The following is a 288,358-nucleotide window of genomic DNA, read 5'->3' on the forward strand; positions in this document are numbered from 1 at the left end:
CACTGATAGGCTGCACTGGTGGGCACTGATAGGCTGCACTGGTGGGCACTGATAGGCATAGTTAAGGCGGCACTAATAGGCACAGGTAAGGTGGCACCGATAGGCACAGATAAGGCAGTACTGATGGGCACAGATAAGGCGGCACTGATGGGCAAAGATGGGCACAGATAAGATGGCACAGATGGGTGACACGGATGGGTGGCATGGGTGGGTGGCACTAAGGGGCACTGATAGGTACCACTGATAGATGGGACTGATGGGCACTGATAGGTGGCACTGATAGGTGGCTCTGATAGGTGGCACTGCTGGGCACTGATGGGCGGCACTGATGGGCACTGATGGGCACTGGTAGATGACACTGATGGGCACGGATATGTGGCACTGGGGTGCAGCACCGTTGTTGAGGCAGATTGTGGGTGGCACTGTGGGCACTGATGGGTGGCACTGTGGGCACTGATGTGTGGCACTGTGGGCACTGCTAGGTGGCACTGTGGGCACTGTTGGGTGGCACTGTGGGCACTGCTGGGTGGCACTATGGGCACTGCTGGGTGTCACTTACGGGGGGCACTTATTTATTCCTGAGGGGGGCAGGTGGACACTGGTAAGCTGGCCGTGATCGGGACTGATGTCCCGATCACGGCCGCCGGTGATCGGCTCTTTTTTCTCCTCGCGCTGTCAGCGCGAGGAGGAATAATAGCCGATTATCGGCTCCATTGTATCACGTGATCAGCTGTCATTGGCTGACAGCTGATCACGTGGTAAGGGGTCAGGATCGACCCCTTGCTCGGATCCGTGATCAGGTGAGTCTCATAGACTTGCCGTTCACAGAGCGCGCCACGCGCGCCCCTCAGGGGGCACGCAGGCCACTCGTGCACGGGACAATGTCAATAGACATAGTCCCAGCAAAGGAGGTCCGCGCTGTAGCCGTCATTTGGCTATAGCGTGGATCTCTAGTGGTTAAAAGGCACTTGCAGCTCAATAAAAAATAAAATTATGGTAAGCAAAGACATTGCAAATAAGCAGTTAAAATTCCTGGTTAGACTTACCTGTAGCAGCATTTCTAGGAATCTTCTAAGACAGCAACCCGAGATGGTTGGCTCTTTCCTGTACAGGGAACATAAACAGAATAGTTAAAAAAACCTTTCTGCCCCCTTGTCATTTACTTGAAATGTAAGCAAACTACCTCTACCAATTCACAAGTAGAAAATATATTATTAGAAAAAAGAAAAACGCAGCCGCATATGTGTGAACCCAGCCTAAAGGGCCAAACTAACAGATCTTTAGAGATATCATGGACAGAAAAGGTGTGTTTCTGTTCAACGGTTCAGGTGCGATTCAGGTGCAAATTTGTCCCTGAATTCGCACTTGAACCGGACCCAAAAACGCACCAGACCCTTTTCAAAAATGCGCTGCGGACACCCTGCACATGTGTGAACCAGCTCCATTGAAAGCTGGTCATATTCACATGTTATACAAATTGTTAAAAATGCATCCAAAGCGCATATTTGTGAACCTAGCCTTATTTAGACCCCTTTCACACTGGGGAGTTTTTCAGGCGTTTTTCAGGCACTTTTGCGTAAAAAAGTGCCTGTAAAGCTCTTGAAAGAAGCCTCATCTGCAATCCCAATGTGAAAGATCAAGTGCTTTAACCACTTCCCGACCAGCGCATGCCGATGTACATCAGCAGAATGGCACGGGCAGGCAAATGGGCGTACCTGTACATCCCTTTAAATTTGCCGCCCTGCCATCGCTCGCGTGCCGCTGCCGGCACGCTCGCATGCTGGTCGGGACCCCCGTGAGCCCGGTCGCGGATCCCGCTGACTCAATCGCCGCGGGCATACCCGCGATCGTCTCACGGGGCGGCTGAACTAGGAGATGCCGTTGTAAACAGCATCTCCCAGTTCTGCCTAGCAACAAGTGAAGCTGATCTCTGCTCCATGTGATTGGAGCAGAGATCAGTGTTCACTAAAAGAAAGCCCAGCCCCCAACAGTTAGTAACACACCCCTAGGAACACTTAACCCCTACACTGTCATCCACTGGTTAACCCCTTCACTGCCAGTGTCATTTACACAGGAATCCTGCATTTGTATAGCAGTGATTGCTATCTGTATAGATGGAGCAAATTTCTTTCCTGGCAACAGCCACTAACAATAATCGGGTATAAAATCCAGCAGGCTGTGTTCTTGATCTTGGCTTCATATTGAAAATACTGCCCTCTTAAACCTTATTCAGCCCCCTTGATGTATTTAAAGGGAAAGTCTCAATACCAGTTGCTGTATATAGCAAAGTCAAAATGTGCATACAAGTTACAAGCCATACATAGGTTTTAAGTGCTATCTGTATCCTTATAGAAAGTATTTCTCTTCTCTTCCTGCTGAGTATGATACCCAGGGGATATTTCAAGTGTTGGGAATCCCTGATAAGCATGTTTAAATGTGCACCTGCTGCCATTGGCTGTAACTGCGAGCTTACTAGGTCCTCAATTACAAAGCCTTGCCCACCCATCTGCCAGATGTCACTAAAAGTTGAAAGATGTAAGAAGGACTCTGATGGGGACCTGGATATGAGGGATGACAATGATGTGAGGGGGGCCCTGATGTAAAGAGGAACAATAATGATGACCCTGATACACAAGTGAACCTGATGTAAAGAGGGGGGGGGGGGGCATTTATAAAAAAATTTTTTTGGTCCACAAATATTTGTAAAATGTGACAATTGTACTGGAAAGTTTGGAGACCCCTGGGTTAATGGTTTAGAAACTAGCATTGTTTAATTGTATTCTATTGAGGGTATGCTCATCCTTTCCCTGGGACAGATGAATTCTGACATTGTTCAGAAAACATTGCAGTCAGTCATGGGGCTGAGAGCGCTGATTGTGAGCCAATTGGCAGATATTTTTCGGCCATTTCCCTTCGACAGACCGAATGGCCGATTGCTGGACGGTTGCTATTGAACCGACGGATACCGTCCAACATTTGGCCCGTGTGTACTAGGCTTTAGACAGTTCTAAAGGGTAAGAAACATTTAAAAAAATATGTTTTTAGGTATGCTGTGTGATTACGAACAGTAAATAAAACATATAGTAGCGTTTTCTCAAATTTGACTGCAAAAGTGGAAACACTTTAAATTCATTAACCGTTGGCGTGGCTACCGCGCGCTGGTGGATGGCCGCATAGGAGAAGTGCTCCACTCCAGCGACGGGATGTTACCCCCATTGTGGACCCCCCGCTCCGGCGAAACTGCACTGAATCACTCCGGAGAGCCCCCTCGCACTCCGGAGATGTCGCCAAAGAGGAGAGGCTCTGGGCAGCCTAAAAAACTGCCGGATTTCTTCCCACCGGCGGCCCGCGAATCCGGCCAAGATGGCAGCATGCACTCATCCCCTGGTCCTTCCTCGGCCTCCTCGGGGAGCCCAGCACCCTCCGACAGACAGGGGAGGAGGTCGCCAGGGACGTCCACGCTGATCAGCAGCAGCCCAGTGAAATCCAGGCCAAGACTGTCAGGAGAAGCACTGCAGGTGAGCGCTGAACAAAATTCATCTGCTGACACTAGAGAACTTAATGACTGCATATCTGAGTTCCCTGCCACTAACCAGCCTGTTTCTGAATCCACCCTGAGAGACATGCTTGTTTCCCTGCGTGCCTCACTTCACACAGACTTTATGCAATGTGTTAGTAACTTTAAAGTTGAAGTGGGAGTACTGAGCGGCAGGATGGATCATGTGGAACAGAAAATGGGGGACTTTGCGGTTGCTCACAACACCTTAGTTGATGCACACAATGATCAGTCTGAGGACATTGAGTGGCTTAAATCCAAGATGGGCGACCTGGAAGACAGGTCCAGGCGCAATAATGTCAAAGTCAGAGGGATTCCTGAGACCGTCATCCCTACACAGCTGGCCCATTACATTCAGGACCTCATGAAAACCCTGCTGCCTGCTCTGTCGGATCAAGATGTGATTATTGACCGTATTCACAGACTTCCTAAACCCTCTCACCTGCCTGACAACATTCCGCGGGATGTTCTCATGCGGATTCACTTCTTTCACACTAAGGAGCAACTTCTTTCAGCGTTCAGGAGAGAGACCCAGCTCCCAGAGAAATTCTCCCACCTGCAGCTGTTCGCTGACCTCTCCCAGTTTACCTTGCAGAGACGCAAAGCTCTTCTCCCTGTTACCAAAGCATTACGGAACCATGGAGTTCCGTACCGCTGGGGATACCCCCTGAAGCTCCTAATTACCCATGAAGGTAAATCCTCGGTGGTCTCCACATTACAAGGAGGGCTTGACTTGCTACGCACCCTCGACTTCGTCCCTGAGGAACCTGCGGCTCACTCGGCCTCATCCCCACCTGTCCGGCTGGAGACTCAGGGAGACTGGCAGATGGTCCAGCGGAGATGCCGGAAGAAAAACAAAACAAGGATCCCATGAGAATTCTGCTGCAACTCGCTGTTTGATTGCAAATTCCCGGTCGCTGGAGGATCTCCAGCGCTCACCTTTTGTACCCCCCACGTAAATGGGCATTTATAGTGCCTTCGGATCTCACCAGAGATCTCCTTTTTTATTAACTTCTGTTTTGATCTTTTGTTTCATGTTTTACTGTTTTTTCTTACTGCACTGTTGCAGTATTATCCTGGTCTATTAACGTTCTGGTACCACCTGGATCTGACCTACAGCTATATTACACTGTCTACCCTAGGAAGCCTACATTACCGGGAACCCCTGGGTTCCACTGTGAATGCGGTTGCCTTTTGCCACATCTGCATCTGATTGCTGCCTTTAATGCCGCTTAAATTGGTTTCCTTCAATGTTCACGGCCTCAACCATCCAGTTAAGCGGAACTCCCTGTGGAAGGAGGCACAAAAACTGGGGGCGGATATACTCTGTGTCCAGGAGACTCACTTACTCAATACGGCTGCTCCCTATTTCCATCACAGAAACTATCCGCACATTTTCCTGGCCTCTGCATCCGAGAAGAAAAGAGGGGTAGCTATTGCCATAAGAGACTCAGTAGCTTTTTCCCTTACTGAAGTATTTACGGACCCTGACGGGAGGTATTTGATATTACTTGCTGTATTGAACAATAGGCCTTACACCATTGTTAATCTTTATGCCCCCAATGTACATCAGCTGTGGTTCCTGAACAGGCTTTTCCGCAAAGTCAATAAGTGTCGTAGGGGGTCTTTAGTGGTCTGTGGAGACTTCAATGTAACGGTCGACTACGCACTGGATACCACGTCCAGGGCGAGTCGGCCTTTGCCGAGGCTTCAACCACTACTTGCTGTTGAGGATGTATTTGATGCCTGGAGGTGTCAACATGCGAGTGAAAAGGATTTTACATTTCATTCTGCGAGACATAACACGTACTCTAGGATCGATTTGATTCTAGTAGACAGGTTGCTGCTACAGGCAGTGTCTTCCTCCACCATCCATGACATTTCTTGGTCGGACCATGCGCCTGTTTCCATAGAAGTGGTGGAGGAACACACTCCGCGCTCTGCCTACGTTTGGAGGGCGAATTCTCAACTCTTTCAAAATTCCTCGCATGTTGCTACTATCTCTAAGAACCTGGCAGAATTTTTTGAACTGAATGCCCACTCCGTACAAAGTCCCACTACCCTCTGGTGTGCCCATAAGGCCTTTATGCAGGGCATAATGCTCCAAATTTCCTCCAGGGACAAAAAGGCCAGAACCCAAAAACTGAATGATATTCTGGCAGATATTCAGTCTTTGGAATCCTCCAACAAGTCGACGCCGGATTTCAACACGGCTCATAAACTTACTCAGCTCCGTGTTGAACTTCACCGCCTATTGTTGGCAAGGTATGATAAATATGTGTATTTGCTAAAGCTGTCACACTACTCCTCCAGCAACCGTGCTGGAAAATACCTTGCCAACAGAGTGAGGGCAGCTAGGATCAAAGCGAAGATCCCTTATGTCTACCACCCCTTAGATAAACAGAAAAAGATCAACCCGCAAGACATTGCGGATGCCTTTGCTGCTTATTACTCTTCCCTATACAATTTGAAACTTGATGCCGAAACTCCCCAGCCCACAAATGAATGTATACAATCTTTTCTATCCAGTATTAATCTACCCTCTCTTACAGAAGAACAATTGGCATCTCTAAATCTACCAATTTCGCCTGCAGAAATTGGAAAGTGTATTAAATCCCTCCCCATGGGCAAATCTCCAGGGCCAGATGGCCTGACTAACGATTATTATCGTATGTTTGCAGACCTTCTGTCCCCTGTGCTCTCGGAGATTTATGTTGAAGCATTCTCCTCTGCTTCCTTTCCCCCGGAGATGCTTAGAGCCTATGTGGTTACGATTCCTAAACCGGGTAAGGAACCTAACACTCCCTCGAATTTTAGGCCAATATCCCTTTTAAACACCGACGTCAAAGTATACGCTAAGATTCTTGCTCAAAGAATCCTCCCCCTAGTCCCCCAGTTGATCCACCCAGATCAGTCGGGGTTCACACCTGGTCGGCAGGCCTCAGACACCACCAGACGTATTATAGGAGTCCTCCAGTTTGCAGAGGCCCGTCGAACGCCTTCTCTGCTTCTCTCCTTGGATGCGGAGAAGGCGTTCGACCGGATTCATTGGGGATATATGGATAGGGTCCTTCGGAAGTTTGGCTTTGGTGGATCGCTCCTATCAGCCATTCTTGCCCTATACTCGGCCCCCTCAGCACAGGTCTTCACCTCTAACATGCTGTCATCCCCCTTCTCCATTTCCAATGGCACCAGGCAAGGGTGCCCACTATCCCCTACAATTTTCAACCTCCTAATTGAACCACTGGCAGAAAAAATTTGTTCCCACCCCTTGATTGCAGGAATCCCCATGCAGGATGGCCCTCATAAAATTAACCTGTTCGCGGATGATATCATCCTTTTCTTGACTTCCCCAATCTCCTCCCTGCCGCAGGCCCATCGGATACTCCAAGAGTTTAGCCTGATCTCCTATTATAAGGTGAATTTTTCCAAGTCGGTAATTCTAGACACAGGCCTTAAACCTCCTCTCCGTGCGCGTTTGATGTCCACATTTCCATATAAATGGAGTAACTCCACCATCCCATACCTGGGCATCCAATTAACCAAGTCAGCTCGCCATTTAGCAGAGGCAAACTTTCCCCCTCTTATTGACACACTCAGAAGTAAACAGGTTAGTAAACAGGTTAGCCAAGTGTGAACTCTCATCGTCAGGGTGTCTCGCATCCTTTAAGATGTTGTTACTCCAAATTTTGTACATATTTAGAGCATTACCTGTCACCCCCTCTGGGAAGCATTTCTCCGGTCTTACTCTCTTGATGAATAAATTCATCTGGAGTTCCAAAAGGCCTAGATGTTCTAAAACACTCTTACTGAAGCACAGGTTGGCTGGTGGTATGGGCTTGGTGGATCTAAGAGACTATTACCTCGCATCCCGGCTGGCACAAATTTCCCACTGGTTTAACTCGGCCCCGGAACCAAAATGGTGCTGCCTTGAACGAGCCCTCACCCCCACCCAAAACCTAAAACTTCTCCTTCTCACTGATTCAATTAAACCCTGGCCTCTCCAGTCACTTCCTGTCACCGTTAAGGCTTCTCTGCAAGCCTGGCGAGATCTACTTAGGTCCACACCTCCGACCTCTAAATTGGTCCCTCTTCCCATTCCACTGCAGTCCTTATAATTCTTAATTCCTGATCTTTCCACCAAGGAGTGGGTCGAGAAGGGGGTGCAGTGGTTGCAGGATCTCTTTCAGGGACCCTCCATGATCCCATACCACACTCTGAGGACACGCTTCCAGTTATAACCTACCGACATATATAAACATTATCAAATAGCCCATTTGCTGCGGGTTAGTAGAGTTACCAGTGTTTCTGTAGCTGAACCTCTTTGGCACTTTCTCAATGCTAATCCCCCCCTAGTTTCTCTATTTTATAACTTCCTCCAGCAAAAGTTTGCCTTCAGTAAATCTCGTCCCTTTCTGCGCTGGGAGGAGGACTTAGGATGCACTTTCTCTGAGGCACAATGGTGCCAGGCATTCAAAGCTAACTACAGGGCCTCGAGGTGTGTCGGGCACTGGGAACTAGCCCAGAAGATTGCCCTACGATGGTACCTTACTCCCTTTAGGATTTCTAAATTTGGCCTAGCTGAGTCCTCCCCCCTGTGCTGGAGGAACTGCGGAGAGGTTGGTAACCTACTTCATATGTTCTGGTCCTGTAAACATCTTAGAAGTTTCTGGAATACCATATTTCGTGCTATTTCTGATATTACAGGTTTCCTTTCTGCCCCTGAACCAGGTCTGGCAATTCTCAACTTAGGTATTGAAAAATACCCGCCTAGCTTTAGAATTGTTATTTCCCACATCCTCCTGGTGGCTAGGTCATTGATAGCTAGATTTTGGAAGAATGATCAAGCTCCCAGTGCCTCAGAGGTCTGGTCGATCACCTATTTACATTTCTCTTACGAATCAATCCTAGCCCTCAGGATGGGGAAAAAAATTCAGTTTGATAATAATTGGCAAATTTGGGACACATGGTACAAGGGTACCCATTTGTTGTAACCCCTCACCCTAGAGTCTAGCCACTCCTGCTATATTGTAACACATACCTGCTCCAACCCCCATCTCTATTCTTGTCGGCTTCCCTCTCAGACTTATGACGGACCAGACATTACCAGTTTTTCTTTCCCTTTGTTGTTTTGTTTGTTTTCTAAAGTTTATTTCTGCTATGCAGTATGTTCATCCAACTGCTATATGCTTCTCCCTACGGTCAGCTTTGTGATACGCTATGTAATGTTGGGACGTGGTGGGGAAGTCACTAATGCTTGTTTCTTCATTGTACTGTAAACCCTTTTCTGTGAAAATCTTTCAATAAAAACTATTTACAAAAAAAAAAAATTAATTAACCGTTATATAATATTTAATTAGTTTAACCTTTTTATTAGCAGTACAACCATGAGTGCAAAAATTGGGACAAACTAAGACTACAATCCTAAGACTACAATGTGTTATTGCTCATTGGCATGCTGGTTGTCTCATGCTTGTTAACATGGCAGCCTTATAATCTTGACAGAAGTTCAAAAAACCTTCCCCATTTACTAGAAAATGTCTTAATCACGCTTCCTGTGTAATTATTGGGAAATCTCTTTTCAAAGCCTTTTTTGTCCGACCCAGGGCACGTTCACATCACTTGCGAGGTGGAAAACGCACATGGGTGGCATTAATTGTTGATAGTACCCCAAATGCATCTAGAAAAAATACACGTTAGCAACCATGAAAATGCATGGTGCCACAGTAATATGCAGTTTGGTGCAGGTATGATTTTAAAAGTCACGCCTGCTGTACTTTTTGTGCATTTACGTGCATTTGGCAGCCCATTGAAATTAAGTCTTATATAGAGCAGTGCAGTGCAATAAAAAGTATAAATATAAAGTCTGTATAAAAAATCCACAGCCAGAGACAGATCCGCAGAGGAAAGAATCCTGATAGATATCCAAAGTACAGGAAACAATGGACCATTGAGTGTGTAAATTCCACCACCAATGTACAGCTTGCTTCGTTAACCTCAAAAAAGACCTATGTGGACACAAAAGGTCATACTGTGCCTTTTTCCCACTATCCCAGGAAATTGAGTGTATATGGATGGTAACTCACCTCAGCTGATAGGAAATTTACTGACATCCAAATGACATTTATAAATCATGAAAAAGAGAGGATCTAAGTGCTCGCTGTATGATGAAGTAATCACGCTTTATTGTATAACACTTATGAGATTCCTTGTCCTGTTTCCAGTAAATAAAAACACAGCCAACAACAGCTAAAGGAACACACGTTCCACTCGGATAGCAGCGGGTGATGTCAAAGGGTTTGACGCCTCTTCCCATACGCGTTACGTCCTATGGGACTTTGTAAGCGGGGTGGAATCACGGCGTCATCTAATATTAATAAATCGTAACCATAGTTACACAGAAACTCAAAAACTCTGCGCATGCACATTCAATGACAATACCCTCCAGTGGGCAGAATGTTAACCTGCACATGCTGAATAGGATTAAAAACATAATTTCCCAAATATTACAATAAGGAGTCAGGATTGTCAGCAAAGCTGTAAAATCCACCTGTCACCTAAAAAATGTATATAATAAATATATAAAAAATATATGACATAAACACCCGCAGCTATCCGCTACACAAATATAATACATCAATTAAAACATCGCCAAATCAAGAACATTCATAAATTATAATCAATAAAAAATATATTATTTTACATGTCTGAAATAAAACTATTAAGAACAAATTCAACATTTAATCCAAGAGGAGAGAGTACTTTTGTTTTAAAAATCCAGAAAGATTCCCTCTTGCTCATTTGTCTAATAAAATTTCCACTTCTCCAATGTTTGTTTACTTTCTCTATCCCCCAGAATTTTAGGCATCAGGGATCGCTATTATGACACATCCGAAAGTGTTGCTTAGACACACTATGAGACCTCAAACCTTTATTGATGTTATTGGCATGTTCTCCTATATGCACACTCAGTGCCCGAGAGGTCCTGCCAATATATTGAAACCTGCAATCACACTCAAGCATGTAAACCACCCCTTGAGTGCTACACGTAATGAGATCTTTAATCTTATAATTTTTATTTGTAATTGCAGATGAGAAATCTTTACGTTTTCTGATATTATTATGCCATTTTCTACATGCTACACACCTTTCACAGACATAAAAAACTGACGAAAAGGAAAACAACTTGGTTTCCTTAATAATAGTGGGGTCAGTCATACCAGAGGCTACTAAGTCCCTAAGGATGGGAGCACGACGATAGATAAAAAGAGGATGTGTGGGGAGAGCAGGTCCCAAAATGCGATCCTTCAGCAAAATTCGCCCATGCTTGGGGATGTTTTTTTCAAGTTTTTTTTTTATGTTGTACATTATAATCCATCCCTAATTTAAAATCATGTTTATTTTCTTTTACCTTTTTGGGGGCAGAAACTGGAAGATGTCTATCAACATCATGGATCTTATCCTTCTCACCTTCCAAAAGGCTCTTACTAAAGTTACTATATCCTTTCTGGACAAATCTATCTAACTTGTGATTGGGCATTGTAATCTGTCAATGATGAACAGTTCGTTTTAATACGAATGAACTGTCCCTTAGGGATGTTACACTACCAGGTGTTATGGTGACAGCTGTCAAGAGGTATGTAGCCATTCCTATTGGTGGGTTTAAAGAAAGTATGGGGACTTTGGTATATCTATAAGGATTCCTTCCTCTGTGGATCTGTCTCTGGCTGTGGATTTTTTATACTTTTTATTGCGCTGCTCTATATAAGATTTTACTTTGTGGATTTTTGAATTTACCGTGATGTTCAGCTTGCATTTTCAACATGTTATAGGATTTCAGGGTTGCACTGATTTTATTTTTATCTACTACATTGAAATTATGGGCTGTCAAAAACATGCCATGTGACCCAGACCTAAATCAGGATTTCTGTACTGCATACAATCTCTGATATTCATTAACTAGTTAGGAAATGAAGAAATGTCTCCTCAATGGGGCCAAGACATCAGTAAAAAGTTGACAAGGGTTCTAAATCTTCCATACTATCTCCAAAGCTTTAAAAAGCTTTGGCTGAAGTTTGTACTTACCTGGAATTTACAATAGTGCCCTCACTATGCAACAGCTCAGTATGGAACTTTGCATGAATTTAAAGGAGCCAAATATTCCCTAGTTGAAAGACCATTTTAGTTTAGTTTCAGCTATAATTCCTGATCTTGGTAAATATATTAATTTGCATAAAAATTCAGTACAATCATCCAAATCATTTAATCCTTAACCACTTGCCAACCGCCGTATTGTAAAATGATGGCTGCAGGAACCCTTTGTCCCTCCGGGCGGGTGTCATATGACGTCCTCAGCTTCCAGGCATTGTGGACAGCGTGCGCACGCCGCATCACTGGGGACCTGATGTGTGTGTCTGGCGGCCGCGATGTCCACTGGGCACCCGCGATTGCTCATCACAGAGCAGGGACATGGATCTGTGTGTGTAAACACACAGATCCACGTCCTGTCAGGGGAGAGGTGAACTGATTGTATTTTCCTTGTATATAGGAACACCGATCAGTCTCCTCCTCTCATCAGTCCTCTCCCCCTACAGTTATGCCGCATACACACGACCAGACTTTCCAGCAGAATAGGTCCGACGGAATCATTCCATTGGATATTCCGATCATGTGTGGTATAATCCGATCATTTTTCTTTAAAAAATTCAGACGGACCTAGAAATAGAACAAGTTTCAAATCTGTCCGACGGGCTCAATTCCTATCAGGAAAACCGTTCTTCTGTATGCTGGTCTGATGGACCAAATACGATGCAAGGGCAGTTATTGGCTACTGGCTATTGAACTTCCTTTTCTAGTCCCATCGTACGTCATCATGTTCAAAACAAATGAACCTTCGAACAGACTTTAATCCGTTCATGTGTGGTCAAGTCCGTTCGTTCGGAAGTCCATCGTAACTCAGTCGAAAGTCCGTCGGGAAGACCGTCGGACCTTTTCTGCCGGAAAGTCCGGTCGTGTGTATGTGGAATTCGAATCATTCCCTAGGACACACATGTAACCCCTTCAGCGCCCCTAGTGTTAACCCCTTCCCTTTCAGTGACATTTATACAGTAATCACTGCTTTTTTTTGCCACTGATCGCAATCAAAATAGTGTCAAAAGTATCCGATATGTCCGCCATCATGTCACAGTCATGATAAAAATTGCAGATCACCTCCATTAATAGTAAAAAAAATAATAAAAATGACATAAATCTATCCCCTATTTTGTAGACACTATTGCCACGTACGCACGATCGGACTATCCAGTGGACTTAGTCCGGTGGACCAGAGTCCGCTGGACAATTCGACCCTGTGTGGGCTCCGGTGGACTTTTTCTTCCCAAAAGTTCGGCGAACTTTGAAAGAAGTCTTGACTCAAAATTGTCCGCCGGACTCGGCTTTCCAGTGGACAATCTGCTCGTCTGTGTGCTAGTCTGCCGGACTTTTCAAATGAACAGACCCTCCCACACACGGAGTAAAGTCTGTTAATTTTGAACGTGACTCCAGGTAGGCGGGACTAGGACTAGGAAGTTAATGTTGCCGCCTCCATCGGCGAGATTGACACCTTGCTAGCCCCGTCGCCTGGTATGGATTTAAAGGGGAACCCCTATGCTGAAAAAACAGCATTGGGGTGTCCCCAAAGTCCATACCAGACCCTTATCCGAGCGTGCGGCCCGGCCAGTCAGGAAAGGGGGTGGGGGCGAGCGAGCACCCCCCCTGAACTGTACCAGGACATGTTCCCTCAACATGGGGGGTGCTTTGGGGAAGGGGGGCCCTTCGGCCCCCCCACCCCAAAGCACCTTGTTCCCATGTTGATGAAGACAAAGTCCTCTTTCCGACAACCCTGGCTGTTGGTTGTCGGGGTCTGCTGATGGGGGGCTTATCGGAAATCCGTGAGCCAAGATTCTGACCCCCCCCACCCTATGTGAATGATTATGGGGTACATTGTACCCCTACCCATTCACCTGGGGGAAAAAAGTGTAAATAAAAAAACACAACACAGATTTTTTAAGTAGTTTATTAGACAGCTCTGGGGGTCTTCTTTCAACTTCGGGGGTCTTTTCGCTGGGCTCCTCTGCTATCGTCTGCTATTTTACCGCTCTTTTACTAGTGGAGGAGCCTGGCTTTCTCCTTCGTTGCCGCCCTCCGGGGGTCTTCTTCCGACTTCAGGTGTCTTCTTCCGACTTCTCTCGCTCTTCGGAGCTCTGCTGCAAAGTCCGGTGGATTGTCCGCCAGATAGTCTGATCGTGTGTACGCGGCATATAACTTTTGCGCAAACCAATCAATATACGCTTATTGTGATTTTTTTTACCAAAAATATGTAGAAGAACACATATAGGCCTAAATTTGGGATATTTATTATATCAAAAAGTTAAAAATATTGTGTTTTTTTTTCAAAATTCCCAGCATACCCGGGACTGTGACAACATAAGGGGTGGGGGTCACCATTTGGCATCACCCGGTGACCCCGCCTCTTATGCCTATATAAGTCGCCACGCAACATGTCTCTGGCATTACAGCGAGAGAGAGCGTCATGTCAACATCAGAAGAAGAGAAGAAGAAGAGGAAGGCGGTGACAGCGACGAACGAGAAGACCCGACCAACGCTAGTAAAAGAGCTGGAAGAAGATAGCGGAGGAGCCCGACAGTAAAACCGAAGAGCGAGAGAAGTCGGAAAAAGGCCCCCGAAGTCGGAAGAAGACTCCCGGATGGGTAGTAAAAGAGCGGTAAAAGAGCAGAAGATAGAGGAGGAGCCTGGCGAGAAGACCCCCAAAGTCAGAAGAAGACCCCTGGAGCTGTCTAATAAACTACTTTAAAAACCTGTGTTGTGTTTTTTTATTTACACTTTTTTCCCCCAGGTGAATGGGTAGGGGTACGATGTACCCCATACTCATCCACATAGGGTGGGGGGTTGGGATCTGGGGTCCCCCTTATTAAAGGGGGCTCCCGGATTCCGATAAGCCCCCCGCTGGCAGACCCTGACAACCAACGGCCAGGGTTGTTGGGAAAAGGCCCTTGTCCTCATTAACATGGGGACAAGGTGCATTTGGGTGGGGGGGCTGCAGGGCCCCCCTTCCCCAAAGCACTCCCCATGTTGAGGGCAGGCAGCCTGGTACGGTTCAGGGGGGTGGTCGCTCGTCCCCATCCCTTTCCGGGCCCAGCCAGGCTGCGTGCTCAGATAAGGATCTGGTATGGACTTTGGGGGGACCCCCACGCCGTTTTTTCAGGTGTCAATCTTGCTGATGGAGGCAGCGACATTGACTTCCTTCGCTAGTCCCGTCTACCTGGAGTCACGTTCAAAATGAACGGATTTTACTCTGTGTGTGGGCAAGTCCGTTCATTTGAAAAGCCCGGTCGTGTGTGGGCAAGTCTGCTCGTTCCGAAAGTTGGGCGGACCTCCGCTGCAAAGTCCGGCGGATAGTCTGATCGTGTGTACGCGGCATATAACTTTTGCGCAAACCAATCAATATACGCTTATTGTGATGTTTTGTTTACCAAAAATATGTAGAAGAACACATATTGGCCTAAACTGCGAAAGAAAAATGTTGTTGTTTTTTTTAAATTGGGATATTTATTATAGCAAAATTCGCTCTTTTTTTGTTTATAGCGCAAAAAATAAAAAACACAGAGGTGATCAAATACCACCAAAAGAAAGCTCTATTTGTGTGGGAAAACAAATAATCAAAATCTATTTTGTTTACAATGTGGCATGACTGCTCAATTGTCATTCAAAGTGTTATAACGCTGAAAGCTGAAAATTGGCCTGGGCTGGAAGAGTGGGGGAAATGCTCTGTATTGAAGTGCTTAAGAAAGCACATTAGGCTCAAAATATGAACCTATAACACAAGAAATATTGAGGGGCTAAGAAACTATAGAAACTACTCTTTCTAAATATAGCCAAAATCTCTATGCAACTCCCATAGATACCAGAGACCTAGACAAGCAGATAATTGCTGGTTTCTGCTGTAATTCGGAAACAATAGCTGGCAGACAGCATTGTTGGTCATGCTTTTGTTAGTTAATTTTCCACTAATGTAAGATTAGTTGCTAAGCAAGGCTCGCTCTTAGAATTTAACTACACAGAACAGTCTTAGGAAGCTTCATGTAAAAAAATAAGCAACAGAATACAGAAGAGTATTGTTGTTTCTGTAGTTAAACAGATACGGTATATGAGAGAGATCGTTTTTTTAGCCAAATAATATTATTACGAGGAACTATAAATAGCTATACCCAACAGCAAAATCATTATGGTGCTCTCTCTGGTCCTCCAGGTTCATATTCAAGGTTGTTTTTAGACAGCGTGCTGCCCAAAGGTACTTAGTGACATGAAAGACAACTGTGGTATAAACACTCATGAGTGTTTGAGCAAGGTTATGCACTAAGTAGACAACCACGGTGCCAATCTTATCTCTGGGGAGCAATTGTAATCATTCAGGCCAGAAAGTCCCACGTGAGCTTCTTTTCCCCAGGGATTATTTGGTCAGGCAGTTTCTACATAATATCTTACAGTTATCAAAATATCACCATGCTTCTGGATTATATGAGAAGCCTTGCAAAAACTATCCAGCTAAAAGTCAATCTTTCAATACCTATCCCAATATAGACTTTCAGGGGGAGATTTACTAAAATTACAGCACTCAGAACCTGGTGCAGCTGTGCATGGTAGCCAAGCAGCTTCTAGGTTTTATTCTCAAAGCTTAATTGAAGAAGCTAAAGTTAGAAGCTATGCACCACCGCAGCAGACTGTGCATGCTCTAGTTTTAGTAAGCCCCACCAGGAGTCCTCCTCAATCTGGGGTAATCATGTACAAACAAATTGTCCAACACTTCACAGCCTACCTATTTGCATTGCAAATTCTTTATCCTATACACTTATTATGTACTAGATTGCTGAAGGGAATAAAAATCATTATAACTTACAGGACCTAAAAGATACGTTGATTGCTGTCCAGATAATAACTACTGTAAGCTCCTCTAAGCATTAAAATAACAATTCCTAACATGCGGATAGGTTGTGAGTCATCTTGAGAGTTTGTTGGAGAGTAGGGATGGCCTTGCGGTTCGCGGGAAATTTTGCATGTTCGCGATTCGCCAGATTGGCGGACTATTGGCGCTGTTCGCCCGGCGGACATATGTGTTTACAGTGTGAAAGAACTTTGACTCATGATGACACATCCATCATGGTGTACAGGACAGCCAATTGAGACATTTCAGCACATGGACAATTGGACATTCCCTCTACCTTATAAATAGACCTGATCTGGTGGCCATTTTACATTCTGTCTTATGTCAGTGTAGGGAGAGGTTGCTGTGTGGAGCAGGGACAGACTGTAGTGACACAAATCGCTAGCTATTAGGTCCACAAAAGTCATTTTAAGGACTGGTATAGGTGTTGTACAGTATATAGGGTTCAGTGCACTGCTGTGCTGGTGTTTGCAGCTGTCTTTTGTCAGTGTAGAGACAGGATGCTTTGTGGAGCAGGGACAGTCAGTTTAATCACTAGCTAGCTATTACTATTAGGTCCACAAAGGTCCTTTTAAGGACTGGTATAGGTGTACAATATATAGGGTGCTGGTGCACTGCTGCTGACTGCTGCCCTATTCTGCAGCAATCTTTTATCAGTGTAGGCACTGAGGGACAGTCTGCAAATCACTAGCTATTAGGTCCACAGAGGTCCTTTTAAGGGCTGGTATAGGTGTACAATATATAGGGTGCTTGTGCATTGCTGTGCTGCAGATTACTGCTCTTTTCTGCAGCTGTCTTTTATCAGTGTAGGGACTGAGGGACAGTGTGCAAATCACTAGCTACTAGGTCCACAAAGGTCCTTTTAAAGACTGGTATAGGTGTACAATATATAGGGTGCTGGTGCACTGCTGTGCTGCAGATTACTGCTCGTTTCTGCAGCTGTCTTTTATCAGTGTAGGGACTGAGGGACAGTCTGCAAATCACTAGCTACTAGGTCCACAAAGGTCCTTTTAAGGACTGGTATAGGTGTACAATATATAGGGTGCTGGTGCACTGCTGCTGACTGCTGCCCTATTCTGCAGCAATCTTTTATCAGTGTAGGCACTGAGGGACAGTCTGCAAATCACTAGCTATTAGGTCCACAGAGGTCCTTTTAAGGGCTGGTATAGGTGTACAATATATAGGGTGCTGGTGCACTGCTGCTGACTGCTGCCCTATTCTGCAGCAGTCTTTTATCAGTGTAGGGACTGAGGGACAGTCTGCAAATCACTAGCTACTAGGTCCACAACGGTCCTTTTAAGGACTGGTATAGGTGTACAATATATAGGGTGTTGGTGCACTGCTGCTGACTGCTGCCCTATTCTGCAGCAGTCTGTTATCAGTGTAGGGACTGAGGGACAGTCTGCAAATCACTAGCTACTAGGCCCACAAAGGTCCTTTTAAGGACTGGTATAGGTGTACTATTTGGTGGGCAGTATATAGGTGTGTAATACACGTATAAAATACTTGCACATATAGAAAGTATAGTATAGTGCATTTCCACTGTGCAGCATTGTGATTGCTGAGCAGTTCTGCAGCGATACTACAAAGAGTGACAAATGCAATAAAAAAAAGTATTATAACTGGTGTGATAGACCAGTGGCCCCCCAAAACGACAGATTAAAGCGGGGTGTTATATACCTTCTTCCACATACATACTGCACTTCTCTAGAGACTTTTGTCACAGGGTCATCTAAGAAAACAACAGGCAGAGGAACAGGCAGGCCCTTCCGCAGGGGTGGTAGAGGTAGGGCAGGAGCAACAGACTTGAGCCAAAGTGGCAAATTGCAGAAGGTGCGTGCGATTACGTCAAAGGATAAGTCGCGGTAAGTCCAACACTCACCTAGGAACGACCGCCTTAAGAAGGCACATGAGCTGTCATCACCGAGCCCAGTGGAAGCAACGGAACACACAAAGCCACACTCCAGGCTCTCACTGTCCAGCCTCGTCTTCTACTTCTCCTTCTCCTCTCTCCTCACAATTGTCCTCCACTCCACCTTCCATCATGCCATCCTCACGTTTTTTTTGGAAAGAGGCAGGCTTCCATGGGCCAAATGTTAGAGCGTAAAAAAATCATGACGCCGGATAACCCTCTTGCCCAACGGTTGACGGCTGGCTTGTCAGAACTCATAGCCCGCCAACTACTGCCATATAAACTGGTGGACTCGGAGGCCTTTCAAAAATTTGTGGCCATTGGAACACCACAATGGAAGGTCCCAGGAAGGAAGTATTTCTCACAGAAGGGCATCCCAGAACTATATGGCCATGTTCAGCGGCAAGTGAATGTATCTCACACAGTGTGCCAAGATACACCTGACCACAGACACGTGGTCTAGCAAACATGGGCAGGGAAGGTATATCACTTTTTCTGCCCACTGGGTGAACCTTCTGACGGCCGTCAAACATGTAACCCATGGCACCCGTGTAGATTTGGTTTTACCTCCACGGATTGCATGCAGGCCTGCCTCTTCTTCTCCTCCTCCTACTCCATCCTCCTCCCTCTCCTCCTCAGCTGACTCCTCCTTTTTCGCTGCTAGCGTCTCTTCCGCTGCGCCGCCCAAGCTCCCCAGAACCTATTTGACATGCCAGGTGAGATGTTGCCATGCTGGGCTGCGTCTGTTGTGCCTGGAAGCCAAGAGCCACATTGGCCCTGCACTCCTTTCAGCTTTGCGTTCACAGGCAGATTAGGGGCTAACACCACTCAATTTGACAGTTGGTAAAGTGGTGTGTGACAACGGTGCCAATCTGCTTAGCGCATTGAAATAGGGCAAAATTACACATGTGCCATGCATGGCACACGTCTTAAACTTGGTCGTGCAGCGATTCGTTGTCAAATACCCTGGGGTTCAGGACATCTTGCGGCAGGCAAGGAAAATCTCGACCCATTTCAGAAGATCTTACACAGCCATGGCTCACTTTGCTGACACTCAGCGGTGACACAATTATGCCGATCAGACGTCTTATTTGCGATTGCCCGACGCGATGGAACTCAACCTTCTATATGCTTGATAGGCTGCTCCAACAGAAACGCGCAGTTAACGTATACCTGTACGAACTCTACGGCAGAACAGGTTCTGGGGAGTTTTTTTTCACTGCGCCAGTGGCTGCTCATGCACGACGCATGCAGACTTCTGCGGCCATTTGATGAGATCACCAAACTGGTCAGTCACAGCCATGGCGCCATCAATGACATGATACCTTATGCCTTCTTTATGGAGCGTGCATTGCGCCGTGTCATTGATCAAGCCGTGGAGGAGCAGGAGCAGGAAGATGAGGAAGTTGCAATACTGGATGAATTCCCAGGGGGAGCTACTCTATCTGAGACAAGTCAACAACAGGAGTCTGAAGAGGAGTCAGAGGAGGATGGTGCTGGGGCGGATGAGGAGCATGCTTTAAACCTTTCTGGGATCCCTGTTGTTGTGCGTGGATGGGGAGAGGAGAACGAGGACGACATTATCCTGGATGATGAGCAGAAGTCAGGCCACCACACCGCTTCCAGTTTAGTGCAAATAGGGGCCTTCATGCTCCAGTGTCTTAACAGGGACCCCCGTATAAAAAACATAAGGGTCAAGGACCAGTACTGGGTGGCAACGTACTTAGACCCCCGCTACAAACACAAAATGGTGTAAATGTCACCACCGTCACAGAGGGCTGTCAGAATGGAGCACTTCCAGGCTTTTCTTCGAGAAATGCTGCATTCTGCTTTTGCGTGCGCTGGCAGAGGAGGAATTCCCACTCCCAGAGAAAGAGTTGCGGGTACCAATCCAACAGTGCCTACAAGAAGAGGGCGGTTTGAAGATGTGTTGGTGACTTCTCATATGAGGTCATTCTTTCAGCGGACCCATCGACAGGTCTCATCCAGATCCAGCATCGGGGAACGCCTAGACCGACAGGTGTCCGACTACATTGGGTTAACGGCTGATGTGGACGCTCTGAGGAGTGATGAACCCCTGGACTACTGGGTGGGCAGGCTTGACCTCTGGCCAGAGCTTGCCCAATTTGCAATGGAACTGTTGGTTTGCCCCTCGTCCAGTGTCCTGTCCGAAAGGACGTTCAGTGCAGCAGGGGGGATCGAGACCAATAAGGGCACTCGCCTAGCTCACGACAGTGTTGACTACCTCACATTTCTAAAAATGAATAAGCATGGATCTCGGAGGAATTCAACACATGTGACCAGTAGACCATGTATATCTATATAAACGAGTTACTTAATCTAGCACACAGACCTTTTTTCTACCTTTGGCTCACTTCCTCATACAAAAAAGGCACACCGTACTATATGCCCGTACCCTCCTGTTTGAAGAGGTTGAGCGGTGTCATATTTTTGGTGCCCAGCAGGGAGTTGCTGGTATCAGTGCTGCTTTCAGTGCTCTCTATCTCTGTGCTGGTTGTAACGATATAACGTCCGGGACAGGAGATGTTGTAACTATATGCCATGTTGTGTGGAATGCAGCCAAAATTACAGAACAATCTTAACTTCCCCTTCCCTTGTCTTAGGAATCCAAAGCTTTTAAAATTTTCAAAAGGAAAGAAAGGTTATCTCAGCAGAGGAAGCAGAACCAGGCTAGGTCAATAAACAAGGCTCATGTTGCCTGGCAAGATATTCAGGCCTGTCGTAAAACTGTCACCCTCTCCATTCAGAGAGCCACCAGATACCCGTTGTAAATACCTCAAACCACATAGAGTGCAGACAGATTAGTATAGTTTTGAAACTTCAACATTTTTTATAACTTCCAAAGTAATCATAGCACAGCCATAATATGGACATATTTAGTTTCCTCAGATAATTTCTAACATTTCAAGTCCAGACACCTCTATGTCAAGTCATATGGGAAGCCACTAGGACCCCTTACTCCTCCTTGGTAACCCTGAAATGGGAAACCTGTCAGATGTGGACTTGTTTTGAAGCAAATATCATGCTGATCACTAAAATGGATATCTGCAGTCTATAAACAGTAGAGAGGCAGAGATACGAATATGTATCACAAAGTGTACCTGGGAAAGGGTCATGAGTGTAGACACATCCCAGCAACTATCCCCTAAACAAGATAACCAGACGATTGGTCACTGGTCGCTGTCAACACCCCCTTTGATTTGACAGAAAAGAGGAGAGGCCAAGGCAATGGGCAGTTCTCCTTTTACCATCCAAGCAAGAACATCTGCCAAGTTTGAGAACCGATTACCTTTGCTCATCGATCAAACTCTGATCAACCCTCGGACATTAATTGCAAGTATTCTTCCTTCCCAATTCTACCTTATTTCTTTGTGGCTGTATATTGTCTTTATTTTTTGAAAAATCCCTTTTCTGTGTTTTATTCGCACCAACCTTGACCTTTTCATAATAAACCCTTATGTTGAAAAGTGTTAACCTTGTCTTTAAAGCTCTTGATGCAAACTATAAATGAACCTGTCTCTTAAAAGGACACTACTGTGGTAGAGTAAGGCACTGAGCAGACCTGTCTGTGGTGGCAGTGTGTGTTGCAGGCGCTTATTCTAAACTTATAATTGGTATTGCTAAAATTACGAGTCCCCCCCGGCTCTGTCTTTTAAACGGGGGTGGTGGCAGTTTAAAGCGGAGGTCCACCCTAAAGTGGACCTTCCGCTCATCGGAACCCTCCCCCCCTCCGGCGCCAAATTTGGCACCTTTCAGGGGGGAGGGGGTGCAGATACCTGTACAGTACAGGTATCTGCACCCACTTCCGGGATAGCTCTCTGCGGAAAGGGGCGTACATTACGCCCCTTTTCGCAAGTGCCCGCCCCTTTCCGCAAGTGCCCCGCTGCCTGCTGGGAAACACACAGATCCCAGAGGCAGCGGGGACCGTCCTTATTGTGCAGCGCAACTCGCGCATGCGCAGTAGGGAACCGGGAAATGAAGCCGAAAGGCTCCATTTCCTGATTCCCATACCCAAGATGGCGGCGGCAGGACCCGAGAGACGATTTCGAGATCGGCTTCGGGTGCCGACATCGCGGGCGCACTGGACAGGTAAGGGTCACTATTTTAAAAGTCAGCAGCTGCAGTATTTGTATTTTACTAGTATTTTACTCTCTATCACAGTGCTGGTGTCAGTGCTCTCTATCTCGGTGCTGGTGTCAGTGCTCTCTATCACGGTGCTGGTGTCAGTGCTCTCTATCACGGTGCTGGTGTCAGTGCTCTCACGGTGCTGGTGTCAATGCTCTTTATCTCGGTGCTGGTGTCAGTGCTCTATATCACGGTGCTGGTGACAGTGCTCTCACGGTGCTGGTGTCAATGCTCTCTATCTCGGTGCTGGTGTCAGTGCTCTCTATCTCAGTACTGGTGTGGTCTCAGTGCTCTCTATCTTCGTGCTGGTTTTGTCTCAGTGCTCGCTATCACGGTGCTGGTGTTAGTGCTCTCACGGTGCTGGTGTCAATGATCTCTTTCACGGTGTCAGTGCTCTCACGGTGCTGGTGTCAGTGCTTTCTATCTTGGTGCTGGTGTCAGTGCTCTCTATCACGGTGCTGGTGTCAGTGCTCTCTCTCTATCTCGGTGTGGTGTAAGTGCTCTCTATCACAGTGCTAGTGTCAGTGCTCTCTATCTCGGTGCTGGTGTCAGTGCTCTCTCTCTATTTTGGTGCTGTTGCTGGTGTCAGTGCTCTCTATCACAGTGCTGGTGTCAGTGCTCTCTATCTCGGTGCTGGTGCCAGTGCTCTCTATCTTGGTGCTGGTGTCAGTGCTCTCTCTCTATCTCGGTGCTGGTGCTGGTGTCAGTGTGCACTATCACAGTGCTGGTGTCAGTGCTCTCACGGTGCTGGTGTCAGTGCTCTCTATCACGGTGCTGGTGTCAGTGCACTCTATCACAGTGCTGGTGGCAGTGCTCTCTATCTCGGTGCTGTTGTCAGTGCTCAATATCACGGTGCTGGTGTCAGTGCTCTCTATCACGGTGCTGGTGTCAGTGCTCTCTATCTCGGTGCTGATGTCAGTGCTCTATATCACGGGGGTGCTGGTGTCAGTGCACTCTATCTCGGTGCTGGTGTCAGTGCTCTATATCACGGTGCTGGTGTTAGTGCTCTCTATCACAGTGCTGGTGTCAGTGCTCTCTATCACGGTGCTGGTGATCATCTCCTGCACCTTCTTCATAGCCTACCCTGACCTTTCCTCTCCTCCATTGCCTTCATGCACTCCTGAGTCCTGAATTGTCAAAATGTCACAGATAAAAAAAGAATGCTTGTCGTTGTCGATCCCAGATTCACTTCATACTTTTGTTATGTCAGTGGCCATGTGGTGGGACTATGTGTGCACAGCTAGTAAGTATTTTGTGGCTGAAAATATGACCTGTAGGTTTTTAAGGTTCGCCTGCCATTGAAGTCAATGGGGCCCGCCTCGAACTTTGCGGTTCGCAAACTTTTGGCCGCATTCGCGGTTCGTGTTCGCGAAACGTCCCGTCGGAAGTTCGTCCATCTCCATTGGAAAGTGTACCCACTTTCACTCATTTTGTAGAGCATAGCTTTCCTGTTTAATGATGCTGTATGAACTAAAATTGGCCACAGATGGTAAGATTTTGTCCTGTCATCAAACCTTGGGACCAGTGAAAAGAAGGCATGATTGTCAGCATCATACATACAATATCTCACAAAAGTGAGTACACCCCTCACATTTTTGTAAAGTTTATTATATCTTTTCATGTGACAACACTGAAGAAATGACAGGTTGCTACAATGTAAAGTAGTGAGTGTACAGCTTGTATAACAGTGTATATTTGCTGTCCCCTCAAAATAACTCAACACACAGCCATTAATGGCTAAACCGCTGGCTACAAAAGTGAGTACACCCCTAAGTAAAAATGTCCAAATTAGGTCAAATTAGCATTTTTTCCTCCCCAGTGTCATGTGACTCGTTAGTGTTACAAGGTCTTAGGTGTGAATGGGGAGCAGGTGTGTTAAATGTGGTGTTATCGCTCTCACTCTCTCATACTGGTCACATGGCCCCTCATGGCAAAGAACTCTCTGAGGATCTGAAAAAAAAGAATTGCTGCTCTACATAAAGATGACCTAGGCTATAAGAAGATTTCCAAGAGCCTGAAACTGAGCTGCAGTACGATGGCCAAGACCATACAGGGGTTTAACAGTACAGTTCCACTTAGAACAGAAAAATAATTAGAACAGGCCTTGCCATGGTCCACCAAAGAAGTTGAGTGCACGTGCTCAACATCATATCCAGAGGCTGTTTTTGGGAAATAGACATTTTAGTGCTGCCTGCATTGTTGCAGATGTTGAAGGTGTGGAGGTGTCAGCCTGTCAGTGCTCAGACCATACGCCACACACTGCATCAACTTGGTCTGCATGGCTGTCATCCCAGAAGAAAGCCTCTTCTAAAGATGATACAAAAGAAAGCCCACAAACAGTTTGCTGAAGACCAGCAGACTAGGGACGTGGATTACTGGAACCATGTCCTGTGGTCTGATGAGACCAAGATACATTTATTTGGTTCAGATGGTTTCAAGCGTATGTGGTGGCAACCAGGTGAAGAGTACAAAGACAAGTGTTTCTTGCCTACAGTCAAGCATGGTGATGGGAATGTCCTGGTCTCAGGCTGCATGAGTGCACTGGGGAGCTACAGTTAATTGAGGGAATCATGAATACCAACATGTACTGTGACATACTGAAGCAGAGCATGATCCCCTCCCTTCGGAGACTGTGCCACAGGGCAGTATTCCAACATGATAACACACCTCCAAGATGATCACTGCCTTGCTAAAGAAGCTGAGGGTAAAGGTGATGGACTGGCCAAGCATGTCTTCAGACCTAAACCTTATTGAGCATCTGTGGGGCATGCTCAAAAGGAAGGTGGAGGAGCACAAGGTCTCTAACATCCACCAGCTCCATGATGTCATCATGGAGGAGTGGAAGAGGACTCAAATGGCAACCTGTGAAGCTCCGGTGAACTCCATACCCAAAAGGGTTAAGGCAGTGCTGGAAAATAATGGTGGCCCAAGAAATATGGACACTTTGGGCCTAATTTGGACATTTTCACTTAGGGGTATACTCACTTTTGTTGCCAGTGGTTTAGAGAATAATAGCTGTGTGTAGAGTTATTTTGAGGGGACAGCATATTTACACTGTTATACAAGCTTTACACTCACTACTTTACTTTGTAGCAAAGTGTAATTTCTTCAGTGCTGTCAAATGAAAAGATATAATAAATTATTTACAAAAATGTCAGGGGTGTACTCGTTTTTGTGAGATACTGTATATACAGTACTATGAACAGGGGTGCACCTATCCATGCACCAATAATCACTACGCTAAAAACATTAATTGTATTACTTCCAATTAAAATTATTACAAAATAGTTCCAAATAGTATACTATACATGCCAATTTGAGTGAGAACCTATACACCCCACGGATACATCTTAAAGTGGTATCCCACCATTTTGCTCATATACCTGGTCTAAGAGCATCCGCGTCTCTAGAGGTAGCAAGACTGTGGATACTGGCGGTACAATATTTGTCCTCTATAAACTAATAAAGGGTCTAGGCTCTATTCTATGAGGCACTACAGACTCTAAAGGCTTGCTCTAACTCCCTGAAGACCAGCTTACCAACAGTAACAGCCTTAGCCCATCCATGCACTATTTTCTTACATGACTTAGATGTGGTTCAAAGCCAGCTTTCCTTGGGAGATTGTTTCTCACTCAGATAACTATGTGTGTTAAAGGTGAAAAAAGTGTGTCAAAAAATAAAGTAAATTAGAGAATTTGCCATACCAAGAGAGGACCTAACATTTTTCTGCATCATGTAGAGAAAATTCAGAAAAACATGTGTCACCACATGGCAGAAGAACAATGGCGGTCATTAGCCACATGTCTCTCCTATTTATAGACAAGATGGCCGCTAGACCCTCCCTTGGGCGTGTATATGATAACGTCATCACGCACATGATGTGCGTCCCAACGTCATTACACAATGTCATACATATACTTTAGGGCCAAAAGTTTATGGACACCAGTCTATCACCTACAATTTATGGGCAAAAGGATATAAACCTGTGAAGGGTAAGGGCTCATTGACACAGGCAGAAAAAATGCTGTGTTTAGATGCGTACAGCAGATCGTTTTGTAGGCATATAAACACAGCACTATAGTAATCAATGAGTCCATTAACAACATCTGTGTGCTGTGTTCAGGAGCGCACAAAAAAAATAGGACGCAGCTGCAGATTTCACTCATGTAAGTGCATAATGCATATAAACATGCACAAACGCATATACAGTTGAGTACTTTAGGTGGCTATGTTTCGCAGGATTTTTGTTTCATGCAGAAAATATACATCTAAACACATCATTTTTTTCTGTCTGTGTGAATGACCTTTGGTCTTTCAGCAAGAACTTATCTTTCATACAGACAATACATGTCTAAACACAGCATTTTTTTCTGCTTGTGTGAACGAGCCCTGTGCACTGCAGGAAGATGCACATTTCTACAATGCGTGAAAATGCGCTAGTTGCACATAGCGGTGCTGCCATTTTAGTTCAATAGATTTTTATTGAAGTTTCAGCAATGGTAAAATATCATGGTACAACAAAAACAGTTATCAAAAGTGGAAATAATAAACAATATGTTCAACATGTGCAACAGAGAAATAACAAACATGGTCCTACATGCATAATATGCCCATCGATTAGCCTTCATCAGGATCTGAGGAATGAGGGGACTCCTCAACCCCACACCACCCCTCATATCACTCTTCTGGTTTTCTGACTGGCTAGCAAGGGCCACTCGTTTGGAGAGGACCAGATCTATGAGCTCATTGGTAGATATTTGAAATCATCCCCATAGTGTCTTAAATAGTTCTTCTGCACTTAACATCAGTGACCTATCTAGAACCATGCTGTACCCAATGAGTAAACTGATGCAATTAAGGGATGGAGAGAACAGAAAAGATAATAGGGAGAAAAAGAGAAAGAGATGTGATGATGAAGCAACAGAAGACGGAGTGGCGCTTGCTCCTTTTCACCTAACCAGATGGAGAATGGTCCAGTGACCCGGAGATATATTTGGCTCAGGGTTCCCATACGGCATAATTTCTGTCTACAGTGTCTAGAAGGATACTGACGTTTTTTTTTCCTGAGTCATAACCCAGGGTATTTTTCTTCTAACTGACTGAAACGAGACCGTGGGCTGTTTCCAAGCTTGAGCTATTGTTAATTTGATTCTGAGAATGATGAACCTAATAAGATTTTGGGCTAATTTAGGTACCCCAGGGTTGGAGAAGTTTAATAATTCAAACTGTGGAATTTTTGGGATGGGTAAATTCATAATTTTCCTAATAATATGGAATATTTTGTTCAATAAATCCCTCACTTTGGGGCATTTCCACCAGATATGGATCATGGAACCAACATGTTCGCAGTTGTAAAAGCATAAGGGGGATGCATTCAGGTAGATTTTAGCTATCCTTAAGGGCATCATATACTATTGGCTTCAACTAATGCTATGTTGAGAATGCCCTTTGAAGCTGCGACAGAAGCTCTGTGCCATTCAGTTAGGATCCATTGTTGTTGTAGGTCATTCTCCCATTCTCGCATGAAAAGCATTTTGGATTCAGCCCTATCAAGTGCTCGGTAAATCACTGTTATCACATCCCCCCCCCCCCCCCCGCTCCATGGCCTGACCACACCACAATTCATATTCCATGAATGATAGATAGAGGTTTGTGTATAGAGGGCCCTAAGGATCTGACAAAATGGGAAATTTGTTTGAGTCTAAACCTCTCCGTCTTTGGCATGTCAAGTTTACTGGTACACTGGGCAAAGGTAAGGGGAGCCGCCGGGTTAACAAAGTGACCAATCCTGTAAAGTCCCTTATTTAGCCACCACTGGAAGGCTTTAATGTCCTGTCCAGGTGGGAACAGGGGATTTCTGAAAATGTGGGATAGAGGACGCCAGTGAGAGATCAGGTGTGGAGTGTTTTCAAAGGAATCCCAGAGTGTTAAGGAATGAGAAAGTGTGGGTGCTAGGATAGCCGGTCTGGTCTTGGTTGGGCACCAAAGTATATAGTCTAGAATGTAGTGGGGGATAGCCTGTCTTTCCATATGTTTTTATTATCTGTCTGTCTTTCCATATTTTTGTTAGAATTTTGAGATCATTGTTGATTAAGGATATGGGCCTATTGTTGGAGGTGGAACTGGGGTCTTTATCTGGCTTAGGGACTGTAATGAATGCCGAGTTTGATGTCTTATCAAGAGGCACTCCAGAACAAAGATAATTAAAAAATCTAGCTAAATATGGGCAGAGTATTGGAGAGAAGTGCTTATAATACTGTACAGAGAAGCCATCAGGGCCTGGGGCCGAGTTATTTTTAGGCTTTTAATGACCTGTGCCCAGGGCCGATGATAGAAATCATGGGACCCCTTCAACCCCACCCCTAGTCCCTCCTTCAACCCCACCCCTGGCCCCTCCCCAGATCCTGCCTTGAAAAAAACTGCAGGTTTGTCTACAAGTGTCCATATCCAATAAAAAAATCAAAAAAATCGAATTCCTTCAATAATTTAGGCCAATATGTATTCTGCAGTATATTTTTGATAAAAAAAAGCCCGAAAAGCATAAATTGATTGGTTTGCGCAAAAGTTATCTTGTCTATAAACTATGGGACTGTTTTATGTATTTTTATTTATTTTTACTAGTTTTTACAGCAACTTGACAGCAGGACCTGCCAATGCCCCATTGTACTGCAGACAGTGATTGCCATGCCGCCAATGCCATAATGTGCTGCAGACAGTACCACCCATGCCACCAATACCCTAATGCCATTGACAGCATGGGTGGCACTGTCCGCCGCACATTATGGCATTGGCGGCATGGCAACCACTGTCTGCAGCATATTATGGCATTGGCAGCATTGCATGGGTGGCACTGTCTGCAGCACATTATGACATTGGTGGCATGGGTGGCACTGTCTGCAGCACATTATGGCATTGGCGGCATGGGTGGCACTGTCTGCAGCACATTATGACATTGGCGGCATGGCATGGCGGCAGACTGGTGAAGTCCTAACGATCAGTCCTGGAAGTTGTGCAGGAAGTCCATGAAGTCCTGAGGGTTGTTATAGCAGGTGCCAAAAGAGGGTCTTTGCTGGATCTGTGGAACTTCAGATGCAAAACACCATGGTGTAGAATCTCAGCGAGGAGGTGCAGCATAAACGGTCTTAGGAGTAGTGTTCCCTTAAAACAGTCAATGGGGAAAAAAATGGGCATAAATGCCTGGGGTCTAGGTGGGTCCTGACCCAGAAAAATAATTTTGCAGAGAAAGGGAGAGATGCCCCACCAGATCAGGGGGGTGTCCTTCCTTGGCTTTCTTGTTTTTGGGTATCTGCCAGAAGGAGGTGAGAGGGCTAGATGGGGGTGGATATTTGGTCATGCCAGATGAAGAGGACTGCATGGAAGAGGGTGGATCCATGGGGAGTAGACCCATTTTCTGCATCAGTTGTTCTCCTTCCTGGAATGAGGAGAATGGGAAAGGCTTGCCGATGAGATCAAACTTCAGACTAAAAGGAAAAAGCCGCCAATCCTTATATATTCTTTTGTGTCAAAACCGACAGAAAGGGCCTTTCTGGATAGTGAAGGCTGAGATGTCAGCGTAAATTTGTATCGAGTGCCCCAGCAGCTGGATCTGTGGGGTGGTGTGAGCTCTCCTCATGACCTCTTCCTTGATGCCGTAGTAGTGTGGTTTAACCACAATGTCGCGTGGGAGGCTGTCCTCGCTGGGGGTCCCAGGGCACTATGTGCATGATCAAGCTCCAGGTTATGGGCTCGGATGTCTGGTATGAGGCTTTTGATTAGAGAATGTACTGCATTTGGAACATCTCTTATGGACTCAGGCAGGCCCCTAATTCTAAAATTAAGCATTCTGAACCTGTTTTCCAGGTCATCAATTTTTGCAATGGCCCCCTCCACTTGGTTAAGCAATTCTTGAAAGTGATCAGTGTTTTTATTCACTCAGTCAATTGTGGCGTCTACTTTGTTTTCAATGCTTTCAATGCGAGATCCTAGGAGTTGGAGGTCTGCATTAATATTAGAGGTGATTCTGGAAGCAGTCTGAGCTAAGCCACTGTCCAGCATTTCTGCAAATTTTGAGAACATAAGCTTAATGTCCTGGGGCTGTACGGTGTGCTGGCCTGTCTCCTGGTATGATACATTAGGCCTGGGAGTGTGTGCTCCTGAGGGGGACATGAGCATGTGCATGTCATCCAGGGTCTGATTCAGGAGGGATACTGTGGTGGCTGGTACATGGGCCTCTGCTCATCATGGGTAATAGGGCCCACATACCTCCTCATGCAGAGTGTCCCATCAGGGAGAGGAGCCTGGGATCCCTGTGTAAGCCTTGTGAGGCGGCCGGTCTGCCGCCATCTTGGAAATTTCGGCTGCTCCCGGGAGTGCTGCAAACTGTACTCTTAAGCCTCTCCTCGCTGCTCCCACCTGCATCAAAACATTCTCCAAAGATCACCAATCCCTCCAGGTTCCCGGTCTGGTGAAGCGGGGGTTAATATACCTGCTGTAGGGTGCGCGGAATGCATGGAGTGGGACGGAGCTCCGTGATCAGGCTCCCATCACACAGAGTGCTGCACATTCGCCTTTGTGGTGCTGCAGTTTTATTCTTCAAAATAATGTGAATGGGAGTGATTTTAAAATCAGCTGTTGCATCTGCAGGGTTCTAATGAGGAAACTGGCAGGGTCTGCATCCGTTTAGATGTGATTTGCCTTTGGAAGTATCTCACCAAAAATTACATTTTTGTTGCATGGGGATGTCCAAAATCTGACTTGTATTTTAGTGTAGACTTCTGGGAAAATCAGTGAGCCAATCACACAAGCATGACATTTCTGGGGAAGTTCTATACACCAACTGTGTACAGAACGCATTAAGGTAGCCATATTGCATTGCATGTTACAGAAAATGACAGAGATGCAGATTGAAAAAGAAAAGTCATTATTAATAACATTTGAGCGCGATTGAATATGTTAAATAATTTTGTTTATTTGGTATTTGTTCTCACAAAAGTGGAGTTACCTTTTAAGCAAAATAAGCAGGACACAAAGGAAAGTGGGCACCACAAAGTTTTCCCTCCATCTATCATGAACTAAACATGGTTCTGATCACCACAAACCAAAACACAATTTAATTCATTTTTAATATTCAAAGCAAACTCCCCTATTAATCCATGTCTCTGAGCTTTACTTTGCAGAGAAATCGCTTTGAAAATCACCCTCTAGCATTTCGGGCTGTGGCCATCTTGAGTAAGGGCAAATGATTCATGTAGCATTTACTTCCCACCCTTAGCTCAAGTATGCAAACAGACTCCTGGGATGCATAATATACTTTCTTATCTATTTACTAATGCTAGCAGTATAAGGATCCAAAACAACCAATGTTGATTGGGAGAGTGAAGTTCCACAGTTTAGAACAAAGTGCACTTATTTATTTTTGCCTATATGGACTGAGCTAATTGTGCCCATGCTCCCTTTCCCTGGGAAATGTCTTAGCAACACCCTAGCAACAAGGTAGGATGGGTATAATGCCATCTCTGGGAGGCTTTGGGAGGTACAAGATGTAAATGACCCACACCTATAGCAAGGGCATTATTCAACTTTGGCCAAAGCTGTACAGTTTGTTTAAATCTACAAGAGCCCCTTACCTCAATAAGCATATTTTTGGTAACCCTTTAAAATAAAATTAATTTATTTTATTTTATATAGTTGTGGGGTTTGATTTGGGTCAAACCTGGAAGAAAGCCGCTGAAGGTTTTTAAAACGTTGTTTTTTCCATTTCAGCACTTATTGAGTCCAAATGTTACACTAGGCTCTGGTTTAAAACACAAATTCTATTTAAAGCGGTTGTAAACCACAGATGTGATTGGCCAGAGCAACGACTACATCACTCCCATGGATGCGCGCAGGTGCATCTTGGTTTCAGCACGAAGCTCTGAAGTTTTTGGCAAGGTATGACAGACCTTCAGAGCCCATGCACCAGTGATGTCACTGGTTGTATGCAAGGTGAATATCTCCTAAACAGTGCACGTTTAGGAGATATTCATTTTACCTACCGGTAAGCCTTATTTACCTGGATTAAGGTAAGGCTTACCTGTAGGTAAAAATCACCAAGCGGGGTTTAAAACCACTTTAAGTATGTATTCTTAACTCAGAAAAGTTACTTCTATTGCTCTCGTTCTCCTGCTTTTTTTAGTTGCTGTGATCTGTCTTTCTGTTAAAGGGTTCTTTCTTTATGGTCCTATTGTATGTAGGAATGTAGCCACCCTCTCTTGTTAGCTCCTGAGATAGACTATGGGTTAAATGGGGTTGTTAAGGCAGTGCACACAAGCACTGCCAGCCCCTCTGCTAGTATAACCTGTAGTATATACTGCATGCCTTTTTGTAAAATTCTTCTAAATACAGTTTTCTTCTCCCCTATCAGAGGTCACGTGGCAGCCCGTCACTCTCTCTCTTCGATGTATGTACTAGAGAGAAAGGGGCCCAGATCTCTCTCTGATGTCTGCTGGGCGGTCACGTGACGTCCCTCCCTAGTGTATACATTGAAGTAAGAGAGCGAAGGGGTTGTCACATGATCGCTGATTGGGGAGAAGGAATAAGATATTTAGAAGAAGAATTTTACAAAAAGGCATACGGTATATACTACATGTTATACTAGCAGAGGGGCTGGCAATGCTTTCATGCATGTTTTCACTGCAGTGCTGCAAAGGGAAGGGAGGGGCGGCTCACACACAGACTAGCTGACAGGGGCGGACGACGGAGGCACATCAACTGACCACTGTTTCAGGCTCAGCAGCCATGATTAACAGTGGTCAGTTTACAGGGGGAAGGACAGAAACTGTCAGGATCAACCAGTTATTTCAGGTGATAAAGGGAGCCAAATTACACAGCACAAGCAATGTGCTGTTATTCATGCTTTAAATGAACAGGATACATTTTTTTTTAGGTTAACAAACACTTTAAGGGATTTGTGTGCATAGAGCAATTCATATGACTGTAACTAACATGCATTGCTTTCCCAGTAAGGGAGAAAAGAAATGTCAGAAGCTTATGGAGGACGTTACAAAGAGGATGTTACAAATACGTTAGGAAGCCCGTAGATGATTCCGTTTTTTTTTTTTTTTTTTTACCAGCTGGTTGAATGCAAAAAAAAAAAAAATGACTTGATTATCCCATCCACACACTCTATGTGGATGGGCAAATCCTTTCTGCTGAGTTATTGTATTTTGATAGTGGGGAGACCTCATCGCCATCAGAATATACTGATCAGTGTTGCAGACTACAACCCCAGGTTTCACAGCCAGGGTTCCATGGAACCTTAAGATTTCTCCAAAGGCTGCTAGGGGTTCCTTCAGCAATGAGTAATTTCTACCTCTCAAATAAGTTCCCACTGCCACTATTGATCTTTTTAGCTATCTCTAAGGGGATAATTCTTCCCAATAACCACAAGTGTAAGGAGCATTCTTCCCACTGTTCATTACACTGATGTATCAGGAGTTATAGTTATAGCAATTTTTAACAGGGGTTCCTTGAGACCAGAAAATTATTTCAAAAGTTGCTCTGTGTTTAAAAGGTTGAAAAAGGCTTCTATAGCCTGTGGCACTGAGTGGGGAAAGGCTGACAGGATGGATGTACAGTAGTTGATGGATTACATGGATTGGGACTTGGCCAGTCCTTGGTGAACAGACCGAATTTTGACCCATGCATGACCGTCTTAATAAACAGATTACAGGCCATCAAGAAGTGGATCTCTATTGATTCGTTTTGGAGAGTAAGGATAGCATTTAATGGCACCTTTGTTGGGCTTTGATTATATAATTTGCCCTTAATCTGACCCTGACTTGACCTCATAAATGTTATTTTTGCTGAATGTGCCTAAATTTCCACAGACACACTCAAAATGGTAAGCCTTGCCAGAAGAGTAGAGGATGTCATAACACCAATGGGGAATGGGGGGGGGGGGGGGGGGGGTGGCAGAGCAAGCCCAGATTCTTATGGTTTTTGAATGGAATGCCCAACAAGCTCATATAGATGGGAAGGCCTGCCTTTTTTTTTAATCGTATTTACTGCCGCTTTGAAAGATACAAAAAATAAAACAACATAAGCACATAAATCCAAGGCATCCAAGCACATAATGCCAATAAAATTGAAAAACACAATGAAGAATCAAAAAACATCCAACAAAGTAATGTGGGTTCCCATAGACAGGTAACCCCTAAGAAAAGCGAGGATCACTGAGGAACACCAACCACTAAAGTATAGCCAGTTCAAAAAATTATTTATTAATACCAAAATTTCACTATCTGGCACTGCTAAATAAAAGTTTAATAAATATATCACTCAGACAATTAAAGCAAATTAAAGCAAATTGCGTAAAGGGACAACCTCGTGGATACCTATAAAAAGTGTATATCCATGATTGGGAAATTACTCTCCAATCATGGCATGCACTGACCTATGGGCGGGACATATATATATACAAAAACAACTTGTGTTAACAAACAACATATAACACATAGACAACGTCCGGATGCCAGTAGGATCCTTTTTTTTTTTTTTTTTTTTTTTTTTATTATTCACGAAGTATAAAGGGGAGGGGGGAGAAAAAAAGAAGGAAAAAAAAAAAAAAAAAAAGGAAAAGAGAGGGAACTCACACATAGAAATATGCAAACATAGATGTATGTACACGTCTGGTATTTTTTTTTTTTTTTTTGTATGGAATTATATACACGAAACGAAAAGGGCAAAGATATTGGGGGAAGGAAGGGAGAAGATACTCACATGTATAAGTACATATATAGATGTATGTATAAGTTAAGTTTTTTATTTTTTATTTTTTTTTTTTTTTTTTTTTTTTTTTTTTTTTTTTTTTTTGGACGTAATATGGTATACTAACACAGTAAAGATACGAGTGAATATGGGAAAATAGGGTTTGGGGTTTTTTTTTTTTTTTTTTGGATGTATTATGGTATACTAACACAGTAAAGATACGGGGAATATGGGAAAACAAGGTTGGGGTTTTTTTTTTTTTTTTTTTTTTTTTTTTTTTTGTATTATACACGAAGTAAAAATGGGGTGTGGGGAGGGAAAAGGAACTCACACATATAAATATACAAATATAGATGTATGTACACGTGTGTTTTTTTTTTTTTTTTTGGAACTATACACACGAAACTAAAAGGGTAAAGATATTGGGGGAAGGGAGGGAGAAGGTACTCACATATATGGGTACATATATAGATGTATGTATATAAGTTAAAGAAAAAGAAAAAGGAAAAGTAAAGTTTTTTTTTTTTTTTTTTTTATGATATATTAACACAGTAAAGATGAGAGTGAATATGGGAAAATGGGGGGGTTTTGCTTCTTGTTTTTTTTTTTTTTTTTTTTAAATACAGCAAAGATATAATGAATGAATATATGATAATAGGGGGAAATTATTGTGTTTTTTTTTTTTTTTTTTTTTTTCTTTTCCTCTCTCTTTCTCTTCCTTCCTCTCCCCCCCTCCCAATGACCCATTCGTATGTCTCCTTGTATCCTATTTTTCCCGACTATGACGGGGGCTCTGGGGAGGGATGGGGGGGGGAGAGAGGGGGGAAGGGGAAATCTTTTTTTTTCTTTTTCTCTTTTTCTCTTCTTTTCCTCTTCCCTTTCTGGGGTCACAGAGGGAAAAAACGAAGAAACCTAATGATATATAGTATGATATGAGCTTTTAACACTAGAAGTAATAATAGTAGATGAAGATAAGAAAAATTAGGCAGCAATGGAAAAACTGACGAACAGTCAATCTAAACCAGCGGTTCCGACTGCCCCCCTCTTAATAGGGACCTTACTGGTTAAGTAAGTTAGACTTTTTTTTAAGTCATTATAGAGTAGTGTAAGTGTAGGAAAGAGTGAAGTAAGTGGTGAATTGTTTAATAGAAGTGTTAGGACTGAGTGAAAGTAACGTGAAATTTAAATCTTTTTTTTTTTTTTTTTTTTTATTCTTCCCTCTTCTTCCACTACCTTGTGAGATCCCTTGAAGATCAAGGGATAACTCACCCCCTCTAGAAATTTTAATATGGAGGGGTTAAAAATCTGCTCTTTTAATGCAAGAGGCCTTAACTCTCCCTCAAAAAGAAGTCAAATTCTAAACTCCTTCCATAAACAAAAAGTAAATATAATCCTTTTCCAGGAAACACATTTTCGTTCAGAGCATATTCCGAAATTAAATAATAAGTATTATGTTAATTGGATCCATGACACATTTCCATATTCCAAGTCAAGAGGGGTATCAATAGCATTTCATAGAGATACGTTATATCAAATAATTCAGGAGCATAAAGGGAAAGATGGAAGATCTTTGGTTGTAAAGTTAAAACTATTTGGCAAGATGTTTACAATCATTAATCTCTATTTACCAAATTATGAACAAATTGAGTCAGGGATAAGAATCTTAAGAAATGTAATGGATAGTGTAGAAGGAATAACAATAATTGGCGGAGACTTAAATTTTATAATGGATATGAAAATAGATACTACTAATACTCATCCCCAGAGGAGAAATAAACATCTAAAAGAATTTAAAGAATTATTAGAAGAATATCAATTGATTGATATATGGAGAGTACAACACCTAAAAGAAAAGAACTTCACGTATCATTCTAATATTCATGATTCCTATCATAGAATAGATTATTTTTTCCTGAGCCAATCTGGATTATTGATGTCCCCAACAACAGAAATAGGAGGATTTTTATGGTCAGATCATGCACCAATATATATGGAATTAAAAATAATGGAAAATAAAAAAACAAGGGGGAGATGGTGCCTTAACGATAATTTACTTAAAGATAGAAAATGTGAGGACGACATACAGCGAGCGATAAAGGAATTCCAGTTAATCCATGATAGAGATAACACCTCAATTCCTATACAATGGGAAACTCTAAAATGTGTACTGAGGGGACTGTTCATCAAGCACGGATGTAGGATAAAAAGGGAAAAAGAACAAAAAAAAGACCAACTATTGGTGGAAATTAGGATATTGGAAGGAAAACATAAACAGAGTTTAAAATCAGAAGATAACATACTTTTAAAAGATAAAAGAATTGAACTACAAGCCGTGCTTGATGAGGAGTCCCTTCGTTCAAGAGATAAGAATAGAACACAATGGTACTATTATGGTAATAAAACGGGAAAACTACTTGCAAGAACATTAAGAGGACAACAATCCACGACATCTATAGTAAAGATCCTAAAGATAAACGGGGAAATAACATATGATCCAACTGAAATTGTAAAAACATTTCAAGAATACTATGATAAACTATATAATATAGAAATACAACAGGAAAATAAAAAAGAGGAAAGGGCAGAAAAAATTAGAAAATATATTAACGAAACAGCGTTACCAAGATTTCCTAAAGAAATAACTGAGAAAATGGAAGAAGAAATTACAACAGAAGAGATCCAACAGGCAATTGCCGAACTGGCCCTGGGAAAGAGCCCAGGACCAGACGGTTATACAACAAGGTTCTATAAACGGTTTCAAGAACTAATTACACCCATACTTAAAAAAACATATAACTCTATAACGAAAATACAGACCTTTGCACCACAGAGTACAGAAGCTCACATTGTATTAATCCCCAAACCAGAAAAAGATCATACATTAAGTAAAAATTACCGCCCTATTTCATTAACAAACATAGATATTAGATTATACTCAAAAATTATTTCTAATAGATTACCGTATATACTCGAGTATAGGCCGACCCGAATATAAGCCGAGGCCCCCAATTTACCCCCAAAAAAACTGGCAAACTTATTGACTCGTGTATAAGCCGAGGGTGAGACATGCCTGTCCATCCCTGTGTGTGTGTCCGTCCATCCCTGTGTGTCCGTCCATCCCTGTGTGTCCGTCCATCCCTGTGTGTCCGTCCATCCATCCCTGTGTGTGTGTGTGTCCATCCATCCATCCATCCCTGTGTGTGTGTGTCTCCATCCATCCATCCATCCATCCCTGTGTGTGTGTGTCTCCATCCATCCATCCCTGTGTGTGTGTGTCTCCATCCATCCATCCATCCCTGTGTGTGTGTGTATCCATCCATCCCTGTGTGTGTGTGTGTCTCCATCCATCCGTGTGTGTGTGTGTGTGTGTGTGTGTGTGTGTGTGTGTGTGTCCAGCCTACCTGTGTCCCGAGCCTTTGTCCCGAGCCTCCGTCCCGTGCCTTGCCTCCTTGCCTCCTTCCCGTGCCGTGCCTTGCCTCCGTCCCGTGTCGTGCCTTGCCTTGCCTCCGTCCCGTGCCCTCTTCGTCGGCGCCTCGGCGGCCATTGTAAAATTCAAAAGCCGCGCCTCCGCCTTCGCCTGTGATAGGCGGAACACTGAATTTCCCAGCAGCCTGTGTTCCGCCTATCACGGACATCGTATCATCCTCGTCCGTAGTACGAGGATGATACGATGTCCGTGATAGGCGGAACACAGGCTGCTGGGAAATTCAGTGTTCCGCCTATCACAGGCGAAGGCGGAGCCGGAGGCGCGGCTTTTGAATTATAGAATGGCCGCTGTCTGTCTGCTCGACACGCTGATCGAGCGGGCAGACAGCGATGACTCGAGTATAAGCCGAGGGGGGCACTTTCAGCCTCAAAAAAGAGGCTGAAAATCTCGGCTTATACTCGAGTATATACGGTAACCCCTATTTTGCCAGAATATATAAAGCTGGACCAAACGGGTTTTACAAAGGGGCGGGAAACTAGGGATAATATAATGAAGACCTGTACTCTGTTGGAATATGCCCAGAGAGCCGCCATCCCGGCCTGCTTATTAACCATAGACGCTGAGAAAGCTTTCGATAGGGTGGGATGGCGGTTCTTAGAGGAGGCACTAATACAGTTAGGACTAGGCCCAAAAATGTTAGGCTGGATTATGGCATTATATGCCAATTCAAGAGCCAAGGTAAGAATAAACGGAATACTATCAGACTACATAAAGATATCGAATGGTACCCGCCAAGGTTGCCCCTTATCCCCTTTATTATATATAATAGTGATGGAACATCTAATCAATGCAATTCGGAAAAATAAAGATATACAAGGGATTAAAATTAAGGATAAAGATTATAAATTGGCCGTATACGCGGACGATTTGTTATTATATATAACAAATCCAATCATAACAATTCCTAATATAATAAAAGAATTAGATCGATTTGGGGAACTAAGCAATTTTAAGGTAAATTATGAGAAATCAGAAATGATGAACATCACAATAAATGAAGAATTACAGATACTCTTGCAGGAGGATTTTCCGTTTAGATGGCAAAAAGAGGCAATCAAGTATTTGGGAGTTATGATTCCGAAGGATTTGAAACAAATACAAGAATTAAATCATAATATGATCATACGTAAAATAATAAAACAAATGCAAAAATACGAAAAAATAACATATTCATGGTTGGGTAGAATAAATATAGTAAAAATGGAGATACTGCCAAAGATATTATACATATTCCAAACATTACCTATTGTTCCAGCTAGGAAAATCATGATAGATTTAAGGAAAGCTATAAGTAGCTTTGTATGGGCAAAAAAAAACTGCCGAATAAAAAGAGAAACACTAACCAGAACAAAAGAAGACGGAGGGCTCGCACTGCCCGATTTTGTAAAATATATGCAAGCTGCATCATTGGTTAGAATTATAAATTGGCAACATGATAAAGAAAAAAAACAATGGGTAACGTTGGAAGAGACAATTACGGGAATACAACTTAGATTTTTACCTTGGATAAAACCTGAATTAAGAACAAACAAAAAGGAAATGCCAATTTTCGTGAGAGCTACTCTAAAAATTTGGGACGCAATGCTAAAGAAGGGAAAGCTATCCTCCAGAACTGGACCATTGACTCCATTGATGTCCAACCCAGAATTTAAGCCAGCTTTGGAAGGGGCAAGATATTTAATTTGGAATAAGATGGAGAATGTAAGACTAGTACAGATTCTGGTGGATGGAAAAATGCCAAGTTTAATTGATCTCGGATTGGAAATTAAAAATGATTGGTTGCAACATTATCAATTAGAAAAATTTATGGAGCTAAATAAAAATTTAATAATTAGACCATTAACTAAATTTGAACAAATAATATTAAAGGACCAAAACCATAAGAACAAACTATCTAAAATATATGAACTATTGCTACCCATGGGGGACATTAACCACTTTCAGACCGGACCATTTTGCTGGTAAATGACCAGAGGTCTTTTTACACTTTGGCACTGCGCTGCTTTAACTGGTAATTGCGCGGTCATGCAATGTTGTACCCAAACAAAATTTGCGTCCTTTTCTTCCCACAAATAGAGCTTTCTTTTGATGGTATTTGATTGCCTCTGCAATTTTTATTTTTTGCGATATAAACGTAAAAAGACCGCAAATTTTGAAAAAAAATGATATTTTCTACTTTTTGTTATTAGAAAAATCCAATAAACTCAATTTTAGTCATACATTTAGGCCAAAATGTATTCAGCCACATGTCTTTGGTAAAAAAAAAGTCAATAACTGTATATTTATTGGTTTGCGCAAAAGTTGTCACATCTACAAACTAAGGTACATTTTCTGGAATTTACGCAGCTTTTAGTTTATGACTGCCTATCTCATTTCTTGAGGTGCTAAAATGGCAGGGCAGTACAAAACCCCCCCAAATGACCCCATTTTGGAAAGTAGACACCCTAAGGAAATTGATAAGAGGCATGTTGAGCCCATTGAATATTTTATTTTTTTGCCGCAAGCGATTGAATAATGACAAAAAAAAAATGTTTTTTTTTTTTACACAAAGTTGTCACTAAATGATATATTGCTCACACATGCCATGGTTATATGTGGTATTTTACCCCAAAATACATTCTGCTGCTTCTCCTGAGTACGGGGATACCACATGTGGTCGACTTTTTGGAAGCCTAGCCGCGTACGGGGCCCCGAAAGCCAAGCACCGCCTTCAGGATTTCTAAGGGCATACATATGTCATTTTACTCCTCACTACCTATCACAGTTTTGAAGGCCATAAAATGCCAAGATGGCACAAAACCCCCACAAATGACCCCATTTTAGAAAGTAGACACCCCAAGCTATTTGCTGAGAGGCATGTTGAGTCCATGGAATAATTTATATTTTGCCACAAGTTGCGGGAAAATGACAAACTTTATAAATTTTTCACAAAGTTGTCACTAAATGATATATTGCTCACACATGCCATGGGCATATGTGAAATGACACCCCAAAATAAATTCTGCTGCTTCTCCTGAGTACGGGGATACCACATGTGTGGGATTTTTTGGGAGCCTTGCCGCGTACGGGGCCCCGAAAACCAAGCACCGCCTTCAGGCTTTCTAAGGGCGTAAATTTTTAATTTCACGCCTCACTACCTATTACAGTTTTGAAGGCCATAAAATGCCAAGATGGCACAAAACCCCCACAAATGACCCCATTTTAGAAAGTAGACACCCCAAGCTATTTGGTGAGAGGCATGTTGAGTCCATGGAATATTTTATATTTTGCCGCAAGTTGCGGGAAAATTACAAACTTTTTTTATTTTATTTATTTTTTTCACAAAGTTGTCACTAAATGATATATTGCTCACGCATGCCATGGGCATATGTGAAATGACACCCCAAAATAAATTCTGCTGCTTCTCCTGAGTACGGGGATACCACATATGTGGGACTTTTTGGGAGCCTAGCTGCGTACGGGGCCCCAAAAGCCAAGAACCGCCTTCAGGCTTTCTAAGGGCGTAAATCTTTGATTTCACGCCTCACTACCTATTACAGTTTTGAAGGCCATTAAATGCCAAGATGGCACAAAACCCCCACAAATGACCCAATTTTAGAAAGTAGACACCCCAAGCTATTTGCTGAGAGGCATGTTGAGTCCATGGAATATTTTATATTTTGCCGCAAGTTGCGGGAAAATTACAAACTTTTTTTTTTTTTTTTTTTTTTCACAAAGTTGTCACTAAATGATATATTGCTCACGCATGCCATGGGCATATGTAAAATGACACCCCAAAATAAATTCTGCTGCTTCTCCTGAGTACGGGGATACCACATGTGTGGGATTTTTTGGGAGCCTAGCTGCGTACGGGGCCCCGAAAGCCAAGAACCGCCTTCAGGCTTTCTAAGGGCGTACATTTTTGATTTCACGCCTCACTACCTATTACAGTTTTGAAGGCCATAAAATGCCAAGATGGCACAAAACCCCCACAAATGACCCCATTTTAGAAAGTAGACACCCCAAGCTATTTGCTGAGAGGCATGTTGAGTCCATGGAATATTTTATATTTTGCCACAAGTTGCGGGAAAATTACAAACTTTTATTTTTTTTTATTTTTTTTTCACAAAGTTGTCACTAAATGATATATTGCTCACACATGCCAGGGACATATGTGAAATGACACCGCAAAATAAATTCTGCTGCTTCTCCTGAGTACGGGGATACCACATGTGTGGGACTTTTTGGGAGCCTAGTCGCGTACGGGGCCCCGAAAACCAAGAACCGCCTTCAGGATTTCTAAGGGTGTAAATTTTTGATTTTACACCTCACTACCTATCACAGTTTTGAAGGCCATAAAATGCCAAAATAGCACAAAACCCCCCAAAATGACCCCATTTTGGAAAGTAGACACCCCAAGCTATTTGCCGAGAGGCATGGTGAGTATTTTGCAGCTCTCATTTGTTTTTGAAAATGAAGAAAAAAAAAAATAATGTATATTTTTTTTCTTTTTTTCAATTTTCAAAACTTTGTGACAAAAATGAAGGTCTGCAAAATACTAACCATACCTCTCGGCAAATAGCTTGGGGTGTCTCCTTTCCAAAATGGGGTCACTTGGGGGGATTTTGTGCTATCTGGGCATTCCATGGCCTCCGAAACTGTGATAGGCAGTGAGGAATGAAATCTAAAATTTACACCCTTAGAAATCCTGAAGGTGGTGCTTGGATTTTGGGGTACCGTACGCGGCTAGGCTCCCAAAAGGTCTCACACTTGTGGTATCCCCGTACTCAGGAGAAGCAACAGAATGTATTTTGGGGTGTAATTTTACATATAACCATGGCATGTTTGAGCAATATATCATTTACTGACAACTTTGTGCAAAAAAAAAAAAAAAAAAAATAATAATGTATTTTTTCCACAACTTTTGTCAAAATATAAAATATTCCATGGACTCGACCTGCCTCTCAGCAAATAGCTTGGGGTGTCTACTTTCTAAAATGGGGTCATTTGGGGAGGTTTTGAACTGTCCTGGCATTTTATGCACAACATTTAGAAGCTTATGTCACACATCACCCACTCTTCTAACCACTTGAAGAAAAAGCCCTTTCTGACACTTTTTGTTTACATGAAAAAATATTTTTTTTTGCAAGAAAATTACTTTGAACCCCCAAACATGAAGTGTTTTTTTAAAGCAAAAGCCCTACCGATTAAAATGGTGGGTGTTTCATTTTTTTTTTTCACACGGTATTTGCGCAGCGATTTTTCAAACGCATTTTTTGGGGAAAAAACACACTTTTTTTTATTTTAATGCACTAAAAATCACTATATTGCCCAAATGTTTGATGAAATAAAAAATATGATCTTAGGCCGAGTACATGGATACCAAACATGACATGCTTTAAAATTGCGCAGAAACGTGCAGCAGCGACAAACTACGTACATTTTTAAAAGCCTTTAAATGCCTTTACAGGTGACCACTTTAGATTTACGGAGGAGGTCTACTGCTAAAATTAGTACCCTCGATCTGACCTTCGTGGTGATACCTCACATGCATGGTGCAATTGCTGTTTACATATGCCACCAGACCAACGCTTGCGTTCCGCGTTGCGCCTTAGCAGGGGGGGACAGGGGTGTTTTTTTTTATTTTTTTTTATTTTTATTATTTATTTTGCTTTTTTTATTTTTTTTTAAACTGTTCCTTTCATTTATATATATTTTTTATGATTTTTATTGTTATCTCAGGGAATGTAAATATCCCCTATGATTGCAATAGGTAGTGACAGGTACTCTTTTTAAAAAAAAATTAGGGTCTATCAGACCCTAGATCTCTCCTCTGTCCTCAAAGCATCTGACCACACCAAGATCGGTGTGATAAAATGCTTTCCCAATTTCCCAATGGCGCTGTTTACATCCCGCAAAATCTAAGTCATGAAATGTTCGTAGCTTCCGGTGTCTTAGGCCATAGAGATGATTGGAGCCATTCTGGTCTCTGATCAGCTCTATGGTCAGCTGGCGGAACCACCGGCTGCATTCTCAGGTTTCCTGTTGGGACAGGAGAGCCTGAGAAAACCATGGAAGATGGTGCGGGGGGGGGGGGGACATTCCCTCCCACTGCTTGTAAAAGTAATCTAGAGGCTAATTAGCCGCTAGGATTGCTTTTACATAAAAGCCGACCGCTGGCTGAAAAGAATGATACCAAGATGATACCTAAACCTGCAGGCATCATTCTGGTATAAGCACTCAAAGTCCCGCAACATACCAGTATGTTGCTGGAACTGGTTGGGCATATATTGTAATTTTTTTTTCATGCAGCCTGTGGGCTGAACGAAAAAAAAATATTGATCGGTGGGTATGCCCACCATTAGATACCACCCTTCATCCACCCACTTTCTAATGGTGGGCATACATGCACCATTTATATATGCCGAAGCATGGGGGCATCCTCCCGCAAAAGGTAGGAGCAGATCGCTCCTCCACCCCTTATGCCCCCATGCTTCGGCATATATGCTCTTTTTTAACTGTGGTGGTGAAATCACCCCCGACAGTGCTGGAATCGCGGCTTTATGTATCATGGGAGCAAACGCTGTTGCTGTCAAGATAAATAAATCCGCTCTGCAGCAGAATGGCGTACCTGCTAAGCAAATGATGGTTAACAATAAAACAAAGTAACATTACAGTATAACAGTAGGACTTACCATACCTGCAAAGCAAATACAAAAAAAATCGCAAAAAATAACACATTTAACACAATCTGTGCCTAAAATATATATATGCCGAAGCATGGGGGCATCCTCCCGCAAAAAAGTTATGCCGCGTACATACATTCAAACTTTTCCACGGGCAAGCCCTCCGTCGGAATTTTGACTGTATGTACGCGGCATTAGGAGCAAAATCGCTCCTCCACCCCTTATGCCCCCATGCTTCGGCATATATGCTCTTTTTTAACTGTGGTGGTGAAATCACCTCCGACAGCGCTGGAGTCGTGGCTTTACATATCGTGGGAGCAAACGCTGTTGCTGTCAAGATAAATAAATCCACGCTACAGCTGAATGGCGTACCTGAAAACAAAAAATGGTTAACAATAAAACATTGCAGAATAGAATACAGTACAAAGGAGCAGAACAATAGAGAGAGAATAGAGAGAGAGAGAACAATAAAACGACAACTATTTTTGGTTTTTTTATTTTATATTTTTTTTGTTTTTTTTGTTTTTTACTTTTTTTTTTTTTTTAACACTTTTTTTTTTTTTTAACACTTTTTCTGTTGTAACGGTTCCAGCGGTTTGGGTCTCTCAAAATGCGATGGCATCTTGGGAGACCCTGTGAACGTGTGCCTTGCCTGTGCAATGCTGTACCCTACGCTAATACTCAACTAGTGAATGGTAGCGTTCAAAACACTCACCCTGACAAAGACCAGGCTGGTCAGGACAGCGGGGACAATAAGAACGGGTGTCACGCCTAAATCCGCGCTTTCTGCAGACACGACATTTTCTTTGGGGGGCTCGTTGGGTAGGGGTACTCGGGATGACATAAGAATAATGCCTCTCATGCAGCCGGCTTACTGCATCTGGTAGGGGAAGGTGAGGTGGAGCACCGCCTGGATACAGAAGGGCTCTGACGATATCCTCCTGGAATTTGAGGAAGGATCCAGTCCGTCCTGAAGCTTTGTGTAGTACATAAGCATTCAATATAGCCAATTGGAATAAATAAACAGACACTTTTTTGTACCAGCGTCTGGACTTACGGGCAACTAGATACGGCGCCAACAACTGGTCATTGAGTGTTAAGGTTATATTTGTGGACACAGAGGGGTTTCTCCACAATACCAGTCGCCGTAGGAATTTGGACCGTCGTGTCTGCATGAAGGGAGGTAAGAACGAAAACATTCTTATTATCCCTCCACTTCATAGCGAGCAAATTATTACTGCGCAAGCAGGCTCTCTCCCCCAGCCTAAGACGGGACTCTACAAGCCGCTGGGGAAAGCCCCGGCGATTAGGTCGCACGGTGCCACATGCTCCAATCTGCTGATCAAACAAGTAACTAAACAGTGGCACGCTTGTGTAATAATTGTCCACGTACAAGTGGTACCCCTTTCCGAATAAGGGTGACACCATGTCCCACACTATCTTGCCAGCGCTTCCTATGTAGTCAGGGCAGTTCTCCGGCTCTACGTGACTATCTCTTCCCTCATAAACCATGAAACTACGTGTATAGCCTGTGGCCCTGTCACAGAGCTTATACATCTTGACCCCGTATCTGGAACGCTTGTTGGGGACGTATTGTTTGAATGACAAGCGACCAGAAAACTTAATCAGGGACTCATCAACGCAGACAACTTGATCGGGAGTAAACAAGTCTGCAAAACGTTGGTTGAAGTGGTTTATGAGGGGCCGAATTTTGTAGAGCCGATCGTACTCAGGGTCTCCACGAGGACGACAGAGTTCATTGTCGCTGAAGTGCATGAACCGCAAAATCATCTCGTATCGTGCCCTGGACATGGAAGCAGAGAACACGCGCATATGGTGAATTGGGTCAGTGGACCAATATGACCGCAACTCACTCTTTTTGGTTATGCCCATGTTGAGGGAGAGGCCCAGAAAGATTTTAAATTCGGAAACCGTAACTGGTTTCCATTGTTTGGCAAGGGCGGACTGGGGAATAGTGGCGATGTGTTGAGCAGCGTACAAATTGGTTTGGTCCACAATAGATCTAAAGAGATCTTCGGTGAAAAACAGTGAGTAAAAGTCAAGTGTCGTAAAATCAACTGTTTCCACCTTAATGCCAGGTTGGCCAGTGAATGGGGGAAGTACGGGTTCTGCAGAAGTGGTGGGCACCCAAATAGGATTGGCGAATTCTGCAGGAAGGGCACTATGGGTACGACGGGCCTGTCTTTGTCTTCTTGGTGGCAGCGGGACACTACTTGTGCTTGCCACCTCGCCAGCTTGAACTGCACTTATGGGACTCGCCACGTCACCACGTGTTACTGCAGTGCTGGATGTAGGTCCAGGGTGTACTAGGCCGCTGGTGCTTGCCAGTTCACCAGAAGGATGAGCGGCTCTAGTACGTCTCTGCTCCATACGAGTGGCCTGCGGTTTATGCACCTCAACAACAGAATACATTCGGGATCGGGCACACCTGTCCCTAACAGAGGCCTCATCTCCGTCGTCAGAGCTATCTGTCATGGAGCCGCTGTCCTCTACAGGATCGTATTCTGAGCCTGAATCTGACAGATGAGTGACGTCCTCTTCACTATCTGTCATGCTCAGAAACGTGTAGGCCTCTTCACTAGTGTACCTTCGCTTTGCCATTTTGGGCTCTAAATTTAGGGGTACACTAGTGAGACTCACAGGTAAAAAAGCACCTAGCCTGTCAGCGACTGTTTCAAAACGCTACAAAAAAAACTGTTAGCGATCGCAGGGATCAAGCCTGACTCTGCGAACGCTGCAGTTATGTGTGTTGTGTTTTGTAAGTGACAGTGATCGATCGATACTGCACTTGGGTGGGCTGGGCTGGGCTTGGCGGAGGGGCTAAACGCAGGTGCTAGCAGGTATCTGGGCTGATCCCGCTAACAATGCGTTTTGGGAAACCTAAAATGCAGGCAATGCTAATATAGATCTGATCAGATACTATATTACTAAGGGAGGTGTATGCTTTGCGCGTGGGTGTTAGCGGTACTGGCACTAACCTGACGCTGGGGCGACGCAGGCCTTATCTGACCCTCAAACTTATATCACCTGCCGGGTGATCAGGGGGTTAAACCTTTATTAGGTAATAAATGGCGGGTGCCCTGAAACAAAAAAAAAATAACTAACCAACCAGCGTCACCTGTAACAGTTATATGGTGATCACTGGTGAAAGGGTTAACTGGGGGGCAATCAGGGGGCTATGCGGTAGTATATGGGGGTCCCTGACGCTATAAAAAGCTGCGGCGAACCCAAATACTTACCTGCCTAACTAGCGTCACCTGTGACACTAATACAGCGATCAGAAAAAAATCGCTTATTAGTGACACTGGCGACGGGGGGTGATCACGGGGTTAAACCTTTATTGGGGGGGTTAGGGGGGCACCCTAGAGCTAAAGGGGGCTAACCCTAACTGCCCTAACAGTTATTACAGTCACAAATGACACCAATGCAAAAAAAAATGCACTTGGTGTCACTGTGACTGGGGGGGGGGCAGGGGTGATTGGGGGGTGATCAGGGGGGTGAAAAGTGTGCCTGGCGTGTTCTACTGTTAGTGTAGTGTGTTGGTGCAACTCACCGATCCTCTCTCCTCCGTGCCGGAACGAAAAAGACCGACACGAGGAGAGATTACATCATTTCCTCTCCTGTGTTTACATTACAGGAGAGGAAGTGATGTCACGAAGACTTTCTATTCGTCGGGAGCGATCGCGAGGGGGTGGCCATGAATGAATGGCCGCCCCCTCATCCCGGATCGGTCCCGAACGAATACCGACCGCCGCAGGCACCGGGCGGGGGCCCGATCGGGCCCCCGACCCGGGGCAAGGCAGGGACGTACATGTACGCCAATATGCCTGCCCGTGCCATGCTGTCGACGTACATCGTCGTGCGGCGGTCGGCAACTGGTTAAAGACCTAATAGAAATTAGAAAATGGGAGGAAGAATTGGGAGAGACAATTACAGAAAAAGAATGGAAAAATTTTTTTAGGGATAATACATAAAACCTCAACGGCATTAAAACATCAAGAAAGAAATAATAAAGTGGCATTGAGATGGTATTGGAGCCCAGTTGCACTAAAAATAGTAAATAAAGGAAATACAGATAAGTGCTGGAGGTGTGGGATAGAAAAAGGAACACTGGAACATATCTGGTATAGATGTAAGAAAGTGAGAAATTTTTGGTTAAAAATTTTTGAGATATACCAAAAAGTGACGGGAAAAGAATTAATCCCAGACGTAAAGGTAGCATTGTTTTCTCTTACGATAGATACACTGGATAGTATGAAAAATTGATTAATTCAACATATGACAACAGCAGCCAGAACAATAATAGCACGTAAATGGAAAGAAACAACTAGTCCAACAATATCAGAATGGATATGCGAAATGAATGAGATATGTTTTATGGAAAAACAAACAAGAGAAGAAGGCTATGTAAAAAATCAGATACCAATAGTGTGGAAGAAATGGGAAGAATTTCGGTCCTCAAAAGGAATGGTAGAATATTTATAATTAAAAGAAAAGGGGAAGGAGGGAGAGGAGGGGGGATGGGAAGGAGAAAGGGAGGAACATTGTTTTCTTGTTTTTTTTTTTTTTTTTTTTTTGTGATAAATGATGAGTAAAGTGTCTTGTGTTTTGGGAATAATGTTGTATGTTGTTGTTGTAAATGGATATGTTTGGTTAATGTTTATTATAAAAATAATAAAGAATGGATTTGAAACAGGAAAGGAAAAGGAAAGGAAGGAAGGGAAAAAAAAAAAAAGAAAAAAAAAAAAGAAAAAAAAAAAAGAAAAAAAAAAAAAAGATCATAAGAAATTGCTTATTAAACATTTAAATAGGAAATGGGATGTTTGTTTCCTTGAAACCTACATCTCAAACAAAATAATTCCAAGGGGTCTGAGAGACAGAGTAGCCCCGGCTGAACATTTACATAGTCCCAGATTCCTTGAGAAATGGAAGGAACTATGTATTGATCATGGGATTTCCATCATGAAACTCATTGTCGAAGAGGAAAAAATACAGTTGGATGAGTTGACTATTGCTATAGCAGAAAGCTCCCAGGGTTTAGAGCCATTTAAGGAACTCAAGGAGTTTCAGAAATTAAATGAGTCCCTAAAAAAGGAAATTGAGAAGACACAACATTCTCTAAAAATAACTAAACAATCTAAATTCAGGCGTGATTTAGGGGACTGGGAAAGAGGTGATATTTTCGACTTAAAACCACGTCGGAGTCGCAGTAGAATTAGACGGGGGAGCTATAGGTGTTCATCGAGGGTAGTAGATCCCAAAGTGATATTGAAGAGGATCAGTTTAAATCAGTAATTTTTTTAGGCAAAGAGGGGGAGGTACCCAAATGCAGGGAAACCCCTCAACAGATAGGTTCCAAAACTCACAACCAACAATCCCCCAAACAAAATTCTCAAAAAGTAAAGACCTAAGATCGAAATCTAAGGGGAGGAACGCAGACCAGAAGTCAAAGGAACCGGAGAGGTCGGTAGCCATGATTAAACAAGCTGGAGATATGAAGGTTATCAACCTCTCCGATTTCAAACTTGAAGAAAGACATCAGAAATTGTTACAACGTGGTATGTCTTTTTCCCCCATTAGTCATATGGATGAATTCACAATATTTAAAGATGTTACATTGTTTTTGAGAAAAGTGTTTTTTCGTTCGTTATACATGGACAAACCGTCAACGCAATTAGAAACTAAAGTAATGGACAAGAGGGATAGAGAGATATTAGATATCCTCTCCTCCTTGTTAGAGGAAAATGAGTGTGACGAGGATGCCCATGGTATATATCGAAAGAAAGCGAAACTCAATATTCGATCGAATAGGATGCCACCACTTACCAAGAATAAATGGTTAAGTTTTTTCTTGGATATGGTTCAAACTGATCTGGAAAAGATAAAGTGGGAGGAAAAATTGAATGATAATCTTTCTAAAGATGAAACGCAAAGCATTACGGGAACTATCGGAGGCTAGTGGTATAGTTATAAAGAGAAGTGATAAGGGGGGGAATGTTGTCCTGCTTAATGAAAAACAGTATGAGAATGAGGTTTTTCGCCTCTTGAGCAATGCTCAGACGTACCAAAAACTGTCGGGGGGATCCATTCCCTAATCTTGTGATGCGTTTGAATTCTAAACTTAGACAAGCAGGTGAGGCAGGGCTACTTACCAAGAAAGAATTAGAATTCCTCATGGTTGATGAATATAATGTCCCTATATTTTACATCATCCCAAAAGTACATAAGTCCCTCAACAACCCCCCAGGTTGTCCCATAGTGTCTGCAATAAAAAGCCCTCTTGAAAGGGTGGGCAAATATTTAGATAATCTGTTGAAAGATATGGTATTGAGATTACCATCGTATGTTAAGAACACTGGGGACGTCCTGAGACGAATCGCCAAAATTGAGGTGCAAGATGGGCTTCTATTGGTGGGGATCGACGTAAAGTCCCTCTACACCTCAATCCCCCATAAATTGGGGGTTAGAGCTGGTGAGGCATTCCTTGAGAAAAATTTCCCATTTTGTGGCCCCCAGAACGAGTTTTTACTCGAGCTGTTGACATTTGCACTCAATAATAATTTTTTTCAGTTTTTAACAGCTTTTTCCAGCAGATAAAAGGGACAGCAATGGGGGCACCATGGGCTTCGGCCTACGCTTGCATCCATTTGGGATTGTGGGAGGAGGAAATGGTCTACGGGATGCCTATGTTCCTGAGCCGCGTACATATGTGGCTCAGGTACATAGATGATGTTCTGATGATCCGGAGGGGTGATGAGCACTCCCTTAGGGAGTTTATGATTGCTCTCAATATGAATGAACGTAACATTAAACTAACATATGTATGGGATCCAGAAAGAATTTCATTTCTGGACCTTACGATTAGCTTGTCTGATTTGTGCCTATCTACTCAAATGTTTCGAAAAGATACCTCTGCAAATACGCTGTTGATGGCTGATAGTCATCACCCTCAGTGGCTTAAAAATTGTATCCCAGTAGGACAGTTTCTACGTATTAAAAGGAACTGTTCCAATGCAGAGGACTACAAATGAGAGAGCGACAAACTGTATACATGTTTTTGGGAGAGGGGGTACTCACATAAACTAATTAGGAGAGCAAAACGGAAGGCAGCTGAGAGAAATCGACTTTCACTATTGGAACAGAATACTTCTCATACTGCATCTGCTGATAACGAAGGATCTCCTGTTAGGATAATTACTCAGTTTGGTGCAGAGTGGGAAACAGTACGTTTAATTCTCCAGAAACACTGGGACATCCTGACAAGTGCCCCTGGTCTGGCCAAGATTGTGGGTCCACGACCGACAATGGTGGCCAGACGGGCAAGAAATATAGGTGATCGGTTGATTTCCTCAGAATATACTAGAGGCACTGATGAGTCATGGCTGTCACAGTTCCCACGGAGTAAGGGGATGTTCCCATGCGGACATTGCCAGGTCTGTCCCTATGTACACCGCACCTCAGGCTTTGGTGATGCACAAAACAAAAAACGCTTTGAGATACAAAGCTTGATTAATTGTGCTACAACTAAAGTAATTTACATGTTGACCTGCCCGTGCAATAAATTGTACATAGGGAAGACCAAAAGGCAATTTAGAATTCGCATTGGGGAACACATGAAGGAAATTGTTGAAAAAAATCCGGATAAACCAGTTTCCCGACATTTCATGCAGTTTCACCAAGGAAAATTAGAGGGCATGCAAGTTAAAGGGATTTATGCCCTTAATTTATCCAACAGGAGAGGTGACTATGACCAGATACTTCAACAGAAGGAAAACAAATGGATATATTTCGTCTGGGCACTCTTTTTCCACAGGGGTTGAACACGTAATTGAGTCTACAACCATTCCTTTCTGTGTATGTCTTGGTTTATAATTTGATGTAGATGTATGCAAAAAATCTAAAATTATGTATGTTCCTCAAGAAGCATGCATCTAGGCATATGTACTTATTTGCATTGTCTGATCGAGTGAAATATTCATTCAATAAGTCATATGATTAGCAATGATGTACTAGATATTTCCTTGCTATTGTCTTGTCTGCTGTCATGTCAGGTCAGTGTCATTCGCCCCTTCTTTTTGCCCTTAATTGATTTCTTTATACATATATATATCTATATAAAGAATTCCCCCTCCCCCTTTCCCTCTTTATCCCCTTTATCCTCTTCCTCCTCTGTTTTTCCTGTTTTTCCTGTTTTCCTGTTTTTCCTGCTTAATATTCTACAATAATACGTTTATAAGTAATGAAGTATCGTGAATGATAATCAATATGATACTGAAGAATGACCACTACATTGGAATATAATGAGGAAAAAACTTTTGGAGAAATTATTAACATGGATGTATTTCTGCTGAACTTTTAGGTATATTTTTTTACTCCTTTAGACTTCAATCTGTGTAAATGCAGCGGGAGACGGACTAAATAAAAGGGAGTACCCGCGCATGCTCACCACGTCCAGTTGAAGCAATACACTAATATTGTGAAACGCGTTGACGTCACGCACGTTCGGACGTTATGCTACGATCGTAGCTGAGGGGATCCCCCATGAAGCGGTGAGCTGCTGGTGATAGACCACGGGAAGCATGGAAGCATGGACTTGCCCAGGAGTTGTTTAAAGCCGGTACCGAGGCATGAGCGCAAGTAAGGCACCTCAGTGAATACCTGTGACTCGGAGGCTCCATCAGGGATTGAGCAGAGCGGTTGATAAAACGCAAGTAGCTTTACAATTACAGCAAATTTACCGGTGCTACCGCTGGGATCAGCGGATGACATGGACAGGCATGTAGTAATGGCTTGTTAATGTGTGAAGAAACTGTATCCCTCTGATTTCATAGCATGGACTTCCTATATGGGAAATTTTTAGGCAATCCCACAGTGACACTGTTCAATAATTTTTACATGCATACAAGCTTTTGATTACCACCGGTTGGTTTACACAGATTGAGGAAGTTATTGGCGGCATTGTATTTAATTAAATTGTCCCTGGCCAGGCCTTTATTCTATCCTTTACTTTCTTCCTCTCTTGGCTCGAGCTACCAGGGGGATTCAACACTGACCCCATATTGCTATACTATTAGTTTTATGCTGCTTTTTCAGCTTTTTTGGCATAATAATGTCACTACAATAGTTCATTATTTATGCAACTTTGGGGCCATAGTCGGATCCTACTGGTGTCTGGACATTGTCTATGTGTTATATTTTCTTTGTTAACACAAGTTGTTTTTGTGTATATATGTCCCGCCCATAGGTCGGTGCATGCCATGATTGGAGAGTAATTTCCCAATCATGGATATACACTTTTTATAGGTATTGTACAAGGTTGTCCCTTTACACAATTTGCTTTAATTGTCTGAGTGATATATTTATTAAACTTGTATTTAGCAGTGCCAGATAGGGAAATTTTGGTATTAATAAATAATTTTTTGAACTGGCTATACTTTGGTGGTTGGTGTTCCTCAGTGATCCTCACTTTTCTTAGGGGTTACCTGTCTATGGGAACCCTCATTACTTTGTTGGATGTCGTATTGGAGGCTAGAGGACATTCCACCTATGTCACTATAAGACAACAATGTCCATTTTTTCTTTTTGTGTGTTTGAAGAATCAAGCAACAATGAACCTGACAAATGAATTTATAAGGGACACCAAAAGCGAAACATAAGAAGAGAAACTCAAAAATAACATACTGTGAATCATTCTACACTCATTCTGCAAAACCATAAAATTTAAGACAAGGATGAAATGTAGGATATTCCTTGGGTATATACTACAGAAAAAAAGGGAGAATAACAACATCCCCCTGTGACAGAAGCTAAAGCGACATTACTGATCCAAGGGGGAGCAGGATAGTTCTTCCAACCAACACAAACATCTAAAAAAAACACATTGTACTATCAACAATATGAGAGTATATATTTCACTTATTGGATTTTCAGCTCGCTTAGGGAACTAGACAGATTGGCCTTTAAATAACATTATGTGTATTGAAAGGAGGACATCACGGTCATTATTTATGGAGGTGAGAGGGTTCTACGAAATAAGTTCCTGATGGGGAGTAGGGATGAGCTCGGTGTTTGACTCGAATGCATGTTTGACTTGAACATCGGCCGTTCGTCTGTTTGGTGAATTCAGAACTTTGTGGACTGTTCACACCAAATTCGTGTTGTACAAGCGGCCCACAATGCACTACGCTATTGCAGTGCATTGCTGGCTCATGATTGGCCAAGCTTGCACTGTGACCCCGCATGCTCGGCCAATCACAGTGCCGGCAGAGAGCAGAGCCATAATTGGCCACAGGCAGGATGCCTGTGGGTAGTTATAGCTCAGGGGGTTTAGTACACTCCCCACACTATATAAGGCCGACAGCGCGGCGGCCTTGTGTAGTGTGTTCCGACGTGCAGGGAAAGAGCAAGATAGGCAGGGACAGTGTTCTTTCTCCAGCACAGTATACACCTCAGGGCCATCTTTAATATTGATTGGACACTGGGCAAAAATTTTCTTGGGCCCCCCCCCCCCATGCAATTTCACTCTTCACGTGCTCTGAGACATACAATAAATAGCAGCTAGACGTAAATTCTGTTTACTGTATCAGATCAGGCAGCAATTGTGATTGGTTGCCAGTGGTTACAGAATATCATTACTGCTTAATGACTGGTTGCTAGAGGTTACAGCACACATTATGGCTCACTAATTAGTTGCTAGAGGTTACAGCAAATGATTTCTGCTTGTTAATTGGTTACTAGAGATTACTGTAAAGTAATACTGCTCACTGATTGGTTGCTAGAGGTTACAGCACATCATCTCTTCACTGCAGGGGAGCATGATCTACATATGAATGCCACCTTTATTTACATATCAATGCTGCAGGCCGCATCTATTTACTTAGTAATGCTGCCACTATTTACATATGAATGCCAGTTAGTTATTTACATGTAAACACAGTGTCTGCAGGTGAGTCAGCTGTACAAAACAATAGGGCAGAACTGGGCAGCATTAGTACCATCACTTCACACAGCACAGGAGAAAAACTTCAAGGGACAAGGGAATTTAAATTAGGATAGTTGGCAAGTATGAGGCAGCTGCTTTGGGCCCCACATTAATGACAGGGTCCAGGGCAGCTGCCCCCTTTGCCCTGCCGTAAATACGGTTCCGATACACCTGTATCTACCCATTTTTGCTGGTGTTCTCTAATACAGGCATCTGCTGGAGTTAGTGGGTGTTGTGTGCCTCCAGCACAGTATACACCTGTATCTACCCTTTTTTGCAGGTGTTCTCTAATACAGGCATCTTCAGGAGTTAGTGGGTGTTGTGTGCCTCCAGCACAGAACAGTATACACATGTATCTACCCTTTATTGCTGGTGTTCTCTAATACAGGCATCTGCAGGAGTTAAAGTGGGTGTTGTGTGCCTCCAGCACAGTATACACCTGAAGATACCCCTTATTGCTGGTGTTGTCTGTTGCATATCTTGCATATTAGACTTTAAAATTAGCACTTTTGATTTCGAACGTTCGAGTCCCATAGACTTTAATAGGGTTCTAAAGTTCGTATGAATTTTTGGTCCGTTCGAAGGTTCTGGTGCAAACCGAACCAGGGGGGTGTTCGGCTCATCCCTAATGCGGAGCATCCAGTATCAGTAACAAGTAACAAGTTTTTTTTGACCCTTAAAAAGGTATTTGTACTTCCCATTATAATAACCCTAAAAAGCATGGTCCTGACACATTAGACAAGATCATCATTAATCTGCTATCCAACTTTACCTACAATCAGGCAAATGAAATATGATTTTTGGTCGGTTGCTTCCAAAGCATTGCTTATTTTACTTATTGGACAACGTTCTCTATTTACAAAAGCATTGTTAAGGCGCAAATTTTCCAAAATAATTTTAATCTTCTAATGCTCTCAGTCCTGTCTTTTCTTATTGTTCCATCTGAATAACTTACAGTAATTGTTCTTAATGTGCTAAGAAAGAAAAAGTTTTGCATGCGCTTAATCCCGTCTTTTTGTTTATAGAAATACATAATTTATAGCGCTGGGTAGCTATTAAATATTAATGTGTAAAAATTCATCAATATTTAGCCAATTTTCTTTTGGTGTTATTCTAATGAAAGGAAAGCCAATAGTCTCGGTATCTTCCTCTGGAACGCAGAACTGAATTATTATAGAAGTAGTAAATTATAAATTTGATGCCTCCCCTGACATTGCCATTCAGCTGCAAGTCTTCTTCATTACCTCTTCAAAATTCAAACAAATGCAAATAAGCTTCTGCTTTTTTACTACATAACCAGGTTAGACTATAGTGATTTTACTGTGAACTACGTATTGATCATGTGCTGCTGATGGACGTCCACTGATGTTTTCTGCTCTAGAAGGAAGAGAACTGCAGAGTTCATATTTTCTGTTAGCTGGTAGAGGTTACTGCTTAACAACTTGTGGGACATATTACTGTAACATTGCTTAAAATAATACTGAGACAAAACATTGAAGTTGTCAAGGAATAATCACAAATAAAATGTTCCTATTCCTGTTCAAATACTTTTTTTTGTTTGCAGTCTTTCTGTGGGTCAAATGTATTAGAGTGTATGACAAGCTAAAACTTTTTTTGTTTACCATAGTTCTGCATAGAGTAAAACTATAAATGATTCTGAAATGTTCTATACGGGAAAGCAGTTTTCAACAGAACGGGATTCCCCATTAGAGGACTTCTGCTCATCTCTTATCTCGACAGCCACATTTTTGGGGATTTTGCATTAGGGCTCATGCAAACAGGTGCAAAAAACACTGCATTTAAGTCCTTATTGCATTCCTTTTTTTATTACAGATTTTAAAGTGATACTAAAGTCTTTTTTTATTTTAAAATAACAAAAATATTAGACTTACATACTCTGTGGATCCTCCTCCTCTCAGGTTCCTGTTCGGCACTCCTGGCCCCTCCCAGCAAGCAGCTTGCAAGGGGGGCACCCGAGCTGAGCCACTGCTCTGTGTGTCCATTCAGACATGGAGCTGCGGTTCGGCCCTGCCCCCTCTCTCTCCTCATTGGTTCATTCACTGACTTTTATTGACAGCAATGTGGAGGGAGAGTCCCGGACAGCTGAGTCTCTTGTGAAACATTGCTGGATCAAGATGGGGCTCAAGTAAGTATTAGGGGGGCCGAGGGTGGCTGCTGCACACACTTTTTTTATCTTAATGCATAGAATGCATTAACCACTTGCTTACTGGGCACTTAAACCCCCCTCAGTCCCAGACCAATTTTCAGCTTTCAGCGCTGATGCACTTTGAATGACAATTGCGCGGGCATACAACACTGTACCCAAATGAAATTTTTATCATTTTTTTCCCACAAATAGAGCTTTCTTTTGGTGGTATTTAGTTACAGCTCGGAGTTTTATTTTTTGCTAAACAAACAAAAAAAGATGCAAAAAAATAAATAAAAATAACTCATGTTTTAATAGTTTGTTATAAAATTTTGCAAACGGGTAATTTTTCTCCTTCATTGAAGTGCGCTGATTAGGCGGCACTGATGGCTGCATTGGTGGGCACTGATGGGCTGCATTGGTGGGCACTGATGGGCTGCATTGGTGGGCACTGATGGGCTGCACTGGTGGGCACTGATAGGCATAGTTAAGGCGGCACTAATAGGCACAGATAAGGCGGCACCGATGGGCACAGATAAGGCGGCACTGATGGGCAAAGATGGGCACATAAGATGGCACGGATGGGTGGCACAGATGGGTGGCACGGATGGGTGGCACGGATGGGCACTGATAGGTACCACAGATAGATGGGACTGATGGGCACTGATAGGTGGCACTGATAGGTGGCTCTGATAGGTGGCACTGCTGGGCACTGATGGGCGGCACTGCTGGGCACTGATGAGCGGCACTGCTGGGCACTGATGGGCGGCACTGGGGTGCAGCACCTTTGAGGCAGATTGGGTGGCACTGTGGGTGGCACTGTGGGGTGGCACTGTGGGTGGCACTGTGGGTGGCACTGTGGGTGGCACTGTGGGTGGCACTATGGGCACTGACGGGGGGCACTGACGGGGGGCACTTACTTTTGCGTTTTATTTTACTTCAGGATGGCACTGCGGGAGGCAGGTGGGCACTGGCAGGTGGCAGGTGGTCCCTTGTATTGATGGCCGTGATCGGGACTGATGTCCCGATCACGGCCGCCGGTGATCGGCTTTTTTTTTTTCTCCTCGCGCTGTCAGCGCGAGGAGGAATAATAGCCGATTACCGGCTCCGTTCTATCACATGATCAGCTGTCATTGGCTGACAGCTGATCACGTGATAAGGGGTCGGGATCGACCCCTTGCACGGATCGGTGATCAGGCGAGTCTCACGGACTCGCCGATCACAGAGCGCGCCGCGCGTGCCCCTCAGGGGGCGCGCAGGCCGCTCGTATCCGGGACGACGTCAATAGACGTAGTCCCAGAAATGTAGGTCCGCGCTGTTGCCGTCATTTGGCAATAGCGCGGATCTGTAGTGGTTAACCACTTAAGGACCAAGCCTATTTCTTACACTTGTTATTTACAAGTTAAAATCAGTATTGTTTACTAGAAAATTACTTAAAACCCCGAAACATCATATATTTTTTTAAGCAGAGACTCTAGAGAACAAAATGGAGATTGTTACAATACTTTATGTCACACCGTATTTGTGCAGCGGACTTACAAACACAATTGTTTTGGAAAAACTATACTTTTCTTTAATAGAAAAATAATAACACAGTACAGTTAGCCATTTTTTTTCTATAATGTGAAAGATGATGTTATGCCAAGTAAATTGATAGCTAACATGTCATGCTTTAACATTGCCATGCTCGTGGAATGGCAACAAACTAAGGTACTTTAAAGTCTCCATAGGCATTGCTTTAATTTTTTTTACAGGTTACCTGTTTAGAGTTACAGAGGAGATCTAGAATTCTGGCTTTTGCTCTAACGATCACGGTGATACCTCACAGGTGTGGTTTGAGCACCGTTCAACTTAAATTTATCTTTTTCTTATTTACAGTGATACCTTGGTTCACAAACTTACTTTGTGAAACGACTCTGGTTGTGAACCGAATTGGTCGTGAACTGAGGCAAATTTTCCCATAGGATTTTAATGTAAATCAGGTTAATCCATTCTGAACTTTTTATTTTGTTTTTGAAACACAAAAATATCAAACAAAGTACAGTACAGTATGAAGAGAGAGAGAACACTAACCTTGCTTGAGATGACTTCTGGCATGGAGGAAAGTGGGTGGGAGGCAGTTATTGTTCGGAGGGAGAGTCCCCCTTCAAAAGGACATTGGAGAGATCTCTTTCAGGGGTTTCCTCTCTACTTTGTCTCTTAAGTCACAGGCTCAGTTTTGGTGAAAAATATGTCCAATGTCACTTGTCTTTTCCTGCACTATGCAAATGAGAGACCTCATTATCGTTCATCAGATTTAACACTCTGTTTGTTACAGTTATGTTGGGGTGGTGCTTCTCAAAAAAATCATGGCACTCATTCCATTTTTCAATAATGGATTTTATGGCATCACTGCTAACCTCCTCCTTGTCTCCCTCTTCCTCAGTGGAATGCTCCTCAATAAGCATGTTCTGCTGCTCACTGTGGAGTCCAGAAAGTTCTTCCGTGCTCAGCTCCTCCTTATGTTCCTTAATGTCTGCACCTTCGACGTCCAGACCCATACTGTTGCCTATGGACACAATCTCCTCCACTAGTTCTGCATCAGACCCTTCAAAGTCACATTCAGTGACACATTTTGTCCACAGTTTCCTCCAGGCTGAGTTTAAGGTTCAATAAGTGTCATCTTCCCAGGCTGTCCCGGAGGCTAATACAGTGGAGAACATGAAATGTTTCTTCCAGAATTCTTTCAGACTCAAGAATATCTCTTCAGTGACATTTAAACACCTAGTAAAGAGTGTCCTTGTGTACAACTTCTTGAAGTTGCAGATCACTTGCTGGTCCATGGGCTGCAGAGGAGGTGTCGTGTTGGGGGGTAGGAACTTGACTTTAAAAAAAGTCATACTCAGCGTCCATATCATCCACCAAGGCTGGAGGGTGTGCCGGGGCATTGTCCATCAGAAGAAGGCACCTTTCAGGCAGTTGATTATCAGAAAGATATTTTGTTACGGTGGGTGCGAACACCTCATGCAGCCATTCCATGAACAATTGCCTTGTGACCCAAGCTTTCGCACTGGCCCTCAACAAGACAGACAGCCTGGCCTTGTTCACATTCTGTTCCCCGAATGCACAAAGGGTCTAGGAATGGTACACTAGTAGAGGTTTAATCTTCAGATCGGCGCTTGTGTTCGCATACAGCAAAAGGGTCAATCTGTCCTTCATGGGCTTCTGCCCCAGCAGTGCCTTTTCCTTCTGCTATATCACATAGGTTCTGTTCAGCATCATCAGGAGAGCCCTGTTTCATCACAGTTGGACACTTCTTGAGCGATGTATGCTTCTGTCTTCATGAATTCTGCAAATTCTTTCTTGTAGGCTTCTGCACCAGCCTTGTCAGAACTGGAAGCCTCTCATATCTTGTCACACTGTGGATGCCACTTCTTATGTGGATTTTTTGAAACCGCCCTCTACTGGCTTTAAATTCTTCACTTGCTGCACTTGTAGAGGGTTGTTTTTGCACTAAATCTCTGTGCAATTTCTTTTTTTTTTTTTTCACAGATCATAGCTTCACTAATGCTATCACCTGCCAGCTGTTTCTCATTCAACCCCCACTAACAAATGTTTTTCCACCTCTTCCAGTACTTACATCCTCTGCTTGGTTAACATTGTTATTCCTTTTGCCGCATCAGCCCCTGATTGCTCCTTCTTAAAAATAGTTGAGATTGTCGACTTCGCCATCTTGTACTGCAAGGCCAGATCAGTCACACGAATACCACGGTCATGCTTTTCTACAATTTCCTTCTTCAGCTCAATGGTTATTTTTCTCATGCTTGCTTTGTACATCCTTGTCACCTGCATTTCTGTTCTGCACTATCTTGTCACTTGCATTACCGCTCTGCCCTTTCTTGTCACCGTCGATACCACTCTGCACTCTTTTGTCACCTTCATTACCGCTCTGCACTTTCTTGTCCCCTTCATTACCGCTCTGCACTTTCTTGTCACCTGCATTACCGCTCTGCACTTCCTTGTTACCTTCAGTACTGCTCTGCACTTTCTTCTTACCACCATGCTTGCTTTGTCAAGGTGGTACTATACACCAGTAAGGATCCACAAAATGTTCCCACAGAGCACAGATCTGTGCTGGAGGTGTGGGGAGGAACCAAGTTCTCTCCTTCATATCTTCTGGCCCTGTCTCTTTTGCTGCCTTACTGGACCGAGATTCACTGCATTGTTCTGAAATTTACGGATCACGAGCTGCCCTGGACCCCCGCGTTCTTCCTCCTTCACCACAACGAGATTCCAAGCAAGATCTATATGAAATCCAACAGCAAAGAGCTGCATCCCACTGTGCTGGAAGCAGACACAGCCGTCGCTGGTAGCCGCCAGGTTGAAAAAAGTAGCCAAAATCAATGCAATGGAGGGCCTGGTGGCCATGGATAAGGGGCCTCTATGAGAAATTTCTCAAGAAGTGGTTTTATTGGCACAAATTTGTTTATTCTGGTGAGCATGCGGAGTTGGTGACTTAACTCCCCTGGGAGCTGGGACTAATGGAAATGCTCTCCAGATGTGGTTGGAGGTGCTGGCTGGTGGTTGCTCTCTTCTCTCCCTTCCTCTCCTCTTTTCCTTCCCCCCTCTTTTCCGTTACTTTCGCTATGGCTCTCCTTTGCTGCTTGGCCCTTTGGGTCATACCTGGTCTCTCAATCTTTAAAAAAAACAAACAGTGTTAACCGTAAAAAACTGTGCAGGTTACGGAGACTTCCTAGTCCTTGAAGCCCACTGTCTGATATGCACTTTGTATGTTTAACCAATGATGACACTGTGATGACCGGGCATGTGGCCTTATATGTGGAGATGATTTACTGTATGTTCAACATTGTTGAGGCTTTGTATCACTGTATGCCTTATTGAAATAAAGAATAAAAAAAAAAGAAATACACAGACAGAACCTGTGTGTAATTGGATGAAGGTGGTTTTGGCCAACAATTTTTGGCCTGGTCTCTTTTATTTTTCAATTCTGGAATTGAGAGGAGACTAAAACAGGGCCACCTGACTGAATTTCATACTGTTCATCAGGAACTGGAAGAAATTTGCTCTGTGCATGACCAGCTTTACCCTTTCACATTCTATTAAAAAATAAAAAAGAATAGTTTTGGCTTTGCATACAGTATAAAGTATTCCTGTTATGAGAGGTGATTGTAGCCGTATTAATGCACTTGCAACAAGAACAATTGAGCACTGTTTGTAATTTTTTTTTTTTGTATGTGCACAAACATCCACATTTTCAGGACATGCTTCAGGGTCCAAGCAGTGCTCAGGGAGTACTAGTTGCCTGGAATCAGCACGTCAAACCATAGTCCCAGTACAAGCAAATTAATGTAGGAAAACAGGCTTTAATACAGAAGGTATTAAAGCAAAATCATTAGCATGACAGCTAGGAATCTGGAATGCTCAGAAGGAGATGTAAGCAATGTCAGTGTACATATTATTTCTCTGTTGTGGTCCGCTGCTCACTCAGGATCTTAACCTTATTTGTCTTTGTTGGCATTCATCTTCAGCACCAATGCAAAGAGAATTGCTGGTTAATGCAAGCACATGCAAACAAGCAACTGGCTAGATCTGCCTGTAAGGGGTGTTTACAGCAGTTTGAGCACTGTTATTCCCATACACTGTACTGTATAATTGAGGCCCTAGTCTGTGTTTGCAGAAAATGATCCCTATATTCCACAGTGTATTGGAATAATTTGTGTATCAGTGATTTACACTTCACACTTTTCACTTCACTTTAATGCCTTTTAGACTGACCATTATTCTACAAGGGCCCTTCTTAGGTTAAGGGAGGGCCTCACCCCGGTTGCCCAGCTGTTATAAATATACTCCTACAGTATATATTCTCATGTTATTGTATATGCATGTTTCTTATTTCTGACAGGTAGAAATCTAAGACTGTACTATTCTAAATAGATGGACTACAAAGTCTCTGTAATAGATAGGGATGAGCTAAACATGCGAACAGGCAAAAAATTTGTGTGAACACCGTTAAAGTCTATGGGACTCGAATGTGAAAAATCAAAAGTGATAATTTTAAAGGCTAATATGCAAGTTATTGTCATTATTGTTTGGGGACCCGGGTCTTGCCCCAGGGAACATGTATCAATGCAAAAAAAGTTTTAAAAATGGACGTTTTTTCAGGAGCAGTGATTTTAATAATGCTTAAAGTGAAACAATAAAAGTGAAATATTCTTTTAAATATCGTGCCTGGGGAGTTACTAAAGTATACCTGTAAATTGGTGCATTTTTCCTGTGTTTACAACAGTTGCTGCACAAAATGATATTTTTAAAGGAATAAAAGTAATTTAAAACCACTTGCGGCTGTAATGTAATTTTAAAGATAAGGGAAAGGAAATGAAGGGGCTGGAGGGTAACCAACCCCCGGGATGTTTAAACGGTACCCTTATAGAGGCAGAACAATCGCATGCCAAAAAAATGGAATATATAAAGTTTTATTTTAGAATACAAATAAATGTTAAAAACATTAATAGAAGAACATATGAATACACATATCAGGTATTGATGTACAGAACCGGTACAGGATCACAAAAGTCCATACATGTTACCAATCTATACAGAGAGATGCTGCACTTTTCAACATGTTTCGCTCTCTTGAGCTTCCTCAGGATGTTGCAGCTAGCGTTAAAAACTGGAAAGTAATTTTTTTTTTTTTTTTTTTTTTTTTTTATCTTTAATTCTGTTTTTATTTTCAATTATTATAAAGCATTGTACATAATTAAGCAATTTCATACATATGAATATATATTACTTACATACATAATGATCACATTTATTATTTTATTTCCTCTTCCCTCCCTCCCTAAAAAAAAAAAAAAAATAAAAAAATAAAAAAAAAAAAGGGGGGGAAAAGGGGAAAAAATGTATATCTGATTTCTCCCCCTCCTCCACCTCTCACTCCTCTCTCCTCCGCAAGACCCTCCCTCCCCCCTCTTCCCTCCTAGTTCCTCAGTCCTTTACCAATTTCCTATGCTGACTCCAGGGAGTCCAGACCAAGAGACACCTTTCATATGTATCTAATTCTTGAGCTAAGAGTATCTCCATTCTCTCTATGTTATCCATTTCTAAAGCCCATTCATTTATCGTAGGGGACTGGGATGATCGCCAGTGCCGCGGTATCACAGTTCTTGCCGCAGTCAACCAGTATCCCAGAAGATTCTTTTTAACGTTTTTATATGTTCTTGGTAACATAGAAAGAAGGGTGACTTGTGGTGTATTTGGAATTACCTCCCCAGTGATTGTTGTATATAATTGCATAAGCTTTTCCCAAAATCTAAAAATTAGGGGGCATTCCCACCAGATGTGGAGCAATGTACCCTTGTCTCTATGGCACCGCCAACACATATCTGATTTTTCTGGGTATATACGATGGAGTGTCACTGGACTCCAGTACCATCTTGAGAGCAATTTATAATTCGTTTCTTGTGCTTTAATCGACGGTGATAAACAGTGAGTGAAGCTAAATGCCTTCTCCCATTCCCCAACCGCAATCTGAGCGTTGATCTCATTAACCCATTTATTTATATATTCTGGGGGCTCCGGGTGATTTTTAATAATAAACATCTTATATAGTACTGATATAACATGCTTTGGTTTCTGATCTTGTATCAAGAGAGTTTCAAGTTCTGTTAAATCTCTACCCAGAGACTTATTTGAATGAATTGTACACCAAAATGATCGCAACTGCCAAAACTCCAACATTTGCATAGGTGATGGTCGCTGTGTAGAGAAATAGATTTAATAAGGACGGAATTGTCCCCTGGCATAGAATATTGCTCAGTCTATAATGGGATTCCCTATTCCATATAAGAAAACTTGTCCTATTTAATGCCGGTGGAAAAAAAGGGTTGCCAAATAAAGGTGTCATAGGTCCTTCATAAGAAGAGAGTTCCAATTTAATAGCTGTTTTTCCCCATATATTCAACACATGGGATGTGAGGGAAGGCATAGACTCTTTCAACTCTTGATTTAAATTGCTACCAGACAGATCTAACCATGGTAACACCTTTAAATCCAGTTGATTTAACCCTTGTTCTATTTTTACCCATTGTTTGGTTTCCGAGCAATAAAGCCAGTCCACCAGTCTAGTCAGAACAGCCGAAACATAATAATAATATAAATCAGGTGCACCCGCACCTCCTTTCGTTTTAGGTAATGATAATAATTTCTTTTGTAATCTTGGTTTTTTATGTCCCCAGATAAATTTTGTAAAGGCCGATTGCAGAGTGGAGAAAAATGATCGAGGGACACTAATTGGGATAGTTTGAAAAAAATACAGGAACCGCGGTATTATGTCCATTTTCAGTATATTAATCCTCCCAAACCATGAATATTGCTTAACATCATATTTTTTTAGATCTTGTAGGGTACGTTGCAGAAGAGGAACATAGTTCATTGAATATAAATACTTTGAATCCGGGGTGATTTTAACACCTAGATATTTTACAGCTGCAGAGCAAATCCTAAACGTAAAATTGGCTCTCAACCTTGCAACCTGTTCGGGTACGAGCGACACGTTGAGAATTTCTGATTTTGATACATTTACTTTAAAATTGCTCAATTTTCCAAACCGCTGAAATTCAGCTAACACAGAGGGAATTGCAATGTGTGGATTAGTGATATAAAGTAATAAATCATCAGCAAACAAAGCCATTTTTATTTCCCTCTGTTTTATCTGTACACCAGAAATAGAAGGGTTCCGTCTAATAGCCGTCGCTAAATATTCCATTACTATAACATAAAGTAGAGGGGATAACGGGCATCCCTGGCGAGTACCATTTTGTATATTAAAACTTGTTGTCAATGAACCATTAATTTTTATTCTGGCTGCCGGTTTAGTATAGAGTGCCATGATCTTATGCAATATATTCGACCCCAATCCTATTTGCATTAAAGAGTGTTTAAGAAAGGGCCATCCCACCCGATCAAATGCCTTTTCTGCATCAACTGAAAGAAGGCATACTGGAATTTTAGCCCTTTGTGCATAGTTCATCAACAACAAAAAAGTTTTGATCGTGTTATCACGTGCTTCTCTATTCTGAACGAATCCTACCTGGTCCGTATGTATTAAGCTTGGGAGGAGTGGAAAGTAAATTTAAGAGATAAATAAATTGCCAATATATTCCTGAGAATTTTTATCGTGCAAAAATATATTTATATTCAATGTCTATTGATCAAACTTAAAACTGAGCAGATGGCAGTTTATGACCAAATTATATATAACAAAGAAACAACATATTGGTATTTAAACATACATATGAACAATAATTCAAGGGCATAGACTGTCAATAGGTATATGAATATATACTAGTAAGTATTTATACAGAAAGTAGATACATACATTTTACTTGTTCAAACAGAACCAGTAAATAAAATAAAAAATACAATTACAACAATGGCCGTCTTACCAGGTGGGTCATAGCTCCATGCTTAAGTGAAAATTCTGTTAAAATGACTTTAATTGAGACCCGTGAAGCTACAGAAGAACATCGGCAGTCCCAGGCAATCTGCAGAGGCATGAGATGATAGTAGTGAGCAAAGAGTGTTAATTTAAATATAAAGCCAATATCTGATGAATCAGATACTGCTAATATAAAAACGTACTTGGGGAATGACAACGATATGGTATGTAGAGTCAATGCAGACTAACCAGGGCGATATACCTTTAAATGTCTGGGTGTTGTCAGATTAACTTTGAACAGAGTCCTCTGAGTGTGCAAATAGCCTATAGGGGTCAAGGACAGAAAACAAATAGATAATATCGGTCCAGAAGACCAGATAAAATCACACACAAAAATAGATAAAAGTTTTTTTGCGTTGGAAGATATATATATAAATCTTCTCTAGGTGCGCTCAGATAGACTTAAGACATACCTTTCATGTGAAGAAATCAGAAATGATGTAGCACTAAATCGTTTTTGTTCCAGAGTTGCATAAGGTCCTTCTCAGTCAATTGCCATGTAAGCAATGACAGTAGCTCTGTTTAAATCTCATGCCTCCAGCCCGGCGGCGTCTGACATCACCGCCGGGCTGCAGGCGTGTCATTAGAGGATTTTTCCCTTGGTGTAGACGAATTTAGATTGCTACGCATGCGCGAGCGACGTGATTCACGTCCTACTCACGCAGCGGCCATCTTAAGTGATGGCATACATCAGGCTGCTGCCCGATTCTAGTACTGCGCATGCGCGAGACATGACTCACGTCAGTCTCGCGCAGCGGCCATCTTGGATAATGGCAAACAGCCCACTCGCACATACGAGTAGGGTGAGATGCCAAAATTAGGAGGAAGGAGGGCGGAGAGATGGTATCACATCCGTCGCCCATTCCTCCAGATCCTGGATGGACAGAAGGAAACTAGTAACGGGCAAATAGATCCTCATTTACAGAGGGGCAACCTTGCGAAAGTCGCATTGACTAAAAGACTTTGTTTGGCAAAAGTTGCCCCCGGGCGCCCGTACAGATCGTCTTAAGGGGGCAGCCAAGGGACTCCTGCGGCAGAAGTTGATTATTACATTGAATAAGAAATTACGTTGCGATGGCAGTCAAATAACCACACTGGTAAATTGATGATTCTATTGATCACCAAAATCACGAGACTAGGAGCATGATAGTACCCCCAGGGTAGTACGGCAAAAAAAAAAAGAGAGAGAGAAACCCCCCGCATCAAAGAGCACAGCTTGATTAATCAGGTTTTGGGACTCCCTTACAAAAAGGGTTTGAAACTGAACGTATTGCTCAGACCTGGGGACTGCGTGGACCCCAGGTTAAATATCCAACGAGTTTCCCGTTGCAGTAAAGTTATAAGGTTATAGTCACCACCCCGGTCCCCCGGGGGTACATGTTCTAGTGCATTAGTTTGTCATTGAACTGATGGTGAAGACCAAAGTGCCGACTGATGGGAGTCTCCATTTTTTTCCCCCGTACCAGGGACACATGGTCCCTGATACGGTGGAAAAATGGACGCTTCGTTTTGCCTATGTAGAAGGCATTGCATTGGCAGACCATGATATATACTATGCCAATGGACTGACAGGTGACTGTAAATTGGGAGGGGGGCCGCTCTCTCGTCCCCCCCGCTTTTCCTGCGGCCTGCCAGGTTGCGTGCTCGGATAAAGGGTCTGGTATGGATTTTTAGGGGGACCCCTACGTCAATTTTTTTTTAAATTTGACGCGGGGTTCCCCTTAATATCCATACCAGACCTGAAGGGTCTGGTATGGATATTTAGGGGGAACCCCGCGTCAAATTTTTTCTTAAATTTGAGGCAGGGTTCCCCTTAATATCCATACCAGACATGAAGGGCCTGGTAATTGAATTTGGGGGACCCCCACGCTTTTTTAAAAAAAAATTTTTTTTTTTTTTTATCAATGACTTTCAATGAGTGTTCTCTGTATTACGAAGCGACAATTCATAATAGCTGCGAGTGATTTTAAAGGACTTTTTTTCCTGCATAAATGACACTTTGTGCAGGGACAGTTCTAAGCACCAGAAACATGCGCCCCTTCACAGGCATACCATAGACACCCCCCCCCCGCTATGAAATTTAAAGGAATATTACACTTTTATTGTTTCACTTTAACCACTTGCCGACCGCCGCACGACGATGTACGTCGACAGAATGGCACGGGCAGGCATAAGGGCTTACATGTACGTCCTTGCCTGCCCGCGGGTCGGGGGCCCGATCGGGCCCCCGCCCGGTGCCTGCGGCGGTCGGTATTCGTTCGGGAGCGATCCCGGACGAGGGGACGGCCATTCATTCATGGCCACCCCCTCGCGATCGCTCCCGACGAATGAAAATGTCCCGTGACATCACTTCCTCTCCTGTAATGTAAACACAGGAGAGGAAGTGATGTATTCTCTCCTCCGTGTCGGTATTTTTCGTTCCGGCACCGAGGAGAGAGCATCGGTGAGTTGCACAAGCACTACACTACACAGTAGAACATGCCAGGCACACTCACACCCCCCCTTTTACCCCCCGATCACCCCCCAATTACCCCTGCCCCCCCAGTCACAGTGACACCAATTGCTTTTTTTTTTTTTTTTTTGCATTGGTGTCATTTGTGACTGTAATAACTGTTAGGGCAGTTAGGGTTAGCCCCCTTTAGTTCTAATGTGCCCCCCTAACCCCCCCAATAAAGGTTTAACCCCGTGATCACCCCCCCTCGCCAGTGTCACTAAGGCTGGGTTCACATTGCAGCGGTTTATGAGAACGAATGTGATTCGCACCGCACTGCAGTGCAAATCACATCCGATCTCTGTGCGATTCGAGTTCAGCCATACAGATAGTATGGCTGAATTCGTGTCGCACCTGCCGCACCCGCCGCACCCGCCGCAAATTCGCACGGGACCCTTTTTTTGCCCCGCAGCAGAATCGGATCGCATGGGTGTTCACACCATGCGATCCGAGTTTGCAGATCGCACTGCGATATGCGAACTGATCTGGGGGTGTCATTAACATTTCACTGACACTCCCAGCAGTTCGCATAGGGCAGTGTGAACTGCCGCCGGGAGGCATGCGATGCGGGAACCCGCCGCGGATTCATGGCGTTCCCACATCGCTCCAGTGTGAACCCAGCCTAATAAGCGATCATTTTTCTGATCGCTGTATTAGTGTCACAGGTGACGCTAGTTAGGCAGGTAGGTATTTAGGTTCGCCGCAGCTTTTTATAGCGCCAGGGACCCCCATATACTACCGCATAAAGCCCCCTGATTGCCCCCTAGTTAACCCTTTCACCAGTGATCACCATATAACTTTTTTTTATAGTTTCAGGGCACCCGCCATTTATTACCTAGTCTCACTAGTGTACCCCTAAATTTAGGGGTGTCTACTTTCCAAAATGGGGTCATTTGGGGGGGGTTTGTGCCATCTTGGCATTTTATGGCCTTCAAAACTGTAACGCCCTTAGAAAGCCTGAAGGCGGTGCTTGGTTTTCGGGGCCCCGTACGCGGCTAGGCTCCCAAAAAGTCCCATATATGTGGTATCCCCGTACTCAGGAGAAGCAGCAGAATTTATTTTGGGGTGTCATTTCACATATGCCCATGGCATGCGTGAGCAATATATCATTTAGTGACAACTTTGTGAAAAAAAAAAAAAAAAAAAGTTTGTAATTTTCCCGCAACTTGTGGCAAAATATAAAATATTCCATGGACTCAACATGCCTCTCAGCAAATAGCTTGGGGTGTCTACTTTCTAAAATGGGGTCATTTGTGGGGGTTTTGTGCCATCTTGGCATTTTATGGCCTTCAAAACTGTAATAGGTAGTGAGGAGTGAAGTCAAATATTTACGCCCTTAGAAAACCTGAAGGCGGTTCTTGGTTTTCGGGGGCCCCGTACGCGGCTAGGCTCCCAAAAAGTCCCACATATGTGGTATCCCCGTACTCAGGAGAAGCAGCAGAATTTATTTTGGGGTGTCATTTCACATATGCCCATAGCATGTGTGAGCAATATATCATTTAGTGACAACTTTGTGAAAAAAAAAAAAAAAAAATTAAAGTTTGTAATTTTCCCGCAACTTGTGGCAAAATATAAAATATTCCATGGACTCAAAATGCCTCTCAGCAAATAGCTTGGGGTGTCTACTTTCTAAAATGGGGTCATTTGTGGGGGTTTTGTGCCATCTTGGCATTTTATGGCCTTCAAAACTGTAATAGGTAGTGAGAAGTGAAATCAAAAATTTACGCCCTTAGAAAGCCTGAAGGCGGTGCTTGGTTTTCGGGGCCCCGTACGCGGCTAGGCTCCCAAAAAGTCCCACATATGTGGTATCCCCGTACTCAGGAGAAGCAGCAGAATTTATTTTGGGGTGTCATTTCACATATGCCCATAGCATGTGTGAACAATATATCATTTAGTGACAACTTTGTGTAAAAAAAAAAAAAAAATTATTTTTTGTCATTATTCAATCGCTTGAGGCAAAAAAATAAAATATTCAATGGGCTCAACATGCCACTTATCAATTTCCTTAGGGTGTCTACTTTCCAAAATGGGGTCATTTGGGGGGGTTTTGTACTGCCCTGCCATTTTAGCACCTCAAGAAATGAGATAGGCAGTCGTAAACTAAAAGCTGCGGAAATTCCAGAAAACGTACCTTAGTTTGTAGATGTGACAACTTTTGCGCAAACCAATAAATATACAATTATTGACTTTTTTTTTACCAAAGACATGTGGCTGAATACATTTTGGCCTAAATGTATGACTAAAATTGAGTTTATTGGATTTTTCTAATAACAAAAAGTAGAAAATATCATTTTTTTTCAAAATTTGCGGTCTTTTTACGTTTATATCGCAAAAAATAAAAATCGCAGAGGCAATCAAATACCATCAAAAGAAAGCTCTATTTGTGGGAAGAAAAGGACGCAAATTTTGTTTGGGTACAACATTGCATGACCGCGCAATTACCAGTTAAAGCAGCGCAGTGCCAAATTGTAAAAAGACCTCTGGTCATTTACCAGCAAAATGGTCCGGTCTGAAGGTGGTTAATCATTATTAAAATCACTGCTCCCGAAAAAACAGCAGTTTTTAAAACTTTTTTTTGCATTGATACATGTCCCCTGGGGCAGGACCCGGGTCCCCAAACACTTTTTAGGACAGTAACTTGCAAATTAGTCTTTAAAATTAGCACTTTAGATTTTGAACGTTGGAGTCCCATAGACTTTAATAGGGTTCTAAAGTTCACACGAAGTATGCTATATACTAGCTCCGTCGAATCTTCTTTATACATTCGACAGACACCATAAGCCTTCAAAGACAGATTCGACCGTAATTCATGTGGATTTTCGGACGAATGCAATTTTTGAACGAAAAACAAAATAAATAAAAACGAATTTCAGGAGTAACTAAATAAATAAATTTTTCGGACGAAAACGAAATTCTGAAACAAAATATTTTACTCTGCACATGTCTACCACCGAGGGGGGGGGGGGGGTGAAGTGACTGTGAACTAGGGAATCTTTTAAAGAGCGTGATCTTCTATAAGTAACTCCCGGAAAGTCTGGGAGATACTTAGCTAATGTTGGATCCCCTTTTAATAAATACCAGTACCTTTGGAGAATGTTCTGTAGTTGCAAATGCTGTCCGTTAAACGTAGTTATAAGTCTAACTCCAGGAGCCGCTCTACTTGGTTTTTGACCATGTATCAAGGCCGCCCGATCCTGTTTATTCGCCTGTAAATATGCACGTTTGAGGCATTTGTTGCTATAGCCTCTTTGACGTAGGCGCAAACGTAGCTTCTTGGCTTCATGTTCAAAATCATTATAATTGCTACTATTACATTTAAGGTGAAGATATTGACCATAGGGGATACTCGATATCAGAGGGGACGGGTGTGAGCTCAATGCGTGCAGCAAAGAATTTGCCGCAGTGGACTTGCAATGTAGGGTAGATTGGATTTCACCTTTGGAATTAACAAAAATTTGTACATCCAGAAAGGTTATTCTGGAGAGGCTCTTTTCCATAGTGAACTTCAAATTGAAGGAATTAACCCCCAATAGGTCCACAAAAGTAACTAAATCTGTTTCAGTGCCCATCCAAATGAAAAAAATATCATCGATAAATCTTTGCCATATTGGAATTGAGTCAAAAAAATTGAAGATTCTACTGACGAAAAATGTGACGCTCCCATCCCCCCAGGTACAGGTTGGCGTATGAGGGGGCACATTTGGTCCCCATAGCCACACCCTGCACCTGGAGGTAATGGGAGCGCCCAAACATAAAAATTTTATTCGTCAGAATAAAATGTAAGAGATTCAAAATAAATTGCATATAATCATACAGAGTTTTGCCATCCTCCGCAATAAAGCTTTCCACAGTGCAAACGCCCAACTCGTGGGGGATCGAATTGTAGAGAGCCTCCACATCAAGGGTCACTAACCAAGTCCCCTCCGAGATCGAGATACCATCCACGGCTCGTAATAGGTGAGAGGTGTCCTGTAAATATGACGTTAGACATTCGACATATGGACGTAAAAAATCATCAACAAGGGCACTGGCGTGAAAATCATTGAGAAAAATGGCATGGGTCAACCCCCCCAGCCCACTATCAGGCCCTTTGGGATATTAAGGGGAACCTCGCACCCAAACTCCAAAAAAATGGCGTGGGGCCCCCAGGCCCTATATACTCTGAACAGCAATATACAGGCAGTCCCCAGGTTACAATCAAGATAGGGACTTTAGGTTTGCTCATGAGTTGAATCTGTTTGTAATTTGGAACAGGTACATTTTTTAAGTGTAGCTCCAGCCAAAAAATCTATTTTTAAGCTTTTTGGATAACATTGGGAAGGGTTATCACCCATGTAACATTTGTTTTGCTGTCTGTGACACTGTTCAGAAGATTTCACCTCACTTTCTATCCCAATGACAATTGGATTTTGAAAATTTTGGGTTATTAGGGAAACTAGGATTGGTGGTAAAGCATCAGTGGAGACACCCAGTGGCGTAACTAGAACCTTCAGGGCCCAGATGCAAGAAACCATGAAGGGCCCCCCCTGAACCCCAGCCAGGGTCCTTCCCTCCGAGTCTGGCGGTGGAACTCCAGGGCGTGGTCACGGGTATGACCTTTGTGTGCCCTGTAGTTCCACCACTGGTATCAGTAGTTATTTTTTATTCTTTTTTTAATTTTTAGGTGCCCCCATCCCCAGAAGAGATGAGGTCCTTTTCTCCAGGGCAGATGAAGTTACTGCCCCCAGGTGAGAAGGGGTCCCTGTCCCCAGGGGAGGTGGGGGTCCTTGTCCCCACGTGAGAAGGGGTCCCTTTCCCCAGGGGGAGATGGAGGGGGTATGTAATGGTGTGTGGGGGATGGGGTCCTCTCACTCACCATGACTGGGCCGCGCACTCATCCATATTGGCCTGGGCTCCATCCAGTGTGCTGGACGGGCGATCAGCATATCTCCCAGAAAGACCTTTCATCATCTGCGTATGACGGGGAGGAGGGGGACTGGCAGACAAGCCTGCAGTGTCCTCCGGGGGCTCTCATAGGGCTGCACTGCATCTGTGTGCTTAAAGTTTGTTTACCCGGGAGAAGTATGCAGTGCAGTGTGGACCGGACTTGGGGGGGGGCAGGACTCTGGCTGGGGAGAACAGACATCGGACTGAGCGGCAATGCATGGAGCAGGAGAGGGTACTCTGAGGAGCCGGCTGAGGACACAGGTCATGCGGGGAATGCACAACTAAAGAGCAGTCAGTGCGATAGTCGTGCATGGAGCTCTGCTAGTCACCCTCCACCTCCAGCCACCCGTGTGCATGGTGCACTGGTACCCCTAGCTGCCTATGCTGCTGCCAGCCATATGTAGAGGGGGCTGCATGGGCCCCCTGCATCACAGGGCCCGGTTGCAGTCGCGACTGCTGCACCCCCTATAGTTACGCCCCTGGGGACACCTTTTTCCCCATATTAATGCTTACAGGAGAAAATGTATTGTCATAAAAAGTGTTTGGGGACCCAGGTCCTGCCCCAGGCTCATGAAGATTGAGGACGAATAGGATAGTCACTCAGCATAAAAGGATAGTCACTCAGCATATGCAGTCTTCAAGGGATCCCACATACATAGAAAAATCAAACGGTTACATCAGCATTAGGTGCTTGGTAGCTGGTGATCCAAGACTGATTCATTTTTATGAATGTGAGCTGATAAACAGAGTCTGTAGACAGGCGCACTCTGTGATCGGTTACAAAGCCTCCAGCAGCACTGAATGTGCGTTCAGAAAGAACACTGGATGCAGGACAGGCCAGTAGCTCAATTGCATAGTGAGCAAGTTCTGGCCAGTGGTCCATCCTCAAGACCCAGTAACCCAGTGGATGTTCTGTTGGAAAGGTCTCCAAGTCTGATCTTACCCCTAGATATTCCTGAACTATCTAACTCAGATGCTGGCGATGGTTGCTGGAACCAATCAGACCTTGGCGCTGAGGACTGAAGAATTGTCTGAAGGCATCGGTCAGACGGCCACCTTCTCCACCGCTGTTTCTGTGACTGAACAAAGCCTCAGCAACACGTTTTCCAGCACCAGGAAATTGTAACCTCCCAGGCTCTGGAAACACATTGCACAAACCTTTCTGCAAGGCCTCCCGGAGATGTTTCATCCTCTGCTCCCTCTGCGAAGGCTGGATAAGTTCTGCAACCAGACGCTGAGCATGTGAATGGCTGGGACTGAATTTCTTTCAATGGTTTAGGGGTTGGGGTAGGGAAATATGCCTGCTAAAATCGGATGTTGGTGTACTGCTAGCATATTTATATACCTTCATTCCCCTCTGCAAAGAATTTGAGGTATAGTGTGGTTGGAGATCCCAGCTGATGAGGAGCAAGGAGAGGTCTGCCATGTTCTTTCATGTGGGTCTTTTAAGTGCTGTTGCCAATGGACTGCATGGGAGGTCGTCATATATCGGGTCAAGCATGTGGTGCCCATGTGGCTGCTATTTTGGCCAAGCTTTATACACTTCAGACATATATTGCAAACAGCAATGGTGCGATCTGCTGCATGTGTCAAAAAAGGCCCACACCAAAGAACTTTTCAAAATATGAGGGGAATCAGCAGTTCCCTGCACCTGCTTAGCTCATCGGTGTGATGCAATAGGGTGGCTGCCCTTAAGCTGCCCCCTGGAGGGCATCCTGCCTTGTTGGAGATGTGCCTCCTCCTCCTCCTCATCCTCTCTTCTATCAGGCACCCAAGTAGAGTCAGTGACCTCATCATCCCCTCCCTCCTCATCACTGGAGCAAACTTGGCAGTATGCTGGAGCTGGGGGAACATGACTGCCAGTTTCTTGACGTTCTTGGGCACCCCTCTCTCTAAGCTCAAGTTACTCCCTTCCTAAACCTGGGTACCATCATCGGAGCCTTCAAATCGCTGTGCATCCTCCTGCAGCATGTACCCAACACTGTGGTCGAATAGTTCTGAGAACTCCTCCATGGTGGTCTAGGGAAAGAGTGATTGTTGACATGCAGCCGATGGAATAGGCTGCTTTGGCAGCTGCATTGGCAGGCAAACTACTCTGAGATTGGGTGACAGAGGATGAGGAGGGCTTTGTTATCCATTCCACTAACTGTTCGGCTCAATAACACGGCCAGCTGCAGAAAAAAAGAACAAGCGTGCCCCACTGCCACGTGCTGAGATAGCACTGTGTCCACAACCAGCACCGTCGACTGTAGACACAGAGCCTGCTTGCCCTCTTTTAGTGGCCTGTGAGCGTCTGCCTCTCCTTGGTGGCCTTCCGGACATGCTGTAAATTTTGTTTAGCAAAACTGCACTACACTGTATTATGCACTGTGTACACCACCAGAAAAGTAGTAGGAACTGCACTAGGGGTGCACGGTACTGTGTACACCAACAGAAGTGTAATAACAACTATGGGTGCACTGTATGTATTGTGTACACCACCAGAAAAGTAGTAGCAACTTGTCAAGGAAGGCATTCTAGCAATCTGGCTGACAGCAGAAGACCTGTGTGCAGAGTGCCCATTAAAAGAGCCGTTCGGCATGAGCGAATGCGCGATAGAGCGAACAGGCGCACGCATATGCGCGATAGCGCACTCGTGCAAGTGCGCAAGGGACAGCACTTGGTGCCAAGAAGCACTATTTAAAGGAGACTGTCACCATGCCATCTTGCTGTCCAGTCTAAAGCGTTCCTAAGCCCCCTTGCTGCCTGTTATCTTGCTTACCTGACACCTGTTACCCGGCTTGTCTTTGACCTTCCCTGCTTGCTGCCTGTCTTGATCCCGCTTGTCCCGACTACTCTTTTGCCTGCTCCTTGGTGCTTCACTGCCCGTCTGTTACTGACCCAGCCTGCCACACGACTATGTTTTGCCTGCTGCTCCTGTACTGTATCTGCCCGCCAGTGGATGACCCGGCCTGCCTGAAATCTGCCTGTGTTCCAGACTACAGGACACCTCCTAGTTGTCGCTGCCCCCAGCTGCCAGTCTGGTCCTCCTAGATGAACCTTCTGAACTGCTATACCTCCTTGCTGTCTGCAGTCTTCAGTTTCCAGCTTCTTCTCTGAACTACAATACACCTCCTTGCCAAGTACAGCTTCCAGCTTCCTGTTGTTCCTGCCTCCTACAGGGTCCCTGCTCCAGGCCACAACTGGCCCCCCTCGGAGCACATCAGAAGTCCAGACCAGCCTCTACACCTGCTACCTGCTAGGCCCTTGTGCACTTTGCACTCCCAAGCCCCTGTCTGCTCTAGCAGGGGTTCTCGAGCCAGACGTATATGAGAAGCCGCTCCCTGCATAAGTGGGCTCAGCCACCAAGTATGTAACATAACGGCACTAGGGGTGAACGGTATTGTGTACACCACCAGAAGCCTAATAGCAACTATGAGTGCACTGTATGTATTGTGTATTGTGTACACCACCAGAAAAGTAGTAGCAACTGCACTAGGGGTGCAAGGTACTGTGTACACCATCAGAAGTGTAATAACAACTATGGATGCACTGAATGTATTGTGTACACCAGCAGAAAAGTAGTATCAACTGCACTAGGGGAGTACGGTTTTGTGTACACCCCCAAAAGTCTAATAGCAGCTATGGATGCACTGTATGTATTGTGTACTCTGTACACCACCAGAAAAGTAGTAGCAATTGCACTATGGGTGCATGGTACTGCGTACACCAACAGAAGTGTAATAACAACTATGGATGTACTGTATTGTGTACACCACCAGAAAAGTAGTAGCAACTGCACTATGGGTGCACGGTACTGTGTACACCACTAGAAAAGTAGTAGCAACTGCACTATGGGTGCACGGTACTGTGTGCTGTGTACACTGCCTGAAGTATATTAGAAAAAGTACACCAGGAATGGCCTGCATTCAGATATAAGTTTGGCTACACTGGATGCAGTGTATATACCGTATTTATCTGTGTATAAGACGCACTTCTTTCCCCTTAAAATCAGGGGAAAATCGTGGGTGCGTGTTATACGCCAATCCTCGCCAATCCCCAGCTGATTGTGAGCGGAGGAGCGAGAGCCGCTGAAATACACTTAGCTGAGTGTACTACTGTAGGCTAGGCTAAGCTCGGCTCTGCTCACAGTCACACCCAGTCCCGCCCTATGATGGACATAACACAGTGACTGGGCGTGACTGTGAGCAGAGCTGAGAGAAGTCAAGCCTAGCCCAGTACACTCGGCTATGTGTATTTGGGGCGGCACTTGGCTCCTCTCTGCTCTACTCACAGTCACGCCCAGTCCATTGGACCTGTGTTATGTCCTTCATAGGGTGGGACTGCGAGAGGAGTTGAGAGGAGCCGAGATACACAGGACTGGGTCTGTGTATCTTGGCGGCGCCATATTTAAACTGCAGTGACACTGACAAGGCTGCAATGTCACTGACAAGGCTGCAAATGACACTGACAAGGCTGAAAATGACACTGACAAGGCTGCAAATGACACTGGATAAGGCTGCAAATGACACTGGAAAAGGCTGCAGATGGACACTGATAAGGCTGCATTGATGGCCATTTAAATGTAAGTTTTTTCTCCTTAAAAAGTTATTTTCCTTAAAATTCCCTCCTAAACTTGGGGTGCATGCTATATGCCTGCACATAAATACAATATATATATATATATATATATATAGACACATATATATGCTTTGGCCAATACATTATGGGGCGTTACGCAGCGCTTGTATTTGGCGACCCATAATGTTTGATTTTCGACGAACAAGCGAACAGCCAATGTTCGAGTCAAACTCATGTTCGACCCAAGCATAAAGCTCATCCCTAGTCATAGATATACAAGTGTCTTAGCCCTTGTACACACGGTCGGAGATTCCAACAACCAAATCCGTCTGAGTTATTCCGACGGATTAATTCCGGGCGAGGTCCGGAAGTGATGTTGCATACACACGGTCGGACCAAGTTGACGGAATTTCCGGTTGACAAGAACGTGGTGACGTAAGCCGCGTACGGCAGGACTAGAAAAGGGAAGTTCAGCACCACGTCCGGCACCCTTTGGGCTCCTTCTGCTGATTTTGTGTATATTGCGTGTTAGTAAAAGTTTGGTGAGAGACGATTCGCGCTTTTCAGATTAGTGATTCAGTTCGCTACTGCTCTTCAGTTTCTGCTTGTCTTTGCGTATCTGATAATCAGTGCGTGTAGTCAGTAAGTATTTGTTTCTCATTGTGGACTATATCTTGGTATAGTACGCTTTGATTTGCATTGCTTTTTGTCTGCTTGCTTCTGCTATTCAGTTTGTTCTTTCAGGCATTGCTGTTTATCGGTGCTTTCTGTTGTTTGTTCTGACCAGCCGACCGTTTTCAAACCTTGTTTCTTCTACGTACTCGTCGTAGAGTTTGTGCTGTGCAGGGGCTTCGTGTTGGGGTTCTTACTTTGACACAAGCCCGGTCCATGAACAGGGAGGGGAGGCGTTTGTGGACCAAAAATTGGTTGCGCCAGCGTGACCAGTTCTTGCACATGCCTTTGCTCCATGAGGTCCGCAAGATTAATCCTGAAAAATCATAAAATAAAAATCATAAAATAAAAATCATATCCATAAAAAGTCTCATCTAAAGTTTGCCACAAGCCACCTGGGAGACACACCAAACATGTGGAAGAAGGTGCTCTGGTCAGATGAAATCAAAATCGAACTTTTTGCCCACAATGCAAAACGATATGTTTGGCGTAAAAGCAACACAGCTCATCACCCTCAACACACCATCCCCACTGTCAAACATGGTGGTGGCAGCATCATGGTTTGGGCCTGCTTTTCTTCAGCAGGGACAGGGAAGATGGTTAAAATTGAGGGGAAGATGGATGCAGCCAAATACAGGACCATTCTGGATGAAAACCTGTTGGAGTCTGCAAAAGACCTGAAACTGGGACGGAGATTTATCTTCCAACAAGACAATGATCCCAAACATACAGGAAAATCTACAAAGGAATGGTTCACAAATAAACGTATCCAGGTGTTAGAATGGCCAAGTGAAAGTCCCGACCTGAATCCAATCGAGAATCTGTGGAAAGAGCTGAAAACTGCTGTTCACAAGCGCTCTCCATCCAACCTCACTGAGCTCGAGCTGTTTTGCAAGGAAGAATGGACAAGAATTTCAGTCTTTCGATGTGCAAAACTGATAGAGACATACCCCAAGCGACTTGCAGCTGTAATCGCAGCAAAAGGTGGCTCTACAAAGTATTAAAGCAAGGGGGCCGAATAATTTTGCACGCCCCACTTTTAATTTTTTTTATTAGTTAAAAAAGTTTCAAAAATCCAATAGATTTCATCCACTTCACAATTGTGTCCCACTTGTTGGTGATGCTTCACAAAAAATAAAAATGTTATATCTCTATGTTTGAAGCCTGAAATGTGGCAAAAGGTTGAAAAGTTCAAGGGGGCCGAATACTTTCGCAAGGCACTGTAAGTATTGTTAATGCATACGTACAATACGTTAATGCATATTTTTTAAAGATACTTTCACACTGATTTGTTCATCAGCTGAGGAAAAAGGATATGTTTCAGCGCCTCGAGACAAGATAGTAAGCAATACTAAAATATGAGAATTGAATAGGTATTTACATTTGCTGGGTACCTTGCTTGAGGTGGTCATAACCATATTTTTTGGACAAGCTTTTGGGGTGTACCCCTTAATCAATATCCACCCCCGCCCTCCCCAGCCTTCTGGAATGGGAGATAAGGGACATCCTTTAACACATGATATTTATGCAATATAAACACCCTTATTACAGACCCCAGTTATGAGGATCTTGAGTAATTAAGGAATGGACATTTTTTTCACTACTACTTTTTCTTTATACTTACATTTAAAACTAAACACTGCAATATTCTGAGAGATGGATGGAACTTTTAACTCAATAATAGCAACTTTGGCTGGGAAAGAGACAATTTCCTAAAAGAGACAAGTCTTTGCAAAGCCCCCCTCACCTCAACCCAGTGATCCTCACCTTGCTAGTGTTCCATTGCCGCCGCTGCTATTAAGATAGTAGCATCACTCCTCTGCTATGTAACAGTACTAAGGCCTAGTGATTGGTTGCTAGACTAGCATAGGACGAAAGAACATGCTACCCCCTACCTAAGAACAATGGGTATTGTCGCTGACTGCAATGGAGGAAGGAGCTGCAGAATAGGGTAGGTCTGGGAACTCAAAGTCATATCAGGTAGATGATATACTATTTAAGTAGTTTCCATTCATATACTGTATTATAACATTCTCTAATTTAAGAGGTTATATACTTTTAAAACAAAAAAAATTAACAAAGCATATCCTCATACAGTGTGTATTTGCCTCAGTCCATAGCACTTGGTCTTGTGTGTCTGTCTGCTCTCTCTTTGCTCTGCTATCTGGGGTGGTCACGATGCTTCGGTTCGTGGCCCTGGAAGGAATTATAGGTCATTACCAGGGCTCAAGTCCTGCGGGAATGCATGGGAACGGAGTTCCTGTACTTTTTCCACAACAGGAACTCAGTTCCCATTAGCAGCCGTGTCCTGTAAGACTTTGAAGTATGCGAGCTGTGTGGCAGGTGCTACACCAGCAGCTGCCGAAACAGCTCGCAATAGTAAGTGCTGCACACCTGACCATTCAGGCATTGCCAGTAGTGGGCCCCATGACAGCTTCCGCTTCGATCTACCTGTCAATCACAGCTAGCTGACGGGTAGATCAGATATAAGTCTAGCTGACGGGTAGATCAGGTATTCTGCTCACAGGACATGCAGGGAGAGAGGTGAGCTGGTTAAGGTAGGTCTCCACCACTTAAAGGTTGCCTACCCCTGCCTTAAAGTATATCATAAGCCAAAACCTTTTGATTAGTGTTGTATTGGGTAGAGAAGCAATACATGTCCCATAATTGCCTTCACTTTCTGTATTGAAACAAAACAGGGAGGAAGCTTATCTCAGGAAATCCAGTTGTCAATGGAACACATTTCTAAATTTTTGGATTTCCTATTCCTTTCTGTTCTACAGAGGATGAATTTACTGAAAAAGTAGTTGAAGCTTGGAACAGACTTCCAGCAGCGGTAGTGAGTCAGTCAACAATAAGATGATTCAAACTTGCTCCTGTTCTTTTCTGTGCACAACCATAGGCAGCTGCTTCCTATAGGGGCGCAAGTGCAGGTTCTCGTCTGAGCTGGGCTTTGTGCATCCATAGACACAAGAAGTGTGGCTCGGCCCCCGCCCACTGCTCTCTGCTCACAGGAATTGACTGACAGCAGCTTGTGAGAGTGGGGAGAAAGGACAGAAGACTTGCAGATCAGCACAGCACTGGATTGATTCAGGACTCTGGTAAGAATTTAGGGAGGGGGAATGGAGGAACAGCAAATGGAAGTTTTTTTTTACCTTAATGCATTCTAAACCTTTTTGACTAGAACCACTTTAAATGAACTTAAAACGGCAGCATTAAATTTGTCTGTTTATGGTCAGTGACCCTTGTTTCCCTTTATTTGGCTCTATTTTACAAGTTTTACTGGTGATTTACATTTTTTAACATAATTGTTTTACACATTTCCATTCAAGGCAGTATCAATTTCAGAATGTCTGCATATACGTAAAGGTTACTCTAGCCCTAAGTAAAATATAATGGTATTTTTGATGGAGCTAAAAAATAATTACTAGCCAGCTAATATAATAGTATGCTAAGAAATTGAGAATGTCACTCCCTCTATTTGTTAACTGTGCAAATAATTAAAAACACAATTGCTTTAAACAACAGTAAACACAGCAGAAAGATCCAAAGTAAAAAAAAAAAAAATGCACGTTAGCAATTAAAAAGATTTTAGTGGCTGAACTATATAAACTAAGTTACAAATTATTATTTTCAGCATTAAATGCACATACGAGAAAAAAAAAAGTAAATGACTATATTGTGATTCATTATGGAAGAAAGTTAAACAAGTACAGTCCCAAGATAAATAAATTATTTAAGAGAATAAATAAATAAAATGGGATAGCACTGTTTGATTACTTCAATGTGTTGCTGTATTGTTTTTCTTTTTTTTTCCCCTTTCAGCGAAAAACATTAATATGAATACACATGTATTTCACTGTGTTAAATTTTGACTCACATCTTGATTGTTTTGTTCATAACAATATATAATATTGGAGGCTTTTAAAATTTATTTCTTGCATATTGCTGACAATAAGTGTATAGATCACTATAACAATGCAGGATATTGCATCTAAAGCAGATAATTATACTTATAAATTTGGAGAGATGGGAAGCTCTCACTGTTGGTTCCCGGCATACAAATTCAGAGGAAAGTTCTAATATACTCCATATTTCCTTCTCTGGAGTAAATTCATTTTTATTTATAAAATGTTTTACCCAGGAGAAATAGATAGTGATTAATACAGAATTGAGGAATATCCTGGAGGGAAAAGTTTAATGGTTGACTAGAAGACAACTATGTATAGATTGCAGTTCTAGTTAATGTAATTAAAGACGATTTATCACACAGAAAAGAAACAACTCCCTATTAATATCGTTCTTGATTCCTGAACTGATGGTGACTTAAAGGCAATGCAAAGTTGTTTTATTTATTTTTTCTTCATTTATTACAGTCAAAGATAAAAGAAAAAGTTAAAGAAATATTAGGTAATTATGAAATATCAAATATGAATAGATTATATTATGCTTTTCAGTCAGTAGGTAAAACTTTAGGCTGTTTGTCTTCCAGGCTATCCCTGTCTACTTTGATCTTTTTACCAAGCTCAGTAGCGTAAGATGAAATTTACACACACGTTAGCCATTACTTTATAACCTTTTAAATCACACATACAGCATGGATCTACTGCATGTGCATTGAAATTTGTACAATCTGTAGTCCATTTATCTATGAGGAAGGAGCGTGGTGACTTTAGATTATATACTCAACTGTTTTTTGCCAAACAAACCAGATACAAACCACCTTTTCTAGGTCACTTGCTATATGGGTCTTGATATCTCACTTTTGCAAATCATATAAGGAGACCATCAGTGGCGGCCCATCCATAAGGGGCACAGGGGCACCACCCCCCTAATACATGCGCCGGCTCCTAATTTACATGCAGGGCACAAGATGCATGGATTCCAATTTATTTTTAAAGCACATGATTAGAGCCTGAGGTTTTAATTGGCTTAAAAAAATAGTGTGCTAGATGCACAGAGTACTGCGCCCTGAGCCCACCCAGTTGTGTGACAATAGCAAAGCGATCGTATTGGCTGCTGAGGAGAATGAGACGCAGGGGAAGCCGCCATGAAGCCGAGGAGGAGACGCAGGATGAAGCCGCCAAGGAGAAAGCATTGCCCGCGACCTAGATGGGGTAAGTGTGGGGCAGGTGGGCTGACAAATGATCGAGCGATGCACATGGGGGGGTGGTGCGGCCGACTGACTTACCGACCGGGGGTGGCGTGTGATTTGTTTGCTGACCCCCCAAAAAAAAGTCACACCAGCCACCACTGGAGACCATACCTGGAATTCAGCTGTCAGCTTTTGGGATTAACAGTTGCTGAGTGGAAGCCCTTGTACACACGGTCGGACATTCTGACAACCAAATCCGTCAGATTTTGTCCGACGGATTTTGTCCGAAACTGTTGCATACACACAGTCGGACAAAGTTGTCAGAAAATCCGATTGTACTTAACGTGATGACGTTATTTCGTTAGGACGGGACGACGTTCAGGCTAGTAGCCAATAGCTTTGGTCTAGGAATTTGATCTGAGCATGCGTGGCACTTTGTCCAATCGTAATTTTCTACACATGATCGGACAAAGTTCGATCGGATCATGTTGTCTGAAAATTTTATAGCCCAGCTGGAAAACTTGGTCCGTCGGATACTCCGACGGAAACAGTCCAATGGAGCCCACACACTGTCAGATTATCCGACAACATGGTCCTATCGGACATTGTCCATAGGAATGTCTGACCGTGTGTACAAGGGCTAACTCTGATTTGTGGACTACTGTGGAATGATGACGCTTTATTTTATCATCTTGTATGCCGCATATGAGATTTAATACCAATAAGTAGTGTGACATTTTTCTCATTAATTTAAAAAACAAGTCTAATATATTCCTGGGGCTACAGAATATTTTTAATGTTTGTTTTTCCACTATAAGCAACTTTTTTTATATACATTATTAAAAGCTATATTTGATATTTATTATATTGTTCCCAGATCTCATGTTTGCCATAGCCATATGTGACAAAAAAAATAGGAGATTGTCAATACATCACATCTGCTGATTCTTATATACCAAAAACAATTATATTTAAAAAGTGTATCTGTGAGTGCCAATAACATAACTAATTGTTTATAAGAAATACTCGGACCACCTGCAGAGGACTGTCTCTTTCTGTGTGCTTTTACCCAGCATGCTACAAAGGAGGAATTAGAATACAAAAAAGTTAAATGGAAATTAAGTTTTACTAACAAACAAAATCCTATTATTTGGTTTTTTGAAAATTAGAATTCTTCAGAAAATATATGTAAATTAAAACTGAACGGCTCAAGTGAAATATTTATAGATATAATAAAGCCAACTCCATAATTGCTAAAGTTTTTTTTTTTTTTTTTTGTAAAGCAGCAAAATTCTTAAAGTAGCCTCTATAAAGTAGCAACTAATAAACTGAGCAATCATTTACTGCTTTATTCATGTCAAATGCCAGTAGAAGATTCAATGCATGTATAAACACATTAGCCGCCATTCACCAAATGTTTACATTACCCATTCTTTCTTGGCTAATCCAGACCTCTATAACATTTGTCATTGGTGATGATAAAATCTAAATTTTGAAACAGATAAATCAGCAAACTAGTATTATTTTTGATTTGTCTAAAATATCCAAGCTGGTCTGTCCAGGCTGGAGAGAATAATACTATTCATGTTTAAAATGATTGTAAAGGCAGTAGGTTTTTTATCTTAATGCATTCTATGCATTAAGATAAAAAAATCCTCTGTGTGCCGTAGCCCCCCTCATCCCCCTAATACTTACCTGACCCTGATCTTTCGCCGATCTTTTCTCCATCAAGGACTCTCCCTCCTGATCAGCTAAGACACAGCCGTGGCTCTATTGGCACCCACCGCTGTCAATCAAATTCAGTTAGCTAATCAGGAGAGAGAGGGGCGGGACTGAACTGGTGCTCTGTGTCTGAATGACACAGGGAGCTGCGGCTCAGCTTGGGTGCCCCATAACAAACTGCTTGCTGTGGGGGCACTCAACAGGAGGGAGGGGCCAAGATACCTGGCAAAGGAACCGGGAAGAGGGGGATATGGGCTGCTCTGTGCAAAACCATTTCACAGAATAGGTAAGTATATTGTGTTTGTTATTTTTAAAGAAAAAGAAAAACCAAGACTTTACATTCACTTCAAGGCAGGTATGAGTGAACTTCTTGCTTGAACTCTTGAACTTCATGAGTTTCATAGACATGCAGCCTTACAAATCTGCATGCAAATATTCAGACAAATCAAATATCTGCAAATTACCTATTCTCCTGACTAGATCATCATTATACCCCATAAGAATAGTATGGACACGTTATGTGTATTTATACCAAAAGTTTCAAACATTTACCATTTTCAAATTGTACATCAGTGAGGGGTGGTGGGAAATGTTTCATCTTTTAAATTCACATTATATTTAGCTATCAAGAAACATGTAAATAGAAACACTGGGGTAGATTTACTAAAACTGGAGAATGCTAAATCTGGTGCATCTCTGAATAGAAACCAATAAGCTTCCGGTCTTTTTTGTCAAATCTTAATTGAACAAGCTTAAGTTAGAAGCTGATTGGCTACTAAGCAAAGCTGCACCAGATTTTGCACTCTACAGTTTTAATAAATCAACCCCACGATGTTGCTAAAATCTATCTTAGATTTTGTCTTGTCATCTGTGTCTCGCTTGGAAAATTTACCTTCACTTCCTGCCCCATTGCCAATACAAGAAGTGAGAGGAAACCCCTGCAAATTAAGAGAATCCATTTGGACCCCAAAGATCACTAGGACTAGTGTCCCCATTGGAAGATTTCCACTTTTTTACTGTTTTGGGGACAACCCAAAATATTTAGGATTTTCTTTCACCTTCACTTTTGATGATAATGGTAAACAGGGCAAATAGGACAAATCTCCCTAACGGGGCAGTGGTAACAATACAATCAGGTTTTCTAATCCATAGCATAGTAAGACCACAAACTTCTGTCTATTTCATCTAATTAACATTCCCTACAATCTAGTAGGCCTGTTGAATGGCAGGACTGATTGCTTAGCAACTAAGAGCTGCAAGTCCAAAGGGTGAGAGGTCTATGCAGCATACAGCTGTAACAGTTGTAATCCTGACCATTTCAGGTGGACCTAGGGAGTAAGCTGGGTTTGTAAATGTCTTAGAACTTATTTACAAGGGCTTTTGTTTAGAGCTACTTTTGCCCCATACAAGTCAACAGGCATGAAAAAGAATTTTGATGCAGCATAGAGGGAGGTCAAATGCAGTTTAGAAGAATGTCAAAAATAAGTGTGAAGGGAACTCAGAAGCAGCTCAGACTGGTTCCAAATCCCAGCAGAATGTACCTGAAAGCATGCTGCATTTACCCTTCTATACAAGCTTTTACCCCAATGATGGTCAACTAACTTGATGTGAGGAGCTTGATGTATGGCCTGACATCTCCAAAGAGCCACATATAATTTTAGTTCATGTAATGCACGATAATAATGCATATATGCATCAGAAGATAGTCAGAGATTGCAGACATGCTAAAGTAAATCATCAGAGACTGTGAACAAGCTATAGGAGTTGTTGGAGGACATTTGGGAGACAGTCATAGATGGGAAACATGTTACATGAGACTGCTAGAAATCAATGCTATTTCAACCACTATAAAAATCAATATTGCTAGATTTGTGCTCCCTACAGTTGGCTGGGAACCCGATCGGACTCTGACTTTCTTTGCTACTCGCTGGCACTAGGTTGTGGCCTTTGGGATGGCTTCACCAGGGGTGGCAGGAATGGAGGGTCTGGAGAAAATGGATGGGGAAGAACACTAGAGAGAACTCAGATCTAAGCAGGGGTCAGGGCAGGCAGTTAATAGATAGTAGTCAGGACCAAGCAGGAGTCTTAGCAGGCAGCAATCAGATGGTAATCAGGCAGTCCAGATCAGCAACAAGTAGGCAGTAGAAAAGGCAATATACAAAAGAGTAATAAGGTTCAAGCAAGGTCAATGCAGGCAGAAACAGAGAGTACTCAGACAGCCCAGGTTGGCCATGAATAGGCAGTGTACAGGAGAGAAGATTGGTCAGGAACAATCAGGCAATTGCAGGCTTCAGTATTATAGCTCTCAGGTAGCTGGTAAGAAAACACAGCACCATCCTGTTTACAGGTTGGCACTTAAGTACTCTTCAGGCTGGGATGTCAGAATTTACACCGCTATGGCATAACAAAAATCTCCCGGAACTAATCTCAATAGGAAAGATTAAAATTTGGGAAAGACAGGGTATAACGAGGCTGATCCAACTCTATGATGGCAACACCCTAAGATCATTCTCGGAACTAAAGGAGGAATATGACTTACCACAACAATCTTTCTATAGATACCTTCAGCTGAGACACGCGCTGGCAGCCCAGTTCGGGGCACATATGCCAAAGTGGGATAACATCCCTCTACTTCGGAAGCTACCTACAATGGATAAGGTCAGCGGGTGTATATCGGTAATATATAAACAATTATGTTTAGACTTTAATCAGGAAATGGATCACTCGAAACAGAAGAGGAGATGGGAAGAGGATTTGGGGGAAATATCAGATGAGCAATGGAGGAGAATAATGGAATTAGGGCCAATGACATCAGTTTCCCCCTCACAAAAAATCTCGCATCTGATGCTGATACATAGGGCTTACTATACCCCTAAGAGACTATATCAGTTTGCTAGGAGAGATGATGATAGATGCCCTAGGTGCCAGAGACAGGGAGATCTTAGGCACATGGTGTGGCGTTGCCCGAAGCTGTTTCGATATTGGTGGGGAGTGTTGGAAACTATAAATAAAGTCTTTAAGATAGATTTAGAAATGGATCCGATATTCTGTGTGCTTGGTTACAGGAAGGCGCGGGGAGAACAAAAAGGCACTACAGTGGCAGTTGTGCGCTGCCTGTTCCAAGCGCGTAGGATAATAGCACAAAGATGGCAGGTGGAGCGGGCCCCATTGGTGAGTGAATGGATCCAAGACATCAGTGAATTAATATGGAAGAAGAAGACAATATACGTAAAAAGGGGGAACCTGAGAGAGTTTGAAAAAATATGGAGACCATGGGCTGATGAGATGGGGTACCCCATAGATTAGAAATGAGTAGGAGAGTTAAGATCAACATTAAGTAAGGTGACTTTAAACTATGCTAGGAGCAAATCTCCCAAAAAAGTATCATAAAGATGAGGTAATAAAGGCAAGAGAAAGGGTGGGAAGGAAAAGAAGGCAGTAGGAGGGTGGGAAAGGAAGGAAAGAAGGGAGGAAGTAAAAGAGAAGAGATAAGGAGGTTGAGAGGAAAAAAGAAATTTGCAGTAGAATAGTAATATTAAAGGGAAGGGGGGAGGAGGGATGGGTTAATGATAAAGAGGATGATAATCAAGAAACACGGTATATAGTAGATACTATAATAATAGTAAGAAATAATAGTAAATAGCATGAGAAATTATTTTTGTAATAGTGATATATTATTGTTTTTTTAAGGGAAGTGGAAGGGGAGGGAAAAAGGGGAAAAGAAAAGGAGAAAATGTTGATGTGTACTAAGATGTATTATAAATGTAAAAGAAAATGGAATAAAGATTAAAATATTAATAAGTATATGCATATGATGGTTCAGCAGCCCAGCCAATTTCACACAAGTGGTGATAACGAACTGGTTATTAATCTTAGGCATCCGTGCCACGGCTGCTGGAATCAGTACAATTTGCTGGCTGTCTTCTGATGCATAAAATAAAAATAAAAATAAGTACTCTTCAGGCCACTCCCAGCAATATTAAAATGTGTTTTTGAATGTTAGAACGCCAGGACTGAGCTGTAAAAAGAGTCACCAGGAGAAGCGTGAGTGTAAGCGAATGAACTGGGTGATCAGGGAAATGATAGTTGAGAAATTTTGAATGAATTTCCTATAAAAGTTAGCAAAGCCCACAAACCTCTGGACCCCTTTCCTGTGAGAGGATGCAGGCAATTCCAAGATTGCAGAGCCCTTCTGAGGATCCATGGAGATCCTCTTCATGGAGATTATGAGTCCCAAGAACTGGATTGAATTTTTCTCGAACTCGTACTTCAAGCGGGAGCAGGACATCAGCCCCTTTCTTGTCAAAGACACACTGAAGGGTTGTCAGATGTGGGGATGCCACACTGTTGGAGACAATAGGGAGATGAGAAGCTGATTTGTCCCTTGGACCAGTCGATTTGTGGGTTGTGGGCCCGCAGCCAGGGTATCCCTAGGATGGCTGGGAATATTGGAGACCTGATGACTTCAAAGCGGAGTAATTCCTGATGGCCTGCGTCTGTGGTGGCAAGGACAGGGATAGTCTCCTGAGTGACAGGTCCAAAGCTGAGAGCAGTACCATCTGCTAAATGTACATCAAGTCTTTGATCCTTTAGTTTAAGGGTATGCCCAAGTTCTTGACAAGGTTGATGTCCAAGAAATAACTACAGGCTCCAGAGTCAAGGATCGCCTGCAGCTTGACTTCCTTTCCAGCCATCTGCAGAGATATGGGGAGAATTACATGAGCGGATACATCTTGGATAACTGGAGGTACGAGGGGCGTGGAAGGCTAGATTTACTTGGGCGAACAGGACAACTGCGAAGGTAGTGGCCCGAAGCTCCACAGTAGAGACACAAGTTAGCTTGTTGTCTGCATGCTCTCTCTTCAGAGGTTAAAGCAGGGTGGAGTAGGCAAATTTACATGGGTTCACCGTCAGAAGTATTGATAGGTTGGGGAACAGAGACTGGGATTGTTGATCCTGGAGCCTTTGGCATTACCCATGTGGGTCGGAAGGTCTGGGTGCGTTCGTACCGTCGCTCCCAAAGCCATCTGTCTAGTTGGATAGAGATTTGGATGAGATTCTCTGATGGCGTGAGAGCCTCGATCCTCGATAATCCTCCACTGGTTGTCTGCCTTGTACTAGGGCATGAAAGGCAGACTCGGTGGCAGCAGTCTGTCCTGGATCATCATCTAGAGTAGCCATTGCTTCTAAGAAGGTGGCAACTGAATCCAGTACTAAGTTCTTTTGCTCAAGGATGTTATGAGCCCAGGACTGTAGCTCATCTGATAAGCGTGAGATGATGAAACCCACCTTGACGGTCTCAAGACAAAAAGTCCTTGGTTGCAGGGCAAAGTAAAGTTCACAGGCGTTTTTGAAGGCCCTGAATTTCCGACGGTCACCTGAAAAGCGCTCAGGAGAGGGGACTCTGGGCACCGTTGGAGGTAGTCCCACAGCAGGTTTGGCTATAGCAGGAGAATTGGTTGTTGAAGCTGGGACAGTGGAGGCAGTAGAGTGGTTAAAATCCGCAGAAGTCATGGAGGTAGTGAGGGGGTGAAGGCATCCTTCCAGCTGAAAGTAGCCATCTTGTAAGCTCTGGACTGATTGCATAAGATCCGTCATGTGCTGACAATGCGGACACACCTCTCTCGGCCTCAGACATCATGGCTGGTTGATACTATTATGCATCTGGTACTGGAGGCCAATAGAGAGAGAGAGCTTCCCTTGCGGCTTAGTTCCAGAAAACAGGAAAGGTCAGGCCCAAAAAAGCACGGGTCGCCTGCAGGACTGTACGCAGGAGGTTCCAGAGTACAGCTGGTGTGCTGGTGTAGAATCAGCAGACAGGTAGAACCCGTGAGGTGTTGCAGGATTCGAATAATGCTACTACTGGAGAGTGATCAGAAGGAAGCTTAGGTTGTGAGCCGGGTTGGTATCAGAGCAGACGTGGTCAGGTGGATAGCTGGAGTCGAACACAGGAAGCAAACAGGAGACAGGTCAAGGACAAGCCGGGTCAGTAACAGGAGACACAGGAACAGGACTATCATGAAGATAACACACTGGAGGAGCTGAAGATCAACCAAAAATGCAGGCACTAGCAGACTTCCTTAAATAGGCCCATGTGACCTGCTGGTAGAGATACTGGGTCCTAAAGTCCTTCTCCTGCCAGAGATGCTGGGTCCTAAAGTCCTTCTCCTGCCAGAGATGCTGGGTCCTAAAGTCCTTCTCCTGCCAGAGATGCTGGGTCCTAAAGTCCTTTTCCTGCCATAAGTGCTGGTAGAGCTGCTGGGACCTAGAGCCCTTCTCCTGATGTTGGTTCCCTGACAACTGTAGCTGTAACAACTAATAATCGAATACACGCATAGTCACAAGCTACATAAGCTTTATAAGCAAAATTTTTTAAAATACATATTCCTTAGTGTTAAGGGGTGTAGCACTGACCCCAGAAGGAGCGGCTGATTTAATTGGGCTTACCGTTACCTTCCTGACCTCGTGCGGGTCTAGGGGTTTCCCAAGGTAGATGACCCAAGAACCGACGCCAGATCCACTTGGAGGGATTTTTATTTGCAAAAATAGGTAACGAATACATCTCTCAACATAGTGTTAGAGGGTTTAGGTAGGAAAGTCCAGGTATTCTTAGTGCTAAGTCAAATAGGAAAAAAGAGTCTTTCACTTAGGAAATCCAGAGAATAGCCACTCACAACTGGATCCTCACCCTCATCTGATAGTCCTTCTCTCACCAGGCCTAGCACCAACGGGGTGCTTAAATCAAACCAAGTCTCTGCCACAGACTTGTTGTAGAACACTTGAATGAAGTCTCTGCCACAGACTTATTGTAGAACACTTGAATAACTGAAAGATGTAGACAACTTCGAGAACCCTCGTATGGTACCAGGATCTTGCAGCCAGTCCGGTGATACCACACGAGACTAGATTCATTTGGGGTCTTTCAACTTGTCCAAGCTCTTGCTGAGAAGCCAACCTTTGCGTGGCCTTCTCCTGAAGAGTCCTCCCCTGGATACCTTCACAGTTGCTGGGCCTCTCCACAAACCGAGATGGCCCCGGACCACCTCTGAATCTTTCTTTCAGTTTTTTTGCCTCAGGCTAGCCAGCCCCGAGACTTGTAGTCAGGTGGATCCACACTCCAGGCCATGAGAGCCCTGGGGGCTGGTCAAGAGAACCAGAACCAACAGTCAGAAAGCACTTCTGGACCGGAACTCCCGAAACACGTGACATCCACACCTTAAGTACCCTCTCCCAGAAGGCACAGCAAGAGTGACACTCCCACTGGGCTGGTTCCGAGAGAAAGTAAGCACATAATGGGCCCAACTTGACTGTGTTCTTGACCCTGCCAGGGATGACAGTGCCACCTATGGTCAAGAACACCATGCAGTCCAGCCAGACTGGTACTGAGGTTTAAATTTAGAGTAATTAAACCCAAAACCAAACTGCAGTTCCAGGAAAAGTTAAAAGACAAAACACATAGCACGTGCTCTTCAGGAGCCGGTGCTACAGGGGTTTAGGTTATGGTTTCATTCTCAGTGCTGTAACACCTGTGACAAAAATTTCCAGGACTAGGATCTTCAAACTGATGTATAGACAAGGCTGGTATCCAGATTGCACCTGGCTCTTATCACAAGCCGAAAAACCAATTGGTTGGCTTAATTAGGACAATAGTAATGTTTCTGCTCCTAGCAGTCAAAGCAGTGCTACCTAAACACTTCATGCATCTTAACATTTTAAGTAACTCTTGAGTCACATGGTCTGCTAATTCTTACATTGTTCTTGTTATTAGTGTGTTCTTCTGCCTGATTGTTAAAATTGACCTTTACCCTTTATGTGAAATATCTTTAACTAATGTTTTTCTTTAATAATTTACAAAACCTCTATTTTATTTCAAGCAAAAAGCAGATGAATAGTTGTAATATTAAGTGGTCATTTCCTGCACAGGTTTTCATACCAATATGAGAGTTGCTGTGTTTTCCTCCAGGGAACTACACAAGTTCCTTGGCAATGTACAGGAGGTGAGTGACTTAACTGAAATATGCAAGAATATATAAAAGAATGAACACCTCATTCAGTCCATTTTATCTATGGAGGGAGCCATGATTAGCACCCTGGGTTGCACTAAAAAAGAGAGACACACTGCATAGATATGTTCCAAAGGCCTGTACCATCTCCGAGACCATGAAGAGGAGTGAAGAGCTAAATCCAACATCTGTGTGTGGTGGATTAAGTATACAGCTGTCTTTTCAGGTACTTGTCAGATAGAATACTGTGTGATGGAGAGTCAAAGATTCATCAACTTTTAGCAGGAGATAAATTCCCCAATGGCCACTGCTGTCCCTTTATTATCTGGTTGTTCAGCAGATTCCTCTTAGCTACCATTCACCCAATCCCTTATTTTGCTGGAAAATCGTTTATTCAAGGACAAAGTATTATATTTATCTTTAGTGCTTAACGGTTTTGATGAAACGGGTAACAGTGGCAGTAAGACTGTGCAGGTTTATTGTTAGAAGTGATATGAGTAATCCTGGTGTGATAAAGTTTTTATGGAAACATTTTTAAAACTCTAATAAAGGGCTACAGCCACTAATTGCTTAAAGGGGTTGTAAAGGTTTGTTTTTTATTTTCTAAATAGGTTCCTTTAACCACTTGCCGCCCGCCCTATTACAAATTGACGGCGGCAAAGTGGTTTCATAATCCTAACCGGACGTCATATGACGTGATTAGGATTATGAGCCGCTGCGCGCCCCCGGGGGCGCGCATCGCGGCGATCGTTGTTGCGGGGTGTCAGTCTGACACCCGGCAACTACGATCTCGGTAAAGAGTCTCCGACGGAGACTCTTTACCATGTGATCAACCGTGTCCAATCACGGCTGATCACAGTGTAAATTTACACTTCAGCGGACTTTTTCAGCGTGCAGTCCGGAGTACTAAGAATTTCGGGTTTTCCAAAAATCTGTCCGTCGTACTTTGGTTTCAGCGGACAATACGGTCGTCAGTATGCTAGTTCGACGGACTAAGAATGGCGCATGCCCAGAAAGGATTTACACGGCGGAAGGGTGCTTTGCTGTGTCTTGGACTTCCTATTTCTAGTCCCGTCGTACGTGCTGTACACGTCATCGCGCAAGCTTTCGACGGACTGTTTGTGCATCCGTGTGTGGTCAAGTCCGTTCAGTGGAAAGTACGATGGATTGTCCGTCGGATTGTATGACGGACTAAGTACGTCAAACAGTTCGACCGTGTGTACGCGGCATTACACTTAGTTGTTCACACTACCAAATGTCTCAAATTCGTGTACAATAGAGGGGATGGACATGTGCAGGTTTGTAACATATAGAAGAAGCTCATCTGCACAGAGAGATAATTTGTATTGTCTGGAACCTACTTATATCCTTATAAAATATAAATTGTTATTCAGTGCAACAGCCAGGTGCTCCATTGTCAGAATGTATGACAGGAGAGAGGGCACCGTTAGCACGTGCCATTGTGAATCCTGATAGGGTCTGACAAAATGCCATTAGAGCAAAATGCACTGAGGGATTGTCAATAAAGATTTTTAGGGCAGCCCAGGGTGACTATCGGGGCTCCCTCTATAGATAAGGTGGCGTGAACATAACCACCCTGGACACGATGTGTTATTATTTACAGGATTACCATGTAAAATATAGCAAACTAATAATGCAGCTACTGTACTTTACTTAATGAATAGTAAAGTACATTTTATTATATTTTTATTGTTGGGTTTAGAAAAAAAACATCTCAAGGCTTCTAACCAAAATGGTCACAATCATATAAATAGGCCTTGGCCAGAGGAGGGTTAAATATGTATTGCCATTATTATTTTTTATATATTTTTCTTTAATGTGAGCCCTTTAACCTTCCACATTCTTCAAATATTGCTTCAGTCTACCAATAACCAGGTCTAATTGGACCTTTCGTTATAATTTGTGATAGATAACAACTATCCCACCGAAGCTGCCAGTTTTGGAAAGACAAGGAGTAACTGGCATCACAGCTAGTCAATCATGAAATGAAGTTTGGATGAATTTATGCCAGAACTCAAACACAAAAAGTTTGAACATCTAAAAGAATGTGCTACTCATTATAGGCAACCCTGCTGACCTCGACTATCACCTCTCTCTCTCTGCTACACCATTATCTGGTGAAGAGAAGAAGAATAAATTGAACATTCTGCAGTTTACACAGGTGTCTAACTATTCTGCTTGTTAAACTTCTGCCCTGGTCAAGACTAATAACTGCAAGTCTTCCTTAATACCGTCAATGCTTCTACTTGTTTTTGAAGAATTTGCAGAAAATGCACTGTGACTTTCATTATGTTGCAGCTATATTACGTTAATTTGAGAGGTAGACGAGAAGGCTTCAATGACAAGATTTTATTTGTATTGCAGAAAATACAGCTACATTAAAAAAAACATTGTTACATAGTTAATCTGGTTGAAAAAAAAGACTCAAATCCATTCGGTTCAACCAACAATTGTTGGTTATATGGTCACCGTCAGGACTTCTCCAGCCCTCTCCCATCCTCTGGAACTCCCTGCCCTGGTATATCCAATCAGCCTTTAACCTGTCCACCTATAGTAGAGCCCTGAAAATTCACTTATTCAGGGAAGCCTATCCCACACCCACCTAACAACTGTCCCGAGCCACCCCCATCAAATCATTCCCTGCATCTATTACCTTTAGTTCCTCCCTTTAGAATGTAAGCAAGCAGGACCCTCCTGTCCCCTCTGTATTGAACTGTACGGTAATTGTGCGGTACCCCCTCTACATTGTAAAGTGCTGCATAAACTGTTGGCGCTATATAAATTCTGTATAATAATATAATCATAATAATAATTGTTAAAATAGTAATCCTAGATATGGATAGTGGGGTGAGCCTATACCAGTTTCAGATGTCCTGGGAACCTGTGTTAAAATATGATTGTTAAGTATACAGTTTACTTTTCCATTACAATTAAATATATTCAAATACCTTTAATTAAGTTTTTATCTGTGCTTTCTTTAGCCCATTTCCTCAAAAAGTCAAAAGTCCAGAGGTGATCTACAAAAGAAAATTGACAATGGGACAGAGAGCGGGGGAGAGAGAGAGAGAGGGAACAAGGCTCATCTGTGTCACCAGTGGAGGGTTTGAGCCTCTCTGAGGTATGGGAGAAAATAGGGGGCATGTGTACCCCAAGGCAACCTATTTAGTTGGCCTTTTCAAATCCCTAGTTCAAATTCAAATTCAGAAGGGTTGAAAACCCATGGGTATGACAAGACTTAGAAGGCATGAATTAGAGTTATAATTAAAACATATAAAAATTATTACAAAAATTTATTCTTGAAAACCCCCATCACTTTACATTAAAAAGTATTTTTCACACCTAATAGTACACAAAGTGGCTATGGATGTCTATATTGACAACATAACAAGGGTTACTTTGTTAAACTGACAAAAAACGGTGTTTTTGTTACCTACACTATTGTTACCTACCTTATTTCCTGTCCCTTTATTTTTCTTTCCTTTTAATTGTCTTTACATTACTTTACTAGCTTATTTAAGGAGTGATGACAATGAAAGTCAGTGTGTTGTCTCCCCTCTCTGACACAGTTTGAATTCTTTCCAAAGTTTACTTTGTTGCTACCTTGATCTGTCATTTGTATTCAGCTAAATGATTCAATTTACTTTGTCAACTGTATGATAGACAATGTTCACACTTTGTTTTACTTTTTTTGTGAAAAACTCAATAAAAAACATTGAAAAATAAAAAGTATTTTTCATAATACATGGACCTTATTTTTTTAAAAATTGTCCCGGTTGGGATATACATGCTTAATATCCAGAAATATGCCTGAGCAGTATGAATAGTTCAGTTGATTTTTCCACAAACTCTTTCTGGAACTTAATCCACTTCATCAGGAGCTTATTAGTGGAGCAAATTCATATTTTCCCGGTGTAGACCAGGTACAGGAAACACCAGGCTAGACCCCAAAAGGGGATAAAATAAACAGAAATCCAGCAACAGGGAGCCAACACACAGGAGGATCCACACCAGAAAAATGAATCATAGATGAGTTATGGACTGTTTTTATAGCATATGCTTTGCATTAAAATTGTTGATATATTCTAGCTTATGCCAAGCAGGTTTGCATTGGTCCGCATTTCACATCATTAAGGGACTTTAACCTGTAAGGCGTTTTTTGAAAAATAAGGTCCATGTATTATGATTAAGACTTTTTAATGTAAAGTGATTGTTCTTTTAAAGAATAATAATAGTAATAAACTTCAAATGTTTTCATTATAACTCTGATTTGTGCCTTCAAAGTTCCACCATACCTATGGATTTTCAACCATTTTGAACTTAAATTCACACCCTAAGGACCTGTATATTTTGCTTCAAGAAAAGGGAAGTGAAATAGAATTCAACAGGCAAAGGCGAGGTTGGGAAACAATCAGGTAGAGTAAAAAAAGACACTACTGGTAGTTTCATAATTTTATAGTCTCCTATATTCTGCCATCTAAATTGGCCCTAGTATGTGTGTGCGTGTATGTATGCATGTATAATAGGAAACAGATTGTACGCTTCTTGAGGACAGGGACTGATATGAATGTAAAGCACAGTATTTTATTATTTGTAACAAATAAAAGTAATAAACAGGCAATCTGGAGAGGGAAGCAGGCAATGGTCAAGGCAGGCAGCAGACAACCAAACTACAGAGGACAGGATTTGTTTTAACAAAAATTCAATTATAATCATAGCATAACAATGAATTGTTTGGCTCTTGTTGTGAACTTCAGCCTTTATTCCCTCCCTTGTAGAATAATAAGAAACTATGTATATAATATATACATAAAATGTGTGTGAGCATTTCTTCGCAATAATGAATCATGTACCCATCACCTTCTGATAGATATTGAAGTACAAGCTTTGACTGCTTACACAGGATAATTCTAAAGGGCCAAGACCTTCAGCAAATCAGGTGCCCATCTATACCCTCACCATGAGAATGGAATCACTGTCACAAGCTGAGCCCTTCATTCAGCGATGATGTACTTTTTTAAGGTGGATCTAGACTTCCGCCCTAAATCTCATATATGTTTTAGCATGTTAATGTAATTGCAAAAGTTGTTTTAAATGTTTGAAATCTACAGTTTCTTATCAAAATAATACCTGGTGGTCCTACAATAAAAAACAATATTTTATATATAAAAAGCCAAATGTTTATAATACACAGTGCATTAGCAAACTTAAAAAAAAACATTAACATGTTTAGGTGAATGCTTTAACCCACCAGAATTCACCTAAAAATTGAAATGTTTTTTTTTAAGTAACCTAACATTTTATTGGAAGCACCATTATCTTTGCAAAACAGCCTTTATTGAAAATAATGGGCAAGCCTTCCATCATAACAAAATGTGCTGAACTGTGTTTGTGACCAGTCATTACTGAATCCATGTAATTTCTGATGAAAATAGTAAAAAGGGGCATAATTTGTAAAATTAGCATAATTTTGTTTCTGTCTGAACACCTCCTATAAATGAGGCTAGCAGCATTAAGCAATATTTAGTTCCAATTGGCTTTGTTTTATTGTGCCATTTCAGGATATAAACTGCTTATGTATTCCATTCCATCTTCTTTCCCCTCAATTTCACCTTGCATCATTCTGCTCATTTGAACTATGAAGGCGCACACAGCAAACATATGTCACGGGGAAACTCAAGGATCCAGCCAGTTGTACAATATCCTCAGTATAATTCTTCATAATGCAGAAAACTGGACCGGTCTAAATAAACATAAAGAACATTGAAGGTGATTAACAAATATTTTCTGCATAATGTTTTATGATATTACGATCTGACTTTCTCCAAAGACTCTAGAGTCCCAAGGCAAGCGGATTCAGCTCCTTTTCCCTTGGTGGCCATTGTCACTGAGGCAGAGAGTGATGGAAAATCCAAAATTTTACAAGAATAAAGATTTAAAAGAAAAAAAAAATCACTAGAACAAGATGAGTGAAGGAAAATCTTCCAATTGTGATATATGTTCTGGTGATTAAGTCACCAGAACAAAAGATGAAGGGAAATCTTGCAATGGTTACAGCTGTTCTGTTGACAACTCTATGAGAGAGAGATTCTGCTCCTTTTGTAGATAATTCTATTTTTTATTCCCAGGACAGGAAGAGAAAGAAAATCTCCCCAATTGAAAACTGTGAAAAAACAAACAGTGATTTTAGCCATTATTTATGTATTCAAACATAAGAAAAAAAATAAAGTTTTGGCTATTCATACAACAATAACAATATGGATAGGTAATTTTGAAAGTTCTCATTCCCCAAAAATGTTGGAGAAAATTAGGAGACATCAGTGAGATTTAGCCTCTTTGGAAATAATGCAGTTTTGGCAAAAAGCATTGGAATCAATGGAGGATAGAGTTGGGCGAACAATTCGAGCCGCGCAAAGGTTTGAACCCAACATTGCCTGTTTGCCCATTTGGTGAATACTCAAATTTGTGGGATGTTCGCCCGCCGGGTGCCTCAAAATGCATATTGAATAGCTGATTGTTAAGGATTGGATAAGTCATCAGCTGTCAATTTGCTTCCCTACTGACAGCTGAATGAAAAAAAAACATTGCCGGCAATAGAAAAATGTGGGAAAAAAATGGTGGGGGAGGGGTCCTCTCTCAATCCCTCCCGTAGATCATATCCCTTTGGAAAGTTAAAGACTGCACTGATAAAAAAAAAAAAACTGTGGTGGGATGCAGAGGGTTTCAAACGATATATAACAGACCCAGAGGGTTAAGAATCAAAAAGTTCCCATCAACAATCTATTCAGACGAGTTTGTGACAGAATAAAATAACGTTCTATCAAAGTGCTCCCAGGCTCTCATGAGGTTAATAGCTGCACAAGAGGAGAAGCTTCTAATTATGTGTAATGGTGAAATCGAATCCCACAGGGACTCTTTAAATGCATATAATGCGTTGGAAATGTATAAATCATTGGATTCGGAACTTAAGGATCTTGTAAATAAGACTGAAAAGGCATAATGGCAATAAAAAGACAGACATTTCTAAGAGATTTGCAGGAATATCAAAATGGAGCAGTTTATGTAAAAAATAGGATGGTAAAACCACCCTCTATCTTGAAAAATAAAAGAAGAAGATGGAGACGAGGGGGCAAAGACATGTAAATGTCAGCTCTCCGGAAGTCTCAGTCTCACAATCAGAGCTCTCTGATACCACAGATGGAGGTGCTTCAGTTACATCTAGGATCTCAACTTCTTTATTATTATTATTATTATTATTATTATGGATTTATATAGCGCCAGCAATTTACGCAGCGCTTTACAATATAAAAAGGAGACAATACAGTTACAATACAATTCAAGAGGATTAAGAGGGCCCTGCTCAGAAGAGCTTACAATCTAATAGGGTGGGGCAGGTGGTACAAAAGGTCATAGCTGTCAGGAATGAGCTTATGGAAGTGGTAGGAGATTAGCTTAAGATATGATAGGCTTCCCTGAATAGATGAGTTTTCAGGGATCGCCTGAAGGTGGCAAGAGTAGGGGATAGCCGGACCAGTGGAGGTAGCGAGTTCCAGAGGATTGGAGAGGCTCTGGAGAAATCCTGGAGACGAGCATGGGAGGAGGAGACAAACTTCTTCTGTGTTTTCAAAGGACTTGGCATGTGGAAAAGAACAATCAAAAAACTATTCATCTACAAAGGACATTCAAGGGAAGAAAAAAGGAAAAGAAAAACCAGAAGAGGGAGCCGAAGCACATCAGAGACCACAACAGGAAACTATAATGCAGGTGAAACAGAATATAAACAACATTCTTAATGTGGTGAGTCTTTCTCGTGTCCCCCTTTCGGATCCTGAAATGTCTTTGCTTTCTAAAGGTCACTCTTTTTCTCCCTCAATACACTTTGATATCTTTAATACCCTATTGGATGTCAATCGTTTTTTTAGAAATAAGGTTTTGAAAAAACATTTTTCTTCTGCATCTGAATCCTCCATGGTCGCATTTGAAAGTGACCAGAGCAACATACAGGATACATCAAATAGAGCTGAGTTTAATTTTCAGGATTTAATGATGAGGTCAGCTTTGGAGAGCCTTCATTCTGAGTCCATGGGTGGGTCTCATGAGTTAAGTGAAAAATCATGTTGTAGGAGGTGACAAATACTTTTATCCATTGCATACCTGTAGCAATGCAGTGGAAATGTTCCAAATACTTGTAGAACAAGATCATCTTGCCCTTAACGTAGGGAGAACTTCTTCTTTTTAATCAGATAGCTTAACTAAAGCAGAGAGACTGGCATTAAAAACTCTCAAAAATCATAAAGGATTAGTGATCAGGCAAGCAGACAAGGGTGGGTCAGCAGTGGTCATGAGTGCAGAGGATTATAGGAAAGAGGTTTCATGCCAATTAACAGATTCAACAATCTACCACACCCTGATTGCCAATCCGACTCCCCCTTTTCAAACAGAATTTATCTCACCTGCTAGATACAGGTGCAGAAATGGGAGTCATGTCCCCCAAGACAGAGGAGGAATTGTTGGTTCATGATCCAGTGGTCCCGGTCTTTCATCACCTACCAAAATTGCATAAAAAAACCCTACCATCCAGGGAGAAGCTGGGCCACTGGATCGATTAATATCTACAACCACTCATCCTAAGGTTTCTAGGGTACATTAAAGACATTACAGCTGTTTTAGCTAGCACTGAAAGTATGACATGGAATGATATTTCCATTTGGGTCACAATGGATGTGAAAGCATTATATTCCTACATTCCCCACAAATTAACTCTTGAGGCCATCAGGTTTCATCTCCAATGCTATAGTTCCTATAGTATGGAACTCAGAGCGTTAATTATAATGATGGCTAATTTCTTGTTAAAGCACAATTTCTTTTCTTTTGACAATACATTTTATCTCCAATGCAAAGTTGCCTCTATGGGGGCTAAGTTTTCCCCCTCTTTAGCTAATTTATACAAAAAAAAATTTTTCTCCCAATAATCCCTTTGTGAGACACAATAAATGGTCCGGTCATTTGATAGATGACCTGCTATTTATATGGCAGGGCACCTCAGAGGACATCTTTTCCTTTAACCAGTATCTTAATAATAATAATCTGAATCTGGAATTTAGTTGTGAATTTGATAAATCTAAAATAAATTTTCTGGATATCAATTTGGAGGGTAATTCTACAAGTGGATTGGTATCTACTTATACTTTTTGAAAAGAATGTGCCTGTAGCTCCGTTTTGCTGTTAATTGGCATGAAACCTCTTTCCTATAATCCTCTGCACTCATGACCACTGCTGACCCACCCTTGTCTGCTTGCCTGATCACTATTCCTTTATGATTTTTGAGAGTTTTTAATGCCAGTCTCTCTGCTTTAGTTAAACTATCTGATTAAAAAGAAGAAGTTCTCCCTACGTTAAGGGCAAGATGATCTTGTTCTACAAGTATTTGGAACATTTCCACTGCATTGCTACAGCAATCCTGCACACATGATTAGATCTGTTCCACTTGGTGAATGTACAAAAGCTACCCTGTTTCCCCTAAAATAAGACCTAGTGTGATTGCAATAAAAGCCCTACCCCCCCAAATAAGCCCTACTTAAAGTCCTTGTAGGTCTTCTTTTCATGGTAGGGCTTATTTTTGAGTAAACAGAGTAGGGCTTATTTGGGTGGTAGGGCTTATATTGCAGCCAACACCGACAATCACGCTAGGTCTTATTTTAGGGGAAACAGGGTAAGAGAAATTGTTCCACTGAAAGAAGCTTTGTCCAGGAGTGTGACACAATAGCCTCTAGATTAGCAGCCCGCAAATATAACTCCAGGGATGTAAACAGAGCAATGGCCACAGCTGCAGACAGGGATAGCTCCACGTTATTAAAACAGAAATCCCATAAAAAAGGCAAATCTGACGGCCAAGATATTCTTACTTTTGCTACCACAAATTCAGGAGAATATAATCAAATTAAGGATATCATTAAAAAACATTTACCTATCTTGTCCACGGATTGTGAACTTTCTCCATTCCTAAAGAGAGGGTGTAGTTTTTTCAGCCGTCAGGCTAAAATTATAGGAGGAATGTTATCACCGAGCTTGTTTTTGTCCGAAGGTGTGGAGAGGACATGGTTAAGTGCCAATGGATAATATGCCTGTGGCACTAACACGTGTCTTTTCTGCCGCAAACATAGCAAAAAAATCGAAGACAGTACAATCTTGTGCTACAGGGAAGGAGTTTTTTCTGCGGCACTACATAAACTGTGGTTCCTCCAATGTAGTATATGCAATAGAATGTACTTTGTGCAGTCTGCAATATGTGGGCTGCACAATTAGATCTCTCAGGACATGGATGAGCGAACACTTTCATGGAGCTTCATATAAGAATGATAAGGGTTTATTGAATGTATCTAAACATTTTAAATATGCGTATCATGGTAATATGTCCTCCTTCACTTTTTATGGCATAGAGAGTAAAAAATCCACCTGGATGGTGGCACCCACCGCAAACTATTAGAGAGAGAAGTTTGGTGGATTTTTAACTTAAAAATGATGAACATCTATGTTCATATGCCCTAATTTTCCCTCTATCTCTCACTATGAATCAGTTCCTTTCCTAAAATCTTAGTTTTGACCCACAAATAGTTTAATGGTTTTTATTCAGATTTTTAAATCACAGAATTCATGCACAGTAATCTATAATGATTATAATCATTGTTTTTTCATGTTTTTTTGTGTCAATGTATAAATGCATTTTAAATCTATGCAAAAAAAAAGTTTTTTACCTTCACAGATTCTCTATACAATGGTGATTCTCATCTATAGCTAATTGCTTTGACTAATGAATGGGAGTGGTTCTAGTCTCTTTTTGTATATATGTTGGTGCTGGTTATGTGGGTAACTATGCTGTGAACAAGGCTCTTCACCGAAACATGTTAGCAGTTACTTTGTACTCGATGATTATCGAATAAAGAATTTGGATGGATTCCAGAGTGCTGATTCTTCATATATCCATATTCCGATCATGTGCCTCTTACTGAGGAGTGGCTTCCATCTGGCCACTCTACAACACAAGCCTGACTGGTGAAGTGCTGTAGAGATAGTTGTTCTTTTGGAAGGTTCTCCTCTCTCCACAGAAAAATACTGGAGCTCTGTTGGAGTGACCACCGGGTTCTTGGTCACATCCCTGACTAAGACCCTTCTCCCCTGATCTCTCAGTTTGGCCAGGCGGTCCGCTGTAGGAAGGAGTCCTGGTGGTTCCAGACATCTTCCATTTTATGGAGGCCACTGTGCTCATTGAAACCTTCAATGCTGCAGGAATTGTCCTGTACCCTTCCCCAAGTCTTTGCCCCGATACAATCCTGTCTCGGAGGTCTACAGCCAATGCTTTGGACTTCATGGCTTGGTTTGTGCTCTGAAATGCACTGTTAACTGTAGGACCTTATATAGACAGATGTGTGCCTTTACAAATCATGTCCAATTAACTGAATTTACCACAGGTGGACTCTAATCAAGTTGTAGAAACATCTCAAGGATGATGAGTGGAAACAGGATGCGCCTGAGCTCAATTTTGAGTGTCATGGCAAAGGCTGTAAATACTTATGTACATGTGATTTTTTAATTTTTTTAATTTTTAATACATTTGCAAAGATTTCAAACAAACTTATTTCATGTTGTCATTATGGGATATTGTTTGTAGAATATTGAGGAAAATAATGAATTTAATCAATTTTGGAATACGGCTGTAACATATCTAGGGTTGAGGAGGGAGCATTACTATGCTTGTCCTTTTTGATATATCTGCCCTGTGAACTTAAAGAGGAAGTAAACGTTGTTTTTTTTTTCTCATCTGTAAAGTAAAGGCATAATGTGCCGGTATGCATCATATACTAGAACATTATGTTAAACTTACTTGAAAACAAAGTCCTCATTGTCCCTGCTTGAGGCCCCATCCATCTTCCTTTTGGAGCTGTGGACTCTGGCTGTGTGACTAACCGGAGCTGCGTGACATCACTCACGCACGTGCGTGGGAGCTGCTGTTCACAGCACTGGCTTCTGAACACGGGCACGGCGACTGTTCCTTCAGAGCCCATGCACCAATGACATAACCAGTGTGCAGCATACAGTAAATATCTCCTAAACAGCGCACGTTTAAGAAATATTTACAGTACCTATAGGTAAGCCTTATTCTAGAATACTATTTGGAATATTTTGTACTGGACTTTATAGGCACTGAGATACACCTTTTTACGTGTGGTAGTGATAGCACTTGTTTATTATATTATGATGTCTCTTAACCATTGATTTGCTGGGGTCAAGTATTTTCTTATATATATATACCATTTAAATGCTCTACGATGCTCACCCGTCCTGTGTGTTTTCCCTGCTAAACCCATTTTTTATTTATATGATAATATATGCTTAAGCTCCTGAAGGAGCGCTTATGCACGTAACATGTAGAGCCCAAGTCACAGCATGTTCCAACCAATCTACACCAAACCTGATAGTATAACAGCCTTCTTGAGGATGCTTCTACGACCATTCAGGATATAACCATTGCAGAAATCATTTTAAAAATGTCTGTGTTTTTTTTAAAAGAAAAATTATTTTTGTATTTTAAATTATATAGGACGTGACACATCATTAATGTTTTGGTATCCACAGTGCCACTCTGTGGTGATACAAAAAACTAAATTTTTAAGCCTCATTCTCGGCTTATCTAAAGGTACAGGATACAGAATCCTCTTTATTGCTGTAGCATGCAACATTATCTTAAAAAGTAACCAACCTCAATGCATTTTCTTTATGTTGATGTTCTTTAGCATTATTTAAAAAAAGTAAAAAAAATAAAAAAAATAATAACCTCTACACACATGTGCTAAAAAAAAAAATGGGTAGCCACTGCTCTAATAGTTTGTGATTATCACATGCCATATGTTAAATATAAAATAAAAAGGAAATGCGCTTGTCCTAAGATATATATTGTAATCTCAGTATATAAAGTATATATAAAAATCCATATATAACCATGTGCTATGCTATGTGCAAATACAAAGATATATATAATCGTGCCTTTTAAAAGTGCAAAAAAAAGCTGGAGAAATCTGGAGTGGAATTTGCATAGAGCACAAATCACTTTATGCTAAGAATAGTTACAGCATAACTATATTGCACATTTATTTGCACTATTGCACTTATATTTAAATTGTGGGTTGCACTTTATGAACATTTGCACTTTTAAAAGGCACTGTTATATACCGTATTTATCGGCGTATAACACGCACAGGTGTATAACACGCGCATTCATTTTAAGAGGGAAGTTTCAGGAAAAAACTAAAAGTTTTGTATTGGCGTATAACATGCACACGCTATTTTCACCCGATTTTCATGGTGAAAAAGTGAGTGTTATACGCCAATAAATACAGTATATCTTGTATTTGCACATAGGATAGCACATGGTCATATATGAATTTGTATATATTATTTATATACTGGAATTGCAATTTATATTAGGGCAAGTGCAATATTAACCACTTAAGCCCAGGACCATTTTGCTGGCCAAAGACCAGAGCACTTTTTGCAATTCGGCACTGCGTCGCTTTAACTGATAAAGTCGTGCGGCGTGGCTCCCAAACAAAATTGATATTCTTTTTTCCCCACAAATAGACCTTTCTTTTGGTGGTATTTGATCACTTCTGTGGTTTTTATTTTTTGCGCTATAAACAAAAAAGAGTGACAATTTTGAAAAAAACTCAATATTTTTTACCTTTTTGCTATAATACATATCCCCAAAAAATATATAAAAAAAACACTTTTTTTCCCTCAGTTTAGGTTGATACATATTCTTTGATATATTTTTGGTAAAAAATAAGCGTTTATTGATTGGTTTGCGCAAAAGTTATAGCGTCTACAAAATAGGGATAGATTTATGGCATTTTTATTATTTTTTTTTTACCAGTAATGGCGGCGATCAGGGATTTTTTATTGTGACTGTGACATTATGGCGGACTCATCGGAATTTTGACACATTTTTGGGACCATTGGTATTAATACAGCGATCAATGCTATAAAATTGCATTGATTACTGTAAAAAATGTGGTGCGGGCACAGTCACGGAGCTTGCGGCAGCTGTGCGTGCGCACCGCCGGAGGCACGTGTGCATGGGGGGAAATTCAAAGTAACGTACAGGTACGTTACTTTGCCCAGCCATGCCATTCTGCCGACGTAAAAGTACAGGAGCTGATCGGCAAGTGGTTAAAGAAAACACTTTCCCTGCAATTCATAAAGGCAGATTTTGCAAAAGCGTCTTGTGTGCATTCTAAAAGTGGCACAGCATGTGCTAAATTCCTCTATTTGTCTAGAACTTGTACTTAAATTTGGAGCACACTGTGCCACTTTTAGAGCGCAAAAAAATAACAGTGCAAAGATCTTCCTTTTCTGGGGTTTCTCGCTGTATGCCACAAGATAGTTGGTCTTAATCAGCACCACTTTCATAAAATACGAATTGTCAGTATTTTAATGAAAATTAGGTGCAGGCATTTTACCACACTGTAAAGGTGGTGCATTTTAGAACTACCAGAATTTGGCACACGAGTCGCTGTCAGAACCAAAAGTGTCACAGATGCCGCATGAATTCAGTGCAAGACATTAATAAGTGGGATTAACTCTAGAAAAGTGGTACTTTACTTCATGTCTTAGGGACACGACTAAGGATAGGGTCAGGATTGCAGTGAAAAACATTTGTGGCCTGGGTAAACTATTTGGACTGTTCATTTGTTCATTTTGACTATTCATTCACTGCGGCAGGAAGTCATTCATTTATTGAAGGTATTAGTGCTGCCAATAAATTATAACTTTATGCTGTGCGGGCTACTAGTGCCATTGGTTTCTAAGATGCTAGCCACTGTACTGCATCATTGGTTGCTAGGAGGCCACCAGTGTCCTAGCAACCACTATCCCATTGCCTGCCTGTTACAAGTTAATAAGTAAACAAGTAAATAAGCCAATGGAGGACATCATCAACCAAATATGGTCATGGCTACATTTGGTCAATTACATAAAGCAGAGAAAATAAATGTGGGGCACTATAAAACCTATACCTGTTGTGTTACCAACTTATATTAGAAACCGTAAATAACATACACATTAAAAAATATGCAATCTCTTAGATCATGAAAAAACATTAAAGTGCAAAGTGCTAAGCCATAGTACCAAAATAAATAAAATAAACATCCTTTGAACTGTTCATGAAATCTTTAATGATATGTCTTCATTAGGACATACTATGGGAAACCATCACCAACATGTAATGTATCCAAACAATAAAACACACCCGATGTGCTCAGTAGGATGTCCTACTCACCAGAGGGCCATGACATATTTAACTAAAAAGAAGGTTAAGTGGTTTAATCTTGAAACGTGCTTGGTTGTTCTTAAAAATAAATCAGAAGATTTCTCTTCTTCTCCTCCTTTCCACCATGCTAACCCATTGAAAATAACAAAAGGGGTGGTGGGAAACAGTAGCATAATACTGTTTAATTAAAAGTAAGATAAAAAACAATACAAATAACTGCTTACATATGTTGATGCCTTTTTCTGGCCCCAAATTTCCCACATAAAGACTGGAGGGAACCGTTCCCGTCTGGCTAACGTTCAAGGGTCGGAGTGCGTTCCACTGTCAGGTAAACACAAAACTTGAAGCCTGGGACCCAGAAGTGATGTGACCAGAATGGCGCCTCGATGTACAACGTCATCAGGAAGCGTGAAAACAGCCTTCACCTCATTTGTTTACATTTAACTGCAGGACTGGAATCTGTCATTTGCAGCAAGCAGTTGGTGGGTTGGTGTGTTTTTCTTCTGGTGGGCATTGTTGGTTAGGATTTATGTCATCCTACCTCACTGGACGACGTGATTAACAGCGGATTTACATCATGGGAAACGTTTGTTTTGTTTTTTAATAAATGACTTTTGTGTGCTTATATATTATTTTATCCCTGTTGCAAATTAGTAATTAGGGGTACTATATACCAATACCTGACCCTCATCAAGTATACAGGTGTGGTACGTATTTTTAGGGGGAATTCAATTACTTTTTTCTTCTTATCAATGGGGTCCCTCAAAAAACAACCAGACCCTCATCTAGAATAAGGATCCGATATAGCATCAAGGAAATCCTTAGTTGCTTTGTTTACAAATATAATTTAGTTTGCTTATATTAAAAAAATGTTTTTGTAGTTGTCCCTTTTGCTTGTGTACATCCTAAAAATGTGCCACTTCCCAAGCAGATGTAGGGCACCCATAAGCATGTTACTTAAATGAGTTATGTATTTTTAATATTGCCTTTGACATTTTCGGTACATGTCCCCAGGTCATTGCCTAGCTTTGTGTGATTTTGGGGATACCCAGGCAACAACAAAAAAAGCTGGCAGGGAAATGTAATTTACCAGTCAGCAATTTCTAATGCATTTTAAATGCCACTTTTACTTGTGTACATCTTACAAGTGTAGATTGCGCACACTGCATTCTGCACATCTTACAGGTTTAGGGATTTCCCCAGGCATATTATTAAAAAGAATAGAACCTTTTAATATTGCCTATTAAGTATTATTAAAAGAGTTGCTCACAACCAAATGATATTTTTTTCAGCTCTGCATGCTCCTTGTTTGACAATACCTTGTCTATTAGCCTTGTATATGGAGAGATTAATTTACAAGATTTGCCTCCTATAGATTTCAATGGGGTTCACATTAAAGCTTGCAATTTGCGTTTGCTGAATCAAACCCATGCAGATTCATTAATCACTAGACACAACATGAAGTGAGAAGAAATCTCTCGAAAGTCAGGGAAATTCACTCTTAGACAGTTATTGGCAGAACAAGTGTCCCCATTGGAAGTATTACCCTCTATTCTTGTTCCAGTGACAATGCAAAATTTTGTTTTTTCCCTTCACTTTCAGTCTCTGAAAGTGGCCAGCAAGACAAACAACAATTCCCCCTAGTATGAGCACAGTCAGCATTAAAAAAATATCAGTTCTTACCTTTCCCTACCTTATCCAAAAAAAAAGAACATTTTTTATTTCTTTAAAAATAAGAAATCATTATTAATTAAGGTTGTCTGTGTGAATTCTATCTATTTCCAACACAGTGTAGCTTCATGTCAAGGTTCTAGTGGTATAGAGACAGCAAGGATAGTTTTTTCCTTGCATCTTGTGCTTTTTGTACATCTGAAGCCTTAAGGAAATGCAGACACCCAGAGGCAGAAATAGACTTGAAAGAGAGAAGGAGAGAGCAAGAAAGAGAGTGAGAGGGTCACATATGGTTTGATTCACTAAAGACAAATAAGGTGCACACTTTGCAAGGTCATTTGCACTATGCATTGGAATGTCCCCTAGAGCTTAGTGAATGCAGTAAAATTTCACTTTGCAAAGAAAACCTGATCTATCCACTAAATTCCCTTGCAAAGTGAACAGCCTATTTGCCTTTAGTAAATCAGCCCTATGATCTTGAAGGTGTATAAAACATTAGCAAGGCTTCTTGAACATGCAGTAGATTTTTGTCCATCAGTTCTCGAGATGGGAAGGCCCAGAAAAAAAAAAAAAAAACAAGTGTGAAATATGTTCTTTTACAATGAAATAATATATCTTTGACATGGTATTCAAACCATATAACATGAAGATCTTAATGAAAGATTTCTGAGACTTTATGTATAGTCTTAAATTATTGCAAGTCCTCCCAGCTGAAGGCGAGCAAATCCTGGAATAAAATTCAAGCAACACTGTACTTATAAATGCAGTTCTCAAACAAGAGAAACATGCACTTCTATTACTTGGGAACATTGCGAGGAAAAGGTTTCAGTTTAGTTTGATTATGGGCTCCATCTTGTACCTCCTGCAGTTGGATGATTGTTGGAATACAGTAGATGTAGTTTCTGCCCGCTCAGGCCTTAATTGACAAGAGGATACTTTTGTCTGACAAATTAGTTTATCTTCATAACATGTATATGCTTCCTATTAAAGCGGAGCTCCACCCTAAAGTGGAGCCTCCGCTCATTGGAACCCTCCCCCCCTCCGGCGCCACAATTGGCACCTTTCAGGGGGGAGGGGGGTGCAGGTACCTGTACAGTACAAGTATCTGCACCCACTTCCGGCATAGATATCCGCAGAATCTACGCCCCTTTCCGCAGAATCTACGCCCTTTCCGCAGGTCCCCCGCTGTCTGCTGGAAAACACACGGATCCCAGAGACAGCGGGGACCATCCTTATTGCGCACCGCGACTCGCGCATGCGCAGTAGGGAACGGGGAAATGAAGCCGCAAGGCTCCACTTCCTGATTCCCATAGCCAAGATCGCGGCGGCAGCACCCGAGAGACGATCGAGAGATCTGCTTCGGGTGCCGACATCGCGGGCGTGCTGGGCGGGTAAGGCCGCGTACACACGCGCGGACTGTTCGCCCAACCTTGTTCGTCAAACAGTTTGACAAACAGTCCGCTCAAAATTAGCATGAGCGGACTTAACCACACACGATGAACGAACAGTCTGCTGAAACCGTGCGCGATGACGTGAACGGCACGTACGACGGGACTAGAAAAACGACGTCCTATACACTGCAATGCAACCTTCGGTGTGTAAATCCTTTCTGAGCATGCGCGGAACTTAGTTTGACGAACAAGCCTACACACGAGGAAACCAAGTTTCAGCGGACAGTTTTACGGGATTTCCGAAAAACTTTGTTCGTCAGACTTTCCACTGAAACTGTCCGCTGAAGCCCACACACGAGCGGACTGTCCGCTGAAACACTGTTCAGCGGACAAAGTTGGGCGAACAGTCCGCCCGTGTGTACGCGGCCTCAGTGTCCTTATTTTAAAAGTCAGCAGCCGCAGTATTTGTAGCTGCTGGCTTTTAAAAAAAAAAAAACGGCAGACTCCCACTTTAATGTTCTCCACCATCACAGCATAATGTTTCCCTATAGTCTGGTAAGTATATTGTTTTTTCTTTTCCTCCTCTCAGTGAAATGGTGAGACCAACATCTAGAGTTTGGAAACATTTCCACAGTGCAAGTTTCGCTGGGAGCAAAGTAGCAATTTGCAAATATTGTAAGTAGAAATAATTTTTTTCCAAATTCTACAAGGATGACAAAACATCCTGGCATGCCAGAGGTGACCTAAAGACATCCCTCCAGAGTTCTCATTCCGGGAAAACTCTTTCTGCTTCTTCTGGATCATCACAAAGGGGGTTATTTACTAAAGGAAAATCCACTTTGCAGTTGGAAGTAAAGTCGCTTTAGATGCGAGGGGGACATGCAAGGAAAATAAAAAACAGCATTTTGGCTTGCGCATGATTGTGATTGGATGATAAAATCAGCAGAGCTTCCACTCATTTCAGATCTACCCCTCAGATTTATATCGACTGCACTTCCAAGTGCACTTGCAGTGCAAAGTGGATTTGCCTTTCGTAAGTAACCCCAAAAGTGTTTCTTCACCAGCAGCATCTTCAAGTAAGGAAGTGTTACAAACCACTGCCTCCCAGAAATACACAATTCTTTCATTTATAGAGAAAATTAAACCTGAAAATCAGGAGAACATTTATCAAGCTCCTCATAGAGCAATATATGGATCAGTACTGTCAAAAACTGAAAATGCGTATTGGCGGGAAGCATTTACATTATTTTAAAGGAAAGGATGGTGGATACCTGTTCTCATGTATAGGTGAAATGTTCTTATTATATACAATCCTTTTTATTCAATTTGTAAAAAAAAAAAAAAGTACAATTTTAAAAAGCAAATTTAGTTTATTTACTGAGCCTATAATAAGGCACAGTGAATATCTCCTAAACCTTCACTGTGTACTTGTGAATGGGTCGCGCGCATTAGTGGGAGTGACATCATCAGGCTCGTCCAAATTAAAGGACTGGAGCCTGCCAACACGGAAGGAAGACTGGGTGAAGATGGAAGCCCTGTCAGTGGTGACAACGCGCCACTGAAGGGCTTTGTTTTAAGGTAAGTTTCACATAATGTGCTAGTATGCAATGCATACTAGCATATTATGACATTGCCTTTTTTTTTTCTTTATGGCATTTACTACCGCTTTAAGGAGAATATAATAGCCATGTATAAATACCTAAATGGTCAATGTAGTAAACTTGGCGCAACGTTTTTAACTTTTAAGGTAATTGCAAATGACAAAAAGCTTTTTCCCCTCTAGAAAAAAAGGCTTAAGCTCAGCACAGTTTTTTTATAGTATGAGCGTTGAAAATGTGAAATAGACTTCTAGACTTCTAGGAAGCCAGTTCTGGCCAACTCTATAGTTTGTTTTAAAAGACTGGATGTGTTTCTAAATGCAAAGAATCCAACTGGATTTTAATATTTCTAAGTAATATTTTATATATGATTATTAATTCAGGGATTACCCAATTGTTTTAGGGGATAGAAAGGAATTGTTTCCCCTGTTGGGGTAAATTGGACCATGCCATGTTTTTTTTTGTGTTTTTTTTTTTGATTGCCTTTATCTTTATCAACTGTGGGTTTCTGTGGATGAAGGGGTTTTTTTTTTTTTATATTTGTTTAACCTGAAGGTCGTGTACCTTTTCTCAACCTGATTAACTCTGTAACTATGTAGATTAGTATGGAGGAAAGAGATGGCTGGAATGAAACATCACATGATAAGTAGACCAGGATCTCTGCAGCAACTATGTTATATTAAGGCCTCCTTCACACAGGCATATCTATGCATACACCCATGCGAAGGGCCATCTTTACCCATGCAGGATGCACAGGTGTTCTGTGAATCCATGTGTGGGTAGTCCCATTTATGTTTATTGGGTAGTATTTAGGTTTTGGGTAGTATTTATTGGGTAGGTTTTATTTATTGTAGTAGCTGCACAGACACATTCTCAGGTCCCAATTTGCACTCGCACCTGCATAGTTGTCAAATTGGGACCAACTGCTCTGTCCCAATAGACAAGAATAAAACTGCCCTCACGTGGTTGCATCCCGTGGGAGCAAAGACAGGCATACAGATCGATAAGCCCATCTGAGTCAGGTCTAGCAGTTCAGTTCTGAGATTAATCAGAAACATGAATTAGGCAACACCAAATTCTTCACATTAAAAACATAAAACAAATAATATTTTTTGTAAATCACTTTATGAAGCTGAAAATGTCACGCACATTACTTTTGTTAGAATATTGTTTTTTCACTAAAAGTCCACTTGAAGAAGCTGTAATCAGAGCTCACACCTAATAATAAGTAACAGAATAACAATCCATTAAAAACACAGCCGAAACGCCATAAGGGAGGTTGCAAGAATCTTGATTATAGCACAATCAGTCAAGTTACAAAGGTAGTTTTCCATCATTTCTCAAAAAGTTTTGTGGTCAAAGTTTGGGTTGGCATGGTGATAGAAGTAGCATTTTAAAATAGCAGGGGGTGCCACTTAAATTTAGTTTTTGAAGGTTACTATTGTCAGGGTTATTCATTCCATATCAGCTTTTAGTTTCATGTGCCTGAAAATAGGATCAAAGAACTATGGGATAGTTACATCAGCAGGTGTATATGGTAAGTGCTATGGCAATACCTGATAATATCACATAATTCTTTTCTCTTTTTAACTTGATAATGGTTCACTAAATTTTACAGAAGTAATTCTTACATTTTATAAAAATGTTATGGAGCACATGTTGCTTTTTTTTTTTTTTTTTACTCTAAAGCCCCATGCACACGATCAGAAATTCTGCCAGCAAAAGTCGCATGTGAGCTTTTGGTCAGAAATTTCCACTGTGTGTATGCTCCATCTGACATTTGCTGGCAGAATTCCAGCCAGCAAAATATTGAGAGCAGGTTCTCTATTTTTCGGTCGGAAAAAGTTCTGATCGGAAATTCCGATCGTCTGTACAAATTCCAACGTGCAAAATTCCTACGCATGCTCGGAAGCATTGAACTTCATTTCATTGAACTTCACACTCGCCGTAGTGTTGTACTTCACCGCGTTCTTGGCGGTTGAAAGCTCAGAGAACTTTTGTGTGACTGTGTGTATGCAAGCCAAGCTTGAGTGGAATACCGTCGGAAAAACCATCCAAGTTTTTTCCGACAGAATATCTGCTTGTGTGTACAGGGCATAAGTTGCTTATATATAACAGAATTAAGATATGACTCTCCATGGGTTTTATCAATTTAAAGGTGTACTCCAAGCCAACGGTTGAATATGCGGATGAAATACTTATACAGTATGTGATCTGTTTTCTGCACAGCCCTCTCTGGCAGGCCAGGAGATTTGGTTTTTCTCTGCTGCAGTTAAAGCGTTTGTTACCCCATCACTCCATATGATTTATATGTGTCTGCTGTACCATGTACTTGTATGATAAAGTATCCTATTCTCTTTGAATAGCTTCCTTTATTTGAAATCCCTGGTGTTCCTGCCAGTCCCCCTGCTTTCCTATTAAAAACTGACCACACTAAACAGGCAAACACAATGTAGTCAGTTCTTTAGCTGTGCTGGGAACTCAGTTTACTCTCCTCCAATGATCAGACTTGCCCTGACCCGTCCCCGCTGCACAGCCTTTCACTGGGAAGCTCAGTGTGCTGCTGCTTCTCCTCCCCCCAGTACTTATGCAGCTGAGAACAGAGGGAATGTGATCACTTATAAAAAGGGAAAAAGGTATTTATAATGTTTTTTATATCTATACTTAAATGTTTTGCCTTTCATTTCTACTTTAAACTGTATGGGTTGTTTTACAAGGTGTTCATTTGGAATCACTTTAAGTAACACTTATAATCTGTGAATGGGCGGTGAAGGAGAAGCAGCAGACTGACAATCTTATCGCTCCTTCCATCTGCCCTCTCCTCCTATCAGCATACTCCTATCAGCATGCTCCTCATCAACAAGTCACATAACTAATTGGCTCTTTGTGTTGCTTCTTAAGACATAACTAAGCTCCCTCAGTTGAGGCAAAAAGGAAGTTCTGGACAGCCGCACTGTTAAGTGTGAAACGCATCAGCTCATTTGTCCCATTTTTTCCTGTGGCTTGTATCTGTTGGACTTTTTACAAATAAAGGCTATATTCTGGAGTGTGGTTGTCCAGAACTTCCTTTTTGCCTCATGTTGCTATATGTTTAGCCGACACCTGGTGTTCCAGTTCCGAGGAGAGTTCTATATCCACATTTCCACCTGGAGCAGTGATCCCCTTCCCTTCCCCTTAGCTCTCTCAATTAACATGAGCGATTTTTTGTTCATTATACTGCTAACATTATTCAGTATATAGGAAATTATTTTTTATTTACTCGCTGAAAACATTTTTATTCCTTTTGTTAGCTTCCTGGTTTTTGGCCTAGGCCAAAATGATGTTTAGAGTCTTCTTTTTGTCATCTGGAGGAGGGGCTTTCTCAGTTAAGCACACCCTCCTGACTGCGTGTCTTTGCTAGGGCAGATGGATTCCAGGAAGTAAATGCTACATGCATTTTCTGCCCTTACTCAAGATGGCCGTGACCACAAACGCTAGTGGGGGTGTTTTTCAAAGTGATTTCTCAACAAAATAAAAGCATGGGGACATGGCTGGATGAAGTGAGTTTGCTTTGAATACTAAAAATGAATTAAATTGCATTTTCAGTTTTGTGGGGCTCAGATACAGTTTAGTTTGACTTTAATCACTCAGTCCAAACCAGTGTTTCTAAACCTTTCTTCATTCAAGGCACCCTCTAAAATTATGGACAGTGGTAAGGACTCAATTGTTATCCATATGCGGTGTAACGGCACGGAGTCTGACTTTTTGCCTTGTGTGTTCTCTCATGAGGCGTGTGTGTCAGTTGTAGTTCTCAGCTCTAATTACTCTTTTCCCATATTTGTCTTTGAGAAATTTACTAAAATAAAGAATTAAAAAAAAAAATATGGACAATCTCATCTCAAAGCACCCTATTCTAAAATGCAAAAGATTTAAACCACATTTACATAATGCAGCAGCATCCACACACGTAGAACATCCAATGCTCGAGGTGATTTTTTCTTCCCTAGCAAATATATCTTTGCACACTGGTTCTGGCTAGTATTCCAACATTTCTCTTCTCCCTCAATTTCTCTCCCGCACTCAGCTAGTGTGATCCCAGTGCTGATGGAGAGGAGCAAATATGGACACTTGCAAGTGCCCAATGTTCTCCTTATCAACTGATGATGTCAGACTCATTAGTTGTTAGGACGCCAGAAGCTAGAAGGTTGTAAAAGTACACAATGAAAATCTGAGTCTTCAGGGAACTAAAAGGCAGGCTTGATAAACCCGATGTATACCAATTCTGATCAATTTTTAGACATTTTTCTAAGGCACCCCTGAAGAAAGCTGAAGGAATCCCAGGGTGCATGGACACCCTGGTTAAAAAGGGCTGGTCTAAGCAATGCTGTATGGAGACTGCAAGAATCTAATACCAAGTCAAATTCAGCTATTCACATTGCTTGAATTTAAAAAAAAGTGTGTACTAATGAATACAGAACTGTATTAATTGGTGTCTTTCATGTGCGTTATTCATTGTATAGCCAAAAAGGTATAACATGAATAACACACTGTGGATTTTGTTCTCAGAAATCTTGAATCTGTTCATGGACTATATTCTGCATGCCCCCTTCTAAATACATTTTTCAAGTCAGCTGCAAAGCAGAAATGTTGATTTTATGTTGGGTGAGATACAACATTATAATTGATGAGCTGCCTCTGCTAGTAGACTTTTTTTTTAAGTAGAATGCTGGAAGCTATTTCATACAAGTTCCAGTACCATGTCCCATTCCTTGTAAGCTCAACCTCCTTTTGCCTTCTGTGTCATGGCTGGTTCATCATCACTTTACATATGTAAAAAAAATAAAAAGTGTCTCAACTCTCACTCATTGACTTACTTTGGGGATGGGTGGGAGTAGGTTATTTTCCATTAACATAATGAAGATGCTTTCTATAGTCCAACTAAGATTCATTAGTTTTAATCTTTGTGATACAAATGACCTCCATCAATTATAGAAATACCTTTATTGAAGTATTTTTTGCAGTTTGTGAAAAAAAAGCGACTGGCTTTTGCTTATCCCATCAAGCAGTATCTATATGTAGATTTGATTCCACATTCAAAGGAACTTAATCATTTTTAAAATGGACTGCTTGGTATTTAAAATAAGCATTTGATAGGTTATAAATTAAACTTAGTAACTTTTAAAAAAAGTTCTAGAGCTCATTACAGATTCCAGACAGTGTACATTAACAGTTAACCTTAGATCACACTTATTTTAATGAATCTCATTGGGAATAGGTCTATATTTAAATAACTTGTTCTGTGATCAGTTAAATACCATTTCCCCATATTGGAGAAGTTTATATGGACTTTCAATTTTTTTTATATCAAATGCTAAAGGAAAAGCGCATGATTTAGAACTTGGAATAAAATTTCACAGAGCCCTTTTAAATAATTAGTACATCTTAAAAAGTCTGAAGGAAAGTTTTAAAGGGATGTAAGAAGTGATATGATATGTGATATGATACGATAATAACAATTCCAGAGTCTGTGAAAATGAAAAGTTTGAAGCTGATGAACTTCCAATCCCCCATGAGGCCACTATTGGAAGAACTTGTTTATGTTTATAGCCAAGTTACCCAGTTTTGTCCAAGGATTGTTACAGATGATCCAACATATACAAGCATGGCTTCTGTTTGTAAACGCTGCCTGAATATGCTGTGACTTTCTAAACGTATTGGGGTATTGGAAGCACTTGTTATCAAACAGAATCATTTATCCAACGGAAAGAATTAAAGGGATATTTGGTATCATATGTCCACACGTTTAGTTATACAGTACCTCCCAACTGTCCCTCATTTGTTACCAAATCCCTTTGTCCCCCTTTCCTCATAAGTTGTCCCTCTTTTTTGTCTGAGATCCTGATATCTTTTGAAAATGTACTATTTAACTACTAAAAGTGTCATTCTGCACGGAACCTTCATCCTATCTCCTAATTATCTTGTTTGCAATTTTGAAAAGCCCAGATAAAGTAAAAGTCATGGTGGAAAAATAACAATTCTGGATATAATAATTTATTTTTGGCATATAATGTCTGCATAACTTAGGGAATGACAGGAGTATGTCGATTGGGTAAATACATTGCATAGAGTTGGGAGATATGGTTTACGGTACATTGTTTGAGGACAGCACTTCCCTCCTATAGTCATCTTCATAGAGGTACAACTGCTAATTTACTATGTGGAGCATCAGGGGGAAAAAATGAATGACCCAGCAGATTTACACATTAAAGAGGCACTTTAAGAATACTGAAAGCTGCTAACAAGGATTAGGTGCCACCTCCCAGAGGTGCACACACCTACTGCAGTTTTTAGTGTTCACTACTTTGCTTGATTGCTAGATGTGATCGGACAAAGCTTTATCAATTCTTCATAGTGCTGAAGCTTGCCCACCCCCTCCCTCCTTCCACACATTCCTATCGACCAGTAAGACAATGCATCATAGTGATGGGCCAATAGGAATGTGTGGAGGGTAGAATTTAATGTAAAATTTTGACACTATGCAAAAGGATAGGAGCTTTTCTTGTCAGAACCAACACAATATTTGGGAGAAGCAGAAGATACTGAATAGATCTCCAGGTTTGTCCAGAAATCTCTGGTCCCTGCAGCAGCTTTCTGGATTCCTAAAGAGACCCTGCAACCAGCAGTTAAAGCGGGGTTCCACCCTAAAGTGGAACTTCCGCTGATCGGAATCCTCCCCCCCTCCGGTGTCACAATTGGCACCTTACAGGGGGGAGTGGGGTGGAGATACCTGTCAAAGACAGGTATTTACACCCACTTCCGGGCATAGACTCCTGTGGGACAGGTGAGTGTCCATTTATTAAAAGTCAGCAGCTGTAGTATTTATAGCTGCTGGCTTTTAATATTTTTTTTTTAGGTGGAATCCCTCTTTAAAAGCACAGACAAATCAAGTATTTAAAATGCTTATTTGTAGTGTTTTTCTTTCTATAAACATTTGTTTTACTCGCTTGCTAGGGAATTCAACCATGCCAGGAAGAATCTCTTCTATAGCATAGCCATAGTTCTTCCAGGAAGTTACATAACTTACTCTCAGTTTTGTGGCAGCTGGCAGTCTGGTTTCAGAATGTGGGCAGTCACCCGGTGACAAGGCTGGACAATGTCTTTAAAAAGACTGTCCATCCCTGGAAGATTGCAGGACTGTTGAGTAAGGTAAATAATACTGTTTGTGAATTTCCCTTCTAGAAAAGCAAGAATTATATTCTTCAGAAGTAGTGATTGGTGGGGGGCATTGATAAAGTAGTGAGTGTACAGCTTGTATACCAGTGTAAATTTGCACAGTCATTAATGTATAAATCACTGGAAGCAAAAGTGAGTACACCCCTAAATGAAAATGTCCGAATTTAGCCATTAACCATTTTACCTTACTCGGTGTCATGTGGCTTGGTGTTATGGCTCTCACTCTCTCATACTGATCACTGGAAGTTCAACATGGCACCACATGGCAAAGTATTTTTTTTGTTCATTTACATTTCATTTTGTAAATTGATAAAAATAAACTAACATGTCTAATTCTGAAAAAATTCTTAATTTACTGCCTTTTGCACAGTATTGTATATATAGTATATACTGTCAATATATATATATATATATATATATATATATATATATATATATACAAATACAGAGTATCTCACAAAAGTGAGTACACCACTCACATTTTTGTACATATTTTATTATATATTTTCATGTGACAACACTGAAGAAATTACACTTTGCTACAATGTAAAGTAGTGAGTGTACAGCTTGTATAACAGTGTACATTTGCTGTCCCCTCAAAATAACTCAATAAAAAATTTCCACTCACAAATATAGTACCTATAGACCAGCACTGAGTCTTTCCAATACTTTTGGGGCTAACATACGCTGTTCTGTCTCCTGGGGTCGGCATGCGATGCAAGCCTTGATATGGTGCAGGTTGGAGCAGGAAGTGACGTTGGCGTTACCCAGAAGACTTCTTCCCAAAAGGGAGGACGATTTTTTTAAATGTTTTATTGATGGAATAAAGCATAATATGTTGCGCAATGATGGCTGTTTGCTTTCTATGAGATTCTGAGATCAACCAATGTGGAGATGTATGGATTGATTATTGGCTTACCGTTTGGAAATCTTCAAATATATTCATATGAGTGGAGTGGTTAACCCAGGCATAAACCATAGGCGTCTTTATTCTGTTTTTGATGAGTGTTCATTTTAAAAGGTGGTGGTGTCTCATGAATTGGTGGAAGTTTTCCAATCACAAATGTGGATTTGTGCACATGGGATTTGGATAACCATTTCTTGAAGAGAAATACGGGGGCTGTCCTTTTGTTAAACATATGATTTTAATTTTTTCACCAATATTTTATATTAAGAAAAAATATTTACCCTATATTATTGTAGTTCACTAAATATGCACTTGATTGATTTTATGATTAATTATTGATGGATTATTGATAAATATAATTCACTGTTTTAGATATGTGGTAAGATATTTACATTATTTAGGGTCAGCGCAGTTATTCTTTTTTATTGTAACATCAAATACACTGCCTGTACTGACTGAACTGATAGAGTTTACACTGTGTATATATAGGCTACGCTGAATGCAGAATATATATATATATATATATATATATATTTATTTATTTATGCCTGACCATATATATATGTATACCTGACCATATATATATGTATATTAGGGCTGTTACTGATTAAAATTTTCGTGTTTGATTAATCAATTTTTTTTTAGTCGGTTAATCAACTAATTTTGATTAATTATAACGCACATACAGATCCAACTACTTTTAGCTGATCTCTTTGCATTGCAACTCTGCATTAGTCAGTGGTAAATGTGGCATACACTATATACAATCACTCGACACTGGTTCGTTTCCAAAATCCATGACTTAACTTCACAGTTCACACAAATACGTTTTAAATTCAAACTGTAGCACTGACGTAAGTAATTTTTTTTTCCACAGTAGCGTGACAATCCCTCCACCTCTGATCTAACTAATTACTCTCACCTTATGGCATGGACCCCTGTGCAAACAGGTGGTCATGCAAGCGGGTATCAAAAGGGTTAACACAGACCATAAACTTCTCTCGCGTCTACTTAGATCTCAGCAAGGATGGCAGGTCTTGGGTAGAAAGAAAAGATCTAAGTGCTCACTGCTTAAATATAACATTTAATTTTTGTGTTCAAATACAAACTACTCACATAAAGATGATAAAAACACAGCATGTTAATCCGACAATCGTGTTAGTTCCGTAGGGCAGCAGCAGGTGACGTCATGCGTAGCTCCTCCCCCATATGCTTTATGTTCAATCAGAACGTCAACATCACCAAACTCCTCCCCCCTTCCCTTCGTTAGCAGACAGAGGCACTGGGGGAAGGGGGGAGGAGTTCAGTGACGTCGATGTCCGTGACATCACCGAATCTCCGCCGGAACTCCCTGAAGACCCGGAAGCCGGTGAGGTGAGTACCGATCAAAACAATTTTGATCGATCAAAAAAATTAATCGATTAATTGAGGAATTACAGACATACCCCACTTTTAAGTACGCAATGGGGTTTATTTACTAAAGCTGTAAAGTGCAAAATCAGGCTCACTTCTGCATAGAAACCAATGAGCTTCTAACCTCAGCTTGTTTTGGTAATAAAACCAGGAAACTCATTGGTTTCTATGCAGAAGTGAGCCTGATTTTGCACTTTCCAGCTTTAGTAAATAAACCCCATTGTGTACTTAAAAGTGGCGTATGCCTATAATCTTTAATTTTCTCAGCCCTAATATATATATAATACACTGCCACTAACTAACCTGCCTGCCTAATCTAGCTTAATCTCTCTATCTCCGTCCACTATAACACACTATACGGGCGCCTATATAGTGTGGGGCGTGGACTTAGTCCTCCTGAGCCATGATTGACCAGTTATGGCTCTCACTAAGGAGCATGCTGTGATTGGCCAAAGCATGCAGGTCAGGTGTATGCTTTGGCCAGTCATCATACAGCAATGCACTGAGGTCTTAAAATGCCCCATAAAATTCTCTGTTCAGCGCTGGTCGAACTTACATTCCAATCAAGCTTGAAGCTCATCCCTAATAAATTCCATGACAAAATTAAAACAAATGAAACAACTGTTCAGTTGTAAAGTCTTCTTTATGCATTAACATACCCCCTTCTGTCTGTCCAAGCAATATGGTCACCTGCTAATTTAGCACCATCAACACGCAGCTTAACTTTTCAGTAAGACACAGAAGCTGAATCCAAAACTATTTACCTCAGATAATTGTATTGCAGAGGGTGTTTTTGCATGTTTTTGAAGTTAAAGAATACAATAACTAAGCCCTGTCTCTTTGAAGAGCTGACAATGACTGAGGGAACACAGAAGAAACAGGGTGGTCTAGCTCGAACTAAACTAACTAGCACTGGACAGGAGGGTAGGACAGAAGGAGAAGGTAAACAAGTTGTAGTGGCCCAAAACTACCACTAGATGTCAGGTTACAGAAAACAAAGGTAACCTGATACAGTTCAATGCAACACATAAGAAATACATGAAAGTGAAACAGAACACCAACTATCAAAGAAAAAATATCCAGCCTGTTCGCTTCATATTGGCTTCATCACTGGTCTTCCACGGCCCACTTATGCTATTGTTTATGCTTCTTACAGCTGATTATTTCTCTAAGAATGATTGTATTTTGCCCATTAAGAGAGGGCTTGACCCAAAGGACACTAGAGCTTTGTTCTGGAGAAAAGTTGTTCTTGAGTACACAATAGGAGCAAATTAAATGAATGTGGACTTAGAAAATCTTATGTTGGTAAATACAAAGTCGGGCAGTTTAATGCTAAATGTCATGGCTAGTTTTGCTTGCAAAAGTCAAAAACTGGTTTGCATGTCTGCCCTTTTCCCTTGTAAATATGTTCAGCAACCGAGAACATGTAAATTGTCCCCGGTGACAGACTAGCAGCACAACAGAACTTTCTGAAAGGTCTTCTGGGAGACCCGTTGTTAAAGGCCACAACCTTCTATGAACGTACACAGATTTTTCTTTAACTCTATAAATAATTGGACGTACATAACATCTTTTGGAAAACAGCACACCTAAGCAAAGTAATATCAAACAATATGGTAACACTGACTGAACTGAAAGACTTTTTATTGCATAATACAATTTTCAACATAGCAAAAGAGCATGTGTCAGGCAAGCACTGTGCCTAGGGTTCCCACCTATCTGGGATTCACCTGGACAGTTCAGGTTTGGAATCACGCATCCAGGTTTCAAACTGCCTGAAACCCAGACACATTATTCAGACTGGACTTTGGCTTCCCAGCAGGGTTGCTGGCTGCAGTTGTCTAAGCTGAGAGTGTCTGTTACACTCTCTTTCACACTGCCCAAAGTCAGCATTAACCCTCCCCCCCCCACCACCACACACACAGACAGGAGAGGAGAGGAGAGGAGAGAGGGCTCGATCTGCTCCTCTTCCTTCCGTTCCCACCCATCTGTGTCTGCCCACACTCCAATCCCTGGCACTGTGCCTCAGAAAAGGAAAGTGGGGGCAGGAAATTTGAAGTCCAGCAGCCTCAGATACATCTTGATGAGAGGTGTCAAGAGGTGAGTGAGCTCACCATCTATCCTTGTCTGTTACTGAAGTCCCCCCCCCCCCCATTCTCTCTCCTGCCTTTGAGTAAGTACACTAAGGGAAATCAGGGTTCTCAGAGCACCCCTTACATCAGAGCTCCCCTTTACACTAGAAGCCACAGTGTTCCCCCTTACATCAGAGTCCTCTCCGTGCATCAGAGTTTCCAGTGTTCCCTAAGCATCCCTTATGTCAGAGACCCCCAAGTTCTCTCTTACATCAGAGTCTGCAGAGTCCCCCCTTACAGTGTAGGGATCAAATGTAAAAGGGGTACTCTGCGGATTCAGACGTAAAAGGAGAACTCTGCGGGTTCCGACGTAAAAGGGGAACTCTGTGTGTTAAGACGTAAAAAAGGGGACTCTTGTGATTAACTTCATATGATTAGAAATGTTATTTCATTTCAAAATATATAGTATGTATAGTTTATACTATAAAAAAAAATTGCTGTGTGCTGCTAAAGTGTTCAGGTTTGACTTGAAGAAAGGGTGGCCCTATAACAGTCTATGTTTTTAGTCTTACAAAGGAAGGGACAATTTTAGACCTTAAAACAAAAATGTTATAAAACTTAAAATCCATTGTTTTCTTCAACCTCCTCGCCACTGGAGCAACCCCTGCTACCTCTATTTTTGAAACCTTTTTTTAATACATAAATGTGGGAAAAACTTTCCCTGCTATCCCTGTGTATAAACCACCTATTACTCAATCCTATATACTATAGGAAGCAGCTAGCACCACTATGCATCCAACCACCTGTACAAAATACAATAAATATATATATTCACAAAACATTGCAGCGCTCTCCTTCAATAAAGTGCATTCAAATTATAGTGCATAAATAAATATCTGAAAACAGTGTAAAAATCATCTATATATAATCAATTTATGTGAGTCCATCTTTAAAAAAAAAAAAAAAAAATAATATATATATATATATATATATATATATATATATATATATATATATATATAGATATATATATAGATATATATATATATATATATAGTAGGGCTGTGGAAATTAAAGATTAAATCCCCGATTACTCTATAAATTTTTTTAATCGATCAAAATTCTTTTGATCGGTACTCACCTCTCCGTCGGCTTCCAGGTCTTCAGGGAGTTCCGCCAGAGATCCGGTGACATCACTGGACTCCTCCCCCCTTCCCCAAGTGACTCTGTCTGCTAACAAAGGGAAGGGGGAGGGATCTGGTGACGTTGAAGTTGTGATTGAACGTAACGCGTATGGGAGAGGAGCTATGCATGACGTCACCTGCTGCCGCCCTACGGAACTAACACGATTGTCGGCTTTACATGCTGTGTTTTTATCATCTTTATGTGAGTAGTTTGTGTTTGAACACAAAAATTTGATCTTATAGTTTTCTTTCTACCCATGACCTGGGGTCCTTGCTGAGATCTAAGGAGATGTGAGAGAAGTTTATGGTTCGTGTTAACCCTTTTGATACCCGCTTGCATGGCCACCTGTTTGCACGGGGGTGCATGCTATACGGTGACAGTGATTAGTTAGACTGAAAGTGGAGGGATTGTCATGCTACTGTGGAAAAAAAATTACTTACGTCAGTGCTACAATTTGAATTTAAAACGTATTTGTGTGAACTATGAAGTTAAGTCATGGATTGTGAAAATGAACTAGTGTTGGGTGATTGTATATAGTGTATACCACATTTACCACTGACATGCAGAGCTGCAATGCAAGGGGATCAGTTAAAAGTAGTTGAATCTGTAAGTGTGTGTTATAATTAATCAAAATTAGTCGATTAATAGATTTTAAAAAAATAAATTAATCAAACACGAAAATTTTAATCAGTAACAGCCCTAATATATAGTCCATCAATAAATGATTCAATGTCTGTAAAAAAAGAGCAGTCCCATACATCAGAAACCCTTCAGTAATTGTCTCTGTTCACCACAGTGCCCTTCACCTCACCTATGGGTGTCTTCTCACCTGCTTAAATGGGCTTCACTAATTACAGGAGTTCTATATGTGCTTTTCAGTGTTATAAGTGGCACTGCTCCCACTGGCTGTACACTCCAAATCGGTGGCTCTCAGCAGCTCTCACAATTGAGACCACCCTAAGAGCTGCTGAGAGCTGGTCACAGATAACACTGCTGAATCAAGCAAACATAGAGTTATCCCACACTGCCCAAACTCCTGCAGACAGATGACCAGGACTGTGGATCCTCCCACCGAGCCCAATGACATCAACCACAGAGACTCCACCTTACATGTTATGACTTGAAAGACATTCAAGTTTTAAATTATACTCTTAAAGTGACACTAAAGCCGCGTACACACGTAGCCGTCTGTCCGACATACTTAGTCTGGCGGACTTCCCGCCAGACTGTCCGTCTGACTTTTCGAACGGGCTACTTGCCCATACACAGCATCTTTTTCAGCGGACTAATACGGCGTACTAAGTCCGCCATACTATCCGCCCTACTTTTGAAATGAACGGACTCGCCCACACGCGGAGGAAAGTCCGCTCATTTCGAGCGTGTCTCCAGGTAGGCGGGGCCCGCGAAGGAGATGCCGCTGGCCCCGCCACCTGGTATGGACGTAAAGGGGAACCCCAACGCGGAAAAAAAATCGGCGTTGGGGTCCCCCCAAAGTCCACAACAGACCCTTGTCCGAGCACGCTACCCGGCCGGCCAGGAAAGGAGGGGCGAGCGAGCGCCCCCCCCCCCTCCTAAACCGTACCAGGCCGCGTGCCCTCAACATGAGGGGTGCCTTGGGGAGGGAGGGGGCCGCGTGGCCCCCCACCCCAAAGCACCTTGTCCCCATGTTGATGAGGACAAGGGCCTCTTCCCGACAACCCTGGCCATTGGCTGTCGGGGTCTGCGGGCGGGGGGCTTATCAGAATCCGGGAGCCCCCTTTAATAAGGGGGCCCCGGATACCGGCCCCCCACCCTATGTGAATGAGTATGGGGTACAATGTACCCCTACCCATTCACCTGTAAAATAAAAAAAAACACAACACACAAGATAAAATAGTTTATTGCACAGCTCCGGGGGTCTTTCGTCTTCGGGGTCTTCTCGTGTGTGGGCAAGAAGAGAAGAACAGAAGAACGGAAAGCGGCGGCGACAGCGGCAGCGATAGAAGACCGGGCCACTGCCTGTAAAAGAGCTAGAAGAAGGCGCGGTGGCCCGGCAGAAGAACCGAAGAGGGGGACAAGACCCCCGAAGTCGGAAGAAGAGGCCGCGGCAACGAAGAAGAATGCCGGGCTCCTCCGCTAGTAAAGGAGCTACAAGAAGATAGCGGAGGAGTCCGGCGAGAAGACCCCCGAAGACGGAAGACCCCCGGAGCTGTGCAATAAACTATTTTATCTTGTGTGTTGTGTTTTTTTTTTACTTTATTTTACAGGTGAATGGGTAGGGGTACATTGTACCCCATACTCATTCACATAGGGTGGGGGGCCAGTATCGGACAAGGGTTTGTTGTGGACTTTGGGGGGACCCCCATGCCGATTTTTTTTCGGCGTTGGGGTTCCCCTTTAAGTCCATACCAGGTGGCGGGGCCAGCGGCGTCTCCTTCGCGGGCCCCACCTACCTGCAGACCCACTCGAAATGAGCGGACTTTTCTCCGGGCGGGAAAAGTCTGTTCATTTCAAAAGTACGGCGGACTGGCGCACACACGGCCGGATTGTCCGCCGAAATGCGAGTCCGGCGGGAAGATTGGAGTGCAACACTGCCTTCTAAGTCCGCCGTACTTTCGGGTCAAAAAAGTATGCCGGAGGCTACACACGGGGGGATTGTCCAGCGGACTTGAGTTTGCCGGACTTTTCCACCCGCTTGTTTGATCGTGTGTACGCGGCATAAAGGTTTTTTTAATAACAAACATATCATACTTACTTCCACTGTGCAGCTAGTTTTGCACAGAGTTGCCCCGAACCTCGTCTTCTGGGGTACCTCTGGGACTCTCGTGGCTCCTCCCCACATCAGATAACCCCCTGGGAGAAGCTCTCTCCTAGGTAGTTATCTTGCGGGCATGCTCCTTAGTCCAGTATTCGGCGTCCATAGAGGCCAAATGCGGGACTCGGCCCTACCCCGGCGCACGTATCATTGGATTTGATTGACAGCAGCAGGAGCCAATGGCTGTGCTGCTATCAATCTATCCATCAAGAGAACCCTGGGCAGAGAGAGAGCAAGTCCCCGTAGGTCAAGTTCGAGGGTTCAGGTAAGTAAAACGGGGGGCTGGGAGGCTGGTCACTGACAGGTGATCTTTCACCTTAATGCATAGGATGAGCCTTTACAACCCCTTTAAGAACTTGTCTATACATTATTTCTACATTACTTAAAAAAAGGCCCAAAATGCCTAAAGCGGTGCACTGCTGTTTTGTAGGTGATTTGTTTTATGTTTATGTTATGCATTTATATGCTAAAAAGTATATTCTGTTCCCCACTCTAATTTAGTTTCCTTTTGTATCAGAGACAAATTATCCCAGAGTTCATGGCTAAGCCCTACAGTTGCACTTCCAAGGGGTATTAATGATCTTAATGGCCAGTAAAATTACTCATGTTGGATATGGGGCTGGCAACTGTTGAGGTCAGCGAAAGTTAGGTACCAGGAGCATTGTAAAATGAAATCAGGAAGGGCTACATGAGAGGTTTTTTCTGCTAAAAGTCATATCATATCACCATCCCATCCCTTTAGAATGTAAGCTGTAGGAGCAGAGCCCTCCTGTCCCTTCTGTATTGAACTGTACTGTAATTGTGCTGTCCCCCCTCTACATTGTAAAGAGCTGCATAAACTGTTGGCGCTATATAAATTGTGTATAAATATAATAATAATAATAATAATAATAATAATAATAATAATATCAGCAGACATTGCGTGGTGTTTGCTCTTAAGCTGGCCATACAACAGAAGAATTTCATTTGAAAACTTTCACTTTGGGAACATACGTACATTTGATTCTCAAATGATTAGTGGAGGAAAGCCATCATTTATTTTTGATTGAAAATTTGAAGGAGCAAAATAGAAAATTTTTCTAGAATAAACACAATTCTAATGCCCTGTACACAGGATCGAACTTTCTGCCAACAAAATCGTGTTTTGTTTTTTCGAAGTTTGTTGGCTCAAACTTGTCTTGCATACACACGGGCACACAAATGTTTGCCAACAATTCCAAACATGGAAACGCGGTGACGTACAAGACGTACGACGAGCCGAGAAAATGGAAGTTCAATAGCCAGTGCGGCTTCTTCTGCTTGATTCTGAGCATGCGTGAACTTTTGTGCGCAGACTTGTGTACACGGGATCGGATTTTCCGACAACAACGTTTTGTTGGCGTAAAATTTGAAAACCTGCTAGCAAACATTTGTTGGCAGAAAGTCCGACAGCAAATGTTCCATGGAGCATACACATGGTGGGACTTTCCGACAACAAGCTCACATCCAACATTTCCCGTTGAAAAATCCGACCGTGTGTTCGGGGCATTACAGTAAATGTGTTTTTTGTTCAGGAAATGACATGCATTCCGAAATGAAATGCTAAAATCAAACAAAACTTTGAAGTACTTTCAAACAACTTTTCTTAAGTCATTGAATGTACTGTTGAGAAATGTATGCAAATGTTCAGTCAAAAATCTATGATCCGATTTAGGCAGACCCTCTCATTGGCCCCCTGGACTAGGAGACACGGGTGCAGGGGATTTTTTTTCCCTATTGTCAATGTGGCCCTAATGCATTGTGACATTCACATTTTTAGATGCTTGTTCTACCATATTGTTATTATTGTATTAAAGAGGAAGTAAACCCTGATGAGTTTACTTCCTCTTTCATTCCCTGCAAAGGCAAAGCATAATGGACTACTATGCATCGCATAGTAGCCCATTATGTGTCACTTACCTGACACAGGAGCCAGCGAAGTCACCGCTGTCCCCTGTAGTTGGGCGCATCCATCTTCTCGGTGGGGTCTCGCAGCTCCGCTGCTGTCATTCGGCGAAGCCACGATGACGTCACTCCCACGCATGCGCACGGGAGCCAAGACGCGCGGCATTGTGTGGCATCTTCGTCATCGAGGATGCCACGCTCAGTGCGCCTGCGAGCCGCTGTCTACGGCGCATGCGCCGTAGACAGCGGTGTCCGTTTTCGGGCAAACATCTCCTAAACTGTATAGGTTTGGGAGATATTTCTTGGACCTACAGGTAAGCCTTAATCTAGGCTTACCTGTAGGTCAAAGTGGTTTGTAAGGGTTTACAACCACTTTAAATTGTTTGTAAAGTCACATTGTGACTTTCCTGGTGTAGCACTAACCCCCGAAGGAGCTGCTGGTAATTTTTGGGCTTACTGTTACCTTTCGTTCTCTTTGTGACACGTCTAGGGGATATCCCGTGGTAGATGGCCCAGTAACTTGAGACTGACAATAGATTCAGTTGAATGGATTTTATTTGCAAAAGTCAACCATTGAACAGTCTTTTAACTTGAGATCAGATGGTTGGAAAGGAAAGTTCAGGTACTCTCAATGTCAAAGTCTATAAACATTATGGAACTTGCTTACTTTGACAGCATCCAGAGAATAGCCATTCACAGCTGGATGAGTACTCAGGTTGGACAGTCCCTCTCTCACAAGGCCTAGCAGCCAACAAAGTGTTTGCTCAGGAACAAAGTCTTTATCACCAACATTGTTGCAGAACACGTAGGTAAATCTAAGCGATAGAACACTTGGTGATATCCCAAAGACCGGATTCTCTCAGTTACTTCAGCCCTTCCAGGCTCTTGTTAAGAAAACCAACCTCACGTGTGGTGTTCTTCTAAAGGGTCCTCCTCTAGAATGCTCGAAGTACACTGGGTCTCTCCTGGACCAGAGACGACACCCACCCACCTTAGAATCCTTCCTTAGTTCCCTTGCCTTGGGCTAGCCAGCCCTGAGGCATCAAAGTCGGGTCGAACTGCACCCCAGGCCATAGCCTTCCTGGGAGCTGGTCAGGAGGACCAGGAACTTATACTCAGCACAGCATAGTGGACCGGAACCCAGAACCACGTGACGTCCGTGTCTTAAATACCCTCTCCCAGAGGGCACAGTGGGAGGGCCTCTCCCACCGACCTGACTCCGAGAGGGAATAATTCAAGTGCCTAACTAGACCATAGTTCCACGCCTGCCACCAGAGACAGTGCCCCCATGTGGCCAGGCTGAACACCTCACAGTCCAGTCAGACTGACACAGAAGCCAAATTTAGTCAAATAGGCCCAAACCAAACTGTAGTTTGGGTGAATCTTTAACTTTGAAAAACATAGCGCGTGCTCTTCAGGAGCCCGCCGCTACACTGGTATCCCCTCTGGTTTATGCTTCCCTCCCCTCCCTGCCTGTCAGTGTGAGAGCCAATCTCCCCCTGCCCCTCCCACCAATATTCCACTGCAATATGCCGCAAAAATACTTGTATCCCCTCTAGTTTATACCATTATAACTACAGTGTTAGTGGGTTTTTTTAATTGACAAGGATAAATACCTGTTCTCACACCGCAGCTGTGAGGTCATGTGATCTCCCTCTGCTCTCCTTCCCTGATCTAAGGTGAGCAGTGGAAGGGGCTGCGATTCCCCTCTGACATCAGCCAGCCAGCAGAGGGAAGTTACATGATCACATAGCGGCAGTGTGAGAAAAGGTATTAAGCCTTGTCATAAAAAAAAAAACACAAACACACTGTATTTAATAACTGTATAATCCATACCAGAAGTGATACAAGTATTTTTGCTAAATTTTTCAGCAAAATAGTGGTAGGAGAGGCGTGGAGGAGACTGCCAGACAGGGAGGGAGGGTGGGAAGGGAGACAGAGAAGGATGACAGAGGCATGTAAACTGACCACAGTATCGTGGTTCAGCAGGCAAGATTACCGTGGTTAGCACACACAGGGGGACATAGGAACAGGCAGGATCAACTAGGTATATTACAATATAGGAAGGGAAAAATTGCACGGAACAAGCACTATATATGCTATAGATCATGCCTTAATTGAACAGGATGTTTTTCTTTCTTTTTTTTTAGGGTTACAAACACTTTAATTGCGTTTGGTTAGCTATTAGTTAAAGGGTAGATTAACTATTAAAACGTTTTGACTTTTTACCTATTTTGACATTTTAACATTTTACCTATTACAACAATTTTTTCAAAAATAGTTTGTGAATGTATATTTGTCCCATCACACACAATTTTGCATTTTGCCTTATCTCATATACAATGCATCCAGAAAGTATTCATAGCGCTTCACTTTTTCCAAATTTTTTATGGTACAGCCTTATTCTAAAATGGATTAAGTTCAATATTTTTCTCAAAAATATACAAACAATACCCATAATGACAACGTGAGTTGGCCAACTCAAAGACTTGCATTACATAGAGCAGTAAAACACAACCGTTGTGTAGCACTATACAGTAGTAAGTATTGCCTTAACTAGTTGGCGCCCACGCTATAGCTGAAAGATGGCTGCAGCGCGGACCTTAATTGCCGGGTGGGCGTCCCTGGCTGTCAGTGTGAGGGGAAAAAAAGCCGATCACCAGCTTCTGTCAGAGGGCATCGGTCCCTCACTCAGAGAGCCGCAGCTGTGCCCACCAATGTCACCTGCCAGTGCCCACTGTGCCACCTACCAGTGCTACCTACCAGTACCCACAGTGCCACCTACCAGTGCCCACAGTGCCACCTACCAGTGCCACCCATGAATGCTCACCAGTGCTGCCAATCAATGCCCATCACTGTCTAATAATCAGTGCCACAGATCAGAGCTGCCTATCAGTGTCACCTACCAGTGCCTAGCAGTGCCCATCAGTGCCAGCCATCAGTGCCCATCAGTGCCACCTATCAGTGCCCATCAGTGCCAGCCATCAGTGCCCATCAGTGCCACCTATCAGTGCCCTTCAGTGCCACCCATCAGTGCCAACCATCAGTGCCCATCAGTGCCAACCATCAGTGCTACCTCTCAATGCCATCTATCAGTGCCGCCTCATCAGTGCTTTTCAGTGCCACCTAGCAGTGCCCATTAGTGCTGACTTATCATTGCATATCACTGGCCATCAGTGCCGCCTATCAGTGCCCATCAGTGCAGCTTATCAGTGCCCATCAGTGCAACCTCATCAGCGCACATCGGTGATTCAAAGAGTGACCGTGCTGAAAGCTGAAGATTGGTCTGGGAGGGAAGGGGGTTTAAGTGCCCAGTAAGCAAGTGGTTAATATGTAAAAGAAAATATAGCCTTTCCTTATGTACACATACAATTACAAAGTATATCATGTAAAACATTAAATATACATGCTTAAAATACACTATACACCCCCTTTAAACTAAGATAATTACATGAAATATACAGCATAAAAAAAAAAAACCTTTAAGGTATCAGTTATAACACATTGCAATTCTAAATGGTGTAAAAAAAACTATCATGTTTAATTTGATGTTGTGTATTCAAACACCCTCATTAATGCTACAGCTTTTATATACGAGTTTTATTTTTATAGCTCTATATATGAACCATTTTTTCTAGGTTTGCCAGTCATATTTGGTTGTGATTTGTTTTTATAATCCTTCATAAAGCAAAGCCCAGATTCACAAACTTGATTAATGGATTTAACCTCACCAGGCAGATGACATCATTTTCTACGCTTGGGCGATCTATTACCTGTCTGTACAAAAATGCTGATGATGAAAAAACTACCATCATAATCAACAGACATACAAATAAGAATATAACCTCCTATTGATAAAATATAGGATGATGTCTAGTGCTTCACTGCCAAGCCAAAAACTTACCAGCATTATTTGTGGAAATATGTTGGATGGTCTGAACACAGCGTTCGCACTACACTCTAGAGTACATAAAAATATCTTAGCCTCGGATTATATGTCTTATTTTAAGAGGAAGGCAATTTCTTTTCTTTCATGTGTTGTCAATGTTATTTAATGTCTTGTCTTTGCTTTACTTTGCAGAATCTGACATAAATCCCTGTAGATAGTTAAAAACAATCTTGAAGATGTTTTTATTATTATTATATTTTCAATTATAGAAACTTCCCATATTTTTCTGGTTTCTATTTAAGCCTCTCTAATTCTATTTTACTTTCTTTCCTTCCAATGCCTGTTTTAGGAGTTTATGGATACATTAAGTGCTATCGAAACATGTAGACAGTTCTCTCTTAAGCCATAGTCATTTATAACCATTATTTATTTAGTAGTGGATTTCTCTAATTTTATTTTAATTTCAGTTTCCATTTGTATTGGTGCCATTCTGATAAGTAATACAAATTGCACACATTATATTTAAGTGTATTGTAGGGGGATTTAGCATCAGATATATTTTTTATCTTAAAAAGACCCTTAGAGTCCAGTCACACAGGGGCAACTTTGGATCCGACTTGAAGTTGCCCCAAGTCACCCCTAGTTGTGCAACATGATAAAATCAATGTAAGTGAATAAGAGCCATCTTAATGCACACTACTGAAGTCGCTCCAACTTCAGAAAAGGTTCCTGTACTACTTCAATCCGACTTCTAGGCAACTTGTATCCATTGATTTCAATGGAAGTTGCCTCCAAGTCGGATTCCCTGTCTTATCTGAAGCAACTTTCTAGGAAGTAAAAATAGTTTTCTAGGTAAACCCCTCCCTCCCACAGAGTTGATTATTATGTGATTGGCCACTGGCAAAGCCCCTGTCCTGGAGGCAACTTCAAGTTGCGTTGTAAGTTGCTCCAAGTTGCGCTGTGATTCATACTCAAGTCGTGTCCAAGTTGCCTCCCAAAGTCGCGCTGGAAGTCGTGTTGCCCCTGTGTGAATGGACTCTTAAAGCATAACTCCACTTTTGTTGAGCAAAAAACATTCCCCTCTGGGTGAACTATTTACATTACAAGGATTTAACAAACTATGTTGCAGATTTCTACCTTTTGCTATTCTGAAGAAATCACTGTTTGCTCCTTTGTGTCCATGTGTTGAGGGAATTTAATGGGAGTGGTTTCATAATCATCAATCAGCTGTGCACCTGCAGAGCTCTAACGAGGGAAAGCTGCTGGGCCTGCATTCCTTTAGCAGCGAGTTCCTATTGAAAGTATCTCACAAAAAAATGACATTTGTGTTGCAGGGGATGCCGGAAATCTGACTTGTATCCAGACTTCTAGAAAAATTGGTGAGCCAATCATACAAGCAAAAAACTATGTTTCTGGGGGGCGTTCTGTACACATTCTGTGTATAGAACACCTCCAGGTAGCCATATTGCATTTTCAGAAAATTACAGAGATGCAGATTGAAAAGGAAAGGTAATTTTTAACAACATTCAAGTACAATTTGATTTGTGTCACAATTGTATACGCTATATTATTTTTTTCTTTATTTGCTATATTTTTTCCCCACGAAAGGGCAGTTACCCTTTAAGTATAAACTTTGAGCAAACTATATACCTGTAAATAAGAAGAAATAATGCTTACCTCTCCTGCTGCTTCCTCAAACTGTCATTCACGCCATTACAAGAAATAGTAGTGATGTTGTAGTCAACAGGAGGAACCAGTGGGAGGGTAGGAGGCCTAGGAGATTGTGGTTCACTGGCCATCAGTGCCAGTGAAGTACCTAGTACCTAAGTACCTAGACTTTGAAAAATGTTGGTTCCCCAGCAGACCTCAGGATTGGTGGTTACGGGTGGGGTTCAGCGTACTTGGTACTTGCTTGGGTTGCCCAAAATTTTAAAGTACCTTGAAGAGTTCATGCATGCTATGTAATTGGTAAGTGTAACACTTCCAGGTACTTACCTCACACATACATTACACCACTCCTCTTGATAATATTTATTCTTCCCCTACAGAAGGAAGGCACCAACTTTGTTCAGGCTCTTTTTGGAAAACTTTGCCAAACAGCAAAATTTCATTGAAAAAAAAAGCCTCAAATTTTGACTTTCTGCATTGCTAGGCATAATTGGCTAATGCAAAACATGTCCCCCACCATTACACATTCCCTGTCCCTCTGTGGCATGGCTTTGTTTATAAACAAAGTCATGCCAGATCCCATTACGGTTTTCTGAAATTTCTGCAAAGCAAAAACTCCCAATTTCAGGTTAGGTAAGGAAAAGTGGGTAAAAGTCAATAATCATGGCATTGGTCCAACATTTGCTAACTAAACAGCTCACTATACACAGGTCAATAATACAGAAAATCTATGTGCACAAAATGATACCCAGGAAGGAAAAGTTTCTGTAAAATCGCCATTCTGTTAACATACAAGCACCTAGATGACTTTGGGCTCCATTACTGTTTTCTGATTGGTTGTCTGTTTAAGCAAACTGGTAAAAAGTAATTTCATATGACAAAGCTGCTCACCTCTAATTAATAAGGAATGACCTGGAGCTTTAAGTCTTGTCTGATTTCTTACTCCGTAACAATTCCTTCTCACTAAATGATGATGTCTGTTTAATATTATGTTGATATGTTTTCCGGGCAAGCTTCTATTTACTGTCTTCAAGCACATTAAATTTAAAATCACTTTTGATTAGTACCTTTCCTTTCCTTTGCCATCCAATTAGTTTAGTATATTGGAAATGGGAATTATCTGTCAACTATTGTATTTCAGTGTTTTTACAATGTAGAGAGAGGAGGTCCATTAAAAAAATAGATTTGGTTTTATTCTAGTTGTTTTAAGTTATTCTTCTGTGATGGCTGAGGTATATTCATACATATTTGCACAGAATAATTATCTTGTGCGGCTGATCTTTCCGTCCACCCCGTGGCACCTGGAACTTACATTAGTCCGCTGTCAAACAAAGTGTAATGGAGTGTAAAAAAAAAAAAAAATGGAAGGAAGATTAAACAAACAAAAACTTGCATGTGCCCAGCAATGATAATGAGCTGTTCATTTCTTGGCAGAAAATGAATTTCGATTTAAAAAGACTTTCCATTTAAAGCATAAATTCACCTTTACACTTTGACAAAAAGAAAAAGTCATAGTTGCACCATTGTTGATGCAATTAATTAAAATACCAGCATCATTCCAAATATTACTTATTATTTAAATGGCCCTGTGGGGACCCACAGTGGTAAGAAGAACTGGCAGTGGGCAGACAGTGCAGGACTCCAGGTACTGGTAAATACCTGATTGGCAGCAGCTACAGTATGTGTAGCTTATGACTAAAAAGAAAACAGGCTGATATTCTCTTTAGGAATATGAGTATACAAAAGGAGGCCTGTTGACTTTTTTAAAATTATTATTGTAGCCAATCTGGACAGTATAAAAAAAAGGAATGGGTACAATACTTAACGTAGAACTGTATAAAGGATGGTTGTAATCCCTGTCAGTATTTTTTGCATCTATGTCTCAGTATTTCCTGCCATCTGTGTCTCATTGGGGAGATTTTCCTTCACTTCCTGCCCCCCTGCAAAATAGAGATGGACTTGGGTGTGTTTGAGTCCCTATTCCCAACCTAAGCGCCCGATTCCGCCAGGAAGCTGACACTGCAAACCGCTAATCAGGGCCGTCTTTAAGGGAGGGCAAAAGGGGGAGCTGCCCTCGGCCATGTCATTGTGGGGCCCAAAGCAGCTGCCTCATACTTGCCAACTATCCCAGTGTAAATTCCCTTGTCCCTTGAAGTTTTAGTCCTGTACTGTGTCCTGATATCTCAGTGTGAAGTGATGGTACTAATGCTGCCCAGCTCTGCCTTATTGTTGTGTACAGATGACTCACCTGCAGACCCTGTGTTTACATGTAAATAACCATCATTCATAACCGTCATTCATATGTAAATATTGGCAGCATTACTAAGTAAATAGATGCGGCTGACAGCATTGATATGTAAATAAAGGTGGCTGTAACCTCTAGCAACTAATCAGTGAGACGTAATATGTGCTGTAACCTCTAGCAACCAGTCATTAAGCAGTAATGATATGCTGTAACCACTGGCAACCAATCACAATTGCTGCCTAATCTGATACAGTAAACTGATTTTAAGAATAGCTTCTATTTATTGTATGTCTCAGAGCAGGTGGAGAGCAAAATTGCATGGGGGGGGGGGGGGGGGGCAAGAAAAATTTTGCCCAAGGTCCAATCAATATTAAATACGGCCCTGCCGCTAATCACAGGCAGTAAGACGCTTCCCGTTCTTTGCAGCTGCGGCCTGGGAAATGTCTCAATGCCTGTGATTAGCAGTGTGCAGTTCAGCTTCTTGGTGGGATTGGGCAGGTGGGTTGGGACTAGGAGCCCATCTCCACAGCTAAATCAGAAAGTGAGAAAAATCCTGCAAATTAAGGGAATCTCCAGGTCACTGGAACTAGTGTCCCCATCAAAAAATTCCCCCATATTACTTTTCTGGGGACAACCCAAAATGTGGGCTTTCCTTTTACTTTTAATGCTAATGGTAAAAACAGGACAAATGGAGAGGGTGAATCTCCCAAACAGGGGCACAAACAGCAATACAAATCTAATAGGAGTTTTAATCAACCTCCACTCTATCCAAAACAAAAAAGTTTTGCCTTTAGTTACACTTAAACTTAAATCCAGAGCTGGCCCCTTCAGTATCTTTTCTCCACAAAACATGTCCTTGGTCTTCTGGTCTGAACCATCAGTGCAACATCATCAGAGAAGGCCATCTGTGGGATAGGGATATGACTCGTTCACCAGGTACACAGTTTAAAGAGCCGGGTGATAATTTCACAGATTTGGATGGAGTCATCCATCAGCACTGAGAACAACCATGGTGATAGATCATATTTCTGTCTCACTCCTCCTGTTGCGAAGACCTCTGGGGACCAGTGATGAGCGAATCTGCCCAGTTTGTGTTGACCTATGTGGTGTGAGCTCCCTAATTTTTCTATCGTGATTGTTCCATGGAGTGAGACAAGTTCCTAGACAAGCTGGCACCCACTATAGAAGGAGAACCGACAGAAAGAATGAACAAGAGGCATTTGACCGCTGCTATTTTTTACATGTGGCCACGGTTTCCACGGTTTGACGGATGCTGTTAGAAATTCAGTGGACTCAAACTTTGTGACAAATCCTATTGAAGTTTATAGAGGACAAAAACTGTGGAGGACATAGAGTTTATGGAGGACAAAAAAAAAAGCATGGAGGGCCAGAAACTGCCATGAAGGCTAAAAGTGTATCAATGCCAGACAAATTTTAAGAAAAATATGGAGGGGAAAAGGATCCTTTTCATGTGGCAACGATGGTACACAGAAAGTACACAAATCTTTTAAATTATAGGTTTGTGGATTGCTTAAAGTGCTACTAAACCCACAACAGTAAAATCACTCTGTATTTGCAGTAAATCATGCTTGTTATATTTAATGTGAAACCTAAGGGGTTAATCCTCCGCTTTCCCTAAAATAATGTTTGATCCTGTCTTTTCTGATTCCCCCCTTCTTCAACTGCCCCCCAATCTCCTGATAAGACAGAGGGAGTTATTTACGAAAGGCAATCCACTTTGCACTGAAAGTGCACTTGGAAGTGCAGTCACTCTAAATCTGAGTAGATCTGAAATGAGGGGAAGCTCTGCTGATTCAGTTTAGTGTGTATTGCTAGATAGTATTTTTTTTCTTTGGAGGGTGCACAGGGCCAATCAGCACCATCCAGACAGAGGGTCAGAGGGTCCTGCAGCCTCCAAGGACAATCAGGGGAGAATGAAGTTAAATCCTACAAGCTTTAACCAGACACGGATAGAAGTCACAAGACTGCTACTGTATATACTGCTGATGAGAAAAGGTATTTAGCAGCTTAGAGTTTGTTAGAGCGAGGGCCTAATAGAGAGGGAAACCCATGTTCCACACACTCCACACCTAGGAGTCACCAGCCGGATATATATTAGAAAGAAAAAAGTATATATAATTGTAGCAGCCATAACCCTTTGCAGGGCGGCCTTAACTTTTTGGGCTTACCGGTTACCTCCGCTTGGCTTGTTCTTCCACGTCTATGGGTTCCCAGGGTTGATACCCAACAACTTTGGATGCTGACACCAATAAAGTCCTTTTGAAAGGTTTTATTTTGAAGGGGTAACATCCAATAACACAGTCTCGTATAGGAACAGAGGGCAAGGGTGAAAAACTCCTTGAACTGCAGACATAACAAAGTCTCTAGTACCACCCAGAGAGTAGCCACTCACAGCTGGGGGCTTCAAGGCTGAACAAATCTCTAGCCAGAGATTATGGCTGTCGGCACTTTTATTCAGAACTTGTAAAATCTCTGACCTTGAACAAGTTGTAACTGAAAATGAACAGGAACCTGGATAGTACTGGAAAAAGCGTGGATTTGTCAATGTCCTTCACAACTCAGTAACCAGGCACTTCTCAGGATGCCAGCTTGTTGGCCCTCCTCCAAAGAGTCCTCCCCTGGTCACCTTCATGAGCTGTGATGCCCCTCCAAGTTGAGAGCACACCCGGACACCTTGAATCCTCCCTCAGTTACTGCGCCTCGGCCTCACCAGTTCCGAGACTCCGGAACAGACGGATCCTTACCCCAGACCAGGCGGGTCTATGGGGGGTAACCAACAGAAGCATGTTACGGAGCATCGAACGCTCTGTGACCAGGACCCCTCGCGGGGCTACCTCGGTCCAGGAAACAGGAACAAACCGTTAGAGCCTCACGAACTAACCACGCATAACACGTGACCTCAACATCTTAAGTACCCTTCCCCAGACTCCTCAGCGGGGCCCAGCACACCCACTGATTGGCTCAGAGGAAGCTGGCACCCAAAACGTCCAACCAGGCCTGGTTCTGGCCTGTCATGTGCATCTCACTGTACACATGACCAGGCAGAACTCTAACACAGCCCAGCCAAACTGATGTCAAAGTTAACCTACATAATTAACCCTCAGAACCCCATTACCGTTCTGAGGCAAAAACTACATTTACACATGAATGACACTTTGTCCAAAATGTCATCCGCTACATAATATATATATATATATATATGCAACAATCCTTATTATAAAGATAAACACATTTATTTATTAATATATATAGTGTTTATAAAAGAGAAACAAATAAAGGGGCATCTAAACCCCAAATATATGTATATCACACATAATTCAAATATGGTGTCACATGACTTGTACAGAATCTGCCAACATATTTCGTAGTCTTCACAATGTAGTTGGATGTGTTCAGGCTAAGGGGAGACCAAGAAAGGGAAAGACACTTCCCCTCACTGATATGGAGCATATATGAGACTTAGTCACCGTATATAGGGTAGATTATAATAAAAAGCACACCTGCATAGAGGGGTGGCAAAAACAGATTGTTCAAACTCTAATGGATGAAAAACGAGCTGAGAGTGCAACATCAATGAGAACTAATGCACCTGCAAACCAAAAAAGGAAGTGTTTAATTCAATATCTGGTCCATGTGGGCAGAGCTGGGAGATATCTGTACCGTCCTGGCAATTCTGGGCCTCAAGAAATAAGATAGGACCCCAGTATAACTTTTCTACAGACTAAAAAATATACACTGCTTTTGGTTATTTTAACCAAAGAAATGTAACAGAATACATTTTGGCCTAAATTCATGAAGAACAATTATTTATTTGTAAAGTTTTATAACAGAAACAAAGAAAAACTTGTCTTCTTTTGGTTTATTTAGTAAAAATAATAAATAACCCAGTGGTGATTAAATATCACCAAAAGAATGCTCTAGTTGTGTGAACAAAATGATAGAAATGTAGTTTGGGTACAGAGTGGCATGACAGCGCAATTGTCATTGACAATGCTGAAAGCTGAACATTGGCCTGGGCAGGAAGGGGATAAAACTTCCTGATATTGAAGTGGTTAAAATGAACAAATCTTGTACCTTCACTAAAGTACACAGGGCATACATAATTCTCTCTTTTCCTTCTGCCATAGCCACATCACACCCTGTTCTGTTTCTTTCCCCTGGGGTTCACTTACCTTGAACTCTGGTGTCTATAAGTTTCCCCACCAACTGATGTACCTGTTATGTTTTTTAGGCACCTATACAGTTGCTTAGGCTGCACAAGCAATATGCATTCTCTCCTCTCTCAGTTTGCTCCTTTATTATGATAATACAGTATCTCACAAAAATAAGTACACCCCTCACATTTTTGTAAATATTTTATTATATCTTTTCATGTAACAACACTGAAGAAATGACGCTTTGCTACAATGTAAAGTAGTGAGTGTACAGCTTGTATAACAGTGTAAATTTGCTGTCCCCTCAAAATAACTCAACACACAGCCATTAATGTCTAAACCGCTGGCAACAAAAGTGAGTAAAGTGAAAATGTCCAAATTGGGCCAAAAGTGTCAAAATGTTGTGTGGCCACCATTATTTTCCAACACTGCCTTAACCCTCTTGGGCAAGGAGTTCCCCAGAGCTTCACAGGTTGCCACTGGGGTCCTCTTCCACTCCTCCATGATGACATCACAGAGCTGGTGAATGTTGGAGGCCTTGCACTCCTCCACCTTTCGTTCGAGGATGCCCCACAGATGCTCAATAGGGTTTAGACATTAATGGCTGTTTGTTGAGTTATTTTGAGGGGACAGCAAATTTACACTGTTATACAAGCTGTATACAAGACATAATAAAATATTTACAAAAATGTGAGGGGTGCACTTACTTTTGTGAGATACTGTAAATTGATGAGCTGCTTGACATTTGTTTTCTCTTTTCAACGTCAGAATGGAATAGTCATATAATTTTTTTTTTTTATGTATAAGATATGAGCAACCCTGTTTTATGTTGCACAAGGGCCCTGCTGCTATTAACTACACCTTTGGTGTGAGGAAAGAATATCTCTAAATCAAAACTGAACTATTTGATGTTTTTCAGAGAGAAAAACACAGTACCGTTACAGCAATTTAGCAATTTATTTTTGCTATCGATGATCCGCAATGTAAAATAAAATTTTATTATTGGCATCAATTTGTTAGAAATAATTTGATACATCATATTACATCACGTCTTTATAGATCAGAAGTGTTGTTTCATTTCTTCAGTAAATGACATTTGTGCCATCTACTCCCATACCTCTACTTATAAGGAAAACCATTACAGTGTGTTTCGCCTCTCACACACTCTCTGCTATTCCATTATTTTGTCTTTTATAAAATTGTGTAAATCCTTAAAGTACATTCTCTAATCCTTGGGCTGTAGTTTCTCTTGGCTGCCTTTGAAAAGCTTCCAGTCTCTATGCAATGACACCATTAGGCGCAGCAGAAAAGAGGATTGAGAAGTTCCAAGAACTGTGCAAAGTAAATATTGGAGGTTTTTTCAGCACTAACAGATATAGGAATTTAAACCAAGCAAAAAAAAAAAAAAAGGAATAGAAATGGATGCATTATCTTTTTACTTTGGTAATACAGATATGTGGTTTGATATATGATGCTCCTATGTTTGTACATTGGTGTGAACTGCAGTTTACAGTAAAACATGACTAACCACATGCCAACTGCCGCACGCCGATATACGTCGACACAATGGCAGCGGTGTGGGCAAATGAGCGTACCTGTACATCCCCTTTAAGAGGCGGGGCTAGCAGGCACACGCGTGCAGCGTACAGTGTGACCGTGCCTGCGGGAACTGCGGACTCTATGTCCGCCAGTCTCCCGGCTATCGTGTCACGGAGCCACAGAACGGGGAAGTGTCTAGGTAAACAAGGCATTTCCTCGTTCTGCCTTGTGTCATGACAGAGATCACTATTTCCTGTCAGCGGGAGCAGTGATCGCTGTCATGTGAGTTGAAGCCCACCCCCTCAGTTAGAATCACTCCCTAAGACACACTTAACCCCTTAATAGCCCCCTAGTGGTTAACCCCTTCCCTGCCAGTGTCATTTACACAGTAACCAGTGCATTTTTATAGCACTGATCGCTGTATAAATGACAATAGTCCCAAAATAGTGTCAAAAGTGTCCGGTGTCCGCCATAATGTCGCAGTCCCAATAAAAATCGCAGATCGCCGCCATTACTAATAAAAAAATGAATAATAAAAAGCCATAAAACTGTCTATTTTGTAGACATATATATACTGTCTATTTTGTAACCCTATTTTGTAGACGCTATAACTTTTGCGCAAACCAATCAATATACGCTTATTGTGATTTTTTTATCAAAAATATATAGAAGAATAGATATTGGCCTAAACTGAGGTATATTTATTATAGCAAAACGTAAAAAAAAATATTGCTTTTTTTTTATTTGTCACTCTTTTTTTGTTTATAGCACAAAAAATAAAAACTGCAGAGATGATCAAATGCCTCCAAAAGAAAGCTCTATTTATAGGAAAAAAAGGAAGCCAATTTTGTTTGGGTGCAATATCGCACAACCGCCCAATTGTCAGTTAAAGTGACGCAGTGCCGAATCGCAAAAAGTGCTTTGGTCAGGAATGGGGTTAAATCTTCCGGGGGCTGAAGCAGTTAAATTATACATTATCTGTTCCCTAGGCTTTGGTTTATTTTTAAGTTACTTGAATTTTTGGTGGGATATTGCTTTATAATGAAGAACTTAAGAAATTCTTAAGTGGAAAGAAACAGCACATTTAATGCACTCGACCGGACTTTTCGACAGCAAAGGTCCGACGGAACAAATCCGTCGGACAATTCGATCGTGTGTGGGCTCCTTCGGACCTTTGCTGTCCAAAAATCTGACAGACTATAGAAATAGAACATGTTTAACCACTTGAGATCCGCGCTATAGCCGAATGACGGCTACAGCGCGGACCTCCTCCTATTGACGTTGTCCCGTGCACGAGCGACCTGCGCGCCCCCTGAGGGGGCGCGCGTGGCGCGCGTGGCGCGCTCTGTGATCGGCGAGTCTATGAGACTCACCTGATCACGGATCCGAGGAAGGGGTCGATCCCGACCCCTTATCACGTGATCAGCTGTCAGCCAATGACAGCTGATCAAGTGATGCAACGGAGCCGGTAATCGGCTATTATTCCTCCTCGCGCTGTCAGCGCGAGGAGAAAAAAAAGAGCCGATCACCGGCGGCCGTGATCGGGACATCAGTGCTGATCACGGCCAGCCCTGCCAGTGCCCACCTGCCCCCTGCCAGTGCCACCTTAATAAAATATAAGTGCCCCCGTCAATGCCACCCAGCAGTGCCCACAGTGCCACCCAGCAGTGCCCACAGTGCCACCCAGCAGTGCCACCCACAGTGCCACCCAGCAGTGCCCACAATCTGCCTCAACAATGGTGCTGCACCCCAGTGCCACATATCCGTGCCCATCAGTGTCATCTACCAGTGCCCATCAGTGCCCAGCAGTGCCGCCCATCAGTACCCAGCAGTGCCACCTATCAGAGCCACCTATCAGTGCCCATCAGTCCCATCTATCAGTGGTACCTATCAGTGCCCCTTAGTGCCACCCATCCGTGCCACCCATCCGTGCCACCCATCCGTGCCCATCAGTGCCACCTTATCTGTGCCCATCAGTACTGCCTTATCTGTGCCTATCGGTGCCGCCTTAACTATGCCCATCAGTGCCCGCCAGTGCAGCCTATCAGTGCCCACCAATGCAGCCTATCAGTGCCCACCAGTGCAGCCTATCAGTGCCGCCTCATCAGCGCACTTCAATGAAGGAGAAAAATGACCTGTTTGCAAAATTTTATAACAAACTATTAAACATGATTTTTTATTTTTATTTTTTTGCATCTTTTTTTGTTTGTTTAGCAAAAAATAAAACTCCCAGCTGTGATTAAATACCACCAAAAGAAAGCTCTATTTGTGGGAAAAAAATGATAAAAATTTCATTTGGGTACAGTGTTGTATGCCCGCGCAATTGTCATTCAAATTGCATCAGCGCTGAAAGCTGAAAATTGGTCTGGGACTGAGGGGGGTTTAAGTGCCCAGTAAGCAAGTGGTTAAAATTTTTGCACCGGAACGCCGCCGGGCCCAGTTCCTATGGAGAAATCCGTTCGTCTGTATGCTAGTCCGATGGACGAAAACCGACGCTAGGGCAGCTATTGGCTACTCGCTATGAACTTCCTTATTCTAGTCCGGTCGTACATCATCACATTCAAATCCATCAGACTTTGGTGTGATTGTGTGTGGCCAAGTCCGTTCATTCGGAAAGTCCATCAGAACTCCGCCGAAAGTCTGTCGGGAAGACCGTTGGACCTAGTCCGGTTGTGTGTACGCGGCATAACTCTTTTCTTAGGGCTTGTTCACACCTATAAGTTGTATGTTAAAACAACACATGGAAATGCACCATACACATGTTAGTATGTTGCGGTACCATTTATTTAGAACACAAAAAGAGAATAAACCTGCAATAAAGTGCACCACAATTTGTGGTAAGGCACCGCCAAATGTTGTGTTGCCAAAAATGGCAATGGTCTGATTTTCAATCCGTTGTGCTGCAGTACCACTTCCCGACAGACGCTCGATGATGTAAGTCGGCAGAATGGCACGGGCAAGAAAATTGGCATACAGGTATGTCCATTTGAAATTGCCGCCATGCCGGTCGGGATCCCCATGAGTCCAGTCGCAGGTCCCGCGGACTCGATTGTCTCACGGGGAGGCTGAACGGGGAGATGCGGAAATAAAGAGCATCTGCCCGTTCTGCCTAGCAACAAGTGACATTGATCTCTGCTCCCTGTGATTGGGGCAGAGATCAGCATTCACTAACACACAGCCACACCCCCCACAGTTAGTAACATGCCCCTCCCTAGGACACACTTAACACCTACACTGCCACCCCTTGGTTAACCCCATTCACTGCCAGTGTCATTTACACAGGAATCAGTGCATTTGTATAGCACTGATTGCTGTATAAATGACAATGGTCCCAAAAATGTGTCAAAAATGTCCGATGTGTCCGCCATAATGTCGCAGTCACAATAAAAATTGATGATCGCCGCCATTACTAGTAAAATAAAATGATTAATAAAAATGCCATAAAACTATCCCCTATTTTGTAAAGGCTATAAATTTTGCGCAAACCAATCAATAATCGCGTATTGCGATTTTTTTACCAAAACTATGTAGAAGAATACGTATCGGCCTAAACTGAGGAAAAAAAAATGTTTTTTTATATATTTTTGGGTATTTATTATAGCAAAAAGTAAAAAAGAATGTGTATTTTTCAAAATTGTCGCTTTTTTTGTTTATAGCGCAAAAAAATAAAAACTGCAGGGGTGATCAAATACCACCAAAAGAAATCTCTATTTGTGGGAATAAAGGACGTCAATTTTGTTTTGGGAGCCACGTCGCACGACTGCGCAATTGTCAGTTAAAGCGACGCAGTGCCGAATCGCAAAAAGTGGTCTGGTCTTAAGCCAGCAAAATGGTCAGGTCTGAAAGTGGTTAAAGAATTTAACCACTTGCCTACTGAGTACTTTTATTTAAATGTATATTTATTGAAAAAAAAAAAGATTTTTGTACAACAGATGAATTTGTACATTCCGATACAAATAATCAAGATTAACAATGTAACAGCAACAAAGAAATCCGCCGCAGGCGGGATATAAAATGTTAACATTTTAATACAGCACGTCAAAAGGTAAGGAGAAAAGGACACACCACGAATCTACCAATAAGGATACGTAAATAGACCAAGAGATGTATTTGTATTTGTGGGAGGGGTCGTGGAGTATGAATCCCAAGATCAAATCTGAGAAAAACATTCCCGAGAGTAAATAGCCATAGATTAAGGTGTCGTCTCCGGGTTAAACGTGGAATTGTCCCACCTGTCCCATATTTTAGAAAACTTGGGTAGAGAGTCTTGTACCAGCGCAGTCATATGTTCCATCCTGCGTATGTATGCAATTGCAGAAATTAGCTGCGGCTGGGACGGAGGGGAGGGGAACAACCAAAGAGCAGGAATCACTCTCTTGGCAGCTAGGAGAATATAGGCTGTCAGTTTCTTGGCGTGTTTAGATAACGCCGCTAAAGGTAGGCCTAACAAGTAGTGTTTAGGGTCTAACGGGATATCTACCTCCAAAACAGATTGTAGTAGGGATTGGACCATAGACCAAAAATGTATAATCAAAGGGCAGCTCCAGAAAATATGGTAATGGGTGCCCTCATCTCTTAGGCATCTCCAACACAGCTTAGATATGGAATGATCATATTTATGTAACATTTCAGGGGTTTTGTACCAAAACATTAGTATCTCTCTCTGCTCCACACATCTGGAGACTCTAGAAGTAGAAGTCCAGACGTCCTGCCATTGAGAAATGGTTAAGGGGGACGGTAAAATTGTAGCCCATCTTCTCATGTAGAGATGTGTTTCCGTGGTGGGCGAGATTGAATTGTGGAGGACACTATATATAGAGGATATAAGTCCTACTGAGTACTTTTACCCCCTTCCTGACCAGGCCAATTTTCAGCTTTCTGCGCCATCGCACTTTGAATGACAATTGTGTGGTCATGCAACACTGTACCTAAACGTGTGTAATTTTTTTTCACACAAATAGCGCTTTTTTTGGTAGTATTTAATTACCACTGGGTTTAAAATTTTTTGCTAAACAAACACAAAATGGCCGAAAATGTTTAATGAAACAAAAATAAAAGTTTGCTTTAAAATTTTGCAAAGAGGCTAATTTTTCTACTTCCCTTATGTGCACTGATGAGGCTATACTGATGGGCACTGATAGGCTGCACTCATTGGGCACTGATGAGGTGGCACTGGTAGGCACTGATGAGGCTGCACTGATGGATGGTGCTGATAGGCACTAATAGGTGGCACTGATAGGCAGCACTGATGGGCACTAGTAGGCGGCACTGATGGGCAACACTGATGACAAGGCACTAATGGTCACTGATTGGCAGCACTGGTGGGCACTGTTGAGATTGCACTGATAATCAGGACACTGATGATCAGTGCCCTGATTATCAGTGTGCATGTCCCTTTTAGAGAAGCCGGTTATCGGCTCTCTTCTCCTCTCCTCATGCTGTCAGCATGCGAAAAGGAGTCTTGATAACCGGCTTCTATTTACATCCGTGATCAGCTGTGATTGGACACAGATGATCACCTTGTAAAGAACCACCGATTGGCTCGTAACCTCAATCTGTGATCAGCAGTGTCCGCACTGTAGCAGTCATTCGGCTAAAGCATGGCTGACAAGTGGTCACCTGATTCCTCTCTCTACACAAACAATGTCCATGAGGAGAGAAGGGACTCAATGGGGTTGGTTTACTAAAGGAAAACAGACTGTTCACTTTGCAAGTGCATTTGCTCCAGAGCTTAGTAAATGAGGGGAAGCTCTGCTGATTTCTATAATCCAATCATGTGCAAGCAAATATGCGCTTTTTACAATTTTCTTTGAATGTGTTTGGGTATTCTTTGAAAAGTGAAGCTTTACCTCTTTCAATGTGCTCTGGCGCAAATGCCCTTGGAGGAGGAGTAGCAGAATGTGTTTTGGGGTGTAATTGCAAGTATGAATATGCCATGTGAGAGAAATAACCTGTTAATATGACAATTTTGTGGGGAAAAAATTGTCATTTTGCAAACAATTGTGGGAAAAAATTACAACGTGAAAAAACTCACCATGCCTTTTACTAAATACCTTGGAATGTCTACTTTCCAAAAAGGGGTCATTGTACTTTCCTGGCTTGTTAAGAAATGAAATGAGTCTGTCAGTACATCAGGTGTGATCAATCTTCAGTGATTGAAACCATAGCTTGTAGACTTTATAATCTTCACAAAGACCAACTACATTACACTCATTTGGGTTATTTTTTTTACCAGAGATATGTAGGTAGCAGTATACATTTTGGCCAAAATGTATGAAGAAAAATTACTAATTTGCAAAATCGTATATCAGAAGCTAATAAAAATATTTGTTGGTTTCTGCTGTGGCATCTCAGCCAATCAGGGGGGAGAGACCTGGGAGAGCCTTGGGTCTCATGCACATCGCTAGATCGAGATAGGGCTTGGGTAAGTATTAGGGGGGCTAAGGGGAGAGATGCACCTTGAAGGTTTTTAACCTTAAAGCGGTTGTATTGTCCACTGAGTAATTTTTACCTACAGGTAAGCCTATAATAAGTCTTACCTGTAGGTAAAATTAATATCTCTTAAACCTGCACGGTTTAGGAGATATTCACCTGTCATGCAGCCACTGACATCAGCGGTGCATGCGTACTGAAGGTCCGAGGGCTCTTGCCGGACCTTACCGGAAAGAAGGACTCCTGCATGCATACGCGAAATTGACATCATAGTCATACCGCCGTAGCCGGTGAACCTGGAAGAAACACTGAGCGAACATGTTAGACCCCTCGGTGGTGACCGGGCGAGCTGCAGGAGCCTCGTTCTAAGGTAAGTATTTCATATTGTGCTAGTATGCTATGCATACTAGCATATTATGCTATTGTCTTGCAGGTTTTTTTTTGGGAGGGGGGGGGGGGTTCGGCAGTTTACTATCACTTGAATGTATACAATGCATGAAGATAAATAAACTTTCAGCCTTCACAATTGCTTTAATGCTTGGAATATACTTAAATATTAATATTAGAATATTACATTTATAACCCAGTTTCACTCCCGTTTCAAACTGATGGAGAAGGTCATTGCAAGACAGTGGGGGATCCTTTTGAAGGATCCCAAGTTGGGACCTAAATTTGTCTATAGAAGGGCTCCCAATGTAAAAAACAAAACTGCTCCTAGAAAATTACCATCCAGCACAAAGTGCTCCTCACATCCTTTGGCTACCTTCTTCAATATAGTAGGAATGTTTTAATGTAAAAACTAAAATGCAAGGTGTGTAAATTTGTAGACCACCGCAAAAAGAGTTTTACTGATAACAAAGGAAAACGTCTTTGATCAATTCCTTCTTTTCCTGTTCCACAAATTTTTTTTGGATACTGCTTCTCATGTCATGTCATGTCAGTCTAGGTATGTTTTGGTGCACACAGGAGACTCATTGAGGAAGTCAGGACTGATCACAGTGTTCCTCGCCATTTTAAAACCACTCATGATTGCTCCACCAATGGTCTTCGAGTTTGAGTTTTGGAGCAAATTTCTCCCTGTGACTCTGGGAGAGAGGTTTCATACCCTCTGCTGCAGAGAAACCTTTTGATTTATCATTTCAATACTCTGTCACCGGGAGGCCTCAATGAGGAACTTTAGGTGCATACTATTTTGTACTATCCCTGTTCTTTTTTATTTAAAAATTTGACTAAATAATCCCAGCTTCTGTTATCATGTAATTTTTGCTACATACCATTTAGTCTCATTGGACTAGAAATATGTATCAGTTGTGCAATTTATTTTCTCTTTCCTTTTTACATAAAGTTGTGCTCATAAGTTTACATACCCTGGTAGAATTTATGATTTCTTGACCATTTTTCAAAGAATATGAATGATAAAACAAAAACATTTCTTTGGCTGAAGCCATTTATTATCAATCAACTGTGTTCACTCTTTTTAAATCATAATGACAAAAGAAACTACCCAAATGACCCTGATCAAAAGTTTAAATACCCTGGTGATTTTGGCCTGATAACATGCACACAAGTTAACACAAATGGGTTTGAATTGTTATTAAAGGTAACCATCCTCACCTGTGATCTGTTTGCTTGTAAGTAGTGTGTGTATAAAAGGTCAATAAGTTTCAGTCCAGTTCAGTCCAGTGCTACACTGAAGTTTCTGGATTCTGAGTCATGGGTAGGGATGAGCTGAGTGTTTGAGTCGAAAATGTGTCCTGGCTGTTTGCCTGTTCGGCAAAACCAGAACATTATGGGCCATTCGCTCCAAAATTCGAGTACAGCGGGTGTATTGTGTCACCTGCACAGTGTACGCTGAAGCTACCCCAATTGCTGGTGTTGTTCTGATCCTATACCACAGGCCATGCAACGCGCCATGCACACCCCCTCTCCCAACATCCACCAAGCATTTTGACAGCTGTCATCCTCGTGTGCAGCCTAGAACGCTGCCGCTAATATCCACACTTTGAGCTGGATGGGTCCCTGCCATCCTCGGTCTCTGTTTGCTCAGTAATGCCTACAGCCTCACACTTATTGGCCTCAGGTGTTCCCTATCCATGCTGTTTCATGCTAACTTCAATGTAAGTGTGCTGCTTATTTTAATAAAGTATTTTTTATTAGATACTGACCTCAGTGCCCTGCTGTTCGTTATCTTTGAAAAAGAGAATTAGCAGAATGACTAAAATCTTTGCTCACTTTTCTCTCTTTTTCTATCAGTATGCTGCATTCAGAAAACCTGACTGGCTTCTTCTGCTTCCCCTCCCTTTCTTAGTCTGAGTTCTGTTGTACCAAGAATTGGCTGAATCTGATATCAGGTCAATGCAGGAATCTATACTGTTTGTTTGCTTTCAAAAAAATACATTTAATGGTGTATTAATACAAAGACATATTCATGTGTGTCTTTTATATCTCCTCGGAGTTCAGCTTCAAGTAAGTTTTGAATAGTGTAGGAGAGGAATTACAAGAATAAGATAAAAGTTGGTGTTCTCCTTTAGATAAGGCTGTAATGGAATAGATGACTTTAAATTATAAGAGAGAAAGGAAAAAGGAACCAACACTTTAATTTTAAAATGTAATAAAAACTAATCTAATCTAATTTCACTTCTGATTTTTGAGACTTTCTTTTAATTATATTTTTCTCGGCATACCTGTCAGTTTCTAATACAACATTAACATACAAGTTAATGAAGAAGCAAAAACTGCCATCATGCATCTGTAATGTGAAGTGAAGATATTTTTAGCGAGAATGTAATATGTATCTGTTCTCAAAGTGTGAAACTGTCACATTCTACACCATGCATTCTATTATATGTTAATTATCTATTTTGATGTGTATAATCAGTAATGTACATCAATTGCTTAGCTTTTAGTGCTGTTGTCATGAAAACAACAATACAAGACAAGAGCACATTTTCTGGCTCTTAACAAGAACATTGTGATCTTTTTCGATTTCTCTAATCTAAACGAATCTTGCTGCATATTTCATAATGCAAAAATCATTTAAGTAGAGGTTAATGCCTGGAAAATCAAGCTCAGAGATCTAACCACTAGATCCCTCTAGAGCAGTGGTCATCAACCCTGTCCTCAGGGCCCACTAACAGGCCAGGTTTGCAAGATATCTGTAATACATCACAGGTGATATCATTTGCTGCTCAGTGATTGCAGTATTCTAGTCTACATCTCCCAAAAGGTAATACATAAAACCTGGCCTGTTAGTGGGCCCTGAGGACAGGGCTGATGACCACTGCTCTAGATACAGGCGACACTGTTGTCATGCCTTGAAACTTGAAGAATTTAGGTACACCTTTTGTTACCTTTGTGATTGTCAGGATTTCAAAAATTATGCCAGCCCAAAAATATTAGAGAGCAGTCAGAAATGCAGGCAGGAAACAACCACAGAGTGTCCCAACTCCTGGGCATAGCAGAGTTCTTCATAAACTTGAAAGTTTAGGTCAATGAAGGGGAAATGTAGGGAGGAAGAGTCAGAGAGTGTCATAGGCAGATGCCGCAAATCTGACCAATCAACCTCTTGGCCACCATATATATAAGACTGCTACATATCAGCTCAAAATGGCCAGACTGGCCAATTGTCATCTATGGGCATTTTCTGTAAAATACAGTATATACCCTTACTTAATATAAACCAGAGGAAATAAGAAAATTCCAGCAAATGCAGACTTCAGACACTTGTCTTCTCACGTGTCATATAGATGTGTCTAAATGCTCTTAGAAGTGATTATACAGATGTCTTCAGTTCATTTACTGCAAAATTTGTTATTTTGCTCTCTTATGCCTTCCCAAGCTGTAACAATACCATTTGTTGATTGAAGGAGGCACTTTACCCAAAGTAGACATAAACCCAATCACTTAAATATAACAATCATTATCAATGTCATTTCAAAAAGTTCCCCTCTCTCTCTTATATATATATATATATATATATATATATATATATATATATATATATATATAATGGCAACAGAAACTACCCAAATGATCCGTTTGCTTGTAATTGGTGTGTGTGTATAAAAGGTCAATGCGTTTATGGACTCCTGATAGATCCTGATAGATCCTTGGATCTTTCATCCAGTGCTGCACTGATGTTTCTGGATTCTAAGTCATGGGGAAAGCAAAAGAATTGTCAAAGGATCTGCGAAAAAAGGTGGTTGAACTGTATAAAACAGGAAAGCGATAAAAAAGATATTCACGAAATTGAGAATGCCAATCAGCAGTGTTCAAACTCTAACCAAGAAGTGGAAAATAACTTCAGGTGAATACAGGACTCTCCGAAAACATGTGGTGTGGCTATTTCAAGAGTCACAATAAAAAGGGACTTGAAGAAAGATGGGCTGCATGGTCAGGTCGCCAGAAGAAAGCCATTACTATGCAAATGCCATTAAGTATCCCGCTTACAATATGCTGAACAGCACAGAGAGAAGCCTCAAACCTTCTGGCACAAAGTCATTTGGAGCGATGAGACCAAAATTTAGCTTTTTGGCCATAACCATAAATGCTACATTTGGAGAGGAGTCAACAAAGCCTATGATGAAAGGTACACCATTCCTACTGTGAAACATGGAGGTGGATCGCTGATGTTTTGGGGATGTGTGAGCTACAAAGGCACATGAAATTTGGTCAAAATTGATAGCAAGATGAGTGCAGTATGTTATCAAAAATTACTGGAGGAACATTTGCATTCATCAGCCAGGAAGCTGCGCATGGGACGTACTTGAACATTCCAACATGATAATAAACCAAAACACAAGGCCAAGCTGACCTGTCATTGGCTACAGCAGAATAAAGTGAAGGTTCTGAAGTGGCCATCGCAGTCTCCTGACCTCAATATCATTGAGCCACTCTGGGGAGATCCCAAACGTGCAGTTCATGCAAGACAGCTCAAGAATTTACAGGAACTGGAGGCTTTTTGCCAAGAGTAATGGGCAGCTTTACCATCTGAGAAGACATTTCCTGTGCAAAGGGTGCACCAGGAGGTAACCAACAGGCTTCACCCTGTCCAAATATAGTTAAGCAAAGAAGGTTACTGCACTCCAAAATGATTCTTGCTCAATGTTTGAAGTTTCTTTTCTTTTCAATATGCCTTCTTTTGCATATTCTTATTCTTTGCATGTACATTAGCACAACAGTTTTGAGCTTCCTCAACCCTTCATCAGGTTCACATTTAACTGATGTGCTAGGAAAGTACAGTTAAAGGGTTTGTTACTCCAACATTTCATATTCCTGATATGTGCCTGCTATATTGTGTACTTGAGAGAGAGCTTTGGGGTAGCCCCCCAAAGCACCTTGCCCCCATGTTGATGGCTCTGATGGTTCCCTTAATATTCATACCAGACCCAAAGGGCCTGGTAATGAACCGTGGGGGAATGCCATGCCGTTTTTTTCAATGACTTTTATGTGTATTGCTAGGACCGACAATTCATTACAGCCAGGAGTAGTTTTAAATTACTTTTTTTTCCTTTAGAAATGTAATTTTGTGCAGGGACTGTTGTAAACATGGGAAACATGTGCCACTTTACAGGCATACTATAGACACCTCCATGTACAAAATTTAAAATAATAATTCACTTTTATTGTTTCACTTTAAGCATTATTAAAATCACTGCTCCCAAAAAAACTGAAGTTTTTAAAACTTTTTTTGCATTGAAACATGTCCCCTGGGGCAGGACCCAGGTCCCCAAACACTTTTTATGACAATACCATGCATATAAGCCTTTAAAATCAGAACTTTTGATTTCTCCCATAGACTTTTAAAGGGTGTTCCACGGCTTTCAAATTTGCAGTGAACACCCCAAATTGTTCGCTATTCAGCAAACAGGCAAACACCCGATGATCTAGTCGAACTTACATTCGAACTTACGTTTGGCTCGAACATCGGGCTCATCTCTATTTATAAGCAGCCTGCACATTGCCCAGATGACCCATTGGGATAATATTAGTAGAACTTTTTGACAATACCGAGACAATTCATAGATACCGAGTGCCATTCAATCCACTATCTCAAGTACACAGTAGTTACATGCACGACACAAATAATCCCAAGATTTTTCCTAATGTATTTTTATCTTGAAAAACGGTATGTGTGGTGAATACATAGTCATTGAAGTCATTACACCCTAAGGGCTAAATAGGGATTATGATTTCTATTTATTTATGTAGCATTGATTTTTCCTTTTTACAGCCATAGTTAGCAGACAAGGAAACATGGGGAAGAACCTCAGGATTATCTATGTCTGATATGTAACTACTGTGTTTCTTATTTTCTATGATATTTTTAATATGACATTTTTAATTTTTTTTACAGGTTACCGATTTTAAAGTTACAGTGGAGGTCTTGTGCTAGAATTATTGCTCTCACTCTAATTACCGCAATGATACCACACCTGGGTGGTTTGAACACCATTTACATATGCGGGTGAGACTTATGAGGAGCTTATAAATTATAATTTTTTTCTTATTTATTATACTTTTTTTTTTAAACTGTCCCTTTATTTTTTTATTTTTTACCACTTTTATTCCTTTTACAAGGAATGTAAACATCCCTTGTAATAGAAATGTAGCACCGGCTCCTGAAGAGCATGTGCTATGTGTTTTTGAAATTTAACGTTACACCTAAACTGCAGTTTGGTTTGGGTATAATTATTCTAAATTTTGACCTCAGCATCAGTCTGACCGGACTATAGGGTGTTCAGCCTGGCCATAGGTGGCGCTGTCTCTTCTGGCAGGCATGGAAACACAGTCTGGTTGGGTGCTTTAAGGTTACTTTCTCTTGGAGCCAGCCCAGTGGGAGTGTCACTCTTGCTGTGCTTTCTGAGAGACTTAAGATGAGGATGTCACGTGGTTCGGGGTTCCAGTTCAGAAGTATGTTCTGACTCCATGGTCCTGGCCCTCCTGACCAGCCCCCAGGACACCTATGGCCTGGGGTGCGGATCCACCTGACTTTACATCTCAGGGCTGGTTAGCCCGAGGCAAGGAAACTAAGGAAGGGATTCGGAAGTGGTCCGGTGTCATCTCAAGTTGTGGAGAGGCCCAGCAACTTCGTAGTTATCCAGGGAAGGACTCTTCAGAAGAAGGCCACGCAAGGGTTGGCTTCTTAGCAAGAGCCTAGTAAAGCTGAAGGACCTAAGTGAATCCAATCTCGCACGGTATCGCCGGACCGGCTGCAAGATACTGGTGCCTCGTGAGTGTTCTACAAGTTTCTAGTTTCCTTGTTCATGTTCTACAACAAAGTCTGTGGCAGACACTTGTTCTTGACTCAATCACCTTGTTGGCTGCTAGGCCTTGTGAGAGAGGGACTATCCAACTAGAGTGAACATCCAGCTGTGAATGGCTATTCTCTGGATTTATTCAAAGTAAGAAAGTTCTCTATTGACTTTGACACATATGCCATTGGACTTAGTCAAGCGGACAAACCGCCGGATTTTGAAGCCGAGGTCTTTACCACCGGACTTTCCGAACGAGCGGACCTGCCCACACACACCAGACTTTTCCGGTGGACTAGGTGCGGCGGACAAACCGCCGGCCTATGGCCGGACTTTTGAAATGAACGGACTTGCCCACACACTGAGGAAAGTCCGTTAATTTTGAACGTGGCTCCAGGTAGATGGGACTAGCGAAGAAAGTCAACTTCGCCACCTTCGGCGGCGAGATTGACACGTCGCTGGCCCCGTCACCTGGTATGGACTTAAAGGGGAAGCCCTACGCGGAAGCCCTTCTCTTCTTCTTCCTTGAGATGTTGACTCAACGCTGTCTCTGGCCGCAATGACAGGGATGCGTTGTGCGGCGACTTATATAGGGGCAATGAGAGGGGTCACCGGGTGATGTCCCCGCCCCTTATGATGTCACAGTCCCAGCATCCTCTGGTACTCTGGTCTTTGGCCTGCAAAATGGTCCAGGGCTTAAGTGGCTATACAATGCAGACAGATCATGGCTGGAGGGAGGAGCTGGTGGGTGCTGTACAAAGCTTCCTGTAAACATCACAGCTTCCTACCCAGTACTCCTCTAAAGAGCCATCAGTCCTGATTAGGGATAAGCTTCGAGTTCGAGTCGAACTCATGTTCTACTCGACATTGCCTGTTCGCCTGTTCAGCGAACAGTGAACAATTTGGGCTGTTCGCAGCAAATTCGAAAAGCCGGAACACCCTATACAAGTCTATGGGAGAAATCTAAAGTGCTCATTTTAAAGGGTAATATGCAGATTACTGTCCTAAAAAGTGTTTGGGGACCCGGGTCCTGCCCCAGGGGACATGGATCAATACAAAAAAAAGTTTTAAAAACGGCCGTTTTTTCAGGAGCAGTGATTTTAATAATGATTAAAGTGAAACAATAAAAGTGTAATATTCCTTTAAATTTCGTAGCTGGGGGGTATCTATAGTATGCCTGTGAAGGGGCGCGTTTCTGGTGCTTAGAACTGTCGCTGCACAAAGTGTCATTTGTGCAGGAAAAAAAGTCCTTTAAAATCACTTGCGGCTAAATTGTCGGGTCTCCGTAATACAGAGAACACTCAATGAGTGTTCTCTGTATTAGCCGACAATTCATTCATTCATTGATTTAAAAAATAAATAAATAAAAAAAAAGCGTGGGGGTTCCCCTAAATTCAATTACCAGGCCCTTCAGGTCTGACATGGATATTAAGGGGAACCCCGTGTCAAATTTAAAAAAAAATTGACGTAGGGTCCCCCCAAATATCCATACCAGACCCTTCAGGTCTGATATGGATATTAAGGAGAACCCCGCATCAAATTTTTAAAAAAAATTGACGTGGGGGTCCCCCTAAAAATCCATATCAGACCCTTTATCCGAGCACGCAACCTGGCAGGCCGCAGGAAAAGAGGGGGGGGCGAGAGAGCGGCCCCCCCTCCCTCCTGAACCGTACCAGGCCACATACCCTCAACATTGGGAGGATGCTTTGGGGGTCTGTGACCCCTCAAAGCACCTTGTCCCCATGTTGATAAGGACAAGGGCCTCATCCTCACAATCCTGGAAGTTGGTTGTGAGGGTCTGCGAGCGGGGGACTTATCAGAATCTGGAAGCCCCCTTTAACAAGGGGACCCCCAGATCCCGGCCCCCCCCTGTTTGAAATGGTAAGGGGGTACAAAAGTACCCCTACCATTTCACAAAGAAAGTGTCAAAATGGTTAAATAAGACAAACACACTTTTGAAAAATTCCTTTATTAAAAATGAAAAAAAAAAAAGATTCCAGCGGTGCTAATCCACTCTTGCTATCCAGCGACGGATCTCCGGGGTCCAGCGATGGATGATCATATCCAGCGACGGGGGAATCTCTCAGTCCAGCGCTGTCCATACATCCTTCTTCTGTCTCCTCTCCGGAGACACTGCAGAGAGCACAACGCTGACGTTTCTTATATTGGGAGGGCGGGGCCACCCGTCACCTGACCTCGCCCCTCTGACGCTGGAGAGGGAAGCCAGGGGTTCTCCAGTGACGTGTGGGTGACCCCGCCCCCTCTGATGTAATGGAAACCTTCAAACAGGGGGGGGGGGGTGGGATCTGGGGGTCCCCTTGTTAAAGGGGGCTTCCAGATTCTGATAAGCCCCCCGCCCGCAGACCCTCACAACCAACGGCCAGGGTTGTGAGGATGAGGCCCTTGTCCTTATCAACATGGGGACAAGGTGCTTTGAGGGGTCACAGACCCCCAAAGCATCCTCCCAATGTTGAGGGTATGTGGCCTGGTACGGTTCAGGAGGGAGGGGGGGCCGCTCTCTTGTCCCCCCCTCTTTTCCTGCGGCCTGCCAGGTTGCGTGCTCGGATAAAGGGTCTGATATGGATATTTGGGGGGACCCCCACGTCAATTTTTTTTTTTAATTTGACACGGGGTTCCCCTTAATATCCATGTCAGACCTGAAGGGCCTGGTAATTGAATTTAGGGGAACCCCCACGCTTTTTCTTTTTTTTTTTTTTTTTTTTTTTAATCAATGAATGAATGAATTGTCGGCTAATACAGAGAACACTCATTGAGTGTTCTCTGTATTACGGAGACCCGACAATTTAGCCGCAAGTGATTTTAAAAGACTTTTTTTCCTGCACAAATGACACTTTGTGCAGCGACAGTTCTAAGCACCAGAAACATGCGCCCCTTCACAGGCATACTATAGATACCCCCCAGCTACGAAATTTAAAGGAATATTACACTTTTATTGTTTCACTTTAATCATTATTAAAATCACTGCTCCTGAAAAAACGGCCGTTTTTAAAACTTTTTTTTGCATTGATCCATGTCCCCTGGGGCAGGACCCGGGTCCCCAAACACTTTTTAGGACAGTAACTTGCATATTACCCTTTAAAATTAGCACTTTAGATTGTGAACGTTCGAGTCCCATAGACTTTAATAGGGTTCTAAAGTTCACACGAAGTTTAGGTCTGTTCGCAGGTTCTGGTGCGAACCGAACAGGGGGGTGTTCGGCTCATCCCTAGTCCTGATACAAGCAGTGGGCTGGCTATCGGGAGGAGTTATGTAAATATTCAAATGCCTTCTCTTCTTCTTCCTTGAGATGTTGACTGGACGCTGTCTCTGGCCGCAATGACAGTGACACGTTGTGCGGTGACTTATATAGGGGCAATGGACGGGGTCACCGGGTGATGTCCCTGCCTCTTATGATGTCACAGTCCCAGCATCCTCTGGTGCTCTGGTGTTTGGCCTGCAAAATGGTCCAGGGCTTAAGTGGCTACACAATGCAAACAGATCATGGCTGAAGGGAGGAGCTGGTAGGTGCTGTGCATAGCTTCCTGTAAACATCACAGCTTCCTACCCAGTATTCCTCTAAAGAGCCATCAGTCCTGATGCAAGCAGTGGGCTGGCTATCGGGAGGAGTTATGTAAATATTCAAATGCCTTGATGGGTGGATGGTAGTCTGAAGGCGGGGATAATCCCAGGCAAACTGCATTTACATGCAACAAAGTGTGATACTGAGCTTCCATGATTGAAATCAAATGAATAACGTGGAACAGGGCAGTCACTGTTTATTTATTACAGATACTTATATAGACCCATCAATTTACACAGCACTTTACACATATATATTGTACATTCAAATTAGTCCCTGCCAGGGCTTTTTTTCTCAGAAAATAGGTGGAGGAACTCACCCTCCCTGCCCAAATCCCCTCCCACAGCCACACCCAAACCCCACCCCCAAAAGACACACCTTCCCTAGAGGAGAGAAGTACAGTGGCGCCAAATAACTGTAATAAGTGAGGCCTTAGAACTGCATATCACACATGGTTCAGGAATGTGTAACACACAAAGTACAGAACTCAGGACTTTGTAACACACAGGGCTCAGGAGTGTGTATTGTGCAATTGTGAGCAGCTCATATCACACGGGGTGCAGAAAAAAAAAATCAGCAAACAGGATAGTACTTACATTCATTGTGAAGCTTGGGCTCAGAAGTATGGGGCATATAGCCCTGTGTACAGAGTGCAGGGGTCAGGAAATGTAACATAGAGCTCAGCACAAAGAGAGCAGTGGAAAAGCGTATGTAATATGCAGTCCAGCATACAAAGTAATGCAAAACTCATTGTACAGAGTACAGCATTCAGGAGTACCATGCTGAGGCTTTTAATATGTAACATACAGCACAATACACAGAGTATAGTAGTACTGAGTATGTAATGTACAAGGAGTTACAAAATTCTCACCACTGAACCGTGCACGCTGTGCCATACATTACATTCTCTTGGTCACTAACTCTGTATGCTTTAGACCCCTTTCACACTGAGGCGCTTTACATGCGTTTTTGTGCTAAAAATAGCGCCTGTAAACTGCTTCTTTTGCAGCCCCAGTGTGAAAGCCAGGGTGCCGTTACCGCACGCAAGCAGCTCCAGCGCTGTGGGCCGGAAGTAACTCCTGGGAGTGATATCGGCTGCTGGAGTGGTGTACGGGCACTTATTTTTTTTAAAGTGGGTTTACACCCACTTTAAATCTTCTTTTACTCAATTTCCTTTTTTACAGCATGACACCAAAAACCGGCCCCAATATTCCATATGTAGCCCTATACATCTTATTTACTGGGGTGATAGGATAATACTATTTTAGCTTCACATCCTCTCATCTCATTTTTTATACATCCAAAGATTTTTTATTTTTTTTTTACTTTTGTATTTGCCATTTAGTGGTACAGCTAGTTGTATTCCATTTAAAGTGTATCTATAGCCACAACTTTTTTTTAAGATTTCTATAGCGCGGGGAAGGATTAGAAATTTTGTCAGAGTTTCTGAAATATTGTAGAGATTCCTTCACTTCCTGTATAGTAAAAAGGTTGTCCCTAGGACAGGAAGTGAGGAGATCTCCATCTTATTAATACAGACTGAAGTTTTTTCTTTTTTTTAAATGGGGATGCTAAAACACTTGCCAGCTATTTATTGCTGTCGGTTTCTCTATTGTAACTTGCCCCCTCAGTTAATTTCTATTAAAAGGTTATCCGAAGAAAAGAAAGTAAGGGGAAATTTCTCTAATAACCTGTACACACGGTCGGACTTTGCAATGGAAAATGTGCGATCGGATCTTGTTGTCGGAAAATCTGATCGTGTGTGGGCTCCATCTGACTTTTTCCATTGGAATTTCCGACACACAAAGTTTGAGAGCAGGATCTAAAATTTTCCAACAACAAAATCTGATCGTTTAAATTCCGATCGTGTGTAGACAATTCTGACAGACAAAGTGTCACGCATGCTAAGAATAAATTACAAGACAAAAGCTATTGGCTACTGCCCTCTTTATAGTCCTGTCGTACGTGTTCTATGTCATCGCGTTCTGAACGATCGGATTTTCTGACAACTTTGATTTTTTCCGACGGATTTTGGCCGAAACTTGTGTTGCGTACACACGGTCACCGTGTGTATGCAACACAAGTTTCGGCCAAAATCTGTCAGAAAAAATTAAATGGATTTTGTGGTCGGAATGTCTGACCGTGTGTATGGGGCATAATGGAGCTCTGGATAGCAGCAAAACCTGACAAGGTGTCTAATCCTTCTTCACCCCAAAATACAAATACGTTTTGGGTAAAGATACATGTAGAAGTGGCTCCTGAAGAGCACGAGCTATGCAGGTTTTTCAAAGTTAAAATTGCCTAAACTGCAGTTTGGTTTGGGTACAATTATCTAAATTAGACTTCAGCATCAGTCTGACTGGACTGTGAAATGTTCAGCCTGGCCACAAGGGGCACTGTCTCTTCTGGTAGGCATGGAACTATGGTCTGGTTAGGTGCTTAAGTTACTCTCTCTCGGAGCCAGCCCAGTGGGAGGGGCGCTCTCGCTGTGCTTTCTGGGAGAGGGTATTTAATATGCGGACGTCACATGGTTCGGGGTTCTGGTCCAGAATGATCTACTGACTTCACGGTCCTGGTCCTCCTGACCAGCCCCCAGGAAGGCTATGGCCTGGGGTGCGGATCCACCCAACTTTGATGGCTGGCTAGCCTGAGGCAAGGAAACTAAAAGAAGGATTCTGAGGTGGTTGGGTGCCGTCTCTGGTTCGGGAGAGACCCAGTGACTTCAAGCATTCCAGGGGAGGACTCTTCAGAAGAAGACCACGTACGGGTTGGTTTCTCAGTAAGAGCCTGGAAGGGCTGAAGTAACCGAGAGAATCTGGTCTTGTGGATATTGCCAAGCTGGCTGAAAGATCCAGGTATCCTACAAGTGTTTTCAACCTTAGTTTTCCTACGTGTTCTACAACAACGTCTGTGGCAGAGACATTATCTTGTACGTTCTACAACAATGTCTGTGGCAGAGACTTGTTCTTGAGTAAGCACCTTGTTGGCTGCTAGGCCTTGTGAGAGAAGGACTGTCCAACCTGAGTGATCGTTCAGTTGCGAATGGCTATTCTCTGGATGTAGTCAAGTGAGCAAGTGCTTCAACAATTTGACTTTGACACTAAGAGTACCTGAATTCCTTTTCACACCCTCTGATCCTAATTTAAGAGACTGTTCATTGTCTACATTTTGCAAATAAAATCCATTCAAGTGGATCTGTTGTCGGTCTCTCAAGTTACTGGGCCATCTACCGCGGGAACCCCTAGACGTACAACAAGAAGAACAGAAGCAGCAACCAACTAACCAGCAGCTCCATCAGGGGTTAGTGCTACATACAATTTAATGTACACAGGGCAAAAGCGTAGGGGCATACCATTACTTTTTTCAACACAAAATTGATCATGTTGCATTTTTTTTTTTCATTTATATAACTAATTATCCTGTTGAGTTTTAAGAACTTTAGATAAATATGTGTCATCAGCAAAACTGGTCACATTACTCCTTTTCACCCAACAGACTGTTTTGCTATACCAGTGCTGATTTAGACCATCTGGAATATATTTTTTTGACAACCACTGTATGTTTTCTGCTTTTTCACCATCCGTGTACAGACATTCCTCTTTAGTTCTTGCAACATCAACTTCTACGCCAAGCAATTATGAGAAACAATAGCAAATAGTTTTGGGATATTTACATCACTTTTTCAACATTAAGATTTAAACTTAACGTCTAACACTGGTCTACAAGGAGAAAGCCTCAGAAATTAAAGTAACTACATTTTTATCAGAATTGGGTCACTAATAAAGGGAAATAAAGTCCTGAGTATTACTTGGCTTCAGTTTCCAAGATAAAGCTTCCGGTCAAAATTGCATAAAATAATTCAAAAGTACAAGGGGGATGTGTGATTATGCTCCATAACGTTTCTGCAAAATGTGATATAGCAATGAGAATGGTGCCACACCAACCATTATAAATTTATCTTTTTATTGATACAAATAACATAACTTTCTATTCATTTATTGGCTTTTTATGTAACATTTTCCTAGTCAAAAAGATTTTATTGAACATACAATAGAGTATTTGACAATAGGTTAAGTACATAATATACAACAGAAGTAATGAAGCTCAGAGTTATATATTCAATACAATGTAAATTATATATTCAACTATAATTACTACTATAACAGTAACGCATATTAATGGTATGGTTTATTAGAGGAATTAGCTTCTTAAGTAGGAAAGAGCTTCAAACTCATAATAGGAATAGATAGAGAAGAAAGGAAAGATAGGAAGAGAAGAAACTAGGAAGGGAAGAAGAGAGGTCCGCAGGGTCGAGTCGAGGGCCGCCATATCACTCAGAATCCATATACTGTAATCACTTACCCATTAGGTCAACTACCATGGTAATAGAACTTCTTTGTTAAAATTTGATGGTAAATAATTTTTCTGGACATAAGCTGGTTTTACTGTTTCAGGTTTAGCTAACAATTGAACATATAAGGTCGAGATCATGCCCCTAGCATGAGGGTCGTTTTTACAATATTTTTTAAAGTTAGTTAAATTAGTTAGTGAACTGTCTGTGGTTAAAAGAGGCATAAAGAAATTTTTGATCTGGAGGTACCTAAATAGTTCTGATTGTGGTATTCCATAATTATCACAGATGGTTGGGAAAGATCTAGGAGATACCCATGCTGGGTAAAATGCAGGGTTTCTGGAAAAAGATAGTAGAGGATTATGTAATGATTGCAACTGATTTCTGAATTTGTATCTGTCCCATAGGGAAATAAAATGTTTTGTAATTGGATTACGCAACCCTCTCAGATCTCTCAGTGTGAGACCTAAATCAGGTGTTCTATTGACAAGGGATCACATTCAGCAACTTCGATCGATACCCATAGAAGGGATTCTTGTAGTGCATGATATTTAGTTAATGATGCTATATGTGCTGCTATATAATAAGATGTGAAATTAGGACAACCTAGACCTCCATTTAATTTAGGGAGGTAAAGTGTGTGTTGCTGTGTACGTGGTCTAGAAGAACCTCATATAAATTCATTTGCCTTTTTCTGTATAATTCTCAGGTAATAGGCAGGAATTGGAATTGGTAACACTGTGCAAAAGGTACAATAATTTGGGTAAGACTGTCATTTTTATTGTGTTGATTCTTCTGAACCATGATAAAGGAAGGTGGTTCCAAGATTTCAACATATTTGTTATATTTCTTATCAATGGAGGGTAATTAGCTGAATAAAGAGCCAAGCATGATGCAGTGCATTGTATTCCTAGATATGGAATGGATTTATCTGCCCAGGTAAAGGGGACACCTACCTTAGCTGAACTTAATTCTAAATTTGAAAGAGATACATTTAGTGCTACACATTTCTTGGGATTAATGAAAAGGCCAGAGAATGTAGCAAAGTCATCAAGTATTGGCATTAGGTTAGGGCCTGATACTTGTGGCGATGAAAGAAATAGGAGGATATCATCCGCGAATAGACAAATTTAAAATAACAGGGGTGAAAGCGGACACCCCTGCCTAGTGCCCCTCTCAATATTAAAGGTATCAGATTTATAACCTGCATATTTACCATATGCTTTAGGTTTATTATATAGTGCCCTGATCCAGTTAGTAAAATTAGGGGCAAAACCCCACTTCTGTAATGTGTAATGCAAGTAGGACCAGGATATAGAATCAAAAGCCTTTTGATTATCAAGTGAGAGAAAGCAGGAGGGAATGCGATGGGTTTTGGCAATTTGTGCTAAAAGAAATGCTCGGCGTACATTATCGCCTGCTTGTCGTGTTGGCATAAAGCCAACTTGATCACGATTTATAAGTATGCCAATGAATCTACCTAGACGGGATGCTAAGATCTTTGCAAAGAATTTTGATATTAAGATTTAGCATTGATATAATTCGGTAGTTAGTACAAGAAGTATCATCGGAATGGGGTTTGTGAATCATACATATGATCGCCAATAAGAATTCTTGTCTAAATGATTTATTTTCGAGTAAATCATTGGATGCCTCTGCCAATTTGATGACCTTTTCTACTTCCTCTGCCATGATAGGTATCTCAAGTTGTGTTTTTGTGAAACAGTTAGTTCAGGTAGGTTAATTTGTGAGAAGAAGGAATCTGCTTTGTTTGAATTTAATGTATTTGATTCCGTGTAAAGTGTATTTAAGTGAGAACGAAATTTGTGAACGTTTTCAAGGGGGTTGCTTGTATATATGTTTTTAGATAGTTTTAATCTAATTGGTTTAAATTAGTTATTTGTTGATCTGAGTGCCCTCGCCAGATATGTGCCTGGTTTGTTAGATTTCATGAAGAAAGCATGTCTGGAACGACGCAGTAATTTATCAGATGATTCTGTAAGAAAAAGATCATATTCCAGGCGTGCCTTCTCTAGATTATTTTTAGTAGTTGGATCAGGATTGATTGCTTTGGAAAGCTAAGAAAAAGGAGTTAAATTGTGTTTCTAATTTACGTGCAAGATTTCTGTGTTCTCTATTGAGTATTCCATACTGCTGCTGAAGTGTTCCCCTCAAGACTGGTTTATGTGCTTCCCACAATGTTATTGGGGAAATGTCTGGGCTTTTGTTGAATGTTAAATATTCTTTTAGAGCATGTTCAATTTTGTGACATTATAAAGGGTTTTTAAGTAATATCTCTGGTAAATACCATGTTTTATCTTGTGGTATGGTTGATGCAATAGTTGTTAGGACTGCATTATGGCCAGACCATGGGATGGGGATTATATTTCATGAGAGAATCTCAGGTATCATTCCTGGGGTTAGGAAAATGTGGTCAATACAACTGAATTTTTGGCAAGGGTGTGAAAAGTAGGTGTAATTTCTTTTTGTTGGATTATTCTCTCTCCATGAATCAATTAAATTGTGTTTGGAAAGGAGTTGATAGAGAGATATTTTAGAGTGGTTATGGGGTGGAGTATATGGTGTTTTGTCCAGAAATGGTAGGAGAACCTGGTTGGAATCGCCACATACAATGATTGTTCCCAGTCTATGTGATTAACTACTTGTAATAGATATTTAAAAAGGAAGGAGCAGCAGGCGGGACTTTGTATGAGGCACACGGGAGCAGAAGCATAAAATTTGATAAAAAAATTAGAGTTACGCTTACCGGTAACGTCTTTTCCAGTAGTCTTTTAGGACAGCCACTATGGGAGATAGTCTCCTCCTCTTCCTCTGGAAACACTGCGCCAGCCCATAAATTCTTACTTCCCCTGCCGGACCTCAGTTTATATCGAGATTACCTCCGGCCAGCTGGGGAGACACAAGAACACATTAATAACATATTGTCAAATACCATTATCCTGCTGCGCTCTGGTCTTTTGTAAGACTCCCTCCCCCCCCCCCCCAATTTTCGGGTGGGTAACTAGGGCTGTCCTGAAAGACTACTGGAAAAGACGTTACCGGTAAGCGTAACTCTAATTTTCCCTAATCGTCTTTCAGGACAGCCACTATGAGAGGATAAACGAGCACTTACCAGTTAGGGTGGGACTACAGCTTGCAAAACCTTTCGCCCAAAGGCCTGCTCACCTGCCGACACCAGATCCACTCTGTAGTGTTTCACGAAAGTGGAGTAGCTGGACCATGTTGCTGCCCTGCAAATCTGTTCTGGCGTGGCTCCCGCTCTTTCTGCCTGGGAGGCTACCATAGCTCTAGTAGAGTGTGCTTTAATACCCACTGGGATTTCTTTCCCTGCAACTGAATAAGCCTGCTCGATGGCTACTCTGAGCCATCTAGCAATAGTGCATCTTACAACCTTTTCTGGCCCCGGAAAACAAAACAAATAAGGAGTCTGATCTTCTGAATGTCTTGGTCAGTTCTAAATAGTGTAGGATACATCTCCTAACATCCAAATAATTAAATTTTAGTTCCTTATCGCCGGAGCGATTGGGACAAAAAGAGGGCAAAACAATTTCCTGGCTTCTATGAAAGCCGGATGCCACTTTCGGCAAAAAGGCCGGATCGGTCTTTAAAACTATCCGGTCTGGAAAAATAACGCAAAAGGGAGCCCTGACTGATAAGGCCTCCATCTCACTGACCCTCCTGCCAGTTGTTACTGCTACCAGAAACACTGTCTTCAGAGTAAGTTCTCTCAGAAAACACTCTTTTAAAGGCTCAAAGGGGGGTCCAGTTAAGCTTTGTAAAACTAAGGATAAATCCCATCTGGAAAAGGACAGACCCTGGACCAGTCTCTGTCTAGCCAGGGCCCTAAAGAATCTGACTACCCGCGGGTTGGCAGCCAAATGATCTTCCAAATAAACACTGAGGGCTGACACTTGACCCCTAAGGGTACTAATGGATAAGCCTTTATCTGACCCACATTGTAAAAATTCCAAAACTGCGGAGGAGCTCCGTACTGGGAAAGAGCTCTCTGCGCACCACTTGTTGAAACGTAACCAGACCTTTTCATAGATCTGGCGAGTTTGCTTTTCCTACTGTCCAGGAGGGTAGAAACTAGCCTCTCTAAAAACCCTTTAGCTTTTAATAAACCCTCCTCAGTAGCCAGGCCGCTAACTTCCACTGGCGTACTCGTGGGCAGAGGACTGGTCCCTGAGAGAGGAGATCGTCCCGAGGGGGCAAGAGTAGGGGAGGTTCTACCGCCAACTGCTTCAGTATTGAGAACCATGCTCTCTTGGGCCAATGCAGTGCCACCAGAATTAGAGATGTGTTTTCTATTTGAAACTTTTCAGAACTGCTGGCAACAACGCTGGAGGTGGGAAGGCATAGCAAGTTCTGAAGTGCCAATTCTGGTTCAGAGTGTCCACACCTAAGGCTCCCTCTCCCCTTCTTAGTGAGAAAAAACAGGGGGTTTTTGCGTTGTTTCTGGACGCGAAAAGGTCCACCTCTGGAGGCCCCCATCTCTTTATTATGAGATTGAAAACCTCCTGGTTGAGAACCCAGTCGTCCTCCCTCAGCTTCTTTCGGCTGAGAAAGTCTGCAACCACGTTTTTCTCTCCTCTCAGGAAAACTGCTGAGAGCGAAAGGGTGTAGGTCTCGGCCCAGCTCAGGATCTCTGTCGCTAAAGACAACAGGGCTCTGCTTCTCGTGCCACCCTGCTTGTTTAAATAGGCCACTGTGGAGGAGTTGTCCGACCGCACCTGAATGTGGTGACCTCTTTTTTGAAAAATCTGAGGGCTAGTCCCACTGCCCTTACTTCTTTCCAGTTGGACGATCGAGCCAACTCGCCGTCCTCCCAAGTGCCCTGGGCTAGAAGGGAACCCAGATGTGCCCCCCAGCCTTTTCCACTTGCGTCTGTGGTAACAACCCGAGAAACCGGGATGAGCCACAGACGCCCCTGCGACAGGTTCGTCACTTTCCTCCACCACCAGAGGGATCTCTTTACTTGGTGTGGAATATGTACTAGGGTGTCTAGAGCCTCCTGACTGTGGTCCCACACCCCTAGGACGAAGGTCTGTAGGGGACGAAAATGTAGCCCTGCCCACTGCACTGCTGGGAGGGTAGATGTAAGGAGACCCAATACTGACATCAGAACCCTTATGGAGAACAGCTGGTTGCTCTGAAGAGAGGCCACCGCTCTGTCCAGCTTTTGTACCTTCTCTCTTGGCAGAAAAACTCTCAACAGTGTTGAGTCCAACAGGAAACCTAGATAGGAGATCTGTTGAGAGGGGATCAGGCTGGACTTTTCCAAGTTCAGAAGCCACCCCAGGTCTGTAAGGACCCTTTTGGTTAGATTGAGATCCTTGACCAACTGTATTGGGGATTCTGCAAATAAGAGCAGGTCGTCCAGGTAGGCTATTATACATATCCCTTGGAGCCGAAGAAAGGCCATGGCTTCTGCCAGGACCTTGGTAAAAATGCGGGATGAAGAGGATAGCCTGAATGGCAGGGCCTGAAACTGAAAGTGTACTGTTTCTCCCCCTAAATCTATGGCAAGGCGTAGAAACTTCTGCGAGGCCTCCGCTATAGGGATGTGTAAATACACATCCCTTAGGTCCAGAGATACCATGAAACAGTTGCGGGGTAGAAGGGCCCTCACTGAAAAGATCGACTCCATGCGGAATCTTTTGTATGTCACTGAAGCATTCAGGGGCTTTAAGTTCAGAATCAATCTGAACTTTCCTGAGGGTTTTTTTACTACGAAGGCATGAGAATAAAACCCCTTTCCCTCTTCTGCTTTTGGGACCCTGAGAATAACATCCTGATTCTCCAATTCCCTCAGAGCTTTCAGCAAGGCCTCGGCCTTTACCATGCACCTGGGTAGATGCGTGACAAGGAGCCTTTGAGGGGGTGGTCTTAAGAATTCCAAGAGGTATCCTACACAGTTTTATCTTGGAGGCATTATCCCCTGGCCACGTTTTTAGCCAGAGGGCCCTTCTGGCCGAATTGGCTAGAGCCGCCGTTCTGCCCGACATGCGGACGGACTCCGCAGAGGCATCTGCTATGTAAGCGATCCCTCGCAGCATAGTAGGGAAGGACGACAGAATGGTTTCCTTATCTGTGCCTGCCTCAATATGTTGTTGGATCTGTGAGAGCCAGTGCTCTAAATTGCGAGCCACAACCGTAACCGCCATTTCAGGCTTTAAATTGACGATAGCCGAGTCCCATGTTTTCTTAAGCAGAGAGTCAATCCTTTTGTCCATGACATCTGCCAAGGCCCCCATGTCTTCAAACGCCAAATCTGTGTGTCTGGAGACCTGGGAGAAAGCGGCATCTAATTTGGGATTTTTATTTCAAAGGCATGCCGGGTCCTCTGAAAACGGGAATCTTCTTTTGAGGGATCTAGACAAAAAGGGCTTTCTCTCAGGATCCTGCCACTCCATTTTAATTGCTTCCATTAGAACTTCATGCACTGGAAACACCCTTCTCTTTGGTTTCCCTAAACCCAAATACATTTGGTCATGAAGGGTTAGGGGCTTCTTATCCGCCTGGATACCGAGGGCTGTATAAATCGCTTTTAAGAGGTCCTCTACCTCATCAAGGGATAATTTATATCTGGAGGCTTTCCTGGACCCCCCCCGTCCTGGTCCTCCCCCTCTGAACCCTCCTGGGAATCGGAAGAGGAACCGGAGGAAAACTCTGTGCTAGAGGTGGGGTTATATCCTGGGGAGCTGGACCCGTGGGAAGCTGAAATTTTTCAAAAAGGGATCTAAAAGAAGAGAAGGTGGACGAGAGCTCTTTGACTGAAGCTGCTAGTCCTGACTCCTGTTCAGATTCCCTTTCCCTAATGAGGGAATCTATACAGCCTTTGCACAACACTTTTGTCCAAGATTCCCCTAAAATGTCCCTACAGGAGGCACACTTCTTTTTAGAGCTATGCGTAGACTTAGTTTTTTCCGTAGCTTTCTGAAATAAGTAAAAAAGGAAAAAAACAGAAAAGAGAAAAAGTCAATACAAAAGCTCGGGATACAACCCTGGGAGTGCACTAGACCCTTTTTTAAAAGAAGGGATCTGAGCCTCCCCTCCGCCACCCGGGGGGTCTGCCCCCCCCATGAAAGAACCATACATTGGGGTCGGGGGATCCTAGATAGAGAATACCCCTCCCCAGGGTGCTCTTACCTTAGGAATGCTGGAGGTAGTGTCTGTTGGTTGAGCCTCAGCTTCAGACATGACTGCAGGTGGCTGCTTACTACAGAGTTTCACGCTGCCTGTGCGCGTTCCCAACTCCTCTCCAGCTTGTGCCCGGCCCTCCTATCAGCTCCACGACCCGGATCCGGAAGTCGATCGTATTCGAGGTCAAGTCTTCATTTCCGCCGGATACGACGTCGCCCGTCGTTCGGCCCGCTCGGTTCAAAGAAAAAAAGGGCGGACTGTACCCTTGTACAGGGAAATCTTTCGAATGGCTTGCCAGCTGTGTCCCTGTAGACGCAATAGGAGTCCCCCACGACCTGAAGCCGCGCTCGACTAGGAAGAGGTGGCAATACCTGGTGAGGTAAGTAAACCGAACATCAATCCGAACGGTTTGAACCCAGCTTTCTCCTAACGAAGCCCCTGCTTCTTTCAACCGGGTTCTTGACGAAAAGAATGGCCACAGCCTCCCCGACTGATCGGCCTGGTCCCTGCACAGTGTCTCCCTGCTGGAGGAAACACTAATAACTGAGGTCCGGCAGGGGAAGTAAGAATTTATGGGCTGGCGCAGTATTTCCAGAGGAAGAGGAGGAGACTATCTCTCATAGTGGCTGTCCTGAAAGACGATTAGGGAAAATATATTTTAATAAGTACAGGTAGTCATATATTTACATATTAATACACATAGCCATATATTAGTATTTTCTATTTCATCAGATTATACATTCCAACAAGGACTTAGTAGTAAACACATGCAGAGCCAAATATTAAATAATCACAAATTATGTGTAGATACATGACACACAGAAGCGTCATTTAGGAGAAAAAATAAAAATTATAAAGAAACAAAGGTCGAGAAGGAACGTTCATGCTTTGTTGAAGACTGTATACACAAAACAGCAGTTGAAAGCTCTACGCGTTTCATGACCTTATAGCCACTCGTCAGGAGCAACACCGTAATGGTAACCTATGGGTAGAGTAAACAACCGTATTTAAATCAACTCAGAAAAAGTGGACAATTGCACAAATATGGAGGAACCCCCACACATGTACATTCGACCCACAAACTTACATATATATCTGTGCAGAGGCGGTACCAGACACCAAAAGTTGGGCCTGCCCAAAATTGCCATGGTCCGGGGCTGAGGGAGCACGCCCGGACGACTCCCAGAACGCACAGACAACACCCCCGGCAGGTAGAAGTGTAGGATATGCCACGAATAAAGTGTTGAATGGGGAGGTGACCCAACTGAAGGGGCCTATAAAAAATAAACAAATAGTATGGTATGTATTAAAAATATGTGGAAGAATTAATGAGGGTGTAAAGACGAAGAAAAGGAATAGAAAAACGAAAGTGAAAAAAGGAAGAGATAAAATAAAGGAAAAATAAGAAATTAAGAATACCTAGTGCTAATTGAATAAGGGCAAAGAAGCCAAAGAACGTGTGGTTGCAATGGGGGAGTGAAAGGGGGAATACCGGAGGTGTGACCCTGCACAGGGGGAAGCCCATGCGAAGGGGGCCGCTACAGACTAGCCCCCAGCATCATGCAACCGAGATCCAAGGGGGCAAGGGAGGTGCGACACAGCCGCCAGCTGTACCGACCAAGTTGGACAGCCGCAAGTGTCAAACCCAGCCCCTCAATGATCGGATGGTAAGCACGGCCGCCAGAGCAAGCGCGTCAAAAAGACGTCACTTAACTGGCACCGGAAGCGTGATGTCAACGAGCTGTGAAGGAAGCCCCGAGATCCCCAGTGTGCATCGCAACCCCGGGACATGACAAGGACGTGCAATGCCACAAAACACACAGCACCTGTCACCGCAAATTACAAACTTGTAATAGATGTGTTAAGAATGTAATTGGCTGTTTGTTAGGTGCATAATAAGAAACCACAGTTACTTCTGTTTTCAAAATGTGTTTCATAAGGATTAGATATCTTCCTTCTGGATCCTTAATTTGCGAATGAATTGTGAATGGAGTGGACTGGCGGAAAGCCACAAGAGTTCCATGTTGTTTGGTATTGGCCGAGGCAGTGAATATTTGTGGATATTATGAACTAAAACATGTTGGTGTTGTTTTTACTGTAAAATGAGTGTCTTGCAGGCGCACAATGTGTGCATTTTTTGCTTGGAATGACCTAAATGCTTTAGTGCGTTTCTGTGGTACATTGAGTCCCTGTACATTGAGGGATAAAATGTTTAAGGGGGCCATGGTAGCTGATGTTTTTTTATATATTTTTGGGGGATATTTATTATAACAAAAAGTAAAAAATAATGCGTTTTTTTCAAAATTGTCGCTCTATTTTTGTTTATAGCGCAAAAAATAAAAACCACAGGGGTGATCAAATACCACCAAAAGAAAGCTCTATTTGTGGGAAAAAGGGACATCAATTTTGTTTGGGAGCCACGTCGCACGACCGCGCAATTGTCAGTTAAAGCAACGCAGTCCCGAATCGCAAAAAGTGGTCTGGTCTTTGACCAGCAAATTGGTCCGGTCTGAAAGTGGTTAATGATAATATTATGCAACTCTAGGTTGCAAGTATTAAATAAGGAGAGCTTTAACCATTCTATTTAGGTAAAGAGAAAAAGAAACGTTGTTTCATATATTGGAGATAGCTGATGAAAATTATGTTCCCATATGATTGTGCTCAGCATATTCAGGTTAAACCTTAGTAGGGGATTTCCCCTGACCCACAATGTATTCTATTCCTAGGATACAGGTGCAGGCTGCAATTTTGGGTCAAATGAGCATAGTTAACGAGTTCAGTATGTTATAGTTCCTCTGGGAACATGTCTCCCATATTAGCTTATAACTGTATTTCTGAAAGAATAGCCTGTCAGTCCATTGGATCTTCTTGGCCCTGTGGAGGGGAAACCTAGCGACCCCTTTTATGTGTGTGATGAACCCCATTTTTTCCGGATGCATAGGATGAGTTAGGCAGGGAAGAGGTAGATGCTGTTCTTCTACATGAGGTTGTAGCTGCAGATGTTCCATTGATCAATTTAAGGTTAAAGTAAGGCTTGTTGAAGTTTGTTCGGTGATCTACAGATGTGTTTGGTACCTTTGTAGCTGAAGCGTATGGAGAATGGAAAACCCCATTGGTATGTGATGTTATGACATTGTAATTCCATTAAATGTGGTTTCATGGCACGTCATTTAGAAATGGTTACTTGAGAGAGATCAGCGAAAATCTGAAAATTGTGATCCTGCAAGGTTAGGTTGTCTTTCTCTCTGGCTGCAATTAAGAGTTGTTCCTTTGTGCGATAAAAATTGAACTTTGCTATGATATCACGTGGGGGTCCATCTGCTTTTTTAGGCATGAGAGCTCTGTGCACCCTGTCCATTTCCAGCCTTTCAATCGGTAATCCTGGTTGCAATTCTTGGCATAATGCTGTTATTGTGGCAGATAGGTCAGTGATCGATTCAGGTATACCTCTGAATCGCAAATTGAACCTTCTTGCACGGTTCTCATAATCTTCCAGTTTATTTTGTAGTGTAATGTTTTCTTCTTTAAGAAGATCTATTTCATTCAAGTATTCAAGAGTTGGGTTTTCTATTTCTTCAACTTTCATTTCCAGCGCAGCTGTACGATTTCCCAATTCTCTGATTTCTTTAGTCCGATTACTGGTTATTTGTTCTGAGGTAATCTTTAATGCTTTGTTCAGCATCTTCTCAAATTGTTTCATAAGGCTTTGGGATGCAGTTAATTCATGTGAAGATTTCTGTGATAAAAATAATTCAGTGTCGGATTCTTCTGAGGAGACTTGCTGAGACCGCTGTGTTTTAATCCTGTGTGCTGAGGTGATTGTGCCTGTAGCTGAGGAGACTGGCACCATTTTCACTGCAGTCTTTGCCTGAGCGCCTCCTCTGGGGGTATTTTTAAACTTATTCCGGGCTCCCCCAATACCATTTTGAGTCCAAATGATTCTCTCACCTCACAGGAATGTTCAGACAGAGTTTTTGTAAGAAATAATTTGGCGGGCTGTCTTTGTTTAGCGTTTCTCCTTCTTCAAAGAGCAGAGCTCTAGTGGGACATGTCCATTGAGCTAGACTCCGCCTCCTGAGCCTCTATGTAACATTTTCATGCTCCCTCCAAACTATTGGGACTGTGAAAGGTATCAACTTTTTCTTCTTGTTTAGTCACTTACGCAGATAATTTGCACATGTAAAACAACAATAATGAGGGAGCCAACTCTTGTCCTGGTGTAGAAGTGTCATCAGCACACGGATTCCTGAAAAGGGTCCAAAGCTTTGTTCACATGGTCCACATACGGTAATGTTTCTGAGCCACACAGGGCCCCTTTGTCAGGCAAGTGAGTCACTTGCCTGGCGAAGGTGCCCTGCTTGACTCTGAAACAGTGGCATATGTGGACCGTTTTGAGGAATCCTTGATGTGCTGATGACACTTCTACACTTTGATTGTCTACGGTTTCCAGCTGGTGGGCATTACAGGCCCCAGCATTACTGAAGCTATTTTCAAGAACATGTGCGTGTGGAATACTACATTTCAGCTCTTGTCCTGATCCTCTATTTGGCATTCAAAATATAGATGGTATGTCTTTTTTTACCACTGCCGTCATACTGCACTTTTGAGATGCAAATATAACCTCGCTACAAATGTAGAAAAAGTTATCTGCGTTATCTACACAGTTTCAAGGTATCTTGGCTTCTAAGGGAAAATATCACGCCACTGTTCCTTGGAAAGAAAACAGCAGAACAGTGTCAGGCAGCACAGCGGTGAGCACTGTGAACTTCAGGTGCTCCCTCCACACTTTCACTCTCATATCCACTCCTCCTTCTCTCTCCCTGATGAAAGGCAGACGATGGCCTTTCATTTATGCACATCGGTCCCTCTCTGCTTCTCTTCAATAGAATCCCCTCCCAAATGCATTTACATCTGCCGCTCCATAGCGGTGAATGGAGGGCCCGATCAGGTCTGCCTGAAAAACAGACTAGTGGACCCAATTGAACCATTCATGTGAAAGTGGCTAAACTGCAATCTACTGTTGTAATATATATATATATATCAAGAATATATATAACTTATATACATACATACATCTGTATATACAGCAGACAGTGGCTCAGTATGGAGAACTGATCTGATTGAAATTGAAATTGAAATCTGGGGACTTTAAGGGGGAACTCTGCGGACTCAAATGTATGAGTGGAACTCTGCAGACTCTGATATAAGGGGGAGCGGTGTGGACTCTGATGTAAAGGGGCTCTGGGAACCTTTATTCTAAGGTGGAAATGTTGGGGACTGTGATGCAAAGGGGAACTCGGATGTAAAGAAGACTCTGGGAACCTTGATTTAAAGGAAAGAATGTAGGGGAACTCTTTTGTAAGGAGGAACAGCCAGTGAGCCAATCAGGAGACAGAGTGGGCGGGGGCGAGCTACTGCTCAGTGTGTGACTGGACATACATAGTCGCAGCTCGGGAGTGCGCCTGCTTGGAAGACCCCATAGCAAGCTGCTTGCTGTTGGGACACCCATACAGGAGGGAGGGCCCAGGGGCACCAGCGGCGGACCTGAGAAGAGGAAAATCCAGGCTGCTTCATGCAAAACCATAACACAGAGCAGGTAAGTATAACATATTTGTTATTTAAAAAAAAAAAACAAGACTTGAATATCACTTTAAGGTTAGCTGTGTGTGGTAAAGGATATGCAATAGACCAGTTTTATTTTATTAAAATTAGTGTACTGAGGTCTGTCAATTAATCTGTTGATGCAATCTGACCACACCCACAGTTTTGGCGCAGCGCTGATATTTTGCCACATACCATTTTTCTTCAGTTAAGCTACATCCTTCCTCTATTCTTTAAGGGGCTTCCTATATTATATATACAAACTTCACAGTATATCTAATTAGTGTGTCCAGCCTGGACTTAGGATCCCTGGGGCTACACCAGGACAAAGTGATCAATCTGAAGAAAGGTATTATAAATATCAAAAACTTGCACTATAGAATTGTGACGCGTAAACCTCTACTTCTGTTGCTGCTGTTCAAAGTGTAAACTACCTTATATAATTCATTATACAATAAATCACAGTGCATAACAGTGACTATCAAAATTCATCAAACTAAAAATAAAATTTCATATTAACTCCAAGTGATAAAAATATAGTCCGTAAAATATTCTGTAAGCATGACGGGTATATAAGAAGCTAGGATACCGGAACGTCCTGTCTTTGATAACACCCTGTGGGAGGGGCAAAACGGGTTGATGGAATTTCTGGTCCCTTAGTGACATCAAACAACACAGCTAGACACCTCACATCACTGGCCATCTAGGACGATAAAGAGCATCTACTAAACACCAGAATTAAGCATGTTAGACCCCCCTGCCCATCAGCTGGGGGTCCATTCTCTCTGGTGAGTAAGGGCACATGTGTGCAACACTTCATAGCATGAGGTTTTTCGGAGCACTTTAACACTTCTTTATTAATATTTTGAGCATGGAGCACTTTACAAGAAGAATGTTCATTGTGGAATGAACATTTTTGGACATAATAAGAATATTTCATGGACTATATTTTTATCACATGGAGCTAATATGACATTTTATTTTTAGTTTGATGAATTTTGATAGTCACTATTATGCGCTGTTGTTTAATGTATAATGAAGACCGGTATTAAAGTGTGTCTAAATTCCCTGCATTAGGGTAAAAAAATGTTTTGCCACTTGCTCTGCTTCCCCCTTCCCACAGAACACTTATCTGAGTCTTGAATTGATCCAGCACTGTGCCTGGCTGAAGTTCTTCTCCACTGTCTTTCTCTTCTCACAGGATGTTTGTGTAGCTCCTACTGCTGTCTTTCAAATCCTGTGAGCAAAGATCTGGGGGGCGGGGTCAAGCTGGGCTTTATGTGCCTATAGACTTCCACAGCCAGCTCAGGAGCAAGCCTGCACATCTGCCCACATAACAAGTGGCTTTCTATGAGGACAGGCACAGAAGAGGAGAAGCTAAGCTCTCTGGTGGGGGACCCCAGAAGAAGAGGTTCAGGCTGCTCTGTGCAATACCATTGCACAGAGCTGGTGAGTATAACATGTTTGTTATTTTAATTTAAAAATACCTTTACAAATGCATTAAGGATCAAAATGTTGACTTATTTGTAATCTGTAGAAAAGTACAAATATGTGAGATAAAATATATTCAGGTCATCACATAAAATGTAAGGTTCAAGCTTTCAGAAGTAGTTAGATCCCTTCTTCAGGCATGGTTTCATGATTCCTATCTGTAAGAGGTTCACAATTATAGGGACACAGAGCAGAGCTAAACTAATTAAAACAATGTCAGTATCAAGATAACCATAACAAATGGGTCGCTGCTGTGTAATTCATTTTATATCCCACTGTAACTTCATTTATTCAGAGTGTCTTACAAAGTCTTAGTTCTGAAAGTTTTGTAAACATCTTGGGGAATGTTGGAATTTTTTCTATACCTACTGGTACTTGGTGGCTTTCGATTTAATGTGAATTCAAAAAGTCCAGCACTTAAATATATGCAGCTGTTTCTTCAATCATCAGGTAAGTATATCAAGTTGGTTCAATCTCAATCTCAGATTTTAAAAGATTTACCCACCCATACACCAATATTTGGGTCTAATAAAGCTTTTTCCACTCCAATGTCTCAGTGTCTTCCTTAACCACTTTCAGACCGGACCATTTTGCTGGTCAATGACCAGAGGTCTTTTTACAATTTGGCACTGCGCTGCTTTAACTGGTAATTGCACGGTCATGCAATGTTGTACCCAAACAAAATTTGCGTCCTTTTTTTCCCACAAATAGAGCTTTCTTTTAAAGGTATTTGACTGACTCTGCGATTTTTATTTTTTGCGATATAAACGTAAAAAGACCGCAAATTTTGAAAAAAATTATATTTTCTACTTTTTGTTATTAGAAAAATCCAATAAACTCAATTTTAGTCATACATTTAGGCCAAAATGTATTCAGCCACATGTCTTTGGTAAAAAAAAAAGTCAATAACTGTATATTTATTGGTTTGCGCAAAAGTTGTCACATCTACAAACTAAGGTACGTTTTCTGGAATTTACGCAGCTTTTAGTTTATGACTGCCTATCTCATTTCTTGAGGTGCTAAAATGGCAGGGCAGTACAAACCCCCCCCAAATGACCCCATTTTGGAAAGTAGACACCCTAAGGAAATTGATAAGAGGCATGTTGAGCCCATTGAATATTTTATTTTTTTGCCTCAAGTGATTGAATAATGACAAATTTTTTTTTTTTTTTTTTTTTTTACACAAAGTTGTCACTAAATGATATATTGCTCACACATGCCATGGTTATATGTGGAATTGTACCCCAAAATACATTCTGCTGCTTCTCCTGAGTACGTGGATACCACATGTGGTCGACTTTTTGGAAGCCTAGCCGCGTACGGGGCCCCGAAACCAAGCACCGCCTTCAGGATTTCTAAGGGCATACATTTGTAATTTCACTCCTCACTACCTATCACAGTTTTGAAGGCCATAAAATGCCAAGATGGCACAAAACCCCCACAAATGACCCCATTTTAGAAAGTAGACACCCCAAGCTATTTGCTGAGAGGCATGTTGAGTCCATGGAATATTTTATATTTTGCCACAAGTTGCGGGAAAATTACAAACTTTTATTTTATTTATTTTTTTTTTCACAAAGTTGTCACTAAATGATATATTGCTCACACATGCTATGGGCATATGTGAAATGACACCCCAAAATAAATTCTGCTGCTTCTCCTGAGTACGGGGATACCACTTATGTGGGACTTTTTGGGAGCCTAGCCGCGTACGGGGCCCCGAAAACCAAGCACCGCCTTCAGGCTTTCTAAGGGCGTAAATTTTTGACTTCACTCCTCACTACCTATTACAGTTTTGAAGGCCATAAAATGCCAAGATGGCACAAAACACCCACAAATGACCCCATTTTAGAAAGTAGACACCCCAAGCTATTTGCTGAGAGGCATGTTAAGTCTATGGAATATTTTATATTTGGCCACAAGTTGCGGGAAAATTACAAACTTTTATTTTTTTTTATTTTTTTTCACAAAGTTGTCACTAAATGATATATTGCTCACACATGCTATGGGCATATGTGAAATGATACCCCAAAATAAAATCTGCTGCTTCTCCTGAGTACGGGGATACCACATATGTGGGACTTTTTGGGAGCCTAGCCGTGTACGGGGCCCCGAAAACCAAGCACCGCCTTCAGGCTTTCTAAGGGCGTAAATTTTTGACTTCACTCCTCACTACCTATTACAGTTTCGAAGGCCATAAAATGCCAAGATGGCACAAAACCCCCACAAATGACCCCATTTTAGAAAGTAGACACCCCAAGCTATTTGCTGAGAGGCATGTTAAGTCTATGGAATATTTTATATTTTGCCACAAGTTGCGGGAATATTACAAACTTTTTTTTTTTTTCACAAAGTTGTCACTAAATGATATATTGCTCACACATGCCATGGGCATATGTGAAATGAAACCCCAAAATAAATTCTGCTACTTCTCCTGAGTATGGGGATACCACATGTGTGGGATTTTTTGGGAGCCTAGCCGCGTACGGGGCCCCGACAACCAAGCACTGCCTTCAGGATTTCTAAGGGTGTAAATTTTTGATTTTACTCCTCACTACCTATCGCAGTTTTGAAGGCCATAAAATGCCAAGATGGCACAAACCCCCCCCCAAATGACCCCATTTTGGAAAGTAGACACCCCTAAATTTAGGGGTACACTAGTGAGACTCACAGGTAAAAAAGCACCTAGGCTGTCAGCGACTGTATCAAAACGCTACAAAAAAAACTGTTAGCGATCGCAGGGATCAGGCCTGACTCTGCGAACGCTGCAGTTATGTGTGTTGTGTTTTGTAAGTGACAGTGATCGATCGATACTGCACTTGGGTGGGCTGGGCTGGGCTTGGCGGAGGGGCTAAACGCAGGTGCTAGCAGGTATCTGGGCTGATCCCGCTAACAATGCGTTTTGGGAAACCTAAACTGCTGGCGACGCTAATATAGATCTGATCAGATACTATATTACTAAGGGAGGTGTATGCTTTGTGCGTGGGTGTTAGCGGTACTGGCACTAATCTGACGCTGCCTGGGGCGACCTTATCTGACCCTCAAACTTATATCACCCGCCGGGTGATCAGGGGGTTAAACTTTTATTAGGTAATAAATGGCGGGTGCCCTGAAACTATAAAAAAATAACTAACCAACCAGCGTCACCTGTAACAGTTATATGGTGATCACTGGTGAAAGGGTTAACTAGGGGGCAATCAGGGGGCTTTATGCGGTAGTATATGGGGGTCCCTGGCGCTATAAAAAGCTGCGGCGAACCTAAATACCTACCTGCCTAACTAGCGTCACCTGTGACACTAATACAGCGATCAGAAAAACGATCGCTTATTAGGCTGGGTTCACACTGGAGCGATGCGGGAACGCTACGAATCCGCGGCGGGTTCCCGCATCACACTGCCCTATGCGAACTGCTGGGAGTGTCAGTGAAATGTTAATGACACCCCCAGATCAGTTCGCATATCGCAGTGCGATCTGCAAACTCGGACAGGAATCGGATCGCATGGTGTGAACACCCATGCGATCCGATTCTGCTGCGGACCAAAAAAAGGGTCCCGCACGAGTTTGCGGCGGGTGCGGCGGGTGCGATGCGAATTCAGCCATACTATCTGTATGGCTGAACTCGAATCGCACAGAGATCGGATGTGATTTGCACTGCAGTGCGGTGCGAATCACATCCGTTCTCATAAACCGCTGCAAAGTGAACCCAGCCTTAGTGACACTGGCGACGGGGGGTGATCACGGGGTTAAACCTTTATTGGGGGGGTTAGGGGGGTACCCTATAACTAAAGGGGGCTAACCCTAACTGCCCTAACAGTTATTACAGTCACAAATGACACCAATGCAAAAAAAAAATGCAATTGGTGTCACTGTGACTGGGGGTGCAGGGGTGATTGGTGGGGTGATCGGGGGGTGAAGGGGGGGTGAGAGTGTGCCTGGCATGTTCTACTGTATTGTGTAGTGTTGGTGCAACTCACCGATCCTCTCTCCTCGGTGCCGGAACCAAAAATACCGACACGGAGGAGAGATTACATCACTTCCTCTGCCTGTGTTTACATTACAGGAGAGGAAGTGATGTCACGCTGCACTTCCATTCGTCAGGAGCGATCGCGAGGGGGTGGCCATGAACGAATGGCCGCCCCCTCATCCCGGATCGCTCCTGAACGGATTTCGACCGCCGCTGGCACCCGCGGGAAGGCAGGGACGTACAGGTACGCCCATATGCCTGCCCGTGCCATTCTGTTGACGTACACCATCGTGCGGCGGTCGGCAACTGGTTAAACCTCTTCATAATCTCTTCAGCGTATCCCCCAAAAAAGAAAAACTCATATGGTGCAGTATCTTCCAGACTATAATACACATACTTTCCACTCATGTGCTCACATACATTAATGCCACCATGCACAGGGGCTATTGGAGTTGTAAGCTCCAGGCCCCTACCATAAAATTGGCCTGGCACAACGAGAAAAAGCAGCCCGAACCTTGCTAGGAGCATCACTTTCTTGGCAAGTCAGTCCGGCTTCCCTATAACCAGGGCTTTCTTTTTCGGTTGGCCCTGTGCTGACCCCTCACTACTGTCACTCTTGAACATACAAGCCTGGCTTCTGTGTTCACATGTGACAGCGATCCTCTCCCAACTGATGGCTGCACTACATCTGCTCTCTTGATTTCTTGGCCTGCCTTTACACGCACATGAACTTTAATGGCATCCCAGTTTTAGTCTGTAGGGTTCAATATTGAGTTTGCAAACTGATGTGGATGAGAAGGCCTGGCTCGCAGTCTCCGCCGTAATTCATCCCAAATGTGTTTTATCGGGTTGAGGTTAGGACTCTGTGCAGGAAAGTCCAGTTCCTCCACCCCAAACTCACTCATCCATGTCTTTATGGACTTTGCTATGTGCACTGGTATGCAGTCGGAACAGGAAGGGGTCACCCCCCCAAACTATTCCCTCAAAGTTGGGAGCATGAAATTGTTAAAAAATGTCTTGGTATGCTGACGCCTTAAGCGTTCCCTTCACTGGAACTTAAGAGCCAAGACCAACTCCTGAGAAACAACCTCACACCATAATCACCCCTCCACCATTTGGACCAGTGCACAAAACAAGGTCCATAAAGACATGGATGAGCGAGTTTGGGGTGGAGGAACTGGACTGGCTTACACAGAATCCTGACCTCAACCCGATAGCACATCTTTGGGATGAATAAGAGTGGATACTGCAAGCCAGGCCATCTCATCCACATCAGTGCCTCACTTCACAAATGCGCTTCTGGAAGAATGGTCAAACAGTCCAATAGACACACTCTGAAACCTCGTGGACAGCCTTCCCAGAAGAGTTGAAGCTGTTATAGCTGCAAAAGATGGGCCAACTCAATATTGATCCCTACTGACTAAAACTGGGATGCCATCAAAGTTCATGTGCATGCAAAGGCAAGCATCCCAATGATTCAAACATACCAGGATTCAAACATCTGGCAACAGGTAATGTCAGCAAAATACATTTTCTACACAAATGAATACAACGACTGATTAAAGTCTATCTTGGACAACTTACAAATCTTATGTTTTGACTACATGCAAATACATAATGAAGGAAGAAATACAGTATCTTTTCTTGTAAAAATGCAATGCAACTGTAGTTCAAAAAGATTAAAAAAAATGTGTTTAAAGTGTACTCGTTGGTGTATTTACATTGATATGAGAACACCCCCAACCCTCCTGAAAGAGTTACATTCAGTTGAGCTCAATCCAGTGGATATTGCTGCTTAGATTACCTAACTACTTTGCAAAATCTTCCCGGATGAGCAAATATCCCATTAGACTTCTGAAAAACAGTTTGGCTTAACAATCTGAACAACAATCTAACTGGATCAAGGACAAGGGAATATTAAAGTGGGTGGGGGAGCTCTTTTTTAAGTGTAGCTACCCAAATGGTGCAGTTACACTTTAAAAAATGTAAAAAACTAAAAACAAATTAAAACAAACTTGACCTAACGCCATTATAGTTACCCCCTAAAAAAACATGTAGCACATAGCACTTTTGCTCACCAATGCGGTTTAAAAAAAAAACATTGTTTCTTTCCCTGTTTTCCTGGAACACATTTTAATTTCAAGGCCGTTGTAAACATAAGCAATGTTCTAGGTCACTGTTTCACAATTCAGTAAAGCCAGGATAAGGATGAAGGCCCAAAGCCTGCATCTTTAAATTTAAGTTAACAATGGCAGCTCCCATATTTCCAACCTTATGAGAGGTATGGACTTCAGAGAGAGAGATATAATTTTGCCCTTTTACAAATCATTAGTAAGACCTCTTCTGGAATATGCGGTTCACTTTTAGGCACCAGCTCTCAAAAAGGATATCGGGGGGACTGGAGAAAGTGCAGAGAAGGGCTACCAAACTGATAAGAGGCATGGAGGAGGTCAGCTATGAGGAACAATTAGAGGAACTGAATTTATTCTCTCATGAGAAGAGGGGATTAAGGGGGATATAATCAACATGTACAAATACATAAGGGGTTCATATAGTGAACTTGGTGTTGATTTATTCACTTTAAGGTCATTGCAGAGGACAAGGGGGCACTCTTTATGTCTAGAGGAAAAGAGATTTCATCTCTAACAAATGGAAAGGTTTTTTTTCCCATAAGTAAGAGCTGTGAAAATGTGGAATAGACTCCCTCCAGAGGTGGTTCTGGCCAGCTCAGTAAGACTGCTTTAAAAAACGCCTGGTGTCAGAAAAGGTTTCACCTGCTGGTGTCTCCCAGTGGATGTCTCCTGGCAGTCTGGAGCTGGCAGGAAAAGTTTCATCTGCTGGTGGCACTGTCTGATCTTTGGGCCGCAGTACTGGTGTCCACCAGCGGGTGTCTCCTAGCAATCTGCAGCCGACATCATCTCCTGCAATCAGACGTTACCTGAGACTAATTACTGGAGATGTGTATTTATACCCAGCAAGCACTTACACACTTACCTTGGTATTGTCCTTGAGCCCTGACCTGTTATCCTGAGAACCTGAACTTGAACCTGTATTTGTTTTGCCAGTTTCCCTTAGCCAAGATGGAGGTGGCAGCACCCGAGGAACCGATTGAAAAATTGGCTCGGGTGAAGGCACAGCTGGATTTGTGGACAGGTAAGTGTCCTAATATTAAAAGTCAGCAGCTAAAGTACTTTTTTTCTGAAAGAGCCCAGAGCTCTGCTTCAAGTAGGCACAGTGGGGAATACTATTTTTTTTTCTTTTCTTTTATTTGTTTTAACATTTCCGAGATATCTTTGCGAGAAGTCTGCCTAATACAATTATGTTTGTAATACAGAATATGCCAATTTAATTTAAGAAGAGAAACCAATCACTGAACTATGGAGGAAACAACTGAGCTAAAATCAAAAAGTCAGCTAAGATCATCTTAAAGTGTAACTCCACTTTCACTGAGAAGTTAAAAAAGATGCCCACTGAGTGATCTATATAAATTGCAAAGATTTTCACAAACTGTGTTGAGGATTACTACCAAGTCCAAAATAACTATTTTACCATGTCTTTTCCAGACTGATTCCTTAATTGGTGGGTCAGCTTTCATTACAATCACCTGGACACATCTCAGTGCCATCTTGTTAAAACTGGTGATCAAATCACAGGAGGAAGGAATCACATTTCTGGGGGCATTCCGTACAAAAGGCCTCCAGGATGCCATATTGTATTATATTTTTTGACAGTGTTAGCAAATGACAACGGCTGCAGAATGAAATGGAAAGGTAATATTTAAAACCTTTAAATTACATCCTGGCTTGTATAGTAATTTTATAGACTACATTTTTTATTTTTTTAACAAAAGTGGGGTTTCCTTTAAAGTAGATCTTAAGCCTTGGTTTTCAATGCTTGTTATACAGAGTACTTTGCTGAAGGCTAAATTCAAGGCTAATGCTAGTTAATTAGTTAGCGAATAGAAAAAAGTGATTGTATTACCTTATTTTGGCTTTGTGTTATAGCTGTACTATGGTCTTCCTCTGTAGTTTGACATGAAGGCATTTTTTTAACCGGCAAGAAACACTTTTTTTTAACTGACAAGCCTTTTTAATTGGATTTCAATTCACTTACATAACATATGTGATTTTTGTAAATTTTGACCATGAATGCACTTTAATCTAAGCTCTACATAATGAGCTGATTTGGTTTTCTTCCTGAAGCTTGTACTTTGTTATTTTGTTTCTTTCACTCTTTCAGAAAACAAATAGAATCTTCCAAAGGATGAAAAAATTGAGCCACTTTTTAGTATAGACGCATTGAGACTTCAGGTTCTCTGTAAGTGAGAGATATTAAGAAGTCTGTAATGGATGTGTTGGAAAATATCTCTCTTGCATTATTAACAGTTAAGCAACAGGGGTTGCAAGATCTCAAAGTACTGAAATAAAGGCGAGGGGGGAAACACATGAAGTACAATTATAGTTTGATGAAAAACTGATGTAGCACCCTCCTAGAGAGGTTGCTAGGAAAGCTAGGTACATCTCGATCTTTTTGGCTCTGCTGTAATTAGTGGAGCAGTTTGTGGTTGCTTTGTGCTGTTTTGGGCTCCTCTGGTTTCAGGTATGATTGCTTTCCCCTGCCTTCTGGAAGATTCCAAAATGCAGTGGGCTGGAAAGTGCAAAACAGACACCTGAATATTTATGTTGTCGCAACCAATCCTTGGAGGGGGGGGGCCAGAAAGTGATTGGGGGAGTGCATAAATAGCCTGGTAGCTGGAGCTGCTCTGTCCTTCAGCAGAAGAAGTTTCTGGTCAGAAGGGCTGCTATCCCCCCCCCCCCCGGGAGCCCAGCTGAAATTCTTCCTGTGCTCATTGAGGTGCCAGTTATGCTAAAGCCGGAGGGCCTGTTTGCTGAGAATCTCTAAAGATAAGCAAGGAATTTCACTGAGAATCCATCGGGAGAGTTCATGTCTGACTGATATTGGAGGGAGGCATTCAAGTATCCAGGGACATTGTGAGTACAGACCTGAGTGCAGGATCCTGGTGACTGCTGCTACCATCCTATGTGTATCAGTACTAGTGCTTGGGATATCTCTGACAGTGTCTCAGTGTAGTCCATATTTTGGGCCATTAATAAAAGGGATTGCCCTAAGGAGTAGTACCAAAGTGAAGAGTGTCCTCTCATTGCTGTTCAGAGTTAATGGAGTATCCCACAGCTCCCTATGCCATACCCAAGTTTAATTAGCAATAGCATTTAAAAAAAAAAAAGCAACCCCAAGACTGTTTATTGAACCAGGAAGAGTGCCTGGCAACCATTGCACTACTTTGGGGAGAGGAACCTGTGGCAAATTAGTGGCACTTAGGCCGCTACACTAAAATTGTGTCTAAACCCAAAAGCAAAAATGTGATATACTGTATTTATACTGTATATATATTGCAGCCTACCAATCCTTAGATGTAGTGACTGCATTCATTTATTTTTTGGGGCGTTTTCCCCGTTATGTCACATCAATTTTGCAAGTGGTAAAGGCAAAACACAGGCTGGCTGGAATTTTTCAACTTCCTTTAACAGACCAGGTTTTCTAGTAAAAGTGGAAGTTAGGGACAAATCATTTAACACTGTTAGGTTATGTGGAAAGTTTGGAAATTGCAATATATATACAGTATAAATACAGTATATCACATTTTTGCTTTTGGGTTTAGATACAATTTTTGTTAAATTATGCTTACAACAATTATTATTTATTTATTTATTTTTCATTTAGTTAAATCGATTAACCTTAAAGAAGAACTATGGTCAAAATGGAAAAATCAATATGTGATTTAACTCTACAATCTGTTAAAATCCTGGGATTTTTTTTTCCGACGGATGTTGGTTCAAGCTTGTCTTGCATACACACGGTCTATCATCAAGAACACGCTGACATACAACACGTACAACAGCACTATAAGGAGTAAGTTCAATAGCCAGTGCGCCACCCTTTGGGCTCTTTCTGCTAATCTCATGTTAGTAGACGTTTGGTGAGAGAGGATTTGCGCTTTTCAGCCTCGTGCTTTTCCGATCATTACTGCTGTTCAGTTTGTGCTTGTGGGTTCATATCTGGTTTTCAGTGCATGCTATTTATAGTACTTATTTGATTTTCAGTGCGTGCTATTGATAGTACGTTTTTGATTTTCAGTGCCTTCTTGTCCGCTTGTTTCTGAATTTCAGCTCGCTCTTCTCAGGCCTTTCTGAATTTCAGTGAGTTCTGTTAGTTTGTTCTGACCAGCCGACTGTTTTGAAGCCATGTTGCGGGTACGTACTCATCGTAGAGTTCATGCTGTGCAGGGGCTTGGTGTTAGGGTTCTTACTTTGACCCAAGCCTAGTCTATGAGCAGGGCAAGAAGGAGTTCATGGATGAAGAATTGGTTGCTCCAGCATGACCAATTCTCACATATGCCTTTGTTGTGGGAGATCTGTGAGAATAATCCTGATGATTTCATGAATTATCTCTGGATGACGGACCCCGTTTTTCACCGTCTGTTGGCTTTGCTGTCCCCTTATATTACGAAGCATGACACCTTCATGTGGCAAGCCATCACTCCTGAGCAGAGGCTAGTCGCCACCTTGCGGTACTTGGCGACGGGGAGAAGTCTGCAGGACATCAAGTTCTCAACGGGCATCTCCCCCCGGGCTCTGGGGATCATTATTCCACAGACCTGTTCTGCCACCATTCAGGTCCTGCAGAAGGACTATATTTGGGTAAGTTTTCTCCTTTAACATCACATTATATGTATATAAATAAATGTATTTTTTAAATAAATTTTTATTTTAAACTGAAAAATATTTCCTTTGATTTACTGCTTGCGTTTCTTTTAGCTGTCTCCTAGGTTCTCCAATTTTTTTGGCCATTTTCTTCAATAGTTCCAATGCAATTTCTTTGATACATGAGATGACAATCTCTTCTTCAGCTAATGGTTAAGTTATGTTGTGGCTCTGCAACACACACTCCTTCTGTTTGTTGTTAATGTATGTAATGCATTAATGATAATAATATTCATGGATGTAAATTATAAAGCACTGTGGGTGTTATTTACTAAATGAAAATCCACTTTGCACTCAAAGTGCACTTGTAGTGCAAAGTGGATTTTCCTTTAGTAAATAACCCCCATTGTCACTGTAAACACCAGCTTAAGCAAAAAACTGCTATTGAGCATTGAAAGAAGAAGCCACACATTGTTCAGTAGAAAATGTTTTACTCTGTGTACATTCACATGTGCGTTTAGAAAAGGATTTTTGAACAAACCAACATATTTTTTGAATATATACATTTTTTTGGGACAGTAGAAATATCCTTTTTTGTGGTAAACAGGCATGTTTTAAAAAAAAATAAAACAATACACAACGCAGGAACTTACAAAGTTCAACTTTGATAAATTGAGGCAATATCAGACATTAGTATGTCCAAACTGTGTTGATATTGCCTTCATCAGATGAGGTGATATCACCACTGTGAAAGCCAAATTTTGAAGATGCACACAAATTTGGAGTCAATATGGGGATTTCACTCTTGATCCCATGCCTAAGGTCAACATGTGCTAGCTCCCATCATGGGGGATCAATGGACATGTTTTGGGGGTACAACCCATTCCTCTCAGCTACTTGAGTTGTGAGGAAGGAATTGCACCCACAAAACCCTCACCTTGATATTCCATGATGGCAGATAGCACTTGTTGACACACTGTGTGCATCTTCAAAATGTGGCTTTCAGCATTTTTTAGAAAACTTCTAATAAAAATAAAAAAATTCAAAAATGTTGGTGTGTTTTATATTCTTCCTCTTTTTCTGAGTCTTTTTTCAACATCATTGATGTCTTCCTTGATCTTCTGTAAATCCTGATTGGAAAAAGTGCATAAAGTGTAGAGCTAGGATGTTTAAATTAATGGCCTAGCCAAACTAGTGCCATAAATCATATATAAATGATATAAATAAGTAAAAACGAGTCCCGTGACATGAACTATTAGTCACACCTATTAACAAGGGAAAAAGTGACAAAACTAGTAAAAAAAGTGACAAAACTAGTATGTTGCTCCAATTATCACATATAAATAATGCAATACAATGCAATATAAATAAATGAAAACAATATTAAACAATATTAAATCAAAAACTTGTATGAAAAGTCCATAAAAAGTGTAATACAGTCCCCAGTGTTTAGTCAGAGCCTCAAAGATCTTTAGACCACCATAATAACAAAGATGGAACTTGCAACCACCAGTGTGACAGCACCACCACCGATACAGATGCAGGCTTACCAGATGATTCAGACTCTAAAGAACATACAGTGGTGTGAAAAAGTGTTTGCCCCCTTCCTCATTTCCTGTTCCTTTGCATGTTTGTCACACTTAAGTGTTTCGGAACATCAAACCAATTTAAACAATAGTCAAGGACAACACAAGTAAACACAAAATGCAATTTGTAAATGAAGGTGTTTATTATTAAAGGTGAAAAAAAATCCAAACCATCATGGCCCTGTGTGAAAAAGTGATTGCCCCCTAAACCTAATAACTGGTTGGGCCACCCTTAGCAGCAACAACTGCAACCAAGCGTTTGCGATAACGTGCAATGAGGCTTTTACAGCGCCCTGGAGGAATTTTGGCCCACTCATCTTTGCAGAATTGTCCTAATTCAGTTACATTAGAGGGTTTTCGAGCATGAACGGCCTTTTTAAGGTCATACCACAACATCTCAATAGGATTCAGGTCAGGACTTTGGCTAGGCCACTCCAAAGTCTTCATTTTGTTTTTCTTCAGCCATTCGGTGGTGGACTTGCTGGTGTGTTTAGGATCATTGTCCTGCTGCAGAACCCAAGTTCGTTTCAGCTTGAGTACACGAACAGATGGTCGGACATTCTCCGTCAGGATCTCTTGGTAGACAGCAGAATTCATAGTTCCTTTTATCACGGCAAGTCTTCCAGGTCCTGAAGCAGCAAAACAGCCCCAGACCATCACACTACCACCACCATATTTTACTGTTGGTATAATGTTCTTTTTATGAAATGCAGTGTTCCTTCTACGCCAGATATACTTGGACACACACCTTCCAAAGAGTTCCACTTTTGTCTCATCGGTCCACAGAATGTTGTCCCAAAAGTCTTGGGGATCATCAAGATGTGTTGTGGAGAAATTGAGACGAGCTTTGATGTTCTTTTTGCTCAGCAGTGGTTTTCTCCTTGGAACTCTGCCATGCAGGCCATTTTTGCCCAGTCTTTTCCTGATGGTGGAGGCATGAACGCTGACCTTAACTGAGGCAAGTGAGGCCTGCAGTTCCTTGGACGTTGTTGTGGGGTCTTTTGTGACCTCTTGGATGAGTCGTTGCTGCACTCTTGGGGTAATTTTGGGCGGCCGGCCACTCCTGGGAAGGTTCACCACTGTTCCATGTCTTCGCCATTTGTGGATAATGGCTCTCACTGTGGTTCGCTGGATTCCCAAAGCTTTGGAAATGGCTTTATAACCCTTTCCAGACTGATAGATCTCAATTACTTTCTTTCTCAATTGTTCCTGAATTTCTTTGGGTCTCGGCATGATGTGTAGCTTTTAAGGATCTTCTGGTGGACCTTACTGTGTCAAGCAGCTCCTATTTAAGTGATGCCTTGATTGTGAACAGGTGTGGCAATAATCAGGCCTGGGTGTGGCTAGAGAAATTGAACTCAGGTGTGGACAACCACAGTTATAGTATGTTTTTACAAGGGGGGCAATCACTTTTTCACACAGGGCCATGATGGTTTGGATTTTTTTTCACCTTTAATAATAAACACCTTCATTTACAAATTGCATTTTGTGTTTACTTGTGTTGTCCTTGAGTATTGTTTAAATTGGTTTGATGTTCCGAAACACTTAAGTGTGACAAACATGCAAAGGAACAGGAAATGAGGAAGGGGGCAAACACTTTTTCACACCACTGTATGTTCTATGAGTCAGCAAAGCTTTTAGTGTCAGCCGACAACTTGGATGTAACCTGTAGAAATTGCGTTCCAAAACTTATGAAAAGTCCATCACCATGCAGGGGTGGTTGATATCAATTTTCAATCAATGGGTAGGAGAAATAGAGAAACATGTAATGTCTTTTCCAGTAGTCTTTCAGGACAGCCACTATGAGAGAGAGATAGTCTCCTCCTCTTCCTCTGGAAACACTGCACCAGCCCATAAATTCTCACTTCCCCTGCTGAGTTTATATCGAGATTACCTCCGGCCAGCTGGGGAGACACAAGAACACATTAATAACACTTTGTCAAATACCATTATCCTGCTGCGTTCTGGTCTTTTATAAGACTCCCCCCAATTTTCGGGTGGGTAACTAGGGCTGTCCTGAAAGACTACTGGAAAAGACGTTACTGATAAGCGTAACTCTAATTTTCCCTAATCGTCTTTCAGGACAGCCACTATGAGAGGATAAACAAGCACTTACCAGTTAGGGTGGGACTACAGCTTGCAAAACCTTTCGCCCAAAGGCCTGCTCACCTGCTGACACCAGGTCCACTCTGTAGTGTTTTACAAAAGTGGAGTAGCTGGACCATGTTGCTGTCCTGCAAATCTGTTCTGACATTGCTCCCGCTCTTTCTGCCTGGGAGGCTGCCATAGCTCTTGTAGAGTGTGCTTTAATACCCACTGGGATTTCTTTCCCTGCAACTGAATAAGCCTGCTCGATGGTTACTCTGAGCCATCTAGCAATAGTGTGTCAGGACGCCTTACATCCTTTTCTGCCCCGGAAAACAAAACAAATAAGGAGTCTGACCTTCTAAATGCCTTGGTCAGCTCTAAATAGTGTAGGATATATCTCCTAACATCCAAATAATGAAATTTTAATTCCTTCTCCCCTGAGGGATTGTGACAAAATGAGGGTAAAACTATTTCCTGGCATCTATGAAAGCCGGATGCCACTTTCGGCAAAAAGGCCGGATCGGTCTTTAACCCCCCTGACGGTATTCCCGAGTCTGACTCGGGGTGGAATTTTTATACCAAGAGCGGTAAACCCGAGCCAGACTCGGGACTGCATCGCTGGATCCAGGAGGATGTTTACTTACCTTCTCCCTCGGATCCAGCGTTGTCTCCCCGCTGTACGAGCGAGCCGTGTCTCGCTCGATGCATTACATCGCCGATCTCCGTGCCCTGCGAGCGTTGCGACGCACGGGCACGGAGATCGGCGCCAAATTCAAAAAGTGAAACAAACAGTAAACATACAGTATAATGTAATCTTACAGATTACATTGCTGTATGTAAATATTTCACATCCCCGTTGTCCCTAGTGGTCTGCCCAGTGTCCTGCATGCAGTTTTATATAATAAAAACTGTTCTTTATGCCTGGAAACTGGAGATTGCCCATAGCAACCAAAACTGTCACTGTACATCAAAAATGATTTTAGACCAGCTAGAAAACAGCGATAATAAATTAGAATCACTCGCAGAATTGAGCGATAGCGATTTGTGGGGAGATCCGTCATCAAATACTGAAAAGTAATGACAGTGACAATTCTGCAACTGAGCAAATTTCAGTGTTTTTGATTTGATTACATTATTGAATAATTGTTATTATTGTTATATTATTATTTGGTACAATTATTTATAATTATTTATTATATTATAATTTATGATTTAATTTTTCAAACTTTATCATACCCGGGATGTCTGCTAGACTCTGGTTTGGGCAGATTTAAGAGAGTTATTCCTAAGAATTGCAGGACTACAATATAAAACGCCAAATTTTCATGCAAAATAATGGTACCGCTTTTAGCACCTAAAATCCGAAATAATCGTACCGCCAGGGAGGTTAAAACGATCTGGTCCGGGAAAATAATGCAAAAGGGAGACCTGACTGATAAGGCCTCAATCTCACTGACCCTCCTGGCAGTTGTTACCGCTACCAGAAAAACTGTCTTCAAAGTAAGCTCTCTTAGTAAACACTCTTCTAAAGGCTCAAAGGAGGGTCCCGTTAAGCTTTGTAAACTTAAGGATAAATCCCATCTGGGAAAGGACAGACCCTGGACCGGTCTCTGTCTAGTCAGGGCCCTAAAGAATCTGGCTACCCACAGGTTGGCAGCCAGAGGCTTTTCTAAATAAACACTGAGGGCTGACACTTGACCCCTGAGGGTACTAATGGATAAGCCCTAATCCAGAGGAAACACTAATAACTGAGGTCCGGCAGGGAAGGTGAGAATTTATGGGCTGGTACAGTGTTTCCAGAGGAAGAGGAGGAGACTATCTCTCTCTCATAGTGGCTGTCCTGAAAGACGATTAGAGAAACAACACACCGTGTATTATAAATATGCAGGCATACATCTATTACCTGAATCTTTGATCTCAGACATTCACCTGCTGTGGTCACTATTTCGCCCACTTCATAAACCTCTCCTTCCTCCACATCCTGAGGTTGTGGTATGGTTACTTCCCCTTCTTTAGGAGGTTGGGGGTCCCTGGTGTCCTCCAATTCTTTTCACCCCTATGTGAATAAGCTGTTCCAAGCTGAAGACATGATTTTTTTCCCTTTTCTTCAAGTTTTTTGGGTAAGGTTTCACACATGGAGACACCCCTAGTATCCACTGGAGCACCTGTGTGGGACATCCTAAAAAGTTTGTTCTGGTGTCCCACACTACTGCACCTGCGTCCAGATGTGTAAACTGCTGAGGGTCCTCTCCTTACACTGAATCAAGTTTGCATTTCATTCTAGTTACAAACCGAGACAACAATGTCCTAAACTTCTTTTAATACAAATAGGTCTGAACAAATGTAGTTAACCTGCATCTGCCAAAACATTGTATTAATGGACAAACAAACAATGTTTACTATGAACGATTACTGTGTCCAGGAGTCTGAAACTTGCCATTTTAAACTGTACAACAGTAAAGAAAAGCACATGGAGCAGCACAAACATAATAAGAAGAATAGGAACACACTACAAAATACTTACATTTTTGCAGCACTCTCTTGATTCTTCTGTACTGATCCTGCTCCCTCAATTTGAGGTCTGACCATCATTTCCTCAGTTGATCCTTCGATCGCTGTACCCAAAAATTCTTCTGCAGACTTTTCACAACTTTAGTCATGATCTTGGTCTTTTTGACATTTGGTTTGGGTAAGGTCCATGCTTCCCATCAAGTCGGCCCTCTTCAGGATGTCCACCATCTCATCCAAGGACATATTTGAGGACTTAAATCTCCTCAGGGATCGAGACGTTCGTGACTCTGGGCTTTTGTCGTTGCTGCTGTCTTCATGCACCTGTTGTCTCTCTGCCATGTGCTCTCCCACCGTGCCGAAAGACAAGGGACGGGGAATATACTATAAAGAAGGTCATGGTGGGTGGAGTTTCATGCATGCGCAGTGTATATAAAGTGTAACACGCATGCATTGTACGTACAATCTGTGAGTGAAGGACGGAGTAGCCGAAGTGCCGATTGTTCGAACTAAGGTACAATTTGAACTTCGGGCATCAGTGGCCTATACTGCTTATAGATTGAGGCCTATATTGGGACAAGATTATGCGAGTTTAGCCTCACATTAGGGTTTGTCTTGTGTTGTGTCTTGCAAATAAAATGGATCGATTCAACGATCATGATTTCCTCCCCCAATTCATTGATTTGTACAGAGAGCTGCCCTGTCTGTGGCAGACAAAACACAACTTTTATACAAATCGACTAAAGAGGAAGGCAGCACTGGATAAATTGCTGTAATTTGTAAAGCCACATATCCCCATGGCAGACATCAACTATTCAAAGTGGAAAATTGGTGGCCTGAGGAGCACATATAGTAGGGAGCGCAAGAAGGTACAGGATTCCCAGAGATCAAGAGTAGCAGCAGATGACATTTATGTAATCAGGTTGTGGTACTACGACAGATTACGATTTCTGTCAAATCAGACTGAAATCAGGCCATCACTCAACCCTTCCTTCCACTCTTCCTTCCACCCCAGCTGAGGCTTCCGATGTCCAACCTGGGCCCTTCCACCCAGGAAGAAGATATGGAGGGGCCCAGCTTGAGTCAGGTATAGCATTGTTCAACATATTTCTCAAAATTGTGTGTGATTGATGATCAATAAACTAAAACGATTTTCCCTTTTTCATACACAGGAAATCCTTAGCCAGGAGGATGATGTAGAAAGTGGCAGCCAGAAGGTGGCAGGGGAAAGTGGCAAAAAAATATTCATGAGATCACAAGAAATAATAAAGAAATCAGTTTGTGTGAATATCAGCTGCACACTAACTTCATTATTCTAGCATTATAAAGAAGAAGAGAATGTGCTGCATTGAAAGCTAGTTTTACCAGACCAAGCGCTTCCATCTCATACTTGATTCGGAGCATGCGTGGAATTTTATGCGTCGGAATTGCGTACACACGCTCGGATTTTGTTGTCTGAAAATTTGAGATCCAGCTCTCAAATTTTTGTTGTTGGTAATTCTGACAAAAAAATGTCAGATGGAGCATACACACAGTCGGAATTTTCCGAAAACAAGCTTCCATCGAACATTTGTTGTTGGAAAATCTGATTGGGTGTACCCGGCATCACTGGTTGTTTTACAAATATCAGTAAACATATTGAGATAGCTACCTTTCCCACCCGCAGCTGAAAGCTCTCATGTTAATTTCCTTTAATGAGGTGACAACTCTGCTTCCTCTGTGTGTAAATGCCTCCGTTGTCCCTTTTTGCGGGCTGACGCTCTGAAGAGGACAAGTTAGAAAAATATACTGCGCCGTGAACAAAAAATATATAAAAATTGAAGCCAGCACAGCTGTAGACTAAAAGCAGTAATATAGATATAAATTAAGTGCAGCGCTACTCTTACGATCAAGTCAATGTGTATATCTGTAACAATACACAAATAATACAAAAGTGAACTGAACCACATGTGAATGGTGTAATGACTACACCTCAGTGTATAAAAAACACTCTTAAGAAGGCACCACTGTTGGAGTGCAGAGGCACCTCTAATAAACAATTTTATATTACAATCATATAAATGTTGTAGTGATCACACCTCAGTGCATAAATGAACAACCCTAAAGTGCACAACTAAATAAGTCCAAAAATAAATGTGTCATGGCAAATAAACGTGAAAAAGTCCAATTGTAGATAGGACTCTTCAGAAGGAACCATAAGAAGAGAGGATAGCCAGAAAAACCACCACAGTAGATAGGAGGAGGCTTACCAGATCAAAATGACTTGGAAAGGCATATACCGCCCAAGTCACATAATCTTATTAAATTCCGTAGACCCAATGGATGTAACTAGTCCTGGATCCGCAACAGCCGACTTCAGAGGTCAGAACATCAATGGACAGTATAAAATGAACACCGATACCTCAAGTGGGATCAGAGGCCGGGTGTCATGTGACGTATGTAATGCAATAAAAAGAAAAAGGAGTTTGCATAGTGTGATACCATTTTAAAAGAAAGTATTTATTGTAGTATGAAATTAAACACTCACATTTTGCAGGTCACAAGTAAGCTTGACATGAATAAATGCAGGTACAGGAGCAATGTATGAGGGGAGGTCCACTCGACGTGTTTAGACTACACAATTGTCATCTGGAGTCACCAGGTATTTATATGAGGATTTACTAACATGTCTATGTTGCCTTTAGTTATACAGTGGTGTGAAAAAGTGTTTGCCCCCTTCCTCATTTCCTGTTCCTTTGCATGTTTGTCACACTTAAGTGTTTCGGAACATCAAACCAATTTAAACAATAGTCAAGGATAACACAAGTAAACACAAAATGCAATTTGTAAATGAAGGTGTTTATTATTAAAGGTGAAAAAAAATCCAAACCATCATGGCCCTGTGTGAAAAAGTGATTGCCCCCTAAACCTAATAACTGGTTGGGCCACCCTTAGCAGCAACAACTGCAACCAAGCGTTTGCGATAACGTGCAATGAGGCTTTTACAGCGTCCTGGAGGAATTTTGGCCCACTCATCTTTGCAGAATTGTCCTAATTCAGTTACATTAGAGGGTTTTCGAGCATGAACGGCCTTTTTAAGGTCATACCACAACATCTCAATAGGATTCAGGTCAGGACTTTGGCTAGGCCACTCCAAAGTCTTCATTTTGTTTTTCTTCAGCCATTCGGTGGTGGACTTGCTGGTGTGTTTAGGATCATTGTCCTGATGCAGAACCCAAGTTCGTTTCAGCTTGAGTACACGAACAGATGGTCGGACATTCTCCTTCAGGATCTCTTGGTAGACAGCAGAATTCATAGTTCCTTTTATCACGGCAAGTCTTCCAGGTACTGAAGCAGCAAAACAGCCCCAGACCATCACACTACCACCACCATATTTTACTGTTGGTATAATGTTCTTTTTATGAAATGCAGTGTTCCTTCTACGCCAGATATACTTGGACACACACCTTCCAAAGAGTTCCACTTTTGTCTCATCGGTCCACAGAATGTTGTCCCAAAAGTCTTGGGGATCATCAAGATGTGTTGTGGAGAAATTGAGACGAGCTTTGATGTTCTTTTTGCTCAGCAGTGGTTTTCTCCTTGGAACTCTGCCATGCAGGCCATTTTTGCCCAGTCTTTTCCTGATGGTGGAGGCATGAACGCTGACCTTAACTGAGGCAAGTGAGGCCTGCAGTTCCTTGGACGTTGTTGTGGGGTCTTTTGTGACCTCTTGGATGAGTCGTCGCTGCGCTCTTGGGGTAATTTTGGGCGGCCGGCCACTCCTGGGAAGGTTCACCACTGTTCCATGTCTTCGCCATTTGTGGATAATGGCTCTCACTGTGGTTCGCTGGATTCCCAAAGCTTTGGAAATGGCTTTATAACCCTTTCCAGACTGATAGATCTCAATTACTTTCTTTCTCAATTGTTCCTGAATTTCTTTGGGTCTCGGCATGATGTGTAGCTTTTAAGGATCTTCTTGTGGACCTTACTGTGTCAAGCAGCTCCTATTTAAGTGATGCCTTGATTGTGAACAGGTGTGGCAATAATCAGGCCTGGGTGTGGCTAGAGAAATTGAACTCAGGTGTGGACAACCACAGTTATAGTATGTTTTAACAAGGGGGGCAATCACTTTTTCACACAGGGCCATGATGGTTTGGATTTTTTTTCACCTTTAATAATAAACACCTTCATTTACAAATTGCATTTTGTGTTTACTTGTGTTGTCCTTGACTATTGTTTAAATTGGTTTGATGTTCCGAAACACTTAAGTGTGACAAACATGCAAAGGAACAGGAAATGAGGAAGGGGGCAAACACTTTTTCACACCACTGTACTTTAATAGAAAAAAAAAAAAAACTGTTTAAAACATGTTGGCTGGAGTTTGACTTTAATTTGTCAGTCACTTATGTAAAGTCCATTTAAAACTACTAGTTCATCCAACATATCACTCTCCAGACAATTTCCAAGAGGAATCCTTTGCTGCTTCATGGATAAAGGAGCCACCATAAGATAGGAAGTGTTTAATACCACTCTAATGACGAAGCTGTTCAGAAAAAGTGGCAGTTAGAGGGTTGAGTGGATTCATTTAGCACTGATAGAAGGAGTTCTTATAATTGGAGATACACTGAAATTTCAGCAGCCAAAACATCGACCGTAATTGGCGATTTTTCAGTGATTTTGTTGAAATTTTTGAAAATGGCAATTTTACAGTGTGTATAAACGTAACATGAGTGCGTTATTGATGTATTCTTGCTGCGTGTTCAATGCATTAATATTGAAAGAAAGCACTGAGCCTAACTGCGTTTTTTTTTTAACTGACCAAAAATGCAGCAAGCAGGATTTTTAACTCCACAACAGAAGCGCAATGGACCAGTGTGAAGACATACATAGAATTTAAAGGGATGCATTTTTCTTGAGCTTTTCCTGCGCTAAAGGTGCCAATAATGTCTGACAATGATATTAATTAAAAAGACGAATATAATACAATTATATATGAAATATATTTTTTTGTATTATTTTTTTATTTTTTTATTTTAAACTGTTTTGCTTTTTGGCCCAGCTCATCCTTCACTTTCGATTTTCGGCACCACAATTTCCATTTGGTGCACCTTTACTTATAATGGTCAGCTTTTAATATTTTATGTAAAAAAAAAAAAAAAAACACATGTAATTGCTTAAAATAAGTTAGCAGAAGTTAATGTTTCATTTATTGTCTCCCCATACTGACAATGCTGCTGTCCAAGACAGGAAAGTATGTTACTGGCCAGATCACCAGGTGAAAATAAAGGCAAGAGACTGAAAACAAAACAAATGCAGCCATCGCAATTATGTAATGGCAAGCTACTGCATTTTTGTTTTTGGGCTTAGATATGCTTCAGCTATTTTCCCTCAAGACTTGAAGGTTTAATAATTTTCCAATTTTGGCTGGAGTCTAACTTTCATTATTCTGTTAAGGCCATTCAAATATATCTTGTTTCAGCTGCATTTCTTTGTATATGTATTTGTAAACTTTTTTATATATTGAATACAAATAATAAATAAAAAAACTAATTTAAAAAAGGCATTGAACATTTAGCTTTGTCATTATTGACTTTCTGCACAAAGTTACACACAAAGCAAAAATGTGTTCAATGCAATTAACCAGCGATGATAAATCTCCGAGAACCGTCATCATTTGTATTAGAGATAATTATTTTTAAACTGATTATTGTAAAATAATGTAAAACGAGGTTTTCATGATGATGTATCACATTTGAATCAGGGGAAGTAATGGCTCTAGCAATGTTTTGGATTCACAGGTTGCTTCATAATATCTTCATTAAATCATAGGTTTAATTCACCGTTATTCTTATGAAAATGGAACGTAGCTGGACGTGTGATGCATGGTCATGTTACAGTATGGTGATAAGGAAGAATAAGTAGTTGAAGTGATTTAGAATTTAGTTGCTAGTTAGGCCAATCTTTGAAGGGATAAGGAAATGTTGTGGGAAAGACTACCTGTTAAAAATCAGCCACGCAGTGGCGGTGCGTACATAGAGGGCGCAGGAGCGCCGCCACCCCATTCTCCTACACCGCTCTATCGCCAATAGATAGATTCATGCATTGCATGAATCTATCTATTGTCACCGCTGCCGCCCCCTTTTCAAGTGCCTGGCCCCTTGTTGGGCACCGGGCATCTGAATTATAGCGGCGGGGTTTCTTTGGAAGTGCCTGATTAGAGCTGTCGGCTCTGATAGGTGTCCTGATTAGAGCCATGTGCTCTAATAGGCTTCCAAAAGGGTAAACAGTGGGCACACTGCTGTGCGTTCGCTGTTTATACAGTGTTGTGTTAGAGAAGCGAATACATCGCTTCCCTAACACTAACCTGCCTCTCAGCCTATCATGTTGCCAGGTCTGTGTTACCTGTCACCTGATTGGCTGAAATCACAGGCGCTGTGCTTGGATGACTACCAGGCGTCCAATCATTGCAGAAGATGAGAGGAGGAGTGCGGGAGAAGACATCGGGGTTGGATTTGGAGGACACCGGACACCGCTCGCTGCCTGCTGACGTCACCCACTGCACAGTAGAGACAAGGTAAGTGCCGAAGGACAGCACACAAGGGACACAGTGGCAGCACACAAGGGGCACAGTGGCAGCACACAAGAGGCACAGTGGCAGCACACAAGGAGCCCAGTGGCAGCACACAAGGGGCACAGTGGCAGCACATGGGGCACACTGGCAGGATTTGGGGAACAGTGGCAGCGTTTGAAGGGCAAAGTGGCTGCATTTGATGGGCAAAGTGAGGCTGCAATTGATGGGGGTTTTTTTTTTGTTTGCGCCTCCCCAAAAATTTTAAGCACCAGCCGCCACTAAGCTGCAGCCTGAATAGAAAAGCCCATGTCTTGCCAGAATCCTAAAAAGAAGGATCCTTTCTCTCTGTGGGGTGATCTTTTTGTAGAGGTCTGATATTCTCTCTGATAAATCAGAGCCAGAGCTTTTTAAACAGCAGGGATCATGAACTTTTCTGATTGTAGAGCCAGCAATACAGCACTCAGCAGAGAGTGTCTGACCTCTGCATGAAGGCCACTGCTTCCACACAGTGAGAAAAGGTTCTTCTCTGCAGCTGCTGGCAGGAGACAGGCCTTTCTACTCAGCCTGTGGCTTTTTAGAAAAAAAACTAACTGTACAACATCGAACACCTTTTGTTGTGATTCACCTAAAGAGTTCGACTCAAACATTGGCTGTTTGCTGAATAGTGAACAATTTGTGGTGTTTGCGGCAAATTTGAAAGCCGCTGAACACCCTTTAAAAGTCTATGGGAGAAATCAAAAATGCTAATTTTAAAGGTTAATATTCAAGTTATTGTCATAAAAAGTGTTTGGGGACCTGGGTCCTGCCCCAGGGGACATGTATCAATGCTAAAAAAAGTTTTAAAAATGGCAGTTTTTTCAGGAGCAGTGATTTTAATAATGTTTAAAGTAAAACAATAAAAGTGTAATATTCCTCCTTCAGGTCTGGTATGAATTTTAAGGGGAACCGCATGCCAAAATTAAAAAAAAAATGGCATGAGTCCCCCCAACAATCCATACCAGACCCTTATCCGAGCACACAACCTCTCAGGCTGCAGGAAAAGAGAGAGGGTCGAGAGAGAGTGCCCCCCCCCCTGAACCATACCAGGCCACATGCCCTCAAAATTGGGAGAGTGCTTTGGAGTAACCCCCCAAAGCACCTATTTCCCATGTCAATGGGGAGAAGGGCCTTATCCCCACAATCCTGTTTACGTTTATGTAAACAGGTGACCCCGACGCCCTCTGACACCACGGGGAAAGCTATAGGGAAGTCCCCGGTGTCACCAGGTGGCCGCGCCCTCCATTATATAAGAGCTGTCACCTGAACAGAAACATCACACAGCGGGAGATTCCAATTGAGGCGGATCATCTGGAGGACAAATCGGAGAAGAAGAAGCCAGAGGAAGATGCCGGATGAGAAGACCGGAGAAAGAAGCGGAGGAGGATAGAGGAAGAAGCAGGGGGAGAACAAGATGGAGGAAGAAGAAGAATAATCCAGAAAAACCAGAATAAGATGGAAGAAGAAGTGGGGAAAGAAGAAGACATTAATAAAGAATTGTCAAAACCGTCTATTGTCTTTCTTAACATTTTTAACACTTTTTTTGTGAAAATGGTACCATTACCAATTCACACAGGGGGGCTGGGATCTGGGGGTACCCTTCCAGATTCTGATAAGCCCCCCGCCCGCAAACCCCCACAACCACTGGGCAAGGGTTGTGGGGATGAGGCCCTTCTCCCCATCAACATGGGGAGAAGGTGCTTTGTGAGGCTACCCAAAAGAACCCTCCCAATGTTGAGGGCATGTGGCCTGGTATGGTTCAGGAGGGGGGGGCACTTTCTCATCCCCCCTCTTTTCCTGCAGCCTACCAGGTTGCGTGCTCAAATAAGGGTCTGGTAGGGATTTTGAGGGGAACACCCATGCCATTTTTTTTTTTTTTTGGCGTGGGATTCCCCTTAATATCCATACCAGACCTGAAGGGCCTGGTATGGAATTATGGAATTTGGGGGGATCCCCGCGCATTTTTTTTTTAAATTCTGGTTCAGGGTTCCCCTGTGGGGGAATGCCATGCCGTTTTTATCAATGAACTTTTATGTGTATTGCCGGGACAGACAATTTATTATAGCTGCGAGTAGTTTTAAATTACTTTTTTTCCTTTAGAAATGTAATTTTGCTGTCAGACTGTTCTAAACACAGGAAACGCCAATTTACAGGCATACTATTGACACCCCCAGGTACGAAATTTAAAAGAATATAACACTTTTATTGTTTCACTTTAAGCATTATTAAAATCACTGTTGCCAAAAAAACAGCCGTTTTTAAAACTTTTTTTTGCATTGATACATGTCCACTGGGGCAGGACCTGGGTCCTCAGACACTTTTTAAGACAATGCCATGCATATAAGCCTTTAAAATTAGCACTTTTGATTTTTCATGTTCGTGTCACATAGACTTTAACGATGTTCGAACAAATATTTTGCCTGTTCGCATGTTCTGGTGAAAACCGAACCGAGGGGTGTTCGGCTCATCCCTAGTCTGGAGGAAAAGAGATTTAGCCACTTGACGACAGCCCACAGTACATTTATGTCATTACTTTGATGCTAAATACTGTTGTTATGGCAGTAGCTAGATGCCACGCCCCGGTATCCTCATGCTCTGTGGCCGATTGTCGACAAAATAAAAGTGATCCCAGCAGCGATCACTTTTAGATCCCTTCCAACCTGCTGGCTCTGTCTCCTGTTAGCCCTTGTACACACGGTTGGAAATTCCAACGGAAAATGCCCGATCAGACTGTGTTGTCGGATAATCCGACCATGTGTGGGCTCCATCCGACCTTTTCCATCGGAATATCCAACCAACAAAGTTTGAGAACTGGATATAAAATTTTCCGACAACAAGATCCGATCGAACAAAGTCTGTAGAGGATTCCGATCGGACAAAGTGCCACGCATGCTCAGATCAAATTACGACACCAAAGCTATTGGCTACTAGCCGAAACGTAGTCCTGTCACAACGCAAGAACGTCATCACCTTCCGAACTATCACATTTTCCGACAACTTTGTCCGACCGCGTGTATGCAACACAACTTTCGGACAAAATCCATCGGAAAAAAATTAGACGGATTTTGTTGTCGGAATGTCTGACCGTGTGTACAAGGGCTAACCCTCTCCCTGTCCTGTCTTGTTCCCATCTCCCTCTGCTTGATCACCCATGTATGACCCTGGCTCTGTTACAACTACATTTTGCGTATCCTGTTTCCTGTATATATATGGTTTGGGCAGTTCATTGTGTGTCACTATTTGTTTGGTTCTCTGGTTTGATTGATACCATTTTGGTGCATTGGAGATGCCTTTACATTTATGTTATTCACTTACTTTTTTATTGCAGTATTTTTTATTGAAATTTCCACATAGAACAATATTCAAAGCATAATAAAAAAAAAAGAAAAACAGTATAAACAGAATATGTTCCATATACGCAGTAGAACCTCACATGTTAGGTTTGAAAGTGTAATGTGGTTCAGGTATATTATTAAAAGAGTATATAAGCGATATACAGAAAAGGTAATATCAATGGAGTCAGTATAGAGAATCTCGGATTGGTTGGAAGCAAGTATGTTGTCTACCTAACAAGGGATATTGTGTTTAGGCCAGATAGACCAACTTTTATCAAATTTCTTACTTTGCAGAGAGTTAATAGCAATAAGGGGTTTGAATGTGTAGTTCCTGTGGAGTGCCTTGGATACATCAGAAAGGTTTATAGTGGTATTAGTTTTCCAAATGCATAATATTAGCGCTCGGGTTTCTAATAAGACATTACTTACTACAGATTTATGCTCGGGTGGGAATTTTTCTATGCCTATATGTAGTAATGCCAAAGCCGGCGAGGGGGAGGATTGTATCCCAGTGAGGGAAGAGATTAGACAAAACACTTGGTTCCATAAGCTTCTCACATTTGGACAATTTCAAAACATATGCAACAAATTTCCTATTTGTCCACAGTGTCTCCAGCATTGCGGCGATCAACCTAGAAAATTATTCGATAGTCTATATGCGGTATGTTGCCACCTGTTTGCAATTTTTATTGTCATTTCCCAATGTTTAGCACAGTGCGTTGATTTATGTATTGCCCTAAAAGCTGCTTGCCATTGGCTGTCAGAGAAAGTGGTGTTTAGATCTGTTTCCCAGTTGCTCATTGCTTTCGTTTTTTTAAAGGTTAGTTTATTATGTAAGTAATTATAGAAAAATGAAATTCCCTTCCTGTTTATATTTGGGGTGGTGTAAAATTGCCAAATTTTTGGTGGGACACAGATGTCTGGATTGGGATGTTTTAAAAAAAAGTTTGCAATGCACAAGCATGAGAATAGTTTATTGCTAGGTAAGTTATATTGAGTTAGTACTTGTACTGGGAATTTGGGTTGGTGTCCACTGTACACAGTAGGTCCGATATATACCTCTGTTAAGTCTTTTACTGATAACATTGGGATTTTTTGAGCTTCAAGTAATACCAATGGTAGCTTGTAATTTATTTCCCGGGCTTCACTGTTTTTCAACTTAATGTAGAGTCTCCATGCCATTAAAGAGGTCTGCATAGGCAAAGACAGGGATGACATGTTCCATGGGGACCAGCTATCACTTAGGAGGAGCAATTTCAGGTCAGTGATAGGTGATATAGATTTTTCAATATCCACCCATAAAGGGGGTTCCTGGGTGTCTAAACAATGTTTGATGCAGTCTAGTCTGACTGCCCGGAGGTAGTCATGTAGGTCCACTAATCCTGCTACACCTGCTTTCTTATGGGCGATAAGGTTGTTACGTGAGCACCTGGCTCTTTTCCCTCCCCAGATACATTTTCAGCCCATGCCCGAGAGTTTGTTAAGGTATGTAATAGGAATACGGACTGGAAGAGTACGAAATAAATATAACATTTGTGGTAATATCATGATTTTGTAGGCTGTGATCTTCCCCATCCATGAAATTTATCTCTTTGACATATCTTTAAGTTGGGCTTCTAGTTTAGGTATAAGCTTGGACAAATTGGTCTTAATTAGAGTTGAAATGTCATTGGTTAGGGTAATGCCTAGGTACACAATACCTTTGTCGCTCCAAGTATATGGTAATTGGCTTTGTAGTATGTGTCGTATCTTGGAAACCCTTTTATAAGAGGATGGGTTCTGATCGTTTCAGCTAATGGTTCTATAATAAGATTGAAAATGGTAGGTGATAATGGGCAGCCTTGCCTTGTCCCATTCGTTATATTAAAGATTTTGGATAAGAAACTGGCCGATTGTACCTGAGCTGATGGACAGGAGTAAAGAGCTGATATAGCCATTACAATAGGACCTTTAAATCCAAACTTTGTTAAGACCGATTGCATATACACCCAGTGAACCCTGTCGAACGCTTTCTCTGCGTCAATGGATAACAGCAGAGAGGCATTTTGCATATACTTTTACAACTGAGTTGAGTAAAGAGATCGGTCTAAAACTGGTGTTGTAGGGTCCTTCCCTGGCTTTGGAAGTGTGACTATGTGTGCTCTTAACATTACTTGGGGAAAGGAAGCATTTTCTGCTGCTTTATTAAAAACTTGTTTCATTTGTGGTACTATAATGAGTTTAAATGTTTTGAGATATTCATTAGATCATTCATCCATCAGGACCAGGTGATTTACCATTGGGAAGGCTGTCTATTACTCGTTCTATCTCTTGGTCTGAAATTGCAGTGTTAAGGTCTGATAATTGTTGTGTAGATAGGGATGGAAGTTTTAATCTCTGTAAAAAGGATTGAATCTTGTCTGTAGATAGTTGGAGTACAGTGGGGTCCACGTTGAGGTTATATAGTGTATGTATATATAGTATCGTCCAGGAAAACTTCTTTAAGTTGGAAAGATACTGAGTTACTTATGGCCATGAGGAATCCCCCTTTCTTGCAGTCAGGTGTACTGGCTATAAAAATATGTGGACATTTTTTATGTGAGCAGTAAGGGACTTTGTTCTTTTGGAATTGTGTCTCCTGGACGCAAAGTATGTCTGCTCTCTGTGTGATGGCTTTGTTCCATAGGGAAAATCTTTTGGTGAGGTGGTTTAGCCCCCTTGCATTAATAGATAAGCAGTTGATCACCATGGTTTGGGTACTGAGTGTTATCATGTGTTCGCATAGTGTGGTTACTCACTGTGCAGATGGAGGTTCCGGCTAAGATAGGTGGCCATAGTGACTGGGTAGAGGAATGAGTTCGGTGAGAGAGATCCTGTGGATTTCTAGATATCTGTGTATATTGAATAAAAAACATGAGCAACATGGGGTAAAAAAAGAAACAGTCAACATGGTGAATATAAGAAATGGATCCATAAACTGATCCGTGTGCAGAATCATCTGCTATTAGTTACCAGGAGGGGGTAGAGGAGAAATAACTATATGTCTCCTGTCCCTGGAGAAGTAGATGTGCTTGTTATTCATTATTTCTTGAATTTCCACCAGTGGTTTTCTTATGAGAATGCTTATGGGTGACCACTTACCATTCTTCCTGCATGTATGGTGGGTTTTCTGGCTGCATACGTGCAGATGGTTGGTCTGGCAAGATGTTCCATTTTCTCAAGGCCGCAATCCCTTCATCCAACTTGGAAATCATGACAGTGACCCCGTTATAGGTGATAGAAAGTGTTGCTGGATATTTCCACTTATGGGGGATGTCATGATTCCTTAGTGCTTTAGTGATGGTCGCTAGGTTTCTGCGCTGTTGTAGAGTGTGTCTGGAGAAGTCAGGCAGCATCCTTATGCCAGCGTACTGTGGGGGTAATTTGTCCAGTTTGCGGGACACTAGCAGGATTTTTTCTTTCAGATGATAATAATGGACTCTTAAAAGGACATCCCTTGGGGTTTCCTCAGGAGAAAAGAGGATTTAGGGATCCTATGTATTCTGTCCACTATGAGGTCTTGTACTGTCAAATCCGGCACTAGCATAGAAAACATAGCTTGGGCATATTGCAGGAGTTGGTTAGGGGGAATAGATTCGGGAATACCCCACACTTTGAGGTTGTTCCTCCTGGACCTATCCTCGAGGTCTGTGATTTTATCCTTCATCCATTGTATTTCTTCTCTCTGTGCTGTGTGTGCTTCCACCATTACATTGTAGGAGGATGTGTATTCTCCCATTTTGTGTTCCACTCTGTCTACCCTGGTGCCCAGTGCCTGTACTTACTTATGGCAGTTATTAATGCCCCTCACCATATCAGAGTGTAGAGATGCTCGCAGTGACAGCAGCATTTCTTTTAAGGTATTCTCAGATATGGGTGCATCGGTGGTCGGGAAGTCTTTGTTAGGGTCTCCTCCAGATATCCCCTGTGTAGCTGTGAGGTGTTGCTGCCCGCTTACCTCCATGGATGGATCTGGCTCGGCTTGCGGACTAGTAGGGGAGTCTCTCCGTGGCTTAGTTTTTCCAGGCTGTGCGTGGAAGGGCTCATGGTCTCGGACGAGGAGCCGCTGTGGAGGATTGCAGAGTTGGAAGCTCCAGATCACGTACAGTGGCTGTCTGTGGCCAGTCCGGTCAGATGATGTGGCCGTTGTGCTCGTGCACCGCCACCATTTTGTTGAAGCCTGCCCTGGCCCCAGTAGGCGAGCTTTGCAAGGATGCCTGTGATGCCCGGGGAGGTGACTGGTGGATTCGGATGGCAGTGGATTCCTCCGGCGGACGATCGGAGCTCTCACACTACACGCTGTGATGGAGCTTGGTCACCACGCCCCTTTATTCACTTACTTTTAAATAAATTATATTCATTTACATGTTACTTGAGCCTGGTATTCTCTGCGGCAGTCCACACATTTCTGGTCACACGTGTACCTGACAAGGATTATATGGGATTGTATGATATATATTTTTTTCCTTTTATTGGTTGAATTAGATGGACTTGTGTCTTTTTTCAACTTGACTATGTTCCTATGTAACATCTGGAATAAAAATGAAAGTAATGGCAAAGTATGCTGTGTTCCCTTTATGTACATTAAGACTTAAATATTGACTGGGGTATCTATAGATCCTAGACAGATTTAATGAAAAACCTGGGTTGATGAAATTGACTTAGGATCCTTCACCTGAAAGTTGCCAAAATATTGAACAGGGTTGATGGGCGTATTCTGTCAGAGTAGAATAGGTCTATTCTTGTAGGTAGAGATCTAATTTAAAGTGGTTGCAAATACAGAAGGCTTTTATTTATTTTTTAACTCCATTCATTCTATTTATGAAGGTAAAAAAAAAAACATCTGTGTGCAGCTCTCCCCCCCCCCCCCCCACTCATGGACACACAGAGGCAGCTCAGAAGCGAGTCCACACAACTACCCTCATAGCAAGCAGCTTGCTATGGTGGGCTCTCGGCTGGGAGGGAGAGGCCAAGAGCGCCAGCGGGGGATAAAAAAAGAAGATCGGAGGTGCTCTGTGCAAAACTATTACACACAGCAGGTAAATATGACAGGTTTGTTATTGTAAAAATAAAAAAAACGAACCTTTAGAATCAATTATATGTAACGTTTTACTAAAGAACTAGGACTGTGCACAGTGTGAGACAGTGTTAACAGTATGTTCTGATTTATAAACAAGCAATTTATTCAGATAAGAATTACAATAATAATAATAATAATAATAATAATAATAATAAGTAGCAACTATACAGACATCCACTGATGCCAATTTGTTTGGACGCATATAAATTCTATGCCAGAAGGATTTATGTGGAAATAAAACGAAATGTAGCAAAATAGCAATGATAGCAACAGTGCCACTGTGATAATGATTGCTGTTGTGAGTTTTGAAAATCCAGAGGTAAAAAATATGACATCTTGTTCTCAGCTAAAATAGTTTCCTTTTTCTGCCATGCCACTAGTTTTTGTGTGAAATAAACTTCCCAGTGATTACAAGAAAGCATCAGTACTTCTCTGCAGCGGATATTTATTTAGGTGGGAGGTAATTGTTCTACTTTAAGAAAGTGCTTCATATATTGTGAATATACATTGTAATATGGGAGCCTGGGATCACCAGCCAGCTGTTTGTAAAAGTAAACAGCCTTTATTGACCACTCAAAAACAAGCAAAAGAAACAGCTTTCTTCAGCAACACAAACGAAAAAACAGTCCACACTTCTGGTATAATGAAACTAACATATTGACTTACTCCCAACATACCAGTCTTACACTAGGGTTTAGGGCTCCTGCCTACTTTGGGGTGCCGCAAAGGTCACAGGAGTCCAACAAACAGTGTCTCAATCTCCAGATAGTCAACGTTTTCTTATGACTGTGAACCACTCCACTCCACCTCACAGACAGGTGCTGACGCCTTCCTGTTCCTTTTCAAGCCTTCCTTGCAGGTGAATTAACCCTATCCAGACCAAAGTCCCTGTAATCAGGGTTTGGATGCTCTTAACCACCCAAAGTCTCTCTGAGCCTCTAAATTCTGGGTCATAAATGAGGACTTAACAATCCATAGAGCACTTTTGGTCAGTCTCCTCATCTCTGATGAGACTACCCTGGAAAACCCTCACACTTCGTGAGTGAGAACTCCTCAATACTGAAATGATTTTCCATCGCCCCTCTTAACCGCTTCTGGACTGCTAAATGCACATATACTGCGGCTGGGTGGCCGGCTGCACAAAACTGTATGTTGGTTGCATCTTTGCTGTGATTGTACACAGCAGGAGCCAATCAGCGGGTCTGGCGGACATGATGTCCACTGGGTACCTGGCAATTATTTGGGGAGAGGCAGAATGGCGGGCTGCCTTTTTAAACAAGGCAGATCACCGTTCTGTCAGTGGGGAAGAGGAGGATCTTCTGTTTCTGCTAAGCAGGAACACAGATCTCTCTCTTCCCCCAGTCAAACCATCCCCCACATGGCAAGCACCCCATAGGAGCACATTTAACCCTTTGATCGCCCCTGATGTTAACCCCTTTCCTGCCAGTGTCATTTATACAGTGACAGTGTATTTTTTTAGCACCGATCACTGTATTGGTGTCACAGGTCTCCAAAAAGTGTCACTTAGGGTCAGATTTGTCGCCGCAATGTCACAGCCCCACTAAAAATCTCTGATGCTCTATTTGTTGGAATAAAAGGACATACATTTTATTTAGGTGCAGCATCGCACAACTGCACAATTGTCTGTTAAAGCAACACAGTGCTGTATCACAAAAAAATTCTGGTCAGGAAGGGGAAGAATTATTCCAGGGCTGAAGTGGTTAAAAGAACCACAACCCAAATAGTTTGAAATATAGCTCTTGGCCAGGATCCATCCTTGCTGGTGTGCTGTACAACATATGTAATAAATATCAATTGGGGTCAAACAAGAGTGTAAGCAGTTTTCCCATGGGTGACAGCAACTTTAGGATCTTCAGAGCCCCTTCCCTGCTCTGTCTCTTTGTTATCTCTCCTTCTTCCTATCACTTCCAATTAGTTGAGAACATACATGCCCCTTCACACAATGCAATGTGGAAGGCCTGAGTGATCTATCAGAAGCCCTGGACAATTGGAGGCCATGTGTCTGTACTATGATTGAGCAAAAATTAGCAACTTTTGCTAGATACATTTGGATTGTCATTAACAAGTAATGGCCCCACACACGTCTAACAAGGACAGCACATTCACACACAATGTGAGAAAGGCATGTTCTGTTGTGAATGGGACCTTTATCTTATGTACATGGACACTTTAAGAACAACTGCTCTTAATTTTTTTTTTTATTTCATTAATCTTTATTGATTTTTTCAAGTTATAACACAGAGTTAATGAAAAAGAGGCTAATACAATAAGATGCACTATACATAAGTGGTCCAGAATGCAAAACAAAGAGCATACAAAGGAATACTGTAATGATTCAAAAGACATTGGTATAGTATTTGCTATCTATCCATTGGTTTCCACAAACTATCAAACAATGCACACCAGGAGCTCTTTCATGAGTACATTCTTTATAAAGAAAATTGCATATTGATTAGATCTATGGCTTCAGAAGATTTGGGTGCCATATTTTTCATACAATCCCTGGCTATCACTGTTTTAACAGCCACTAACGAGTGGAAGTCAAGTTCAACCGTTCTAAGGTTGCGGGGGAATCTCTCTATACCTAGCTGGAGTATAGCTAAGGCAGGATCAGGCTGTGTCAGGACATCTGTGATTTCTGAGGATACAGAAGATTTTTCTCCAGTAACTCGTGAGACTGTTACAAGTCCAAAATGTATGGAGGAGGTTGCCTATGTGTCTGCATCCTCTCCAACAGAGGAGTGATTGAGCCTTAGAAAGCTTGGAAATTAGTTTTTGTGGTTGTTCCCAATATGATATACAGTGGGACATTGAATAATTACAAAGAATGGCCATTCATTGGGTGTCAGAGATGGATAGATGGAGATCTTCCTCCCACTTCAGCATAGGGGGTGTCTTAGCAAAAATTGTTTGGTTTTGTAAGGTGTTATAAAACAGGGAGATCCCATTGTGTGGAGGAGATGGGGAGGATAAAAAAATCCAAACGTTGTCAGGGAGCTTCATTCGAGGAGCAGATTTGGGTAGGTTGAAATCAGTCAGTAGAGACTCTAAGGGTTTTGGGAGATTATTGTAAAAAAAAGCTGATCCAACCAGAGGATGCCTTCTTCCTCCCATTGCTTAAGGGAATTTCAAGGGATGAGAAGTTCTAACACCCTAAAAGGGTAACATATAGGGTGTTGATTTGGGCCCTGAAGTGTTTGGGTTGTAAGCTTTCTCCATTCTATAATAGAGGCACGGGTAGGTATGGGGAGGCTTTTGAGGTTTAATGGGGCCCATGAGTCCACTTGCAAAAGGGGATATAGCTTAACTGAACACGTGAGTGTGGTCTTAATGTCTAACCAAAGAATGTCTTGGGAGGTGTAGAACTGAGGAGCAAGTTGGGAGCAAGTTGGGTGGCATAGAAATAGTCCTCTATGTCGGGTAGACCCAGGCCGCCCACCCGTCTTTTTAAGGTGACAAAAAGCACACCTAGCTCTGCTGCTCCTGCAGCGAATGTTTTTTTAATAATGATTTCAGCAAAGAAAGGTAATGTGAGGATCGATATTGTGCATAAAAAACATAGAATTTTGTGAAGAATTTGGAATTTGAATGCCGCCAACCTCCCAACCCAGGACAGCTCGATTTTGGTAAGTTGTTGCATGTCTTGCCTTATGGTGTGTATTAGAGGCTTAAGGTTGGCATCCATTAATTTATCGTTAGAGGAAGTTAAAGTGATTCCCAGGTATGGAATTCTTGCTCTTCATCTTTTGACAGGTTCACTTTACAACACTGTTGATATTTTACCAATGACACAGCTGAAAAAAAATGTAGAAGTAAATATTTAGAATTTTTTTTTTCCCTTGGAAGTGATTAACAAAATTCATGTAGTCTTGAAAAGCTGATTTATAACATACTTTAAGAAGCAGTCTACTCTATCTTTAAATTGTTAGAAGCGCTGATCTTGCATAATAAATTCAAAGGTAATCAGTGGTTAATCAATAACGATTAAGTAGGCCTGAAATCATGTAATTATGATGCCTTTTTAGTTACAGCATGTTTAATAAATCTTATCATCCATTTCAATAAGTGTCAAAGTCATTTACAGTCCTTCTGTCTAAATACATGTTTTTTTTTTCTTGTTTCACATCAGAGAAAAGCTACGTACAAAGTTCAGGATGATCCTGTAAAAACACTCCACGAGTGATTTGTGATAGGATGTAAAGTGCTTTGGAGGGATATAAAAAAAATTAAAAGTATAAAAGATGTTTTATAGGTTTTTTTCTGCACTTTGCCCTATTTTGTTAATGTTCTTCTATCCACATTACAAAGCATTAAAATAGTGAATGGCAACATTAAAGTGAAGTTTAAAAAAAAATAATGTAATGAGATGAAACAGCATGTTGATGTCTTTATAAATGATCAAACCCTACACTATATGGACAAAGGTACAGTAGGTGGGCTGCCTTTAAATTATTACATTCATTTGTGAAGGGTACAGTTAATGCTGCAACATACAAAGACATTTTGACAATTTGCAAGTATTTCTACTTTTTTTGAGCCAATAGGCCACATTTTTCTGAAATATGGAAGTTCTCGAAGGAAGCATGAGTATTTAAAAGCTCTATTACTAAATTAATTACTGGAGCGTGAGTATTTTTCAATGCTTTGGTTAGGGTGCATCTGGCAGCAATTCAGTTAATGTGGTAGCTCCCAATAGGTCTTGAATATTAGTAGAGAGGGCTTGTTGCTCTACTTGAATCCATCTTTTATCTGCTGAGGGACACCACCAAAGCTTTGTTTGGTCTAAGATAGAAGCTTTGTAGTATTTAGAGAGGTCTGGAGCCCCTAGACCTGCCTGAGGTGTAAGAGTATAAAAAGATATCTTATTCACTCTTGCTTTTTTTGCTCCCAAATAAAATAATCTAACATTTTTTGCAGTGTCTTAAGATGAGAAGATAACATTGGGAGGGAAATTGTCCTGAAAAAGTATAGTATGTAGGGTAAGTGGAACATTTTTGTTAGGGCTATTTTTCCTGCCCAAGAAATTGTGGTTTTGAAAAGGTCTTTACAAAGATCTGAGAGTTTTTTAAGCAAGAGTGAATAGTTAGTCCTAAAAATGTGAGTACCATGTATGTTATTTGAGATGAGTGTGCCCAAGAGAAAGAGGTAACCCCAGATATTTTTTTTTTTTTTTTTTTGAGTGATTAAAGGCAATTGTAAAGGGAGCATAAATAGTTTTGATCCATTTACTTTATATAACAAAATGGTGCTAAATTCTTTTAAAATATTTTAAAGCACTGGTAAGTAAGAAAGGGGTTCCATTAAGGTGAGCAAAATATTGTCTGCATATAAACCAATTTATGCTCCTCTCTTCCAACCTGTTATCCGTTAAAAGTTTTGCATGTGCGGATGGTCTCCGCTAGTGGTTCAATAATTAGGGTGAAGATAAGGAGTGATAGCAGGCAGCCTTGTCTAGTGCCATTACTTATCTGAAATGGATCGGTCAACATGCCAGAGATCCATACCTTAGCACTAGGGTCAGAGTATAAGGCCATAATAGCTTCTCCAAAGGATATGATAAGTCCAAATTTACATAACACTTGTCTGAGGTAACCCCAAAGCACCCGATCAAATGCCTTCTCTGCACCTCAGGACAGAAGCAGAGAAGGCATTCAGAAGTATTCAGCCCATTGAATCAAATCAATGAATCTCCTTGTGCTGTCGGATGTTTATCAGCCTTCAATAAACCCTACCTGGTCTGGGTGTGACTAATGATCCTATAAGGGGTTATAATCTGTTGGCTAGAACCTTAGTATAAATTTTATTGTTGCTATTTAGTAGGGAGATGGGTCTGAAGTTTGCAGGATCTGATATGGCAGTTTCCCAGGCTTTGGTATTGCAATGATAAGGGCTTCCAAGGATTCCCTAGGAAAAGAGCTTGTCTTGGCTGCTTAAACAGCTACAGCACTCAGGTGTGGAGAAAGGATGTCCAAAAATATTTTATAATATTTGTTAGTATAGCCATCTGAGCCAGGTGATTTATTAGAAGGAAGATTGTGGATGACTTTGTGTATTTCACTGCACATGGTGCAGCTAGAGAGGCTTCTTGGGGAGCAGACAGTGACGAGAGGTGGATCAAATCTAAAAAGGTATTGATTTGGGATTCTGTAGGATGGTGAAAGTCTGGGACATCACAGTATTTGCTTAGTAATTAGTCCTTTTTTAGTGTTCCCAAGAAAAGATACACATGATTTCCTTATTTCGGTTTGACCTATCTAGCTAATAGAGTGCTTGCTTTATTCACTTGGGCATAAAAGTTAAGCTTGGATCTTTTAAGTGCATACTTGTACCATATGATATAGAGAGTTTTAGCTATATTAAAGAGGAGTTCACAAATACTGCAGCTGCTGACTTTTTCACTTACCTGTCCCAGGGTCCAGCGATGCGGGGGAACGAAGCCCCACTTGTTCCCCCCTCCACTCGGCAGCGCCGGCATTCTTACTATGGGCACCCGGCTGTGGTTTCACAGCCAGGCACCCACTGCGCATGCGCTAACGGCGCTGCGTGCCGTGATTGGCTGCACAGTCATCTGGGCCCTGTCACGTGTCCCAGATGACTGACAGGAGGGAGGGAGCCCTTCCTGAGTCAATGGGAAGTGATATTACCAGCCCAGGCACTGAAGGAGGCAGACTATGAGGGACCCCCTAGCAACAGGCATTTAGAGGTGAGTTAAAAAAAAATCCCAAATGTTTTATTTTGAATTTTTTTTAAGGAACTTTAATATCTAGTGAGGGTTTACCTTTTTTATTCAAAGTTTGACTTTGGTATAGTAAATCGGATATCTCTTAAGTTCTCCTCCTCTTTTCAAATGCATCCATCTTGATCAATATGCCCCTCATGAGAGCTTTATGCGAATTCCACAATATGAACTTGTTTACTCAGTTTCATTTGTTTGAAAAAAAGAAAGAATTTGCCGTTTGACCTGGTCCTTGTATTTAGAGTTAGTAAGCAAAGATGAATTTAGGCACCACACAGATGTATTTTTGGCTAGTAGAAGACTCAGCTATCTGTGGTATAATATGAATAGATTTTTGTTTACTCATTGGAGCCTTATTGTACAGAGATTGCAGCGGTAATGGAGCAGATCTTTTACTGGGATCCCTTTGTGGTGAAGTTGTGTCAGCAATGTCTTCATCTGGTTAAAACTCAGCCTGCAGCTCTGTGTCTGGGGGAGGAGAGGGGGCTATGCCACCGAGAGCAGAGTGGTTTGTGTACCGGAGCCATCTTGCTTCACCTCTGCTGCTGTCTTGGGGAAGAAATCGGTCAGCTTTCAGGAGTAGGGGTGGTTTTCCTCTTTGTGGTTCCTCCCTGTGTTAGACACCAGTTTCTAAGGTAGTGGAAAGTGTGTGTGGCTGCCATCGCTCAGTGTTGCTGGGAAGAGGTTGGGGATAGACAGAGCCCCTGGCTCAGGCTGCCATGTGGCTTGATGGCTCAGACATGGCCCTAGAGAAGGTCCTCTTTTGTTCCAGCAGAACTGTGACGCAGATCCAAAAATATATTGTTTGATGAGTTTAGTGTGGAGGAATTTGAGTGACCTGCACAGAGCCCTGACCTCAACCCTATCAAACACCTTTGGGATAAATTGAAACAATTATTGTGATCCAGGTCTTCTCATCCAACCTCTCATCCATGATATTTTGGTTAAAAGGGCACACATTCCCACAAACACACATCTCACACTCCCAGAAGACTGGAGGCTGTTATAGCCACAAAGGGGGTCTGACTCCATATTAATGGTCATTGTTTTGGAAAGGAATGTTCAACAAGCACATATACTGTATGGGTGTTAGATATTCAAAAAAATTGATAAAAATAAAAAAAATTTAATGTTTAGAAATCATCACAATCTATCTAAAAATTAAAATTTATGCAGAAAATGTCTGATGTTGGGAAACATTGCACTAGAGACTACATTTTCAGATACAAGGCTAGTGGCCTACATGCTTGGAGCCGCATCTTGATATTTATTGCAAAATTGGCATCCTGCTTTCTCTTTTTAGTTCTTCTTTAAAATGATCTCTGATTCTAGCCTGTACAGTAAATTATATCAACTGATCTTTAACCACTTGCCGGCTGGCGCACGCCGATATACGTCAGCAGAATGGCACGGACAGGCCAATGGGCGTACAGGTACGTCCCTTTAAATTTGTCGCTGTGCCATCGCATGAGAGCCGGCGGCGGAGCGCGCACGTGCCAGTCGGGGCCTCCGTGAGTCCAATCGCGGGTCCCACAGACTCGATCGCCGTGGGGATACCCGCAATCGTCTCATGGGGAGGAAGAACGAGGAGATGCTAATGTAAACAAGCATCTCCCCATTCTGCCTAGTGACAGTGTCACTGATCTCTGCTCCTTGTCATCGGAGCAGAGATCAGTGACATGTCACACACAGCCACACCCGCCTACAGTTAACAACATGCCCCAGAACACACTTAACCCATACACTGCCCCCTAGTGGTTAACCCCATTCCCTGCCAGTGTCATTTACACAGGAATCACTGCATTTGTATAGCACTTATTGCTGTATAAATGACAATCGTCCCAAAAATGTGTCAAAAATGTCCAATGTGCCCGGCATAATGTCGCAGTCATGATAAAAATTGCCGCCATTACTAGTAAAAAAAATTATTAATAAAAATGCCATAAAACTATCCTCTTTTTTGTAAACGCTATAACTTTTGCGCATACCAATCAATAAACACCTATAGTGATTTTTTTTACCAAAAATATGTAGAAGAATATGTATCGGTATTTATTATAGCAAAATGTAAAAAATAATGCGTTTTTTTCAAAATTGTCGCTCTTTTTTTGTTTATAGCGCAATAAAATGCAGGGGTGATCAAATATCCACACAATATCCAGTATCTGTGCAATATTGGTGACACCAAGTGAAGACATCCAGAAAGGACATCCACAAATGCCTGTAGCTCACACCTGGCCAGGGTCTTTTCTTCAGTTGGTATCTAGAAGCGATCCAATCGTCACATCTATGGAGGGATCTCCCGGCCCATCTGTATCCACAGAGGAGGTTTTGCGTGTGGATACAGATGGGCAGGGAGATCCCTCCATAGATGTGATGATCAGATTGCTTCTAGATACCAACTGAGGAAAAGACCCTGGCCGGGTGTGAGCTACAGGCATTTATTTTCTTACATTTGGTAAGAGCACACTTCGTACGGTGGTGGGATTAGTTCAGCAAAAGTCACGCCATTTGTGGATGTCTTCACTTGGTGTCACCAATATTGCACAGATACTGGATATTGTGTGGATAACTTATGGACACTAATACAATTCATTGATCTCATTTGATAACTCTTTTTGATAGAAAGTGTTTCTTTTGAATACTTTGGGATCACAATATTTTTCATGTTTATATTATTCACTAGTAGTGATGGACGAACTTCCGACGGGACGTTTCAATTCTTGAGACCCTAACATGCCAGAAAAGTACAACTACCCCCCAAATGACCCCTTTTTGGAAAGAAGACATTCCAAGGTATTTAGTAAGAGGCATGATGAGTTTTTTGAAGTTGTCATTTTTTCCCACAATTCTTTGCAAAATCAAGATTTTTTTTACTTTTTTTTTTTTTTTTCACAAAATTGTCATATTATCAGTTTATTTCTCACACAGCATATGCATACCACAAATTACACCCTAAAACACATTCTGCTATTACTCCCGAGTACGGCGATACCACATGTGTGAGACTTTTACACAGTGTGGCCACATACAGAGGCCTAACATGCAGGGAGCGCCATCAGGCATTCTGGAGCACCCAGGACAATTCTGACATTTCTCTCCTACATGTAAAAATCATCATTTATTTGCTAGAAAATTACATAGAATCCCAAAACATTATATATGTTTTTTTAGCAAACACCCTGGAGAATACAATGGTGGTTGTTGCAACTTTTTATCTCGCACGGTATTTGCGCAACAATTTTTCGAATGCTTTTTTTTGGAAAAAAAACTGTTTTGTGCTTAAAATAAAAAAAAAACACAGTAAAGTTAGCCCAATTTTTGCATAATGTGAAAGATGAAGTTACGCTGAGTAAATCGATACCTAACATGTCACTCTTCAAAATTGCACACGCTCGTGGAATGGCGCCAAACGTCGCTACTTAAAAATCCCCATAAGCGACGATATCATTTTTTTTTTACTGGTTATATGTTTTGAGTTACAGAGGAGGTCTAGGGCTAGAATTATTGCTCTCGCTCTAACGTTCGCAGCGATACCTCACATGTGTGGTTTGAACACCGTTTTCATATGTGGGCGGGACTTACGTATGCGTTCGCTTCTGCATGCGAGCACATGGGGACAGGGGCGCTTTAAAAAAAATAATAATATTTTATTGTTCATTTTACTTTATTTATTTTAGTTTGACATTTTTTTCCCCAAAAATTAATTTTTTGATCACTTTTATTCCTATTACAAGGAATGTAAACATCCCTTGTAATAGGAATATGGCATGTCAGGTCCTCTTTACAGTGAGATATGGGGTCAATAAGACCCCGCATCTCACCTCTAAGCTGGGAAGCCTGAAAAAAAAAAAAAGATTCTGGATTTGATCGTATTGGCGAGTCGGTAGAAGCACCGGAGGGCGGCGGGAGGGGGGGGGGGGGGTGTCTATGGCTGGGTATTGCAGGGTATCACCGACTATGGCTGGGTATCTCAGAGTATGGCTGGGTATCTCAGATTATGGCGTTGCAGAGCATTGCAGGATATTGGAGGGTGTTGCAGAGCATTGCAGAGTGTTGCACGGTATTGGCGGGTGTTGCAGAGCATTGCAGAGTGTTGCAGGGTATTGGTGGGTGTTGCAGAGCATTGCAGAGTGTTGCAGGGTATTGGTGGGTGTTGCAGAGCATTGCAGAGTGTTGTAGGGTATTGGCGGGTGTTGCAGAGCGTTGCAGGGTATTGCAGAGTGTTGCAGAGTAATGCAGAGTATTGCAGGGTATTGCAGAGTATTGCAGAGTAATGCAGAGTAATGCAGAGTAATGCAGAGTATTGCAGAGTAATGCAGGGTATTGCAGAGTATTTCAGGGTATTGCAGAGTAATGCAGAGTAATGCAGAGTAATGCAGGGTATTTCAGAGTATTTCAGGGTATTGCAGAGTATTTCAGGGTATTTCAGGGTATTGCAGAGTAATGCAGAGTAATGGCAGGGTATTGCAGAGTATTTGCAGGGAATTCAGGGGTTAATTTTTGGTGAGCAGCGATGTGGGCACTGCAGATGTAGTCCACATCGCTGCTGACACCGATGTCTTCCGATCTCTTCCCCCTCCGCTGTTCCGATCACTCCGTCATTTGACGGAGCGATCACGTGGTAAACGGCCGCTATGAGCGGCCGTTTACCGTTTACCGTGATGCGCCGGGTCCTGTGGACCCGGCGGTCACGGATGCTCTCGAGTGCACGCCCCAGGGGGCGCGCGAGAGCGGAATTCTGGGAGGACGTCATATGACGGCCTCCCAGAGTTAAGAAACCGCCCTGTAGCCGTCATTTGGCTATAGGGCGGTTATTAAGTGGTTAAACTGACAAAACACAGGCTGCTGGAACAATAACTTGAATAGCACTCAAAACTATATCCTGTACTACTTTACCATACCAGTCCTGAAAATGACTTTTGTGGACCTAATAGTAACAGCTAATGATTAAACTGACTGTCCCTGCTGCACACAGCGTCCTGTCCCTCTCTCTACACTGACAAAAGACAGGCTGCTGCAACAATCACTAGCACAGCAGTGCCTCAAACCTATATCCTGAACTACACCTAACACCTATACCATGATACCGGTCCTCAAAAGAACTTTTGTGGACCTAATAGCTAGCGATTTGGGTCACTGCAGTCTCTCCCTGCTCCACACAGCAACCTCTCCCTATAGTGATAGAAGAAAGAATGTAAAATGGCTGCCGGATCGGGTCTATTTATAAGTTAGGGGAATGTCCAAGTGTCCATGTGCTGTAATGTCTCAATTGGCTGTCCTGTACCCCATGATGGATGTGTCATCATAGGTCAAAGTTCTTTTACACAGTAAACACGGAAGTCCACCGGGCGAATGGCAGCAATAGTCCGCCGATCGGGTGGACCGTGAACAGCTGAAAATTTGCCGCGAAACGACCGCCGGGCGAACCGTTCGGCCATCCCTATTCACTAGTTATTTTTAGGTTACATTTTAGAGTGCAACCTTTTATGTTTTATATGTTATTTAGTGTGTATCTCACTTTGTGTTGCTATTTAAATTAGTCCTTTTGTCCAGAGCAGTTTTTTTCTGTTTATACTAAATGTAAGTAGCCTAGTTTCACTTTTGCATTTCATCCCTGTATGTTTTAGACCTCTGGTGAGAAAAGACAGAAAGTTCATCACTGACATCATGTCCAGATCCTGCACAGAAATGACATTTATGGAAGCAAAAGATACTGTACATACTGACCTATCCACTACTTCAATAAGCTCCAGAATTTACAGCATCTGAAACTTTTGCTGTGTTTGCACTTACCATAGATTAATTTAGAAACTCATATTGAAGTCCAGCTTGATCGGCCCTGAAGTTAATTTGTTTTTCCTTTTTGATGAGTTGCTTTACTAGTAAAGGTTCATCTAACAACTGTTTTGTATGTAAAAGCATTTTTTTTATTATTTTATAGAGAACCCTCAGTGGTATTGTAAAACTGCTGTGTGATAGAATATCTGCAATATAGGTTTGCTACTAACTCGGTGGACTCTAAAGTCCCATACACACTATCAGATTTTCTGCTGATTTTTGTCTTCAGATTTACCAAAACCATGTAGTGCAAGGGCCTGCCTGATTGCATACAAATTGAAACTCCTAAGGTTTGACCTCATATTATGTGGTTTTGGTAAATCTGAAGGAAAAAAACAGCAGAAAATCTGATAGTGTGTATGGGGCTTAAGACGATCTGATGATGAGTTAAAAGTTTCCTTTGCTAATAACCTTTTCTTGTCTAGGGGACAGCTCTCAGAGTTAAGATATGGGGATAAGAGGGGACCTGATAAATTCAACTTAGTCAACTGCCCAACTTCTTACTAATAACACTCCTCTTCTCCCAGATCTTGAGTTTGTACAGTATAATACCCCCATAGTAAAAAAAAAAGAATGTAGACAAATATGGGGGCTGTATTATATGCTGCTGTTATAAACACTTGGAAGCTAATAGAAAGAGCATGTCATCAGCAGTAATTCATACAGTTGATAAAGCACCAGTCTGGTCCCTCTGAGCAAAGTGCATCTGATCAGGATTAATAGAGGGAAACTGTAAATACTGCCAGAAACCAGATTCACTTCATGTTGGCTGACTAATGAGAAAAGATTAAGTTGCACTCACCATGTGGTGCCTAGAGTATGTGATATTCCAGACTAAAGAACAATAGGGAGAATTACATCTAATCCCTCCCCCCCCCCCCCCCCCCCACCACCACCACTTCTCTGGGTCATGCCAAGCAATACTAGGGAAAGTGAACCTGGGTGCAGGATCTAATACATTTCAAGATCTTGATGTTTATACTGACTTCAAGAAAGACCGTCCTGTTACTGTAAGAGAAAGTCTAGCTGTTAAACATTAGATTGTGTGCCTCTAACTGGACCATTACAGAAAATTGGCCCAAAAGCTAGAGCTTGTTTTGGGAGGAAAGTTGTTGTGCTATAAGGAGCAGTGAATGGTGGCAAAGAAAGGTGTCGAGCTGACCAGTTTTATTTGGATGAGTGCTGCCCTCTTCTTTGGGAGGGCATTCCTTTTGCCACAGCCAAAGAAAAAGATGTAAAACATCTAAAGAAATGCTCTTGGGATGATATACTTTGATTGATTTTGCAATTGATGGCCTATATCAGTGATGGCGAACCTTGGAACCCCAGATGTTTAGGAACTACATTTCCCATGATGCTCAACTACACTGCAGAGTGCATGAGCATCATCGGAAATGTAGTTCCAAAACATGGGGGGGGGGCAAGGTTTGCCATTGGTGGCCTATAGGTAGAAAAAGTTGTTCATAGGGCTTCCAATCCCCACTTCCTTCCCTGATAATTTTAATTTACAAAACTATTGTTATAATTCACATTTTCTTCTTTCCCAAACACAAAGAAGCAGAAACAAATGTTGCTATGTATGAATCTATCCACTGCATATAGGGGGTGGAGAGGATAGGGGGGTCACTAATGGATGGGCCACCCCTGGTGCCAGGCCTTCTCATCCAGTGACTAACCTCACAAATGCCCTTCTGAAAGAATGGTCAAACATTCCCATAGACACACTCCAAAATCTTGTGGACAGCAGAAGAGTTGAAACTGTTATAGCTGCAAAGGGTGGGCCAACTCAATATTGAACCCTACGGCCTAAGATTGGGATGTCATTAAAGTTCATGTGCACATAAAGGCAGGCATCCCAATACTTTTGGTAATATAGTGTATCTACATCTACAGAAAATGTTGCAGAAGGCTGAGCAAAGCATGATGGATCTTGTCATATATTTCCCTCACCTCCTGTTGACATTTCTAATCCTATAAGAGGATGCCCTTGTCAAGCAGCTACTAATCTGCTCACTGCACTGAGTGGAGTTCCTCATAAATGCAACTCTTGTAACCATGTAAATGTAAAAAATTAACACCTGAGCGACCAAAAGCCATTTATCTCAGTAGTGGAAATCAGAGCAGACAGGAAATGTCAAAATCAAAATCTATATATGAAAAGTGACAACTGAAGCAGGAACGATGGGAAGTGTAAAAGTTCTGTTTTTTATTTGTCACTGTCAAGCGGTATGTTCAGATGCGTAATAACACATGACCATGAAAATTGTGTTGTCAGTTATTCAAAAATAAATGATTCTGACTTCCATGTGAAAAAAACAACATTAGTATTTGTTTTATAATATGATTATTTTGCACCTGATTGCACAGGCACACAGATGATTGCACTAACAAATAGTTTCCATCTTGTCTGACCACTTTGCTTTATAATTGTGGATTGCTGGTCTGCCGATTCAAAAATATATATTTTTTCATGCACACACAGAATCAAATGTTTTAATGAAGAAGGGAGAAATAAGAGAACATTTTTAGTGTATACAGCTCCCTTTAAAGTGGATGTAAACCCGATTCATGAAATTTGAGCTATAAATATGTCTGCAGTGTTTTCTTATCTCTGTTCAAAGCACTAAGTCCGGAGGCTTTCTCCTGTTCCATTCTTCTGTTATCAGCATGATAATTTCTGACAAGTTCTCCGTCAATAGTAATAAAACCAGGCTGAATTTTGTTTTGTGGGAGGTGGCGATACATAGATTAGCAGACAGCTAAACTATTCAAGAAACAGCTTTGCAAGTCTTTGCCTATGTGGAGTGAGAGTGTGTGCCTTTCCTCCAATCAGCTGTCTTGGCTGCATGCCCAGACTTTACTCCCAGTGCTGAACAGGAAGAGAAAACATGTAACACAATGTGCACTTTCTAAAGAATATATAAAGCTGAAGACAGCAGATATATACAAGTAAAACGTATGTAGGATGATTTGTTTCATCTCTGTTTATCATCTGAGGCTGTTCACTCCACTGGGTATATGTGAGGGTTTACATCCACTTTAATCCAATCCTGTCATTATGGGCCCAAAGTAAACTAAAGTCAGCCTGTAAAAGAAGAAGAAAACAAGCTTTCCAAGGGCCCAAAATGTTGTTACTTCTATGGTCACTGTAGGTATCTCACAATTATGGGTCCCTATGCTGACAGGGTCATTTTAACCACTTAAGCCCCGGACCAATTGTCAGCCTAAGGACCAAAGGTCTATTTACAATTTTGCACGGCACTGCTTTAACTGGTAATTGCGCGGTCATGCAATGTTGTACCCAAATTAAATTTGCGTCCTTTTCTTCCCACAAATAGAGCTTTCTTTTGATGGTATTTTATTGCCCCTGCGATTTTTATTTTTTACGATATAAATGGAAAAAGACAGAAAATTTTGAAAAAATATATATTTTCTACTTTTTGTTATAAGAAAAATCGAATAAACTAAATTTTAGTCATACATTTAGACCAAAATGTATTCAGCCTCATGTCTTTAGTAAAAAAAAATGTCAATAAGCATATATTTATTGGTTTGCACAAAAGTTATAGTGTCTACAAACTAGAGTACATTTTCTGGAATTTACATAATTTATGACTGCCTATCTCATTTCTTGAGGTGCTAAAATAGCAGGGCAGTACAACCCCCCCCCCCCCCCCCAAATGACCCCATTTTTGAAAGTAGACACCCCAAGGAAATTGCTGAGAGGCATGTTGAGCCCATTGAATATTTTTTTTGTCCCAAGTGATTGAATAATGACAAAAAAAGTTTACAAAAAGTTGTCACTACATGATATATTGCTCACACATGCCATAGTTATAAGTGGAATTGCACCCCAAAATATATTCTGCTGCTTCTCCTGAGTACGGGGATATCCCATATGTGGGACTTTTTGGGAGTCTAGCCGCGTACGTCACCCCGAAAACCAATCACTGCCTTCAGGATTTCTAAGGGTGCAAATTTTTGATTTCACTCCTCACTACCTATCACAGATTTGAAGGCCATAAAATGCCAAAATAACACAAACACCCCCCCCCCCCCCCAAATAACCCCATTTTGGAAAGTAGAGACTCCAAGCTATTTACTCAGAGGCATGTTGAGTCCATGGAATATTTTATATTTTGCCACAAGTTGCGGGAATATTACAAACTTTTTTTTTTTTTGCACAAAGTTGTCACTAAATGATATATTGCTCACACATGCTATGGGCATATGTGAAATTATACCCCAAAATACATTCTGCTGCTTCTCCTGAGTACGAGGATACCACATGTGGGGGACTTTTTGGGAGCCTAGCCGCATACGGGACCAAGCACCGCCTTCAGGATTTAAATATAAAACGCTACCAAAAAAACGCATGTGCTAGCAGGTATCTGGGCTAATCCCGCTAACAATGCATTTTTTTGGAACTCTAAACTGCTGGGGACGCTAGTATAGATCTGATCAGATATTGATCTGTTCAGATACTATACCACTACGGGAGGTGTATGCTTTGCGCGTGGGTGTTAGCGGTACTGGCACTAACCTAGCGCTGCCTGGGGCGACGCAGACCCTATCTGACCCTAACACCTAATTGATATCACCCACCGCGTGATCAGGGGGTTAAACCTTTATTGGGTAATAAATGGTGTGTGCCCTGATGCTATAAAAAGCAAACTAACTAACCAGCGTCACCCGTAACACTTATACGGTGATCACTGGTGAAAGGGTTAACTAGGGGCAATCAGGGGGTTAAAACCTTTATTAGGTAGTATATGGGGGTCCCTGACGCTATATAAAAACCTGACGGGGAACCTAAATAATGAAATAACTAACTGGTTAACCAGCATCACCAGTGACACTTATACAGTGATCACTGGTGAAAGGGTTAACACTAGGGGCAATCAGGGGGTTAAAACCGTTATTGGGTAGTATATCGGGGTACCTAGCGCTATAAAAACCTGGCGGTGAACCGAAAAAAATAACTAGCTACCTAGCGGCATCGGTGACACTAATGCAGCGATCAGAAAAACGATTGCTTAGTGACACTGGCAAAAGGGGGTGAAAGGGTTACCTGGGGGGCAATCAGGGGGTTAAACCTTTATTGGGGAGGTAGGGGGCTACCCTGGACCTAACACTAACTTCCCTGACAGTTTTTACAGTTACAACTGACACTAAATGCAGTGATCAGTAAATAAATGATCACTGCAATCAATGACACTGTGACTGGGGGGGGGGGATGATCAGGGGGTGACTGGGGGTTAAAGTGTGCCTATGTGTACCTACATGTCAGTGTAGTGTTGGTGCACTTACTAGGATGTCTTCTCTCCTCACCGTCTGGTCAAAAAGACCGCCCCGTGGAGAGTGACATCACTTCCTCCTGCCTGTGTTTACACTACACAGGCAGGGGAAGCTTCTTACTCCCCAGGAGCTATCGAGAGGGGATGGCCAGAAACCAACGGCCATCCCCTCATCCCGGATCACTCCTGAAGCAAAACGGACCGCCGCAGCCAGCTGGAGGGGGCCCGATCGGACCCCCCACCCGCTGGAAGGCAGGCACGTACGGGTACGTGCTTGTGCCTGTCCGTGCCATTGTACATGCGGCGGTCCTAAAGTGGTTAAAGTAGATGTAAACCCTAAAGTTGGCCATACGCTGTTAGTTATTTTTTTCCAGCTAAGCTGAATCACAATTTCTCTTTTCCTCCAGTGTAACACTTCCCCCTACAGTTATAAACACCTCCCTACCAAAGAGTCTGATCCCTAATGGTCTACGAAAGGTGGGGAGAAACTCAATTCAAAATCCCTCATCGAGCATATCTTCAGTTTTGCCACGGCACAGTAGGTCCCTCTCTCTCATCCTGTCCCTGGTGCAACACCCCCAGACCATCTCTTATCCACAGACTATGGACGTGCCAAAAGATCTCTACTTTCTGGGACCAGGTATTAAAGTTTATTGACAGGATCCAGCAAATAACCCTACCCAAGGACTCTTTGCTATGTCTTTTCAGCTGCAACAATCAGCTTGGCTCATCATCCACATCCACCCGTGACTTTATCCCTCAGTGGGCCCACATCAGCCTATTAGTGGCTTGCCGAGCCATCATGCAAGCATGGATACACACCATTCCACCTCAGATTGCATCAGTGAAACAAATACTTCAAGCCCTTTTTCTCAGGGAAAGGTTGGACACCATCACTCAAAAAAAAAGTCTTTAACCACTTCAATACCAGGTACTTTCATCCCTTCCTTCCTTCCCAGGACAATTTTCAGCTTTCAGCACTGTCACACTTTGAATGGAGATTGCGCTGTCATGTAACACTGTACTCAAACTACATTTTTATCATTCTATTCCCACAAATATTTATTTATAAACATAAAAGAAGTGCAAACTATATCAATACAATATATTAAAAAAGTGTACAATAAATGAATCTAAAGTGAATAAATCACTACAAAAATAATATTAAGTAATGGTGTGTAAACATCCCAAATGAAAACTCAGAAAAAAATAAATAAAATGAAGTGTTCACAAAAATATTTATATTAATGTGTTAAAAATGTCCAAACTGAAACAAAGTAGCAAGGTGAAAAAAACTAGCAGGTTGAAAAAACTATTGATGCCACCTCTCACACTCCTGCAAAACTTTACCAGATGCATCAAATATGGAAAGAAGATATACAAAGCCAGATGGCCTCTTACCAAATCTGATGGACCCCAGATTATAAGGGCCAAACTCGCTGTATGCCAACCATACACCGTGATGGTTTTTCAGCCGATCCACTCCAGATAGTCACTCAGCAGCTCTCCCACAATAGGAACACCAAGAGGAGGTGATCAATCAACACACTCCAGCAACAGCAGCCATCAGCTGTGATGTTTCCACCTGGTTTGCTCAATGGGGATGACGGCTCTCTTCCTTAATAAATGGCAGGATACATTTTCTAACTTGCCTTTCACTTCATACACACAATTCATGTTTTTAAATATTTTGTTGAAAAAGAAAGATGAAGAACTTCATGGTGCAGTAAATCAAAATATTTATTCCAAAAAATATAGACAGCACACAGCAGTAAGCTATCAGGCTACCAGCTGGTGCATGGTGACGTCACGGGATTCTCTCCAACGGACAAGTTTCCCTGTAACAAGCATTGGTTTTCCCAGTCGTTGCATGTTACAGGGAAATGTGTCGGTTGGAGAGAATTCCGTGACTTCACCACGCACTAGCTGGTAGCCTGATAGCTTAGTGCTGTGGGCTGTCTATATTTCTGTCTGGTGCACGATAACATTTTTGGAATAAATATTTTGATTTACTGCACCATGAAGTTCTTCATCTTTTTTAACAAATTATTTAAAAACATTTATTCTAGGAGTCCATGTATGAAGTGAAAGGCAAGTTAGAAAATTGATCCTGCCATTTATTACGGAAGAGAGCCATCATCTCCATCAAGCAGACCAGGTGGAAACATCACAGCTGATGGCTGCTGTTGCTGCAGTGTGTTGAATGATCACCTCCTCTTGGTGTTCCTATTGTGGGAGAGCTGCTGAGTGATTATCTGGAATGGATTGGCTGAAAAATCATCACAGTGTATGGTTGGCATAAGGCGAGTTTGGCCCTTATAATCTGGGGTCCATCAGATTTGGTAAAAGGCCATCTGGCTTTGTATATCTTCTTTCCAGATTTAAAGCATCTGATCAAGTTTTGCAGAGTGTGAGAGGCGACATCAATAGTTTTTTGAACCTGCTAGTTTTTTTCATCCTGCTACTTTGTTTCAGTTTGGGCATTTTTAACACATTCATTTATGACAAAATTTGATTTTATTGGATTTCTTTTAAAATAGAAAGAATAAAATATTGTTTTTTTTCCAAATTTCCGCTCTTTTTTCGCTTATATCGCAAAAAAATTAAAAACAGAGTCTTTAATAAATACCACCAAAAGAAAGCTCTATTTGTGCGAACAAAATTATAAAAATTTCATTTGGGTAGAGTATAGCAAGACCGCGCAATTGTCATTGAAAGTGTGAGAGCGCTGGAAGCTGAAAAATGGTCTGGAAAGGAAGGGGGCGAAAGTGCCCAGTATTGAAGTGGTTAAGGGTAGGGACTGATGTGAATGTACAATATAAATAGTGTAAGTTGTTGGGACTACATAAATACCTGTAATGAATATGTTCTTCTAGTGAATGTTTACTATTGTTGTCCATAGCTTTGGTGTCTGTATATATACAGTACTGTGCAGACGTTTTAGGCAGGTGTGAAGAAATGCTGTAAAGTAAGAATATTTTCAAAAATATTTTTTTTAATTGTTTATTTTTATCAATTTAAAAAATGTCGAGTGATTGAACAGAAGAAAAATCTAAATCAAATCAACATTTGGTGTGACTACCCTTTGGCTTCAAACCATCATCAATTCTTACACTTGCATACTTTGTACACGTGCACAAAGTTAAGGATTGTGTAGGATTAAAGTCAGGTGTATGATTAACCAGTTATACCAAGCAGGTGCTAATTATTATCAATTTTATATGCAAGTTGAAACGCAGTAATTAACTGAAACAGAAGCAGTGGTGTATGGAAATTAACTGGGTGAGGAACAGCCAAACACTGCTACTACGATGAGGTTGTGGAAAATAGTTTCATATCACAAGTCATAAATCGTGGCAAGACTCCTCACAGCAATAAGACTCAAGGTAGTTATACTGCATCAGCAAGGTCTCTCCCAGGCAAAGATTTCAAAGCAGACAGGGGTTTTCAAGATGTGCTGTTCAAGCTCTTTTGAAGAAGCACAAAGAAATGGGCAACACTGAGCACCATGCAGTGGTTAGTAGATGAAATGTAATGCAGTAGACAAAAGACAGATGATGCTTACTTTCCTTCAATATCAGAAGATGTCCAGTAGTGGCATCAGCACGGAACTGTCGGAAACCAGTGGGACCCAGATACACCCATCTACTGTCTGGAGAAGTCTGGCAAGAAGTCATACTTCTGACGTGGAAACAAGGCTAAATGACTAAACCATGCACAAATACTTAGGAACTGTGGTTGCAGAAAAATTGCCGCAGGTGCTCTGGAGTCAAGCTTTAAAATGTTTGGCTGTAGCCGGTGACAGTTTGTTCATAGAAGGGCTGGGGAGCAGTACAATAATGGGTGTCTGCAGGCAACAGTGAAGCATGTTGGAGGTTCCTTACAAGTTTGGGGCTGCATTTCTGCAAATAGGGGTACAGATTTTGGATCAATGGTTTCCTCAAGGCTGAGAAATACAGGCAGATGCATATCCATAATGCCATACCATCAGGGGGGCATGTGATTGGTCCCAAATGTATTCTGATGCAGGACTATGAACCTAAACATACAGCCAATGGCATTAACTATCTTCAGTGTAAAGAAGAAAAGGAGACCTGGAAGTGATTGGGTGGCCCCCACAGAGCCCTGATCTCAACTTCATGGAGTCTGTCTGGGATTACATGAAGAGACATAAGGATTTCAGGCAGCCTAAATCCACAGAAGATCTCTGGATAGTTCTTCAAGATATATATAGATGCACCTGTACACTACAATATTATGAAACCCTTTGTACTCAAGCTGCAGCTTAATGATGCAAAGACCTGCATAATAAGATATTAATAAAGAAGCCACGCTACTATTGTACTAAAACAACATAATGCACTAATCATCATAATTTGCTGAAAACCTTACAGTGTCCATATGGGAGTATAATGCCACCCAATAAACAAATATATAAATCAATCTGCAACCCTTATGAAAAAGTGTCCATAAATCTTTGTGATGTCCTTTAAATGTGCTTTACTCTCCACCACACAGACAACACACTCACCAGAATGTCATGATATTATAGTGATGTATATCACTTTCAATCTTCTCTAATGCCTCCACATATAACAAGGAGTTTTTTCACCACTCTCTTAGTTCCCCAGAATGATGTAATGAAATCACAAAAAAAATAATAATTGCGCAACATGTTTATTGGGTTAAGAAGGTGAAATAGCAATGCAAACTCACATGATTTAGTGCCTTTAGACTGGCACCTAGTACATCCAGCAATGCTCTACCCCGGGGTCATGAATTTAAATTAAAGGAGGTCTAGTCACTAATTTTTTTTTTCCAGCCGAGGTCTGAATCACATGTCTGTGCCATGAACGATTGTACACATCTTCTTTCCTTTTTTGGGGGGGGGGGGGGGAGGCGCACTCTCTGGCGCTTTCCTCCACACACTCTGTAAATGTAAATCATAAATCAGTTGCCACCATCAGAGTACCTCCTTATATCAGGTGTCCCCATCATAGTGCCCACATAAGTCATGTTTCTTCATCAGAAGGCCCCCTTACATCTGGTATCTTTCATCAGTGTGACTTTTTCCACAAGGGGGGGCATGCGCACAAGGTGAGTGAAGTGTCTCCTCTTATGCTAACAAAACGGTTGTTCAGCCACCACACCTCCAAAATGCTACTACTGGTGATTCTGACACACCTCTCTCCTCCACCCCCTCCTCCTCTTCTTCCTCCATGGCCTCTTCCTGTGCTTTGTCCTCGGAACCAGCGGTGCTCCATAGGCATTCAAGGGGCTACACAGGCAAAAATATGCCGTGCTGTGTTTGCGGTGGTGTGCTTGGGGGACAGGGACCTCACTGGGGCAGAGATGCTGTCAGCTTTGCAGGGGCAGGCTGAGAGATGGTTGATGCCACGCCAGCTTAAGGCAATGGCACCAACCTCCTCTCCGCCCTCCGAGAGGGACAACTGACCCATGTGCCTTGTTTGGCTCATGTCTTTAACTTGGTGGTGCAGCAGTTCTTGGGCGGGTACCCGGGCTTACAGGATGTCCTGAGGCAGGCTAGGAAAGTGTGTGTGCATTTTCGTGGGTCGTATAATGCCAGTGCTCGGCTGGCTGACCTCCAAAAGGAATTTAACCTGCCCAAGAATAGCCTAATCTGTGACACCAGGTGGAACTCAATGTTGGCCATGCTGCAGCTGCTACACATGCAGCAGAGGGCCATAAATGAGTACCTGTGCAACTATGGCACCAGGACGGGGTCAGGGGAGCTTGTTTTTTTTCCCCACGCCAGTGGGGCATGATCAGGGATGCATGCACTGTCCTGTCACCATTTGAGGAGGCCACGAGGATGGTGAGCCGTGACAGTGCATGCATCAGTGACACTGTCCCTCTTGTCCACCTGTTGGAGCACATGCTGCGTGGAATAATGGACAGGGCACTTGAGGCAGAAAAGAGACAGGAAGAGCAGGACTTCCTTACCTCTCAAGGCCCCCTTTATCCAGACAGTGTTCCTGCTGCCCTGCCGATCACACAGGAAGAGGAGGAGGAGGAGGATTGTGTCAGCATGGAGGTGGAGCCTGGAACTCAGCATCAGCAGCAGTCTTTTAGGGATCATTTACAGTCCCAAGAAACCCATGGACTTGTATATGGCTGGGAGGAGGTGGCTGTGGATCATGTCATCCTTAGTGATCCAGAGGACTCCGGACCAAATGCCTCAGCTAACCTACGCTGCATGGCCTCTCTGATCCTGGAAAGCCTGCGGAAGGATCCCTGTATTCGTCGGATCAAGGAGAGCGATCATTACTGGCTGGCAACCCTCCTTGATCCACATTACAAGGGTAAGGTTGTGGACCTTATCTTGCTGTCGCAGAGGGAGCAGAGGATGAAACATCTTTGGGAGGCCTTGCAGAAAGGTCTTGTCACGTACCTGGTATAGGAGCCCAGAATGCAGGAAGCGGCCTCTCGTAAGCCTCTGGCTCGAGAATCCCTGGAAGTGGGAACAGGAGTTCTAGAGTTCAGAGGGCACAAGTGCCGAGCTGGTGAAGGACAGGGCCTGACCTTGAGTAGTGGAGGAACCACAGAAGGGCTGGGAATGTAGACACCCGGTAGACTGGTCAGATGACAGCAGGCACAGGCAGTCAGGCTGGAACAGCTGGTAGCAGACAGCAGACAACAGCAGGCACAGGCGGTCAGGCTGGAACAGCTGGTAGCAGACAGCAGACAACAGCAGGCACAGGTGGTCAGACTGGAACAGCTGGTAGCAGACAGCAGACAACAGCAGGCACAGGTGGTCAGACTGGAACAGCAGGTAGCAGACAGCAGACAACTGCAGGCACAGGTGGTCAGACTGCAACAGCTGGTAGCAGAAGCAAGGTCAAGGTACAAGCCGGGTCGGTAACAGGCGGGCAGCAATGGTACACAGGAGGAGACAGAAGCGTGGTCAAACAGGCCGGAGGTCAGAGGCTGGCAGCAAGCAGACGTCATCAGGAACGGGCCGGGTAACAAGAATCAGGAACAATCAGGTAGCAGAAGACAGAATAACCGGACACGCTGTAGACTGGACAGCACAGAGGCACAGTAACCGGTTCCTTAAGTAGCCATTTGGGCGCCAAGCATGGTCACACGGCGTGTCTGCGCGCGCCCGCATGAAATCGTGCAACCGTTCGTACCATCGCGCACCCGCATGCGTCCATTCGCGCCAATGCGCGCCCATGGATACTGGTTAGTTCTCAACGTGGGGATTCCGTGGGCAGGCCTTCCATAAGCCACTGGATTCCGGGGATGACCATGACAGGTCTGTGCAATGCGTTCCCAGAGACTGGGAGGTTACAAATTCCTGGTCCTGAACAATGTGTTGCTGAGGCTTCAGTCAGTCACAGAAGGAGCGGAGGAGAAGGTGGCCATCTGACCGATGTGTTCAGACAATTTTTTAGTCCGCAGCCCCAAGGTATGATCAGTTCCAGCAACCATTGCCAGCGTCTGATTTACATGGTGCAGGAATACCTAGGGGCAAGATTAGACTTGGACACCTTTCCCAACGAAAATCCTCTGGGTTACTGGGTCTTGAGGATGAATCACTGAGCTTACCCAGTATGCAATTGAGCTAGTGGCCTGTCCTGCATCTAGCATTTTTTCGGAATGCACATTCAGTGCTGCTTGAGGCTTTGTAACCAATCACAGGGTGCACCTGTCCACCGATTCGATTGATTGACTGACCTTCATAAAAATGATTCAGTCTTGGATCACCACCAGCTACCAAGCACCTGATGCTGATGTAACCGAATTATTTTTTTTGACATGTCAGATCCCTTCAAGACTGCCTATGCTGATGCTGAGTGACTATCCTGTTATACTGAGTGACTATCCTCTTCCTCCTCAATGATCATGCTGATAGCTTGTAAGAACATTTTTGGTTCTGGACGCCGCCACCAGTGGCTAAGGCCCAATTTTTCAGCCCCTGTTTGACAGGGGCGTGTAATTACAATTTTTGATGCAATACTTTGCAGCAGGGCTCATTCCTGCGCTCCAACTAGAGCCTCTGTGAGGGGTTGTAGTGTTGTGGCACCAGCACCAGTGACTAAGGCCCAATTTTTCAGCCCCTGTTTAACAGGGGCATGTAATTACAATTTTTGGTGCAATACTTTGCAGCAGGGCTCATTCCTGCACTCCAACTAGAGTATCTGTGAGGGGTTGCAGTGTTGTGGCACCAGCGCCTAAGGCCCAATTTTTCAGCCCCTGTTTAACAGTGGCGTGTAGTTACAATTTTTTATGCAATACTTTGCAACAGGGCTCATTCTTGCGCTCCAACTATAGTTTCTCTGAGGTGTTGCAGTGTTGTGGCACCAGTCCCTAAGGCCAAATTTTTCTGCCCCTGTTCAACAGGGACATGTAATTACAATTCTTGATCTAATATTTCACAGCAGGGCCCATTCCTGCGCCCACCAAGAGTAACTGTGAGGGCTTACAGTGTTGTGGCAACACCAACACCTTAGGCCTAAATTTCTGCAGAGCATATAGGGCAGGCCCCTACTTTCAAACATCCAACTTACAAACATCTCCTACTTGCAAACGGAAGGAGACAACAGGAAGTGAGATGAAATCTACCCCTAGGAAGAGAAATTCTCTCATGTAAGAGTTGATATGGGAAAAACGTGTCTCCTCGCTACTGATGCTTTATCACCAATCCTTGTTTCACTAAAAACCTCAAATTTTCAAAAAACATTTGTCATTGGGACAGAAAGTGAGGTGAAATCTTCTGAAGAGGTGCACAGACAGTAAACCCATTTGTTACAGGGGTGATAACCCTTCCCTATGTTTTCCAAAAAGCTTGAAATAGAAATAGATTTTTTGGCTGGAGCTACAGTTTAAAAATGTACCAGTATAGTCCCTGTCATGTTTGCTGTTCAGAGTATATAGGGCCTGGGGCCCCACGCCTTTCCTTTTTTTATTTTTGGTGTGGGGTTCCCCTTAATATTCATACAAGACCCAAAGGGCCTGGTAATGGACCGGGGGGGGGGTACCCATGCTATTTGTCTCACTGATTTTCACTGATTTTCATCCATATTGCTGGGATCACACATTACATTAAAGCCGCAAGCAGTTTTAAATGACTTCTATTCCTTTAAAAATGTCATTTTGTGCAGGGACTGTTCTAAGCATGGGAAACATGTGCCACTTTACAGGCATATTATAGACACTCCCCAGGTACGATATTTAAATTAATGTTTCACTTTTTTTCACTTTAAGCATCATTAAATTCACTCCTCCCGAAAAAAATGCATTTTTTAAAACTTTTTTTTGCATTGATACATGTCCCCTTGGGCGGGACCCGGATCCCCAAACCCCTTTTAGGACAATAACTTGCATATTAGCCTTTGAAAATTAGCACTTTTGATTTTGAACGTTCGAGTCCCATAGACTTTAACAGGGTTCTAAAGTTTGCGTGAATTTTCGGTCTGGTCACAGGTTTTGGTGCGAACTGAACCGGGGGTGTTTTCAGCTCATCCCTACTGACTAGTATTACTGCGCTTCTCTTCTCCCTAATGCCTCATACACACGGTCAGATTTTCTGATGGGAAATGTTCGATGTGAGCTTGTTGTCAGAAAGTCTGACCGTGTGTATGCTCCATCTGACATTTTCTGTCGGAATTTGAGACAACAAATATTTGAGAGCAGGTTCTCGAATTTTCCGCCAAAAAACGTTGCTGTCGGAAATTCTGAGCGTGTGTACACAAGTCTGAGGCACAAAATTGCACGCATGCTCAGAATCAAGTACGAGACGGAAGCACTCGGTCTTGTAAAACTAGCGTTCATAATTGAGATAGCACATTCGTCACGCTGCAAATTTTTACATTTCTAAATGCAGCGCATTCTGTTCTTCTTTATACTACTAGAATAATGAAGTTGCTTTGCTGCTGATGTTCACACACAGTTCTGACAAACTGATTTCTTATTTGTTTCAGAAGTTTTTATTGAAAGAATGTACATTTTAACACAACAATGAAATAATGAAAAACCATCTTGCGGACGCAGCCGCTGTATTGAATGCTAAATAAGCAACAACTGTAGAATCAATACAGACCTTTCAGTTATGTATACAAATGCAATTGAGTATGTTATAGTTAGGTTAGGAAGACAGTAGGTAGAACAGTTCAAAGGAGACGTAACGTAGGTAAACATTCATCTATTTGTTGTAGGAGATAGGTCCATATGTCTCTATGATGAGAAGATGTTATGGTAGGCATAAACTCTCAATGTGTGATATTAGTGTATGGAGTACAGGTGTGATGAGGATGGGGAAAAGTGCAGAAGGCAGGGAGGGACTGATAATAAAGACCTAAAAATGTGACACATTCTATGTTTATAAATGGAGGTGTTTAGTTGGGGATTTCTTTAGTAATGGAAGGGGGTGGGTCAAATCAATTTGAGGGCAAATGAAAGGAAGGAAACCAGGGGGTGGGTTTCCCAAGAATGTATTTTACTTTGTATCACCAACTTTGGTGTGCAATTACGTGGCGGTCTGTTGATATTCATTTGTCATAGTAAAATGGAGCCAGCTGGACCCATCTGTTGTCTAGATGGGTTTGTAACTAGAATGAAATGTTAACTTGATTCATTGTAAGGAGAGGACACTCAGCAGCTGATTAGACACATCTGGACACAGGAGCACCAGTGTGGGACACCAGAACACCCTTTTTAGGGTGCCCACACAGGTGCTCTAGTGGATACTAGGGGTCTCTCTATGTGTGATACTTTACCAAAAAAGGTAAGTATTCCAGCTTTAATAAGAAAGGGAAAAAAAATCATGTCTTCAGCTTGGAACTCTGCCAAAACAAACAATTGTACAACACTTCCAAGCAATGTTTAATATTCCTATTTCTTGCCCCAAATATCTGTGTGGTAAATATACCCGTTTTTTTCATTCACATAGGGGAGAAAAGACTTGGGACATCTGAGGACACCAAAAAGCCCACACCTCCTAAAGAAGGGCCAATTTCCCACACACCCCGAAGAAGATGTGGAGGGAGGAGAGGTTCAGAAAGTGGGCGAAATAGTGACCACAACAATGTCTGAGACCACAGCCTCAGGTAATAGATGTATGCCTGCATATTCATAATACATGGTGTGTTTTTTTTATTTTTAGGTGATGTGGATGTTGTGGAAGAAGAAACTAATTTCACCAGTGCAAGTGCACAGATCCTCATTTGGGAGATAATGGTGTGCAATCGGGAATTAAAGAAGATCAAGGAAAACATCAATGATGTTGAAAAAAAACTCAACAACATCATTGATGCTTTAGGCAGAATCTAAAACACCCCAAAAAATGTACAGTTTGTCATTATAGTTTTGATTTTTACAAAAGTTTTTAAGTAATTTGAAAGCCAAATTTTGAAGATGTACACAATGGGGGTTATTTACGAAAGGCAAATACACTTTGCACTGAAAGTGCACTTGGAAGTGCAGTCGCTCTAAACCTAAGGGGTAGATCTGAAATTAATGGGAGCTCTTCTGATTTTATCATCCAATCATGTGCAAGCTAAAATGCTGTTTTTTTATTTTCCTTGCATGTCCCCCTCGGATCTACAGCAACTTTACTTCCAAGTGCACTTTCAGTGCAAAGTGGATTTTCCTTTAGTAAATAACCACCAATGCGTCAACATGTGCTTTCTGCCTTTACGGGATATCAATGTATACATTTTGTGGGTGCAACCCCTTCCTTGCAACTAAAGTAAGTGTCACACATCGGCATGGGATCAGGAGGGGAATCTACATTTTGACTCCCAATTTGTGTGTATCTTCAAAATGTGGCTTTTACAGGAGTGACATCACCCCATCTGATGAAGGCAAGATCAACACAGTTTTGACATACAGTTTTTACAACACGGTTTTGACTGGCCTTTACTTTATCAAAGAGCTGAGTTGTGTATGTTACGTTTTTAAACATGCCTGTTTAACCAAAAAAAGGATATTTCTACTGTCAAACATACAAATGTTATACACCAAAGATGTTGGTTTGACTGTGACTGTGCTTTTAGTAAAATGTTTTATACTCAACAATGGTTTATTTACGAAAGGCAAATCCACTTTTCACTTTCAGTGCACTTGAAAGTGCACTTGGAAGTGCAGTCGCTCTAAATCTAAGGGGCAGATCTGAAATGAGTGGAAGCTCTACTGACTTTATCATTCAATCATGTGCAAGCTAAAATGCTGTTTTTTATTTTCCTTGCATGTCCCCCTCAGATCTACAGTGACTTTACTTCCAGGTGCACTTTCAGTGCACTTTCAAGTGCACTTGCAGTACAAAGTGGACTGGATTTTCCTTTAGTAAATAACCCCCAATGTGTGGCTTCTTCTTTCAATGCTCAATACCATTTTTTGGAGTAAGTTGTTGTAGTTACAGTGACAATGGTGTTTATTTACTAAAGGCAAATCCACTTTGCACTACAAGTGCACTTTCGATGCACTTGAAAGTACACATTCAAGTGCACTTGTAGTGCAAAAGTCGATTTTCCTTTAGTAAATAACCTCCACAATGCTCTAAAATTTGCCCCATCAGAAATCAGAAAGGACCTGAGAAGAACAATCTGAAAATCAGAAACGAGCATACAAGAACGCACTGAAAAACAGATACAAACTAATAAAAAGAACACACTGAAAGACAGGAACAAATTGACAACACGCACTGAAGAACAGATACGAACCCACAAGCACAAAATCACAAGCAGTAACAAACTGAAAAGCGTGAATTGTCTCTCACCAAACTTCTACTAACACAAGATTAGCAGAAGGAGCCCAAAGGCTGGCGCACTGGCTATTGAACTTCCTTTTTAGAATCCCGTCATACATGTTGTACGTCACTGTGTTCTTGGCGATCGGAATTTCTGACAACATTTCTGTGACCATGTGTATGCAAGACAAGTTTGAGCCCACATCCGTTGGGAAAAAAAACACGGTTTTGTTGTCAGAATGTCCGATCGTGTGTATGCAGCATAAAGCCGCGTACACACGAGAGGATTTTCTGGCCAACTAAGTCCGTCAGACAATCCGACAGACAGTCCGTCCTACTTTTGAATGAACGAACTTGACCACACACGATGAACAGACAGTCCGCTGAAAGCTTGCGCGATGACGTGTACAGCACGTACGACGGGACTAGAAATACGACGTCCAATACACTGCAATGCAACCTTCGGCCGTGTAAATCCTTTCTGAGCATGCGCCATACTTAGTCCGTCCAACTTGCCTACACACGAGCGGACTGTCCGCTGAAACCAAAGTTGGACGGACAATATTACGGAAATTCCGAAAGACTTAGTCCGCCAGACTGTCCGCTGAAAAAGTCCGCTGAAGCCCACACACGAGCGGACTAAGTTGGACGGACAATCCTCTCGTGTGTACGCGGCCTTAGTCTCTCTCTTTCACTCAGTTAACATGGAGGGGGGCATGGACAGGCAAACAAGCAAGTATTCTTTATCAACAAATGACATCATCGTTTGTTAGAACACTGGCAGCTGGTTGTTATTCTGCACAATAAGAACCTGTGGCTTTGTTTAACAAATAGGCAGTCTTAATACACTTACTGGCTTATGGACAATTTGGGGTAATTTCTTTGGCATTTTTCCAAGGCACCCCTGAAGGACTCAGAAGGCACCCTGGTTTAAAAAAGCTGACCTAAACTATGGATTAAACATAATGTTTTTGATCCCTACCACACAGTGCTGTCAGGATCCTTACTTTTTGGACATATCTAACTTTGAAACCTTTCTAGTACACAATGGGGATTATTTACTAAAGGAAAATCCACTTTACACTGCAAGTGCACTTGGAAGTAAAGTCACTGTGGGTCTGGGAGGGCCATGCAAGGAAAATAAAAAAACAGCATTTTAGCTTGCACATGATTGGATGATAAAATCAGCAGAGCTTCCATTAATTTCAGATCTACCCCTTAGGTTTAGAGTGACTGCACTTCCAAAAACAGCATTTTAGCTTGCACATGATTGGATGATAAAATCAGCAGAGCTTCCACTTGTTTCAGATCGACCCCTTAGATTTAGAGCGACTGCACTTCTAAGTGCACTTTCTGGATACATTTGGGTGACCCTGGACTGGACAAATAATACAGTAATTTGAGCAATGATATCACACAGCTCATTTCAAAATCCTCGTTAACAGCATTGGTTACAATTTAGATTTAAGATTTCCGTGATAGAAAAGTTTTCTTGTAATAGTTTCTTTACTTTATGAAACCTGAGAACTACATAATTAAAAGAGTTTGGAGTCTAAAAGTTATAATGAACTTGTTTAGAGCAATGAATTGCTAGCTTCTCTCATAATAGCACAGTTTAATTATGTGCATCCTGACCTTTCAAGAGATTTAAGTGAGTGCTATTATGCATGTGGCTCTGTGTGTTGCTTATTCTAACACTCTGTTATACAGATAATTGTTTAGATTTATTAATCACAAACAGTAAGGTTACTATTAACAGAGAACTGAGATAAACTGTGATTATTAGACTTGGTAATAATGATGTTAAAGTCACAATTTGTTGTCTTTAACAAGATCTTTAACCTTAATCTGACCAAAGACATAAGGTGGTGGTCACATGTAGCGCATAATCTCAATGAACCATAATTTTTTTAAACAAGTGATAAATATGCATTATCGCCTTGCCAAATATGTCTATAGGTTAGGAATATCAAGAGATGTTTTATGGAAAGCAAAAATGGTGTCAGTTGTTATGTAATTTGTAATAAAAATACTTTAGTACAGTGATAATCCAAAGAAAGCTATACTTTTTACTAGTAATTATACTTTAACCAATGAAAGAGAAATGGTTCGACTTAAACCTCCAAATCCTTTTATTTCCTCTGGAATCCCCTGTGAAAAATATGTGGGGTTGTGTTAGGCCTACATCTGGCTACAACATATGCTTTTAAATGCCTAGGAAAGCTGAAAAAAGTTATTTTGCTGTACACCATATTTGAAGAATTCTTAGAGATGTACTGTTACAAAACCTCTAAACACTCACCATGAAAGATGTAAAAAAAATGAAAAAGTACTGCAATCCCAGAAAATAACATTATCTTTGGAGGTCATATTTAGGATTTGATCATTTTTATTTTTTTCTGTTCAACCTACTGGTTGAACGACCAAAAATTATGAATTTATGGGCTGCCTTACTGGTGAGGAGGGAAGCATATTGGATAGACAGGAGGGGTTTGTAACAAGATAAATGCTCAAAGTGTCAAAGACTAGGAATGGGCCAAACGGACCCCTGTTTGGGTCACATCACAACTTTCGAACACCGCAAAAGTTTGGACCCAAATAACGAACCCCATTAAAGTCAATAGGACCCAAACGTCAAAAATGAAAAGTACCCATTTTGAAGGCTTTTGAAGGGTCCAAGTCTTGCCCCGGGGGACATGTATCAATAAAAAAAGTTTGTGAAAAACGTCATTTTTAAAGGAGCAGTGATTTTTTTTTGATTTTTAAAGTGAAAGCATAAAAATAAAAAAAATCTCCCAATATAGTGCCTGGGGGGTCCCCTTAGTTTACCTGTAAAGTGGCAGATCTGTACCTTGTCTAAAATCTGCTGCAGCAATAACTGCATTTATAAAGCCAAAAAAAAAATTCCCTGCAAGCTGGGGAGCAAGTGTGTATGATGAGGCCACAATGTTGTGCACTGGGAACAAGATTAGAGATTTTTTGGATACATTATGGTGCCACTTTGACTTTGGATAGAAGTAACGGGTACGTAAAAATTGGCCTTTGGGTGTCAGTGGCGTCTTCCCACCGTAACCCTATAGAGGTACTCTTGATGAAAGCAAGAATTGGCTGAATTGGATGTTGTAAAAAATTGAAATGATAGGATATGCACCTGTTAAACAGGTGCTGAAACATTGGTCTTTGGATGTTAATTGTGCCCATGAAACCTATACCAAAAACATTCTTCCAAATGAAATGATTGAACACCTCCAAAGCTAGGCGGCCTCTAAGTCCTGCAGAGATTCCACATCCCAAAAAGAAATAATCAGTGACATCGGCTTCAGCTGGTAATCTAGGACTGATTAATTTTTATAAAAGTCAAACGGTCCACAGATGCGTTCTATGATCAGTAACAAAACCTCCTGCAGCACTGAATGCCTGTTCTGAAAGCAAACTGGATGCAGGGCAGCACAAAAACTCAATAGCATACCGGGCAAGTTCTGGGCAATGGTCTATTCTCATGACCCAGTAAGCCAGTAAGCTTCCCATCTCTGTTTTGGTCCCGAGGTAATCGTCCACCCTGTGATGCAGACGCTGCAGATGGGATGTGGAAGCTGAAAGCCCTGGGCGGTGAGGACTAAAAAAATGTGGAAATGCCTCATTTAGGCGAACGCCTTCTCCAACGCTCGTCTCTTGACCAACAAAAGACTCAAAACTATGTTTTCCATGACACTGTAACCTACTGGGGTCAGGAAAAACGTTCAATAATATCCTCTTAAATGTGTCCTTAAGAGATTTTATCTTCTGCACTCTCTGTGGGGACGGGATGAGTTCTGAGACCTTCCCCTTATAATGGTGGTCAAGGAGGGTTCGCAACCAGTAATCATTCTTCTCCTTTATGCCATGTATTCTTGGGTCCTTTCACAGGCTTTGAAGCATGAGGTTGCCCATGCGCCTCAAATTTGCCAAGGCTTGAGAAGCAGACTCCTCAGGGTCACTCAGCATGACAACATCTGGAACTTCTTCCTCCCAGCTACGTACTACTCCCAAGGGCCCTGGGGTTAGAAAGACATTGCTTATAGTTTGACGCAAGTCTTCTCTTCTTTGAAGCCTATGAAAGTGTCAGAATCCTCCTCTTCATCCTCCTCCCCTCTCTCCTGTGTGTTCTGTGACATAGGAATGATGGTGTCTGGATAAAATGGGCCTTGAGAGGAAAGGAAGTCCTACTCTTCCTCCTGCTGCTCCAGTGCCCTGTCAATATTTCCACGCAGAGTCTGCTCCGTGTCAGCAGTAAGGTGGATTTTACAGCTGATTGCCTTGCCCAAAGATGCCAGAACATTCCCTTCCACGTGATGGTAGAGAGGTGGAATGGCCTTACATGAAAAGTAGTAGCGTCTGGGAACTAACTCCATGCCCCACACTATATAAGGCTGCCTACACAGCAGCCCTGCGTAGTGTTGTTGGCGTGGACAGAGAGATAGCAGGCATTCAGGTTATTCAGTTAGTGGCAGTGTATTTGATATATATATATATATATATATATATATATATATATATATATATATATATATATATATACTCATACTCTGCATCCAGTCTAATAGCACTGAACAGAGCCCTGTTCTTACTCTCTCTACGCCAAAATCACACTGAAAATGGCTGCCATTGAAAGAATGCTTTTATACTGTGGGGCAGGAATGAGCCACGATTGGATAAAGTCACGATGACAGTGTCCAATAATGACTCCGGCAGTGCTCTGTGCCCTGATTGGCTGAAGCTTTCACTGCTTCAGCCAATCAGGGCTTGCAATGCACTGTTCAGCGCCGCAATGCATTGTGGTTGGTTTGGGTGGGGCAAACAGTTGAACGACCCATTTGTTCAGCTGTTTGCCGAACGCCCAAACAACAAAAATTCGACCCAAATTTATTCTTGGGCCAAACCGTTCGCCCATCTCTATCAAAGACATAACGCAAACAACACAGTCAATTTGACTTCAGTATTGCTTCCAGTGGGCAAGGGTACCAGGAGGTTGGTGGACAAGTATGGATTTCTGATGCCAAAAAAAGTGGCTTCAGAGAAAAATAAGCAAAGACAGTAGTGGAAGTCACATTTATGGATAATACAAGACATGAAGAAGGAGGCTGCGCCTCCAAAACATGTTGTCATAGCAACTGCATGCAAGAGTTCTAGAGTTAGCTGTACCACCGTGCATCCCCTCCCGGCCACCAGTGACGTCATGCAGCGCCGGTTGGTCCATGTGAGTGTTGAGTGATACCAGGAAGTAGGCTTTTTGTGCTTACAGAAACAACCCTTTACCACGCCACAAGTTGCTGTGAGCCAACTGATCTTCACAGACCAGGAGAGGAGGCTTCTATGGGGCTGTTCATGCTTTTTTACAGCGGATGTTTGTGAGTGCAACCCTCATTTCTATATATTGTATTTTATCAATTAAGCGGTCATTCACTAGGGCTGGCGTGCGTTCTCTTTTGCCTTATATACTTATGGATAATACAAGATATTACCTTGAAAAACCTACTAAATAATCTACAAATGTATAAATCTCAATTTAATGCAATAGATACTTGTTTTAAATAATCACCTCACTAAACTTTAATGGAAACCACATTAGTTCACATGATTAAAAATGTGGCGTTCATATAGGGGATTACAGAAAACACCATATGTCCAGTGAAATCCTGGGAACCAAATATCAAGTCTTCATATGTTTAGAGCAGCTCTTCTCAACCTTTTTACCAAAGAGGAATGCTTAAACTAATTTTAAGGTCTCGAGTAACCTCTTCTAAAACCACCTTTTTGGGGGGACATTGGAAAAAGATGCCACTTACATTGGTGGCCAAATACCTAAAAAGACTATTTGTTTCAAGTCACTGATTCATCTAGTGGTGTTGACCTTGGAACGATGCAGGAACTATCCAATGGGCGGTTAATCAGTCACAGATCAAAGAAACCCTTTCAACCTCTGGAGGAACCCTGGCTGGTTTAGGGACTAGCATATGGTAACTAACTTTTGATAAGCTATTGCTAAATGTAATTCTTATTGGTCTTTCCTGGTCTTTCTAGTGCCACAGGAGCCCTAAAATCCGATGGACTTGCTAATGCAACTACTGATTTCAGAGATTGAACTTGAACTCAGGCCCATGCTTCACTATTGGTCAGTGATGGCTCCCACCACAGTGGTGTGTCAACTGTATTTGCATAATTGAGCTCTAAGTTACAGAGCTCCTGGATATCCTAGGAATGAGAAAACTTGAAAGTTTTTGTAAAGCCATGACTTGTGGGTTTTTGCTTTGGATAGAGTAGAGAATAACCCAAATCTCTGTTAGATTTGTATTGCCAGCTGTGTCCTTGTTGAAGAGATCCCCCTGCATTGGTCCTGGTGACATTTTCGGGTATAGAAAATAAAAGAAAATACAACATTTTACAGATGTTACAGGGACAGAAAGTAAGGAAATATCTTCCAATGGGGGCACCTAGGAAATTTACACTAGCTTTTAAAAATTCCCTATGACTTTCTGTTGTGCTGGAAGGGCACAGACAGCTTAACCACTTTCAGACCGGACCAATTTGCTGGTCAAAGACCAGACCACTTTTTGCGATTCGGCACTGCGTCGCTTTAACTGACAATTGCGCGGTCGTGCGACGTGGCTCCCAAACAAAATTGACGTCCTTTTTTTCCCACAAATAGAGCTTTCTTTTGGTGGTATTTGATCACCCCTGCGGTTTTTATTTTTTGCGCTATAAACAAAAATAGAGCGACAATTTTGAAAAAAACGCATTATTTTTTACTTTTTGTTATAATAAATATCCCCCAAAAATATATAAAAAAACATTTTTTCCCTCAGTTTAGGCCGATACGTATTCTTCTACATATTTTTGGTAAAAAAAATCGCAATAAGCGATTATTGATTGGTTTGCGCAAAAGTTATAGCGTTTACAAAATAGGGATAGTTTTATAGCATTTTTATTAATAATTTTTTATTATTTTTTTTTTTACTAGTAATGGCGGCGATCTGCGATTTTTATTGTGACTGCGACATTGTCGGGGACCCATCGGACATTTTTGACACATTTTTGGGACCATTGTCATTTATACAGTAATCACTGCTATATAAATGCAGTGATTCCTGTGTAAATGACACTGGCAGTGAAAGGGTTAACCTGTGGGTGGCAGTGTAGGGGTTAAGTGTTCCTAGGGGTGTGTTACTAACTGTGGGGGGGTTGGGCTTTCATTTAGTGTACACTGATCTCTGCTCCAATCACATGGAGCAGAGATCAGCGTCACTAGTTGCTAGGCAGAATGAGAAAATGTTGTTTATACAGCATTTCCTCCATTCCGCCGCTCCGTGAGACGATCGCGGGGATGCCCGCGGCGATCGAGTCCGCGGGTCCCGCGACCGGACTCACGGAGGTCCTGACCAGCGCGGGAGCGCGCCGCCGGCGGCGCTCTCCCGATGGCACGGCGGCAACGAATATTGGACGTACATGTACGCCAATATGCCTGCCTGTGCCATGCTGTCGACGTACATCGTCGTGCGCTGGTCGGGAAGGGGTTAAGAAATTTTCTTTCAACTCCTGTTGTGCAGGGGGAACACAGCCCAAAAAATGACATAGGTCTTAACTTTCCCATACTCAATCCAAAACTGAAAAAAAGTTTTGCATTTGCATACAAACCCGACACCACATGGAATTTTCAGCAACTAGGTCAGTCCTGTAGAGTCCAGTCCATTTAAGTTCACTTTGGAGCTACTAACATCAAAGGATGCCTGCCTCTGTTCTTTTGAAAGCTAGAACAACTCTTTTGGAAACCAATTAATATCCATACATTTCCAAGGCTGGAATTAATATATCATCTTTCTTCTTAACCAAAGAAAACCCCCATTCACAAATACCTCATTGGAACTGTTCCTAATTCAGTGGTCAGGCTTCCATGGCAAGGTATCTTGAACTACTGTACATAAAGAAATATACAGCAGTTTTTAACAAAAGTGGGTATTGTTTCATAGAAAATATAACTGTGACAAGATTGCATTGTTTGTTTACTATTCCTACATTTCCCAATTCAAAAACAGTCTCTCTGTAGGGCATCTCAAATTATTTAGTTACTGGTTTGAGGCTTGTGGTTCTTATATTGCTCTCTTGCTCTCATTAGATTCTCCACTCCCACCATAGAGTTGTATTCCTCTTCTTAAACAAAGATAGTCCACAAAATATCTTTGACTTCGGAAATCAGATATTATTACTGGGGCTACCTTGATTTGGAAAACCAGTCAAATTATCAGTCTATCTGCATCCATCCAAAATTGATTTTTTTTTTGATTACCGTATTTGCCGGCGTATAAGACGACTGGGCGTATTAGATGACCCCCTATTTTTCAAGTGAAAACATAGGTTTTGGGCAATACTCGCGGTATAAGACTACCCCCCTTCTGAGGCAACACCATTTTAAAAAAACATTAGAACGATTAAAAAATACAAAGCAAGAATGCCAACTACTCATCCGCCATGCTGTGTTATGTCATAAAGTAAATCAAACAATAATAACACAAACAGAGATCTATTGAATGCCACAACTCTGGAAAGTAGAATTTTTCACTAACCAAACCTATACCACTTTTGGGTTACTTTCTATGGGAATTGTCCACCAAAATGCATTTAATAACCCCTCTGTCATATGTCTCATATTTACCTGTCCCTCTTGGGTGCCTGGGACTTCAAAGGAAAACAGCAGGATGTATAGTAGTAGGAGATCAGTGAATGGATTTACCCAGGGAAGTATGGTGAGCGGTGTATTATTTTAATGAATACAACGCCTGCTTGGATTGGCAGAGGCTGTAGCATCACCAGCCCTTGCCTCTCTCTCTCTCTCTCTCTCTCTCTCAAAGCCAATCCGAGCAGGCTACTCTATGTAGCCTGCTTGGATTGGCAGAGGTTGCTACTCCAATCCAAGCAGGCTCTGTATTCATTAATAGAATACATTGCTCGCCGGGATTGGCTCAACGGCGTATACTGTTTGTAGTTGAAGCCACATACAGTATTAGCAGAGATTTGGGGGCTGACATCCATCGGGCAGCATTGTATACCTGTATACCCGGCGTATAAGACGACCCCCGATTTTTGGACATTTTTTTTAAGTGTAAAAGGTAGTCTTATACGCCAGCAAATACAGTAATTCATTTTAATACGTTCAAATTTTTTTCTTGTTCAATCTTTTTATTGAGTTTTATACAGGAAAATACAAATAATGTCTAGAAAATGAAATGAGAATAAACTACAAGCATGGGATACGATACAAAACAATATAATCAGAACTTCTTAGATATAATCACATTTGAGCAAATATAGATATAATATTTAACAACTAATATACAAAGAAGAAGGAATGTTAATATAACTTTAAATAAGCATCTCTGAATTCCCAGTCACACGTTCACCCCAATTGGGTTCAAGCTGTGAATGCGCATGGGTATTTTAGGACATAAGATAAAATGTATCGAGACTAAAAGTATATTCATTAAAGAGGAAAAAAGAAAGTTACCGTATTTATCGGCGTATAACGCGCACTTTTTTCCCCTTAAAATCAGGGGAAAATCGTGGGTGCGTGTTATACACCGATACTCCGCAATTTCCGCACAATTTTTTGGGCTCTGGGCAGCTTTCAGCCACCCAGAGCCCTTCTCGCGGCTTTCGGCCGCTCTCGGACCTTCTCAGCGGCTTTCGGCCGCCTCGGCCCTTCTCCGCGGCTTTCGGCCACTCTCGGACCTTCCGAGAGCGGCCGAAAGCTGCCGAGGTCCGAGAGCGGCCGAAAGCCGCCGAGAAGGTCTGAGAGCGCCCGAAAGCCGCCGAGAAGGGCCGAGGCGGCCGAAAGCCGCTGAGAAGGTCCGAGAGCGGCCGAAAGCCGCCAAGAACTTCCGGGTGCTGCCGAGATACACGGGACATGTCGGTGGCGCCATTTTTAAAAACATAAGCGGACAATGCACTAAGACGGACCAGCTGCATGTCAAGGCTGCAATGACGAGAGGGTGCAATGACGAGGCTGCAATGAGGACAGGCTGCATGACAAGGCTGCATGACAAGGCTGCAATGAGGACAGGCTGCATGACAAGGCTGCAATGAGGACAGGCTGCATGACAAGGCTGCATGACAAGGCTGCAATGAGGACAGGCTGCATGACAAGGCTGCAATGAGGACAGGCTGCATGACAAGGCTAAAAATGACGCTGACGAGGCTTCAGATGGACACTGATAAGGCTGCATTGATGGGCATTTAAATGTAAGTTTTTTTTCCTTAAATTTCCCTCCTAAAAGTTTTTTCCACAAAATTCCCTCCTAAACTTGGGGAGCGTGTTATACGCCGGCGCTTGTTATACGCCGATAAATACGGTATGTAGCAGACTATATGATTCTCATTTATCCTATATTTTATAACATAAGCAATCTATTATAAATGAGAAATCAGCCAAGTATAAGTGACAGAGATTCTAAGATATATATGTGAGTAAAAGGAGTGAAACAAGATCCCGTATTCGTAACTATTATATGAAAATGTAAGTAAAAAGAAAACAAGAAAGAACAGAAGAAGAGTAGAAGAAGATAAGAAGAGAGAGAGTGAGTGAAAGAAAAGAAGATAAGAAAAGTTTCTCCTGGTATTGGTCCAGCCCCCGCCCCAGAAGCACCTAGAAGTAAAAAAGATAATAGTAAAAGGATGTAAGGAGTATCAATTAGGCATCAACAATGATAGATCAATGTTTGTAAATAGAAGGTGCTTAACCCATGGTTGCCAGATTTTATTGTATTTTTTCATATTATTATCCTCAATAGACGACATTTTATTAAAGCTAAGAGCCATATTCATTCGATGTTTATCTTTGGCCACAACCAACGTCTGGGATTTCCATGCCTTAGCTATGGTTTGTTTAGCTGCAGTTGTGAGATGTACTAGTAATTAAAATTGAGTCTGGGTGAGTCCAGGAGGTATAAGATTTAGAAGTGCTATGGCCGGGTCTGGAGATATTGGAGTTTCCAAGGCTTTAGAAGCCATATCAAAAATTTTTATCCAGAAGGTTTGAACAATTGGGCATTGCCACCAAATGTGAAAGTGGGTACCTGATGATGAGCATCCTCGAAAACACGTTGTTGGGTAAGAGGGGATAAATTTAGCTATTCTGGCTGGCACCAAATACCAACGAGCTAGGACTTTAAAATTGGTGTCTATTGCGTAGCAATTTGGAGAGGAGTTTTTTGTGGCTAACCATATACCGTTCCATTTGTCTTTACTAAATGTTCTATTCAAATCAAGTGACCATTTCATAGTGTAGGAAGGTAGAGTGTCAATAGGAATAGAGTTAAGCTGTTTATATAAAAAAGAAATCAGTACTCTAGTATGAGGGTCACTTTTGCAAATTCTTTCAAATTGCGATAATTGATTAAGTATTGGTCCTGTTTTGATAAGGGGTGTATAAAAGTTTTTGATTTGTAAATAGCGGAAAAGCTCAGTGTTAGGGAGCTTATAAATCTTACATAGAGTGTGGAAAGTATGAATAGAGTTGGTGGATACTAAATCGTGAAAACGAAACAAATTTTTTGAAGACCAGGCTATAAATGATTCGGAAATTTCCAGGCAGGATAGAAAGCAGGGTTCTTAATGAAGGAGATGAGGGGATTATGTGCGGATTGAAGTTTAAGAGAACTTCTGAATTTGTCCCATATAAGAAGGGAATGCTTGGTTATGGGGTTGGAGATATGAGTTCTATCTTTGGGGGCTAACCATAACATGTTAGACACAGAAATGGGGTCAATGTCAATAGATTCAATAGCAACCCATAATGGAGATTCAATGCTAATATGATATTTAGGTAATTGCGATAGTTGCGCTGCATAATAGTATGAAGAGAAGTTGGGTAATCCTAATCCACCACTAAGTTTATCCAAAAAGAGTGTTGATTTAGGAATACGTGGCTTAGTATCATCCCATATAAAGGACATGACTCTGCGTTGTAAAAGTCTTTGAAAGTAGGAAGGTAATGAAATAGGAAGTACCCTAAATAGGTATAAAAATTTTGGTAAGATAGACATTTTTATGGCATTAATCCTCCCTAGCCAAGATAAGGGGAGAGAGGACCATTGTTTCATTAAGCCTGTAGTATATTTTAATAATGGTAGATAATTTGTTGTAAACAGATATGAAAATGAGGATGTGAGTTGTATTCCTAGGTATGGAAAGAATTGTGTTACCCAATTAAATGGTAGTGAAGTTTGGGCTTTCTGTAGTTCATCTTGTGACAGGGAGACATTAAGTGCATTAGATTTATGAGCATTAATGTGGAGTCCTGAGATATGGGCAAATTTATCTAAAATGTCTAGAAGATTAGGAGCAGAGATATGAGGATGGGTTAAGAAGATAAGTATATCGTCTGCGAAGAAACATATTTTATGCTGATGTCCACCTAATTCCACTCCTTTGATATTGGGATTATTTCTAATTAAATGAGCCAAGGGTTCGATAAGTAGGGCAAAAAGTAAAGGGGATAAGGGACAACCCTGTCTGGTCCCTCTTCTAATTTCTATCATGTTTGATATGTAACCCATATATTTAATGTATGCCCTCGGATTGCTGTATAAGGAAGAGACCCAAGATAAAAAATTATTACCGAAACCCAATTTTTTGAGAATAAACTGCATATACTGTATGGCCAGGTTACCGAATCAAATGCTTTCTTTATGTCTAAAGATAGGAGGCAGGTCGGAATATGCCTTGTTTAGCTGCATGTGTTAATAAAAGCGCTCTTCTAATATTGTCTCCCGCCTGACGCATTGGCATGAAGCCTGTTTGGTCACGGTATATGAGTTTACCAATGATGGAGTTTAGTCTATTTGCTAGAATTTTCACTAATATTTTAATATCCAGATTTAATAGGGATATAGGGCGGTAGTTAGACCAGGAGGTGGTATCCTATTTAGGTTTAGGAAGCATAGATATAATGGAGGTTAATGATTCAAGTCTAAAGGAGTGTCCATTTAGTAAAGAATTAAAGGCCCTAGTCAATATAGGTGTTAAGATAGGCATAAATTGTTTAAAATATGATGCTGAAAACCCATCAGAACCTGGTCTTTTATGAGGTTTCAATTATTTAATAGCATTTTGGACTTCTAATGGAGTGATGGGTTTTTCGAGAAAGGTAATTTGTTTGTGTTCTAGTGTGGGAAGTTTAATATCAGAGAATAGGGTATCTGCTTTAAACTTATCAAACTTTAAAGCAGGGGAATAAAGTTTAGCTAATTTTGAATGAAAAAATGTCCAATATTTTCTTTGGATTGCTAGTATATGCATCTCGGGATGTTTTAAGTCTAATGGACGAGTATGGGTGGTGAATTGCCTTTAGGCTACGTGCCATAGGAGTGTCTGGCTTATTAGCTTTAAGATATTGGATATGTTGTCTTTTGTGTAAAAGTTTATCTGCTGAGTCGGTCAAAAAGAGGTCAAAATCCAATCAAGCTCTCTCTAGTTTAGTATTGTTGCTGGCATTCGGGGTAGATTGAAAGTCTGCATGGCATTTATTAAAGTTAGCTTCCAACTTTGCGAACTTAAGTTTACTTTCCCTCTTTTGGGCAGTCGCTTGCTGTATCAACTTACCCCGAATTACAGCCTTATGGGCTTTGCACAATGTAAGGGCAGAAATGTCTTCATATCATTGAAAGAGAGGTATTCTTTCAGAGCTGTTTCAATTTCTAAGCAATGTGATGGGTGAGATAGCATAGTATCATTAATACACAAAGTCACATCATGCAGCCTGGGGATAGGAGAGGCTAGAGTGGTCATAACTGCACAATGGTCTGTCCCTGTGTAAGGAATGATATTGGAAGATATAATCTCAGGTAGCATGCTTAATGGGGTAAGAATGTGGTCTATTCTAGAAAAAGACTTGTGTGGATGAGAATAGTGTGTAAAATCCTTACTAGTCGGATGAATTTCCTGCCTCGTTCAAATTTTTTATATTTTATCTGCCAATTAAATCATTAGTCAATTATTTAGGGGCAGTTAACACGTTATGTAGGCCTCTGAGCCAATCAGTTCTTCAGAAACTTAGAGCATAAGGCATGTATTCCAAGATGAAGTGTGTGTAGTCAACTTGTAAACTATAAAGTTACTTGGAAATGCATATTTACACTGCTGCTACTGGCTGTATCAGATGGACTGGTAAAATGGAACTCTCCCACTCCTGATGTTTTGATTTGCTTTTAGACTTGATTTTGAAAGGCTACCATATATTATTAAACACAACCTGCATTGTATCCTACCATTTCCCTTCATAATTAATTAGCGCTTACATCAACAATAGATTTTATAGAGGAATCAATGGATAAGATGGCTGGATGATGACTTATTCAGTTTGCAATGGAAATATTAAAGTTGTTTCATCACATTATTAAATATATAATATGCCAGTTTACTTTGTATATAAACAACAACGAAAAAGGTATTTAAAATAGATGTATAGTTATAATATCTTTAAGGTTAAATTACTCTACTCTGGTGAATCAAAGGTGAATTTAAGGTTAAATCACTCTACTCTGCACAAAGCTACAATGAAGGGTTGTTTTAAAATGCAAGAATATATAAATGCTTGTAATTCTATAACCTACCCACAGGTTCACTTTAAAGACCCAGGATATCATGAGTAATTTATGCAAGACATAACAAGCTAAAGCAATCAGTGTATCAATGTACCACCCATATAGTCAGAAGATGACCCAGCGTTATTGCCATTCTGAGCCTACATTTATTATCCCCAGAAGCTTGGTATTTACTATATTGCAAATGTATATGCTTAAATGATTAGACACTCACAAAATAGTGATTGGAAAAGTTGGGCATGGGAGAAGGGGGTACACACAGGGTTGAAGTAAACTTTTACTTTTACAGCTTCTATCACATCAGCAAGTGAAATATTATCTCTATATTATCCATAACTTTTTATTTTCATGTTTTTAAAAAAAAAAGTTAGTCCACACTTCTTTGAAATGGTAAAATCAGACAGATTTTGGTTTGATTAAATTTAATAAAGGCAGCTTTCAGACAAATGCTTCGACATTTCCCTCTTATTATTATTATGGGCAATAAACAAAGAGTGGTGAGTAAGCACATCTTTTCACTGCTAGACTACAAACATTTAAAAAGATTGTCAAATCAGAGTTATTGCTCCATTATTCTTCCTAATAATAATATAAAACATACGCTATATAAAACAATGCACAAAGAGAATCTTGTACTTGAACATTGATTAAAGCTATATTTTACCTTTGCTAAAATCTGCACTCTAATGATGTTAAGCTTCACTGTTATTCGAATTATAAATGTCATCTTTTAGAAGATTTATATTGATCTTAATGTATAGTTAAATAGTAAAATGGAAATTTAGCATGAAACTAAGGTGCTGTTCCTCAGATTTTCAGATGGGGTATGTAATTTACAAAACGCACATTTTAATAAAAAGTTGATTTGCTTCGTATAGCATGGCCATTGTATGCTAGACGGCAGTCATACAACATAACTTCTTTACAGCTAAACAAAATGAATTTATATCTGATCTTAGGAAGATGGGTGGAAAATAGCTCATGATGTTGACAGCGTATAGAATTCTCATTCATCCTATTACACGAGCCCAACACTGAACATAATGTATGGGCTACCCCAGGGCATTGATTTAGAGGACCATTAGGCTTGGGGGCTTTGGCTACTCAGGTCAACATTAGCGCAATACAGTATGTTGAGTTGGTGGCCCTGAGTCCCACCTTCTTATTCAGGCATTGACCAGAGCGGGTCCTGCAGCCAGTGACACATGGTGTCCAATATATATAGGCATCTGATCCAGATTCAGATCTGCAATTACAGCATCTGCAAGAAATAAGGCTCTCAGCACCAACTTTCTTCACAAATCTGAGGGGTCATACCTAAAAATGAAAGGAAAATCAATGTTGACAAGCTGTCACAACAATTCATGTCCTTTAGGTACACCCACTTTTCACTATGCTTGACAATCAATGCAACACCATGGCATCCATTGCATGGTACACATTCTTTAGCCCACAGAAATCCCCCTACACACACTATTAAATCCCCCCTGAGGAAGATACGTGATTGCCCTCTGTCGTCACACACATGGGGGAGGGTCCAGGATGGTGGAGGAGACATTCACTTGCTCTCTGAGCTAGCTGCTAACTCACACAAGCCTGCAAACCATTTGGAGAGGATTTTAACATTGTATGTTTTCTATAGCCTGGTGCACTGCAAGCACCCATAAAGTGTGAGTACCCTGATGTTTACCTACAATACATTTCTATATTTAAATGATAATGCACTATCTGGCTATTGAGGATACCATCTTTGGATTACACCTGGGGGAGCCTGTAAATACTGCTACTTAGAGCTCAGAGGTGGTTCAGCTCTAGAGATAGATAGAAGTTTTTTTTTCACTCTGGACTTGCTGAAACTAAGATTCTTTAAGATTTTGATATTTACTTTTTTTATATTTTTTTATATTTCCTTCACTGTGCACTTGCTTGACAACAAGTATTTAATGTATATATTTTTCACCATTTATATACTTTGTTTGGGAATTCAAGTTACTCCAACATTCACTTGCGCATTGCCCATGGCAATTATATATATTTTTTTACTTGAGTGAGTGATATATTTATATATTAATGCAGAGTATATATTTATATATATATATATATATATATATAGTCATTCTAGTATATAAATATATACTCTGCATTTATCATAGACTATATATTCAGTGTATACTCTATATTCTAGACCTGCCTGGTGTGTTCCTTGGTCTTCATGATGCTCTCTGCGCTTTCAACAGAACCCTGAGACTATCACAGAGCAGTACTCTGCATTTATCATAGACTATATATTCAGTGTATACTCTATATACATACATACATACATACATACATATATACATATATATACACATACATACACTTCATCCAGTGTAGCATATACAGTGCCTTGCGAAAGTATTTGGCCCCCTTGAACTTTTCAACCTTTTGCCACATTTCAGGCTTCAAACATAAAGATATAAAATTTTTATTTTTTGTGAAGAATCACCAACAAGTGGGACACAATTGTGAAGTGGAACGAAATCTATTGGATTTTTGAAACTTTATTAACTAATAAAAAAAAGAAAAGTGGGGCGTGCAAAATTATTCGGCCCCTTTACTTTCAGTGCAGCAAACTCACTCCAGAAGTTCAGCGAGGATCTCTGAATGATCCAATGTTGTCCTAAATGACTGATGGTGATAAATAGAATCCACCTGTGTGTAATCAAGTCTCTGTATAAATGTACCTGCTCTGTGATAGTCTCAGGGTTCTGTTGAAAGCGCAGAGAGCATCATGAAGACCAAGGAACACACCAGGCAGGTCCGGAATAGAATATAGAGTATACACTGAATATATAGTCTATGATAAATGCAGAGTATATATTTATATACTAGAATGACTATATATATATATATATATATATATATATATATATATATATATATATATATATATATATATATATATATATATATATATACAGTCATTCTAGTATATAAATATATACTCTGCATTAATATATAAATATATCACTCACTCAAGTAAAAAAAATATATATAATTGCCATGGGCAATGCGCAAGTGAATGAATGTTGGAGTAACTTGAATTCCCAAACAAAGAATATAAATGGTGAAAAATATATACTTTCGCAAGGCAATGTATATATACTGGTAGGCTGAAGATAGACACACGTTAATGGAAAGAATTCTGCAGAGCTCCTTCCAGAACTTAGAGGTGAATTGCACCCCTTTGTCGGACACAATGTTTCTAGGTAGGCCGTGTAGTATGACTAGCTCCTTTATGTGTCTGCAGCAGATGGTGTACCCATCACAAGCGGTCAACGACTACCAGGATGGTTGTAAATTCTTCCGAGGGTGGTAACTCTACTATAAAATCCATAGATATTTCTTTCCATGGTTGCTCCAGCACTGGCAATGGGCGCAGCAAGCCCCAAGATTTTATGTTAGACCCCTTGTAACACTGACAGGTGGTGCAAAAACTGACATATTCCCTGAAATCAGGTTTCAGAGTAGGCCACCAAAAAGTTCGCCGAACAAGCTCCAAAGTCTTTTGCACCCCGAAGTGGCCAGCAAGTTGGTGGTCATGCAAAGTCTTTAGGACCTGGATTCTGGCTTGCTGCGGAACAAAGATTTTGTTTTGATACCAAAGAAACCCTTCCTGGTTTCTTAAGGACAGTGCCTCTGGTTCAGAGCATTGGGAAGAAGCTTGTTTAAGTGAGGAACTCAGGTCCGTTTGGATCATGAGGAAGTTCTGTGGTGACAATATAGTGCTGGGAGTAATTTCTTTGGGAGTGTCAGGAAATATACAGGATAAGGAGTCAGCCTACCCGTTTTTGGACGCATGGCGGAAGGAAATATGAAGATTGAATCTAGCAAAAAACAAAGCCCACCAAGCCTGTTGGGGTCTTAAGTGCTTAGCAGTGCGAAGAATATTCTGTGATCCGTGAATATCATAATGGAGTGCTGAGCACCTTCAAGGAGATACCGCCACTTCTCCAGGGCAGTTTTAGCCAAGAGTTCTCGATCACCCACGTCGCAATTTATTTCAGACAGACTCATCTTCTTTGAGAAGAAGGCCACAGGATGGAGCAATGACTTAGGCCCCTGACGTTGAGATAAAACTGCCCCTATGGCAACTTCAGAGGCGTCAACCTCTAGGGCAGTGATGGCGAACCTTGGCACTCCAGATGTTTTGAAACTACATTTCCCATGATGCTCAACTACACTTCAGAGTGCAAGAGCATCATGGGAAATGTAGTTCCAAAACATCTGGGGTGCCAAGGTTCGCCATCACTGCTCTAGGGTGTAAGGCAGGGCAGGATCAGGATGTCGCAGGATGGGTGCAGGGGTAAAAAGAGATTTAAGCTTGTCAAAGGCTGATTGGGCTTCAGGGGAGCACAGGAACTGAGCATATAAATGGGTTACTTGGGTGATTGGTGAGATGATGGAGGAAAAGTTCTTTATGAACCTCCTATAAAAATTTGCGAAACCCATAAATCTTTGCACTCTCTTCTTATCCGATGGAGTTGGCCAGCCCAAGACTGCCTGCACTTTTGAGGGTCCATAGCAACACCACCAGTGGAGATAATTAGCCCCAGGAATTGTATTGATTCCTTTTTGAAATCACACTTTTCTGCTTTTACATAAAATGTGTGCTTCCACAGTGTGTGCAGAACCGTCTTCAGGTTCGTACAATGGAGCTCCAGGGTAGTCGAGAATATAAGCATATCATCCGGGTAGTCTAAAAATTCTCAAAAAATATAATTTACGAAATGTTGGAATGTGGCCGGGGCGTTGCACAAGCCAAATGGCATCACTAAATACTCAAAGTGTCCAAAGCGCGTTCTAAACGCCGTCTTCCATTCGTCACCCTTAAGGATGCGAACGAGATGGTAGGCTCCCCGAAGGTCAAGCTTAGTAAATATCCAAGCAGTACGGAATCTCTGAAAAAGCTCTGGGACTAGAGGAAGAAGGTAACCTTTGTTTATGGTAATTTTGTTGAGTTCCCTGTAATCCTCACATGGTTTTAGGGATTTGTCCTTTTTCTCGACAAAAAAAATTCCAGCTCTAGCAGGAGAAGAGGAGGGATGAAGCATTTCTCCAAGTTTTCGTCAATGTATTGTCCCAATGTTCCTAGTTCCATCTCAGAGAGGGGAAATATGCGACCGAACTGAATTTTGTTTGGCTCCTGGGAGAAAACTCCTGGTAGGCTGGTGGTATATTCTGGTTATTGGCAGGTACATGTTGAACTGTCAGGCATTTGGCTACATTTCAGGGGCAAGACAGTGCTGTAGGCAATAAGGTGAGGTAAATTAAATTTCTTTCTTGATCTGGTTAATCTGGGGATTATGGGCTTGGAGCCACGGGGTACCCAAGATGACGGGGAACATAGGCGAGGATGTCAAAAAGTATAAATTCCTGATGACCATCAGGAGTGGTAACAAAAAGAGAAACAGTCAATTGGGTCGCGGGACCAGAGCTAGGCAGGGTGCCATCAGACAGGAGAACTTCCAATCTACATTTCTTGGGGAGCAGGGGTAGGCCAAGTTTTTTTGCCAAGTTCAAGTCCAAGAAGCAGCTGCATGCCCCGGAATCAACTATGGCCTGAAGCTGAACCCCTTGTTAGTCAACTGTAGTGTGATGGGAAGGATAAGGTGAGAAGAGGAAGTTCCGGACATCTGGAAGTACACTGAAGAGTACTTGAGTGACTTGCTGGCCCTTATGGGACAGCTGCACAGGAAGTTTCTCTTTTGGCCACAATAGAGGCAGAGAGGCAGAGAAGCAAAGATTGGCTTTACGCCAATGCTGTTTTTCCCCAGGAGTCAGTGCAGATCGCAACAGACCAACGGACATAGCCCGATCTCCCTGGTCAGAGTTTTGGAAGTCCGAGAACGTTTGGCCTGACGCTCCCAAAGGCGTCTATCCAATTGGATGGATAATTGAATGAGCCCCTCAAGGGTAGCAAGGATTCCGATCCTGGCCAACTCATCCTTGAGGGATTCAGAAAGCCCCAGGCGAAACTGATGCTTCAAAGCAGCCTCATTCCAGTCTGTATCTGCAGACCACCAGCAGAAGTCCACAGTATAGTCCTCCACCGGGCGCAGTTTCTACTGCAGAGAGTGCAGAGCAGCCTCAGCAGTGGCTCTACGCTGGGGATCTTTGTAAAGTTGTGACATGACTGCAAAGAACATTTCTACTGTGCTAATAACTGGGTCCTTCTGTTCCCATAAACAGTGGGCTCATGCCTGGGGTTCATTGGTCAGCAGGAAGATAAGGAAGCCAACTTTGACAGTCTCCGTGGAAAAAGTCTGGGATTGCAGGGCAAGATATAGCAAGCAGGCATTCTTAAAGGACCTGAATTTCTGCTGGTCTCCGGTGAAACGTTCAGGGGTTGGTACCCGTGTTTCTGGGGGCAGAGTCAGTACTGTAGGAGCCGTAGAAGAGAGATTGGTGGAGGAAGGTCCTAGACCCAGAAAAGCAGATGGCACCATAAGATGTTATAGCTTTCCTTCTTGTTGTATCCTTCCCGGAGGCTTTGAACCACTTGTGTAAGGGTAGTAGCCTGTTGGCACAAAGCCTCTATTTGGGAGGCACCACCACCAGCTTCAATCATGGCTGGATTATACTGTCAAGTCCTAGATGTGAGGCCAGATTGCTGAGAGGGCGTCCCTTGTGGCTAAGTGCAGCGTAACTCTGGGAATGAGACAGGGAGCACGGTGCCCAAAGAGGCATGGGTTGCTGAGTGCTATTGCTGGGTAGCTGGTAGCAGAGAGCTGCTGGGGTGCACTGGTGAGGGTGATAGGGTAACTTTGCAAGGAGAGATCCCAGGTATGGAGCCGTGGAGCAACCAGGAACGGAGTCAGAGCCAGGCCAAAGGTCACACAACAGGAATCAGTCCGAGATGAGGTACAGCAGGATAATCAGGAATGGAGTCAGTAACCAAGCCAGGGATCAAACACGTGAGGACGATCAAGGTACAGATGCGGAAGCAGGAGAATAGTTAGGTCCAAGCCCGGGTTGATGCACGTGGAAAACAGGAGAAGTCAGGCAGGCCAGGTAATAACAGGAAGCAGATATAACAACAGGCACAGGAGACACAGGATGCTGACGATAATCCAGCGACTAGCGTATACCAGCAGGAGGCTTAAATAGACCAAAGGGCGCCAATGATTACCACGATACGCGCTCCCGATGTTGCGCACGTTGCTGTGCGCCTACGTGTGTGCATGCGCACAGGGATTCGCCCGGCACAACCATGATGGATACTGGCAGAATTACCCGTCCTACTGCTATTACCCTGACAGTCATGAGCTGAAAATTGTGTGTGATTGATGAACCAAAAACTAAAACTATTTATCCCTTTTTCAGAAACAGGAAAGCTTCAGCCAGGAGGAGGCCGTGGAAAGTGGCAGCCAGGAGGTGGCCGGGCCCAGTAGCCTGCCTAAATCGCAGGTCACTCCCCTCGGCCTTCCACAAAAAAGTGCCAGGAAAAGGAGGCAGCAATTGGCCTATTTCTGAAGGCTACTGCGGCCCTCAGAAACCCCCCGAGTGTTCAAGAGGACTATGCCTACATGACAGCCTGCAAAATGCTGGAAATGGAGGAGGGCCAATGCCTCTTATGTGAGGAAGTGACCTTGCAAGCCCTAAATAAGGGGTTGAGAGGCGAACTCACAAGCCAAAGCCACATTTGTGAGGTGAAGCATGGTCCTCCTCCTCCTCCTCCAGGTCCTCCACCTCCTGTCACAACTCCAACACCAGAGCCACAGCCTGGAAGGAAGCATGTAAGGAAGACAAGAGAGTGATGGCCTGGGTTCGGTCTGGTCTGGCAAAAGATGCAGGCTGTTGTATGACCACAGCCTGGGGACATAGATGTCATCTGCTGCTGCTCCTGATGTGTGCCCTGGGATACAAAGGCTTCGCAAATTTCACCAGTTTCTCCAGGATTGCCTTTCTCTTTATTTTGTTATGACCCATAGTATTATGGAGATCTGATGAAAAAAAAATATATTATTATTCATGAGATCACGAGAAATTATAAAGAAATCAACTCTGTGTGAATATGAGCAGCAAAACAACTTCATTCTTCTAGCATTATAAAGAAGAAGAGAATGCGCTGCATTAAAAGATTTCAAAATTTGCAGCGTGACGAATGTACTATCTCCATTACAAATGCTAGTTTTACCAGACAGAGCGCTTCCGTCTCTTAATTTACTCTGAGCATGCGTGCCACTTTGTGCGTCGAAATTGTGTACACATGATCAGAATTTACACAAACTGATTTTTTTTACAGAAAATTTGAGAACCAAATCTCAAATTTTGTGCAATGGAAATTCCAATGGAAACTCTGATAGAGCTTACACACAGTGGTAATTTCCAACAACAAGCTCCAATCGCACATTTTCCGTTGGAAAGTTCCACCGTATGTACGTGCCATTACAGTAAAGAACCTTATATGCAGCTTAAGGTTAAACCTCTTTTCTTCTCATTTTAATGAGTGGCCCTTCCGCAGAAACTTTTTATCCCTATTGGGGGGACACCAGTATGGTATTTGTAAATTGAAATCATATCCCCTATCAAGCGTCTCTTCTCCAGAGAAATAAGTTCAGTGTTCAGAACCTTTCCTCATAACTAATGTCCTTCAGTTCCTTTATTAATTTGTTTTGTTGCCCTTCTCTGTACTCGCTCCATTTTCTAGCACATTCTTCCTGAGGACTGGTGCCCAGAACTACTGAACAGCATACTCCAGGTGAGGCCGGACCAAAGTCTTGTAGAGTGGGAGAATTATCGCTTTAAATTAATCCCCTTATTAATGCATGCCAATATTCTGTTTGCTTTGTTAGCAGCAGCTTGGCATTGCATGCCATTGCTGAGCCTATCATCTAGTAGGACCCCCAGGTCCTTTTCCATCCTTGATTCCCCCAGAGGTTCTCTCTCCAGTGAGTAGATTGCATTCATATTTTTTCCACCCAAATGCATTATTTAAAATTTTTCCACATTAACAACTTCAGCCCCAGAAGGATTTACCCCCTTCCTGACCAGAGCATTTTTTGCGATACGGCACTGCGTCGCTTTAACTGACAATTGTGCGGACGTGCAAAGTTGCACCCAAACAAAATTGACGTCCTTTTGTTTCCCACAAATAGAGATTTCTTTTGATGGTATTTGATCACCTCTGTGGTTTTTATTTTTTGCGATATATAAAAAAAAAAGCAACAATTTTGAGAAAAGGCTATGTTTTTTACTTTTTGCTATAATACAGTAAATATCCCTTAAATCTGAATTTTTATCATTATTTTTTTACTATTAGAAATAGCGGTCATCTGCAATTTTTATCATGACTGCGACATTGTGGCGGACAAATCGGACACTTTTGAAACTCTTTTGGGACCACTGACATTTATACAGCGATCTGTGCTATAAAAATGCACTGATTACTGTATAAATGACACTGTCAGCGAAGGGGTTAAACACTAGGAAGCCATCAACTGTAGGGGCTCACTACAACTACTAACTACTACTGGATGGGCTCACTACAACATGACACAGATCACTGCTCCCAAAGACAGGGAGCAGTGGATTTCTGTCATGTTGCTAGGCAGAACAGGGAAATGCATTGTTTACATAGGCATCTCCCCATTCTGCTTCTCCTCACCGTGATCGCGGGCCACCGGCGGACATCCAGTTCGCAGGACCCACGGGCACACTCGCACGGTGCACGCCCAATGTCCCGCATTTTAAAGGGGATGTACAGCTATGCCCTTTTGCACAGCTGTGCCATTGTGCCAATGTATATCGTCGTGCGCTGGACGCCAACTGGTTAAACCTAATTTGCCATGTAATTGCTCACCCTATTAATTTGTTCAGATCTTTTTGCAAGGTTTCCACATCCTGCAGAGAAGTTATTGCCCTGCTTAGCTTAGTATTGTCTGCAAATATAGAGATTGAACTGTTTATCCCATCCTCCAGGTCATTTATGTGCAAATTAAATAGGATTGCTACCAGCACAGAACCCTGGGGGACCCCACTTTCCCCCCCTGACCATTCCGAGTACTCCCCATTTATCACCACTCTCTGAACCTGCCCTTGTAGCCAGTTTTCAATCCATGTACTCACCCTATGGTCCATGCCAACGGACCTTACTTTGTACAGTAAATGTTTATGGGGAACTGTGTCAAATGCTTTTGCAAAATCCAGAAACACCACGTCTACAGGCCTTCCTTTATCTAGATGGCAGCTCACCTCCTCATAGAAGGTTAATAGATTAGTTTGGCAAGAACGATTCTTCATGAATCCATGCTGATTACTGCTAATGATACTGTTTTCTTTTCTAAAATCTTGTATATAGTCCCTTATCATCCCCTCCAGGAGCTTGCATACTATTGATGTTAGGCTAACTGGTCTGTAATTCCCAGGAATGTATTTTGGCCCATTTTTAAATTTTGGTGCTTCATTGGCTTTTCTCCAATCAGCTGGTACCATCCCCATTAGTAGACTGTCAGTAAAAATTAGTAACAATGGTCTGGCAATTACATGACTAAGTTCCCTAAGGACCCTCGGGTGCAAGCCATCTGGTTCTGGTGACTTATTAATGTAAAGTTTTCCAAGTCTATCTCTAATTCTGTCCTCTGTTAGCCATGAGGGTGCTTCCTGTGATGTGTCATGAGGATAAACACTGTAGTTTTGGTTACTGAAGCCCCCAATTCCTTTGTGAAGACTGAGGGGAGGAATAAATTAAATACCTTTGCCATCTCCCCATCCTTTGTAACCATATTTCCTTCCTCATTATTTATGGGGCCAGTATGGTCTGGTCTCCCTTTTTTACTGTTTATATACTTAAAGAATTTCTTGAGATTTTTTTTTTTACTCTCCACCGCTATGTGTCTTTCCTGTTCTATCTTAGCCGCCCTAATTGCACTCTTATACTTCTTGTTGTATTCCTTGTAGCATCTGAATGCTGATGATGATTCCTCAGCCTTGTATTTTTTGAAGGCCTTCTCCGTTGCTTTTATATGCATTTTAACATTGGAGTTAAGTCATCCAAGATCTTTGTTCACTCTTTTAAATGCATTTATTTGGGATGCACTGGCTCATGCCCTTATTTAATATGCTTCTTAAAGCAAACCCATCGCTCCTCCGTGTTCTTTGTTCCTAAGATTCTATCTCAATTTATGTTCTAGCAAGGCTTGTAGTTTAGGGAAGTTGGCTCTTTTGAAATTCAGTGTGTTTGTATTTCCCTTATGTTTCCTATTTGTGTGATTTATACTGAAGCTAATTGACCTGTGATCGCTGATTCCTAAATTGTCTGTATTGTTGATAATCAGTAGGTCTAGTAACGCTTTTTTTCTAGTTGGTGCGTTTACCATCTGACCCATGAAATTGTCCTGCAAGACATTTAGGAACTGGCGAGCCTTAGTCGAATGCGCGGTTCCTTCCACCCAGTCTATGTCTGGATAATTAAAATCCACCATTATGATGACACTTCCCATCCTTGCTGCTAATCCAAATTGCGATAGGAGGTCCGTCTCCCCCTCCTCACTCAGGTTAGGGGGCCTATAGCATACTGCCAGTATTATTTTTTCTTTAGTTTCATCCCTTTGGAGCTCTACCCATAAGGATTCCACCTCCTCCCTAGCTCCCTTAGCAATGTCATCTCTCACATTCACTTGTACATTATTCTTGATATACAGGCATGCCCCGCCCCCTTTTTTACCCTCTCTATTCCTGTGATAAAGGGAATACCCTTGAATGGTTGCCAGCCAATCATAAGAGCTGTTAAACCAAGTCTCTGAAATTCCCACAAAATTGAAATCCCCCTCGTACAACAGTATCTCTAGTTCTCCCATCTTGTCCGCTAGGGTCCTGGCATTGGTGAACATGCCACGGAGTTTAGACTGGTTGCATATTGTCCTTTTATTGGGTGTTCCAAGATTGCAAATAGGACTTGACTTGTTACTATACTTACCTTGGGTGTGTGTGCTGTTATGTTTAAAATCTCCTAGTTTAAAAGCCCCTCTAACTTTTTGGCCATCTTCGCTCCCAGCAGATCTGCACCCTATTCCTGAGAATATTATCTTGGAGGTCCTTTTCCCCAATTTAGCTCCTAAGTCCCTAAAATAGTTCTTTAAGACACTCCATCTGCCTCTGGCTTTGTCATGGGTGCCAACATTCACCATGACAGCCGAGTCTTCCCCAGCACCTCCCAGTAATCTGTACACCAGATCCGTGATGTGCCAAACCTGACCACCCAGTACACAGCAGACAGATTGCCCTCTCAGTCCTAAGAATTGAGTCCCCTACCACCAGAATCTGTCTTTCCTTTCCCTTTGCTCCCCCCCCCCACTTTCACTGGAGGAATTCTTCCCCCGGCAGCATGGAAAATCCCTCAGCTCCAGCTGTGCTGGTCCCTGACTGGTTTCACCAATGTCACTCAATGGAGCGTACTTATTGGGATGCTCCAGCCCAGGATTGGCCTCCCTGGCACTTCCCCCTCTATCCTTCCTGACTGTCACCCCTCTACTCATTTCTAGTGCCTGCACATCTTTGTCTCCACCCACCTCTCTGCTGGCCCCTGCCAGCACCTGCTGGGTACGTTCCCGGCTCTCTTTTAGTATGGAGACAATGTGCACTCGCAGCCTATGTGCACTCGCAGACCATGTGCATTTGCAGCACTCATGTACTCACTGCCCTTGTGCACTCACAATACACAGGTACACACAATACACTAAACACAGGTACTAATGATCCACCCACACTACTCAGACAACACTTAGGTGCTCACAAAACAACGGTACTCCCAGCACTCACAATACTCAGGTACTACCTGACACTAATTCAATAGAGCACATGTGCACTCGCAGCACTCGTGTACTTACAATACACAGGTACACACTTAGGCCGCGTACACACGCGCGGACTGTTGGCCCAACTTTGTCCGTCCAACAGTTTGAGCGAACAGTCCGCTCAAACTTAGCATGGACGGACATGGCCACACACGACGAATGAACAGTTTGCTGAAACCGTGCGCGATGACGTGAACGGCACGTACGACGGGACGCAAAATACGACGTCCTATACACTGCATTATAACTTTCGGCTTGAAAATCCTTTCTGAGCATGCGCGGAACTTAGTTTGACGAACAAGCCTACACACGGGCGGACTGTTCGTTGAAACAAGGTTTCAGCGGACAGTTTTTCGGAATTTCCGTAAAACCTTGTCCGTCCAACTGTCCGCTGAAACTGTCCGCTGAAAGCCCACACACGAGCGGACTGTCCGCCCAAACACTGTTCAGCGGACAAGGTTGGGCCAACAGTCCGCGCGTGTGTAAGCGGCCTTACACTACACAGGTACTTTGCCCCCTGTTATAACCTCCTGTTATAAACGTTGTTTTTTAACTCACCACTTAGTCCAGTTGCACTTGGTCTATGTTGCAGCAAGCAAAAAGGTGGCGAGATTAAAGATGAGTAGGCTCAAAATGATGTGTAGTGTCAACATATGCTTACTCACAATTTAAAGCCTTCCTCCTGTGAACTACAGAAAAAGACTATAAACATGAACTTGCCGATTCAGAATTGTATTTCTCTCCTCTTGAAATGAAAATGAAACATAACTGAAAGAAGTTGTTTGGTTCATGTCATAAGCTCCTAAGGCTGACACTTTGGAGCGATTCTCTACTTACTGGAAAGCTGGAGGGAAGATTAAAATACTGTCGTGGGTATACAAGCGCTGAGACTCAGGACTCAGTATAAATTCTGGATTCAAATAAGTGACTTGCATGTTGGATAAAGATGAAGAAAAGGCTGCAGGCTACATGCTGATAGAAACTGAAGTAAGACAAAAGGTAGGAAGTTCACACGCTGCTATGTACAAATACTGTGCTCTGTATAATTTCTAGACATAAAGCTTCACAAAAATAAATAAAATAAAACAACATCTTTATTCTGCTTTGGCCGATGGCGAATAAAGCCCATATTTCTGTTTTTTTCCCTTTTCTGAAATACAGTAAATTGCAGTATGTTACAGTATATATTTGCTTATAGGGTCAATCCAACAACTGATAATATACAGTAATTTTTCCTAAATGCCAGAGAGTTAACCTACCTAACAGTTTCTTATAGTATAAAAGTATAAGCAGTCTCAATCACTAGCATTTAATATAAGCTTTAACATATTAATGCAATTCCAAAAATATTTTTAATATTTTTAAATTTGGACCTTTTCTTAAAAAATACCCGGTGATCTTGCCATGAAGGTCAATGTTGAGGGACTTGTTATAGAGTTCTACTCATTTTAAATTGTGCACTTTTTTCATTCTGCACAAGGCTTCCAATGAAGATATCAGACACATATTATGAACACATGGTCAATTGTTGTCCCCATTAGGAAGCCACTAATAAGAAATGCCATGCAGACATTTTTGTAATTTGACAAATGGTACCACAATTGTTTATAATACACTATGCTTTATCAAGTTAAATGGCATTGTTAGGTTACATCTACTTTAAAGAGAGGCTGTCACTTTGCCCAATCAGGGCAATCATGTAGATCAACCCGCTGACCCACTTTTTCCCAAAAACAGCCCTAAGTACAACTCTGGTCTTAGTGGAAGAATAAAATCAAAGTGCAATAATCATGAGAAGAAAATTAAGAATCACTTTACTAAGGTCACATCAATATAAGAATAGTAAGAAGAGCCAGCAACACTGTAATCCTTGAAGTGTCGTTTATTGGTACATCAGAGTGACAGTAAAACAATAAAGCTGACGCGTTTCGGCTTTGCCGAAACGCGCCAGTTTATTGTTTTACTGTCACTCTGATGTACCAATAAACAACACTTCAAGGATTACAGTGTTGTCGGCTCTTCTTACTATTGTTGCATTGGAGTGTGTTGGGACACATTGAGCCTTGGCACCTGTGAGTGGACCTGGTGTATTGATTGAGTTGTCCCTGCAGAGAGCGCTGTTACTTTTCTTCTTTCACATCAATATAAGGTTGATTCTGATTGGTTGCTGTGTGTACAGAATTTGCTTTATTGAATACCTATGCATTTTATACATAGCTATAAAGTCCAATTTCGTTTTTTTAACCAAATCAGAATTATTTTATGTGTCCCAAAATTGAACATTATCAGCATCATGTTTTATGATATATGTGATTAAAGTTAGATATAATTCATGTTTCTTTACTTTCTATGATTTTATACTTTACAGAGTTTAGAAAATTCACTGTATTTCATAGCGTGCTATAATTTATAAGCCTGAGATTGTGGAACATTTGTATCAAAATAACCTTAAATGATTCCTATTAATCTCCCTTCAAATACTTTTACAGCAGTAAATGCACTGCACAAACCATTTAGCACGTTCATAAAAGCTAAACAGGCTAAGGTTTTCTCAAAAAGATAGCGTGCCTTAATAATTTATTGCCATCTACAACTAATTCCATTAATTTGTTATTTTTTTCAAAACACATGTATTTAGTAATTTGATAATATCTGCCTAAAACAGAAGTTTTATTAGAAATTAATTTAGAAAAGCGACTGACATTATAACAAAGGGAAAGTGAAAACTTTATTAGAAAACATAGGAAACTGTAACATTATTATGTTAAAGGCATTTTTATGAAATTAAAGGAGCATGTTACATAGCAAAGTGGGTCTGTGGGAGCAAGTAACATGTTGGTATGTAAATAACATTAATCTCCAACCTAGGCACCCATTAAAAACCAAAGTCTTATACCCCATAAACACGGTCGGACATTCCGACAAAAAATCCATTGGATTTTTTCTAATGGATGTAGGCTCAACCTTGTCTTGCATACACATGGTCCTACAAAGTTGTCGGAAAATCCGATCATTCTGAACGCGGTGACGCAGAATGCGTACAATTGGACTATAAACGGGCCAGTAGCCAATAGATTTTGTCTGGTAAATTATTCTGAGCATGTGTAGCACTTTGTCCATCGGAATTGTCTACACACGATCAGAATTTAAACGATTGGATTTTGTTAGAAAGTGATACATTTTGGTCAATTTAAATCTTTCTGTTTGGGGCATGTCCAGCTTACTGACAGTGGCTGACCAATAAAGGACCCATAAAGGATAGGACATTTTCTATCCTAAACAGCTCCTTATTTAGTCACCAATGGAAGGAACTAACATCTAGGCCCAGGGGAAACTGAGTTATGGAAAAGATGTATTAAGGGGCAGAATTCTGATGTGAGCGAGATGAGAGGATATAGGGTATCACAAAGGGCCATAGAATATGAGACAGTGGGAGCTAAGATCGGGGGTCTACTCTTAGCATGCCCCAGAGGAGGAAATCTATGGTATGCCTGGGGACAGCTTGTCATTCCATACTAACCCAGTCTGGTCTGTTTCCACGTGTGTATGCGATAGAGATCTGTGCCAGTTGGGCCACTTGGTAATACTTCTGTAAATTAGGAAGACCCAGGCCCCCTTGAGTTTGCACTCTAAATGGATTGGCACTAAAGCAATTGGGATTTCAGAAATGTTATTGGGACAGCGGAAGAGATATGATAACCGAGGTAGTAATGTCATTTTGACAGCGTTCACCCTACCCAGCCAAGACAAATCACTATGAGCCCAATGAGCCAAGTCATCACTAAGTTTCTTGTAGATCGATGGATAGTTAACTGTATAAAGTTGGTCTATATTAGCTGCCAAATGAACACCCAAGTACGAAATAGAAGTACATTTCTAGGTGAAAGAAAAATTATTTTTGAGTCATTCGACTAAAGGAGCTAGGGTGGTGACATTCAGGGCTGAAGATTTTGACTTGTATATTCACTTGTGACCAGAAACCTTCAGAAAGTTATGTAAAAGTGTAAAGATCTTTGGATTCGAGATGAGAGGGGAGGTGTTAAAAAGAAATAAATCTATCTGCGAATAGGGTGTATTTGTGGGTCTGAGGGACACAGTGTACCCCATGAATATCTGGGTGGTTCTCAATTGCTATGGCTAGGGTATTAATTGCGATAGCAAAAATTCGTTTGGAAAGGAGGTATCTCTGTATCGTGCCTTTAGAAACAGGGAACTGGTCTGGATAATGGCCTTGCAGTCTCGCTCGAGCACAAGGGTTAGAGTATAAGGCATGAAGAATTTGTAAAAATTGAGGGCTGAATCCGTCCTACTTGGTCTTTATGTATATAATGGCCTATAAATATGGACAGTCTGTTAGCCAGGATTTTGGTTAAAATTTTTAGATCATTAATCACCAGTGAGATTGCTTACTTCTGAAGAATCTTTTCCCAGTTTGGGGTTAAATGAAATATAAGCCAAATTGGCATCGCTGTCCAAAGTGTAGCCTTTCAGGATAGTTAAATAACCTTGTCATATAAGGAGAGAGGGTAGAGGCAAAAGCCTTATGCCCCATACACACGATCAGATCAGATTGATCGGACATTCCGACAACAAAATCCATGGATTTTTTTCTGATGAATGTTGGCTCAAACTTGTCTTGCATACACACGGTCACACAAAGTTGGTCGGAAATTGTGAACATCAAGAACGCGGTGACGTACAACATGTACGATGAGCCGAGAAAAATTAAGTTTAATAGCCAGTGTGGCTCTTTTGCTTGATTCCAAACATGCGTGGAACTTTGTCCGTTGAAATTGTGTACACGCAATCAAAATTTCCGACAACAGATTTTGTTGTCGGAAAATTTGAGAACCAGATCTCACATTTGGGGCGACCGAAATTCTGATGGAAACTGTCCAATGGAGACTACATGCAGTCGGAATTTCCAACAAAAAGTTCCCATCAAACATTTTCCGTCTGAAAATCTGACCGTGTGTATAAGGCATTATAGTAGCAAACTGAGAATCCATCAGGACCCAGAGCAGAGCCTCTCTTGAGGTTTTTAATTACTAGACCTTCGAGTCCACAATGGGTTTTTCAAGTCTGGCCTGATGTCCGTTAGTCAGGTAGAGGTTAACATTTTTAGATCATTAATCATCAGTGAGATTGCTTACTTCTGAAGAATCTTTCCCCAGTTTGGGGATAAATGAAATATAAGCCAAATTGGCATCACTCTCCAAAGTGTAGCCTTTCAGAAGACAGTTAAAGAACCTTGTCATATAAGGAGAGAGTGTAGATGCAAAAGCCTTATAGTAGCAAACCGAGAATCCATCAGGACCCAGGGCAGAGTCTCTCTTGAGGTTTTTAATTACTAGACCTCCGAGTCCACAATGGGTTCTTCAAGACTGGCCTGATGCTCTGTTGCTAGTTTTGGAAGAGGGATCTCCTATAGAAAATCAGACCTGAATTTATGACAAGTCTGTTGTAAGCCCTATACAATTTAGAGAATTCATTGAAGGTGGCCAGTAGAGGAGCATATTTTAGGGAAGGAGAAAGAGTGTATTTTGGGTGTCAATTTGGTGGCCAGTCTGGGGCCTATCTTGTCCTTGAATACATAGAAATTAGAATTGGTCCACCGGTTTCAGCCTCGGTAATCAATGCCAGGTTTAATAATAATCAAGCTGAATCCAATAGGGGTTGTGACTCAATTGTGGGGTTATGTTTATGCTTTTTTTTTTTTTTTTTTTTTTTATTCCGCGTTCACGATTAACAATCTCGGCCCTTCTTTCCCTTTTGCACTGAGAAGCGATCTGTAGAAATTTCCTCTGATGACTGCTTTGTGCATTGCATCTCGAGTTAGATTACTCCAGTGTCATTGACATTTAAATATTCCCTGATTTCTTTTTCTAACATATTGCCCTGTACTGGATCACTCAACAGTGTGTCATTGCACCACCGGAAAGGACAACTAGGACCATGAGGCTTTTGAAAGGAACAACAGGACCAATGCATGATCGGACAAAGGGGAATCTCTAATTAGTGACTTGGAAACAAAAGGGATGACTGGAGAAGTTGTCGAGATGTGATCTATCCTGGAATGGATTTGGTGAGGTGCCAAAAAATGCTTGTAGTCTTTCGCTGTTGGGGTAAAATTCCTCCAAATATCTACTGACCTGTAGGAGGGTAGGAGTTATTCTTGCCCTTTGTTTAGGGGAATGTAAGAGCCAGGAATGACCATGCCCGGATTTATCCAACATTTGATCTAGGGCCACATTTGAGTCGCTCTCCTATACTACTGTGCGTACAAAGTTGGGACCGAGGCCTTCCAACATGGATGAGAAAAAGTATGCTTGCCTATGATTCAGAGCATAATATAAGACAAAAGTGAAGTAAGAACTTTCAACTTTGCCAACAAGTAGTATAAATCTACTATCGAGATCCGTGATTTACTTCAGTAAAGAGAAACTGATGCATTTGGAAAAAAATATCCCGACCCTCTAGTTTTTTACCTTCCGCATTAGCGAAATAGAAATGGGGGTATTTGTGGGGGATAAAAGAGGGATTGTATTGTTTGGGGAAGTGTGTCTCCTGTAAAAGGAGAATGTCTAAAAAAAGTTTGCGTTTTATCAGTGAATTGAATCCCTGGACATTATGAGAGTCGATGTGTAATAGAAAAGAAGTCAAGCACTTTACATAGCAGAAATGTACCCTCCCCATCATAGATGCGCCTGTCAGGTAGAGTGGCGGGAATGATCCAAGGATTCTGAGAACAGGAATTGCATGGTCATGGAGGACCCTCAGTGTCTGGAAGAGAGAGAAGAAAAAATGAGGAAAAAGGACATAAACTCAAGAGAGGAAGACGAGGAGGCAATGGAATTCCCCCTGTACAACGCTCCTTGGAAAAGAGCCAGTCCATTCCCACTATGACAACAAACCAAAAAGGTGTCCACTGAAACAGTGGACAAAAAACTGTCCCAATCTTGAGAAGCATTCCCAATACTGGGACAGATGGAGGAGCATGGAAAGTGCTCCGGCCTAAGCCAACATCTTTAAAAACAACTTCATAACAAACTTGGAAATAAATCCCTGGGGATAAAGACCAACCCTAAGGTTCAAGGACCCCTTACATTCAAAGATTTCCCTCTCAGGGATACCATTTAGGGCCCAAGCCGACTCAAAAAGAGATCAAATCCAGTCCGAATGCCATCTCCGTGGAGAGGTTATAAAAACAGACAAAAAAAAAAGAAAGAAAAGGGGGGCTAAGATTATGAATGTAAAACATTAAAAAAAAGGAGAAATTTACACCTCATGGGAGAGCTCCAGCAGGAGGATCTCTAGTTCAATCAGATGTAACAATAATAAATAGGGATGGCCTTGCGGTTCGCCCGGTGGTCGGTTTGCGGCAAATTTTGCTCGTTCACGATTCGCCAAACCGGCGGACTTCTGCCACTGTTTGCGCAGCGGACATATGCGTTTACATTGTGAAGAACTTTGACCCATGATGACACATCCATCATGGGGTACAGGACAGCCAATTGAGACATTTCAGCACATGGACATACCCCCTACCTTATAAATAGACCTGATCTGGCGGCCATTTTACATTCTGTCTTTTGTCAGTGTAGGGACAGGACACTGTGTGGAGCAGGGACAGTCAGTTTAATCACTAGCTATTACTATTATGTCCACAAAAGTCCTTTTAAGGACTGGTATAGGTGTACAGTATATAGGGTTGTAATACACTTGGAATATACTTTCTTTCAAATATACAAAGTATATTCTGGTGCACTGCTGCTGACTGCTGTGCTGCTGAGTGCACTGCTGACCGATTCTGCAGCTGTCTTTTGTCAGTGTAGGGACAGGATGCGGTGTGGAGCAGGGACAGTCAGTTTAATCACTAGCTATTACTATTAGGTCCACAAAGGTCCTTTTAAGGACTGGTATAGGTGTACATTATATAGGGTTGTACACGTATAATATACTTTCCTTCAAATATAGAAAGTATATTATGGTGCACTGCTGACTTCTGTGCTGCTGAGTGCTGATAATTCTGCAGCTGTCTTTTATCAGTGTAGGGACTGAGGGACAGTTTGGTGTTTGGAGCAGGGACAGTCTGCATCACTAGCTACAGTAGGTGACCGCGATATTGTGTTAATCTTGATGCTTTTATCGGCGAGATTGACACCCTGCGAGCCCCGTCGTGGGAGCCAGTGCCGAGCTGGCTTGCATCGGGAAAGGAAAAATGTTTATTTTCCTTTCCCGATCGGCGGCCAGCATTGCTGGCCGGGTTCACACTGGTGTACGGGGATCCGAATTGGATTCCCGCCAATACCAGGCACTTTATTTGGTATAATTCCTAAGGGAGAACTGGCATAGGTTCCCTGGAGGATGCTGGGACTGTGACATCTTACGGGGGCTGGGTCACCATGTGACATCAACCGGTGACCCCGCCCCTTGTCCATATATAAGTCGCCGCACACTGCTTCCCTGGCATTGCGGCTGGAGAGAGGGTAGAGTCAACATCTCAAGAAGGAAGAAGCAGAAGAAGAAGAACGGAAGGCGGCGGCTGCGGCGGCAGCGTCAGAAGACCGGGCCACCGCTAATAAAAGAGCTGGAAGAAGAAGCGGTGGCCCAGCAAGAAGAACCCGAAGAGGGGGGCAAGACCCCCGAAGTCGGAAGAAGGGGCGGCAGCGACGGAAGACCGGGCCTCCGTTAGTAAAAGAGCTAAAGGAAGAAAGTGGAGGCCCGGCAAGAAGAACCGAGAAGGGGGACAAGACCCCCGAAGTCGGAAGATCCCCGGGCGGCCGCGAAGACCCCCAAGACGGAAGACCACCGGAGCTGTGCAATAAACTATTTTTAACCCTTGTGTGTTGTGTTTTATTTACTTTTTTTTCACCAGGTGAATGGGTAGGGGTACATGGTACCCCAATACTCATTCACATAGGGTGGGGGGCCGGTATCTGGGGGCCCCTTTCTTAAAGGGGCTCCCAGATTCCGATAAGCCCCCCGCCCGCAGACCCTAACAACCAACGGCCAGGGTTGTCGTGAAGAGGCCCTTGTCCTCATCAACATGGGGACAAGGTGCTTTGAGGTGGGGGAGTGACTGGATCGCGCTGGTTAGAGAAGCCTGTCGCCGGGAACCACAATACCGGTGGCACCTACTGTACTAGGTCCACAAAGGTCCTTTTAAGGACTGGTATAGGTGTACAGTATATAGGGTTGTACACGTATAATATACTTTCTTTCAAATATGGAAAGTATATTATGGTGCACTGCTGACTGCTGTGCTGCTGAGTGCTGACCGATTCTGCAGCTGTCTTTTATCAGTGTAGGGGCTGAGGGACAGTTTGGTGTTTGGAGCAGGGACAGTCTGCAAATCACTAGCTACTAGGTCCACAAAGGTCCTGTTAAGGACTGGTATAGGTGTACATTATATAGGGTTGTACACGTATAATATACAGTCTGCAATTCAATAGCTACTAGCTAGCCACTATTAGGTCCAGAATGGTAATTTTAACCACTTCAGCCCCGGACCAATTGTCAGCCTAAGGTCTTTTTACAATTTCACACTGCACTGCTTTAACTGGTAATTGCGCGGTCATGCAATGTTGTACCCAAACGAAATTTGCGTCTTTTTCTTCCCACAAATAGAGCTTTCTTTTGATGGTATTTGATTGCCTCTGCGGTTTTTATTTTTTGCAATATAAATGGAAAAGGACCAAAAATTTTGAGAAAAAAAAGATATTTTCTAATTTTTGTTATAAGAAAAATCGAATAAACTCAATTTTAGTCATACATTTAGGGCAAAATGTATTCAGCCACATGTCTTTAGTAAAAAAAATGTCAATAAGCGTATATTTATTGGTTTGCGCAAAAGTTATAGCGTCTACAAACTAGAGTACATTTTCTGGAATTTACACAGCTTTTAATTTATGACTGCCTATCTCATTTCTTGAGGTGCTAAAATGGCAGGGCAGTACAAACCCCCCCCCCCCCAAATGATCCCATTTTGGAAAGTAGACACCCCAAGGAAATTGCTGAGGGGCATGTTGAGCCCATTGAATATTTTTTCTTTTGTCCCAAGTGATTGAATAATGACACATAAAAATAAAAATAAAAAAGTTTACAAAAAGTTGTCACTAAAGGATATATTGCTCACACATGCCATAGTTATATGTGGAATTGCACCCCAAAATATATTCTGCTGCGTCTCCTGAGTACGGGGATACCAAATATGTGGGACTTTTTGTGAGTCTAGCCACGTACGGCACCCCGAAAACCAATCACTACCTTCAGGATTTCTAAGGGTGCAAATTTTTGATTTCACTCCTCACTACCTATCACAGTTTCGAGGCCACAAAATGCCAAAATAACACAAAACCCCCCAAAATGACCCCATTTTGAAAAGTAGACACCCCAAGGAAATTGCTGAGGGGCATGTTGAGCCCATTGAATATTTTTTTTTTGTCCCAAGTGATTGAATAATGACACAAAAAAAAAAGTTTACAAAAAGTTGTCACTAAATTATACATTGCTCACACATGCCATAGTTATATGTGGAATTGCACCCCAAAATATATTCTGCTGCTTCTCCTGAGTACGGGGATACCACAAATGTGGGACTTTTTGGGACAAGTTGCAGGAATAATACAATTTTTTATTTATTTATTGCACAAAGTTGTCACTAAATTATATATTGCTCACACATGCTATGGGCGTAAGTGAAATTACACCCCAAAATAAATTCTGCTGCTTCTCCCGAGTACAGGGATACCACATGTGGGGGACTTTTTGGCAGCCTAGCCACGTACGGGACCCCGAAAACCAAGCACTGCCTTCAGGATTTAAATATAAAACGCTACCAAAAAAAAACTGTTAGCGATTGCAGGGATCAGGCCTGACTCTGCGAACGCTGCAGTTATGTGTTTAGTGTTTTGTAAGTGACAGTGATCGATCGATACTGCACTTGGGTGGGCTTGGCGGAGGGGAAAAATGCAGGTGCCAGCAGGTATCTGGGCTGATCCCGCTAACAATGCGTTTTTTTGGAACCCTAAACTGCTGGGGACGCTAGTATAGATCTGATCAGATCAGATATTGATCTGTTCAGATTCTATACCACTACGGGAGGTTTATGCTTTGCACGTGGGTGTTAGTGGTACTGGCACTAACCTAGCGCTGCCTGGTGCGATGCAGACCCTGACCCTAAAACCTAATTGATATCACCCGCCGGGTGATCAGGGGGTTAAACCTTTATTCGGTAATAAATGGTGGGTGCCCTGATGCTATAAAAAGCAAACTAATTAACCAGAGTCACCCTAACACTTATACGATGATCACTGGTGAAAGGTTTAACTAGGGGCAATTAGGGGGTTAAAATCTTTATTAGGTAGTATATGGGGGTCCCTGGCACTATATAAAAACCTGACGGGGAACCTAAATAACTAGCTACCTAGCGCCATCAGTGACACTAATGCAGCGATCAGAAAAACAATTGCTTAGTGACACTGGCAAAAGGGGGTGAAAGGGTTAACTCTAGGGGCAATCAGGGGGTTAAACCTTTATTGGGGGGGTAGGGGGCTACCCTGGACCTAACACTAACGGCCCTGACAGTTTTTACTGTCACAACTGACACTGAATGCAGTGATCAGTAAATAAATGATCACTGCAATCAGTGACACTGTGACTGGGGGGGGGATCGGGGGGGTGATCGAGGGGGGGGGGGGGGTTTGTGTGCCTATGTGTACCTACATGTCAGTGTAGTGTTGGTGCACACTTACTTTTTCTGTTCTCCTCGCAGTCTGGTCAAAAAGACCACCCCGAGGAGAATGACATCACTTCCTCATTGCCTGTGTTTACTTTACACAGCGGGGGAAGCTTCTCAATCGCAAGGAGCGATCGAGAGGGGATGGCCAGAAACCAACGGCCATCCCCTCATCCCGGATCGCTCCTGCAGCGAAACGGACTGCCGCATCCAGTGGGAGAGGGTCCGATCGGACCCCCCACCCACTGGAAGGCGAGCACGTACATGTACGTGCTTGTGCCTGTTGGTGCCATTGCACCGACGTACATTGCCATGCGGCGGTCCTTAAGTGGTTAAGGACTGGTATAGGTGTACTGTTTGGTTTGTAGTATATAGGGGTGTAATACACGTATAAAATACTTGCAAATATAGAAAGCATAGTATAGTGCATTTCCACTGTGCAGCATTGTGACTGCTGAGCGGGTTCTACAGCAATACTACAAAGAGTGACAAATGCAATAAAAGAAAAAGTATTATAACTGGTGTGATAGACCAGTGGCCCCCCAAAACGACAGATTGAAGCGGGGTGTTATATATCTTCTTCCACATACAGTACATACTGCACTTCTCTGGAGACTTTTGTCACAGGGTCATTTAAAAAATGACAGGCAGAGGAAGAGGCAGGCTCTTCAGCAGGGGTGGTAGAGGTAGGGCAGGAGGCTTGAGCCAAAGTGGCAAATTGCAGAAGGTGCGTTCGATTACGTCAAAGGACGCACCAGACTTGGTTGAGTGGCTCTCTCAGCCTTACTCTTCTGCACCCTCCTCATCCTCTCGATCTGCACCCTCTTCTTCACTCTCTTCTGCGTGCACCCCCAAAGACACTACCACCACCACCACCACCATATACCCTCCCTTGAGTCACAGGAATTATTTTTCGATCCATCACAAGACATTGCCGATGAGCAGCCACTCTTGGCATTAGATCAGGAAGAGGAGGTAGCAACAACCGCATACTCAGAAGTCTGACGACAGTACCCAGATCAACCCAAGGAGGAGGTTGGTCCCTGGTGTTGCTGTCTACTCCGAGATCTCTAATTATAGCAGTGGGGAAGGGGACATCGATGATGACGTGTCTAGTGATGTCACGTGGGTGCCCACAAGAGAGGAAGAGGAGGGGGGTTCAGAGGGAGATATGGACCAGCAGATAGGGAGGAGAAGCAGGCAGAACTTAGATTGCACAGAAGGGATAAAGCAGACTACTAATCTGCCGGCACCCAGGACGCGGGCACATGGCTCCACAGTGTGGGCTTTTTTTAACGTGTCCACTGTTGACAATTGCGTTGCCATCTGCAATCTTTGCAGTCAATGCGTAAGTCGCGGTAAGCCCAACACTCACCTAGGGACGACCGCCTTAAGAAGGCACATGAGCTGCCATCACCGAGCCCAGTGGGAGCAACGGAACCCACAAAGCCACATTCCAGGCTCTCACCATCCAGCCTTGTCTTCAACTTCTCCTTCTCCTCTCTCCTCACAATTGTCCTCCACTCCACCTTCCATCATGCCATCCTCACGTTTTTCTGCAAAAAGCCAGGCTTCCATGGGCCAAATGTTCAAGCGTAAAAAAATGATGATGCCAGATAACCCTCTTGCCCAACAGTTAACCGCTGGCTTGTCAGAACTGATAGCCCACCAACTACTGCCATATAAACTGGTGGACTAGGAGGCCTTTCGAAAAAATGTATGGCCATTGGAACACCACAATGGAAGGTCCCAGGAAGGAAGTATTTCTCACAGAAGGGCATCCCAGAGCTATATGGCCATGTTCAGCAGCAAGTGAATGTATCTCTGGCACACAGTGTCGGTGCCAAGATACATCTGACCACAGACACGTGGTCTAGCAAACACGGGCAGGGAAGGTATATAACTTTTACTGCCCACTGGGTGAACCTTCTGATGGCCGTCAAGCATGTTACCCGTGGCACCCGTGTAGATTTGGTTTTACCGCCATGGATTGCATGCAGGCCTGCCTCTTCTTCTCCTCCTCCTACTCCATCCTCCCCCTCTCCTTCTCTGCTGGCTCCTCCTTTTCCGCTGCTAGCGCCTCTTCCGCTGCGCCGCCCAAGATCCCCAGAACCAATTCAACATGCCAGGTGAGACGTTGCCATGCTGTGCTGTGTCTGTTGTGCCTGGATGCCAAGAGCCACACTGGCCCTACACTCCCTTCAGCTTTGCGTTCACAGGCAGATCAGTGGCTAACACTGCTCAATTTGACAGTTGGTAAAGTGGTGTGTGACACAACGGTGCCAATCTGCTTAGCGCATTGAAACAGGGCAAAATTACACACGTGCCATGCATGGCACACGTCTTGGTAAACTTGGTCATGCAGCGATTCATTGTCAAATATCCTGGGGTCCAGGACATCTTGCGGCAGGCAAGGAAATGCTTGGCCCATTTCAGAAGATCTTACACGGCCATGGCTCGCCTTGCTGACATTCAGCTGCGACACAATCTGCCGGTCAGATGTCTTATTTGCGATTGCCCGGTGCGATGGAACTCAACCTTCTATATGCTTGATAGGCTGCTCCAGCAGAAACATGCATTTAACAACTACCTGTATGAACTCTGCGGCAGAACAGGTTCTGGGAGCTTGGTTTTTTTTCACAGCGCCAGTGGCTGCTCATGTGCGACGCATGCAGAATTCTGCGGCCATTTGATGAGATCACCAAACTGGTCAGTCGCAGCCATGGCGCCATCAGTGACATTGTACCTTATGCCTTCTTTATGGAGTGTGCATTGCAGTTTAGTGCATATGGGGGCCTTCATGCTCCAGTGTTTTAACAGGGACCCCATATAAAAAGCATAAAGGTCAAGGACCAGTACTGGGTGGCAACATACTTAGACCCCCGGTACAAACACAAAATGGCGGAAATGTTACCACCATCACAGAGGGCTGTCAGAATGGAGCACTTACAGGCCTTGCTTAGAGAAATGCTGCATTCTGCTTTTGCGTGCGCTGGCAGAGGAGGAATTCCCACTCCCAGAGAGAGTTGCGGGTACCAATCCAACAGCGCCTGCAAGAAGAGGGCGGTTTGAAGATGTGTTGGTGACTTCTGATATGAGATCATTCTTTCACTCGACCCATCGAGAGGTCTCATCCGGATCCAGCATCAGGGAACGCCTAGATCGACAGGTGTCCGACTACATCGGGTTAACGAGAAGTGATGAACCCCTGGACTACTGGGTGGGCAGGCTTGACCTCTGGCCAGAGCTTGCCCAATTTGCAATGGAACTGTTGGCTTGCCCCTCGTCCAGTGTTCTGTCCAAAAGGACGTTCAGCGCAGCAGAGGGGATCGTGACCGATAAGCACACTCGCCTAGCTCACAACAGTGTTGACTACCTCACATTTATAAAAATGAATGAGGCGTGAATATCGGAGGAATTCAACACATGTGACCAGTAGACCATGTATATGCATAACTCTATAAACAATTTATTTAATCTAGCACACGGACCTTTTTTCTACCTTTGGCTCACTTCCTTGTACAAAAAAAGCACACCGTACTATATGCCCATACCCTCCTGTTTGAAGAGGTTGAGCGGTGTCATATTTCTGGGTCCCGCAGCGAGTTGCTGGTATCCATGCTGGTGTCAGTGCTCTCTATCTTGATGCTGGTGTGGTGTCAGTGTTCGCTATCTCGGTGCTGGTGTCAGTGCTCTCTATCACAGTGCTGGTGTCAGTGCTCTCTATCACAGTGCTGGTGTCGGTGCTCTCTATCTCGGTGCTGGTGTCAGGGCTCTTTATCTCGGTGCTGGTGTCAGTGCTCTCTATCATGGTGCTGGTGTCAGTGCTCTCTATCACGGTGCTGGTGTCAGTGCTCTCTATCACGGTGCTGGTGTCAGTGCTCTCTATCTCTGTGCTGGTGTGGTCTCAGTACTCTCTATCATGGTGCTGGTGTCAGTGATCTCACGGTGCTGGTGTCAGTGCTCTCTATCACGGTGCTGGTGTCAGTGCTCTCTATCTCGGTGCTGGTGTCTGTGCTCTCTATCTCGGTGATGGTGTCAGTGCTCTCTATCTCGGTGCTGATGTGGTCTCAGTGCTCTCTATCATGGTGCTGGTGTCAGTGCTCTCTATCACGGTGCTGGTGTCAGTGCT

Source organism: Lithobates pipiens, unplaced genomic scaffold (assembly GCF_037356315.1).
Source record: "Lithobates pipiens isolate NorthernLeopardFrog02 unplaced genomic scaffold, aLitPip1_a1.2 Scaffold_17, whole genome shotgun sequence".
NCBI classification, from domain to species: Eukaryota; Metazoa; Chordata; class Amphibia; order Anura; family Ranidae; genus Lithobates; species Lithobates pipiens.